The 288,358-nt window shown below is 42.6% G+C and overlaps 14 protein-coding genes across 16 annotated transcripts; 8 read left to right on the forward strand and 6 right to left on the reverse strand.

The window, feature by feature from the left end:
* The first annotated feature begins 3,198 nt into the window (after positions 1-3,198).
* On the forward strand, positions 3,199-44,650 carry ccdc88c (coiled-coil domain containing 88C). Its single transcript, XM_079175027.1, has 31 exons — positions 3,199-3,773; positions 5,315-5,427; positions 7,203-7,311; positions 15,702-15,771; positions 16,259-16,317; positions 17,202-17,285; positions 18,177-18,320; positions 19,228-19,460; positions 20,006-20,087; positions 20,552-20,710; positions 21,175-21,321; positions 21,566-21,716; positions 21,822-22,003; positions 22,093-22,230; positions 22,324-22,608; positions 22,707-23,504; positions 24,515-24,642; positions 24,773-24,914; positions 25,000-25,110; positions 25,498-25,659; positions 25,794-26,071; positions 27,752-27,895; positions 30,923-31,109; positions 31,238-31,383; positions 33,384-33,473; positions 33,589-33,893; positions 37,621-37,710; positions 38,346-38,450; positions 38,539-38,676; positions 39,829-40,067; positions 42,660-44,650. The coding sequence occupies exons 1-31, from the start codon at positions 3,714-3,716 to the stop codon at positions 43,410-43,412; spliced, it is 5,832 nt and encodes a 1,943-aa protein (XP_079031153.1). The 5' UTR covers positions 3,199-3,713; the 3' UTR covers positions 43,413-44,650.
* A 16,916-nt stretch (positions 44,651-61,566) lies between these two features.
* gpr68 (G protein-coupled receptor 68) lies at positions 61,567-68,496 on the forward strand (the record flags this gene model as incomplete). Its single annotated transcript, XM_079174721.1, has 6 exons — positions 61,567-61,650; positions 64,720-64,869; positions 65,203-65,336; positions 65,449-65,671; positions 67,100-67,280; positions 67,961-68,496. The coding sequence occupies 6 exons, from the start codon at positions 61,567-61,569 to the stop codon at positions 68,494-68,496; spliced, it is 1,308 nt and encodes a 435-aa protein (XP_079030847.1).
* Positions 68,497-74,646: 6,150 nt separating this feature from the next.
* Positions 74,647-98,413, reverse strand: dglucy (D-glutamate cyclase). The gene is made up of 15 exons (XM_079175356.1): positions 98,292-98,413; positions 95,448-95,518; positions 91,831-91,984; positions 84,360-84,446; positions 83,873-84,026; positions 81,774-81,924; positions 80,898-81,020; positions 80,566-80,811; positions 79,301-79,418; positions 78,950-79,092; positions 78,760-78,859; positions 78,166-78,314; positions 77,749-77,868; positions 76,860-77,020; positions 74,647-76,043 (listed from the first exon to the last, which is right to left on the reverse strand). The coding sequence occupies exons 2-15, from the start codon at positions 95,509-95,511 to the stop codon at positions 75,882-75,884; spliced, it is 1,932 nt and encodes a 643-aa protein (XP_079031482.1). The 5' UTR covers positions 95,512-95,518; positions 98,292-98,413; the 3' UTR covers positions 74,647-75,881.
* Positions 98,414-100,111: 1,698 nt separating this feature from the next.
* On the reverse strand, positions 100,112-105,275 carry LOC306706874 (glucosamine-6-phosphate deaminase 2). Of its 2 annotated transcripts, XM_079174110.1 has the most exons (7): positions 105,205-105,275; positions 104,715-104,850; positions 104,525-104,626; positions 102,324-102,506; positions 101,815-101,999; positions 101,516-101,690; positions 100,112-101,006 (listed from the first exon to the last, which is right to left on the reverse strand). In XM_079174110.1, the coding sequence occupies exons 2-7, from the start codon at positions 104,836-104,838 to the stop codon at positions 100,948-100,950; spliced, it is 828 nt and encodes a 275-aa protein (XP_079030236.1). In that variant the 5' UTR covers positions 104,839-104,850; positions 105,205-105,275; the 3' UTR covers positions 100,112-100,947. The 2 variants fall into 2 exon arrangements, with proteins under 2 accessions (XP_079030236.1, XP_079030237.1); XM_079174111.1 differs by lacking the exon at positions 104,525-104,626.
* Positions 105,276-105,613: 338 nt separating this feature from the next.
* Positions 105,614-108,191, reverse strand: cox8a (cytochrome c oxidase subunit 8A). Its single transcript, XM_079174271.1, has 2 exons — positions 108,030-108,191; positions 105,614-107,073 (listed from the first exon to the last, which is right to left on the reverse strand). The coding sequence occupies exons 1-2, from the start codon at positions 108,144-108,146 to the stop codon at positions 106,978-106,980; spliced, it is 213 nt and encodes a 70-aa protein (XP_079030397.1). The 5' UTR covers positions 108,147-108,191; the 3' UTR covers positions 105,614-106,977.
* Positions 108,192-109,363: 1,172 nt separating this feature from the next.
* rrh (retinal pigment epithelium-derived rhodopsin homolog) lies at positions 109,364-116,760 on the forward strand (the record flags this gene model as incomplete). The annotated part of the gene is made up of 7 exons (XM_079175319.1): positions 109,364-109,475; positions 110,808-110,998; positions 113,121-113,220; positions 113,926-114,079; positions 115,143-115,311; positions 116,253-116,431; positions 116,655-116,760. 7 exons carry the CDS (start codon positions 109,364-109,366, stop codon positions 116,758-116,760), a joined length of 1,011 nt encoding a protein of 336 aa, XP_079031445.1.
* A 1,949-nt stretch (positions 116,761-118,709) lies between these two features.
* On the reverse strand, positions 118,710-136,354 carry enpep (glutamyl aminopeptidase). Its single transcript, XM_079174087.1, has 20 exons — positions 135,634-136,354; positions 133,544-133,685; positions 132,315-132,449; positions 132,043-132,163; positions 130,032-130,186; positions 128,717-128,830; positions 128,486-128,620; positions 128,341-128,406; positions 128,155-128,220; positions 127,508-127,668; positions 127,040-127,122; positions 126,360-126,496; positions 125,271-125,326; positions 125,037-125,187; positions 123,488-123,561; positions 123,248-123,352; positions 122,830-123,003; positions 121,517-121,657; positions 120,273-120,354; positions 118,710-119,631 (listed from the first exon to the last, which is right to left on the reverse strand). Exons 1-20 carry the CDS (start codon positions 136,266-136,268, stop codon positions 119,485-119,487), a joined length of 2,880 nt encoding a protein of 959 aa, XP_079030213.1. The 5' UTR covers positions 136,269-136,354; the 3' UTR covers positions 118,710-119,484.
* Positions 136,355-150,165: 13,811 nt separating this feature from the next.
* fam241a (family with sequence similarity 241 member A) lies at positions 150,166-153,094 on the forward strand. Its single transcript, XM_079175061.1, has 2 exons — positions 150,166-150,375; positions 152,092-153,094. The coding sequence occupies exons 1-2, from the start codon at positions 150,202-150,204 to the stop codon at positions 152,371-152,373; spliced, it is 456 nt and encodes a 151-aa protein (XP_079031187.1). The 5' UTR covers positions 150,166-150,201; the 3' UTR covers positions 152,374-153,094.
* A 2,780-nt stretch (positions 153,095-155,874) lies between these two features.
* Positions 155,875-162,036, reverse strand: jkamp (jnk1/mapk8 associated membrane protein). The gene is made up of 7 exons (XM_079175232.1): positions 161,947-162,036; positions 161,180-161,259; positions 160,192-160,346; positions 159,106-159,312; positions 158,680-158,861; positions 158,485-158,561; positions 155,875-157,840 (listed from the first exon to the last, which is right to left on the reverse strand). The coding sequence occupies exons 1-7, from the start codon at positions 161,948-161,950 to the stop codon at positions 157,622-157,624; spliced, it is 924 nt and encodes a 307-aa protein (XP_079031358.1). The 5' UTR covers positions 161,951-162,036; the 3' UTR covers positions 155,875-157,621.
* Positions 162,037-165,229: 3,193 nt separating this feature from the next.
* gpr135 (G protein-coupled receptor 135) lies at positions 165,230-168,654 on the forward strand (the record flags this gene model as incomplete). The annotated part of the gene is made up of 2 exons (XM_079174528.1): positions 165,230-165,345; positions 166,983-168,654. 2 exons carry the CDS (start codon positions 165,230-165,232, stop codon positions 168,331-168,333), a joined length of 1,467 nt encoding a protein of 488 aa, XP_079030654.1. The 3' UTR covers positions 168,334-168,654.
* A 5,106-nt stretch (positions 168,655-173,760) lies between these two features.
* daam1a (dishevelled associated activator of morphogenesis 1a) lies at positions 173,761-196,126 on the forward strand. 2 transcript variants are annotated; one of them, XM_079174946.1, is made up of 26 exons: positions 173,761-174,288; positions 180,750-180,964; positions 181,074-181,163; positions 181,748-181,819; positions 182,658-182,752; positions 182,871-183,090; positions 184,294-184,407; positions 184,750-184,860; positions 185,256-185,359; positions 185,499-185,565; positions 185,992-186,109; positions 186,203-186,341; positions 187,025-187,083; positions 187,447-187,634; positions 187,743-188,006; positions 188,644-188,751; positions 188,992-189,092; positions 189,269-189,353; positions 189,627-189,733; positions 190,513-190,601; positions 190,778-190,946; positions 191,915-192,022; positions 193,000-193,060; positions 193,190-193,324; positions 193,986-194,156; positions 194,375-196,126. In XM_079174946.1, the coding sequence occupies exons 2-26, from the start codon at positions 180,773-180,775 to the stop codon at positions 194,591-194,593; spliced, it is 3,186 nt and encodes a 1,061-aa protein (XP_079031072.1). In that variant the 5' UTR covers positions 173,761-174,288; positions 180,750-180,772; the 3' UTR covers positions 194,594-196,126. The 2 variants fall into 2 exon arrangements, with proteins under 2 accessions (XP_079031072.1, XP_079031073.1); XM_079174947.1 differs by having other exon boundaries at positions 188,995-189,092.
* A 795-nt stretch (positions 196,127-196,921) lies between these two features.
* On the forward strand, positions 196,922-208,519 carry LOC306707621 (mitogen-activated protein kinase kinase kinase 7-like). Its single transcript, XM_079175142.1, has 14 exons — positions 196,922-197,087; positions 197,633-197,743; positions 198,433-198,498; positions 199,736-199,781; positions 199,982-200,120; positions 200,982-201,106; positions 202,374-202,502; positions 203,341-203,471; positions 204,036-204,120; positions 204,241-204,371; positions 204,466-204,604; positions 205,354-205,415; positions 206,149-206,264; positions 207,274-208,519. Exons 1-14 carry the CDS (start codon positions 197,022-197,024, stop codon positions 207,443-207,445), a joined length of 1,518 nt encoding a protein of 505 aa, XP_079031268.1. The 5' UTR covers positions 196,922-197,021; the 3' UTR covers positions 207,446-208,519.
* Positions 208,520-241,078: 32,559 nt separating this feature from the next.
* Positions 241,079-257,551, forward strand: bach2a (BTB and CNC homology 1, basic leucine zipper transcription factor 2a; the record flags this gene model as incomplete). The annotated part of the gene is made up of 4 exons (XM_079174079.1): positions 241,079-241,345; positions 245,613-247,028; positions 256,321-256,527; positions 257,144-257,551. The coding sequence occupies 4 exons, from the start codon at positions 241,079-241,081 to the stop codon at positions 257,549-257,551; spliced, it is 2,298 nt and encodes a 765-aa protein (XP_079030205.1).
* Positions 257,552-265,131: 7,580 nt separating this feature from the next.
* On the reverse strand, positions 265,132-268,336 carry gja10a (gap junction protein alpha 10 a; the record flags this gene model as incomplete). Its single annotated transcript, XM_079174997.1, has 2 exons — positions 265,132-265,170; positions 266,906-268,336. The coding sequence occupies 2 exons, from the start codon at positions 268,334-268,336 to the stop codon at positions 265,132-265,134; spliced, it is 1,470 nt and encodes a 489-aa protein (XP_079031123.1).
* Between the last annotated feature and the right edge of the window lie 20,022 nt (positions 268,337-288,358).

Below are 288,358 nucleotides of genomic sequence, written 5' to 3' on the forward strand. Positions count from 1 at the left end.
TATAGTAATTGACCAGGGCAGTGGGGGAGGCAGTCGAAATAGGGGCAGAGGCAGAGACGGTGGCAGCCAAGGTGGAGGAGAGCGAGGGGATGTTGATGGACTTGATGTTCCAGAATGTTATGGTGCGATTCTGCTTAACATGGGGGGTGGGGATGTCTATGTCCAAGGTGATAGCCAGGTGGTCAGAGATGGTGAGGTCGATGCTGGTTAGATTGCTGATGGTAATGCTGGAGGTGCAGACCAGGTCAAGTGTGTGTCCTTTTTTATGGGTGGGAAAGTCAACATGTTGGGTGATGTTGGAAGTAGTTGAAGATGTCCAGGAGTTCTATAGAGGTTGTGGAGTCAGATGAGTCGACATGTATGTTAAAGTCACCAAGTAGCAGAATGGATGGAGAGATGGTGCAGAGTTGTGTGAGAAATTCAGACAGATCAGAGGGGAAAGCAGGGTTCGGTTTTGGGGGGCGGTAAATGACTGCAGTAACCAGGGGTTTGGGACCAGGCAGTTTAAAGACAAGGTGTTCAAATGAGAAGGGAGCCGGGATGGTTATTGCACTTGTGGTGATGTCTTTGCGAAAAATGTTGGCAATTCCATCACCACGCCCATGGTGGCGTGGCTTGTCCATGTATGAATATCCAGGGGGTGTGGTTTGGTTGAATATATATATATATTTATATTTCCACACTTAGTATGTCTTTAAGGGGTTGGTCATTCAATTCCTATGTAGGTCTACTAGTCTACAGAACTCAAACACATTGATCCATATGCAGTGTTTCCTCTACATTTAGCCTACTCAGCAGTGGTAGATTATTATTATTAGTAAAGTAATAAAGTAGTAAAGTAACTCAAATGAATGAAAGCCAGATGCAAAAAATCTTTAGTGGAGTTTGGCTTGAAATGCTCCCCATTGAGTTGAAGTACAAAGTATCACTACTATCGTAGCTTTCGCTGTTATTTATACCACCATTTCAATTCTTCTGAAGTTAATGTAAAATAAGAAATCATTATTTAAAAAGTTGAAGGATTCATGAAAACTATTCTTGTTTTATTACACTAAATGATTTGAGGTTTCACCCTCACCCTCCTCTAGCTTTCACAGCATATCCTTTCACTACATGTCCTACTGACCACTGGCTTTCTAGTAGAGCTCAGGTGTTTTAGAATAAATGAGCCACAGGGGGGCGCTGTTCTACAGATTATTATTTTTACCATGTGCGATCTCTGAAGTGGAACAAAGTCCACTTCCATGCCACAGTAGACTCTCCCGGATCCACCACTGCAGCTACAGTACTTTGCTTTGCTTGTACTGAGCTCCGTTAGTGTCGACTACGTGTTTGCTCTGCTTGTGGACATGAAGCTGGTGAACTGGCCTCTTTCCTGTCTGATCATGCCAAAATCAAAAGCATACTCCGGACTTACTTTCTCCAGGCCGGATCCACCCTGTACTCCCCCACATGTAATGCTGCCAGACTGCACTGAGATCAGCATCCAAATCTGCCATTATACTCTGTAAAGGTCAGTCAACATGGACTGGGCCAGAGGATCATGTTTACTGAATGCTTTACTCTACAAAGTAACATTCACATAAAGTTGAAGACTTCATATAAAAAGTACAATACACACACAGAAATCCTTTGTCATCAGTTGCTGCTACTTTGCATTTGGCCTTTGTATCCGTTTGATCTGAGTTGATCTTCGCTTTCCTTTTCAACCTGTTTGAGGAGCAGTCAGAGAGTCTCAATGCAGAGCAAGAGGTTTACCCCCAACCCATGTCTGTGTTAGTTTTAAGGGAAAATTCCACTTCGAACCAGTTCCACTCAAACAAGTTAAAGTTTTTCTTTTTTTAAATTCTATTATCCTCTTTTTCTTTCTCTCTTTTTTCTTTACATTCGTCATATGAAGCAAATCACAAGGCCTTGAAATCCATACTTTATTTAAAGGACAATCTTTCCACACTGTCCATGGAATGGGATCCCTACTTATCTTGGGGTTAAGCCAAATAGTGGATTATGATATGGATTGATCTAAAATATAATAGAGACTTTTCTCCATGATGAGATAAGATGTGATTGAAGATCAGATAGCGATTTACATGGCAGACATGAAAGACGAGGCTCTGTCCTATATCATAGCAACATTACAGGAAAGATTAAAAAATGTAAAATAGTCATTGAATAAAGTTTGGTCTTTTATCTATCCCTTTATTTTTTCATTCTCAAATGGTCAAACATTGTGAAATATATTCATAGCAACTATGGTATCAGACAAAATAAATAACCCTACAGCTATTTGTAAACATTTGTTTTTGCAGACAAAAGTGAGTGAAAAACTGTCTGAGTAAATTACAGATAAGCTAACCTTTGTGAAAACGTCTCACTATGAACACAGAATTGACCCCAGTGGCTTACTGGGACATTTAAATGGAATGAACCATATCAAGTGTTAGAAGTTACAGCTGTGCTTTTACTGCCATGACAAACAACATGTCTGCTGGGAAAAAAGGTTTATTGTGCATGGCTAAGCACTGTGAAGTGGAATTAATTAAACACATGCTAGCGAGCTAAGCACATAGCTGGTAAGCTAACTGTTGCTAATCCAATCTGTATTTACTGCCTGAGTATGGTAAATAGTAAATAGTTGCTTGAAAAGCTAAAATTACAATTCAGCTAACTAGCTAACACAAGTAAGAACTAACAATAGTAGGAACCATAATGAATATACTAGACTATCAAGACACTAATCGACACAAATATCATGATACAGCCATGGTTTGTTATAGTTATCTTTTGTAATCTGCTTTAAGAAACTCTGTTCAACAAACGTATATGCAAAAAATGTAAAGTCAACATCATTAGACCATTAACTATAACATCAACTAAAATAAACTCACTTACTACAATTACCTAAATCACAGAAATCCACAAATTTAAAAATAACAAAAACGTTAATCTTCTATCGTTCTGAGGACGCTTCTTATCTTGTTCCGTCTAAGGTCTTTGGTTGGTGGCAAACGGCAGGTGACGTCAAGCTCAGAGAAAACGCTGCCAAATTACTGCACTGTAATTGGCTGATTCAACACAACGGGCGGGGACCGCGCTTTTTGCGGTAGCGGATTGGTCGGCCCTGCTGTCGGTCAATCCTCCCCTCCTGCTGGTCGCACACAGTCAGGTTGATGGAGAGGAGAGAGGAGAGGTAGAGAGACGTGGTTAAGATGTAGCAAACAACGGAAACATTTATTTTTTAACATTCTCTGTCTGCCTCTACCGCGCATTTGACTTTTCTCAACTTTGTTTACTTTACTTTTCGTATTTCACGACCGTTTTCCCGCTTTACGGTCAGAGTCTTGTATCCCTGGAAACGCGAACAACTGTCCTGCGAAGTTTGGATCAAGTGTTACACCTTCAACCGGAAAATAAACTGCATATGTACCCTCCACGCTAACGGAACGGCCACCGTGGTGCATATGGGCGTTTGTGGAAGTATTTCGAAAAGTTTTTATTCATATTTAACGCTTTACATTTTAAACCCAGTGTTTAGGGAAACGGGACAGCGCGAGACAATAGTGGTGTGAGAGAGAGCTCGTGCAGGGGGGGAATCGATGCCTCGCGGGGGCTTTGTTCTGTCCGCGAGCCTGCTGTGGATATCGACTGACCGACCGGTGGATTTATGATTGCTTGGTGATTGATAAACGGACTCGGGAGCCGTTGGAACAACCATGGACATGACTCTGTCCGAGTTGCTGGCCACTTTCATGGAGTCGCCGCTGGTGGTGTGGGTGAGTGAGAGCAGCACGCGCGCACACGCACATATACACACACACACACAGTTGTGCGGTGATGCACGCGACTTGCCGACTCGTGTCTCTGTTGTACTTTCCCTTTGCTGTTTCTCTCAGTTCGGCTACACTTAGAAGAACTACCCGACTAACTCGTAGAAAAACAAAGTACTTTGACCTCTAATGTACCATTATGTAGTACTTTGCTCTCTGGTGCACCATTAACTCATTTACTGACACTGCTCAGACAGATGCATTACAGTGACAGGGGGAAGATTTTCAGTATAAAAGCCTCCGATAAACTGTATATTTAGAGATGTTGGTTTGTGTCTCTGGGACTTTCCACGTTTAGATCTGATACTACCAAACAGAAAAAAGTGAATTCTGTGTTTCTTCTGCTTCACCGGCCACAGTCCTTCAGTTACCTCTGTTTCTTTACCTCTTTATCATCTTTTTCCATTAAAATCATTATGTGCACTAAAGTTTTCCACCCAGTAGACCCAAGTATTCTCAGCGTGTGAGTGATTGTAGCTGCCTTGCATGTCCCTGGTCCAAAGGGGTGAATGTGTTGAAAACAACTTAGTCCATCTGAGCCAACAGCACAGCAGCTGATTTCCCTAATCCAGCACAGCTTTAAGCACCAACTAATGTCAACTGAATCCAATGTAAAGCAGCGTTATTTTACCCAACTGCAAACTTATATTTATATATTTGTTTTACAGTGCTTTTCTGTGAAAAGAAGTTTCATAACATTAACAGGAAGCAACAAAAAAAGTTGGATAAAATCTATTCATTCCTTAGTAGACTTTACTTTAGATATCAGTGTCCTCAGAGTCCGTTGTAATGCTTCTGCTGGCCCACAATGGGCTTCCAGTCCGGACTGTGACGACCCACACGAAGCAGTCAACAGGTTATTAACTCTGTGGTACTTCCTGTTTCCCTGTGACCACGTCCTGTTGACCTGACCGCTCAACCAACAGTTTCTCCCAGCTTTGGGAGGGAGGTTTTGTCGGAGTCAGACAATCAGACTCAGTGGCCAGCGGCGGATCAGACTGTGGTTGTACTGGGCAGCTTCCAGCTGTGTCACTGTGTGAGCGCCAGCAGGGCCTTCAACAGAGAGCATTACTCTCAGCAAACACAGAAAAACTCAATAATTAAGGGTTTAAAAAAGATGAAATATGGAATGTATTGCATTTTAATTCCAGCATAGCTCTGAAAGAAAGGTTCAAGTCTATCTTAAAACATTGCTGACATGCCCATAAATACAATAACGGGGTTTTTGGTGTCTGTTATTGTTCCTGCTGGCCATGAATAGATGCCCTCCAAACAAACCTCTGTGTATGCAATGGAAGACAATATCCACAGTCCTTTCTCTGTGCAAAGATGTATTCCAATGTTCAGCTGTCGTCTTTTTAATTACAAATGTGTCACTAACAAGGAAGGATTGCCCAGGTGATTCAGCAGGACGTCAGCCAGCATATTGAGTTGAAGGGGAAAAACGGATCAGTTGACGTGTAGCTGACTTCTCTTTGTGTCCCCAGGTGAGGACGCTGGGTCCTCTGGGTTCGTGCGACGACGCGGGCTCAGAGGAGCGCGTCGACATGTTCATGGAGCTGGTGGACGGCGTCTTCCTGCACAAGATCATGACACACATGTAAGTAACGCCACAGAGTGAGAGTTTAAACATTTCATTTGTATGAGTTGGCGGTTCTTTTGGCGTGTCTGGAGTGGGTTTATGAACAGCAAGTGAGTTAATCCAGTGTGTGTGTGTGTGTGTGTGTGTGTGTGTGTCTCTGTGTGTGTGTGTGTCTCTGTGTGTGTGTTTGTCTCTGTGTGTGTGTTTGTCTCTGTGTGTGTTGTGTGTCTGCGACCACATCCTGACGCGCTGGTTTCGGGTTGTAAACGTCACAGCCAGATGTGCTGCTGAAGTCTATATCACGACAAACAGGAGTAGAGTATGAGAGATCATTACCGGTCCCTTTAGAGCTGAGCTGCTGTCTGTTTGTGCTGTGAGTTAGGAATTACACCTGTTGCAGACAGGTAAGAGTGTGGGGCAATATCTCTCAGCATATTCAGTTTATACATATTTAGCTAAGCTAGAGACGCACTGAGAGAATCGGTCCCAGCTATGAAGGTGATGCAACCCTTGCTGACTCAGTAAGAGTGCAGGATGTCCATCTCTGACAGCAGAATGTGGTGTGATGAGGCTTATGTTAGTATGATACTTCTTACTGTACCAGGCTTTGTAAGTACGCTCGTGGTGATCATTGATGTGTCTTCAGAGGAGCTCTATGGCACTGAGGAATAAGATGTATCAGGCTTTGGATACACACACACAACACTTGTTAGTAGGACACGTTCATTGTTGGCTTTGCTCTTTTCATGGGATTTGTTGACAATAAAATATCTATACGCATATCCCTTTAATTCTTTCTGGATTGGACAGACAGCATTTGGACCACAGGGACACTAATACTGTCCACAGTGATTAAAAACAAAACATACCCACTCCTCCCACCGGCCCTCTGGCCCCAATCAGACCACATGTTCATATGTTAGTTATTGTCTTCAGAAACAATGATAATCGCCCTATTGTTCCCCACACACTGAATGTAGGCTGGGCTATCTGGGGGGGGGGGGGGGGGGGGTGGATTAGGACTTGGTAGGGGTTTAGGGGAAAGTGGGTTACAGAGGGGGTGGCCGAGCCATGAGCAACATGACTGGAAAGCCACTCAGAGAGCGTCTGTAAATCAGTCAGTCAGAGAAGCAGTCAGTCTGTAAACCTATTCTCCTCTCTGGCCTTCTGAGCTGGAGCAGAACTTTGCAATGATATTGCAATTTAATGAGGACATCTTTAATGAACTGTGTTGGACTTGTGGACCGGGAATAAAACTAAAACAGGGTACATTTCCAGAAGAAAATGTAGCATTGCTGATTGTTAGCGGTTGAAACATTAGAAGAAGTAGGAAACATAGAGGCTGAAGTTGAAGTGGTAGTCAACATATACATTGGAATACATCTTTGCACAGAGAAAGGACTGTGGATATTGTCTTCCATTGCTTACACAGAGGTTTGTTTGGAGGGCATCTATTCATGGCTAGGAGGAACAATAACAGACACCAAAAACCCCGTTTTTTATATATATATATATATATATATATATATATATATATATATATAGAATAGTCTCCATTAGGCATCAAACTGACGGCATGTTTTTGTAAGTCAGCCAGACAGCGTTACCCCCCCCCCCTTCACATGCAAATCAGTCTGGCACGGGCGGATGTGTTGATGTGGGCATCCATCTCTCTCTCTCTCCAACACAACAGTTACCCTGCACTTGGAATGTGTGTAATTAACAAGTTCTTTGTCTTAAGAAGCAACAAGTAACGTCAATCTAATCTGTGATGTGTGTGTGTGTCTCCATAGCGACCCCAGCCCAACCAATCAGAGGCTGAACAAGAACGTGAACAACGACGTGTCTCTTCGCCTCTACAACCTGACCGTTCTCACCAGACACATCAGGACGTACTACCAGGTATGCACACACACACACACACACACACACACACACACACACACACACACACACACACACACACGCACACACACACGCACACACACCATGCTAATGGCAACATGCATGGGTCAAACTGTAGCAGTCTAGATTGTATTCTTATTTTGCCCCCCCCCCATGCTAAAAAGTCTTAACTAAGTAGAATTACTGTAAAACTTCATGAACACCAAAATATAATACATTCAAATGTATCAGCATGGTAAACAAGAGAGACACAAAACAAGTAGTGAATGTGTGTCCTTTCCTCATTTTTAATATTTAGTCCATCATGGTCCAAAGCTTGTTGTGACATTTTTCACGTGAAGTCCTTTTTATTCTTGGTCTGAAACCCACACTTAAACTGGCACAGACAATATGTCCTCCTCCTTCTCTGTGTCGTTGGGTCTGCTTGTTTTCGTTACCTCGCTGGCTACGAGATGAAAGTGTCTCCCTGTGGGTTTTTTCGGGTGATAAAGAGAGGTGTCGGTGTGTGTCGTCAACCGTCTCAGAGCTAGATCAAATGAATGACTCGTAATTGATATGATATTCCATAACGTAAGTATTTAAAAGTAGTAGCTCATACTGGTTTAAATGCACAATTTGATAATATTTCCCATCTATGCTGAGCAAACGTTTTGTGTAGTCACATAAATACAACAGTTGATTTGGGTGAATATAATTATATTATATTAACTGCAGTTGTATTATCTGCCAATCAATTGCTCATTATTCTGCCATTTGTAGGTAATGTATTATGTAGTATGTTTTTAAACCAATATTACTAAAGTTTTACTTGGTTTGAGTGTCTGGAGATCAAGCTGTTAATGTCTCCTCAGCCTTCATGTTGGCCTTCATCATTGTCATGTGTGTGTCTTCTGATGTGTGTGTTTCAGCTTGGAAGTTTTGAAAAATGGAACGGGCTTATGCAGACACACACACATTCGTATTCCTAAACCACATACACGTGATTTGGAGGTATAACCAAACTGTCAGCCTCTAGTTTCCCCACATCAACAGATGGAGCTCTGAATGGCTTTGTTTTCTGACTTACAGGCAAAAAACTACTAATTTGTCCCATGACAAATAATGACATAATGACTTTCAGAACCAGGGGATTCCTAGACAGCAGGCAAAAACACTACATAATCCAGAAAGGGTTGCATATCATATGAAAGTATCTTACTACGTGCAAGCAATACACTCCCCATCACTGGGTACATTTCCAGAAGAAAATGTAGCATTGCTGATTGTTAGCGGTTGAAACATTAGAAGAAGTAGGAAACATAGAGGCTGAAGTTGAAGTGGTAGTCAACATATAGTTTTATATATATAGAGAGGGGTTAGAGCTCAGAGAAAGTGTGTGTCAACAGGACATGACTGCAGCTCTGCCAAATCAACTGCATCTGAGCTCCTTATCTCTTGATTTATTCCACAAAAGACACACATGCCTCTGAGCAACGAGCTGTGATTAGCTTTGAGAGGACGCTTACATTACATCATGTGCCTGTCATCAGTACACACACACACACACACACACACACACACACACACACACACACACACACACACACACACACACCCCTGTGTATCATTGCCAACACTTTTCTCTCTGTAATACAGTGGAAGCCTCTGGCAGTGTTGGATGATAATTATGACTGATAGGTCATGTAAAGGTGTGCATTACCTAACATTATCATTATCAATCCACTTGAGTAGGCTGCTTCACCCACAGGTGGCTTCTTTGTGCTCGTTCTGTGTCCGTCGATGGCAGCCATGACCGTTTCTCCTTGTGTGAGTACGACACGAGGTCGCCTGAGGAACCACAAAGATTATAAGACGCAACATAAAAGAGAAAAAGAGGGGTTTATAGTTATGTTTAAAAATATCAATATTATCAGCTCCTTGGAGATAATAATAATGGGTAACCAGTGTAAGGACTTTAAAATAGTCTTTGGTCTTGAAGGATGGATCAAGGAAGTACTGAACTGTAATGAGCCTGTGAAAATGGCATACTGATTTAGGAATCTCTGAAAAGCTGTGATACCACATGGAAACCTTTTCTCCTTGGTTTTACACACTTGGTTTTAGAATGCATCTTGGTTAGTTAGATCAAAAGTGGAACGTTTTTATTTGAAGCGTAAACGACAACCAATGATGTGACCCGATCACTCAAACCACTTGGCGAAGGAATCTGGGCTTGACCACAAATCCTTTGTAGTGTAAACACTAATGCTACCTGATGCAAAGCAGAGGGATGTTACGAGTGAGTCAAACATCTTGTGGAGGTTTGGTTTGCCGGGAACACGTCAAGGAAAAGACCCGGTATCATTTTGATTTCTTCTTCTTTTAATTTATGGCGGTCAGACTAGGAACAGGAAGTGATGCGCTGCCTCCTACCGGTTACAAACAAACACACGTTGTCTCTGTAAACAGAAGTGATGAAGCCTTTGTGTCCAGTGTCTCACAGAATACAGTAAAACACTGGGCATGTGTCGCTCATGCAGATCAGACAACAACAAAGGCCACATCTGCTGCTACTAGTGTATGTGTGTGTGTGTGTGTGTGTACTTGGTAAAGTGGGTCATTCTGGGCAGTATGGGGTTAATCTGTCCATGATGGTTAATCTCTAACCACGGTCAAACACCCTGGCCTCAACACACACATGCACACCTCATAGTACAACCGTAAGTCAATGAGTTGTGAGCCTCAGTATGCCACTTAGTTCAGGATCAGCCATAACGACACACACACACACACACACGTATGTATATCCAGCTGTTCATAAGGGGCTAGGCGTTGGCTTTCTCCTAATTAGATGATGTCTCTGCAGACACACAGGCTGATCCAGTGACTCCTCCCAGTCTCCCCAGTGAAAAAGCAGAGAGTGTGTGTGTGTGTGTGTGTGTGTGTGTGTGTGTGTGTGTGTGTGTGTGTGTGTGTGTGTGTGTGTGTGTGTGTGTGTGTGTGTGTGTGTGTGTGTGTGAGAAGAGGGGGTGTCCGTCACCTCCCTTCTGTTCCGTCTCTATTGTACAAAGCACAGTAACCTGATACCACAACCTCTGAATACTAAGCTGTTAACTCTCTTCACTCCTGCTGGGTTTTCTGTTGGAATAAGTAACCAATTCATTGTTTGACAGAAAATCAATCCAAGACAGTAAAATGACCACTTGGTGGTGATAGCCTGTCAAATGTGAGGATTACCATTTACAATGTTTAATAACATTGTAGACGGAAACCTACAAAGTAGCCAATCCTCACTGACTGGAGAAGCTGCGCCTAGAGGCTGGTTGGCATTTTTCTTTGATAAATGACTTAAAGGCTCAGAAGGCAACTTTTATGAAAATCACTTTTTTGTCATATGTGCTGAAACTGTCATTAGAACAGACATTATAACAACCACGAGCGACAAAAGCAACAGAACCAAAGCCGAGCGTGGCCCGCTACACTGCTGCAGAGTCGCGGTTGAATTGTTGCGTTTATTGGCACTAAGAACTGGTTTTCAGAACCTGGGGAAACAAAAACAGGATTGGTTGACGCTTCACCGCGTCATTGGAGCACTGAAACAATTGAGACCGGCTCCACTTTGATCTGTAGGCCGACACGCCCATCACACTAGGAAGTCCACTCACCTTTTAAACAATTAATTAATTAACAAAATTGTCGGTTATTCTTTTTCCGTCATTGACTAATCGATTAATTGTTTCAGCTCCAGTTTATAGTATGCCCACTTTTTCAGTTACCACTTTACGTAAGAACCATTATAAATCGGATGCACATGGCAGTTTAAGTGGCACGATGATTACATTTAGTCAAGAGCACAAGTCCCAACATGTGAACCGGTGCCAATATTCTTCGTTTGCACTGAGACAGATACAGATTTCACACTAGAGAGACGGACAGCGCTACAGTGACAAAGACCAAATGACAAAGCGCTCGATTGTTTGGATAAAATGGAATGCTTCATCCAGAGGTTGGTCAGATTACAAATGTTTGCAGGCTGTCAATGGCAAGCAATACAATCAACCTCTTTTATTGCCTCAACATTAAACTTCCATGAGTGTGAGGAATTTTTTAGAACGTATACCAGCTGTAGTAGCTCTACTGTTGGTGTAAAATGAAAAGAAAGAAAATAAATGTCAATGCAGACATCACTGTGTTTGTTTCTCTCTTTCTATCTGAGTGTCGGTGATACTGTGAAACTGTGGCTCTTGTGAAAGACGTTTTTATTGTTGTGTAGTAACGTAAGCAGAGCTCTCCCCCTTCACTTTACTCCTTGGTCACCATGGGAACAGCAGAACAAAGCTGAGCCTACGTGGGATGTTTTGAACTCCATATCCTCTGGCCTACTTCGTACTCACTCGCCCTGGCCGGGTGGATTGTGATATTGTGTGTGTGTGTGTGTGTGTGTGTTGACCCTGGTCAAACCCGTCGACAGTGTTTTATTGCCTCTAACTAACTGCTGTTTTAATGTGTGTGTGTGTGCTGGAGGGGTGAGGCTGCACCGTGACGTTACTACAGATCTGATCTGGATATAACTTGAGGAATAACAGCACACCTACACATGTTTTTAAAGTGATAAACTACATTATATGACTTTACTTTGATGAAACACATCAGTGCTGGAGTTAATATTGATATTTCTTTCCAAATGTATAAAAAAACAATTCTGCATTTCATAGTTTAAAATGGCTCAATACGCCATCCACTGTTTTCAAGCACAGCTCATATAGCGGCTGGCTAGTTAGCTAGCTAACCCTCCATGTTATCGTGCTAATGTTACGCTGGTTACAGAAAATGAGCAGAACAGCTGGGTGTGTGTTCCCCGCTGCTAGGAGACTACAGCCGGGTGTTGGGTTAGCGCTGGCTGAAGCTCAGCTGCTTCCTCCCTGAAGCTTAGAGCAGTTAGCCAGCGGCTCGGAGTTGACCCTAATTAAACCACCATCACTCCTAAAGACACACACACCTTATTCAAGGATTAACACAACATTATAGTTTTCTGGTTATCAGAAAGCTGACAGGCTTCATCTCAAGCATTTCAGTTAAGAATTCACTCTCTGGGGCTTTTATTTTGAAATGGGGTGTGTGTGTGTGTGTGGGGGGGGGGGGGGGGACAGAGACAGAATCATAATGTTGGATAAACACAAACAGGTTATTAAATGACAGGCTTCATCACAAGCATTTCAGTTAGAATTCATTCCGTGGGGCTTTTATTTTAATATGGTGGGGGGGGGGGGGTGGTCCTCTAAAAGTCTCCAAGACCTGAATGACTATGAGAGAGAGGAGTGTGTGTGCACATGTGTCTGTGAGTCTGTGTGTTTATCAACATCACTAATTAGAAACACCTTTGTGCCTGCAGGCTTTAAATGTAGATGAAACTATGAAAAACCTCTCAAACAAATCATCAAAACCCCCTTAACCGTAGCTCCTATTGCTCCGATATTAATACATGAGTCTGATTAAAATGTGTGTGTGTGTGTGTGTGTGTGTGTGTGTGTACTAGTGAGAGCTCAGATCTATAGATATTCTCCTGCAGCAACATCACCAGCAGGATCTAACACTTAAAACTGACAAGGGATCAATAGAGCCTGCTACATGACCCATTTATACACACACACACGCGCTGGGCCTGAATCCATGGCCCACTAACACACTGGGCTCACATTTCTAATCCCAGATCAATAACATGGTGGCGGCTAACACAAGATGTGACTTTAACTGAGCCGCTGGGTTCTGTGCTCCACAACTTGGACACCACTTTAAATCACAACCAGTAATGGGAGACGATGCTGTTTTTTTTCTGGGAATATTATTCCGTTATAAAAAAGATAAAATGGGCAAAACTGTATTTGGGTCAGCCATTCAAATGTATCTTATTGCCAATACAGCTTTGTTGGATTCTGCATATGAACTAATATCAAAACAGTTTTTTTAAGTTTGAGGCAGTTGATTGATAATTACTTTAAACTAGTGCTGGGCCCGTTGAAACATGCCTGTTGAGAGTGGTCTGAATGCTTGGCCCGCTCTTAAACAACTTCACGCGTGGCACGGAGCTTCCTTGGGTCAGCAACACACCTGCCATGACACAGTTACGTCACACACCCAAGTCGTGGCTACTCGCGGTCAGAAACGCCGGCTCATGTGTAGCCCAAGTTGACTAAAATGGGTGATGGCGTGGCTCTAAATCAGTCATCAGAAGATGGACCCATCAAGGGACAGTGGAAACATATTTTCATGTTGCAATAATTGACCCCCTTGAAGTTGCATAGTTTAATAATATAGCTTATTTTATGTACATCCTTTGTTATTGATTTATTCAGTTTGTGACTCAAACCCACAAACTATATAATATAATTATTAACGCCAACCGGTACTGATTATTCAACTATGAAACATTCAAGTTGAAATCAAACTAGACACACTAGTGTTACAAGATGTTATGTGATAATACGTCATAATGCTAATGTTTTCAACTGGGATTTATGTCATAACATTAGCACAAAGTCTGTTATGATGTTTGACAGTGTAGAGTCTGATCAACCTTTCCTCTGGGAACACCCATGTAATATTTAAGCCACACTTTAGATTTAGCCAAAGCTGATTTTCTAATATCTATATTGAGTTTTCAGTAGATATTTTTTTAAACAGTATCAGTTGATGGATTGGAAAACCAACACATCAATCAAGATATCCTCCCACTTGCTCTGTGAGAGTTTATTTGGTTTCGTTTAATGTTGTCGTCAACTCAATCTGCAGTGTCTCCATGAAACAAGCAAAACGTTGTATGCAAAGCCTCCAGACTGACGGTGTGTTTCAGCTGAATGCCCGCTGCGCCTTCAAGACATCTGGTAGCCAGCCTGCATGTTTTATTCACACTGTGTGTGTGTGTGTGTGTGTGTGTGTGTGTGTGTGTGTGTGTGTGTGTGTGTGTGTGTGTGTGTGTGTGTGTGTGTGTGTGTGTGTGTGTGTGTGTGTGTGTGTGTGTGTGTGTGTGTGTGTGTGTGTGTGTGATCGACAGAGGGAGACTGCAGGGTCTCTCGTTACCTCCTGGTGTATGGGCTGGTGTAACAGTATCTGCAGGTATACGCCGGCTACCTCAAAGCTGTAGCCGTGGTGTAAGCCGATGACACTCTAGACCAGAGCTCTGTATCTCTGATCATGAAGTTGTGACTGTGACCGTGTGAGTGGGTTTTTCCAATCCATAATAACCATGGAAACGGCATCAACTCGCATGTGAATTTTGACATCTTTCCCTAAAGTGATAAGGTGTGCGTGTGTGTGCTTTTGAGTGTATTATTCCAGCCAGCCTCTCCCTGCTGACAGTCACTTCCCTCATCCCACAACACCCAGATCTAACACACACACACACACACACACACACACACACACACACACACACACACACACACACACACACACACACACACACACACACGCACGCTTCCCTTCTCCTTAGCCAGACAGAGGTTGTCAATATGTCTCCTCCCATGTGTCCTTTCTTTAAACCTGATGTCTTCCTATGTGACCTTATTCCACTGTCATATTTCCTCATCCCAAAACAACTTGCTTTGACAGTCAAATGAAATGTTTTGATAAAGACACTGCACCTCTGAGGGTTAATTAGAAAATAAAATGAAAGTGTTTTCATTTGTCTAAAAGTCTCTCTTCCTGTCTGGACAATCAGGTGTGTTTTGGGGGACAGGAGATGATGTTCTGGAATGGAAAGCATTCCCTCCTAGAGGGCTGTGTCTTTCCTGACTCAGACACACACACACTCTCTCTATCGACAGCAGGGTGTTTCCTGTTGGCTGCTCGCCTATACACACACACACACACACACACCCCCCCACACACACACACACACACACACACAAACATGTAGGTGCACAAGTCTGGGTCAGTTGGTGGCTGAACTTTGATTCCTTTCCTCTTGAATCATCAAAGCCCAACAGTTACATTTTCATAACTTGTATCGGCTGATTTACTTTATCATTGATGTAAACTGGCCAACAAACTACAATAAAGACATGATCAAGTTAATTTATATACACACTTTGCATATGCTTGCTATGTCTTTATGTATAAATAGTAACTTCTGTGTTGGCACCAGTAGTTTGAACAAATTGGCCCCAAAATGATGATTGGATTCTTTTTCCTTCTCAAATGCTGATATCAGCCTAAACAATCCAGCATCTTTCAGGCTCTAATACCAAGGACCCACCTCAATGCTTTTGCTGCCCCCAGTTGGTGTCCGATGGACAGTTTTGAAAGTGACTGCCTTTTGCTCGGTTATCATTGGGACCATGAAATTGCTAATGTAGTTGTTCTTTTCCTCTCTGTCCAAACAACCCCCATCTCCCTCTTCTCTGCTGCAGGAGACCTTACAGCAGTTAATAGTCATGCCCCTTCCTAACATCCTCTGCATCGCCAAGGATCCCATATCAGGTAACATACTGTCTGAGGGAAGTTACATGATGGCCATTGATGAAAGTTCGTAATTTAGTAAAGAAGTAACACATTGTTTTTTTAAAGATTTAAGAATAGTAGAGTTCAAAACGGTGGTCACTCCAGGCGCCGTCTGCATTTGGTTGCTCCTAAAGTAGTGTTATTATGAGTGAGGCAAAGGTCCTTAAAGATACACACACAGGATTTATCTCATGTAATTTCTGTGTTCGTTTATGGACATAAATAATATTGTTGAAGTAGAAGAATGATGCCTGAGGTCACCATCAACCTTTAGATCATTTCTTCAAACATTCAGTTCAAAGACTTGCTGTTTGACTTTTATTCAACTTTTCTCTCAAAGTGACTTTTCTTCTTATTCAGCTGTGTCGTGGTGGCTTGGGTTTGAAGTACTCTGTACTCCAAAAAGGTGTTGAATGTTAGCATGCGTTCTGATATACAACGTGTCTCTGTGTTGTGTTTCCTCCAGCTCAGAGCATGGAGCAGCTGAAAAGACTTTTGTTGCTGATACTAGGCTGTGCTGTCCAGGTAACACACACACGCACACACACAAGCCCAAACACATTAGCTTACTGTACCACCCAGTCTCTCAGCAGGAAGTCTGTTTGTGTCTATTTAGTTTTGCATGTCTGAGCACAGCGGTGCCTGCTGATACGGTGCAGGCTGGGACAGCAGGATCAAAATGGAGTCACATGGAGCTCCATCAATGGTTTATATATACAGTAATAACCATTAGTATTAAGGTGCTTTATAATGAATATGATGCCTGCTGGTCGGCACAGTTTGGCGCTTTAAAAGCCTTAAAGAATCAGCCAGATATGGCAAGTTAAGAGTTAATTGGGTTACCTGTAGTAAAAGAGGAGGGGCTAGTCATGTGGGAGGTGGGGGCGCAGGTGGTTTCTCCGTCTGTTTGTTTGTTCTGCTCTTTTTTGTCTCATTTTCCACTCTCCCATGGCTCAGAACCCACCAATGTGTCTTTTGGTTTAGCTTTGTTTTCCTTTGCACACGGCTGTTCTAGTTTCTCCCTTCATCGCTCCCGCCTTCCTAATTTCCCCTCCCTTTCCTTCACTCTTCCCTCTTTTTGCCTCTCCCTCCCTACCTGTACTGGTTCTACTGGTTCCAGGAAAGAGGCCACGGGGGAGTGATGAATGGAGAGACAGAGGGAGGGAGGGAGGGAGGGAGGGAGAGGTGGATAAAGCCACGTGCAAATATTGATGTAAATGTTGTACAAAATAAACACTTTTCCACCTCAGCAGTGCCAAACAAACTCGCACCCCTCACCATACATACTGCATTTCCCAGAGTCCTGTTCTGCTCGACACCAATGTGATGGCAACAAAGAGACATTAACAAGCACAGTTTTTATTCAAATGTGTTTGCTAATTTCATTTCCTGCTGTGTGTGTGCGTCAGTGTGAGCGTAAGGAGGAGATGATAGAGAAGATCAAGCTGCTGGACATTGAGACCCAAGCTGCCATCGTGTCTCACATCCAGGAGGTCAGTGGAGCGCAGTGTATCCTGGGGGAGATGAATGTCCTCTTTGAGCTTTTTATTGTCCTTCACTGACTAAAACGTTGTGTATGCACAAAGCCTGAAATATATATTTTTTTAATATTTAGTTTAAATTAATAGTTTTCTCTTCTCAAATGTGAATGTTTGCTGGTTGTCTTATTATCTATGGTAACAATCTCAATATTTTTGATCTCATTAATCTGTTCATGTTTTTATTTAAATAACTACTATTAACATTTCAAATGCTTGACTGCTTACACTGATTTCAAAGCGGTTGAAATGATTTTTCGAGATGTTGGTGAAAAAACTAGTCCGTGGCCTTGTAGGCCAGCTTCTATAGAAAGAAAAACAAAGACAATCTGTATTGGCCGATACGGCTCAACAATCAGCAACGTGTCAGCGGTAAAAAACCCTGATGGGGAATGTCTGAAAGTTGTATTTGCTTGTTTTTTTTCCGCCAATCTAATCCGTGACTTAAAACCATGATACGTTATGATCCATTGCACCCTTGTTCTCCGTCTATCTATCTTCGTATAGCATGAAGAGTCCAACATCAGCTGACATCAAAGAACAATAACCGCTCGCTCAGCAGTAATCACTTAAAGGCATTTTGTTCTGAATGTGATGTTTAATATAGCTCCTTTCTATCTCGGTCGTTACTCGCTGTGTGGACAAGCATTGTTCAAACTCGCACAACTTAACTGTTTTAAGATCCCGAGGTTTCCAATTGTGTCAAACGTCAAGTCAAGTTACAGCAAGTTATTTCAAATCAAGCATCAGCTGTAAAAAGTGTCACTTGGGTTTTAATATTTTTCCTAACGATATAAAAGTGCACTACTGTATACAGCCTGAATTCCTTTATGTTGTTTGTTGCAGGTGACCCACAACCAGCTGAATGTTCTGGACCTGTCCTGGCTGGAGGGAGGATCGGAGCTGGCTCACGAAGAGCTGGAACCTCTGTCCCGTAACATGGCCGAGTCGCTACAGCAACTCATCGACCAGAGAGACAAAGCCAGCGAGGTACTGTGACTCACACATTATTTTATAAACAATGATGGGAATATTTATTACACTTTAAATGCACGTTATTATTGTCTACTTCTTGTTTGGCTACATAGGTTTGATTATTGTAATAAACCCTCTGAACTCCAAGCAATTTTAGAGCATTTGTAAAAATATTTTTGCTCCTGTCCAGTTTTCTTCACCCTGAGCTAGTTTTTCACTGCGTTGTATACGTCCTGCAGCTCTATAGAAACAGCACAATTATGGCTAGAAGTAGAGAGGACTCAATTATGTCCTTTGTATGACATCTATGACATGTCATGACGCACATGCGGATGAAATTGGGAGAGAATCCGATCATTTTTCTAAATAAAACTTAAAAAAAATAAATCAATAAAACGGAAATAATATAATATTTATTCGGGTCCGTGGCCCGGTGGTTGGGGACCACTGCTTTAGCCTACATATTGAACTATTTACATGTGTTCAACCTTTCTGCTCTTTGTAAACTTTGTCACTGTTGGTCTCCAGTGGCGCTGAGGAGCACAGAATTTAATGTTTTTTACAGGATCTGGTTCGTGCAAATGGATTTTGGCAACATTTTAATTGAGATTAAAGTGATTTTGATGAAATATCACTATTTTAAGCTTAGATTTGGTTATTTTTAGAAATTCAATGATAATTTCTGTCTTAACAGTTTCCGGCTATGATTAATTGTATAATTTTAGGATTTTCTTCAAAGAAAAACCCTGTTGGCGGGTTGTGGGGTTCAAGTCCAATTTGTAATGTTAAATAGTGAAATGCTGTCTCAGAGGATAAATAAATCAGGAAACTTCTCAAATTTAAAGAAGAAAATCGGCTGTAACAATTCAATGGGAAAACAAGAATGAAATGTGAATTTAGCAAAAACACTTCTGCCTTCCAGGTGATTGTGGATCTGACCCAGGAGAGGGACTACCTGTTCAGTCAACAGCCCCAGGAAGGGTGCAGGAACCTGGGCATGAGCAGCCCAGAGCGTGGGCAGAGATCTGGGGGAGTGGGAGTAAATAACGGTGGATCGGCCTTGACTGTGCCAGGGCTGACCAAAGAGGAGAAGCAGCATCTGTCTGTGGAGCTCGCTGACACCAAAGCCAAGCTACGCAGATACAGACAAGAACTGTGAGTCTGGGTCACATGGCTGCTCGTAACGTGGAAGGTGTCTCTTATAGTGACAACCTCAAGTGGCTAAAGCAGCAGCTCATTGCTTACTGTTACACAGCAGTCCTAAAGGGTTCTGTGGGTATCGCTGGTTTATACTGTGGTGATACAACAGCAGCTGGTAGTCATTATATATGTAACACAGCGTATTATGCTGTCTAGTTCTGATAGATGTGCAATGTAATCACATAGGGGGATCCATCTATTTGCAGGTAAACTATACACTCCCACTTTACACGCAGCAACTGGAAGTCATTCTGCAGAATATACTGTCTGGATTCATTCACATAGCAATATTAAAGACTTGCTGTAAGTCTACTGTGTGTTTCTACAATGTCATTACTGTTAGTTTTCAAACTCTTCAATTACCATCAAGCTTTCTAGACATTACCAGGGCGTGGGGCTGATGATGCAACGTAATTAAGGATTGTAACGATTGAAGCTGAACTATTCATTTATTGTGTGCGTGTGTGCGTGTGTGTGTGTTTGTGTGTGTGTGTGCGCAGGGAGGAGAAGACAGAGCAGCTGATGGATTCAAAACATGAAGTGGAGCGACTGGATCAGGAGTTACAGAGACATAAACAAGAGGTCAGGACCCGTTAGAGAGAGATTGAGTAGATCGATATGACCGGAGGAAAAGCAGTTTGGACTGCAGGGTTTCTGACTAAAGGCCTTTTCATTTAGAATCATTTTTCATTGGAACAGTTGTTTTTGTCATGAGTCATTTGTCATTTGTTTGGAGCAAGGTTGATTTTCTTTTAGTTTTCTCATTGCGATTGGTGATCAACCAATCACGTTGTGTGGAACAGACATAACGTGACAACGTCAAATCTCTGGAAAAGAAATGATATATATATATATAAATAAAGGTGGACGGTAGCATTCTTCTCGTAACCCCCCATCTCCCCCCAAATGCCCATCTAGTCCTATCTAATACTTAGAATTTTTTGTTTTTTTTGGATGTGAGGATATGTGTGCACTTTCTGTCATGTTAAACTAAAGCATTAAAATTCAAAATGATATTGACGCATATGTGTATGTGTGTGGCTCAGAACCAGTCGTTGTCTTGTGAGGCTCGGTCGGTCCGAGTGTACCGGGACGAGGTGGACTCACTGAGGGAAAGAGCAGCGCGGGTCGACCGACTGGAGACTGAACTGACCAGGTGTAAAGAGAAGCTCAATGATGTTCACTTCTACAAGACCAGAATGGAGGTACACACACAGCTTCATGCTGCACATCAATATGTTACCATCATGTTCAGCTCTCCTGTCTGAAGACACTGTGAGAGACTCTGGATCTGTGAAGGTTCATTGGAAAAACTTATTTTCATGTTTTGATAGTTTTGGTATATTGTCACATCTTCCAATGTTGAGTGTTATGTTAAATGATCTTTTACTGCTGCAGTTGAAATGACTGGTTGACTTGTAACTGTACGATTTATGTTGACACTTCATAAAGAGTCAGCAGCAGACAGAGAAGATTTAAACAAGCTATGAAGATAGACCTGGCACCAGCAGTCCACTGAGAGAGTGTGTGTGTGTGTGTGTGTGTGTGTGTGTGTGTGTGTGTGTGTGTGTGTGTGTGTGTGTGTGTGTGTGTGTGTGTGTGTGTGTGTGTGTGTGTGTGTGTGTGTGTGTGTGTGTGTGTGTGTGTGTGTGTGTGTGGTGTCATACAGGAGCTTCGCGAGGACAACCTGACTCTAATGGAGACGAAGGTGCTGTTGGAGGAGCAGCTCTCCGCCTCCAGGGGACGCTGTGATAAACTGCACACGCTGGAGAAAGACAACCTGTTACTTCGAGCTAAAATACACGACCTGGAAATGGTATGACACAATGTCATTATCAGCAATTTATGAGTCAAAATGACATGTATCCGCTGTTTTAAAGTTTTTTTACACATTGAACTGAAACTCATTATTTGTGGCGTAAACATAACATATTCAGAATTTTCTTTTAAATCTATGGTTTTACATTACCAGCCCCAGATATCAGACCAAAATGATTGCCTATTATCACCCATATTAAAAAATATGATCGTGTGTGTGTGTGTGTTTGTGTGTTGAGCAGGAGAGGGACAATGAACGTCTGCGGTTGGAGGAGCTGGTGGAGGAGAACATGCTGCTGGAGATCGGACAGAAACAGAGTATGAACGAGTCGGCTCATCTGGGCTGGGAGCTGGAGCAGCTGACCAAGAACCATGACAACACTAACACAGAGAGTAAGACATGCTGTTATATTCTGTTCTACCTACTTCTATTTCTGTGTCCACACATGTTGTTTATTATATTTTGTCCAAACCAAATGATATATTCCTGTGCCGCAGCTCGTAAGTCGTTGGTCCATGAGCTGAACGAGTGTGTTTCCAGTCGGGTGTTGAAGCTGGAGAAGGAGAACCGGGAGCTTCAGGCCTCCGTAGAAAGATTGAAAGAGAACAACCACCTCCTGCAGGAGCAGCAGCTCCACACCCAGGAGCTAGACAGGGAGAACCAAGGCTTCAGCAAGAAGGTAGGAAGACGCATCCATTCTTTTTCTGTTACTTGTTAACCATTTGCATCTTACTAATCTACAGTACGTTTATCTTGTGTGTTTGTTAGTTGGACCGTCTCCAGGGTTTATTGGACCAGGAGAGACTGACCAATCAGGACATGGAGTCTCTGGGAGAGGAAATATTGAAGGAAAAACAGAGTCTGGCGAGAGATATGCATACTCTGAGGGCAGAGAAAGACAGACAGGTAGTTAACGCGCACACACACACACAGGTAAGACATTGTTAACCATAAGAGACCAGAATGCATCGTTCGTTGACACTCTTCCTGTCCAATCAGATCTCAGAGTTGGAGAGCGAGAAGCAGCACCTCTCTGACGCTGTGGCGTCCCTTCAGGAGCGCGCTCAGTCAAACAACGAGGCGCGGGTCCGCGAGGTGGAAACGGAGAACCGCCTCCTGCACCAGAGCATCACCGACACCAGCTCCCGATTGGCCAGCTTAGAAACCCAACTCAAGCTAGCCAGTGAGGATGCAGAGAGGCTGAGGGAGAGGGCGGGTCGGTGTGAGGAGGTGGAGCGTGAGGCGGCGAGGCTGGAAAGGAGCAGAGACGCCCTGAACCGAGAGGTAGTAATACAAATATATATGTTTTATGTATTCTTAAAAGCTAATTTAATTCATACAAAAATGAGTATATTAAACGTACTTCTCTATTTCACTTCTAGGTGGCCTCTCTGCGTGCATGCAGTGAGCGGTCCGAGGCTCTAGAGAAGCAGATGTCCTCCTTGGAGCAGGAGGTGCACAGGCTGAAGCGGGAGGCAGAGGAGGCCCAGCGGGAGCAGCAGCGACTGGGGAGGCACGAGGTGGAGAACAGCCTACTGTCGAAGGAGAACCTGGATTTGCGCTGCTCCCTGGAAAATCTGCGCTCCTCATCCGCCCGCCTGGCCACCCTCCAGGAGGAGCATAAAGAGGCCCAGAGAGAGACGCAGGATCTGCAGAGGAGGCTGGAGGAGACCCGAGAGGAGGCACAAGGAGAAAGGAAGAGGGCGGAGAGGCTCGAGCTGAACGTGGCAGCCCTGAACCAGGAGAAGCATCGCTTGGAGGACAAAGTACAGAAGAGCAGAGAAGAGAGGGAGGATGAGGAGAGAGAGAGGCAGGACACCCAGGCCAGAGAGGAGGAACTGAGAAGGGAAGTAGTAGAGCTGAAGGAGGAGCGGAGAAGGAGGGAGGAAGTTGAAGAGGAGAGGAGGAAGCTCCAACTGGACTTGGAGCAGTCAGAGAAGGGCAGGAAGCACCTGGAAAAGGAGAGCTGGAGGATCAGAACGCTGCTGGAGGGGAAGGAGACAGAGCTGGAGGAGAAAGTCAGGCGATTGGCCACTGTGAAGAAAGAGGGCGCGACTCAGGCTAAGGAAGTAGATAGGCTGAAGGATGTGTCAGTCAAAGCCAAGGAGTTTGAGAGGGAGAACAAGGAGCTGCAGAAACAGGCAACTATTGACAAGAGGACTCTGGTCACTTTGAGAGAGGTGAGAGTCCGTGGCAATGATTCATTTCTTACACGAGGTAAAAACACGCTCATGTGATCAAAAGCTCCGGAACAGCTTAAAAAACTGACCTTGTGGTTGTACTGTTTTGCAAACCACTGTTTCCAAGATCCAGAATGAACTCGCAGTCTCAATAGAATAGTTTTGAATAACTTTTAACTTCTAATAACTTTAAATAGTCCACTATATCGGGTAGATAACATTGACCCATAAACCCCATATCCAGTTTTTAATACAAGACTAAAAGCGTTTCTCACAAGTCTGATGCCAGAATGTGGTGCAGGAATGCAGAATATTTGCATGGAAATCTTCCTTATGACAACAATGTACATGTGGTGCGTGTGCAAATTAACTGCATTGCAGTGTTTCATTTTTGTAAAACACAAAAAAGTCTTATTTTGTGAAGAGAAAACTGAGTCAATGAGTAGCAGCTATGACAATGGACAGTGTGCTACACAATAGATAACTAATTGGACCCCAAATTTGCTGCTGACGCTAGCTGTAGTGGCTGTTCCGTGACCAATATATTATGTAAGTGCACATCAGCTACATTACTATCTTCCTCGTGTCCCAGATCGCCCTTTATTTGGTTGTTAAGGTAGTCGTTGGAGTGTTTCTCATACATGATTGGGTGTTTTTAGAAACCAATATGATAAGCTACCTGGATGTATGACACCACCTGGAACAAAGGATTTCATTGGCCAAACATTTATTTACACGGGCGGAAATCTGCTGAAATTAAGGTCCATCCGAATATTTTTCCCCCTCACAAATGTTCAGCAGGGGTGTTGAAGCGTTCGTAATGCACAAAATCAGTTTTTTGTAAATTTCAGGGCAAATTCTTTGAACAGAAAACTGTGTTTGATGTGAAACGGCTTCAATATTGGCCTAACATTCCGAACAACCTACAGTTTGCTTTGTTTTAACCCTGATGTGCGTTGTATCATCTGTGTGGAATGTATGAGTTTCATAGCTGTGGTTCATGTGTGCAGGAGTTGGTGTCCGAGAAGCTGAGCGTTCAGCAGCAGAGTGTAGAGTTAGAGAGACTCAACCAAGAACTGGAGAAGATCGGGCTCAACAGAGAAAAACTATTACAGCAAGAGCACACACTGGAGGACAGGTAGTCTGCTCTAATACGCTGCTATGCTGTTCCCATGCTAGGCTTGCTAATCACATTGAGATGATTTCATGTGTAGAAATGAATGTCGGATGGGAAGTTGATCGACCGATTTCTCTTGTGCACACGGCAGCAAGTACAGGCTGCTGGAGTCTCGGCTCGAGGAAACCGTCCAACAGACGATGAAGATTAAAGAGGAGAAAATCTCCTGTCTGGAAAAGAAACTGGAAGACAGCGACACACTCAACACTACGCTACGTGCTAAGCTAGCCACCGTAAGCACATGCACACAAACTTTTACTAAAACATCTGGTGTTGTTTTTTGAAGAGTGTGTTCCAATTTGTTTTGTTTTTTTCCAGGGGGAAGAAAAGCACAACTACCAGCAGTGCTCAGGAGGCGACCGGGGTCAAGGGTCAGCCACTGCTGAACTGCTCCGAATCAAAGATCATCTCATTGATATAGAAAAGAATGTACGATTTGTCTGTTGTTGTTTTTTATTCAATTCACTTTATTTTGTATAGCCCAAAATCACAAATCACAAATTTGCCTCAGAGTGCTTTACAATCTGTTTTACTGTTTCTATCACATACATTTAATTTTACAACTTATTCAATTTTTTGTGTATATCCATGTGTTATGTAGCATATTTAATGCTCTTTTTACTTGTCTATTTTCCTATAGTTCATTCATTCATAATTCACCTTTTTTTGCACAATTAATGAGCATATTTAATGTTATCTGTTTAATTATTGAACCATCAGGAATTCCTCGATGTGCCTCTTTATTTTAGAATTCCCATTAGATGTTCTTTTCTTAGCAGGCGTTCTTAATTGTTCTGGTGTCATTACTTTCCCTAGAATGCCTCCCTGCAGACGGAGAGCAGTCTACTGAGGGGGCATCTCAAACAGCTGGAGAACCAGAACACGTCTCTTAACAACCAGATGTTGGGGCTGCAGCGACACACCACCACCCTGCAGGAGCAGAATTCAGCCTTACATACACAGACTGCAAAACTACAGGTACAATGTACAATTCAGCCACATAGTGATTTTGTAAAAGTGAGCCAATAAGCGCCAATAACATCCGTTGTACAATAATTCCCCAGATAATGTTGTATTTAACCACTGAGTTCTAATGGATTTCTGTGTTTCAGGTGGAAAACTCCACGCTCTCCTCCCAGAGTGCATCTCTCATGGCCCAGAATGCAGTGCTGCAGGGCCAAGTCACCGCCTTGGAGTCGGAAGTGGAGTCGTGGCAGAGGCAGCGCGAGGAGGCGTGGCGAGCCAGAGAGGGTGTGCTCAGCGACCACGAGCGCCTGCTGAGCGTTCACGAGAGGCAAGCGCTCGAGTACGAGCAGCTCATCAGTCAGCACGCCGCGCTGAAGGGCAAGCAGAGGGCGCTAGAGGGCGAGCACCGGACGCTGCACAGCAAGTAAGTGATGACAAAGAACCTTACTGCCAACAGTAGAGAGATAGTCCTCTAAAAAACACTGTGAGCAGAAAAGCATCAGTGAGAAGAATTTAGTAAATAATTATTGGAGGAAGCAAAAATGAATGTAGTCCTCTGTTAAAATCACAGTGGAATGTTAGTAGAGCGTAGTTAGCTTCTGTAATTTAAGTTTAGTTACGAGAAGGATTTCAATTAAATCCTTGAAATGTGTGGCTTCATGGATATAGTACGATGTAGCTGTGGAAAGATATGCAGCTGTAGGATTGTTCACCTGCACCATCTCATCCACATCTTATGGAAATGTGTCAGAGTTACAAAGGCTGAAAACGTGAAAAATCACAAGATTCAAGATGGCGGAAAATATTGGTAAGCGGAGCTTATGGGTCTGAGAGCCTAGTTTGTAGACCTAGCGGATTTGGACATGTGTGTTGAATTTCAAGTAAATCGGACAAACTGTCCGAGGGGCGTCGCCGGTCCAACTTGTAGGGGGCGCTCGAGAGCCATTTTGTTTAAATGAAAAAATATGCAACCTATATCAGATGGCTATTTTCACCAGGCCTGGCAAGTGTGCAAAATTTGGTGAGTTTTCGTGCATGGCGAGTCCCCCAAACATGCTCCCAATGTAGAAATTGAAAAATCAGATAAATAATAAAAAACATTAGAATTTCAATAGGGCCTTCGCTGGCCCGACGTTGTCGGTTGCTCGGGCCCTAATAAATGTTTTAAACACATACGCATTAACAGGAGGTAACACGGAACACAGGATTAGAACGTGGTAGATAAATAGTTCTCATGTCACTGTGACTTCAGTGGAGATGTTGCGCTGCTGCTTATTAAAAATGTTTAAAAGTGAAGAAAGTTGTAAGCTTGCAGAAAAATGTAAGGTTGTATTACTTACTTTACCCAATATGCACCATTGTTTCTTCGTAGTTCCAGACAACAGACATTAGCTGATGTTTAGTAGATATTAATCTTTATTTAGGTCAGAACTTAAGATGGCCTGTCTCGTAGCTCTACTGTAGTTGTAACTGACCAAAGTAACTAAATGTAACAGAACTTCACTTGAGCTCAATGTACAGTATGTAAATAGATGCATGGCGTCTCACGCAGCGTTCTCAGTTCTCAGTCAAGCTTGCTTTGTTGATTATTGACTTGTACACTCCACCACCAGTGGCTGTAGGTCACACAGTATTATTGATCAGTGAGGGGACATCAACCAACACAATTCAGCTATATAACCACATCCCAACCCTCAACTCATACAAGTTGCTGTAGTTATTTGTTATGTGTTAGAAAAGACGTGATCTCAGACTGGCTGCCCTGTACGTCAATCAAGTGGCAAATGCCATAGGGGAGGATGGATGATAGGCTAACATCTAATTGTTTTTGAATGGATGCAATCCACCCGCACTACCTTTGCGATCGACTGGATAATATTGGGCACCCCTGGTTTAGAGGTACTTTTAATGAAACATAATATTTATGCATCTCACCTTGTAATTTCTTTTCTTTTTTTTTCACCATATTTGTATTTGGGAAATGTGTGTCTGTGGGCATCACAGGTGAAGAAAGTAGGCGCCATAATCAGCTACACGGTATCAAATGGTTATGTAAACATAACCATGCTCAAGTTGTAATCACACACAATATCATGTCCTGCAGGTATTGTACTTTGCTGCAGCAGGAGGAGAAATGGGAGGAGCAGAAGAGGCACGGTCGGAAAGAGAAGGAGGAACTGAACCAGGAGATCCAAAAGAGTCGTCTTCTACAACAAGAGAATCTACAGCTCAAAACACAAGTGGACAGGTACTGTTTTGGAAGTTGTTTTCTTAAGGTCTAAGCTTTGAAAAGGTAGTTAAAGGGATAGCATGGATGTTTAGAAGTGGGGTCGTATGAGGTACTTATCCACAGTCAGTGTATAAAGTATTACCTACAGTAGATAGTGGTCGACCAGTAACCCTCGTGTTCTGCAAGGTCAAATGATGTTGTTTTTTTCAAAATGGTGTCTTTGGCTGAAGCTACAGATTCAGTTCCTCACCGGAAACGGCTGTCTCACCGTCTCATGGCAAGGTTAAGGTCTACAATATGTTTTGCTGACAGCAGTACGTTGCTTTGCCCCTGTGCGGTAGCTCAGGTCTGGTTCTCCAAACTGGGGACGTCATGACCAGCCATGAACTGCACGTGATACACTGATAATCTGCATATCAATGATGCCACAGACTGTAGTGCCACTGAGTTTCTTAATACGACTGAATCTTTTAACATGTCCCTGGCGCGACTCACAGGGGTGGTCACACCTTGGACCTTGTGTTCTCTCTGGGTCTTGATATTGATCATACCTGTTGTGAGGACCTACTGATCAGTGACCATAAATGTATTTTCTTTGATCTTTCTGTAAATGCTGACCCCTTGTGTCTGAAATGAACATTCCACTCCCGCATTATTACTCAGAGTACAGCTGATCAGTTTTCGATGCAGTTTTGCTGTGATATTAACACAAATCACAATGATGTGGAACTCTTAATACAGTCTTTTAATGAACATTGCACCACATTGCTGGATAAAGTGTCACCTTTTAAGAAAAGGACCAAGGCTGCCTACAACACTTCTCCATGGATGACAGACGCTGGCTGCAGCCTGAGACGGAAGTGTCGTAGAGCGGCTCTGGAAAGCCACTGGGCTAGAAGTGCATTGCACTTATCTCAAAGACCTCAGAGCTTCTTTTAATGCTGGAGTAAATTAAGCTAGAACTGCTTATTTTGCCAACTTAATTTCTTCTTCAAAGAGAAATCCTAAGATTTAGTTTGACACAATAAAGAAAATTGTTTCACCGTCTGTCTCTACATTACCATGCTCTTCTGTTGACGATTGTAACACGTTCCTTACCTATTTCATTGATAAGGTAATAGCTATTAGCTCTGGTATTCAGCCTGGTATTTGTTCATCTACCTGTAGCTCTTCTCAATCTCTTACTGTTCTGGACTCTTTCCAGCCTATCAGCCTTCAAGACCTGATGGACTTAATTAACAAAACAAAGCCAGCATCTTGCCCTCTGATTATTATACCATCCTCTCTATTTAAGAAAGTTTAGCCCTGCACTAACATCTATTGTTAATTCCTCATTGTCTACAGGAATTGTCCCGTCCTATTTTAAGCATGCCACTATCCAGCCTATATTAAAGAAACCCAACTTAGATCCGGCACTGCCTATGAACTACAGGCCCATATCAAAACTACCTTTCCTGTCCAAAATCTTAGAGAAGGTGGTGGCCAAAGAACTCACTGCTGCACTGGAGAGGCACAACATGTACGACAAATTCCAGTCTGGGTTTCGTAAGCAACACTCTACTGAAACCGCTCTCCTGAGGGTTTCAAATGACATTCTCATGTGTTCTGATGCAGGTGACTGCTCTGTGTTAGTACTTCTGGACCTCAGTTCTGCATTCGACATTGTAGAGTAGACCATAACATCCTGATTAAGAGGCTACGGGATTGGTTGTGCATATCTGGCATAGCGTTAGACTGGTTTACATCTTACCTCGCTGACAGAAGTTTTAATGTCTCTGTGGGTGATTTTGTATCTGTTACCTCTGCACTGTCTTGTGGCGTACCACAGGGCTCGGTTCTGGGGCCTCTGTTATTACCTTTGGGACCGATTTATAAAAAGTTACAATGTGTCCTATCATTTATATGCAGATGACATACAACTCCATCTGTCACTCAAACCCAGTGAGGCTTTTTCATTAACTAGGCTCCTGAACTGTGTCAATGCTATCAGAGACTGGACGGCAGAAAACTGCTTACAACTTAATGACACTAAGACGGAGGTTCTAGTTATTGCACCAGATGAGTTTGTCCCTATGATCAGGCAGAGAGAGAGGAGAGGTCCACTCTCCTCTGCTGCCCATTGCAACCTACACAATCTAGGGATTTTCTTTGATCGATCCATGTTGTTTGACCCCCATGTTAAACAGCTGTCCAGATCCTGTTTCTTCCACCTTAGAAATATCAGTAAACTAAGATCTGTTGTATCAACAGCTGACCTAGAGATGATCATACACGCATCGACTACTGTAACACACTTTTCTCGTCACTCAGTGTATCTGCTCTTAACCGTTTGCAGGTAATCCAAAATGCTGCCGCCAGATTGCTCACCAGGACGGTCTCACATCACCCCCGTACTCCGATCTCTCCACTGGCTCCCTGTAGCATTTAGGATCCATTTTAAAATTCTCATTCTCATTTACAGAGCACTACACGGTCAGGCTCCTACGTATGTAGCTGATCTACTTCACCCCTATTCACCCACCCGCGCTCTCAGGTCAAACGTTTTAGGTCTTCTGTCTGTCTGCTCGCCTTAAGACCCGTGCTGACCGAGCTTTTGAGGCAGTAGCACCGAGGCTGTGGAATGCTCTGCCCGCACCCCTACGCTTTGCAGATTCTGTAAACGCATTCAGAAATCTGCTCAAAACTCACCTCTTTAGACTGGCGTTTGGGTAAAACTCATGTCCTAGACCTGCTTTTAAACCATGTTTTTTGTATTTTTTGTGTGTATTTAAATTATTGGTCCTATGGTCACATTGTGTTTTTTATGTTTGTAATTCTGCCCTGTTAAGCACTTTGTGACATATGTCTGTAAAAAGAGCTTTATAAATAAATTGTACTTACTTACTTACACTGACTATGGACAACTACCTCATACAACCCCACATCCGGACTAGAACTCGAGGTAGAACCTGGGAGCACAGTCTGCTCCAAATTATAAAACTACCTGAAATGATTACTTGACTTTCCTCGTGAAGTTATTCTTTCTCTTCTGCCCCCCCCCTTTAGGTTAACAGAGAGCCAATCGCAGCAGTCAGAGCAATGTGAGGGGCTACAGCAGCGCATGAATGAATGCAAGAGCTCATTAAGCTCCGCCCAGCTGGAAGAGAGTCGATGGATGGCACGATACGATTCGCTAATGGAGCAACACCAGGGCCTGGATCTAACCATGACCAAACTAGACAACCACTGTGAGGTGAGCCGGGCCTTTTACTTTAGAAATTAGTGACACGTGTGTCATGAAGCACAGCAGAGTAATCACCATCACCTTCTCTTGGTTACTTTCCTGACCTGACCCGCGCATGTGTGTGTGGTTTTTTTTAGCTGTTGAGCCGACTGAAAGGGAACCTGGAGGAGGAGAACCACCACCTCCTGAGTCAGATCAACCTGCTGAGTCAGCAGAACCACACTCTACTAGAGAGGAGCATGGAGAGCAAAGACCTGTATCACCAGGAGCAGAAACTATACATGTAACCGCACCGCAACACCTGCAACACAAACTGTGCACCATAAAACAACACCAGCAGTAAACAGACTATACATGTAACTATAGAGCAGACACCACCCTAAGAGGGAATTATCCAGAACTGCTTTTAATGAAAGGACACGTGTACTTTTATGTTGAAACTGTAAAGATAAATAGCCTTTATCACAAATGACATGGATGGATGAGCTCATCTGTGGTTTTGTGTGAGCATGAAGCAAAAATAAATTCATCCCTTTTGCAAACCAATTAGCTGGAAAGCTATATTGTTTCATAGAGCTTCATCTCGCCATCACTACGGGCCGTGCATTTTATACCTGGGCTTCACTGCTGAAATACCACCTTATAACCACACAGCTAGGGTTATTATTCGTTTCTTGGGCTGTAACTATATAACGTTACGTATTTGTATTAAACCGTTCGGTATGAGGCTTACAAACCGATCAATACGTTTGAATAATAGTTGTGCATTTGGAAAATACAGAAGCTTAAATTGAAGGAAATATAATGTTTCCTGCGCTCACTAGGAGACAACGGTCTATGTGACCTCTGAACCGGAACAAAAACCGCTGATGCTCCGCAAGTGTTCTGGGAGGCTAGGCTAACTAGCTTAAAGGAAAAACAACAGCAGCAACACACATTCTGCTACACACTCAAGAGCCATTCAGATATTAGATGTAAAAAAACGAACCAGTTGACTTACCAAATGCTGATCACATCCTCTTTTCTTTGTTGACAAAGAGTTTAATCCCAAATCCCAAATCCGTTTCTCTCCAATTTCAGCCATTGAGTGTTAAAAAACAAGCTAGGTAAAAAAAATAATAATCTACACCAAGCAAAATGAATAAAATATCATAATTTCATCCATATCTTTCAATTTGAACTCTTACTACTCTGACTAAGCCTCTGCTGTAAGTTTTGTTTCACAATAGTCACATGCTCGCCCACTGACCAATCACAGCACACGCTGCACCTCACTGCAGAGCTGCTGCTGCACGTAATGCTGACGTAGTTGTAGGCCAGCTAGCAGCTCTGACACTCAAAGAATCTCAAACTAAAGATCTTATTGGTTGAAGACTATGACAATCAACAATACCGTCCCCATTCACTTAAACTGCACATGGATTCACTGGTGAGTCTGCAGGCCTGGGGCCTCTCTTCTTACCTAGAGACACAGAGGTGAAATCTGATTGGATAAAAGCTCTACTTAAAACAAGCTGCACTGGAAGCAGAGCAACTGAGGAACACAGGAGCTGTGCAATGAGAAAATAAGATAATGGGAAAATATTTGTATAAATGATGATACATGTAGTGTATTTAAGAAAATGTATTAAATTATAAAATAGCTCTAACTTTGTGATTCTGTTTAGGCCAGCAGAGAAGGCTTAGCTGGCCCTGACAGCCCACCACTGCTATACTATTTATTGGGACAGTTGGAGCCCAGCGGCAACCTCCGGTACTGAAAAGCGAAGCAAAAGTCCCTTAAACCTCCTACTTAAGTCAAATAGACCATAAAGCATGGTATGCTTTAGAGTGTGGATACCTTGTGGTTGACAGTTCACTACCAGAGCCGTATACGGCGTCTCTACGTCAGTCGCCAGCAGTCCAAATATGGTCACATCAGTTCACTGGTTGCAAAAAGCCAAGTTGGCGATGGCCAAAACGCCGGACTTGAAGTTTAAAAACAGCAGTCCACAAACCAACGGGTGACAGCATGGGGACTATGTCCACTTCTTATGTACAGTCCATGATTGGAACGCACCCCAATGTTTCCAGGGAGTCCCTTCACAAGTACAATACACTTCCTGGTTTAAATCACATGACTTAAATCAAAAATCTTTCCTATTCGATCTTAATGAATAGGAAGGATATAGTAGTAAATTCAGTAATAGACGTCCACTGAGTGTCTCTGAAAATAAGATATACTAAAGTGTACCATGGCAATGAATACGACGTGTTTCTGTGTTTTTTTATTTCTCCATCCAGTGATAAGCTGAACGCTCTCCGTCGCCAGAAAGAGAAACTAGAGGAGAAGATCATGGACCAGTACAAGTTCTACGACCCCTCACCTAAAAAGTAATGCTTTTATAGACGCATTTCATTTTCTTTTTTACAGAAAATATGGAATATCTGTGTGCAGTGTTGAGCGTACAACCAGCCCCACATAACGGTTCATGTTGTGTCTCGTCAGGAGGAGTCAGTGGGCCGGAGCCAAAGCTTTAGTCAAACTGATTAAACCTCGAAAGGAGAGCAGCAGGGAGAGAGGGGCCGAGCGAGACAAGGAGGGAGGCAGAGAGAGAGAGAGAGCAAAGAGCGCCCCAGACATCCCGCTGCCTTCCCCGCCCCCCCTCCTCCCTCCTGAAACCCCACCCCCTCTTCCTAAGCGCACAGGAAGTGACACACAGGACAGCGGCCATGCCCACAGTAACCATAACAACCACACCAGCAGCACCAGCCTGGGACCCCAGAGTCCAGCGCTCACGCCCATCGGCCGAGGTAAGCACACTCCGTCTTCATACACTATTAATGATCAGGACCGGGAGAAGATCACAAGTTTCATATTGACATCAGAGGAGAAATTCGTCTTCATGGAACATGAGAGAGTGGAAATCTGTTTAAAGTGTTTTATTTCTAAATGCAAAATCTGCATGTATCAAGTACATTCTTTGTTAATATTTTGGTTCCATTACCTCAAAGGTGATGGAACATGGTGACTCCTGATCTTGCGCACTTCCATATCCTCACCTGTAGAGGGCGCTGTTTAACACCACATAATACCAGTGACCATTGCTCACGTCTTTGATCATCCACTGTACCTGTACTCTACTGGGTTTCCACATCAACACGACTCTGCTCGTGCAGAAGAGTTTTAATAGCACACAGAGGTATTATGGAATGTTCTAAACTAGGTTTCTACTGCATTCTTTCCAAACTTTTTTGGGGAATGTGTGTAATGTATCATATTTTACACTTCCAGGTGCTTCCTGATACTTTATAATTTACACATTTTTCAAATAAACAAACAAACAAAAGTTACAAGTTTGATTCAGTCAATACGCCATTCTCTAAAGTGAAGTGCTATTAAAAGTAACTGTAACTGTGCTATACAAATACTTAAATTATTACTATTAGCCATTTAAGTTACTATTATTGTCAGAATAAATGTGTGCTTTGTGAAACATTCTAAAAAGGGTAAATCACAATTAACTACTTCATCAACATCTAACAACTTTTCATGAAATGATCATAGCAGATGCAAATATTACAGGTAAACGGTATTATCTCAATAATAATACTTTTAGAGCTGAAGTACAGTGAAATGACTTCATTCCATGTTTGCCTTGGATTATATCAAACTATGGATCTTATAACATTTATACTGATGTCCTACAAGCCACTAACTATACCCACATCTTTAATCCAGCTTGTGACAACGGCTCACCAGTAGACACTGCTTTGTATTGACACATACAGGAAAAGCTACGGGACCACTTCCCGCTCCAGCGAACTGACTTTTCATCTTTCTGTCCTAATAATAGAAGTGGGTTCTAATGCATGGTCCAAACTGTATTTATGTTTCTATTTCAATGTTGTTTCTTTTTTTAGAGCTCTACTCTTAAATGGAGTTCTCCTCATGGCTGAACTCAATTCACTCTCAGTGGATTTTTAATTGAATTCCACCGGCAGGTGGAAGTTGTCATATTAAGATAAGTTGAAACATAAACAGTAAATCTTAAGCTTTTGTCTGCATAAATGAGTCCCCAACATATTCCTACACCACGCGTTGCACTACCAGTCCTACTTTGTTTGAATTCAGAGTGAGTTGAGTTCAGTCTCTGAGTCTAATGCATGATTTAACTCTTTTCTTGTTTTTATTATCATGGATCTTCTTGCATGATGTCTATTATTTAGCATTCTGCCAATAACTTCTGAATTAACTGTTTCCTTTGATTTACTCACTGTCATTATTTCATCGTTTGCTTTACATTTCTCCATCTCTCCCTCCTATCTATCTCCACTCTCTCCATCTCAGCTCCCCTCACCCCAAAACGCTTCAGTTTCTTCCGCAGTAAAAGTCAAGACAAACTCCTCCCCTCCTCCCCACCCTCCTCCTCGTCTTCCTCCTCCTCCCGTCACTCCCTCTCTCTCACCAGAAGACTGCGATTCTGGTCTTCAACTGACATCACAGCTGACGTCGTCACTAGCCAGCCATTCTCAGCCAACGGAGTATTCTAACCCCCCCCCCCCCCCCCCCCCTCTTTAACCATGTACATCATCATCATCATCACTGTCACCTCCACGTCATGATGCTCAGCAACACTCATCGCTGTGACTCTCAGTACTTCACACAACAATGCTCATACCATGCACTTCATAAACACTAATGCAGTCACACTCCTCGAGCCTACAGATAAACATTCAAAACACACACAAACAGCTGCGCGTTGCAGGTGTGAGCCAGCCAGTATAACTAGTAAGTAGTAAGCACACACACGTGGAGATGGTTTATGTGTGAGAACGTGTGCGCGCCATGTTTCCCTGCACGCCAGGCACGCCTGCATACGTCTGCATGTCCTTGAAACGTTTATTTCTGATAGGTATCTGTGTGAAGGATGTTCGTTTGTGTTTGAGTGCTGTCTGTTCACTTATCTGTTGTCTTGGTGAGAACACATTTCTCATCTCAGTCTGGATCTGAGCTGTGAGCTACTACTACTGCAAACTCCATCACCCAGCACCTCTTTTTCCTCTGCCTGTCTATTTGCTTCAACCCTTTGTCTGTCCGTCCTCTGTCTGAAATAAGCTTTTTAAGCATCAGAAGCCTACATGGCTTTTTAAAACGCCAATGTTTTTCGCTAATATCGGCGTCTTTAAGGAAGCTAAGATAAGAATCACGACACCATATCGGCTTAAAGGGAAACTGCGTCACTTTTAAAAGAAGAAACAATACTGTCTTCCTCCTACAAATGAAAAGTTGAAGCAATAAAACACACACACGCATCCAAATTCACTCCGGGGTTTTGTCTCCACAGCCTTATGACCGGTAGATTATGGTGGCTAACATGAGCTAGTGTTAGCTTAGATTAAGCAGTTAGCTGACTTTGAGTCTCCTCTACCTTTCTTACTGTTACTGTTACATTTAAGAATGTCCTAGATAAACTTTTCAATGACGTAAAACAAGAAGTAAACACATCAAGGCCCGTTTGTTGTCACCATCCCATTGGATCTCAGTCAGGCTGCCTTTCGATGACGCCTATGTCTAAAATGCATTATAAACGTTTTTTTAATGTGGTATAATCTGCTTAACACTGTATAATTGTAGTTATGAGCACTCATTAATCTTCATAATGATTTATAACCGAATCATCACAAATTATAAAGCATTTTATAATGACTTATAAGTTGCTGATCACTCCCTGACTTATTTTGCATTGATCATAGTGCATAGAGCGATGCAGGGATGACATGTTTTTGTAGTCCAACAGGAAGTTAGCCTCACACTGGTTCCCTCTACAGAAAGCCAATGGGATTTTTTCATTGGATTTCTGATTATTGCAGAAAATAATCTCTGGCAAACAAACGTTTATGATACTTACAAGTTTTGTTAAGTGAGCTAACGTACACCACTTTCATGATTTTTGAAGGGTAAATGCTATCGGCAGAGGAAACCGCTAACGTTAGGCTATAAAGGAACTACACCACGGTCACACGGCTTCACCTCACCACCACCAAGCTGTTTTTAAGAAACATAAAAGCTTCTAAACGGTTCAACCACAGACGTTTTTTCAGACATCTAACCAAAAACACACAAAAAACATTGACTCTGAGACGAGGGAACAGGAAGTGAAAGAATGCTGACTCATTAACTGGTTTTGGACTCATTCCTCATTCCTCTATTATAATTCTCATAGTTGTTAGGCATTATTATTACCATTATCGATTCCCCCACTTTGGCCATTGACCATTTTGTTACAGTTGAAAAGTGCCCATAAGAACAACGAGAGCAAACCGCCAGGGAGCAAGTGTTCTATGTTCCATCCAGTGATGTCAGTGACCCCCGTCCCTTGACATTGGTCAGAAATATCCAGTCACAATGTCCAGTGTGCCTGAATCAGTGAATGATGTCTTGCTTGGCTTTCTTGCTACTTTATGTGACGCACACAACACGTCTCATGGTCATACCATGGCGTGCAGGTTCCCTTACAACACTGTCACTGGTCTGCAGGTTTGGCTGACAGAGGCCGCGGTGTTTACCGTAGCAGTACTCCAGGAGGCAGCAGTGAGAGTGTCAATGGAGAGGATGGACACGGCCAAGGTAATGAACCTGTTGATGTTTAATGATGGTTAACATTCTGCCAACATGTTGTGAATCCAGCAGGAAAACTGAGCTTCTTGATTAGGATGGAATGTAAATCTATGTTTACGGTGTTCGCATACATTGTGAGACGGTCTAATTATTGTAAAGGAACAGGACTGTTGGCCTGCTCAGTGTTCACTCAGTGAACCACCTGCTTGGATTGATTGTGAAATCAGCAGCTGTAATCATAGTTTTCATTTAGGCCACAAATTCCAACCTTTTACTTCATCAGGTCTTGTGCACATTTATTGCTGCTCGTGGCTGTTTGGTCTTATCGTTCCTGCTTGAAAACCTAAATTGAGTCACTGGGAATGAAGGGGAAGAGAATTATACTGTTATAATATGCTATTATTCTATTATAATATGCTGCTTCCTTTTACCAACACTTGTGGCTTTGAGAAATGCTTTGACATTTAAGGTAAAAGGAGATATATGTCTAGTATTATTGTTTATATTAAATGCAGTATATAAGGACAATGTATGATATTATAAAAAGTAAAATATATTTTCAGGATAATATTAATTCATTAATTTACAATAGTGCATTGTTTTACTCCTGGCAGCCTAACCTCTTTGAGTTTGCCGCCCTCCAGGTCAGACCCATAGAGCTCTGAGCTCAACTCCCAGCCATCAGTCACCCTCATTGGGCCCAACTACCAGCTCCAGACTGGGACACGGTGTCAGCCGCAGGCCCAGAGGTAAGCCTGATTATTAATACTAATATTAATAACCCTTATTCAGGAGGCAGCAAGAGAATGTTTTGTAATGGTGGGTACAAATCTACAGGTCTATTATTTGATGAAGACTCCCGCCACAACTCCCCTGACTCAATGTTTGGTCAACATGGCAACACGGGAGGTCGCCCAGGGTCAGCAGACTTCAGCCACCACACCTCCAGCTCCAACTCGCCTGTCAACGGCAGAGGTACACACACACACACACACACACACACACACACACACACACACACACACACACACACACACACACACACACACACACACACACACACACACACACACACACACTCACACACAGTGGCTCAGTGGTAGAGCAGGTCATCCTGGGTTGTCTCTCACATCAATTTTTAGTTTATAAAAACCCCAAACCATTTTGTGTCACTGCATCCGAGGGAATGTTCTGTCTCTCCCTGGCAATGTGTTGTGAAATGTGAGGTGATATTCAAACATAACTGGTCTTTGAATTTATGCATTTTAATTTGATGTTCTTTATTCATGAGTTTTATTTTTGTGACCAAGTTTTTATAGTTAGGTATTGTATCAGTTTGGGATTATCACTACCTGATGGAAGATAAATGTTCTTCCATATTCTCTTCCAATAGATAAGATGTCCATCATTTTACAATTTTGCAAGCCATACAGCAGTAATGCAAATGTATCCAAGTAATTTCCATTGCATCTATTCCATATGCACGAGGACTAAGGTAGCCTTTTGGTGACGTAAAAACATGAAAGTCTCTCTAGAGCCAGTGTTTGGTTTGTCCGTTCTGGGCTACTGTAGAAACATGGTGGACTCCATGAAGAGGACCTGCTTATAATATGTTCCAGTCTAATCATGCCAGTGTTCTTCCCATTTACACAATTTCTTTATATGTTGCCGCACCTTCACAGCTTGGCCAAGAATTGGACAACATTTTTTGACACAATCTGTAAGAGACGTACGAGTGAACAATAGATCTCCAAGTTTAAGGGGAGTCATTTATTATAGGAATTCTTGAGTGTATATATAAAAGAAAAGATAGAATATGAACAGATACTAATAACAGCGAGCTAGCTTTTTTGATTCATTCTAACCTTTTGGCAGTATCTCGGAACCCTCTAGATGGCGCTCTGAGGCCCTCAATTGGGCAGCAGGCAGAATATTTATAAGAATAAAAGAGAAATTGCTATTATTCCTGATAATGTATAACATTAGATAAATAACAAAGTGAAATGACCCAGTCTATATACAGCTCATACATGTTTTATATACAATATTCTGTCCTAAAAACCTCAGGTGTACTGAAGTGGTACCCAGTTTCAGTCAGGACTAACTCGATATTTCTAACCATCTTAGAACCATCAGATCATCAGGCTCGCTCAGCCAGCCTCTCTAGTGACGATGTCATGGGTCTGAGCCAATCACAACAGACTCTGTCACGTAGCTCCACCCTTCCATACGACCACGCACCCCAGAGGGCCCAGCCGCAGCGCGGAGGCGGGGTTCGGACTAAGGCCCGCCCGTCGTCTCCTGGAAGTGAGATGGTGACGCTAGAGGAGTTTCTACAAGAGAGCAACCAAAAGTCACCTCCTATGGTAGGAAATATATGCATGTATAGTGAAAAAGAAGTTTACTATTATGCTAATATGTATGTACACATTAGGGTTGTCACGATACCAAAATTATGACTTCGATATGATACCGGCCATAAATATCATGATACCGATACTTACGATACAATACCACAAATACGATACGATACTGGTATATTTATCTAAAATAGTAATAAATAAAACATCTGTATGGTTCCCTTTTTTACCAGCTTGTTCCTGCCCAGCTTTTTGAACACTTAACAAATGGCATTAATATTAGTATTAGCCTACAGCAAGATATTAATGAAGACTACATGTCGTTCTTTGAACAGTTGGGGGTGTCTGTCTGAAAGGTGCGTTGCCATGTTTGACGTGTTGCTTCTTGGTCTGTGTGGCTTTGAAACACGTTGTGCAGACGGGTCTCTGTATGTCAGTGGGCTTTCCTTCACTGTCTGCAATGGAGCCAAAGTACTTCCAGATTTCACTTCTGGCATCTTTTTTTCCAACAAGCCGAGGACGGTCGGCTAAAGCTCCTGCACTTGATGCCATGTCTCCCCTGTGATCACTCGCTGTGAGTGAGCGCTGCCTGTTGCGTGTGTGAGCGCTGGGAAGCCCCGCCCCCTTGCAGTCAATGCGTGCAGGCAGCCTGACAGGAAGCGGAACAGTGAGTGCGCTCTGATCGCGCGCTATTTTAATGAAGTATCGATACTAAAAATATGCAAAATCGTATCGTTTTTAACGTACGGGTACCGCGGTACCTTTTTAGTATCGACACACCGTGCAACATTAGTACACACATAAGAAATATAGTTTGCTCTTAAAATAGGAACATTGACTCAGTATTCACTTTATTATGGACACCTCCCTGTCTACACATCTCATCCCTGGAGACAGTAAAACATTATCATAATACAGACACAGTGAAAACCCACAACTGGTGGCTTTTAGGGCAAAGAGGCTTAAAGACAACGGCCTCACAGTGAGTAACAAACACTCAGCTGTGAGACGAGACCAATCAATACTCTAGAGCTCCCTTGGGTCTGTGGTTTTTACAGAGAGTATCTGTACAGGTCATGTCAGGCTACACAGTACATGATATGGGGGATGTTAAGAAATTACAAATGAGTCACCTTAAAATGAATCACATATTCATTGCGTTTAATCGTTTTTTTTGTGACTGGTCATCCACTAAAAAAATACATTAACAGTTTAAAATGTTCGGTCACAGAAGGATTCTGAGTCAGCCTCAGACCCATGAACAGTTCAGATCAGTTGGTGGAACAGTCTTTGAATAATGTACTGTGTGCATGAAAGACTGTAATGCAGGTTTCTTTAATGCTTGAATCTCCAATTCCCTTCCTGAAGATAATGGTTGATGTAGTCAATGTTCGGATTTATCTCAAAGCACACTGGAGGCAGAAACTTTAGAAACGTTGTTATAGAAACAAGCTTTTGATGACTTCTCCTCAGAGCCTCGAGCCCCTGAAGTCTGCTGCTGTTTGGCTCTGAGCGACAGCGTGAAGACGAACTGTACAGCCATGAGAACCCAACTGAAAATAATGCAGTTTACCCTGAATAACCTCCTGGTACCTTCTGTTCCTGGTGTCAACAAAACCAATAGTGAAAGTGGAAATTACTGTATTGTGCAGTTAATCTCAAGACAGACGTGTGTTTGTTGTTTCTTATATTAGAGTAAAGAAAAGAGCCAGTGAAGCATTTTCTCTTGGCTCCAGATATTGCTGTACAAAATATTTCTGCAGGTTTGGCTGCGGAGTTTTCATATTTAGTCACAGCTGAACAGACTGCTTGGGACAAACTAAATGATCTATTGGAAGTTCAATCCTTGAATGCATTTAATTAAAAACATGTTGATATCGACGCTTCTGTGTCTGTTGTTCATTCTCAATCTTAACAGTATTCTGTTGAGATACTGTTCAGTATCCTGTCCCCTCTATGGTCATTTTGCATTTGAAAAAAGACAAATTCTTTTAAGATGATGACTTTCAACATTGAGGAAAATGACTTTAAACTCTGAACACTCTCAGTTCCATCAAACACCTCACACGAAGAAAGAAACCATGACACGTGTTCTTATGATCAGAGAAATCATCAGTTAATGAACACAGCTTAATCTGCAGACCAAATAAGGGACGTTTCTGACTGAGCAGCAAACGCTCATGTATTAGTCATTGTCCATATTTCTGAAGTAATGTGTGGTAGACTCCCGCCTACAAATCAGATGTGTCATTCCAGCCTGTCATCCATTTACAGAATGAGCCAAACAGTCACTAAAAGAACTGCAACACCCATAATAATTCTTATTGATGGTCCCACAGAGAGAGGAACACGCATTCCTTATGACAAAGAAATATAAAATCCAGGCTGATTCTGATATCGGTACCACATTTCAATCAGTATAATAAAAGAATATTATAAACAGGGATTCCCACCCTTACATCAAGGTTTCACGGCCGTTGACATCAGACATATTTAGTGAACCACTTGGATGGAAAGCTTCGATGCTTCATGAAGCTTCATCTCGCCATCACTACTAAACCCTAACAAAACATTTTTTTTTATATTTCCTTTGTCTAGGTGTCAACAGGAAGCAAGGAGGATTTGATGACGGACTATTTCACCAGAAGTCCCGCCCCCTTGGCTCCCGCTGGCAGAGATCAGGTGACTCCCACCAGCTACGTCACGCCCACTGTGCAGTCGTCCAACCAGAGGCCGGGCCAGAGCGTCAAACCCTCGCCACGCCAGACTGTAGGCCAATCCCCGGCCTCAGGCCAGCCCGTCACCCAGAGAAGCAGCCAATCGCTGAGCAGAGCTTTCAGCCTGGCCTCAGCTGATTTGCTGCGCTCCAACGGACCAGACAGTTTCCGTGGAAGTGAAGGCCAATCGGATGTGGTCGTTCGGAGACAAGGGGGAGGGGCTAGTGGGAGAGAGCGGCCGCTCTCCGCTCGGCTGGCTGGACCGACCAATCAGCCCGGAGACGACGGCTTCCTGAATCCCCCTATTCACCACTCGTCCTCCCTCAACCTGCAAACGGAGAGACACGCGGAGAGGGAAAGAGAGAGAGGGAGGACCCCCGTCTGTCGGAACGGCCCCGCCTCGTCCTCCCCCTACCACCACCGCGGAGAGGTTGCCATGGTAACCCCCGTCAGGGCTGTTCCTGCCACGCGACCTGACGAGGCCTCGGAGCACGGGGAGGTGTTGAGGGAGGGGCAGTCGGGTGACTCATCCCACTTAAAGAAAGAAAGCGTTGAACGCCCAAAGAGCACGCCTTCTTCCCCTGACCCCAACAACGACCCTCAGACCGTGTGGTACGAGTACGGCTGTGTCTAAACATTGACACTGATGGACGGCCATGGGTGTGGCTATGTCTAAAGACAGAAACTCCAAAACTCAAACTACAGTCAGCTGGGGCTGAATCCAAACCCTCAGTCACAAGCAATCACTCTCTGGACTGCGCTCTTTGTATTGTGGATGAATGTTATTCTGAGCTTTGCTCAAATACAACATCTACTGGGAATAAGTCCAAGTCCTGGAACGCAAAAGCCAAATTTAAACATTTCTGTACATGAAGGAGTCGTGACTTCAGTTTGTATTTTCTGGAACTAACTTTTGTAGATTAACAAGCAGACCTGATTCCGTATGCCACCTGCCGATACAGCTGATTAATACAGAAAGGAAGCTTTCCAAATCAAAGCAGCTGCCAGGGATTTCAGCAGCACCAACACAATCACGTCCCACCTCAACTACTGGATCTGTAGCATCAGTTCCACCATTTTTCATCACAAGCTGGATCTCTCAGAGGGGGATGCTATGTAGACATGATGAGATCCCTGACGATCTTTCTAAGGATTGAGACATGAACACCACAACACTATCGATGGTCCCTGACGATGTTGGAATTCATTGGCCTCTGCCGTTTTATTATCGCCCTGTTTACCGGAGCCCACAGGCTGTTTTTTATTTTTCACATCCAGAAATGGAGATGGGAGCTGACATGTCTGAAGTCTGAGAATCCACAACACTTAAAGCCTGCGGGAACAGACGACAAGTCCTACATGCAGAGCTGAGGACCAGAATACTAAGGACGGGCCTGGTCTATGAGCTGGAACTCTTTTGACCTGCTAATGTTTACCTGGAGGCCGCTGGGAATTAGCCATCACCGAGAGGAGTGGTTGGACTGACGTGAAGGCGACCAGAAGCGAATGAATGTATCAGATTTTTCCTCCTATTTCTGTCCTCCTCCTCATCTCCTCTACTGTCTAGAACAAACACTGGAAAAGGGGAGCGAGAGAAGGGATGGATTCAAGCACAGAGAGTTGAGACGAGCGAAGCAGAAAGGCGTGTAGAGATAGAGAGCGAGAATAAATGGAGGCACGCTGGGACGGAGGAGAGCGGTGGACAGATATAGAGATGGACGGCGATGGAGGAGGACAGATGCATAAACAGGAGACAGGAGGAGGCGCTCCTCCCAGTTAAATTACAGTCCTTCTGTCACAGCATGCATCACTCTTAACACTTTACTGGAAACGTTGCACAGCTCGAGCCAACACTAGCTTCACAAACACACACACACACACATATATATATATGTATATATATATATATATATATATATATATATATATATATATATATATATATATATATATATATATAATGATATATACAGACACAGAGGATTTGTCCTTGAGGGGCTCGGTTGTGGCTTCGCTAACCATTCAGCTGGCCTTCATTTACACACACACACACCACTGGGTAAGCCACTGTGCTTTGGTGTGGTGCACTAATGCACGCTAAGTTAGCTCCACAACTGTGAGCACTGCACAGCGGAGAGAGAGAGAGACACAGAGAGATTCACCCTGTGATCTGCATAGTTAGAGTTTGCATGTGATGAATTTAAGTTTTTATAATAACTAAGTCACCATTAAGAGAACAGCAGGTTGGAGGTGTCCACCTCATTAAGAGCACTCTAGAATGATAGAAGGTGTTTAAGTCTTTCACACTGTCACACTTAACTTGGTATTGTTGAACCTGGACCCTATTCTCCCATGTCTGTGTGTCTCTGTGACCAACTAGGGACAACAGTTTTTGAATTGTTGTCTTTTGTAATATAAGGTGATGTGTTACCAGAGGACAGCGCAGAGGAGAGTTTGTTGTGATGGAGCACAGAAAGAGTAGCTCGGCGTCATCTAAAAGATTTCCTACGTCATGGCTGGATATTGATTGAGGTCTTTGAATTGGATTGCTGCCTGTAGTTATTTGAGCCATAGTATACGGATGAAGAGGAACAAAGAGTTAACAGGCAGAGGAGGGAGGAGCTCGGTTCACTGCTTGTGTGTTTCCTTTAAAGCCCAGCAAACAGAGAGGAGGAGGATAAAGAGGCGAGAGAAGTACATGAAAGTATGCCTCTGAGAGTGATGATGATGTCAATGGAAGAAAAGAATCTTATGCTAATTATTGTGATCGACTGACCTTTTGTCTGTACTGCTGTTTGTACATACAAAGCTGTCCCTCCTGCATTAGTGACGACTGACTGCAAAGACTTTCCTAAGAGCACTAGAATGATGAAGAGGAGGAGGAGGAGGAGGAGGAGGAAGATGTAACACTGGAGAAAGTGACCGTTTGACTGGAATCCATCACTAACCGTTCCGCTCACCTGTTGAACAAAAAGCACATGTCAATATGCAGCGAGCTAAATTATTTTACCTGTAACATTTGTACATGACATTAGATTTTATAAACGGGGCAGATGTTCCCAGACGTTTTGGATACTTTTTTGTAAAATCCTCTGGAACTTGGAAAATGAAAATGTTTGTTGATACCAAAAATAACCTATTTCAGATGAGTTCCCGTACACTGGTAAAAGTCATGCGGTTCCAAGAGTTGTAGATTATTTTTAAATTGTTAAAACATTCTAGTAGTGTGATGATATGATACTGTGTGTGTGTGTGTGTGTGTGTGTGTGTGTGTGTGTGTGTGTGTGTGTGTGTGTGTGTGTGTGTGTGTGTGTGTGTGTGTGTGTGTGTGTGTGTGTGTGTGTGTGTGAGACAGACAGTTTGCTGACATCGAAAGAAAACATTGAATTCCCAAAAGCAATTTTATATTTTCTGTTATTGAAACAAGACCATCACACACACTCATGCATTATGTTATTGGCTCTGTGGACAGTGTGTGTGTGTGTGTCCTAGTCTGTGTCTTCTTGTCTGTCTGCCCGCTCTGTGGTGCTGTCCCATCATTCCCTTAACAACACACCAGCTTTTGGGGGGTGGATTGATCCTAGTCAGCTTTACCTGCTCCATGTTGAGAGCACCACAAACCCTCAGCGGGACTCTGGTGCTTCCTGCTCTGTGGACCAACGGGCTGATGCCCTCTTGCTGGTCTCTGCACTAGAGGCCCCCAGAAGGACACCAGCTCACTGCAGGAGACGAGTGAAAGCAGAAGGTGAAGCGGAGCCCACGTCACTGACCGGTCCTGCTGTCACTGGAACGACTGCTGCTTGACTTCACGCTGTGATGCGACTACTGTTTGAAAAAGGTTACTAGTGATTCAGTAGAAACAGGTTGAAGCTTTTTGGTAATAAAGATTTACAAACTTGAACTGATGCTCCTACTTCATTGTGTACTTCTTTATTTCATTTTGCTGTGCAAGGAATATATCATAGACATATATATATATATATAATATGTATATTGTATGTGAATGGCAGGGACCTTAGATGCTGCTTTTCAATAATTGGTTTAACAGTCTAGAGGCCTTTTTCAGAGTGAAAGTATCCATTTATTATTATTAATGTGGTCTCCGTCCCTGTAAACCACATGACAGTGAGCCACCCCATAATATCTGAAGCAGGGGATTGCAATAGATTGTTACTGCAGTGCAAGGGAGAGCCAGCTGATGTCAGCATATTGCAGCTATATTGAGGTATGTATATGTTGGTGGGTTATAAAAAAATGCACAGCATCTCAAACGGAATAAATATATTGTTTGCTGCATTTTTAGAAAGCCATTTAAATGTTGTGATTTTATACATCGTTAATTCAGATGATGCATCCTGTTCAACGTGTACTGTGATGTCGGTTCGACTTGTTAGGAAGTTATGCAAGATGATGGGCGTGATGAAACAAGTGCCTCACAACCATCAGCTGTATACAATTATGTCTTCTGTCATGCATGCTCATCCCTGGAAGTCACTAGAACAAAACTAAAAATAGAAATATATAGGCTAAAGCTTTTCTGTTCATCTTCACCTATTCGATGTGCGGTGTGTGTGTGTGTGGGCAGAGTGTGCTTCAGGAAGACGGACCACGTGCGTTTGTGTGTCAGCGAGAGCGAGCTGGTGGTCATTGTGCTGCAGAGCCACAGAGCGGAGAGACTCGGTAAGAAATAAGCCTCCTTATTTCATTGAGTTATGTTTTTGTTTTTTTACCAAGCTCAGTAGAGATAATGTGTATTTATGTGCCTAAGGCGAGTATTTTTTATCAGTCATATCAGTTGGCGATAGTCTTTGATATTCGTTATTTATAGCTGAAGTGACATATCGGCGGACTCCTGTTGAATATAGATTATTATGGAGCGATCACGTGTTTCAAGTGAAGACTTCAAATGCGTTTAGAATGCCTCTACAGGCTCTCCAGTGCGGAGTTATTAATTATTGATCTGAACTAAGTCGTGTTAGTCGGCAGGCTGTTGGGGGAGACAACCCGTGTGTGTGTGTGTGTGGAGTCACACAGAGACATTGTTCATCACTGATGGACTGTAGCGCTTCATGTAACAGTCACAGAGTTTCCATGTGTGGACTCAGTGACTGCTTATCAAGTGATGGGATACAGCATGTGCGCTACTTTATCTCTAACGATACAGATCCTATGTAAGATAAAGGTATTATGAAGATGCTGTTGGAGATAAGAATACCAAAAGTGACAGTAGTCTTGTTGTGTTGATTTTGTGTTTCTGTGCAGCTGTGATAGTGAGTGAAGCATCTATTCCTCATTGACTGTTTGGATTCTCACAGGACAAGAGCAGCAACTGAGTGACTGATTATACAAACTAGTGGATGACTGGAAATATTAAAAAAGGTCACTTCAGCCAAAATACATAACAAGCTTGTAACCACGACTCTGTCCGGTCGTGCAGTTTGATGTTCTCTAGCTTGAGATCTTCACTGCTGAGATTCCTGCCAGAAAGCCAAACAGTGGAGAGGAAATCTAACCATTGAATCAAATCAAACGAGACTGGAGACTCTAGCTGTACAGATGCAGTAATCAATATTTTTTACATTATATCAAAGGAATATGCGTAATGTGGAAAGGGTGGCTTGTAGGGACAAATATGACACATCATATTTTTTAAAATGCATTCCGTGATCCATGAGATGTGCTTGAAAGCTCCAGGAAAAACTTGTAACATTGAGTTAATCATTTTCTTCGTCAAGCTGTGTATTTACACAGATTGGATTATTCAAACTTAAGGGTGTTTTTATGGCTACACCATTCAATCAAATGGAAATATTCCAGATGCCTTACATCTTGTCCACATTATCCCAAAATTCATCTTAATTTGACATCTTTGGAGATTTTGAGAAGTCACTAGTATTTAAATTGAAGTAACGACGTTAAAGCGGTTAAATGACATTTATCGATGAGCTGGTTTTAGTTTAGTCTTTAGTTGCAGGATTGTGCTGCAGATACATCGCACAGACTTGATAAGGTTGGCCTATAGTCAATGCAGTCTTTCTACTTCCTGATTATTATGGGATTCACTCTAATTTTCCCATAACCAAGCCTTGACTCCCTGCCCACAAAAACAGAGGCTCAGCCCAGCAGCTCTGCTAGCTCATCCTGAGGCTTCTTTTTCTTCTTCTTGGCAGGCTGTCTTGCACCGACTGACTCGGTCCTAGTACCGACTGACATGGAGGGAGGAGCTGCAGCATTGCCAGAGCACTTCCATGCACCGCAAAGCATTAGTGCCCACCATTAACATTAACAGCCTTAGTCACAGCAGAGAGAGAATGAATACAAGACTTTACATATATATGTAATAAAGAAATCAAACTATAGCCAGATAACAGGAAATAAAGGCAATTAAGTTCTAACCAGCAACACTCAAAGACATAAACTGCAAATGTAATTGATTTTTCCTCACATTGATCTTTCAGATCTGCAGTCAGAGCAGAACTCTGCAGCAGCTCGCCTCCGACTGCACAAATACCTGTTGATCACAGTCTTGTTCCTTTTGACTTCTGCTCTTTATTCTTATGCTTCTTCATTCTTAGTTCAGGCAGTCTTTTTGAATCTCCTTACAGCCCACACTTGGGTCCAGGCCCAGACATTGGGCACCAGTTGGACAGAATGCAGTGACCCTTTGTGTACACTAACCTCATTCATCGGTGAAAAAGGCCAACTCAGCTCTCTACAGACATTAGCAGAAATGAAGAAAAAGCCAAACTCTGTTTGTAGTGTCGGTGGCTTTACATACACAATACAACTCAGGCAGTGGTGCTAAATGTGGGGATCATGGACTGCCAAGGGCCTCGAGGGGAGTCCAAGGGGCCTTTGTGACTGTGCCAGGGGCCCACAAGGGAGTCCAGTGGCCCTGGTGGAGGTCTCCCGGTGTCCTCCAGGGTCTCTAAAACGACCATTGATGATGAATTTCTAGTGACTTGTAACTCTTTGAGGACACCTTAGACCTCCATTCGGACCACAAGTGGCCCTTCACCAGGCCCACAAGAAAGCCTAACATTTTTTTAAGGCCTCTTGAAGACCCCAAAACCTCCCCTAGTGACTGCTGGACTCGTTTGTGACAGTAGTGGAGGTTTCAGCGGTCCACAAGGGAGTTCCAGGGTCCCCCTGGGAGCTCTGCTAGATGCTTAAGGGGGACTCTGGTTACAAGTGTTTTTGTCATTGATGACGGAACTGGGTCTAGGGACCGGTTACTCTTGAGGACCCGTTAGATATACCAGGGCCCTCAACTAGGCCCAGGACCCCACTGGACAATGGAACTCCTTTGGCCCTGGTGGGCCCACGGTTGTCAAGGAGTGCGGTGGCCCTTCAATGGGGTTTCAGGGCCCATCTAGCAGGATTCAGGGCTTCCTTGTGACTTCTCATTTTGCAACAAAAGGAACGAGATTTAAATACCATGACATGATTTGACAGAATGACTATTATATTTAGCTTATATGAAGTGCTAACAGTTCAAAGTGTAATTCCATAAATGTTTAACGTAAGTCCCGTAAAGTACCCGGGATGAAAATCTTTGGGCTAACAAGAGGATTAAGAATGGATTCTTATTACATTTCTTCTCCTCTCACTCGCTGCCTCTTTCTCTTTCTGTCTGATAACCTTGTTGTTCCGAGGGTGAGAGGAAGCGAGCAATTAGGCGTCTGGCTCATCTCGGAAGAATACTTTAGTTATTATTCTGTGCGAGAGTTATCTGGTAGCAGGTGTTCTATATAATTGGGGTATATAGGCAGTAGACCCAAACGTAGCCCTGTTGTAACTGATATATCCGGTTGCTTTCACGTCACTCAGGATACTAGACTATTATGAACTGAAGCTGGCTGGTGTAAAGCTCATATCTTATTTACAGTCAGCTGCAGGCTTTCATCCCCATACGGAGAGTAGCACCGATAGGATTGTCTGGAATGAAATGACACTGAGGCTTGTGTACACCTTATTACATGTAATGCTGCTTTTTATGTTTTTATTTAAATACTGTGCACCACTATATTGCATTTTCAACTGAAATGGAAATGATTAGGGCCTTTCAGTAGGACTTGCATTACTACTTAATGACCTATCTCATCACTCTCTAATTGTCTTTGTCAATTAGTTTAAATACCTTCCTCATGTATTGTGCTGTCATGGTACATATTGTTCTGCTCTGCCCAATCAGAAGCAGGTGAAGGACCAGGCCCACGTTTTAGTCCACATCATAGCTGTTGTCGCTAAGCGCTAAGAACATATGCTTTTTTTTACGAAGACAGAAGAAATTTGTGATTGGTCGATTGCTTATCCAAACGGCCGAAATAGCTTCAGACGAGCACCAGAGCTATTTAGATGGTGAACACGTTGGATATGTGGAAATCCACAGCTGGTAGTGTCTAAAAGGCTTTGAGCAGAGCGATTGCACTCAAATAGTTCTACTCGGGATCTTAAACACAGCTTGTTGTTGGAAGTAAACGTTCAGTAACAGTAGTATTCCTCAAAATATATAAACTATGTTAGACAGAGCAAAGATAAGCACCATGTCTGATCAGAGATGTCACAGTCCTGTTTTGCGTGCAGGTCATTGCTGGGAAATGCAGTGCAAAAACCACTCAGTGATTAGGAGACTGAAGAGGGTTTTGCAAAATGCCACGTATTGAATACTGACAGGGACAGCGGAGTCATCAGAGGCTGTCTGTCAGAGGATGTCTTCCCCCAATTTTAACTTTTATTATGTTCAATTGTGATGCTAACTGTCAGCCTCGAGATTCCTAGTGGTCCAAAGCAGAATTTGACCAGTAGTCTCTTAAGTCTAATACTATTTAATTTAATCTACCTGTAGCTGCTATTACCAGCAGCGACTAGGACGCTGGTATTGTTTTCACCTTGTAAATGTGTGTGTGTGTGTGTGTGTGTGTGTGTGTGTGTGTGTGTGTGTGTGTGTGTGTGTGTGTGTGTGTGTGTGTGTGTGTGTGTGTGTGTGTGTGTGTGTGTGTGTGTGTGTGTGTGTGTGTGTGTGTCGGAAACTACCACAGAAGATATTTTAAGTAATTTGCCCGGTGTGGTCTGTGGACAGATTTTGTGACCACGATAGCGTCACAACTGATGAAATCACAGAACTTTACAGGTGTGTAGTTAAGATCGAAATGGAGGCTGAGTTAGAAGATGCATGTGGTCCGAGGCAAAGCCGCCGGAAGTAGAGGGGCAGGGATGTCCCTCCCACTTTACGCCCCCGGCCCAATTTGGCATCTCGGCTGGTGGGATCCCATCCACAAGATGGGCTCTATTTTAGAAGTGCTAATGACAGGGTCCTAGGGTCCTAAATATTGGATGGATTACCATAACATGTTCATGGTCCCCAGAGGATAAATCATAATCCCAATGGCTCATGTGAACCCCTTTCCTTCCCTCTAGAGCAGGGGTCTCAAACTCCTCTTCACTCTGGGCCACGTCAGCATCATGGCCGGTTGTAAATGTCAGACTGTGTAAATGTAACTACTCCTAACATATTGGTCAATAACTGTCTCTGCATTTGATTATTGTTTATTCAAGTGTTAAAATATTGTACATGCAGTTATATAAATGTAAAAATATATTTAAGCACATTTCTGTTATTATAACATAATAATAAAACCCATATTACTCTATCACACTATAAAGAAAATACAAAAAACACAAGTTAATACAATAACTTTGATCAAAGCTTAAAATCCTTTCATGGGTGCGTTTGCACAATCCTACATGAAGTATTTCATGTGTTATAAAGCCACGTTTAAAGTACTCACAATACATGTATATGTTACATGTAGAGTAACCAGCCAAAGAGCTGCTTCTATGACTGTGTGTTTAAGTATCTCATCATTATGACTTTCTATCTCATAATTTCGACTATGGGGATATTTTTATTATCAAGTCTAACTTTTAATTATTTATTTAATTTTTATTTTTTTGCTGGCGGATTCGCGGGCCACATAAAATGACGTGGCGGGCCGGATGCGGCCCGCGGGCCATGACTTTGAGACCCCTGCTCTAGACATTTGTGAAGCGTCTCAACAACAATTGGATGGGTTACTCTGAGATTCCTTCAACTGATGATTGTAACTTCAGATTGTTTGGACCCAGGAGTCGAGGTGAAATGCTGCCTCTATCAGGTATTACACGGTGCACCTTCAAATGACTACAAAGACCTTAGGCATGATGTCTGTGAGAACAATAGCAACTTCTATTGTCATCATGAATAGACTGTTGTTGCTGAATGTTACAGGGAATGTTTGCATGAGGAAATAGCTGTCAGCCTCACTTGAACATGGTGTTTGGAGTCAACAGAAGATGTTAGCTAGTGCTAAACATCACCTACGTTAACAACATCCAGTAACTGACAGTTTACTACGTTTACCAGACGCTGGTCTTTTCTGGGCAGTGACCAGTTGTTTGCCTCTGTTTCCGTCTGTGGTTCTTCCCGGAGTGTGTTGTAAATCAAACATAGCCACCGGGTGAATAAATCAAAAACTGTGCTGCCTTGTAGACAGATAGAGAGACAGATCAGAGAGACCTCAGCAGCAGCAGCAGAGGAGGAGGGAGAGACATATTCACACCAAGTTTGATTGAAATAAGTCTTTTAAGTATCCAATGAATTGGACCTATTGGGTGAAAATGTAATTGCGGTGAGGGTTATGGGTTAGTGCCCAAACACCGCCACAGGCAGTAAATGAAATATTACTGCACCGTTCTTAATGACAATCACTCCTTCCCGTATGTTAATTTGTTGTGACACTGCAAAAAGGATACATTGGAGTTGTGTTACTGTTGCTGCATCAGACCGAAGCTGAAGACGTTGTGCATCAGCATGTGTTGCTACAGAACGTCTCCTTCCAGGAATTTAGGCATAATTGGTGCTGACCGGTAAAGTAAAACAAACAAACGATGATTTGCTTCGAGTGAGGAGTACGCAAGTAACACAAAGTGATACTGCGATGTAGAGTGACACACAAACATCCTGTGATTTGGAAAGAAATGTGTTTGTATGTCTATCACGATGAGATCAGAATGTTTAACCCGGTTACATCAATGATTATATAATGGGGCTGAGGATGAAGATGAGGGTGATGATTCCAGATGTGTGAGTAAGAGGAACAGCATATTCCCTGTAGCGGTGACAGGACCCTCATTACTGCCTCATTTACAACTTGCTGCTGTTGCCCTGGCTACCGCTGTCAGGGCCACTGATCAAAAAGCAGCAATAGCATTCCTCCTGCCTCAGGGAAAGAAGGCACGGATACTGTTCACGTATGTCATCTGATAAATTATTGTTTCTGGTGTCTGAAGGATAGATTACGTTTAGAGTAATCAATGTTCAACTGGTTTGTTTTCTGGGAGAACTGGACCTCTGCACTGGGACTGTACGTCCCACTGTGGACATGCAGTCATGTGTACGTCCCACCGTGGACATGCAGTCATGTGTACGTCCCACTGTGGACATGCAGTCATGTGTACGTCCCACCGTGGACATGCAGTCATGTGTACGTCCCACCGTGGACATGCAGTCATGTGTGGCAAGTGTCCAGAATGTATTGTATTTGGTTTATAATATGATGTAATGCCTGAAGAACATATAACATTCATACATTCTGTGTACCTATGTTAGCGCGGTGTTCACTAAACCCCCTCCCCGTAAAAATACTTGTTCATTCATATTTAATTTTTTAGTTTAGCCTGTGACCAATGCCAGAGATTTGCAACTTCCACTATCCCCAGAGGTGATTGAAGCACAAACTGAAGTTTTATAGCCCGACACAAAAGAACAATAGCCTTTCAACCATAAGCATTGTAGTTTACACTGCTCGGTGGACTCAGTGCTGCTTTGCTCTATTCTGCCGCTGGCCTCTCTGCTTGGTTTTAGGCATCAACCCTCATTTTATCTTGTATTAAAATATAAGGCATAAAGCTTATTGATTTGAACTAGATAGGCTAGCAAGAATTGGACCCACATTGTTCACATAGTGGGTCTGTAGACTGACCGGTAGCTGTCGCTAATCTGGCATCATCTGGGGACACATTCAATTTATTTATTGTTATATATTACAATATTTTATTTACAGCCATGTAGCCTTTACAAGTACGGTTACAATATACAATTTGAAAAAATATGTTTATAAATAAATATAATTGCACAGGATACAGAAATGTCATAATATAGGCCGCTTCTTGCACTGCGGGTACACGTCATTCACCCGTTCATACACTGATGGAAGGGGCTACCATGCAAGGTGCCTGCCCATCAGGACTAACTAAGCGCTCCCAATGTTCTCCAGGTATGAGAGGGATCTATGCAGTAGGCAGATGACTGCTCCCCCCCACTTCAACGCCTGGTTGATAAGCAAAATGCAGGGGCTCCAGCTTTGGGCTCACCAGGGGTCGGATGTGGTTTAAAACGACCCTCTCCGTGGTCTTCATCAGGTGGAAGTTGAGGCTACCGGTCTGAAGTGGTTGGGCTCCCTGGGGTGCACAGTCATTGGTACTGGAACCACACAGGCCATTTTCCAAAGGGCTGGAACTCTGTCGAGACCAAGATGTGCAGAACCACGTCACAGAGCTAATCTGCACCGTCCTTGAGTGGTTTGGCGCTGATGCCATCTGGGCCTGTGGCTTTTCTTGTCTTGATCTTCCTTAGGTCCTTCCTCAAGTGATCAGTTGTTAAGGAGAGACTGTGGGCTGGTGTTAGTAGGGTGCAGATATTGTCCCAGATGCCCTGGGGAAGGGGGTGTGGTGGGTTTATGGGGGATTGAGGCCAGAATCCTATCTGTTAAAGAACATTTGCTCGTTCCCTGTCTCCACATTCTGGGCCCCTATCACTCCTCAGTCCTCTCCAGAAGGACTCCTCCTTGCAGGACTCCTCCATTTTTTTCCTGCTTTTTTATTTGTAAGTATCTTTTGTACCCTCCTCAAAGCCTCTTTGTCCCCAGATCTAAAAACCTTCAAGTCTTTTTAGTTCAGGGGTCACCCAGGGTTGTCGTTGGATAAACATCTGGTAGGCACAGGGTTCTCCACTGAGACGTTTTATGTAGTCTGTGATACAGTGAGTCAAACTGTCAAAGTCCTCCCTATGTGGCGTTCAAAGTACTTCCCAGTTAGTGGTTTCGAAGCAGTCCCTGAATGTCTCACTGGTCTCCTCAGCGCATTTCCTCACAGATCTTGTGGTTGGGGTTTGTTTATTCACCATGGGTATGTAGATTGGAGCCAAATGTGACAGGGAAGCATGGTCAAAGTCTCCGGAGATCAGGAGGAGGGGCTGCATTGGCCGAGGTAGGGGATGTACACTGCTATCGCGACGACGTGAGAGAACTTCCTCGATATAGGTAGTATGGCCCAATGAGTACGGCTAGCAGCTCAATGCCCTTTGTGCAGCACTGATGTGCCCAGGGTTGCACCATCTATCATTCACAAACTTTGCTATTCCCCCACCCTTCCTCATACCACGCTCTCTTGCTCTCCTGTCCGCTCTCACAAGTTGAAAACCATCCACAGTTACTAGTAAGTCCCAATTGAGTTTGTTTAGCCGGCTTTCTGTGAAGCTCCCTCTGCAGCGCTGTTGGCGCCGTTAGCGCCTCCATCTTACGTTCCCCATATTGACAGACGCTAGGCATGGTTTGTACCATCTTTCATCACCCGGAACTTTGCTACAGCTTTGCATCCTCTCGCCCTTCTCCTTATTTTCGAAGAGATCTCTGGTCTCTGTACTCAGTGTCCTCATATGGCGCAGCGGCAACAGCTGTTCTCGGGTGTAAACAATTCAGTTGTGGTTAGATGGGTCTGCTGGTACGGTTTTAAGTAGTCAAAAATAAACAAAAGGCATACCAGTAATCTCACCAATTTCACATCCATAGTTACATACAAACAAGGGAGATGAGGGTTAGAAAGAGGCACAAACAAACATAAAATACACAAAAAATTCAGAAAGAAGAACAGAGCTGCAGTAACTGGCTGCCACAGCACCATTAGAAATATGCATTTGATGGCTTAATACATGATCATGCTATCAGTGGACAGGACACATTTTGACAAGAGAGAAACAGTTTTGCGTTCTTACATACACACGGTTTAACCTCCTTCCAATTATCCCAAATAAAGTCGTGTGTTTGAAAGACTTTATTAAAGAACTCACAGAGTCTCTCTTACACTCTGGATGGATGAGTTTGCTGAAAGCAGCATGAACAGTAGAAATTATTTTTTACTGTAGATATTAAGTGAGCACCACTACAGTTATTATTTTGAATGCCACCTATAACATCACACTGACCGAGGTCTCCGCTAAAACAACAGCATCTGTCGGTTTTCACTTTTTGTTTTTCATCATTAAAGGGTGATGAACTATCACGGGTAGAAAATCCAGACTGATGCTTTAAATGTCGCTTGTACAACAGATGTCTTGGTCGTCCACAAAACATAAAGATTGGTATCACCTGCATATAAGATATTATGCCTTGGGCGACTGGATTGCTGTTGGCTATATGAAGTCATATTCATATTTTGCGCCCAGCAACATTCGATGCTGTGACCACCATGAATGGAGTTACCTCCTCCTCCATTGTGTTGGAGGTGTCCTGATCTGAAACGCCCATCAGCAGGACCACATCATCTGTCTGTGACTTCCAAAACCATTACAAATCCCCGTTGAACAACAGATCTGTTTTGTAATGTGACACCACTATGGTTAAGGTTTGGTTAGGTAAAGACACAAAAACAACCTTCTTTAGCGTTGGGTTAAAATGACTACTTTGTTAAGGGAGCTTCTTCATCATGGTTAAAATAACACCCAAGTGGTTCAGGTTATGGAAAGATTGTGTTCATGCTTCAACAAAAACATTGTTGACTGTTGGAAATGGGATGCGGACACCGGTGTCCTATGTTAAAGTCTTATGTTTTGTTGACAATTGAGTTAAGCCAAGTCCAGTTTAATACTGCCGAATATATCGATGTCAGGGGAGTCTCAGAGAACACACACACACACACACACACACACACACACACACACACACACACACACACACACACACACACACACACACACACACACACACACACACACACACACACACACAAATGCAGTGAAGTTCATACTAAGTTTATAAATTCAGGTTCAACAGTCTGTATATATATTGTGGTGGGCTCAACAGGTAAAGTGGTGCAGGCCTGCAGAGCGAATACCTTATTTTACAAGACAGGAAATTTCACATACGGTTTTATTGCATGTGAATAATTCAAACTTATTCCATTTATCTTGCAGAATAAGGGTTAAAAGCATGGGTTAGCTTGATACTTGAGGAATGTACAGCATATCCAGCTATGCCTTAATCTGTCCGTGGCTTTCTTAGGAAGACCAGAGGGAGGCATCCAGAAGGACACACTGAGTGACAGAGAGAGAGAAAGAAGATGCTTGTGGTTGAAGTGTGTTGTGTTGAAGTGGTTTTATAGTATGTTATTATGGAGCCATTCTGAAGAGGCTGGGATGCCAAGGCAAAGAAATATATTGGTTATACTCAGAAGCTTCACCATCCGTTGACTCTGTGTTACCCTGCAGCTGGAGAGAGGAAGCAATGCTGAATTTAGATGCTATTCGTGTGCTCGTCTTTTCACTGACTGGTTTCTTCCAACAGCGGCAATGAAACCCAGAACAGTTAAACTAAAATGCTGACAAGACGCTACTTCTGCCTCACATTTAAATGTCAAAGTCAGGAATAGAAAGTAAGAAGAACGCATGTCCCAATTAGTTTTTTTTCTAACAAATGATAGATTTTAATGTTTGGTATAAGAGACACATGCAAAACTCTGACAGCTAAAATAAATGCATAACGCATAGCCTGGCGTTAGACTTGATAGTGCTGGTGTTGATATTCCAAATTACAGAATGACTTAAAGGAGAGATATCACGCTCATTTTCAGGCTCATACTTGTATTTTGGATTTCTACTAGAACCTGTTCACATGCTTTAATGTAAAAAAAAGAAAGAAAAGAAAATGTATTTTTCTCATACTGTCTGTCTGAATACACATGTGTCACCCTCTGTCTGAAACGCTCCGTTTGATCACCCGTCTCTTTCAAAAATCCTCCCCAAAAGCCCGGTCTGCTCTGATTGGCTTGTGAGAAAGATGTGACAAATATATGACATAGGAAGGGGAAATGAATGGATGCTTGCCAAGAGTGATTTTTGATACTTACATCAAAGTACAGGCATAGATAGGCGGCTGTGGCCCTGAAGTAAAGCGGGTCGTCCGCTAATTGGCGGTTCGATCCCCGGCTCCTCCAGTCCGCATGCCGAAGTGTGAATGTGTAATAGTTTAGATCCTGACAGGCAGGTGGCACCTAGTATGGCAGCCTCTACCATCAGTTTGTTTTGTATGTATGTGTGTGTGTAATTTGTGTGTGTGAATGGGTGACGTTGACATGTAATGTCCAGCTCCTTGAGTGGTCGGAAGATTAGAGAAGCGCTATATAAATGCAAGTCACTATTTAACATAGAAAATATAATGATTATAATCTAACGAGCAGTTAGACAGTAGGTTTCAATTCCATGTTCTTCCTCCATTCTGTCTGAGGAAGTAGTTTGCTGGACTACTGCTAGGAGACAAATGTCAAAGCAGTAATACAAAACACATTCAGACTAAGTTAAACCTTGGTTGTTGCATTGTACTAATAACAATTTATTATAAATATGTGTAACCTTTAAATCTTCTTTTTTTTGTAAAACCAAATAAATAAATGGTGTTGTTAAATGTTATGGGATTTACTAACTTTGTTGGCTCAGATCATTTTTGGATGCTCTGCTGCTTTATTATGGTGCTGCATGTGATTACAGGGCATAGCCGGAGCTGTTGTGTTTCTAGTGAAGCAATAGGGGTCAGGTTGGCATCTTAATTGAGGGTGAAGCTGCCCTTCATGAAGCTCCCTTCGAGCGATGTTCCCAAACACACCAGGTTCCTCCTCCAGTGGTGGCCCTTTAAACAGGTCCATCTGGGAGTACTTCCAGTCCACCACCCATTGGACGCACAATCCGTTGGTATCCGGCTGTCGGGAAGGCCGACTTCTTGAAATAACTGATACAACGGCAGCTAGTGTTATAAACTATGCTGACTTTGCCCCCCAAAGCTGAGATGGTCTTGCGTGTAGTGTGTGGGGGGTACGTTCGTTACCTAGGTCAGAGGTTACAGAACTAGGTAGGTAGGTTGATAGATAGAATACATATGCAATGAGTCTTTTATAGGACAATAAAAGGCCCATTAAACAGCAGATTATTCACGTTGAACAGTAAATGAATTCTCTTACTGTTTTTGTCCAAGTCTTGAGTGTGAACAACACAACGATCAGAGTATGAGAGGAGGCAGCAGATATCAGCATCAGGACTTGGTGTGAGTTGTGTGATCCTGATGCGTGCAGCATGAGTAGCTGTTGTTACAGTAGTGATGCAGGATGGATGAATCTAACTAGGATGAGTCCTGAATATGGATCAGATAGATCAGCCATCGTTCTCTCTTGGCCATTATCATTTGTCATAGTTGTGAAGGTGGTTGAGTGTCACTTCTTTCAGCGTGGTCTGGCAGCCTATACTGTATACGTCAATTCTGACTTTGGTCTCCTCTTTTTTTCCAGTCACGCTCATAAAACTGCTTAGTTGAAAGATGCTTTTTTTTAATCCATTGTTTCATGATCTTGAAAAGCATAAACCATTTCCCATTTTATCTCTGATTAATGGCTATTAATAATAATAATATAGTCTGGAAAACATTCTGAAAGAGGATGTGTCATCTGTGTGTAATCATGGACAGCATAGCTTGTACATCACTGCTCATGAATATGATAATAGCAGTACATGCATAAATAAATGTAAATGTAAACCTTGGTGATCCCTTGACTTTTCCATGCTGTTGTTGGCATTTAGTTTAAAGCAGTGTTGTGCCTTACTACAGCCTCACAGAGTCCGTAGCATTGACCCCGAGGCTGCATTCACACCAAGTCGGGCGTTGCGGCGATTACAGCTTTGTTTTGGCGGCAGAGAGTGAGTGTCACCTTAAATGGCTCATTTGAGTGAAAATAATGACTGTCGTTCTACTAGCTTTAGTCCTGTTAAGATCTCAACAATGGCTCCAGATTGAGTGGTTTATTGACCGATTTGGCTATTTTTAGGTGGATAAAAGAAATTGTTCAAATGGGTTTTGAAAATTTTGGCTATTTTGTGTACAATTTGGGTGGTGACAAAAACGTCCTCTTCTTTGATTAGTAAGATTGAGACCGACACTCAGTGGACACTGCTCGACATGGAATGACTGAAAACTTATGACCAACAAAACCAAATGTCATTACAGTTTATTACAAATGACATTTAAAGATTTGGTATTTGATTATACATCTGCTCACATAAGTGAAGACTTGCTGTTTTATCTAACATTATCCAAAAACTAGTCATTACTGTAACCATGTTTTTGAGTTGTTTCAGGATGATGACTGGAGTCACAAAGAGTGGTTGTGTCACTGTTCCTGAGAACATCGATTCAAATGTTTGTAATATATAATAAAGATGAATTCTTCTGTGTTCCACAGTGGCCAAATGAAACTGGACTACCCAATCAGAGAAGACAAATACTCACCCAGATGAGACAAGTTTAAGCCATCGCTGAGTGCTCCAACCAACATGAAGATTTGTGTGTTTGTGTGTGTTGTTACATTATAGTTACATGCATGCATGTTAAAGGTGAAGTAGTGAGTGTGAGCGGGGTGTGATGGTGTACACCATGTCTGAGGACATGATGAACTGCACAATCAAGCATGAAATCCACCAGTACCTCTTCTCCTGTGTGTATATACTTGTACTATTGGTAAGTTTGTGTACATCTTCAATACCTGCACAAAACTGTTTAGGTGTCTGAATTCTTTATAAAGTGCATAAGTAATTAGAAAAGGTTTTTTTCCCCAAATTGAGGTCGGTGTGACACAGGAAACTGTCATGTCTCAAGGTCTAGAAAGCCTAGTTCCTCCTTGAAATTGCAGCAATGACACACAAGCTCAGTTAATGTGTTCAAGTTGCAGCTGTTTTATGTTTTATTGTGTTAGCACTGTAATGGAGACATGTCAAAGGTGCACCCAGCTGTGTCCTGTAGATTACTCTGTGATTTGGTCACGAAGCGGTGCCTATTCAACCTTAGGGGAAAATCAAAGTATTCAAATTATTAATATTAGTATCAATGTGAGTGTCATGGGGGATATCTATGGACTCACTTTGGAGATACAACCTGCTGCTGGATAATAGGTAAAGAATTTACGTTGTCTTTTTCCATTAAAGGTTTGCATTGTGTGACTGAATCCCAGAGTTATGTGCTTAGGTCACACATGGGTCTCTAGGGTGTACAGTGACTCTCTCCCAATGTGTGCTGGGTTTATACCTCTGTGGCAACTCTGCAAAGAATACACAAGGAGAGAAAGTGGATGGATGGATAGATGGAGTTGTGACAGCAAGTCTGAGCCAAAACTTGTTTCGAAAATGTGCCATTTTGCAACAGGCAGGTTTTATAACATGCATCCAGCTGTTCATAGCTGCTGTCACTCTCTGCACCTTGGCACCTACCTGGTTCTTAATGTCACCAACAGCCCTAAACTCAGTGGCGGCCCGTGCATTTTATACCTGGGCCTTCTGTGCTGTCCTACTACACTTGATCCATCCATCTCCTAATAAGCTCATTATGATGCCACAGCTATGGTTATTTGTTTCTAGGGCTGTAATAATACTCGTATTCGTATTAAACCGTTCGGTACGAGGCTTACGAACCGAATAATACGTTTGAATAATTCTAGTGCATTTGGAAAATGCAGAAGCTTAAATTGTGGGAAATATAATGTTTTCGGTGGACTGCGCTCACATAGGAGGACTGTGTGACCTCTGAACCCGGAACAATAACAAAAAACAGCTGAGGCTGCGGCACCGCACGTGTCTTCAGGGAGGCTAAGCTAAACTAGCTCAGCGGGGAAACAACAGCCCGAACGGATTCAATTTTCTGGACAATAACCCTGTGCATGAGGGGATGCTTCGTAATTAACGGATAATGCATATAGTCCAAATCAATGTAATTAACACAATGACAATAACAAACTCTTCAAGAACCAGTCACATATATTTATACAACAACAAATCAATCCAGCAACACTGCAGCGCTAGAGCACGAGCCATTCATATTATTCATAAAATCGACACGATAGACAAATGAACACAGTAGAAACGCTACTGCAGTTGACTTACCACAGCTGCTGTTCACTTAAAGACAAAGTCCATCCTCCTTTCTTTGTTGACAAAGAGTTTAAAACCGTGGTTGTACAGAACATCGGTGTGGGTCAGTTCCAGCCAGAGTCCTCCTGTGAACGTGTTCGTTGGGTTGTAAATCCACTCGGGTCTCACCAAAAGTTTTCAAAAGCACGTAGCTTGCGCGTGTCCTGTCGTGTAGCTGCCTTGGTTAGCATAGCGTAGCTCCAGACAGCTCCAAACACCAAGAGCTCAGTTGCAAATGAAACGCATTCTTAGCCATAAAATGTGCAACACTTCTCCGCCGCTGTCAGCCAGAAATACCGTTCATACAAATCCTTTTCCTGGCTGGGTCAGGGCTGCTAGCTGTGGGGTTGACTGACCCTTTGATACGATGTCCAGTTTTTCCTGAAATGTCCTCCAGAAATCCGTTTCTCCTCCTTCAGCCATTGAGTGTTAAAAAAACAAAGCTAGGTAAAATAATAAATAAACTACACCAAGCAAAACCCTAAAAATTTTATAATTTCTTCCATATCTTTCAATTTGGACTCTTACTCCTCCAACTAAGCTCTGCTGGCTAGCTAAGTTTCGTTTCACAATAGTCACGTGCTCGCCCACTGACCAATCACAGCACACGCTGCACCTCACTGCAGAGCTGCTCCTGAAAACTGAGCTGTGAGTTAACGCTGACGTCGCTGTAGTCCAGCTAGCAGCTCTGACACGTCAAAGTATACGCCCAACATGTCAAACTAAAGATCTGATTGGTTGAAGACTATGACAATCAACAATATCGTCCCCATTCACTTAAACTGCACATGGATTCACTGGTGAGTCTGCAGGCCTGGGACTTCTCTTTTACCTAGAGACACAGAGGTGAAATCTGATTGGATAAAAGCTCTCCTTAAAACAAGCTGCACTGGAAGCAGAGCAACTGAGGAAGACAGTAGCTGTGCAATGAGAAAATAAGCTAATGGGAAAAATAATTATAATACATGTAGTGTATTTATGAAAACATTAAATTATAAAATAGCTCTAACTTTGTGATTCTGTTTAGTCCAGCAAAGAAGGCCTTGAAGGCTCTGACGGCCCACCACTGCCTAAACTACACTCTTCTGCCAGTCCAGAAACCTTAGGAATCCCTTCCATATTGGAGGATTCTGTACCTTACGATTTGCTGCAATGTCAACATTCACTGTCAATTATGACCCATTATGTCGCGAGGTCGGGTTGGCGGATGGGCGTGTCGTGAGTTCTGCTCTCATGCAGAAGACAGGAGTTTGTGTTCTGTCAGATCTTACAGACCTGTAATTAACGTTTGCCTTTTTAGAAACCAAAACCGCAATGTTTTGTTGCTTAACTTGAATAGTGCCATAGTTTATTGGCCATAATCATACTCTTTGCTCTGTGTATTGTTTCCCTAACCATACCAAAGTTCCCATGTGCAGATGTTTTACAAAGAGTGCATTTTAAAAATGTAGGCATTGAAAAGAAAAAAACAAAAAAAAACGGTTGAACAGTGAAAATGGATCATATAGGCTGTTGAACATAATCCAGGGTTTTGTTGAATCATCCAATGTGGACGTTCTAAATATGTGTTTTCAGTAATCAAGTAACGTGGTGTTGCATTAATCGCATTAAATGATCTTGATTGTAGGTTGGCGTTCCCTCCAACCTGTACTCTTTGTACCACGCTGCTCTGCAGCTGAAGCAGAAGAATGAGTTGGGAGTTTATTTAATGAACCTCACCGTGTCTGATCTGTTATATCTGGCATCGTTACCACTGTGGCTTCAGTATTTCTTTCAGGTAAAGTACAACCACTCATATACAAAAATTCTGAAATAAAAAATGTAATTTGTGTTGTGAATTTTCACATTACATTATAGGGAGGTTATTTACATCGCTGTCTACGGACTTTCTTATGCAGCTCCTAATATCTGAACAAAAATGTGTGTGAATACACATTGTAGACTTATTTGGATATTTGTTCATTATAGCATGTGCTGTCAGTCTAATTATACTTTTAATTTGTATTTATCCATGTAACAGTCCAGCTCCATCTGCTTTTAACCAAGTGTTACCTACCTGTTGTCTCGTAAACCTAGAGTCTACTTTCATGTATGTGTGTTGCTGTTTCAGGATGATGACTGGAGTCACAGGGAGTGGTTGTGTCAGCTCTGTGGCTTCCTGCTCTATGAGAACATCTACATCAGCATTGGTTTCCTGTGCTGTATCAGCCTGGATCGCTACCTGGCTGTGGTCCATCCTTTAAGGTAATTTATAACCGCAGGTCACCGCCACTGTTACCTTTTCATAATATAAGATTTGTAATATATGAGCTTTAATTTAACGCTAATTAATTAGTTTTCTCCTTTCTGTCTCCAGGTTCACCTCTCTCCGCTCTATGAGTGCAGCGTGGCTCGTCAGCATCGTCATCTGGCTGAAAGAGATCGCCGTCGGTGTGGTTTTCTTCCGCCATAAAGAACTGAGCAGAGACCCCAAGAACCAATCAGTGTGCTTCGAGCACTACCCCATGCAGCCTTGGGAGTACCCCATCAACTATTACCGCTTCATTATTGGCTTCATGTTCCCGCTGGCTATTCTATCGGTATGATAGCCGTTTTACTACAATAATCATCTAGTTTTAAAAGAATTTGATACTGTAGCACTTTACTGCATTTGATCACATTTGTGTTGATTTATTGATATTTTGAACACATATATTTTACGACCTTTTTGTGCCTGAAATCTCTGCTTTATTATTGCTGTGGGAAGACACCCACACAGGTGTTTTCACTTATATTTCCTAATTAGACCTCTTGTCAGGACTGTGTAGATCAACACGTTCTTACTCACAAGTCGTCAAATACAGACGCTTGGTCAGTGGCCTTACGCTTCAAACTATGACTTTCTACCACCATCGCGTCGGTGTTGAACGCATCAGTTTCTTCTTGTTACGTGCATGGTGTCTTTTCAAAATAAACTTCAGTGTTCACAGGAAACGTACAGTTTCCACTCGTTACATGCATACAGTGTCTTTTCAAAATAAACTTTTTTATGTTCATTTGGTTAGATTAAGGTAACAAAACTACTTTTAAAACTGGTCGAGGAAAAGATTGGGGTTTGGGTTAAAATAAGTAAGTTTGTTACGTAACTGACTTTAGCAAAGTACGGATGTTTTGTGAAAAAACTACAGTAAAATAAGTAAACGTACATTTTTTGTTTGACCCATCCAACCTCCTCTACTATCCACCCTACACAAATTTGCTCACTCTCTATAATACGTCAGTTGCTCTTACTGTCTAATTATGAAGTGGCTGGGTTCACATCGGAGCGTGGAGCACCTCATGAAGGCTGCCTCGGTGCAAGCGGCGGTATTTGACGAGTTGTGAGGATGAACAGGTTCTGTAGACGTGCACAAACTGCACTTGAGTCTCCTGTTGGAACAACTTACCCTGTTTTCAATCTTACTAGTCCATAGAGTTTTGTGACATCATGTAACACCCAGCTTTAACATGGCGACATGTGTAGGGACATTGAGAGTGACAGATGACTGGCCTATATTTAAAACACCACATTTCATTTTCCCACCCACTGATAGCTGGGCTGTAAATAAAACTCACTCTTGAAAAGTTGTTTCTGGTAATAGATGGAAGCTGACATCATCCCTAAAGATGGATAGCAGAGCTGTGTCTCCAAAGAGAACTGATGTATTTTAATAAGCCATGCTTCCAGTGTGTTTGTGTTGATTTGACATTGACATTGAGTTCTGAAAAGACTCTTTTCTCAGTTAGAGTGAGACTCTTCTCTACTTTTGCTTCTATTAAACTTCTGTCACAGATAAATATTTCAATGGTTTCATTGTAAAAGTAAAACGTAACAAACGCAAGATTGTGGTCTAAATGGTTTTTGATAAACAAGCAATTGACTCCAGAGAAATGACCAAGTTGGTAGCTATTTGGCAAAGGTTGGGGGACACAGTCTTGCTTTACTGCACAACATCTATTAGTAAATGACTTGTGTTTTTTCTGTCCAGATCAGCTACCTGTGTGTTCTCCGTGCCGTGGGTCGGAGTGCTGGGACTCAGCCGGATCAGAAGACGAGGATCAGGCAGTTAGTCAGCAGCACCGTCCTCATCTTCCTCGTCTGCTTCTCCCCCTACCACATCTTCCTGTTAGTACGCACCTTGCTGGAGCGAGACTGCAACTTTATCGCAGGTACAGTGCATTTTTTTGCAAAGTCATCCAGTGACTAAAAGCCTTTACACACCAAGGGCGTCTTTTATTTGTGTGATTAGTTCGTACGCCAATATACGTAGAAATCTTGTTTTTCCCGAACAAGGTTGATTTTTCTGAGCTTTAGCTCATCAACCAGGCATCAACCAATCACGTTTTACAAAACGGACATATTCCAATGTACAATATAGGGTACAACAACACGGAGGCTCTGTAGTCTGAACCAAGACGGCAAACTTAATTACAAGGTTTGGGACTCAAAATTCACTCAAAATGTTTAGTATTCGCTGTCCCATGCCATGGTCACGGACTATACAGTAACTTCTGACATCAGAAATGAAAAAGTCTATGACTACAGGCCGGTTTCTGGAATGGAGTCTTCGAGAACTTCCCGATGGCCAGTCCGTTCCTGGCTTTAGGCAATAAAACAATTAAGCTCAGACCCCGCTGTGGGTCAGTTGTAGTTGTAGTTGGTCCTCTGCTTGCGCAAACCCAGTGTTGCAGCTCTCACTGCCTATATGAATGAAGTTTTGATGGGGAATATTCGCAGGTGAATATTTCGCATTTTCGTGTAATTTATTCATCACGCCCTCAGTGTGTTAAGGCCCTACGGATGAAAGCTTTTTTGTCTTAACCATGTGGCCTTTATCGTTATTTTACAGGAATATTTAACTACTACCACCTGTCGTTGTTGCTGACCACCCTGAACTGCGTGGCCGACCCCGCTCTCTACTGCTTCGTAAGCGAAAGTGCCCGCCGCGGCCTGTACAGAGCCATAGTCAGGCCTATTGTTAGGATACTATGCTGCTGCTGTCGCCGTGGCAAGGCCAACCCAGCCACTGATTCCCAGGAGGTCGCCACCGACGACAACAACGGCCGTCCGACCGTGGTGCTGCTCACGCACACCAGCACACTCAACAGCTTCAAAACAAACACTTCCACCACAAACACCATTTTCATCACACAGACTATCATACCCTTAATTGTACAGAATAATGGACACTCTGACAAGTGTGTGGACAGTGATGGAAAGCCCAGCTGTGTGATAGGCATTGAAAAGCCGAACCAAGATACAGAGAGGACTCAAGAGACTGAACGCCAGCTAAAACAATCCAGTGAGCAGTCAGGAACCAAGCTAGTAGAGGCCTCAGAGCAGTGGGATTTAGACAACAAGACTGCCCGTAAAGACTCAATCTAGCAGTGGCCCTAAAAAGAGAGCCTGTTGCCCACTCAGCTGCGTTTACATCATCATCACCATCATCCAAAGGCATTGGACAGAAAACATTTTCTTCTCTATATGGAGTGACTTTACTGAGTTGTAATATAGCAGGATTCGCCTACAACGACGTCTTCGTTGCCTCTGTAAATGCCCAGTTTACGTTTCTCTGGTTTGTAGACATGGAAGCAAAATGGAGGTGCAGTTTGAGATCAACAGAAGGTCTTAATGCATCAGGAGGTCACAATTATTGCCCTTTAATTAATTGTCCATTTGGGTACCAAACCCTTGGAAGGGGGTTTTCATTTGAAACAATAGCATTATGCTACCACTTTCTAATAAGGTACCCTTTATAAAGGGGGATTTGCAAATAACGTTTTTGTTAATGGTTAATGAATCCTTAACTAAGGCTTTATAGATCAGTTATAAGCAATCATTAACAACAATGTTGCCAGCAGATAGAATGATAAGAATGACCTGAGAGATACGTGGCGGCTTATACCCACAGTCAACATCCTGTGAGTCACTCTCAGCTGCATGACAGGCACCAGTTATTTTAACTTCTGGCTAACTAGCTTCATAGGCCCCACCGCTACTCTGAGCAGTACGTCACTGTGCGCTGCGTGACAGAGGAGGATCATGGATGAGGTCTTGACATTCAGAACAGAATGACACTTTAATATTGATAAAAAATCTGCCATATAATCCAGAAAAAAAGAGGTTGACAATAAATTTACCCTGTGGATAAAGTAACAGCACAGAGCATTCGGTATCAGAACAAACATGCCACACCACCATAAGACCACATCCTGTGCATGGTGGCCAATTGTTTTGATCAGAAATATAAGGTGTAAGGAATACTAATGCAGCTATACATTTCCTGTCATAATACATGTATGGGTTTCCTCATGTTTGCAGTCTTGTCTGATGAGAGAAAAAATGTCTTAGTTTCTAATGAAACTCTGGGTAGGGGTTGAATATATTTAAGTTGACCATTAATATGACAGAAATCTACCCACTACCAACCGTCTACAGTATTATGTTCAGCATAATGTAACATCCATGGACTTTAGCATAGTAGCATTCAATTGGAAATCATTGACTTTAAAGCAGCACTGTGTAACCTTTGTAACTGTGTAACAGCCAAAATGGTCAATAATTGACGAATAAGGGATAATGGTGAATCCTGAAACATGCAAGTATAACAGCAGCACGTGTCGAGCAGTGCTCATGAATTTCACTTATTTGTTACAGGATGTTTATTTATTTATTTTGTCAAAAGTTACACAGTCTTGCATTAAATAGTAATCTCTAAATCATTTTGCTTGTTTTACAACTTTAACTTTAACTTTGTAATACCCAACATTTGTTTTTAAAAGTGCTGCTATTGATTATCTTTGAAAAATAATCATTTCAAGAGATGATACTATTTGTAAGCAAATGGCTTTGGGGGACTTTAAATGTGTTGGTGTCAGTGAATGCAGCATGTGACAGGCTTTAAAGCCGCCAGTCTGTGGTTTTTATGCATCTGTGTTTAGAGAGAATAAATATCAAAGAAAACAATCTCTAATGCATGCTATTTGCACCTCCACGCATGCAAATAGCATGCATGTTGCTATTGTAAAACTTTAGTTTCTATCAAAGTATAGCATTACTTTAAATGTTACAAAAATATGAATTATTGTCAAAATGTCAACAATATGAATTAACCATGACTTTATGGTGCAAGATTGAATTGTTACAGAGGTGTTTATGGTGAAACTCATTTGTTATGGAACGATAACATTATGGTCAAAGAATCTTGTCATAATACATGTTGAGATTACATATTTCAGTGACAAATGATAAATAATATTTTCATAAATCTTTGAAACTGTATACAGCTTCCCTTTTTCTTTTTAAATGGTGTGTAGGCACATGCAGCAGCCGTGCAGTGTGTGTATACACTAAGTGTGTGTGTGAGTTTGTGACACTGTGGTCTCTGTGTGGTTTCAGTCTGATCTCAATCTTCCCTTTCTGACGCTGGTGGTGTGAGAAGAACGTCTGACGAGTGCAGGCTGTGATGCAGTTTTTGCGAATAAATAAAAGTCATGTATACGTATATTTTTGATAACTGTCTGCAACACTTTTCGTTATTAATGTGTGGTAATACACATGCTCAAAGCCCCCAAAAAATACATTAAAACCCTAAACAGCAGTGATGATTGTTTTTTGACATTTTAATGACATACTAGACTTTGCCTTTTTGACATAACATATCATGGCTTTTTTGACTTACTTTATCCCTTATATGACATACGATACTACGACTTGTTGTGACTTTTTTTCAATATTCTTTTTTTGACATTCTTTACGATGACTTTAATTAAATGATTATTTTGACATAAATGGTTTAGAAATTTCTTCGTCACAAGTATAGTGTGACTTTTTCTACGTAATATATCATGCTTTTTTTTCAACATACTTTAATTTGATTCTTAATTTACTTTTTATGACATACTATTATATGATTTCTTTTATTTTTTATAAAATACTATACTATGAGTTTTTACTATATTATGATTTTTAGAAGACTTTTGAATAACTTTTTAACATAGGTCTACTGTCCCTTTTTTGACATAATATACGCCATTACTTTTCTTTGACTTGTTTCTACATACGATACTACGGCTGTTTTCAACATTTACAACATTCTATACTATGACCCTTTTCCACATACTAAACACTTTTTAACAACTTTTTTTGACATAACATCTTCAACTTTTTTTTATAGCTTTCTTTGAAATGGTACAGCATGAATTCTTATGACGACATACTACACTGACTTTTTTTGTGGCTTTTTTTCGACATGCTCTAATATGACTTTTTCACATTCTATACCATATACTATTTATTATAACTTTTTTACAATATTTTCAATGAGCTATACTCTGTTTTTTCAATATGCTCTAACATGACTTTTTCACATTGTTTTTAGATTCTATTCGATGACTATTTAATTACTTTTTAATTTACTATTTTATGGCTTTAAAAAAAAACATTCAATGAAGTATATATTTGTTTTACTTTCTTACTTCGGTGAAGTAAAGCGATGGTTGGCTGGATGTGACTTATTAGTGTTTATTGGTTTTAGAAGATCAATAAACACAGTTGTCAGGTGGAACAGAGCTGAAAATCAAAATGAGTTTGTGTGATATTGTATTTGTTTTTGTAACAGAATCCTTCCTCTGGAGGCACGTATGATGTTGTAAGTGTATATGTGTCTACTCAAAGCAGCAGTGTAAACACTCCAGACAGAAAAGGGACAAGTGTGTGTGTGTGTGTGTGGGAGCAAGGCAGAATATGCAAATGCATGTGATTGTGTGTATTAATCTTGGCAGTATCAGCTGCTGCTGGCTGCTGCTGCCGTCCAACAGGAAGTCACATCAAACTTAGGTCGGGTTGGGGTCATAGGTCACAGTTGAAAAAGATCTGAGAAGCGATGAGAAGAACAGGAAGACAAAACAGAAGCGGAGAGGAGAAGTGTGTTGAAAGTGGCCCCCATTCTGAGGCTTTACATCGTGAAACTTTTCCTAGATTTACTTCTTTAATAGTAATTTCCTGATCCATTCAAGAAAGCTGGGGGTAGTGCATTTCATATCTCCAGTGGGTTTTAATCCAACAAAGCAGAACTGGGTAACAATACAACATATTAAATAACACATTGTACCTAATCATATTCGATTATATTGGAATAAATAAGGGCTAAATAGCCCCATTTAGTGCATTTGTAAAATATAGAGATGTTAGGCAATCTTGGGAGAAGTTTTTGAAAAGGAAGTTTGTTTAAGAACTGCACATTTGGAAATTACATCACAAAGGAAATCACCAAGAGGAAATCTAAGATCGGTGTGGAGTTCACGTTACCATAGTTTTGTCTTCAACACTATTTATGCAAATTAAAATGATGCCAGGTTTATTGGACTCACAAGGGGGTGAAGATGGACATGGGCCAGCCTCTCCAGGGTCTTCATCAGTGCCACGGGCCTCTGGCTGTTGATGTCCTTAGAGTGCGGGGTCTTCGGCACTGGCACCACGCAGGATGTTTTCTACTCTCCCCAGCTTCAGGTTAAAGATGTGCTCAACAATCCTGCACGGTTGGTCTGCACAGGTTTTGAGAAGCTTTGAGCTGATGCCATCTGGATCCACAGCCTTCGCCAACTCTTCACTCACTCAAAGGTGCATAATGTAGGATTTGGCAGCATCTAGCAATGAGGTTGCAGATTGCAACCAACTGAAACTGCTCCCATGTGCCAAGTGTATAGGAGAACCACGTGGCTGACACAAAAACACAAATGGCCCCATCTTGAGCCAGTGTGTTCGGTCTGTAGAGAGGACTGGGTCCATATATAGATACAAACTGTTCAATCTGATATAACGGGAACACAACGATTCTTAGTTTCAGGTGATTATACACTAAAGAAGATATACTTATTAATATTATATTCCATTTCTGCCAATAAATCCCCCTAAATGCTGCACACATTTGGAAACTGAGTGAAGTTTTCTTCTACAAAAGATTACTTCCACACTAGCGGCGCAACATCATGATAGGAAGTGTGTGTTTGGATTTTCAGTGCGATAGGCACAGAAATATGTTATACTATATTACCCAATGTGTTTTTCTCTTTCCCCATAACGATCTGCCCTCTACCTGAATCCATCTCAACATGCCACAATCTAAATTATTAACACTATTTCAGCCAAGAAATGAAACAGCAACTGCAGCAAATATGATCAGGAGATTGATTTGCCCCTCCAGGCAGGGTGGAAATAAATTTGAGAATATTACTGTGGACGCACTGCATGGATGGAGTTCCTGTGCTAACCCTGATGTTGACAATGACGAAGGACAGGGCCGTTCAAACCCTTTGTGCCCTTTGGTTGTGACACACACAGCACATTCTGAAGACTATAATTAATGTAATTTCTTGAAAGACTGTGATTGCATTTGTAGTTACTCTTGTACTTGCCCTGCCATGACATAAAGAAAAGAAATGTCTTGCTTAGTCAGAAATGGAAAAAACTCTAAGCGTAGTGTTTAACAAGTAGCATTATGTCAATGTTACTAAACAAAACTAAGGGAGTGCCCCAAGGCTCAATGTTCAGTCCCATTTCGTTGTGCATGCGGACAACAGTTTGCACCGTTTAAGGTATTGTTTTAATATGAACTGTATACATCCTGTGGTGATAGTTGACGAATGCGCTTCATTGATCATTGCCTTGTTGAGAAAGCTGGTTCCCTATCAGACAAAGGTATTTTCATTTCCATCATACACAGACTGTTTATAAGTGGGCGTAGTTACTGTGACGTCACCTATTGGTTAGTGGACTATTTGAAGCCTTGAGTTTGACATTTTGGAGGCCGGAGCTGAGGAAGAGGGCGGGCCGAAGGGGCCAGGTACCATTAGCTGGTAACTTACAGTTTGTCATGCCAACGCTAGCTTGGTTACCAAGCTGCATCTGTAATTCACGTTAACTGGGATATTAATTGGGATACAAATTTTGGCGAGTAAAAACAGGCTCGTTTATAATGTACTTACTGTACAAAAGCCGACTCCGAGAGTGTCTCTTTGTACAGCGAGCTAAGTTAACAAGCCATGCACGGTGAGCACAGACACCAATACCCGCTGATTAGTGCTAACTAGTGCTAATTAGTGCTAACAAACAAATTTAATAAAACTTAAATTTCACTCTCCAAAAAAAACCTGGAGCACAGCCCTCTTGGACAGTGCACAACTACCTCACAGCAAAGCATTTCTGGTTCAATATTTGCATGAAAAATCCTTCAAAAGGCACTTACACCACAAACACACCTGAGCTAGCGGCTATGGTGTGCACATTTGTGCCTCAAATGTACATATGAATGGTATTTGTGCCTCACACAAATGTACCATTCACATTTACAGCCTGCTAAAAAGATAACCGTGGTCTCTAGACCACGGTTATCTTTTTAGCAGGCTGTAAATGTGTTTATTTCTAAACAGTTGTGCATTTTAAAATGGGCCTCTGCTTTATCATACACTATTAAAGGTACTACTTTAAAAGGTTGCAAACAGATCACATAGTAATAAGAAACATTTATTAGACAGACTTCAGATTTTTATTTCAATTACATTACAATACGTAACATTTTAATTTTCCTGGCAGTAACAGTTAAATCAAAGCAATATTGTATAACAATGTTCAACACTTATTGAATGTCTGACTACACAAACAGTCACTGGAGTGCTGCTGAGAAGATTACATTTTTTACTAATAAAATGTTTTTCATCAGAGTGTGACTGATACTGCACTCGCTTCGTTTTGGAGTAAACGTTTGATTTTAAGGGTTGTTCAGTGTCTCTGGTTTTAAAATTATTTCTCATAAGGTCTAACATTTTTAAACATTAAAAATGATTAGTTTTAGCCTTCATAAAATCACATTTCTAAAATTAAAAAAAGCATGCAATTGCAAATATGTGTTTACGGTTTGAAATGCAGTAAATGGATGTATTGGGGTACCATAAACTAGTCCAAGAACACAAAATATATAGTGGTACGGTGTTAAAGGGACATGACAAAACACTTGTGTGCTTCCAAAGTCATCTGAAGTGTTTCTCTCTTTTGTGTTTGCATGCCTAGTCCGATATTTACATCTGAAGATCAAGGTCACATGTGAATTTTATGTTAGGATCCAACTTGTTGTGCAGCATTCTGTGACGTGTTCAGTTCATCCCAAAGGACCTCCACATCAGTAGTGCATCTAAACTACGGCCCAATATGTTTAAGATGTTTCCTGACTATACACAAAAGAAACTCTTTGAAAAGCAGCCAAGGTCCGTTAGTTAGCCGTCTGCATATATAACTGTTTACAAGGTAAACACAAAAATCACATCCCATCTAGTCTCGTCACTGCCAATGAATCAACTACACCCCTACAAAGTATATTTCATAAAAATGTTGTTCTTAAAGCATGAGAACAGCGTCAGAGCTCCGATTCATTCGTTCATGCCTGAGCCAGACAGACAGACAGGAGTTTGCTTTGTCACCGGTAGTCAAGGAAGAGGGCTGAAAGGTAACCAAGGGGCACGCACGCACACACACACGCACACACTTCATTCAGTCCTTTCTCTCTCACTTCCTTATGGCAATCTGAATAGAGAGGAAGCAGAATGCCACCTCTGGCACATTGATGGCCTGTGCGTGTGTGCTCAGGTGTGTGTCTCTCTGAGCGTACATGGCTACTTGTATCAAGGTGATGTTAACTCAATCACAGATGCAGATAATTCACTTTTTGATCTGTGCCTCTTTTAAGAAACAGTGCTGAGAAGAACAGGAAGAGTGAGTTAGAGGTTTGGAGTGGTGCAGCCTAGTGTGACCTCCAGGAGTCTGGTGATGATGTCGGAGTGTGTGGGGTGAAAGGTCAAACCATCCACCTCCATGGCCAGATGACCAGTTTTCCCACTTCTTATCCCAAAACGCACCAGAGTGGAAAGGATGGACTCCTCCTGGAGGAGAAAGAGAGCGTGAGATCTACCGTAGGTACAATTCATGGCGAACGTGTCAGCAAACAGTTTCCTGCTTCCACGTCCAGTGGACGCGGTGCATTATATTAGCATTCCTTCATCCGGTATTCACTCTCCTTCACTCTCCTTTTCTCCACCGACTTCTGAGGAAAATAGGCGCTTATGTACACCAGCTAGTCTACTGTTTGGTGTTGGGCGGGTAGTGCACGCTGGGCTTTACTCAGAATGAGGCTGATGAGAGTATGCAGGCCAGAACCCCCGGACATAAGGTAGAAGAGGCTTTCACGCTTTGTAGAGCTGATGGGACTGCAGAGTTATGATCATGTTTGGTGGGTTCGTCACTTTGGGAGTTTTTAAATTAAACATATTAAATACTGTTTATAGCAAACTTTAATGAATACATTTCAAAAGCAATAAAAATAGTGCATTTAGTCTTTAGCTTTCTATTTGTATGTAACAACTGTTATGATTATATAACGTGTCATTTCCTTTATTTATTTAGTCATTTTTGTTGTATCATTTGAAAATACAGTATATACACTGTGATATTGATCTGTTTTTTATGAATTTGTGGTGTCTCGTTTACTCTCTCATCATCTTAATAATTCATACAGACAGAGCAACACACATGAATGATAGATATTATTGTAGTTTACGACTTCAGAGTAAATCAAATTGAAATAGTTCCTGTGGATTCAGTTCCTGTAGAGTCATTCAGTACTCTCAGCTTTAAAGAAGTATTATGTAAATCAAGTAGATATATGTGTCTTGTGTGTGCGTGTGTGGTGTGTGTGTTACCTTGTCCACAGATGGCAGGTTAGCAGTCCAGTCCTGGAGCTGTTCTTGGGGGATTGTGTTCTCCAAACCCAGTCCCGTCTTTCTGTATCGCTGGTGGGAGGGGCAGGTGTGCAGCAGATAGAGCCCATAGGCCACAGCATACCCTCCCCAGTTAGACACCCCTTCAGGGGGGAAGGACGTGGGTGAGAGTGGGTAAACCACAGACAAACAGAAGGATAACTCCAAAGATAACGTTAACGTTGAAAAGGCATTTTACTGCTTTCTCAAAGCCTAATTGATGGTTCTCAATGAGTAATGACATAAAAACAACAAAAAGACCAAAACAGTTTCAAAGTAACACAAACCGACAACAAGAGACACAAAATGACTACAAAGAGACACAAAGCACCTACATAGAGATACAAAAGTACTAACAGGAGCAAAACAATGTCAGACAAAAAAATAGAAACACCAAAACAACTACAAAGAGTACGAAAACGGGAAAAACTAGAGACGAAGATAACTACAAAAAGACTAAAACAATTCCAAAGCGACACTAAACGACTACACAGTGACGCAAAATGACCACAAAGAGACACAAAAGCACAGAGAGAAGCCTAATACCAACGAAGAAACACAAAACAACTCCAGAAAGAGGCTAAAGGAGGTTAGCGAGAGGCCAGGTGGTCAGTGCGTGTGTTTGACATACTGTAATGCATTCTGCATGTACACCTGTTGGTGCACATTATGTATCCATACCTGCAGGAGCAGTGTAACAATGATGCTACAGTCATCACATGTATTAAAAGCATATCTGTGCTGTGGTAATGCACCCATAACAACAGCAGCCGTATAATCTGTTCAAAATCTGTGTTAAATTTGCACGAGTATAATGATGGCGAGTCCGTACCAGCAGTGACGGCATAGTCAGCAGGAACTTCACAGGCTATGAGACTCCCATTAGGCATCAGAGTCTTCACCTTTTCCTTCAGTTTGCCCATCCCCAACTCATTACCACCATCACCGATTCCTGCAGGCTCAGAGAGAGGAACATCTCATGAGCTACAGACAAATTCATAATCATCTCTAAAAGATTTTTCATGTTCATATTTAATACTAATATGTGACAATAGATTTGAGAATAATTCTGGCTTTTCTGTGCTAGTAAAATGTGTAAATTGAGCTTTAACACTGGAATAACACGCAGTCTGTTTTTTTCTTTGAAAGGCTATGAAATCATCAACATGATTAATTATTATTATTCCATTATTACTTGCAGTTCGAATTCTGAAAGTAATAAAAAGGTATGCATTATGAAGTTACCTACCTGTAGTGATTATTCCGGGTATATCCTTGGCAGCAATAAACAGGTCATCAATGGGATCCACCAGATGTTTGATGTTTACTCCTCTCATGTTGTAGTAATTTCCATCTCCAGCACGTCCAGCGCGCTCTATCGCCACAAGGTGGTCGTACCTGGTATTACACAAGACAAGCACATTACGTTCACACTCTGAAAGCTGAACGACTCAATGTTTTAAAGAATGCCGACTACTAGTGTGATCACTAACAACGATCTATACCAAGGACACTGATCGACACTAATGGAACCAACGCAGACTACTCGAGAGAATCAGTCCCGATGTGAAGTCGTGTTTGGGCTGGTAGTCAGTGGGGACTTGGTTTGGGAACCGGAGGGTCGCTGTACCAAGTATGGAGACCCCCACACCCCAACTGCTCTGCCATCCCTCCTTTATGCACGTGTATAGGTCCCATAGATTTGTGCCTCTATGTGTAACGTGTATAAATAACAACAGAGTGAAAAGATTGCATTTTCACATACAAGTAAAGGTTTACTTTCTTTCACAATAAAGGGTATTTTATTGTGTCCTTGGGCCTTACTGCAAACAGGTCAGCTCACCTGGGCTTGCTGGGGTCTCCATGGTGACACAGGAAGTGCAGTGCAGCGTCTGGGCCGCTGTCTTCAAATGTGACCAATGGGATGGCAGCTTTCAGCACACCTGAGGGCGGCGTCACAGACTATTAACCCAAGAGCAACGATGAAGGACATTTCAGTGGCGTTATCAGATTCTGGTCCATCTCTTCCCCACCTGTCCTCACAGCTTCATCATTGATGGCCTGGTTCATCTCCAAGCCTCTCCTGTCCGTCACCATTGTCACCCGCTTCCCTAGCGACAGCAGCATGGTCGCCATGGCAATGGCTCCAGGGGGGCCATCAGTCTCGTCAGGGGGACTAAAGGGGGAAGATGTTCATTTAAACAAACATCTGTTCAGTTACATACTGAACAATTAACTATGCATCAGGATGCAAGCAATTCAAATACATGGGGATTAGGATAATGAGTTGAAAGAACACTTTAAAAAGGAGTGTGAGAACCACTGCATGGCTTTGTATATAAATATACCCGAGTGTGCAGACGTGTGTGTGTGCAGGTACCTACCTGTGCATGTAGTGTGTTGGAAAGCCGGTAGTTATGGCAACAGACGATGCGTGGGAGAGTGCCAGACAGGAGCGCAGGAGTTCATCCTGAACAAATAAACCTCTGATTCCTCGTTGACCTGGTTGAGAGAAAAGGAACAAACTTGCATCATCACATCCAGCAAAACCGGTCCTGAGACAGCCAGCTCTCCATCATCACTGCTAACAGAGTCAGAGTTATCTACCAAGTATCAGGGGAGCAACCGCTGGACGCCATCGAACATTATCACTTCATGGCTGTTCTTTTTCACATTCCATCCAGATTATCTGGGTTCTTCAGTTACTAGTTTGGTTTGAAATATAAAGACTGCTGTTTAGTTCGGAGTCTTGTTGTGAAGGCCACCCTTCTGCTTATGAATTGAATTATGCTACAAGCTAAGGGGAGGAGACTGTTTGGCTCTATCTATGTCACGTCATCATCGGCATATATGCACACTGCATTATGAATATTAACACAACGCATACTTGTTTGGCTATTGAATTGGATATTTTAGGAATGTTGCCAAATAGTCCAACACCCCTTTCTTATCAGTCTTTTTCATCCGATAAAAATTTGGCTTGACTGGGAATGTGAGCACTTCAATTAATGTTGGTTTATTCTTTTCATGTATTTTAGCATTGGAAACACACAAAGGAGCTTTAATGGATTAGCTGCTCATGATGAGATCTTCCCTGCAGTGCCACACTAAACACAAAGGCTAGATGGATCCGTGTGCATTGTGTTCATACGTTATGAGCAACACTGGATCTCTTGCATACGGACGAACAGAAGTACAGATGGTGAGAGAGACGAGTGGTTTTCTGGGCAAAGTTTCAAGAGTGGTAGTCAATCACACCTTAACTTTAGAGTGTTATTATTGTTACAAGACTGAGGCCTTGTTCAGACTGCCAGCCCACATTTGTTTTGGACGTATCCAGATTAAAAAAACCCAAAACAGAGGCGTCTAATTGCGGACGCTCTATCCACCCCAACTGGATTTCAAAGTGTCTTTTGCGTCACTCGCTCCATGCTGCAACTAGCAGAGAGCTATGGAGGACAACGCGGAGGAGAACAGAAGTGAAGACCTTCATGACTGCAGGACTGAATGTCCTAATGTGTACCAGCCTCTACTGCTCCGCATATTGTTTTGAGGGAGAATTAATGGACCTCCATTAGTCACCAGAGTAGCTTCGTCATTGTCCTGCAGCCCATGCAAATAGCTGTGTTGCGTCTCTGCACGTGTTTACCTGGGTCCTCTCCAATAATCGTCTCCAGCTGTCTGATCTTTGCCACGGTCCTCTGAGATGCCAAACTGTACAGCAAGGGATTGTGGGATACCAGGAAGGAGAAGGGAATCAGTTCAAGATTGTGATCCGTGGAGGGCGAGCCTGCGGAGCCCTCAGAGGGTGGAGGTGTGGGAGAAGAAGGGGACGAGTCTGGGATGTCAGTCAGGAACATACAGCCTGGTGAGTGACTGAATGCCAAAGAAGGCTCTGGATGGAGACAGAAAATTAGGTCTTAATACATTTCTTGAAGAACTTATGAGAAAGGTACGGAGTGAATCCATCATATTGCTCACTGCTGCTGATTATTGCTTCTATAGCGGTCACTCCACAGGCCCAAAACACTGGGACATCGCCAGGCTGCAGCTGTACTTGCTCCCCATAGTTTGGTCTGGACAGGTCCTGTATTCCGAGGAGAGCTCCACACACAAATAAAGCCAAGTTATGTTCTGGCAAACGAAGGTTATTATCCTGTGTAAATAGTAATAATACATCATATTTGTATAGCTCTTTAAAAAGTCCTCAAAGACACTTCACATGGTAAATAATAAAGGCAATAACAATATAATCAAGGCAGAGAGATGACATTATAGCTGTGATAAACAAAAGAGAAACATTCATAAGTGACTTCACAGGTTAAACGCAGATTTAAATAGATGAGCTTTAAGTGCAGTTTTGAAAGTGACGAGTGACGGATAATGTCTGAGGTGCTGGGGGAGGGAGTTCCAGAGGGAGGGGGCAGCGATGGAGAAGGCCCCGTCCCCCCAGGTCCGATGCTTGGACAGAGTAGGGGGGGTAAGGAGGTTGGCGTCGGTGGATCTGAGGTTGGGAGCGTGTTGATGCAGGAGGTCTAAAGGTATGAAGGGGCGAGGTTATGAAGGGCTTTGTATGTGATGAGGAGAATCTTGAACTGGATTCTTTGCTGTATGGGGAGCCAGTGGGGGTTTTGAAGGACTGGGGTGATGTGGGCTCTGGAGGAGTGGGAGAGCAGACGGGCAGCTGAGATCTGGATGTTTTGTAGTTTGTTGATGATGTTGGTGGATGAGCCGTACAGGATGTTGTTGCAGTAGTCCAGTCGAGAGGTGATGAAGGCGAGGAGGAGTGTTTCAGCGGCTGAGGAGGAGTAAAGTGTGTGTGTGTGTGTGTGTGTGTGTGTGTGTGTGTGTGTGTACCTGGGTCTCCTATGTGTATAGGAGGTCCATGTGCAAGCGGGTTGAGATGAGTAACCTCTACTGCTGCATCCAGCATGTCAGCAGGAACAGGACGCATAGTGACTATTAGAGGGCAGCTGAACACTCCTGCAGGAATACATGGCACTGCAGTCTGGAGACACACACACACACACAAGTATCGTAAAGTGCAACAGATAAAATGCTCATCAAATGTGACAAAGACCATAAAGCTGAGTCATAAGCAGTGTGCTGTCCAAATGATCAAACACTATATTATTTATAATATATATATTTTGCCAGCAATATATATATTATAGTCTCTCTCTCTATATATATATATATATATATATATATACACACACACAAGTAAGTGCTGGGCAAGTTAACGCATTATTATTATTTTAAATAAACATATAAGCACGAGAGAATAAACTTCTCTTAACTGAAACTCTTTATAAGCTTAGCTTCCTCATGCTGCACGTTACAGATCACGGTACAGACTACAGGTTCCATACTTCACCTACGGTCCCCTGGGTCCTAAGTCCCTCCATGTACAGCTTCTTATCACCCTCTATGTACCAACGTACATTTAGAACAAATACCACACATATTACGGTAATCAGCGTTGCATAGTGTCTGACCAAAATACCCAAAAAAGCAAAAAATAAATGATTCATTTAAATAATTTTTTTCGAGTTTTTAAAGTGTTTTGTTTGGAATATGTATAATAATCATATCATTTAGTTATTACTACTGAGAATTTAACAAACATAAAAACATGACGTAGGTAGGTTTGCAGTCTTCAAGGTGTATAAAAACTGCTGTTAAAAAGCACCTGATGTGTTTGTAAACCAAATGTTATTGCCCTTTTGTTCATATAGCAGTACTTTAAAATAAAAGTGCGCAATACACTACTTTTGAATTCATTATTGAATTTTGCTCATAACAATGCGATTAAAAATTGTAAACGTTGCCCAGCACTAGTTTTCACATCTGCAGTAGCGTAACTACTGTTCATTTGTCTATGGTGGCGTTTTTATAAGGTTAATATTGTAACAGTGTTGCTAGATTGATTTGTTGTCATATAAATATATGTGACTGGTTCTTGTGAGTTTGTTCTTGTCATTGTGTTAATTACATTGATTTTGACTATATGCATTGTCCGTTAATTACGAAGCATCCTGTCATGTAAATCATGAGATTAAAAATTGTAATCGTTGCCCAGCACTAATATATACTAATCTATATATATATATATGAAGAGAGAGAGAATATAATATATGTATTTAGCTTGCTCTATTTATGTCCTGATAGATTGTATTACATTTGAATACACTGTTTTAAATAATGTTAACAAAGTTGATAAATAAACAATTGATTGACAGAAAAATAATAAGCAACTATTTTGATGATTGGGATTTCAGGTCTGAAAAGCTAGAATTTTATTTCATCTGCTGTTTTATTACATTAAACAGTGTATATCTTTGGTTTTTAGACAAAACAAGGCATCTAGAAATATCACCTTGGGCTTTACAGACATGGTGGTGTAATTTAATCTTTTCTGGCATGTTTGGAACAAATCCCAAATGCATTAATCAATAATGAACATTTTAATAAATCTTTAGTTGCCGCTCTGGTGTAGACCTCTATAAAGAAATGATGATTAGATAAATAACCAAATACATAAATTACTTTGTCAATGTCAAAGACATGATGACGTCAAGATAAGTGGGTCCTCCTTCATCCCGAACAAAGATTATACAACTCACGTCAATCACATATTTATTGAATTTGAAGTTTACTAAATTAAGTACATGTGTTTTTGACCATAAAATTGTTAATATTATTTTCACAATAGTTTTAAAACCTACCAGCCCAACGCTATTCTTTCCTGCCAAGCTTAATCAAACGCAGCCCGATCCAGCAGCGCTGCCAGTAAACCTATAGAGCTGCAATACATCCCTGAGTTGATCCTGTCTGCTTGTTTAATCTGCACTTCGGTCCTATCCGTGTCACCTTTATTCACCACACTGCCACTATACAAAAGGTGTTTCAATTCATTTGCAGCACATACAGCTCGGTAGATATTTGATCCGTACCCTATACATGCTGACATTTGTGCCCTGCTCCACGTTCCTGACTGGGACTCCAGCTTCCTTCAGTCGGCCCTCAAAGCCGAAACTGCAGCCCAGATAGAAACAAACCATGTCTGACCACAAGCCATGATGTGCAGCCTGCTGCTCTGATGCAGTCCTGGGAGCACAATCAAAAGAAGGAGTGAGGCTGGTAGCATTACAGAGTCAAGTAGAGAGATTTTCTTTGATTCCTTTGGGAGTGTGACAGTGGCCGCTGTACATGCTTTATGCTTTATTGCTTGCAAACAATGGTGCTGTTTTTTAAACATAAAAAATATAAACAAGGCTTAAAATCTTTGCATAGGTAACACTTTTTCATTAAAACATGATTGTCTATCTTAACCTAATTTTAACAATATTCATTATTTCTTACATTTTGGCCTACAAGCATGGGGCACCCGGGGTTTGAACCAAACCTTTAGTGCTGTGGTCTGTTGGTCATTTTTAATACCTTGGCTGAGCGCTGTAACTCTGCAGACTTGAGACCGTTTTCACCAGGAAACCCTCTTCATACACATGGTACTGAGAAACATCTGTTCTGAAGACACAGACAGACAAACAGTCCGCATAGATTAAAGTGAAGCACAGAGATGTGAGGTAGAAGAGAAATGTAATGAACAAACTACAAATACATAACGTTTGCTTAATGTAATGGATGGTCAACCAGCCACCGTTGATCTGGAACATGGACAGCAATAACGTAACGGCGTTTTCCATGAAAAGACATATTCCTGTGTACATTTCAGTTATATATTTGTTTTATAACATTTAAAGAACAAGTGATTGTAAAATGCCAATAAGTTTTCAGTAAAGACATTTAGTAGCCTGTATTCTATAAAGACCAGATCCAACCAGAGAGCAGTCAAGTCACTGATTTCTATACTTGAAGAATGTGTATGGCAAGTTACAGACGTCTAGTTGCAGACATTTTAAAAGCCCATTTGATTATTTTGGTAAAGTGTGTGATTGGCTGATGCCCTCCACGAACATCAGCTGATAGACATTGTAAGAGCCAGTTTGTATTCTTAACAGTTTTTTGTATTTTATGTTTATTGCAATAGTATGTGTTATGCCCTTTAGAATGTTCACCATATAATATAGGTAATTAGTAAAGGTAATTGGTCATGTAGTAGAATGGGCTTCAAATGTGTATTTTTGCCCTATAAAGATAAAGGCTCCTCTACTCTGTCCTGCTATTGGCTAACATTTGGTTGACTCCTTTAAGTAGGTTTTCAGTGTTAGTTAGGTTTTGATGAAGCAGGATGTGGAGCAACAATTTTTCTGACCGCAGAAGACCGCAGATTAAAGATTTTTAAATTAGAGCCAGCAGAAGGTCAATGTTTTAGCCACAATTATTGCACAAGGACTTTGTTTGTTTCTTTTGTTTACATCGAAGAATAAAACTTTTAACTACGAGCGACGTGCCTCATCCTTGGACAGCTAACAAGACAAGTTTAGCCTGCAATAGCTCATGGTGGTCTACGCGAGTCAGAACCCTTTACATCCTGCAAGAAGTGGCCAAGAAGGACGGTAAAATAAGCTGCCACTACATTAAGTCAGAAAAATTGCTCCGTGAAAAGATTGGATTTTCGGGAATGATTGGAGCACCGTGGATTCATGCACAAGGAATTGAAAGTTGAAACCACCTTTCTTGGATGTCTGTTGGATTTGTTTTGGAATCTGATGGACAGAAATACTCGCCACGGATGTCAAGTAAGCACTGTTATTGTCTTCCATGGACAGTTGAGTAAAATGCTTGTCAGCGGATCGTAAAACTCGTAAAAAAACGGCGAAAAACTACGCTAACGAGGTGCTAACGAGGTGCTAACGATGCGTTAGCAACCCGCTAACGGTCGGCTAACAAGGCCTGTTAGTTATGTCAGTAAATGACACGGCCTGAAACTGCTATACATGCTAGCTAACCTGGTTGAATGAAAAGACTTGTAACGTCAGTGGATTGGAATTAAAACGTATTGAGAGCTACAGCATTAAAATGGAACAAGAGGAAGTGGAAATGGAAACCCTTCCAAAAAGGGTATCAAAGCTTACTGTCAAGGCTATGGAGGAGAAGCTTAACCAGCTAATAGGGGCTAGGAAAGCAAAGTATGGACATCTTGGCAGAATGATCAGAGAGATCGATGCTTTAATGGATGATAATGAAAATGCTCAAGTAGTCTCTGCAAAAATATCAACTGATTTCACAAAAGTGAAGATGGAATTCTGTGAACTGAATAAGGAAGTCGAAGCCCAAATGTGTGAGGAAGACGCTATGAGAGATCAAATTCAGTGGTTTGAGCCAAAGTTTAATGACCTACGGCATTTTGTAAAAAAAGTGGAGAGCTGGTTGAAAAGTATCAGGCACCAAGCTGATGAAGCAGATAAGCTTGACGCAGAGGTTAGTCCCTCAGACAGCATCTCAATGGTTACTTCCAGGAAAATGCCTAATAGTCAATCTGGTTCTCTGGTATCTTCCACCACCTCATCAGTTAGGATTAAAGTAGAAGCGGAACGTGCAGCACTGTTGGCACGTGCTGAAGCATTGAAACAAAAACAAGACATTGAGAGAGAAGAAGCTCAACTTAAGGCAAAGAAAGAGCGGTTTGAATTGCAAACCGCCATTGCAGTGGCCAATGCAAAGCTGCAGGTGCTTAATGTGCATGAGTCAGCTCGTAGCACACCAGCTGGACCTAGTGATGGAATGAATGCTTATCTGCATGGCACAATGCATGCTGAGGATGAAAGTGATCATGTAAGCTTCGTTCATTGTGAGTCTTATCAGGTCAAGGGAGCTGACACGCCACAGAGAAGACACAGCATCTTGCATAGCCCTGAAAGAGTTGTCAGACCTCGGCAAAAGAATAATGCAGGACACGAGTCAGCACCTGCAAGCCAGAGTAAAGAGAATGACTTTGGAAACTTGGTTAGCGTCATGCAGCGTCAGAATGAAATCACTGAACTTCTGGTAAAGCAACAGAAAGTGTCTACTCTCCCACCACTTAATATTCCAGTTTTCAGTGGTGACCCACTGGAGTTTGGGTTTTTCATGAAAGCATTTGAACATGGGATTGAGGATAGAACTGAAAGCAACAAAGATAGACTCCATTTTCTTGAACAGTTCACTAGCGGCCAGCCCAAGGTGCTTGTTCGCAGTTGCCAGCACATGCAGCCAGACAACGGTTACACAGAAGCTAAGAAACTCCTCAACAAATACTTTGGGAATGAATACACAATTGCCTCAGCCTACATTGAAAAGGCTCTGAAATGGCCCACGATCAAGTCAGAGGATGGAGAAGCCCTTGCTAAGTTTTCTGTGTTTCTCACAGGTTGTTGCAATACAGTTGATAGTGTGGAATATATGGAGGAGATGGATAGCCCTACTAGCATGCGGGCTATTATCTCCAAGCTTCCTTTCAAATTAAGAGAGAGGTGGAGAGGATTTGCATGGGAAATACACGAAAAAAATGGCAGAAGAGCTAGATTCACAGATCTGGTCAGTTTTGTGGACAAACAGGCAAAGATCACTTCTTACCAGTTGTTCGGAAACATTCAAGATCCCAGTTTCTCTAAGGACGTTGGCAAGTTTAGAGGGAACATGTCAAGTAGTCCAAGATTCAAGGAGCAGAAGAACATCTTTGCCACAGGCGTTGAATCCGTGAAAGATCAAATCAAAAGGGACAAGGAAAAAAAGGAATCTCCCATAAGTGGAAAGCAGTGTTCTTTATGCCACAAAGGTCATGAACTTGAGTTCTGCAAGCTTATGAAACAAAAGTCTCACAAAGAAAAGCTGGACTTCTTGAAGTCTACGGGCTTGTGCTTCGGATGTTTGTCACAAGGACACATGAGTAAAGGCTGTCAACAGAAGCTTACCTGTCAGATATGCTCGCTAAAGCATCCCACTATTCTGCACATAGCCAACAAGACATTTGCTCACTCAACTGATGAAAGTGAGAACAGCAAGCTATCTGATGCAAACTCGTCTTTCACTATAGACACAGAAACCTGTGGTTGTACTGGGGCCGGCAAGGCGGAGTGTGTGCTTTCAATTGTTCCAGTCAAAGTAAAGTCTGTGAAAGGGAACCGAACAGTTGAGACATATGCATTCTTGGATCCTGGCAGTACGGCAACATTCTGTACAGAAGACCTGATGCAAGACCTGAAAGTAACAGGAAGAAAATCTAACATCTTTCTCAGTACTATGGGACGAAAAGGGCCAGTTCGTACACATGTTGTCATGGGACTGGAAGTCAGCGATTTGGATGGGAACAATTTCTTGGAACTCCCTCAAGTTTTCTCACAAAAAGAGATACCAGTCAAACTGGAAAACATTCCACAGCAAACCGATGTGGATAGATGGCCATATTTGAAGGACGTTTGTCTCAAACAAATCAACGCAGGCATTGGATTGTTAATAGGAACAAACACGCCAAAGGCATTGGAGCCGTGGAAGGTCATCAATAGTCAAGGAGAAGGTCCTTATGCAGTGAAGACCATCCTAGGCTGGACTATCAATGGACCTTTGAGCAGAGCAGACACTGGCAAAGGAAATACTCACTGGCCACAGGTGACTGCAAATAGGATTTCTGTGGAAAGACTAGAGGAACTCACAAGGCAGCAGATGAAGCATGACTTCCCGGAGTCTCGACAGGCTGAAAAGTTGGAAATGTCTGGTGAAGATAGACAATTCATGGATTCTGTGTCACAATCGGTGAAGCTGATAAATGGGCACTACAGCATAGGCATGCCGTTAAAGAAAAAGGAAATAACATTTCCAAACAACCGTTCCGTAGCAGTACAGAGAGCTGAATCCCTGAAACGGAAGCTTATTAGGAATGAGAAATTCCACCAAGACTATGTCAAGTTCATGGAGGAAATAATGCAGAAGGGTTATGCAGAACCAGTTCCCATTGAAGAGGTTGGCGGGAACTGTGGCAGAACATGGTACATTCCTCATCATGGGGTCTACCACCCAACAAAGAAAAAGATAAGAGTTGTGTATGACTGTACAGCCACGTTTCAAGGAACGTCTCTAAACTCACAACTTTTACAGGGACCAGACCTTAAAGACCCACTCCCACTTGAGAGAGCTCTGGGAGTTCAGTGGTGTGTGGAATCAGACACCCTTGAGTTCAGAGTCATCATTCAGAACAAGCCAGTGACAAGAAGAGGGGTCCTCTCTATGATGAGTTCTGTCTTTGATCCATTGGGGATATTGGCCCCTCTCCTCCTCCCAGTAAAGTACATTCTACAGGAGCTATGCCGAACAAAACATGGCTGGGATGACAGTATGCCAGAGGTTCTTGCTCAGCAGTGGCATCAATGGGTGATGAGCCTGCACCAGTTGGCTAACTTCAAGGTGGAAAGATGTGTGAAGCCATCTAACTTTGGGGAAATAGCTTCGGCTCAACTTCACCATTTCGCTGATGCCAGCGAAAAGGGTTATGGCACAGTCACATACCTGCTTTCAAGAAACCGCCAAGAGCAGTTACACTGCGCTTTCATCCTGGGAAAAGCAAGGGTAACGCCCCTAAAACCTGTCACAATACCACGACTTGAACTCACTGCTGCAGCTGTAGCATCCAAAATGGACAAGATGATGAGAGCGGAACTGGATCTGGACCTCAAGGAGTCTGTGTTCTGGACCGACAGTACTGCTGTTCTTCACTACATCAAGAATGAGAAAACAAGATACCGTACCTTTGTTGCAAATCGGATTGCAATCATTAGAGATCAGTCAGAGGTTTCTCAGTGGCGGTATGTTGGCACAGCAATCAATCCAGCAGACTTTGCCTCACGAGGTCTCACTATGGATGCCTTTTTAAAGGCAAAGACTTGGATAACCGGACCGGAATTTCTGGCAAAGCCTGAAGCAGACTGGCCTGACATGCCAGACAGTACATGTCAGCCTTTTTTGAATGACCCAGAGGTCAAACAAGCCACGGTTTGTGCTATTACGATGGAAGAGAACATGGATGCAACTTCTAGGCTTCTTCAGCATTTCTCAAACTGGTTTGACCTAAAGAAAGCAGTTGCATGGCTTCTCAAGCTAAAGAACATACTGAAGATACTCACTCAGAAGAGAAAGGACTTGGAAACCTCACTGATGAACACGAGTTTGGATGAGAAAGGTCGAAAGACAAAACCTGAAATGTTCTTCTGAGACCTGTCATCAAGCTCTGCTTATTGCTTGAAGGTGACATGTAACACTTTTGACTCTCGTCCACAAAATGGACATAAAAGCCTTCATAAAAAATGACAATGATTACTGGATGTTAATAGAGTTCCTGGTCTATTAGTTAATGTATTGCTGACATTGGTCTGACTTTTGCCTTTGTATTGTGCTGGCACTATGGCTCTTTATTAAGGTGCATAAGAATAATTGTTTTGTTAGCCACAAAGACAATTAGGGGCCGGAGTGTAAGAGCCAGTTTGTATTCTTAACAGTTTTTTGTATTTTATGTTTATTGCAATAGTATGTGTTATGCCCTTTAGAATGTTCACCATATAATATAGGTAATTAGTAAAGGTAATTGGTCATGTAGTAGAATGGGCTTCAAATGTGTATTTTTGCCCTATAAAGATAAAGGCTCCTCTACTCTGTCCTGCTATTGGCTAACATTTGGTTGACTCCTTTAAGTAGGTTTTCAGTGTTAGTTAGGTTTTGATGAAGCAGGATGTGGAGCAACAATTTTTCTGACCGCAGAAGACCGCAGATTAAAGATTTTTAAATTAGAGCCAGCAGAAGGTCAATGTTTTAGCCACAATTATTGCACAAGGACTTTGTTTGTTTCTTTTGTTTACATCGAAGAATAAAACTTTTAACTACGAGCGACGTGCCTCATCCTTGGACAGCTAACAAGACAAGTTTAGCCTGCAATAGCTCATGGTGGTCTACGCGAGTCAGAACCCTTTACATCCTGCAAGAAGTGGCCAAGAAGGACGGTAAAATAAGCTGCCACTACAGACATGTTTGTCCGTCACCATGGTGGGTTGGGGATCAGTCAACACTTCTGGAATGCCTCTCTCTACTGCTGTCTGCACAGAGCAGCATGCCGAGCGGTGTGTGGGAAGTTGCACATCAATGTTTTACATGGAACATTCATTACCAGACACCAGTTAATAACTAACATAAACATCAATGCGTTTACCGCGTTCATCGCTTATTGGAAAGGAGTTTTTTTAGTAGAGCGCAGATCTCCGCCAGATGCGTCTGTAACGACCACTGCCATGACGTTTGATTTAAAGAATACAAAACAACAATTTATGAACGCCCCGTCTAGACCACATGTGTACTAGACGTGTTTTTCACTCGCGTGTCTCACACAACAGACACGTTCTCGTTTGAATCTATGCAGATGTCTGCACTAGCTCTGTGCAGGTGGGTATGAGGCGTGACCGCAAATTACAGCGTTTATTTTGGCTTCAAGTCTACTGAGCAAACTGTCCCCCCCCACTGTGTCTCTTGGCCCAGAGTAGCACTCAGCTGTGGTATCTATACAAGTACAGTCCATTTATCTCTGGCGGAGTAGTGAGTGAGGAGTCAGCAGGCAGGCAATGTCAGTATAAAGCAGGTAATAGAAGGTGTTTTGAGAAAGTGTGAGTCACCGCAACCACGAGAGGTCCTTGAGCACGCAGCCGTAACTGGCCACCAGAAATATGATGCAGTTTACTGCAACAGAGGGAGAGATTAGCCGTGGCAGCATACAGATCGAGTAGCGAGTGACATGTGGTGTTGTTCCTGTGCATGAGCAATGAGCTGATGGATGGTATGATCATTTCTAATATCAGATCAGTGCATAGACTTTGGTAATCGCCGATGTAGCATAATAGGCTGTATCCTCAGGCCGTCCTGATACTGCTATTGGTATCAGCTCTTTTGGATAGTTGCTCACTGTGCGGTGTAGTGCGTTGCGTGTGTGTTCTACCTTATGTTAGCATGTCTCGCAAGAGGCGGACAGGAAGTCTCTCCTGGCTGGCTGCGATACAGGAGTGGCAAGGCGGCGGGATTTCTGCGACAGAAAGCTTCAAAGTCATCGGCCAGATGATTGGGCAGGATGACGACGTTGGCTTGTTGGTAGCCTGACACAGACAAGAACAGTTTATGCATGTTATAACAGAAACAAATCAGACAACAAGATTGGATCAACAGACAGCAGTTGAGAGTAAATAAGAGACAGTTGGGGAACAGAGTTGTTGGTTTGTCAGGCTAACTGAGCAGCTACATGTAGAGCTTTGAACTTGTGTTGCTGTCAGTGCAACGGTTGGCTCTATTTCATGAGTTTGATTATTTTGTTATTATTGTATTAACTTTTGTTGGCACTCGAGGCGCGGAGCAGCAGGCCGGGCGCGTGTCTAGTGACGGGATATAGAGAGCAGGTGGGTCAGTGTCAGCTGATGCACCAGGAAGAGACAAGAGCAAGAGAGAGACTGCAGGACGAATGTTTGCAGCAAATCTCGACTGGACATTGGACTTCTGGAGTTACAGTCAGACTGAAATGGTGCATCAGTGGCCTTTTGACATTTTGTTTTTGATTATTTAGCCACTAGTCTACAGCAACATAAAGCATTGTACGATGTGACTTACATTTATTCTTAATATCATTTTTCATTTTATTTTAATTTAAAGTTTTTAAATTGTTGTTTTCAATTCAAATAACCACTTTTGTAAGTCATGATGTAACATAAATGTAAAATATACCACTAATGGAATATCTTCATGGATATGAGCCCAATAGTAGCTCGACCTGTAGAAAGTCATACTGTTCTCTCTCTCACTGGATAAAAGGACCCTAGAAGCTGCTGTTGGGTGTAATCACAGCTATTCTTATCATCTTGAATTGTTCAAGCCTAGGTTTATGTTATACCAGTAAACCACAAATAATTCCAAGTGCATGGTTCCAGTGCCACATGCAACAGTACAGTCATACCCTGGTTCTTACCGTTAGCTAGTCCAGTCGTGATGCTTATTCTGGGATCTTCCTGCCTGATTAACAGCCTCAACTCAGCAGGACTCAGAGAATTTAAATAATTTGACTGCTCCATTACATGAACACGCGCTTCTGTTAGATACTCCGACTGCTACTGCAATTACTTCCTCCTATTCCGTGGGCAAACTGGGATCTGCTAATCTCAGGTTCTTGCCTCAGGACCAAGTCGAGCTACAGACAGTCGATGCAGACGGCAGTGGAAGCCATGCAGCGGGGGAGAACTCCGTCTTTCAAGGACTGGTCATTCTGGCCCGCTTCACTCGGGTAAATGTTTAAGTGGAGGATGTGGTCAATCATTTAAATGAATGGCTCAAGATGAAAAGGGGGCAGGAATGGGGTAAAGGGAGAACTACTAACAGAGAGGATTATGACATGTGTCTAAAGAGAGACAGAAGAAAAAGCTTTATGTAGAGAGAATGAGCGGGAGAGACAGTTCACACTGTGGGTTTGCTTTTTTCGACAGTTGTAAAAAAGGTACAGGAATCTCAAATTAGCAACTAAATCACTGCTCTGTGTGTTTGCCGTCTCGGCACTCTTAGACGTGCCATCAACTAGTTGCTCCTAAGTTGTTTCTTGAACTTGCATTTTTATTATTTTAGTTTTCTATATTTTACAGGTGATGGGGCACGTGTAACACAATCCAACCAGTCACTGCATCAACTCACCCCCATCCTGCCACAAACCTAGTACACACAGAGTGAAAAAAACACATCTGTGTTGTAATTCATGCGACACAAATGCTGGTCTGGATGTAACTTTTTATTTTGTTTCCTGTTTGGTTGAACTTGGTGAAGCTGCCCTGTAGTCTTTTGGGCTCATCTGACTGAGAGGGGAACACCATCTCAATGAATGAATTCCAATATGTTATTTCCATTACCTAGTAAAGTCAACGTCTGTGAACATGAGCTCTCTCAAAGCCAGAAAACAGAAGGAAGTGTAAAACGTGTAATGTCATCAAGTATAAAGTGTGGAGCTGCTCACAGACAATGAATTAAAAGACTCCACTAATACCACAGTGGCATGTACATATCACATCCGAATGCCACCAAATGTTGACTAGATGTTCACAGACGGTTATTACATACAATAAAGCAAAGAGTCCATCAAGACCTTTGCCCATCTTTGAAATGTATACACACATGAAATATAGGCGAAGAAAATAAATAGAAATAATAATGATATATATTTAATAAAAAATCCAAAAGGTACGTAATTATACGTCAGTCTTTATTTAATTAAGGAAACCAATCACCCAAAAATGTAATTTATATGTACCAAAGACTGTTATCATAAAAGTAGGTTATTTAACTATTTACTTCACCCTCTGATGCCGCAGCCCATAATAGTGCAGCCAGCACTTCAAACTGACCCATACAATGAAAACAAGATATAATATGAGCACATCTTGTAAAATATATAATGAACAATTCTTTATCTTTATTATATATGATGGGCGGATATACTATGAGCGTGATTTAATTGAAAACTGAATTGAAATAATCTAAGATTAATCATGAATCAAATCATAAACCAACAATATACAGTATATATATATATATATATATATATATTTTTTTTTTTCCAATGTCCAGAATTCAACAAGTAAATTCATTGCATGTATTTGTAAAATGTGTCGAGTGAAGGGAATAATCAAAGCTCAAACTGGAAATGTACTGCCTGGATCGGGAGTAGCCCAAGAACTCTACAGTCTCTTGAAGGCAACTTTGAACCGTTAAGACATTCCCACAATTCAAGATTCAAGACACTTTAACATTCATATTGGTCCGTTACACCACAGTTATGTCTGACCGGGCATTGTGGCTGGTTGACAGGCAGCATCTATTCAGTAGATATGGCTTTAGTTTTAGATTAAATGGTGATATTGTCTTTAGCCTGATTTATTAATCTGGCTTGCTTTGTGTTGAGATAAATAATATTACTGATTAACAGATCCCTGTGGCCTTTGAACCTTTGCTGTATTGTGAGAAGAGCCCAGGCCAGCCCTGTGAGGAGCCAGACCTTAGACAATGTTCTGCTGGACTGGAGGAGCAGCTAAACTCATCTTACACACCTAAAAAACATCAATATCAGTTTAAGTGTCCGCTATATTTGAACTGTATTTCCAATGCTTTACATGCTTTACATCAGATAGCTACACAGTCTATGTTTCCGACATAGTCCCACCTCTTCCTCTTATATCAGCTGATCCTCAGCTGATTAATCACAAAGTTCCTAAACGAAAATAAATGTACATTTAACTTTCATTAACAAATTAAGAATGTGTTTAGGTCATACAAATAAATCTGCAAAATTAGAAATTATGATTTGTAATCAAAACTAAATATATGGCTCTAACACACCTGATGACGTGCCGTGATTGGCGCGTTAATATTCAAACACAACTTGTCATTTTTCACCCCTTTTGCAACAAAAGATTTTAAACCAGTTGCCTAATTGTACTTGCTTTTCCAAACCCTTAAAAGCAAATCTAGTAAGAGTTTATCTATCTCTGATAACAGAAACACACATGAAATATGAACGCGTTTGTGTTTTACCAGAGCTACAGAGACTCCTGAAACATCCGAAGGAGCGTCTGGTGGCCTGGAAAGCAGTCAGCATGCTGAACCTAAACATACACAGACGGAACACAAAATCATTTGTTATCCAAAATTGTTATTTTTTCACTATTGAAAACTCACATTATTGTCAGTCAAATCTATATTTAAGGAATTTAGGATGCAAGAGAACGAAATGCTGAGCGAGAGAGCTGTCTGAGTGAATCAGTGATTTGACTTTTTGATGGGCTGACTATTCCACTGAAAAGAAGCGTATGCCAGTCGCAGCGTTTTATCAGAACGGTTTTTGAATTTGCATCCGCAGCATGTGACGACTGTTGGATCAGATTCTTGTTGAGGAAATAGTTGCTTCGTTTGTGGTGTTTATTTCTCAGCCACATTTTTGTGGATTATAATTAAAGACCACTGACTAGTTACTGTAGTCAGACTGTCTGTACGGTAACTGCACAGTGTCTGCAGACAGAAAACAACACACTGCAGCACAGACATGACAGAAAGAGGAAGAACTGACCAGCTGATATTTGAACTGTAAAATAGCACGGTCAGCAGTCTGTCATCAGTCATGTAAGCATGTGTGGATGTGTTCAAATGAGTTCTTACGTTTCCCTACGTGACGCTTTTGATTCATTCATTCATATTGTTGGTGTAGAATTAGTTTCTATTGGTTAATACTTCAGCAACGGTACCTTTATTTTGAAATGCAGTTTGGCCAGCAGCCATTTTAATGGTTGCGTTACAGGTTTCTTGTAATGTACTCTGGTACTAACACTCAATGAGAAGCAGACTGTCACTGACACCCCAAACACAAAACAGGTGCGTATCACCCATCACCTGCGATGGTTCGAAGACCAGTGAAGACCCGAGAAGAACCCCTTTAGTTGATCGTCCTGTCCTGCAATAAAGCAGCCGCAGGTACACTTAGATCTGTGCTCCAGGTGTTCCCCCGTCACTGCTGCACTCTGGGTAACGTGATGTCACCTGTTTGTGTTTACACTCACATGGTGGAGCTGATTTCTGTTTGCTGCCACCTGAACCACTGACCTGAACCAGACCAAACTCTGTGATCCGGAGTTCATTTCATGCTTGTCGGCCCATATCATTTGGTTATTGTTTTATTACAATTTTGATTATTTTCCTTCTATTTTATTATAATTTCTTTGCAATTTCAATTTTGTTGCTGCCATTTTATTATAATTTCATTCAAAGAGCATTCTTCATTTCATATTGAAATTGTTCCGTAAATAAAACCAGATATATTGTAGCCTGTGTAACCTGGGCTTCTTGTCCTTTCAGTGGAAACTGTTAATCTAGTGTATAGTAACTCGTAATGTGCTGCTGGTTGGCATTCCGGTTCAAATACGGTGAGATGTTCAAAAACTGGTTGGAATTTGAAAGTGTTTTCACGGATATAAAGACATTGATTAAACGTTCATTTAGACATATATCACCGGGATTTGAATTACTGGCTTTCAACTGTATGGGGTCAGATCAGTCTCAATAATTGCAAATGCACACAGAAAGACTCACAAATGCAAATAGAAAGATTCACAAATGCGCACAGAACAATTCACAAATATATTCGATTTACAAATGCACACAGAAGGATTTACAAATATATTCGATGTACAAATGCACGCAGAACAATTCACAAATACATTCCAATGCACACATAAATAAATTACGATTTATATAAATGTAAAAAAAAATCACAAATATATTTCTGCATTTGTATGTATTTGTTTGTGGATTTGTATGTATTTATTTGTGGATCGCACTGCATTTCTTTGTGGATTGCTACACATTAGTTTGTGGGTATTTTGAGACTGCTCTGTCGTCGCTGGATTCGCAAATGCATTTTTTTTTAACGTGAACCTATCTGTAGCCAATCAGATGTCAGCCTCATTTTCAACCAATCACATGAGCGCAGTTCCCCCCTCCCCTCCCCACGAGACTGTCAGCTTTGTTGAATCAGGAAATAAATATTGTAGCTGTCTGTGTTCATCAGTAGAGACCGGACCAAACTACGTGTATAAATGTTATTTCGGAGTTCCTTTTTGTTGGTTTATTGCCGTTAAATCACAGCCAAATCAGTTTATGTTGTGTTCATACAGCTATGGTAAACAGCCGACATGTGGCTCGCTAGACACAGTGACTACAGCTCGATGAAATCCACGGAGCTCCTCTGGACTATGTTATGAACCAGACATGACGGCGTTTAGTTCCCCGTGATATCTGGGACTTCTACAACACGTATTGAGCAGAAATAGAGGCTATTGTTCTACTGTTGATGGCGGACAGTTGAACAGCTTTCAGGCCGATAAGCCACGCCCCCTTTCCGACGCGTCCAGCGCGATGGACGCGATGCACGCGAATGAACACAAATGCCAGAAAGCTGCCATTAAATATTCTACGTATTCTACGCTCTACTGAGTCGGAGTGTGTCGTCACGTATCAAGATGACCGGAAACTGACAGCCTCGTTCGGTAAAGTTAGAGCGATATTCGGTTGGTAGTGATGTGTCCTTCCGTGTCGAGGCTTCGAAGCGTGTGTCGAGTAATCCAGGAAGATTTTTGTGAAGCGCGTATCGAGGCTCGTGTTGATGACGTATGTGGTGACATTCGAAGCCTCGCGAGACGGTGTTATGGTTCAACCAGGGACCCTGTTAACTGGCGACCTACAGCCGAATGCGTCTCATGTTGTCGTAGCTACGACAACTGTTAAAAACGAGAAGAGAACACGTAGCTGTCCTCATGAATGCCGCATTGTTTAGTTTTGCAGTACAGTGTCAAACCTTCTCATTTACAGTCTGTGGTCAAAACGTACCGGATTCCACGTTGGAGCGTCTTTTGAGGAAACTAGTCCACTCGAGTTTGAAACATCGCTTGCTTGTTGTTTAAGTGTTGAACCGACAGAATGAAGAAACAATAACAACGTTCGTCTGTTAACAGACGCTCCTGGTGGAATCAAATATGACTTCGGTCAAGTGGTCCGTCATCTGCGGAACTTCGGTCACGTCACGTGACCGAGGTTCCGCAGATGACTCAAACATTGTATTGGTGATCGCAAATTAATTAATTTTAACATCGCACATGTTCTTCATCTCTTGTAAAGCACTTTGAAGTGCATTTGATTTGTTTGAACGTTTCTTTTAAATAAAGTTTGGTTGACTCATTCTCTCATACAGACTTCTTTCTCACTGATCACGACATCATCGGAGATCATGCTCCTGCTGGGTGTCCTTAGACCTCCACAGGAAGACATCCCATAAACGATGCAGACTTTGACAGGCTTTGAAGGAGAACGTTTGCATCCTTCATGGACATAAATTACTATCCGAACAACTCACCAACGTTAAACTGGGAAAACACAAAACAGCAGTCTGGGAGGAAGACGAGGCAGCGCATGGAGGCAATCACTACAAACCAAAGAGAATCTAAACACAGAAATAAGATACGCAGGAGATGATAAAGAAAGATGACATGACCACTTTGAATATAATAATAAATCAGAGAAATGTCTTGCAAATCAATTCTGTCAAAAGGAAAAAATGATTACAGCTTAAAAATAACGGTGGAAGACATAGAAAAGCATCTTTCCAAAGATTCTACCTTGAACAAGGCTGTATAGCCTATAAGACACTAAACCAGACTTCAATGATACAAACAGCTTCATCAGCAAAGCCTCTCTGTGACTCCATCTATCAGTTTATGTCATTTCCTCTGTTCAAGGGCTCCAGTCCATCCACCACCACGTGGTTCAACTCGATTGAACACCAAAAGACTACATATCTCCACCCTGCCATTCATCAGCACCTACAAAACACTTGACTACAGCTGTACTGCCCTACAAGAGGCAAAAGACCTTCACTATGGTTCAAAAGAACTTCAGCGAAGGATCGCTGAAACCAGATATACGCTGATCATAGCAGAAATGAAACGCTTGTGTGAGCCAACGCTAAGAGAACTAGAAACATGCTCACCTATCAGAACTGAGTTCAAAGCAACCAGGTGATGATCGTAAACCATAGGAAATGAACCGTAGTCAAAGTATTATAAACAGTATACTGCCATCTGTAATGAAACACAAAGTGAGAGATGAAATGGAAGTGAATCATTGTTTGCCTCTGGCAGGACCAGACAACGCAGAGGCAGAGTCCTTCATTCAGGAACAAGGGTCAAAGATAAACAACTTCAATAACAACTGGAAACCAAAACAACTCTCAGCTCTACACTGAGTTAAGGTCTTTTGTAGTGCAGTAGAGCAAAAACACCGTATAAAGACACACCGCTACGGAATAATCCGGAATCCTTCAGCACGGAGACTTAAAGCAGTGAATTTGGAAAGCAAACTGTTCACCGTCTGCCCTGGTTTGACTTCTTGCTGCTTTATGACGCACCACTTAATTCCCTTTCCTCAAGTGCATTTAAAAACATGTATTCATTGAAACCTCCTCATTTCGTCCCTGACTTAGTAGATACACACAGCATTCTCCTTATCTCATGATATTAATAGATTTCATCTCATGGGTTGCCACTGGGATCAAGTGACTTCTCAAGTTGTGGAGAAATTGTTTCTGTTGGAAAAAGGATCATTATCCCCTTTAGATACTTCATAAAAGACAAGTATGAAATAAAGACTTCTTAGCAAACTTTTTATTGTCATTAGAAAATAAGGAGTAAAAAACGACAGTATGTGTGCACGAACACTGACTAGACGTCAGACCTGTAACAGCCCGGTGACATTAGAACACTAGAGCAGCACTGACAGTAGTTAAACATTCTGCCTGCTGCAGTGGAGCTGCAGAAAAACAATCAATTGAATGCCATTTGACAAAAAGAATATTCATATACATTTTACAAACCTTGTGAAGCTCAGCTGCTTAGCGAGGATGCTCGCAAGACAAATGCCAGCACAGAGCTAAACTGAAGGGGTGTTTGAGGTCAGGGCTGCGACTAGTGTGACTATGCAAAACTCTACGACAGCAACAGTTTGACCAGAGTCGAAGATTAGGGTTAACCCTAACCCTCTGACAACGTTTAATAGATATTAACAATATACACGCAGTATTATTATCTTATATATTCATCTGTCCAATCAGTAACAGGGAGAAGAGAAACCAAAGCTAACATAGAGAAGAGTCATCAAATATATATATATACAGTTTCATTCAGTCTGTGCACCAAACAGAATGAAGGCTTCCTGTTTACCGTCACGATAACTTGAAATCTAGTCATCAAGGACAACCAAGACCACCAGCTAACTGCTGCTATCCCTTTAATGCAAACTGCTAAAACAAAGACCCTCAGAGGGAATATGTCCTGTCATCGTTCACTTCTCATTCATTATCTGTTGACTTTATCCAAAGGCAGTTCAAGTCTATGCATGAACTGAATGCACAGGCCAGGACATTCATGCACTCAACAGATCCTCAGCACCAGAAGGACGAGGCTGCCTCATGTTGTCTGCAGGGACATCATCTTCACTGGTCCTTTATGCTGAGCACTGGGTCCACCAGTCTATTGTGAACATGCATTAAACCTGCAATGGAAAACACAAAGGGTAACGTCAGCATGTCCGATACACACAAATGTTGTTTGCACTATAGAGTTCTGCAGGTTCCCCGTCCTAAAGACAGTGGGGCTTTAGGTTGGAGGTCTGAAATTAGGTCTGTGGTTAACACAAGCTAAAAGGTATTTTAATGGTTTTATTCTATAATATTAAATATGTCAGTAAATACTCCTCTGGTGAATTTAGACGCTTTGATGTGTCTTAAAAAAGGCGGTTGCTAAAGTCAAGTGGTGTTCGTTTGAAGATGATCTTGTTTAACAAAATGTTTGTAGCAGCAGAGGTTATTATTTAGCACCAGTGTGATGCTACAACAAACGTCATGTGTGTGTTATGACACCATTAGTAACATGTTGACTGTAGTTCATAAGAATGTACAGAGGTAACAAAGTCAACACTGTCCTTGGGTCCCCATCAATACCCCCAAGTGTCAAGTAGATCGGATGAACCATTCGACACACACACACACACACACACAGTACCTTTGAAGTATTTCACCGTTTTGACTCGTAGCTCCAGGGTAGCGTCCTCATCACAGATGAAGATGGTGCGCGGGTGCTGCTGGAATGCAGATACGGTCCACATGTGGTTCACTCCCTCCTCTATGGCTTTATACAGCGCAAAGGCTTTGTGTGCTCCAGTGATCAGAATCATCACCTGAGCAGTGAACATGGATCCAGGAAAGAAGGAACATTAGGAGTATGTATAGTGCATGTATGGTCTATAAGATGATGTTACTGCAGGACAACGGAGGGATAAATTAACTGCCTGTTAATCTGACCTCGTTGGCGTTCATCACCGTTCCGACACCCACAGTCAGGGCCATGGTGGGAACTCTGGAGAGGTCGTTGCCAAAGAAACGAGCGTTGGCCACGATGGTATCCTTCGCCAGGGTTTTCACTCGGGTCCTGGAAACGAGGCTGGAACCTGGCTCATTGAACGCTATGTGACCATCAGGTCCAATACCTACGGAAAGATACATGAGCAGGAACCGGTCAGAGACGGGGCTACAGAGAAGCTTTAAGTCACCCAAGAGATGAAATTAACCCTAAAACCAGCAGAGGCCCCACAACACCATAAAGTCATGACACGATCCTAATTGCGTGGTTAAACATTTTGCAATTGATACCAAGAGATTGATACCTGGCATCCGTCTGTCGATACAATATTGCCAGACAAAATATTGCGATACTATGCTGTGTCTTTTATTTTTACCCCACCCCTAGATGAAATGACACCTGTGGCATCTACTAGTTGTAGAGATACGGCAGACAGAACAACATGTCGGACCTCCTACGAACAGCTCGATTCCTCCAGCCTCTGTGATCTTCTGCTCGTAGGCCTGACACTCTGCCTCCAGGTCCTCTGCGTTTCCATCCAGGATGTGAGCGTTGGCCGGATCAATGTCGATGTGCTTGAAGAAGTTGTTCCACATGTAGGAGTGGTAGCTCTCGGGATGAGCACGAGGTAGACCTGGGGAACAAGAGGGTCAACTTTTTATTTTTACTAAAGCGCTGCAGTGCCATGAATCCAGCCTTCAGAGGAAGACGGCAGATCTTTGGTTCCGTCTTCAGGCCAGAGAGACACTAGAGCTTTGGGGCCACGAGGATGTGGAAGGTACACAATTAAGAAAAAGGCTAAAAATAAAACACTGCATGAACCTCTCAATTCAATACAGGATTGCTGTGTTGATTCATCTAAATGTTACTCTTGCAGCCAGATGAAAGCTGCTTCTATGCCAATTGTCATAACGTAACATATCTTTTTATTCTATTGAATGTGTTTTTTATTGTAACGTTCTTTTCTGTTTGCTGCTTCCTTTAATTGAACCATATTCAAGGATATTCCCAGCAGCCCTATGAGCACAAAAGACTGTCCCTGACTTACTGAGTGATTGAGGAAGTTACACAACCAGTCAGTCCAGTGTTGGAGTTTCCCGATAGTCGTGAACCATCCTCAACTGCGTCCTCAGGAGCCTTTTACAGCGCGGGGCGGAGACTCCTCAATTACATCCTCAGGGGGAGCTTTTAAAGCAGCTTCCACTCAGTGACTGCGGTAGGCTCATTCAAAATCTATCGCACGCTAAGAGCAAATGACCCTGCTGGTCTAGGACACTAATATCTGAAGACTAAAGACCATAGACTGTCTATAAGAAGTAGACGTAGTCATCGGGACGTTTTTTCGCAGCCAATGAATAGAAGTTACCATATTTGGAATGCGGAGCAGTGACATAAAGACGCCGTATACGGCTCTGTTAGCGGCTGTGAGCTGTCAAACACAGTAGCCCCGCCCTAAATGGACCATCATTTACCAAATGAACATCATGCTGTATTGAAGAAGACTTGAAACTAGAGATTGAGACCATAAACTCATGTTTACAATGTTTACTGAGGTAATAAATCAAGAGAGAAGTAGAGTCATTTTCTCATAGACTTCTATACAACCAGAGCAGTCGCCCCCTGGTGGACACTAGAGAGAATGCACAGTCCAGACATATGCTAGGTTTCCACCTAGTCTTCATCATCTTATAGGTGTTTCATCAACAGTTTTGATGGGGAAAATGTTTTCTTGGATAAAGTATGACCTGCAATTTTGACTGAGAACAAGAGAGTGGCTCATATGAATAAAGCAGGTTAATGACGTGTATCCGTTTGTTACATTACATGAATCTTGCATGCTTCAAAATGGCGGTAGGCCGATTAATATAATATGCAAAATATGTTAATTTACATTCAGCAATGTTCTGTCTCATTTCTTATTATTTAATTGTTGTTGTTTTTTTTATTAGATGCAAAAAAACTAAAAACATGTTGGCATTATATATCGGCCAAAGGCCACCCTCGTCTCTGAACCACTTCCTTTAAAAGCCTTTGTAGGGGCCATTAGTTATGTGTATTATATGTTTGAATTAGGAGCCTATCTCAGGTGTGTATTAGTGTGGCAGGTAGTTGATATATGGGGCACAGGTGCAACTGACAGGGTGATGATGCATGGGTGACGGGGAGATTGCACGGTTTTTACCGCAAAACCAGACACACCAGAGGGAGACCAGGAAGCTAAGTGATATCAAGTTGTATTGTCAATGGTGAACTCTAATTAAACGGGAACCTCACCCAAAGATACGAAAAGCCTGGAATCTTTATGTCGAAGCGAGTAAGAAAACCAGATCTTCTCCCGCACCCGGCCGAGTGGCTAGTTGCAGGAATCAAGTCACTCCAGCGTTAGTTGAATCGTGTATGGAACAACACGAGTGATCATATTGCTCGTTGTAAGAGGATGTGAGGTGATAACCTGCCTCAGCTTTAAAGCCAGAGCACTTTCTCTCCTTAAAGAACCTTCAAATACAATTATGCTTCATTTTGTCCTCCAACTGCCACAGATATCATTTATTTCATTATTACTTTGGACAGAGCATTTGATTGCTGTCAGGATGTAATGAGATGAAATTGAAGAAGACTACCTACCCTACCTTTAGCCAGCTTTGAACTCACCTACATATTCATCCATGTTGAAGGTCTTCACATGTTTGAAGGAGATATCGCCACTTCTGTAGTATTCTATTAACTTCTGGTAACATCCATAGGGAGTGCTCCCTGAAGGCAATGAGACTCCTTAATGTTGAGAACGGTTACAGAAACAATGTGCACACAGGAGAACCCTGGTTAGTGTGAACGTGCTCACCTGTAGGTAAGCCCAGAGTGAAGTATCTGTCAGCGGAGGGCTTGAACTGGATGATTCGGTTGCGGATGTATTTAGCTGCCCACACACTGGCCAGGTCAAAGTCGTCCAGAATGACCAGCCTCATTGTGTTGGCTCACTAAATCAATGTGAAGAACACAACACAGTTTGATCTTTACAGGGCTCACACAGCAGCAGCGGCAGAATGTGTTCTATGCTAACGTTAGCTGCTTATCAACGTCATGCACTACAGCGCGTCACGCCTCTGATGGAGCTGTTCTCTCCTCGTGAGGCAGGAACACATATGCGTCACAGTGAGCGGACATTGTGCAGACTGTTCGCTCTTATGAGCGAGGAGCGGATTCTACGAACGTCAGTTCCAAGTTGTACAGTTACTGCTGACAAGTCGGTGGATGTCACTCCGATAATCTGCAACTACTAGTTAGTTACTAGTTAGCCTTCACTACACAGTTAATCAGTTATGCGTGTTTACCTGCTAAGAAATACGCTGTTTGTTGGAAGAGTAGTCACGTGTCTCACGGTGTCCGTTTTGTTACGTGAAACACTTCCGGTCAACTGATTTAGCCGGTGAAGGTATGGAAGCCCGTGTGGGCCAAAATAAAATAAATAAGAATAGTACATCATGATTTATAGAGATACATTTAATAAAATCAGTCATCAGGAATTTTCTAGTGCTTACATTTTTGTAAAACCGCCATAACGTGCACTTAGAAAATGCCTTCAAGTGACAGAAAGCCGTGCATAGAGGCCTTCAGTCCTTATTTACTGTCACACTGTCCGACAGTACGTAGCCCTGTGCTGACAAACTAAAGACCATCATCTTTTGACCAATCAGAATGTTTTTGGAGGCCAGTGCTCTTTAACGGAACAGTGCACAGGATTTAAGATTTATTAGCAGAAATGGAAAAATTATTTACAGAACTATATTCTTATTAGTGTATATTCTACTGAAACTAATGAATCGTCTTTTCTTAAAATGAGCCGGTTATATCTACACAAGGAGCGGATCCTCTTCAGAGACCGCAGTGTTTCTACAGTCGCCCTGAAACAAAGCAAACACTCGCTCTAGAGAGACTTTCATGTTGTGATGTGACCTGAAGGCCACCAGAGTTACAGCACACCAGGAAAGGGAGGGTTGTGTGAGGGGATTTTCTTTTCTCCCCTCCATCCTGCACTCATGTTTTCTTGAATGAATCTTGCGGACCTGAATCTTAGACGGACTGCATTTATTCAGCGCTTTCACCTCTCTATCAAGACGTGCAATTTTATTTTCTGATATTAGTAATGTTGTAATTTTGCAGAAAATGCAATACACTATTTAAACATCGGAATTAACCAGTGTAGGGCTATATAGTTCATTTGTTTCGCTCGTTTTCTTTATAAAAGTTGGGCAATAGGCACCTAAGATTGTTAATGCAGGTACAGGACCAGCATGCACCTGGGAGGGCCGAGTCTTTTTTAAAATCAGACCAAGAGAGGCAGCAGGAGTGATGATTTCTTTGTTCGGTTCCTTGCAGCGGACAAAGAAACCCAACAGCACACTCTGACAGAGTTTGGACAATGGACTTCTCTTGTGGGTCCACATAGCTGTGGTGCATCAGTGGGAAAATAGACACTAAGATCAGTTTTAGTCAATCTAATAAATGATATGACATCACACAGATGCAATAGTCAATGTAACACTTTGGTGACTCGTTAAACTTGTAAAAAGACATTTTTAAATATGCCTTATTGCTTTACATTTAGAAAACATCCAGTAACGCTAGACTTAGACTTGTGTTTCTCTTTACATTGTGTCATTGCTTCCTCTCCCGTTCACCCTCTCTATGAGCAGCATTAGTTTTAGGCTCTTCTGACAACCAGTGGAACCCGTTAAACAGTCTTCTGTCAGCATGAAGCCCTGAAACATGGGGACATCCTAAAAACCAAGTTTAAATCTAAAAACAACAATCTGTACTGTTTAAATAAAAAGCTGTATCCACACATTTAGCAACATAGTTGTGTTTAAAATTTAATCTTGTAACATATTGTTTAAGAGGGAAGATCCACAGTACACTTTTCAATGTATCAGAGTCAGTGTTGGGAAACAGCTGGTTCCCATCTGGGATGTGGAGTGGAACTGTCCGAGGTAGAGGAGTGAAGGTCAAACGTGTTCCATATTCTTCTCTGCAGCAGAACAGGATGGTCCCAGGTTGTCATTGCAGACGGGAGACTTGGATGCAGTTAGACTGTTAAAATGTCCATTTTACTCTTTGTTCTTGTAGTCCTCCAGGTGGGCCAGGATCCATCCAGATGGTCCCAGAATGGCCAGGGAGAAAAGGCTCAAACCAATGATAGTTTCCTGGACAGACAGAGAGGATTCAGTCAGCCACCACATAACTCAAGATCCATCAAACGTATTTCACACCATAGTTTTGTATTAGTTTGAACTAGTTTTCCCTTTAAATGTGCTGATGTTAAAAAGCTGTCACTCAGCCATGTATGCAGATCAGTCTTTGCTCTCATACAAGAGGAGCGACACGTGTGCTTTATAACACGATGACTTCATTATATAGAACAAGCGCACCTGATTGGACACGCTGCATTTGTAGCTTTTCAATAACCAGACGAGACCATTTACAGTAGTATTTACTATATCACTGAATAATAATTATTGATACATTAATGCGTTTGTCACTTTAATGTTGCAGCTGGTAAAGGTGGAGCTAATTTGTACTACTTTATTATAATTAGGCTATTGACTACTTATTAATACATCATAGTCTAATAGTTGATATATATTTCAGATGAACAATCTGCAACGCTAGTCTACCCTAGTAACTAGTAACCAATATTGACATTGATAACAAATACATGTAGTGAAGTTAAAAGTATATTTTCCTGAGAAGTAGTGGACTAAAAGTATAAAGTCACATCAAATAAGTAATGCATATTTAAGTAAAGAGGGCTACAAGTACCTCAAAGTTGGACTTACGTACAGTACTTGAGTAAATGTACTAAGAAAAAGAGCCCTGAGATCTTTGCTCTCAGTGGACCAGATAGCTGCACTTCACACAATGAACCGACCGCTCCACTCCCAGCTACCGGCGTCAAGACTTCAAACACTTAACCGGACACGCAGCAGTTTAGATTCAGTTATTTGGGTTAATTAGATACGTTAGCTTTTATAGCGAAACACACACGTAGACCTAACACAGCTGACTTTACAGATATCAATTTTGACCTCGCCAGCCAAGGACAGCTAAGCTAATGGCTGCTAGCTAGACTATAACGGAGTTATCCAGCGATAAGACTTACAACTGGGCCAATCTTTTCCTTGGCCGGGCCAGCGTAGAGATTAGCCCGCTGAGTGATGGTGTGTCCCCGCAGGACGGGAGCAGCGCGGTTAGCAATGGTCCTCAGGAGCCCCGACATGTTTCTCTGCTAGGCTGAAGCGACGATGATGTAAAGCGGAAATGGATCAATGCAAAGGTCGTTTCTCTTCTTCTCTTCACAAGAGATGAATAGCGAGTCGTACAGTGCCACCTGCTGCCCTGGGTGTGGATGTACATGGAGGTGTGGCGGGTCTGCCTTCTTCAGTGGTGGAAAGTAGATTTACTCAAGAACTGTTCTTCTATAAAATGTTGAGGATTTTGTCCTTTATTTGTGTATATCTATGTTCTTAACAACTATATTTAAAGGTAAAATAAAATAGTCATTATAATTAAATTAAACTTAATTTAAACTACTTTACTAACTTTTAAAAAAGTGTCACTCTGCCGTGTTTCAGATGTCTGTTAGTTGTTAATAGTGATTTTTTTGACTGACGGCATCTTCCTGCCAGCATCTGCGAAGGTTTATAAGTGTGATGGTTAAACGAGCCAAGCTAAAGTATTAACTGAGGAACACAGTAGCTGTGCAATGAGAAAATAAGATAAGGGGGAAAATATTTTTATAAATTATAATACATGTAGTGTATTTCAGAAACATTATTAAATTATAAAATAGCTATAACTTTGTGATTCTGTTTAGGCCAGCAGAGAAGGCTTTGCAGGCCCTGACGGCCCACCACTGGTCAGTAGCTGTAAACGTTTACTGCTTTGGCTGTTAGCAATCTCTAAAGCTAGATTTTGACAAAGTGAGGGCCTCGGGATTAGGTAAAAATGCAGAGTCACCTTTAGGCCCTTTCCATTACAGTTTCTATTCATTAATCATTATTAATTAAACAAAGTAACTGCCACACAGTGAACCTGGGGCCTTGGGGGTCCAAGGTGCCCCTTTTTGCCAGTTGTTAATCCAGCCTTGGTTGTATCTACAGTATGTGAAGTGAACAGTCTTCAGTTTGAGGCTCAGGCATTAACTCAACTACAGTTTTGTAATGTCAAAGCTTATTGGCCAGAGCCATGCAACTCCACGTGAGTGTTAATCCTCTCTTGGTCAGCCCTGTTGCATTCTGCTAACTGGGGACACCACCACTCCACAAAAAAACCAACAGATTTTAGTTTGACGAAGCATTTTTGCAATACCGACTCTCTAACTCTCATCTCTCTTTTTTCGTTTTTTATTGCCTCTCCGTGTAATTTTTAGTGGGAAGACCGTTTACTTCAATTAAGGGCCATTTTAGTTTTGGTCTTTTTTTAACACCTCAGAAAATGGGGATTGACTCTGGAGTCAATGTTTCAGATGATGTTTCACTTTACGGGGGAAAAAGTGCCTTTACCCAAGTGGAGCACAACATAGTGGCTGGATATCTTATCACTGCAGGTAACAAAGACGAGGCCACCGATGGCAGTAGAAGTAGAGGATGAATAATGTGAATGTTGTGAATTCTCTGATCGATGTTCTTCTGTAGAAAGTAAAAGTGTGTAATTCTCTGGAGTCAGGAGCCTGCATTCAGTCTTTGTTCTAACTTTCAACACATCTTACAGTTAAGTGTCAAACCATCAATAGTAAGCTGGGAGGGAATTTAGAGTATTATTGGCTGTGTGACAAATTCATTCATCCTAAAGAATGAGATTTTAAAAACACGAGGGGTAAAGAAAACATGACTGTTTCCAAGCCACTGATGGTGAAAGTCCATTGTTACCTTTTGAAAAAGTGTCCTGATAGCATCATGTAACTGATCCAGGTCTTGAATTCCTAATTTGCATTTCTCTCATGGCAACTTCATTAAGACTGAAAGTGACTGACAATGATTTTCTTAATTAGCATCACCATTTCTTTTCTGTCTTCTTCTTTTAAGATTCTGTCCATCTTGTATTGATCGTGGTGTTTTGATCTTTCTTGCCTGAATTCTTTAGCCTTGCTCGCATCAGAGCACCTTTCTTGTTCCCAAAATGAATCAGATTCACAGAAGTTTTTCACAGCAGATATTTCACTTTTCCAGCCAAGTCGCCAGGAAAACATGTTGGCATTTTCCATTGTCCTGCGTGAAACCAAAAGTTACCATTGACTTTATGCTTCTTGAGTAATATTGTTCGGCATGTTACGTAACATTGCATGAAAGTGTGCTAAGTGCGGTTGTTATATATTTACGTTGTTATGTTACGCTATAACAACACAAATCATGATCTTCTTTACCGTAACCAAGTTTTATGTCTTGAACCTACCCAATCGTTTCCCAGCGTTAACCGTGTGTCACTTCTGCAAGCGTGATACAACGCTAATATGACACATATGTGAAAACGTATTTTTGATTCACAAACGTCCATATTCAACGCGATTTGCAAAAACAGTACAACGCCAACATGTTTTCTGGTGACTGGGTTGACTTGTCACAGACACTGATGATAGCTCGGCGCCAAAACATCACTATAATGTAATGCAGCCGGCGGTTTCCATATGTGGTCAACTACTGGCAGCAGATCATATAATTATTACAACAAATGTTAACGAATAACCATAACAATGGAAAATCAATAGATTATTGAGTTATTAACTTGAATACAGTCTTGCAGCCATCAGAGGAAATGTAGCTTAACATGCTTGTGTTTTCGTTACCTCTCTGTTAATGTGACTGCATGAATACAGGATCAGAGGTGTTGCAAGTTTGACTTTTACCTCACACTTTGCCCGCATTCTTCTTTCTCTTCACAGGTGTCATAAGTTTATTCAGCAACATTGTTGTGCTGCTCATGTTTGTGAAGTTTAAGGAGCTGCGCACTGCCACCAACTTTATTATAATCAATCTTGCTTTAACTGACATTGGTGTGGCTGGTATCGGCTATCCCATGTCAGCTGCCTCAGACATCCACGGCAGCTGGAAATTTGGCTACGCTGGTTGTCAGGTTGGTGGAATGTGTCTTCACATACATATTATTTTACTTATAGAGCAACCTACATATACAATAAAAAGGTAATGTAAATGGAATCACGTTTAATGTTGAGATTAGGGGAGGTGAATGTTCTTCTTCAAGGACCCACACTGTAAGGCTAGTCTCCACTGAATGACGCTTAGGTACCCTTGCAGACTGGTTAACTGTGTGAACAGGTTCTACCGACGCCGCTACGTGAACCGCTTCAGCAGGATAATAGTTTTGAATTATTCCATAAAAAAACAGACTCTTGTTTTGTTTCATTTCTACTGCAGTGTATCAAACAGATCAGTATCGCATTATAATGTGAAGTTTAAGGTTCTAACAAGATGTTTTTCACATTTAGGATATTTTCATGTTACGATAAGATAGTCTCATGTTGTAACATCATCACTTACACTGTTTCACGATTCACGTTTTAATATTATAACACTTATGGCTCATTTACACAATTTGAGTAGTTTTGACTTTGTGCTCGAGACATATCAAGTTCTAACGTGAAACGTTTTACACTATAACAACTAGTTAACTGTTAAAACAAGAAAAGTGTCTTGATATAACGTGATACGTTTGTATGTTGTAATAGCATGAAAACATTTTGTTATAACAAGAAACCTTTCACATCATTACGAGATAATTACGTTTCTCTTTACCTGGTGTGAAAAAACAGTTGAAAATGCTTGCTGGGCGGTTTTTGTAGTCATATATTCTACATATTGTTTCAAAATGTATGTAAATATATGGGAATTATTCATAAGACCCAGTCAGGAGGTTCCCCAGCCTTGTAGTTCTCCATGTCGTCATGCTTTCTACAACCTTTAAAATCTCACACTAACTAACGTGACTGTTTCTGAGCCTACCATGAGAATCTACTTATCTGCAGGCTGAGGCACGTTCTCATCAGCTGCTACACTGCACAAGGCCACGTGTTTGGATTCTTTGGGCAGATTATGTTTCCCCTCAGCCTTTGTTATTGCACGGCTATATTGTGCCATAGATGTTATTCTGCAGTGAGAAGCAGAGCAGGGAAAGCAGAGTGTTCGAACAGTGCCTGTGTACCTTTACTACAACTGATTTTCTAAAAGTTTACGTCTATTCAGTCAGTCAATACAATGCCCTCCAGTGGGTCAGATAGTACTGATCAATGCCAGTTTTCCTCAAAGCACCACGGACGATACAATAATTGTATCCATCTAGTGGAAATCAGGTATGCTGAGCAATGCTGCTACAGTAAACCAGCAGCTTGCTGGATGTGTGTCTATCGTCCAGGCAGCCAGTGGTGCAGTTTATTTGTGCTGTAAAATCAACGATGGGAAACCTGAGACTTGTTTGGCTTATCCATCACAGAGAACATACTTATCTGCATTTAATGTTGCCTTAGTTACACATCAATATGTATCAGTTTAATAGCATTGTGTGGTTCATTGCAAACCTTTCAAACTATTCCATTTGGATTTGTATGCAATACATCACATGACATTACAGTCATTTAGCAGACGCTTTTATCCAAAGCGACCTACAATTCAGATTCCATCACATTCAGCTGTAGGCACAGTAAATACTGTAACTTTGCCCAGAAAATAGATTCTACTCAGCAACGTTGTAATGAGTTTAGATTCTGTACAAGTTGATTTCTTATAGCACATTTAAAATGAGAGCCGACAGAAAGAAATTGGCAAATATTTACATAATTCATTTTATGGTCTGTTAAAAATTTGCTAGTTGTAGTTCGTCTCAAATATGAGGACATGCTGCTTTTTCTGTCTGAATATTTTCACGATTCAAACCCTTTTTTTGACAAAGCGTGTATTTGATTAATCCGAGGTAATCGCCAGATGAATCAGTAATGAAAGATAATCGTTGGTTGCTGCCCTAGTTCAAGTTTTGAAAAGCAATGGCTTTGTTTAAGGTAGTTAGAACACGTTAAAATATCAAAACACTTTACTTCAACTAAAGGATTAGTTAGTGCTGGGTAGGTTGGCTGCTACGGAAAACCTAAAAGAAGAAAAAAATACTAGTTTTAATCATTAAACCTCAAGGCCCATTATAACTACACTGACATTAACTAGCTATTATTTGTAATCTTTGTGACCAGATCTATGCAGCTCTCAACATCTTCTTCGGCATGGCCAGCATCGGCCTGCTGACGGTGGTGGCCATCGACCGATACCTCACCATCTGCAGACCAGACATAGGTATCTCTTTCCTGCACTTCTGCTCGCCGTGCAAGGGTGGACTTTCGACCGGGGATGGGGGGACACATCCCCCTCACTTCTGTCAGTGTATTGTCCCTTGATGAAGGTTACATTTTAGAGAGCTGTTGATCCAACTGTGTGATCATTTCGGAGGATGTAGATTATGAAGTAGTTTAACTGTAACGCATCATTTAGAGTGATGCTTTGTTTAACCTTTGCCCTCACGGGCATTTATAGCAAGACATTACTTTTAGCTTGGTGTACCTTATAAACTGGCGACTCATCAAACAATTCCTGATCCCATTACAGTCATCTAGCAGACGCTGTTATCCAAAGCTTACAATTCCGATTATTTCACATTTCTACACCGTAGGGGGGGTTAGGTGTCTTGCTCAAGGACACATCAACATGCGACTAGTGGAGTCGGAGCCGGGGATCGAACCGCCGATCCTCTAATTGAAGGACGGCCCTGCTACCCACTTAGCCACAATTGCCCAGGGTTACTGGTGACCCCTGACCTTTGTTTTAGAGCCGCCATCCAGACAAAAAGAGATCTTACTCGTACACATCAGAATCAACTGTAGCGGGGGGATTAGCATCGCACCTTCATGTTTCTGATGGGATGAACCTTTTCACTTGTAATCAAAACCAAATCAAACCAGTATCTCCACACTGACCCTCCTGAACTGTCATTTGTCTCTCCAGGGCAGAAAATGACGATGCGATCATACAACCTTCTTATCCTGGCAGCATGGCTGAATGCGGTGTTCTGGTCCTCCATGCCCGTAGTGGGCTGGGCTGGTTATGCCCCCGACCCCACCGGAGCTACTTGCACCATCAACTGGAGACAGAATGACGCGTGAGTTATCAGCAGACTGCAGGTGTAACTGCATACTTTACACCTGGCAGAAACTATATCGTTTTGTTATAAAACTATGGAGAAAATTGCTAACTTATAATGACAATTAAATACTGCTGCCACTACTAATACTGCTGCTACTGGGATGATATTGAGTTGTCACAGCTATTGTGTCTCAACTTATTTATCCATAAAAACAATGTGTCCTTTTCAACCAACACTGATTACAAAAACCCGGAAAATAAATACCCACAGATTACTGCAGGTAGTACTGCAGGTAGTACTGCAGGTAGTACTGCAGGTAGTACTGCAGGTAGTACTGCAGGTAGTACTGCAGGTAGTACCCTTTCCTGAACGCCGTAGCAGCTCCTGCATGAAACTGCCATGACATCATTTTCAATGTGACACTCGCCGGTCATAGAGTGCTCCAGGGATGACGTATTTTTGAAGGCCAGAAGCAAACATCACCCTGGTTTCTTCGACAAAAAGCCGATGGGAGTTTTGCATTGGCTGTTGGATTATTGCAGAAATGAAGCTCTTTAGCAGCAAACAAATGATACTAACATCTAGATTTACTACAGTACATCAGGTTACGCTGCTGAAATGTAAAGAATGTCTTAGGTCTTAGCTTAAACCCTTCATAAGTTCATCTGATTATAGGCCTTCAGTCATGGAGCAGTCACAGCAGCATCATGAGCTACAACTAAACTCACAGAAACAACAGTTTCAACTGAACAAACGGATATCTATGATTATGAGCAGGAACGTTTCAGACCAATTTATGTTTCACAAGCATTGAACAAATATTGATGCAGTTTACAGTAATTCTGGATAGTGCTGGAGCAAAATACACTGGCCATGTTTAGAACATTTTAAATGGTTTGGCTATTATACTGCTACTACTATGTTATGCTATTACTATTACAACTGTAATTAAGGCAACTTTGAATTGATTGCAAAGGATTAGGATTACTCTGACTTTTAAAAGTCAGCCAGACCAAAGATGAAACATAATCCAGTGTGTCAATGTTTGAGCAGACACTAACTAACGTTTCCTCCACAGCTCCTTCATCTCTTACACTATGGCTGTGATCGCTGTGAACTTTGTGTTGCCTCTGTCCGCCATGTTTTACTGCTACTACAACGTGTCGGTCACTGTGAGGAGATACAAAGCCAGCAACTGCCTGGACAGCATCAACGTCGACTGGTCGGATCAGATGGATGTCACCAAGGTGAACGCTGAACCACACTGAGCCATCGAGCTCACGCTTCTTTCCTCTGCTCTGCTTAGTTAGTGTTCCACTTATGACGGCACGCAGCTTTGTCGTAGCCCTTCTCTTTAGCGGTTAAACAAACTTGTCCAACATCATTACAGAGGCATGTTTTGGTTGTCTGTCTCACATGCATCTGTATTTGAATCAATCTCGTCTTTATGGGCCACTTTAACAGCGTAACGATGACCCAAAATGTTTTTTGAATACATCCGATAAAAATCGTCACAAACAGAAAAGTTCCGCACTGAGTCTGATGCGTTTTTTTGAATGCTATTTGTTTTTTTATTTGCAATACAAGACAAAACTGAATTGATTAATAATGAATGAATTATGTTAATTGTGAATGAATGACATTAGCGAGAAGAATCGTTTAGCTGCCTAGAGCACAGTGATTACCATCGAACCTTTCCTACATCCTTTGTTTTTGTGACCATCTCCGATTCCAAGCTGTTCTGTGATGAGCTTCTACAATCTGTTAAAATCTGCGTGACTCTGTTTGTCGTAAAGTGCTTTGTGCTGGGAGACGAATGAACCCAGTGAATCACCTCAGATGCCATTTTAAATGCTGTTTTCATTCAGGGCAGCTCTGAGCGGTCAAACAACTCTGACGGACGCAAAATAACGCAGAAAAATCTACTTTATTGAGAACACTGGTGGACGATGTGTAAATGGGATTTTCACAACATGAGGTTGCATTTATTTTCAAACGTATAACAATTTTGCATGACAAATATGGACTTGGTGTCTTAAAGTTCATAGAAGAACAATTCTATTCTGCTTCATCTTACACATGTAGTTATAGGACTGTGAGCAACAATGTGGCTTCATTCAATTTACTCTCTCCTTTATACTATATACAATACTTTTGCCTGTATTATATGAGTGTTTGTGGCCGGCAGATGTCCATGGTGATGATTGTCATGTTCCTGGTGGCCTGGTCTCCGTACTCCATAGTGTGTCTCTGGGCCTCCTTTGGTGACCCCAGGACCATCCCTGCCCCCATGGCGATCATCGCTCCACTCTTTGCCAAGTCCTCCACCTTTTACAACCCCTGCATTTATGTCATTGCCAACAAAAAGTGAGTGTTTTTCTCGTCATTATGCTTTGATAATAGTTCATGTGTGTGTAGATGTACTTGTTGCTTGTGAGAGGCAGTTGTGAGGATAGAGAGGGGGGTCATGGGCCCATAATGAGACGGTGGGTCCCTGGGCACAGACATAGAAAAAGGGCAGTAATCTCAGAGTAATGTGTTAATGATGTACTGTATTTTAAATTGATGAGTGGATGATCTCTTCCTGCAGGTTCAGAAGAGCCATCATCGGTATGGTTCGATGTCAAACCAGGCAAAGAATCACCATCAATACCCAGGTTCCCATGACAACCTCCCAACAACCCCTGACCCAGTGAGCTGAAATCCCATCGTATTAAAGTATCCTGGCAGTAAAACCATTTATAGAAGACTGCTACGGTGAATTAACATGAATCAGTGTCAGTGTTTCCCTCCCAGTCTAATGCACTGTGGTGTTTACTGTGTACATTCCACTTGCCGTGACATTGTAGTCGATGTGTGAGTTCTGGTAAAACTGACAATGAAACTCTTTGTGTGTGCGGACTGCATTCTTCCACTGCTACAGAAGCGTCCCCTTTGCTTGGAAAAGGCTATGTGCTATCTATGCCCATACCGCAGTGCCACCTCTCTCATCAGATACGATAGCATTTCATTTAGTGACACTGACATTGTAGCCCACATCAGAATCCCAAGAACGTTTATTGGACATGTAGAAATTCATTTTGATTCTGTTTACACCTGGTATTATTATTATTAATGCGTCTCGAGGGACCGCTTGTGATTGGACCGCTCTGTAAGAGCCAAATGAGACTTAGTAAGATGTCTTAAGTGATTTATGTAACAAAAATGTGGAAATGCTCCTTTAGTTGCGCTACTGACTACGTCACAGCCAATAGCCCCCAGTTGAAATAATCAGCCTGCGGAGCGAGTTAGTTTTTTGACCGTTGCTTCTTGTAACTTTATTTTTAACAGGTAACGTGGACTATCGGACGGGGGGAGGATTGCCGCTACACACTATATGCACGGACATCATTTCTGTTTGCAAAGACCAGATGTTGTTTTTAACCAGTTTGTATTTTGAATGAATTCATTCACGTATTTGTGCCGAGCAAATAAAGTAGTTAGCTAACAGTAATATTTCATTAACTGTGACGCTGAAGGACACCGGTGTTGTATCAAATACTGTTTCCCCATCGATGTGTGTCTTTCCCTACCTGAACCTGAGTCAACCGATATCTGGAACACTAACCACTGCTCAAGGAGAGAAACAGACTACCGGCACCTTAAATGTCAATATGACAACTTTGCCCATTCCATTAGTTTTTACTGGCTCTCTTGCATGACACATGCTTTAGTGATGATTGGTAAGAAATATCTTTAACCAGATATTTCCTCACTTGGAGGAACTACAATTATCATCCTGCGGTTGGATCCCTCCACCAACCAGTCATTTAAAAAGTTACATCCATTTCTTTCCAAAATGTCATCATTTTATAATGTTAGAAATGTGAAATAATAAGCATATGAATTCTTGAGTTCATGCCAAAAAACGTGTTTTTTAGTCAAGCAGATGTTTGTGCAAAAATTTGAAGAAATTCCCTCCAGATGTTCCTGAAACATCTCGTCCATCCGTCTATTCCCGAGAACAGACGGATGGACGGACAACCTGAAAACATAACGCCTCCGGCCACATCTGTCTCCGGCCACATCTGTCTCCGGCACGGAGGCATAAAGAAGTGACCTTCACAGACACAGACACCTTCAATGTGGCCCAGGACACCACTTCAGAATGTCCTGTTGGTGTTTTAATATTATGTCATATTTATTTGTTATTGTTGATGCATTAATATAGCAGTATTTTCATATTTTAGATGATTGAGGTGGAGTTTTAACTTGTATTTACAAGTTTTATTTAGTGTTGGGTAGTTTCATAATTATAACAATGAACACAAATCATATAAACTGATCATATGTTTTGTATATTTAAGATAATTACGGTACAGTTCCCTGTGAAATCTAGTGTAGGACAATAACACAAACTAAAAGTAATTATATAAAGTACAAGAACCCCAAAGTATTGGGTGGCATAATGGTCGCTGTCATATTATTGAAGTATTATCAATGCTACATCAAGAAGTATTTACATTTCATTTCTGTTCATGTTTTGAATGCAACATGTTAATCTCCAACATGAATATTGATAGTGGTGAAGTGAAGTACTTACACTGCTGCTTTGTTGCTGCTGGGGTCAAAATAACATGAAATAAAAGTCATGGTTCACATAAAGTAATTTCAGTAAATATTTATTCATTCAACTCTTCACCTCCAGCAGGTTACCCATCCAACACTTCCATTATTGCTCACAAATGCAAACAAGCACAGAGGCAGAATGCATCATCATATTATACGGGTGGGTCTGATAATCATGGCTGCACTGTGCTGGCGATAGAAAACTCAATGTGCAACAAGTTAAATTTACAAAAAAACATGAAAGAATTTGTAATAAATGTTTCCAGGAAGAAGAAGAAGGCGGCTGCATGAATATCCTTCATGTGATGAGCACCAGATCAGAAATAAAGTGAAAATGATCGTCAGTAGAACTAGCCCCATGATGGGAGAACAGCGGTGATGTTGAACTGTAAGAGTCAGTTACAGTAGATAGACAGGAGCTCTACCCGTTCAGAACGCAATGCCTGAATGACTCACTGTGTGCGTGGCAGTGGAGTGGATGTCTTTAAAGCCCAGAACCACACTCTGCTAAATGAGCCGACACTGGAACGCAGACTTTTGAGGACTACAGCAATCTGCAAAATGGGACTTTAGTAGATCAGGTGACATGTGAATTTTGATTACAAGTAAGAATGTGATTATTTGATCATCTGCAATGTCGATTCAGATCAGCAGCCACCTGCGTTAGCCCTTCAAACAGACCACAAAGTCGAGCGAGCCTCATCCTGAACGCGCTGAATAGGAGAAGGCCTTACGTATCTACAGGGGACTGTGGATGCTCTGGTCTTGTACAGGTACGGTATTCCTGCAGTGTTTCACACGCTGGTGCCGCTTCAGGCGACATTGTTCTCCAGCCAGCCTCTGATCTCGTTCTCATTCCTCTGGATCCATGCGATGTTGTTCCGCACCGTCTCCAGTGCCTGCTGCCGAGGCATCTTCCCGGCACCGGCGTTTGGGTTTAAACTGAAGAAGTGCTCCATCTGCAAGGGTGGCACGGAGAAATGTGTTTCAAGAGGCCTGAAAACAGGTCAACCTTTTATCCCCTTTTTCAGCCATCAGTAGATAATACCCCATCCTTATGAGGCCTTAATTCATAAATACAATGGTGAAAAGTTTTCACAATGAGGAAAATGTATCAAAATGTCTATAGAAACTCATCCATCCACCCAGTGGGTTTAAAACACACCTTTTGGCAGAATTGTTAAACATTGAGGCAGGCAAACGGCACAGCACAGAAGCAGTCAACCAACCAACCACATCTATGTAAGGAAATGAGATAGATCCGTGAGGGGTTTTGGGAAGTTTCTATGGAACTTTTCATTCATTTTGCCTGCATAAACTTTCACCATTGTAATCCACTTTGAAAGACTTTGATACAAGCTGACTACAATCAGTGGGCGCAGTCACCTTTGAGGCCTACTGGGAGTATTTATTACTTTTGTGAAAGATTTTAGTGGAGTATTTCTTTCAGAAAGAATCATTAGAACTGTGCATGAAGATAAACTACCCGCTCTTCAGTCAAAATAACTCGATTGTTCAAATCAATAAGCTAAAAAGATGCCATTATTTGAAGAATGATAAAGAAAGTAGGAGATAGTTGCACAAAAAGGACAGTGCCAACCTTCCATAGCTGGAGCTCTGTGTTGTAGGTGGTGGTAATCCGACCCAGTAGGCGACCAAGGTTCCTGTCATTGATGGTGTACCTGTTGAGAAAGAAAATGAATTACGGTCGGCGACCCCTCTCCTGTCGTGCCCCCTCCCACCCCGCCAGAGCATGCACGTAATCTTTCACCCACCTCTCTCAAATCCCTCTTCCTCAAGTATCTCGCCAGTATTCAACCGTTTATCTCCAGCAGCACCCCCTTCTCCCATCCTCCCTTAGCCCATCAACACACGCCCTTCAATTTATGTTCCTTTCCCAAAAAGACGTGGCAAACAGAGAAGGCCAATTCTTTACCAGGGTGTCTGGTGCCCGCACCAGGAGTCGCTGCCCCCCACACCCCAACCACACCTGCGGACCCTGTACACTCGTTAAGGCGGTGGTGGGCCGTTGGGGCCAGCTAAGCCTTCTCTGCTGGCCTAAACAGAATCACAAAGTAGACTTTCGGTAGACTTTGCAAATTAAAGTAAATGGGGACGATATTGTTGATTGTCATAGTCTTCAACCAATCAGATCTTTAGTTTGACATGTTGGGCGTATTCTTTGACATGTCAGAATATTCTAGGTAGCCTGCTACAAATACATCAGCATTAAGCATTAAGGTGCAGCGTGATTGGTCAGTGGGCTAGCGTGACTGTTGTCACTAGCTAGCTAGCAGAACTTAGTATTAGTAGTAAAAGTTCAAGTTGAAAGATATGTAAGAAGTTATGATATTCTTAGCGTTTTGCTTGGTGTAGATTCTTTTTTTTTTTTACCTAGCTTTGTTTTTTTAACACTCAATGGCTGAAGGAGCTGAACCCCGCAGCTAGCAGCTCTGACCCAGCGTGGAAAATAATTTGTAACAACGGTATTTCTGGCTGACAGCGTCGGAGAAGCGTTGAACATTTTATGGCTGGGAATGCGTTTTATTTGCAACTGAGCGTCTTTGTGTTTGGAGCTGTTTGAAGAGTTTGTTCCCTTTCTCATCAATGGTTTCACGCAATGTTTTCATCCAGTCATGAAACTTCCTGTATCTGCAACAACCTTCAGTCTGCGCTCACTGAACCATACACCGGCGACACCCTATCGGTTAAACAGGTCAAAGAGGGATTTGTGAGTATTATTTTGAAGATAATACTCCGGCAAAAAGAGGCATTGATTAAGACGTATCTTCCCCACACATTCCAAGCATCAGCAACGTCATTTCTGGTCCTTGTGGCACTGACCTGTTGACCAGGTAGTCCCAGTTGAGTGTGGTCCAGTCCCAGGCCATGTTCTGCCCCAGTGGGTTGAGGGAAACATATCGTACCACAGTGAACAGATCCTGACTCCTCACCACACTCTCATTTTTAGAGGCCTCCAGGAGCCTGATGGGCAGAACAAAGGTTATTCTCTCCACATACATACTGCTCATAATGATTTTAAAGATGATCTTGTGTGTAAAATCCAGTCATATTATCAGACTAAAAGTAAAAGCGGTGCGACAACACAAAGGAATGTCCCAATAGAACGTTAGAAACTAAAGGTTTACAACTTACATCAGACACTGTTGAAACATCACAGTTCCCATGGTCAGGAATGAACCTTCATGTTAAACATTCTATATATTTATTAGTGCTGGGCAAGTTAAAGTGTTATTATCGCGTTCATTAATTAACGCCAACAATTATTTTATTGCGCATTAACGCAGTTTAAAAAAAAATGCAATACACACCGTTGATGCCAGCAAATCACCCAAACAATCAGTGGAGGGAGGCTTCGACAGACTACGTGGATGCAGCGTGCGGGACAAGTTTAGATAAACAGAAGCAACTGTTCCGTATCGCCCGTATCCTGAGGGCCGATCTGCCGACCTGAGTCGACTGCTGTCGGGGAAGCTAACTGATGCGACAGAGAAGTGAATATCCACAACCTACAGTAGGTTCGTGTTGTGGAAGATGTCGGTCTGAGGAACGTTCTCAAGGTGCGTTCACGTCTCGTTTGGTGTGAACGCACTTTTAGGATCAATGAATGACGTCACGTATGATCGCAGAAAATCATGCGATTAAAAATGTTACTCGTTGCTCAGCACTAATATTTATATATGAGATATCAGTTTCATCTCACTCTATTGCAGTGAATTGATTTTCTCATCTAACTGAGGGTGAGCAGGCAAAACATAAAACTCTCCCTACGAGTCCAAAAGTGTCTGCAAAGCAGTTTGAAACAGTCCATGCAGAGGAAGCGAGAGTCCCCGTTCACCACAGCACCACCCAGTCCAGTGCATTGTTTAAAAGGAAAACCATGGTTTATTACAACACAGGTTTTACTTTCATAGGTCTGGCGAGAAGTAGTCATTTTGTCATAGACTTCTATACAACCAGAGGAGTCGCCCCCTGATGGTCATTAGAGAGAATGCAGCTTTAAGACACTTCAGCATTGTCTTCCCTTCTCAGAACTGGAGGTGGCCACCTGATCTCATCCCAGCCAAAGTGATCAAATGAAAGTGTTTTCAGGTTATCAGGTCAACCACTCTGTATGACGAGTTGTTATGAATCACCTGTAGAGGAGTTCCACGTTCTCCACAGAAGCCAGTCCATACAGCAGCTTGTCCTTCTCTTGAGCCAAAGAAGTGTTTTCGTACCGCTGGAACATTATGTTCCACTTTGCTTTGGTGCCCGAGTTCTTCATGCCATATCGATAGACCAGCAGCCTCAGGTTCACTGCCACGCTGCTGCAGGTCGAAAAGCCAACAAATGTTAATGTCAGGTTCTGAAACAAACAGCTGTGTTTAAAAGGTATTGTTTGAGGTGTTGCTTTTCTGGTTCTCACAGAAGACTGGTGAAATGTTTACAGGGTGGCCATGGCATCCCTGCTTAAATGTTCTTGCTATTTGAAACATTATTGGTAAATGTCAGGTGTGGGTGAAAATGACTAAATGACATACTATGACACATGATATTTTGAAAAAATGATACCTGATTTCCCCACTGATCCACTGGTCGAAAATGCGAGAGGCTTGGTTCAAAGCTTCCTGATCTCCCATCTGACAGGCGATGCTGAGCGCCGTCTCTCTCAGTAACCTGCCACACAGCCAGCAGAACACATGACACCCATTTCACATTGTGGTAAAGTAACGCATGGGTTAGCATGGGGTTAGCATAAAAGAAGGACACGTGTTGGTAACAGTAACGGGATTGTGACTGCTCGGTCTGTACCTCAGCGTCTGTGTTCCGCTATCAGTCCATCCAAGTAGTGTTGTGAGTGCTTTAACATGGTTACGAAACAGTTTCTAGAAAGAACAAACAACAACATGGTTCTTGATTAAGACAAGACACTACAGGCAGAACCAGTTTTCATGCACTAGTCAATTTTGGTCTATTTTGCTTTCACAACATGTCTTCTCCCAGACCAGTGGAAAACATCCGAAACATACATTTAGCTGTTTCTTTTACCCCTTAGTGTCTGTGGATCTCTGCTGAATTCACCTAAAGTTACCGTTAGATAGTGCATTATTTGCACATTTAAACATAACATTTCAGAAATGTAATACAAAAATAATTGTCTAAATGTAAGTAATTAACTGGGCAAGTTTCATATTTTTTCCCTCTATTCACCTGTGTGGATTCAAAATGTATATAAACTTTCAAAACATATCTTTAAAGGCTGCTTTCTCTAAATGAGTTTGACTCTGACTCAGAGCCAGAAATCTCCACTTCAGTAGCTCTTACATACACCAATTAGAATCAGAATCAGAATCAGAATCAGAACCGTTTATTGCCATGGTATGTTGAACATACAAGGAATTTGACATAGGCCATTGAAGGTCAAATAATATTCATATAAATATAATAAAAATGTTTTAAGAAATCTTATGTATACATTTATGTGTCGGCTTATTGGCTCTGAACATGGGTTCGGGTTAAATGTTCTCATCTTGGTTTTAACCAACATGAGGTTTAGTAGCACACGCTCCCCGTCCCAGCTGGAGACATCGGTACAGCTGTCCGTTTGTAAGGCTTTTATTGTTCTTGTATATCATTTTATGTATTTGTCTTACATGGACCCTGAGTCTGAAATAAAGTTTGATTGATTGATTGACAATAACAACAATAATAATAACAATAATAACAATAATAATAATGATAATAATAATAATAATAAAAGTCACAAATTTACAAGAAAAAAACTTCAGTCACTTCAGTCTGCGAGGTTGGATCGACCTCATCACACCATAGACCCAGCAGAGAGCAAACCATATGACCTATATTATGTCTATTTATGTTCATAAAAGAACACACTTATATGTATTACATCACATTACAGTCATTTAGCAGACGCTTTTATCCAAAGCGACTTACAATTCAGATTTGATCACATTTCTACACCGTAGGCACAGCGACGGGGGAAATGTTTGGGGTTAAGTGTTTTGCTCAAGGACACATCGACATGCGCCTAGTGGAGCCTGAGCCGGGGATCGAACCGCCGATCCTCTGAAGGACGACCCTGCTCTTCACTTAGCCACAGTCGCCCCCATGTACCTTTCAGGACCTTTGCCTTGCTCAGTGCTCATCCAGCTTCCTTGCTTACTAATTTGAATGAAATTCAATCGCTCACATTACCACAAAAACAATTTTTTATTACTTTACTGACTTTATCTCTGATTTTTTTCACCGAATATGTAACCCCCTCATCTGGCTCTGTAAATCACAGATAAACATCAAGCTTAATGAGGTTTTAAACTTGAAGGATCAGCAGCTCCCTCACCTGAAACAACGGGTAGAGTGCAGCATTGCCTGACAGCATGTCCCGGACGTATGCGATAGAGGAGGCCACACGGTCCCACACTATGTAGTCATCCTCATTAGTCAGGTACTCGGTAAGATTGAAGGCATTACCGTAATCTATAACATCTGCCCTGAAACAGTGAAAACAGTCGTTGGCATCTCTGTATATGATGTCATCGATGTTGATACCGTGTGTTTTGGGCTGAAATCTTACCTTGCAAGAGCAAAAACATCATCAATGTAGCTTGTGCGATCAGCTGCATCAAACTCCTGTTGAAGACAGAGTCAAAGAGAATGTTACCATCACAGTAACAGTGAGTTTGGTGTCTATGATGAGAGATCATTGTGTCATTAAAGGCTCTGGCTCTCGGTGTTCTTACTCGTCCACTTCAAGCTAAGAAGTTGGCATCAACGGTAAAAAGCATAATTCAGCTCAGAATGTTTAGATGACACGCATGTGTCTGGTAGCTTTAAATGTAATACTGGCTGAATGTGGATTAATGGTGCGATTTCAAGAATAAAGTTGTACTAACTTGAGGAAAGAAATCAAAATTGTACAAGATTAAAACATGAACATTTCATGAGAAAATGTAATTATAAGAAGTCATAGTATTATGAGAAAAAAGGGAGGGGGTGTATGTGTTACACATTTTTTGTCTCGTAAAGTTATGACTTAATTCTTATGATATTATCACTTTGATCTCATAACTTGTCTCATACTTAAAATATATAGGGAAAAAAGCAGAAGGACCCCTGTGGCTTCTACTCCGTTCTATTTAATGCAGCAATAGAAGTGCACACCCGGTGTAATGCTGCTGGTTTACTATCATTCAACACAGCACATGTTGAAGTGAATGTATGATTGTGGTGTCAATGCTCACCCTTACACAACACCTCAGCCACCTAACTGTACGATCACCAGACTTTAACATCATTCTGTAACTTCCCAGTGGTGTTCCTGATGTATTCAAATTCAAACAATCCCAAAGTACTAAATCTTTCAGTTGTTTCCAAAAAAGGACTCAGCTAGTGCCAGCGCTCACATTATTCATAACCTTATTCTGATTAACTCACTTTGGCTAACCTGCGTTACTGGTTTTTGATTATGGCTGAGTGGCCGTTTCCCTTTGAAAAACACAGACTTGAATCAAATGCAAGCGGCACAGCAGAAGACGAGGGTGAGCAACCTTAACAGCAGTCAAACATACTGAGACAAAGCAGAAATACACACATCTAAACCTGAAGATATGCCGGGTAGTGTGTACATGTGCAGTGTGCTTCTAGATCTCTGAGAACAGCTCACCAAGTGGTTGTCCTGAAGCTGTTGACTGATGGCGTTCCACATGTGGTCGTCATGGTTGACCCTGTAGAATCCAACGTGATCGTTGTTGACCTTCAGCAGGCCGTCCACTGAGGCCGAGTAGTTACTGAGGACATGCTCTGAAAACCAACAGTCATTTTGAGAGTGTTTAGTGTGTGAAGGAAAAATCGCTGCACGGGTCAATTTCTGCTGTAAAATAAAATCTCTGATTTGAGTGTTATGAAAATAGTCCTTTTTTGGCAAATGCAATCCATCTTCTCATCCTCATAATAAGAAAATAGATCTTGACATCTTGACAAATTTGACATAAGTCATTGGCTGAATTAGTCTGTACTGATTCAATATTTTTTTTTTATCATTTTGAATGTTTTCAAGATGATATTTTAATGGTAAAAATATGTATTAGCATCATGGAAAGTTTGTAACTAACATAGTGTAGGTATAAAATGATGTTGAATGTTGTATTTCTCTGAAGTATTTTCCACAGACTACTGAACATGTAGCTGTTGTTTTTCCTTCCCTCTTGCAAGTGAATAAACTGACAAAGACAACTTTGAATCTTTTGAAGACTCTATTATTGATTTGTGAACAAAACTCTTTTCTCCCGATTAACATAGAAATCTTCCATCACAATATCAATATACTTGAGCTGAGCATACTACCTGCGCTGCTCTTGTCAAACATCGCCAACATATCTTTGTCGCTCTTCACAGAGTGCCATTTGACTGGAATGGTCCATTTGTACCTGGAACAAAAACACATTATTTCTTATTAATGCACCGATACCTACACATCTAAAACAACGACGCTGTTGTGTTACACGTCACGTCGGCATCTGCGACTTCCCGCAAGTCGGTTTATACGGAAGCTTTTTGCAAAAGTTAGCCTCGCTACGGTCTTTGCAATGGCAGCAGTACACATAAAAATGGCCGCCGTTCTGACCGTCCTGCTCTATAGATTTGAATGGGTGCTGAGCAGGAAGTGTACTGTGGCTTTATTGGAGCTTTTTCACTGAAAACAGCTGACTGCCAGAACAGTAAAGTCGAGGGCCCTTAAAAACAAAACTGTAAAGTGAAAGCTAAGGGGAACTACACAGTTGGTGACAATTTTATCTTCTTCGTATCACTGACCCAAGAGGTGAAGGAGGCTGGCTGGTATCAGCTTTAGGATCCAGGAGGAATCGCCTTTGGCTCAGTTTGGCATCCATCTCCGAGACAGACAGGTCCAGCACAGGATAACCCATCTGTTTGGTCCATGTATCCATCACGTCTGCAACCGGCAACCCACTCACCTGGTCACAGAGAGGAGGAACCGGCTACTGCTCAGAAAAATTCACAGACAAAACCTAAAGCAATGCTCCACCATTCTGGAGAAACATGCTCAAGTTTTCTTTCTGAGAGTGAGATGCTGAGGTCATAATCAATCTCACGCCTATAAATTAATAAGAGAAATTTAGTCAGGATGTGATTAGACTAGCTTAGCATAAAGACTGGACAAAGGGGGAAACAGAAACAAATATATACATTAAAAATAAACGCGCTTTATCACATTTGGTTTGATTTAAAGCTGCAGTCGCTATCTCTAATAAAAACGACTTTTCTGTCATATTTGCTCAAAGTGGTGCTATAGCCTGACAGCAGTACATGAGTCAGTCTGTGAAAACAGCGGCCTCCTTTTAGTGCTTCTCGTGGCACCGCGCCAGAAGAAAAACATCCAATCAGACCGGAGGACTTAATCTAGCCCTGGAAGATTCAAAAGCGATAAAGTTCAAACATACATCGGCGAGAGATGCCCAGAAGTTGGCCGTTTTGGCGTTCTTGAAGTAGTAGTCTTTCAAATATTTCTGGTGGAAGAAGATGAAAAAAGGCTTTCATCAATCATGTGATGGAAACTTTAATGAACATGAATCAAAAGAGCTGCATCCATTTGTTAAATATCTGCCGTGAACCTGCAGCCGACTTACTCGACAGCCGTCTCTGAACACGTCTTTGCCCATCCAGTCCTCCAGCATCCTGAGAATGGACGCTCCCTGTATGAAGTTGGATCATTTTCATTACAGACAGTATTTCGCTGCATGATAATTCATTAACTGCATCCAGTAGTTGTACCTTGCTGTACGAGATGGCATCGAACACGGAGGTGATCTCTGCTGGGGTCGACACGCTCACGATGATCGGGTGAGAGGAGAGGAGGGCGTCGTCCACCATGACAGGAAGCACGTCACTGATGATCATGATGTCTCGCTGTAGGCCACAGGAGGGACACAAGGGAAAGTCTTCAGGACCGACCGGTCAACTGACAGCGGGATGGATTGTGGCGCCGTTAGAAGGAGAACTCACCATGCCCCAGCTGGGTTCAGCTTTCTCCACACCGATGTACTCAAAGAAACTGGCAAAGCCCTCATTAAGCCAGAGGTCATCCCACCAATCCATGGTCACAATGTTCCCAAACCACTGGGAAGGAGATAACTGATGTGAGCTTTCGATGGTCCAAACAAAGGAGATTATGTGGAATTTGCAGGGAAAAAACCTGCTAGGGGTTATCAAGGTGAAAAACTGAACCGTGGGCTACTTTTGATTGCCCATTCTTAAGACGGCCTGCAGAGAGAATCAGGCCTTTGTTTGAGACAGGCCTTCAAGTACACATTGTATAATATTTTAGTCGGAAGACTCCCTGTTTTCTGACCTGCAAACCCAACATATCCTCCATGTTTATGTTGTCTGGATAAATTCAATATAATGTACATTTTCAGAACACCCGTTCAGGGTGTGCGGCCTGTTCTCCTTCCCAGGTCAAACCGCCGCTTTTGTCGCGCCCCCTCTGCGTTTACCGACGCTCACAGACAGGCCACAGCAGGATGAAGCGTGCCTTGGACGGGTTTGTGAGGAGGTGTGGATGTGCTTATTTGTGCTTTAGAACGTAACTGCGGTGAAACAAGGTAAATAAGGTTTTATTTTTCTGATTCACGAGTTTGTTCTCACTGACGCCACTCCCTCTTCAATCCCTCTTTAGCTTGCTCGACCACCGCTGTGCTCTTTCTCTCTCTTTCCCTGTCTCCCTCTCCCTCTCTCTCCCTCTCTCTCTCTCTCTGTCTCTCTCTATCTCTCTCTCTCTCACTCTCTCTCTCGCTCTTTGAGCCGGAGGGGAGGGGCTAATTTTGAATACTGTGTTTACAAAGAAAAACCGACAATGTGACTACATATCATACCTTTAACCCTATACTGTGCAGGTTTAAGGTTAATTGTTCAGTACGTTAGAGGGCCTTGAAAAGCTTGCCACCCAGAAGACTACTTCACACAAATTAAACACATGCTGATCCCTTATTTGAAGATCATAAAACTTTATTGACTTCCCCAAGGCCTCTTATCTCCCATCACAGCAAAACAGCTGATATCTCGGAAAGACATGTGCGTCATAAAAAGATTGAAGAATAGCACATAAAAGATTTGAAACATTTACAATTCTGAACTGTGAACCCTTTTTTTCTTTTGTGTGAAATAAAGATTAAAAAAACCATCATACCATTGCCGAAGCAAAAGGGACATCTTCACATGTGGTTGAATTGTGACACAAAAAACAGAACTGCTCTAAAACTGCTGCATGAATAAAATACACAACTAAAATAAGTCGAGTAATAAAAGTAGACAGCGGTACCTGGTGAACCAGCTCGTGGGCGATGACACTGGCCACTCGTTGCTTGTTGTAGGACGATGACTGGTTGGCATCGTACAGCAGGTTGGTCTCCCGGTAGGTGATGAGGCCCCAGTTTTCCATGGCACCAGTACCAAAGTCAGGGATGGCTATCTTATCTGGATAAAAACAGCACAGAGAGTCCACTGAAGTAACCGCTTATCACAGATTTTTATTGCATTACTGCCTCACTAATGCTTGAAAGTGATATAGTATCTTGAAAGTGCCGGCAATCTTCACATCGATTGTTGGAATGGATGTTCTTTATCCCGCTTTGCTGAATTTCTCATTAACAGATTTCCCACCATCAGTTGTTTCCATGATGTTCACCCTGGAAGATTGGATTGGGTAATGGCTCTATTAACGACTTTCAGTTCATTCGAGATTCTGTGCTTTTTAACCCAGGGAGCATTGTAAAACCCACGAAGTTGTCCCAACTGCATTGTGTTGTCACTGACTTACAGCTGCTCCTCCTAGAGGTACTGATCAGTTCATCTGTTTTCAATGGAATCCCCTTTAACTTTAACACTGAAGTTAGGACAGTTGCTCACAATGTTTTTTTATTTCCTTTCTGGTCAACATACTGATATAACTATTTGCATATCAAAAGTTTTGTTGGGGGAATAAGCAGACCCCCTCACTCTTAAAGGGCAGGTCCATTATGTTTAGGTTTGTTGAGGTTTTTACATGCTTTGGATAAACGTGTCTGCTAAATGACTGTAATGTGTTCTAAAGTTAGCGTACACTTGAACTGACGAGGATCTTTTTAGACCTCTAGCCCAGAGGTTCCCAACCTTTTTTTCGCCACGGACCGGTTTCATGTAAGACAATATTTTCAAGGACCGGCCTTCAAAGTGTGGCGAAGAAACATGACGAAATAAAATGATACGATCGACCGGCATGAAAACAAATATAAAATGCATACAAAATACAACTCACAATAACGCTGAATCAGTGGGAGCCCTGAGCTAGTTTCTCTGCAACGAGACGGTCCCATCTGGGGGTAATGGGAGACAATAACACCCTAAGTGTGTTCCTCATGTCCAGTCTACTTCGTTTTGTTTTGATTGCTGTCACTGCAGAACATCCCGCTCCACAAAGAGGATGTGTGAAATGGAAGCAGGGTTTTCAGTGCTTTAGTGGTGATCTCAGGATATTCAGCCTGGATTTTAATCCTAAACACCAGCAGAGTTGTTGTCTCAAACATCCTTTTAAGGCCACCGTCATTTACAATCTCCAGCAGCTGATCTTCCTCTGTCGCCACATATTCTGCAGAGCGGGTTTTGGCTCATATTGTCTGTTAAATGAAGCTTTAATTTTCTTGGAAGTTGTCGGCTCTTCTTCTGTCTCCTTAGTGGCCTTTCCTCTTTGCAAAGAAGCTCTCCAGAAGTTTTTTACTCATTTTCGCTAGCTTGTGGCCTTAATTTTTGAGGTAACATATCACGTGACCGAGACAAACGTCTTGACATGTCACGATGCACAGGCGGATGCTATTGGGAGAGAATCCGGTAATTTTTCAAAATAATACTTCTTTCAGGCTCTGATAATCAATAAAACGGAAATAATATAGTATGTATTGTTTCTGTGTGGCCCGGTACCAAATGACCCAACCAGCCCGGTTGGGGACCGTTGCTCTAACCTACGTTTTTCTGCTGCTCCCGTCCACAGCCACTAAAGCCACCGTCAGACAGATTTCTCACAACATCATTGATTAGCTTAATTTGGTAACTAGCGGAGGCAACATAGTGTGCAGATCCAGCGGGTTTTCTTGGCACGTGATGAAATAAAAGCATCGATAACAACTGCGATAGGGAACATGCCCCCTGTGGAATAACTCTGCAGACACTAAACAGCCCCTGCATGGACTTTTACATTTGCTATTCTTATCAAAAGACAGACTGTGACCCAAAAAATAAAGTGTGTCTCACTGTGATCACTGTGGTGGAACTACATTGGAACTATAGTCTGAACGTACCCAGTTTTGGGATAGAGTATGTCATGTTGAAATATTCCTCAAAGTAGTCAAAGATGACTTTGGTTGTGTCGGCTGCATACGTTGCAGTTCCTAACTGACTTGGCTGGGCGTAGATTCTCAACTATAGAGGCGGAGAAAGAGAGAACACATATGTTTGCATGCATTGACCACAGTCATTTGCCTGACAGTATAAATCGAATAGTATAAGTTACTTTCAACACTACTTGTCGTCATGAGACGGCATCGAAAGTCACACACAATGGCAAACTCACAGGAATTCCTTGGGCGGAAGTTCTTTCCACATGGCTGAACTGGTGCACAGCGAAACATACCAAATAGGTACTCATTGGAATGGACCTATGGAAGGAGGTCTTCACTTTATTGCCAGGCAGTTGTTGAGGGTTGCCCTGGAAAAGGCAGAGGGAAAGGCTGACGGGTTAATGTGGGTGTTACACAGACTGTGGAGCTGGTTGGATCCCCTGTCCCCCAAATCCAGATTCACAAGATTGATTACTCTGCTTTTAGTATTCAAAGTGTTCACTCCAAGCCTGGCCTCCTCACCCTTTGTTTGTGTTCTTTTCCCTTCCTTCATGGGAAGGTTTGAGTGATTATACTCTTTCCACCTACAGCAACCGTACAGCAGTCCAACATGTTTGTGAATTGTTTTATCGGCAAAGTAACTCCATACATACAAGAAATGCAAAGCTGTAAGTGTTGGTAGTTCTTAGTGACACTTTGAATTTTGAGGATTTATGTTTAGTCGATAAACCACATGGTTTCCCTCCAGAATGAAAATCTTAGATAAACCCTTGATGAAGCTTAGTCAAAATGATTGAACATATTGAATCTTGAACTAGATCGAAAAAAATAAGTGCATTACGTTATGAGATCAGTAAAATATTAAGGATATCAATATATAATAATATATATTATATAAATGAATGCACGCAGAAGGTTTCACACAAGTAATTTGTATATAAATTACTCCACAAAAATATTCCTCAATGCACACAAAAATAGTTATCATATATAAATATCAACAAAATCCACTTATAACCAATATATTTCTAAAGCACACAGAGATATTTCTAGTTTAACTAAATGGAATAGAAATCTACAAATATATGGATTTAAAAAGGATTTAAAATGTTCATCAACATATGTGGATGTTTTTACATCTACAAACAAACTGTTGTACCTGCATTTACAAACTGCTTGTGTGAACTTCATTTGAGTGTTTTTTTAGATTGTGCCCCACAAAGGTATACTAGGTACACTAACACTCAGGTGGGGAAAGGGGTGGAATGCAAATGGTGGAAACTAGTCAAACAGCTAACGTTAGCTTTGGTTGTCCAAACATTTGACTTGCGCACCCCAGCTAAGTGTTGAACCAATCAAATGTGGGCCTTTTCAGATGCGAGCGTTCAAGGACAAATCATGTCATATGCTGTACAGATCGCAAATGAAATGTTAATGTTTGCGTCATTGACTTGAGTCCTACCTCAGCCGGCATGTTGGACAGAGCTCCGTAGCTAGCATCATGAGTAATGGAGATTTTGTAGGTGGCCTTCTTGTTAGGTTCATCGAAGCAGGGAAATGACTTGCGAGCATCCGTTGGCTCGTGATCGGTTGCAGCGATTTTCCTGGTGATCGAAAGGACAGATTATTGCAAATGGGTTTAACACCTGGAGCTCTTCATTGTTGTTTCTTTCCTAAAGTATTTAACCCCCAAAGTGAAATACTTTCAGATGCAAGTTTTTCTTTTCTGATTGAGGACCCTTATGGTATTTTGCATCAGTTACTTTGCATCAGTTACTTCCCCTGACCAGTTTATTAAGTAATAAACACTGAGGAACCAAAAGACTCAACCAGGGCAGTGTGTACTGTAAAAGTAAAGACCTTTACCAAAACCTAAAATTGAAAGTGATTATCCAAAATCTGTCTTTTGAGTACATTGTTTAATTTTCATGTTGGCAAAAGGGTTTCAAAAGGTCCATAGAACCTTTTTAACCTACTTCTGCAGCATGATCCACCTCTCTGTAGTCCATCCACAGTATGAGGTTGTGTATTTATCCAATGAAAGAATGACTGGAACACATTGGGCGTGCAGGACTGAAGTGGATTATGTTTCCGGAGGGGTTTGAAAAGTTTTGACGGGCAGATCATTTTTTCCTCTCCAGTGTAAACATGTGTCTCCGTTGGAATCCACTGTAACGGACATGAACCCAAGCTGAGCCCAGCTGCAGAATGCAATCATTTTACAGCCTCCTACAGCTGAAGAGTGTTCAAAAGAATGCTCCAAAGATCCAAGATTCAACCAACATGTACATTAGTATTAACTCCAAACAAACTGAGCCAAGACTTCACTCAACGGGAGCAGCAATGTGTCTTTATTTGGTCAAAGTTCCAAAGTTGGACAAAACAACTCGGCACTTACTTGCTTTTCTTGGAGCTTTCCACCATGTCTCCCAGTCTCCATCAGTAGATGGAGTTTGCTCATGGCGATGGATCATTTAAATAGCTTAGCAGCTGTTAGGATTTCATCCATAGCATTTCCATGACAACTGAGTAAATTCTATTCGCTGATGAATGCCATGGGATACAGTTAGAGCTCCAGAAAGAGTCTCTAAGTGGCCCTTCAGCTGAGATTCATTTGTCAAATTATTATTTCCAAGGTCGAAAATGAACCTTCAAGCTTGGACTTGGAAGTGCTGTCACTTTTTGTTTGATATGTTATGCGTTGTTATGTGCTTTTTATGGGACAATGACAGCGATTCACAGTCAGACATGGATTGATCACCCAAAACGTAATTTCACATGCCAGCAGCTTTTCAAAAAGTAACACGTGTATCAGGTTATATTTGGGGGAAAAAATCGAGCTGTGCAAACCAGATCCAGCATCTTTCATTAAATGACCAACCCAGAACATTACACATGTTTAGCTTGAAAGCTACTCAAGGGGAATTAGGGTTTGAGTAGAAAAACCCTGCGTTCAATTTTTATTCTTTCCGAAAATGACCTTGGAGTGGGTAAATATCTTGACTTGTCCACTCACTATTCTTCTCCAGAACTTTCAGCCACATCTCTGCACCTCACATAATGATAGTAAGTGGATTTGATATTAATATTTGTTTGTTTTGTTAATACTTTAAGTTATTTGAGGAACTTTGTTGCAGTTTGCCTTTGTAATATTCCAATCTATTATCTACACACTGTAATTTAGTCCTTAGCATATATAAGGACATTTCAAATGTTTCTTAATGTTGTTTTATCAACTATTATAACTCCTCAATTTAAGCATCAATGACTTTGTATAAACAGATAATAATAATACTTCGTATAACATATTTGTAATTATATAGATAGGTATTAGAATACACATATGAACAAATCCTGACAGTATAAAACATGTATTAACCGTTTAAACACATGTACAACTCATTCACAGGCGGGTTTAAAACTAATATGTTTTCAAAACACATTATTACTATGCTATCATATACTACTGAATACAGTCAAAATAAGTGTTTCTTTAAAAACTGAAGCTGCGATCACTTTCTTTTGCTTCGCATATGTTGTTTACTGACTTACTTGGTGACCTCGTCCTCGGTGTAGATGACCCTGTAGAACCCAACCACGGAGCCGTTGAGCCAGCCCTGGAAGTCCAGGCTTAGCACGTACACCTCTCCTGGGCTGGTGGCAGGCAGCTCCTCCGTGGCCTCCACCACCACGTACTGCTGGGGAACGTATTCGAAGCAGCCCCTCACTGCCACCTCCCTCTGGCCCGCCCGGCTACTCAGCATCCTCAGCCTGGGCTGGGCGCTGACAAACGTTTCCCTGATGTGGAGCCACAGATGACGTGTGGGCTTGCTGACCTCCACGTGGACTTCCACGGTGCCCGTGTAGGTGTCCTCCACCAGGTCCGGCTCCAGGTGCAGGTCGTAATGGACCGGGTTCACGTAGCTGGGCAGACGGAAATCCCTCCAGTCACCGCTGGAGTCAGTGGAAGGCGCACAGGGCCCTCTGGCAGGCAGGGGGGGCTGGGTAGGCACTGTCGTGGGGGCTGGTGTTGAGGTACTGGGAGATGTGGTGCCCGACCCGGAGAGGCCCACCCCGAGACCCACCGCCAACGAGCACACCACCACCGTCACACAGATGATGATGACATGCTTAGTGCGGATGCAGTAACGCTTCTGTTGCTTCTCCATCTGCAGGCTTTCGACCATGGTGACTTCCAAACTTCACTGAAAAACACCACTTTCTCCTGGTTCTTAAACTGACCTGAAATTAGAGCTGCATGCTGTGGGCTCTCGCAGTATTTAGATTAGCCGCGTGAGCGGATCCAAAGCTCGCCTCTGTGGTGCTGAGGGGGTGGAGGGAAGAAATAGGAAGAGAGGGGAGAAGAGGAAATCTGTCACAGGAATCACGCTGAGGTAGAGATTTATTCTGTCCTCAGTGCTGCCGAAACGCCTCCTCCTGTTAAACATCTACAATCTGCCTGTAAATCAAGAGCTAAAGTTCAATTTTCAGAAATGCTACATGTTGCTCTCTCTGTGTGTACGCTTGCAAATAGAACATGAAGTCAGTGCCTGCAACCAACATTTTATTGTGTGAGTTTGCTGTGAATCCCTGACAGAGTGATTTAAAGTTGTTTGTAGAGTAATCTGTCCTGCTGACAGTGGGGACCCCAATAAGACCGCACTTCCTATTGCGTTTGCTCTTTGGGCAACATAATAGTGATTGCAACAGAGTGACGTGTGAACAGAGAAGCAAAACACAGTAGTAGGATTAACTGTAGAAATGTTCTTTTTTTCATTAGCGACAGAGCCTGAGGATGAGGATGATGATGATGATGATAATGGTCATGTAGGTGGTCAGTTGTGCAACAAGAAGCAAGTAACATGAATATAGAATAGAACAATGTCGAATAAAATGTGAAAAAATACCTTAGAAATAATATATAAATCTGTTTTAAAATGAACTGTAATACTGTACAAGGAATGTCAAAAAAAGTTCACAGTATAATGTAAAGAGAATTGAACCTTCTAATTACCACCAGGCCTTGGCATGTAGTTGACGAGTAAGGGATTGGACATTCCTTTACCCAGCCATTTGGGGTGTTGGGGTTTGTCCTGCGGGGAGAATAAGTGTCCAATGTACAGAGATGATAATAATCCAAAAGATATGTGTTAATTTAACGCATTGTTCCTTTAAGTTAATGTACCTGTATCTACAGGGCGGGATGGGTTGTAAAGCTAACTTTAAGCAGTCCGCCCTCATCCTTGGCAGTGGCAGCAGCGTACCTGATGGTGATGGAGGAGGTGCGCCATCATTGTCTTTGGCAGGATAAACTTCATTCAGCTGCCGCAGGAAGTGCACCCTCTGCTGAGGACTGCAGTATGTCTTCCTAAAAATCCACAACCATCTCCACTTTCTTTACATCTTGACACAGTGGTGACTGGAAGGTCAGTGATGACCCTTTCACCTCTCTTGCACAAACCACGTCCAACTTCAACCTCAACCTTCATTTTGATCTCAACTACACATCTGTAAAGTTTCCTGACAAGCTCTGTCCACAGGCAGAAACTTAAACACCTGGCTGACTCGCACTCTGTAACGGCTGGTAATTATGATATTCATGTTTGTTCATTCGAGAAAGGTGACAGTCTCCTCGACGCTACACACACAGATGTGATGTTTTTGTCCGCCGCCCTTTTTTGTCCCTTGCATGGAAGCTTGAGTGGAGGTTTTGTCTGTCCGATCAGGTTGTTTATGGACAAACTGAAAATGCACATACACAGAGAAAAGCGTAATGTGAGATGCTGAAATATAGAACCCATAAATGCTGGTGGTTTGAGTAACTGATTTATGGCTCTGACGCTTCCTCATATGCCAAAACACTTTACATTTATAAAACTATTGTATGAGGAAGAATTTCACAACAACGTGGATTAAAAAAATATCTCAGCAGCACCATTGTATCCTCCATCTCAACAATCATTATTCTTTATTTATTTACCAGGGACAGTCCACGTTAATCAATATTTCAGTTTCCACCTCGATGTGCCAGACTTAGCAAGAGAGCACATTTTGTCTGTAGTCCCTCTGGAGGTTATTACAATTTAGTTGCCTAATATTATCAGTACAATTCAATAGCAAACATTACAGTACAACACTGTACAGCACAATACAACACAATACTATACAATATAATAAAATACATGAATACATTACAAAGGGATCAGATTTGTAAAAACAATGAGAGTATGTATTCATTCATGTGCAAAATCCCTATCAATATCAATGTATGTATCTAGAATATGAATACACTGTGCAATATAAACACTTCATATTTCCTACCTCGTATGTGCAATAATTGTATATAATATTTGTAGATTATATTATATGTTTAGCATTTGTTGTTTTTACGGTTCACTTATTTTTTATACCGTTAGAGGTAGTGTGAATACTTGTGATTTTAGGTTTGGTTTGCTTTAAGCCATCGCTTTAGTTTTTGTTTAAAGGTTAGGTAATTATATTATTGTCCCCTGTGGAGTGGCGGGATGGTACAAACCGGCACAAATCGTGGTCACGGCACATGATTCGTACCATTTTCACACTCATCACCTTTCTGTGACCTCTGCTAACCTGGATGAAAGCATCTGCATTCATTATGTTTCTCCACTCATTTATTCAGGCTTTTCCTGTAATTTGTCTTTATTTTTAAATAATCAAATTGGCTGGTGGTCAATGACATTCATCCTGTCCCTTCTGATTTTAAGGAGTCCTTGATCTGTCCTTGAGTGCCACCCTCAGGACACACTTTTCATGTTAAAAAAAAGTGAAATACTAAAGTCAGATTAATGCTTTAAAAATAGCAATTCTCAATATGTTGTTGGCTCTCTCCAACGGTTGAATCTTGCAGCCACCAGGCTGCGATACTAAATACGTAATGGTTTTTACAGGAGTTTACGGGTCAATGCGATCCCGGCAGAGCAGCTTAATATGCAACCATTCAGACCCTAAGCTTCTTCCTCATGTTGTATCTTTATGGTATTTTTTACAAGTTTCACAGAGATAAGAAACTCATAAATGTTATGGCTCCTTCATCCTTGACCTTCACCAGATATCTGCATGAGAGACAATCAACTTTCACATTAAGACACAAAATAAAAGCAAGAAAGGGTTCTTTATACATTCAACATGTCTGGACCTTGTATCTGGAGCCTATCTGGGTGGTTAAAGGCAGGGGTGTGCTTATACGTGTCGTAAATTACATGTAGTCGTTGTGCAAGGTATACTATAAAACCTGAACATATATATATCTTCAATAGCTTTAAGTTAATAGTAAAAGGCCTTGACTCCTTGCATATTAGATTCCTCTGTATTGTAAATAAGTAGACAAACAACAACAGGACAAAAATATGAGTGGTAAGGTTTTAGTGCTCACTTGCTGCTTGGTGAAAATGGTCACCATGTCAATGTACCAATTTGTCACACTTCTCTCAAAGAAGGGCAGCTTGTTCATATTGAGTATTGAGTATTAATCTTGGCTATAATCCAAAAAAGTTCCATATAGAACAAAACTAATTATTCATAAAACTGGTTGACAACTTTGATACTTACACAAAAGACTGTATATCTGACCTCTATTCAACCAAAGTACTTGCATCATACACAAAATGTGTGATCACGTAGGACTGCCACTGACCTGCGTCATCCTCCTCAGTCACAGCACCCACTGCACTCTTTCTACTGCTTTCTTTGTTACCTTTTCCTTGTTATGTTCCAGTGCTGTTACCTTATTTCTATAAGTAGGCACAGCCACCTTAGAATCACAATCCAAAACAGTTTTATTGTCAAGTATGTAACACATACAAGGAATTTAGCTTTGGGATTGATGCGTGACAAAAAAAATAGTGCAATCATAAAAGATATAATTTAAAAATAGAAAATGTGAAGATTTTCAAAAACATATGATAAACAAACAAACAAATTTAGAGTATGTTTAAAACAAGTATGTTATGAAAGTGTCAAGTGTAGTAGAGTTGTAGAGTTGTGCAAAGGGTGTGTAACGGTAAGTAATTGTCCTGTCTGAGTCAGTGGGTGTCCTGGGCTTCGTTGATGAGCCCAACTTTAGACGGCAAAAAAAGCTTTTTGTGGCATGAGGTCTTGTTCCTGATCGACCGCAGCCTCCTGCCAGAGAGAAGGGACTCGAAGAGTTTGTGTCCAGGGTGAGAGGGGTTGGCTACAATCTTTGTTGCCCGCCTCAGGGTCCTGGAGGCAAACAAGTCATGGAGGGTCAGCAGATTGATGCGCTGCAGCCTGCCCTTGTCCTTGGCAGTGGCTGCAGCGTACCAGAAGCTGATGGAGGAGCAGAGGATAGACTCAATGATGGCTGTGTAGAAGTGCACCATCATTGTCTTTGGCAGGTTGAATTTCTTCAGCTGCCTCAGGAAGTACATCCTCTGCTGAGCCTTCTTGGTGATGGAACTGATATTAAGCTCCCACTTGAGGTCCTGGGTAATGATGGAGCCCAGAAAGCAGAAGTATACTGTATACTACATCCTCATAGTGCAGGGTAATATTATATTATAGCTACTTTATCAGGAGTCGCTTATAAGAGGTGTAAATAATCAATAACTTAATACTGAACCATTGTTAACCTAACGAAACCTACTTCCTGGTAAATTTGCACTACAGGCCTACATTTAGGAGAAAAGGGGGACACTGAATTCCTAATAGAGCACTATACTGTGATCTTTTCAGAAGTCTATTAGTAAAAAAGACATTAAAACCTGATAAATGTGCTCTCACCCGACAGTGATGATCTAGCCAGTACAGTACTGTTACATTTGGATACATTCATCTTGCTACTGTTATTTATTTATTATTTTATGCATTCATGATTCGTTAAGATGCAGGTGATGAGCTCGTCCCCTCCAGCGCTGAGACAGGCGCTGTGGAGATCACAGCAGGAGAGTGTGAACAGCCCCTAACGTTAATGTTACAGCTTTCAAATAGCGTTAGCAGGAGCTGATATTTAGAAGAATTAACAACACACTGTGCAGCGGGCATAGACTTTTGATACAATTAGACTTCTCTTTGCAACCAGGAGTCGCCCTCTGCTGGCCATTATAAATAATGCAGGTGTAAGGCACTTCTGCATTGGCTTCACCATTCATTTTATCAACCACGTGGTACTCTGTGTAAACCCAACTGAACATACGTAAATGCTATTTGCTGACACACACTTCCCAGTGACCACCTGTTTGAGCTCTAAGATTTGGATGGGGGTGAATCCTTACGAATAGGATTTAAACTGGCAGATTGAGGTGTAAACCGTGATGGAGAAATGTGCAACAACACCTGGCTGGTAGGCCAGCCATAATAATTACACAGTGAAGGGCACATAAACACACCCACAGTAAACTAAAGTAATATATTTGCAACCTAACACTACTAATATCACCATATACAAAATATAAATGAGTGTTTTTCTAATACAAAAGAAAGAAAATGCACAATAAGCTGAAGAATTACCAAATACAAGTGAATTTAACAAAGAACCCTCAACCCACTCCCCTCTCTTTTCCTTGACGACTTGGTTTAACCTAACAAGGTCATTGACATCAGCTGGAGTCCTGCAGCTGCATTCTCAGGCGCGTGCTCCATGAAAACACGCCCAGAAGAAAACCTCGAGGAGAGTGTGTTTAGTAGGAGTTCCTTAAAATAACTTCCCTATATGTGCATATGTGTGTGTTTTTCGTCTTAGTCAGGCTGAAGCTTTCCAGTTCCCTCACAGTGAAATTCAAATGTGGTTAATTTATGGGTGAATGTAGAGCAAGTCTTGAACACCTGGAGCTCTTTCTCTTCATACATAATGCATTGTTGGCCAAAAGCGTTACACGAAAAACACACTTTTGTATTAAATATTTATTTATTGGTTACATTTATTTAAGATTTTCTGTATATATTTATTTGTTACATGTATGTAGAGTATGAACAGTATAGCTGCCATAAAGCCCAGTGACATAGTGTATCTGCTGGTTTCACCTACTGGTCATGTTCCATTCAGACGGGAACTCATGAATTGTAGAAGGAAATGGAACAACGTTCTGGCTCGAGTAGTGGGTGTAATGGTGGGAAGCAGTAAGAAGGGTAAAAGTCAAATGACATGAGGGGCCAGGTTGCTCTCTTCTTACAACGTTCACCATGTGGCACTGTGCGCTTCTGCCAGCGCGATACAAGGCTGACATGAAGTGTTTTTGGTTCACATACATCAACATTTAACGTATCTGAGGTTTGTAGAAACATACAATGCTAACATATTTTCTGGCACCTGGGTTAAAGATAAATGACTCAAATAGAAAACAAAGGGGGCCTTATCCTGCGGGTTGGATCTTTCAGACCTCTGCTGTAAACCCAAACTCCAGGTTTCAAAACATCCTTTTAGAAAACTATAGACATCACAGACATCCTGTGTCACATTTTATTCTTACAAACAAGTTAAATTTACAGGATACCTCATCAACAAATTGATGCATTATTGTGCAGTGCAGAATGACCCAAAAAAGGAACACTAAAACTAGAAGTTCACAAACGATTAAGCTTTATTTTCTATACTTTTTTGAAGTCAACCAAGTGACGGATCCAGACCACCTTCAGTGTATGTCATCCAAGTATTTCTGTCAATAGAGCAGTTGTAGAGTTGTCTGGGGGCTCAGGTGAAGACTTGACATATGTCGGGGTCTTCGCATCTGCTAAGATCATTTTTCGCCTTTTAATGTACTTGTCTATGGAGAATACTTTTGGCGAAAGACTGGGAGCTGTCTGGGTCTTGTTGATGGAAGGTGGGGTAACGTTTTTGAGTATCTGATTGTCCTTCACTGAGGGGGCGTTGGTAGGAGTCTGGTTCGGCTTCCTGTATTTTGATGATGATTTGGGTGGAGTCTTTTGGGACTTCTTTTTTGGAAGACGGGATAGTCTCGAGACTCCCACCACCCTCAGTTTGATGGGGGCTTCAGATGTCCCTGCCATGTTCCGTGCCTGGCAGCGATATTCACCAGCATCCTCATATGATAACCCGTTCAGGATGATTATCGACCAGCGAACGCCCACTCGAGGAGATTGCTGCATAACTGGAACATGAAAAAGGTTCAATCTTAGCTCTCAGTACACTTTACCAGTCGTTTCCCTCTAAGTACAGCTTAGAGTTTTACACAGACCTAGCTAAATCCAAGTGGTAGTCCCAATTGGAGCCCTGAACTCAACCCAAGACCCAAAGAAACAGTTTTGCTCTCAAGAGGGCATAGTGCATCTACTCAATGGCGGTTCTAAGGTAGAGCAAGGGTGTTGGGTAGCCAGTGCCCCGGTAATATTGGACCCCCCTCTGGCCCTTCTAACTGTTGGTAATATTTCCGTACATTTTTTACCCCACATTCATCCCCAAAGAGAGATTGTAGATATCGACAAACAATTCTCAGCTGAAAGAATATTTTCAAAGGGGTCCACTATTGGAAAAAGGTTTGAGAGCCAAAGCCTTAAACCTAAAACAAATAATTTCAGCAGTATTTATTGCCTGTGTCGGGAAAGGAGTATGAGTTTTGTTTTCTCCTGCAACAACTTCCCATCAGTTGTAAATTGTGTTTAGTTGCATCCAGTTTTCACAGTAGAGCTTGTGTACAAAAATGACACCTGAGATGTATGCAACAATTATGTGGTTTAATATTACTGGTTTTGATTTATAGTCTAACTCATAGAGCACCATGGCCCACCCTGGATGGAAGATAGTATAAATGTAAACCCTGGATCTTAAAAGAAACAAGCACCACTTACAACTCTCCAAATTCCTAGGTAGCTGGTCAGAGTTCTCAGGGATATCTTGTTTGCAACAATCTGCAAAGAAAAACCAAATCACAACATGACATGACATAATATTCAGATCTAAGTCACACCACTTCATCAGCTGAGAGTGACCCCGGATAGCTCACCGGTGTTGGCCGAGGTTTTGATCCAGGTCAGGGTCGGTGTTGGGTAGCCGGTGGCGTCACAGCGGAGGATGACGTTGCTGCCCAGTGGAGAGACGACCCTGGTGGCCGCAGGCTGGACTGAAGGCCTCATACAGCGGGACAGCTCGGTCTGGGTCAGCAGCATCCCTGACTGACCCGGAGACCCGCGACATATCAGCAGCTGGTCCATGAGGACGACAGGACTCCCCAGGGACGTGGACAAGGACATCACCATGGAGATCTGGCAGTCACACAACCAGGGGTTGTCATGGAGACCTGCATGGATATTCAGGACAAATTTACTTATTTACAGAATTGTCATGTTTGTGTCATAAATTGGATGGAAAATATTGTTTTAATGGCAGGTTTTCATTTGTTCCGTATTGTTTAGTCGTGGTGTTCTTTGAAACATCCTACCAAAGATGTTTTCACAATAAGAACTGGTACCAGTGATGTCTGTTTACTATCCATGTCAGCTAGTTTGCTTTTCAGAAACTTTTAACCTTTCTATTACGAGAACCCCCCCGGGGGGGGGGGGGGGGGGGGGGGGGGTACGGAGAAAGTCGTAGAATTCACTTCTCAGAAACGAATATAATGAATGCTACACACATGTTATATACCCACTTCACAAAGAACTTCTGGGCAAAAATATTATCGAAGCCATTGTACACACTCCAAACACAATTATACACAAACTGATATAATAAACTAGAAGATGTACAACAATATCACGTATTTTTCGCCATGACTCGGCGAGCTATGTACTCCATTTCGAGATGCCATCACAAAGCTACAAGCTAACACGGCCGACCCCCATATCAGAGAGCACGAGCATTCCACACAGAATCCAGCCATATCTTCCAAATTTATCTCCTTGAAACCATTAAAAAGTTACAGCCAACAAGCCCCACAAAAACACACAGCCACACAGCAAAAAATCTTAAACGCTTCGCACCTTGAGATGAATTCCTGCATTATTTCAAAGAAAGAAAATAAATAAAAGTGCTTTCAATTTAAATTTGAGCTGTGTGCCATCTTCATTTAGTATTAACCAGTAACATATACACTGATATTTACACATCTTTTCACATTCTCACAAGTGTTCCCGTTATTATACAATACAAATTATTCAAATAGACCTTGTGGTTGCAAAGATACACTCGTTTTAGTATGGGTATGCAATTTTTGAGCAGAGGCCTAAAAATAGGGCTAGAGTTAAAGAGGCAAGTTGGATATGTCAGATGTAGGGGAGCTTAGGGGCCTGCATCACCACCCTAAAATACATGTAATACACTGACATGTGTTGTGGGAAAGAGGTTCCACTTTGTTTTTTATCCGTTGACTCTTTATATGTAGAGTTTATTTCTACTACTTGGAGGGATTTGGCTTGCAGAAGGTTGGAGCTTAATGTGATCTTATCCCTTCTCATACAATGTTCCGCTTGGGAAGATCTTTTTGCGTAGTATCTTGACGCAGTGTTCACGCGTGGCATTTAGGCAACAAAACCACACTTGGTAAGGGTTAGAAAAAACATCATGCTTTGGCTTAAAATAAGTACGCTTGTTAAGAACTTAAGCTACGGACATAGTGAGGTAGCAACACGAGACATAACGAACACGAACGCCGGTCCCCTGAGTAAAAGTCCTGTGTTTGTTTGACTACAGACGTCAGGGCACTGATCATGAAACATCATAGACCCCTGGAGATAGTTAAATCAATAGAGTATGTGAGTGTGTGAGTGACTGTCATCACTGCCACTGTATACAATCACACTGTACCAGTGGCGGCTGGCCAATAGAGGGCCATGGGGCGTTGCCCCACCTTGAGCGCCCCTCCTTGATAAAAAAAGCAGCAGACTAGCGGGAAAGGGAAGCGGTACAGGCGAAGCTTCTCTAGTAGCTGTACCAGACAGGTTTGGTTTGGCCCCAAGCTGAATCTATTTGAGGACGCTGATTGGCTAAATTGTATGTCACTCATTTATATCTTTAATCAGCAATTGGCTAAACTGCTTCATAGACCCTCCTCTTTTGGGCCAATTCTCGATGGTCCCAGCGCTGCTGAGACATGCACACAGGTGGAGAGGACTTAACTGCACACCATCTCGTATGCTTGACTTGCTGTGTCAAAAATCTGAACTCTCCTCACCTACGAAGCCCTAAATGGTTTGGCACCATCATATCTTAAGGAGCTCACAATACCCTATTACCCCACTCTGCCATCCCAGAATGCAGGTAAGCTACCCTTAGCTAACCTTAGCTAACATGAATAGGTAAACCTATTATCTCTATTAGCAACTCTTCAACTCAATTCACAGAGAGAAATTGACACATTGGCGTCTTCATGTCTTTGCTGATGTAACTCAAGTGTAGCTGCTTCAGACAGCATTACAATATAATGTGTCTCTGTTGCTCCAAAACATAATGTACCCAAAATTCTTCTTTGTACTGATCCTCCCTGTTGTCCTGGTAGAGGAAACCAAAGGTCCAGCAGCTCAACAGGTAATATAGTTAGCCTGAGGAGAGGAGAGAAAAGTTGAACATACTTATTAAATTCTACCGACAGCTCTGTATCTCTACATCATAGGCTCCACGGCTCCATGGTGTCTGGACACACCTATTGCTGGACAGGTCGAGGTAGGTGATGTTGGGTAGAAAAAGAGCAGCGTGGGCAGGAAGGCTTGACAGTCGGTTGTTGTGGAGACCCAGCGTCTGGAGGCGGGGCATGTCCCTGAGCCCCTCCCAGGGGAAGGACGTCAGGAGGTTTCCGTCCAGGCGCAGCTCGCGCAGGGCCTTCAGGTTGACAAAGCTGCTGGGGTGGATGGTTTTGATGGAGTTGTAGGTCAGCCACAGGAAACGCAGTTCCGACAGGTTGTAAAAGGCTGCCCGGGGCACCCTGGAGATCGGGGTCTTTTCTAGACGCAGTTTGACCGTATCAGCTGGGACGTTTATGGGAACAGCTGAGATTCCTGGGTCACTGCACTGCACCGACCTGCGAGGTCAAACACACACCTGTAAGTTTGGACAGATAAATACAAAGATGTGTTTTCTGAGTGCACTCCTTCACACTATTTGATTATGTTCTTGCTTTGTATTCTGTGAAGATGACACAAATTATGCTCATACACCATTTTGCTAGTCTGATGCTTTTTATTAGCTACTTATGATAGATTCATTATAACTACTATGAGGATGTTTTATAGTAAACAAACAGATCTGTCATAGTTGTTTGTCACTTTTCTGACCAAAGTGTGTGCATGTATGTGAGGCCTTACAAACATGATGAATGCAATTCCTACCTGAAAATACATTTTCTCCAAAAAACCTTTGATTGATTTAAAAAAACTGCATTTTCCTACATTACATTGCATTACAGTCATTTAGCTGACGCTTTTATCCAAAGCGACTTACATTCAGATGCTATGATAGGCACAGCTACGGGAGCAATTACATACTTACACAATACATTTGCTCCTAATCACATTCCTCCTTTTATATGGAGCCAGGAGTGTGTGGTGAGAACTCCAGCTGTGGGCTGGACTCTGTCTGGACTCCGTATCAAAAAGTAAAAGTTCCCCTTTTTCAATGAATTGTGTGATTTCTTTTTTTTTAATTGAACAATGTTTTATTAAAGCATAATTATTCCAGTGCTCTCTGGGCTCCATACTTTTAAACCACATCACTTTGTTCAGAATCTGAGGACTTCTTTGCATGAAACTCATGTGTTTGTTATGAGCAGGCTTCCAAACAACACAATCTACAACTCAGCACGAGTTCTGACCAGGACAAAAAGATCAGACCGTATATCTCCAGCGCTCTCAAACCTTTATTGGTTACCTGCTGTTTCCCAGATTACAATTCAAAATCCTCTTCTTGGTGTACAGAGCCTTGGCTGGTCTGGCTCCACAGGCCTCTCAGACACGCTGGGAGTTTTTAGCAGATCTCTCCAAACACACGGTGGAAAACTCCTCAGTGTGTCCAGAGCGCTTTCTAAGTCCGCTGAGATGTCTTCCAGTATTTATGCACCTAACTAATGGAACAGTCTACTTGCTGAACTCAAACACTGTGTTCTCTTCAAACCAAACTAAAAACCTTCCTTTACACTTGAGTATTTCCTTAGATTGGACACACCACATTTGTACAGTATGCTTGTATATATGTGTGAACATGTATTTATATGTGTGCGTTTGGATGGACTCTGTATATTTGTAATTTTTTGCTGTTTTATTTTGTTTTTATGTAAAACACTGAACTGCTTTTGTATGATATGGTGCTATACAAAGGTAATCAAATTGAAATTACTGCCATCAGTTATAGTAAAAACTTTGTATGTTTTCTTTACACGACATTCAGAGCATTAATACAGCATCAAATAACAATTATCTACGGAAAGATATAAAGGAGTGAAGTCTACCTGAGCAGAGAGTGAAGTCACTCTCCCTCTGTGTGTGTGTTGTTATCCGAGCTTCTCTGTGCTTTATTCAGTGGGTACGGCCGTGCACGGCTCTATAGCCACGTTGAGAGCCGTGCACGGCTCTATAGCCATGTTGAGAGCCGTGTGGAGGCAATCCCTCAATCAGAGATTTGCTCTGAATTCTGTATACAGCTCCTTTAACTAAAAAACATAGATAATTAATTTGTATTTCTGGGATTTGCATGTATTTGTCAATTATTGAAAAGTATGGAAATTTAATAATTAATAATTTATTTATAAAATTATTTATAGAAATGTATGTCTTTATTATTAAATTATTACAATGAAATTGAGAATTCTTTTCTTATTTTTGATGAACACAATCTATTTTTTGAATTGCTCGATAACATTTTACATTGACAGAATGATACAAGTTTTTGTCAACCTCTAAAGTCGGTTGTGAGACGATTACTGCCTCCTCTGTTATGTTATTCAATAGTATCCAAACAATGTAAACTAATGTTATACACCTTTCTTTTGCAATATGGGATACCATTCAGTGACTAAATATTTACTTATAGCCAAATGTGTCCTATCACCAAATATAGCAAGTGTTGGATTTGCATTACTGTTTTGGTTCTTAGAGCTTCAATATTTCAATTATTGAGTTGTGTTTCGGCATAAAAAAATAACTTGCACACATACAAATACACAGAGATGAGAATAAAATCAGGCTCACTCGACCTGAGCGCTGCTATTCCACTCTCCCCGTACGTGCAGGCACACGGAGCTGGACAGGACTGGACCGCCAACAGATGGGACTGCAAGATGTGAACCAGGACCAGCAGATACATCCTTCATCAGTCAAACCATATACCCAGACAGGCACCTTGTAACTCCATATTCCCAGTTCTCTCCAGTCTGAGGTTTGTGTCCACCGTGCAGAGTGAAACTGAATCCCAGATTAGCTGGGATTACACTATTTACAAGCGGAGTGTAATCCCACGCCTCACTGTCAGAGGAACAAATCACAACATCAGGTCAAGCCCAAGCCTGTTTTTGGGCCTTGAGGACAATTTGATCCCACCAACCAACCCTTCAGTGTTTCCTATGAGCATTATACTTGAGCATTCATCATCATTTTATTTATTTATTTAAGTAAAAGTACTGAAGTGTTATGAGCTAAATGTGCTAAAAGTACATATGCAGAAAAATGACCCTTCCAGTGTAACAGTATTTTATATATCAATCATTTGTTATTACTGCATTCATCTGTAAAGACAAAGTTTTAGTTTAAAAAAGGAACCGTAGTTGTGACATTTTAATGGACTACCTGCCAGTGGAAGAACAATCCATTTAAAGCACACGTTTTACATTAAAAAGACAAATAAACCTGATTGACAGAGAGCTGTAACTCTATTATCCCCAAAAGATGGTAAACATTACAACCAGAAGAAACCTGACTTGGACTCACAAACAATGACTTGTGAGCATATCTGCTGCATGTCTCCTACTTCATGGAGATGATGTACATCATTCAAACAAGTGTAACGTCTGTGCAAGTACTGCTGGAGGTGCTACTACTGGCCTGTAGGTGGCGCGTGTTGACACGTACGGAACTGCTGGCGCTGCGGCTCTGCGATTGGATGGTGTTGAGCTCTCGCGGATGTATCGGGATCGCGCGGCGCGTCGCTCAGGGTGGACATCGGGACTGCGCGCTATCAATCACTCTCCTCGCATGTTTGAAAGTTACCGTCAGTGGACCAGCTGTAACATGTCCACTGTTACGCAGCCCGCTAACGACCAGTGTGCTTTTCGTCGACGTGAATTTGAAGAAACCCAGAGAAGATGTCACGCTCCTCAACACGACCACGGTGCGAGACAGACCGCGCTACAGCACCAGCGACACCGGGTAACGCAGAAGTACACAAGCTACACAAGCTACACAAGCTACACAAGCTAGCTGCAGCACATTCATTAGACTGTCAAGCTAACCGTGACGAGCCGACACGGGATATCCACGGACCAGTGCTCGGGAGTGGCTTCGCGCTGTTGGGGATAAGCTCAGGAAGGTTCAGTGTCAGTCGTAACTTAGTACGACTTCAGTTGAGACAGTTTTCAGTTCAGTAACAAGCTATAGCTATAACTATAACAAGCCCAACAATGACACCAGCGCGCAACATACAAGAGAATCTGACACTTCGATGTTCCTTTTCAAAGGCAAGCGATACATGGCTGAGAGAACGCGACTGATGCACATCGCGACCGAGAACAGGATCCGAAAACAAGTCTGGATTTAGCGGATATGAGCTCCATGAACGCAGCGTACACACAGCGGGGTGTATACGCTGCGTTCTATCATATAGAATAACGTTAAACGTAATACAATGTATGATCAAGTTGAGTCTGTTCACCAGCTAGTGATATTTACTTTAACTAGAGTTACTACTATATATGTAAACACTATGGGAATATTATATATAATAGCAAACTACAGAGAGCTCGTGGTGATTTTGGCCTACACTTTACAATAAATCATTCATTATGTTCCTCCACGTGTCGGGTTTGACATTGTACAAGCAGGATGCTAATTGTTACCATTCAACACGACTTTTAGTTGAAACTGGCCTGAGCACTAGCTAGCCACTCCCTCAGGCTAACAATTGAAACCATCAATGTCCTGTCTGTGGTGAACTTACAATGAAGCCTCTCGGTTTTAGTTTATGGTCTGTCATGTCTTCTTTGTTTGCTTGTCTTTCTAAGTGTGGGTGCAGCCCGTCCTCTTGTCTGTTTGTGCTGTGAGCGCTTCAGCAGGTGGAGTGTGTTCCACTGCAGACATGATGGGATGTTCCCTAGTTCAGTGAGGAGGTGAATGGGATTACAGGCTGCATAGGAGGGCCAGTGATGGCACAGCTCAGGAGAGTGCATCGTCGTCAACAAGTCAAAGATAGGATGTGGTGTGGTGAGAATAAAAGCATTCACTTTACAAGCTCTTCCTTGCTGCAACCATGAAAGGCCGTTCCCATTTCACAGTTGGTACGAGGACAGTGAGATAAGGTGACGGTCGATCATTAACACGGCTCAGTGTGCTCCGTGCTCGATAACCTAAAGCTGAGTGTAGCGACGTCACTTCTTGTCAGTGCACGTCATGAGGAAACAGCCACGCTGCTTTTCTTTTTACGATGCATTCTGGGAATTATCCCGGGAGATAATGCTTTAATGAGGAACTGTAATCACTGTTCTCTGACTTGTTCCAGCTGGGAACTGTGTAACCTTTTCCCGAAAGCTTTCCGTATCTCGATAGGAGAGGTCCTGGTGTTGTATGAAGAGAGTTTGACAGCATGAGTTCTTCATGTTTGAGACAGTGTGGGGGGGGGGCAGATTTATTGAACTGTTTAATCAGGAATGTCCTCTCCAGGTGTCTTTGGTCCCCAGTGCGAGCGGTTCTTTTGGCAGATACCGAGATCAATCCTTCTGTTGATCTAAAGGGGGATTAGTTGTGTGGGGCACATGATCTGTGTAGAGGAGGTGGGATCCAGGTACATGCTGGACATGTATTAAACCCCTAAATAATGACCAGTGTGTGGGAGTGTCCATGAGTAACCCGTCCTGAACCTCGTCTCCACAGGTGGATGGCAGCCGGACCCGTGATCCCACCGCCACATGGCCCTACCTGGACGACCCCACCACCAGAGAGCCTCGGCTGGACGACTGCGAGCGGATGGGCACTCTGTTCGGGATGCTCAACAAGTGCCTGCGGGGGATGGGCTTCAGCCAGATGTACTTTGGGGACAAGATGGTGGAACCGGTGGTGATTGTGTTCTTCTGGCTGCTGCTCTGGTTCCTGGGCATCCAGGCCCTGGGGCTGGTGGGGACTCTGTGCATCATCATCATCTACATCCAGAAGTGAAGAGAGCGGGCCATCCGAGCGGAGCCTGCCGGGTTGCTTTGTTTGACGCTTAACATATGCAGGATGTCATGCTCACGGCTGTTTGGATTGGAATCTGCAGTGGGTCTGTGCTTTTAGGGGGGGCAGCTGTGGAGGGCTGTGCTCTGTAGTGGTGCTGGGGAGCAGCTTTCTACACTGGGTTGAAGCGTGTTCAGTCTTGAGTAAATCCAAAGCTGGGTCCTTTCTGCAGGGTTGTCTGGGAGCTGCCGTCTGACTTCATGGCAGTGATGAGCAGATCTAAAGGAACGAGCGGCTGCAGAGTGAGTCTGAAGTCCTTCGCCAACATGTGGCGTGCTTACTAATAGTAATATGACTCCAATAATCAATCATAACAAATGGAATCTAAAGCTGAATGTTCTTGTGAAAGCTTTTCGCTGTAAAATGTTGACTTTGTTGGATTGTTGATGGTGAATAGTGGAGCAACGGATCATGAAAGTCACGGTTCAGATCAGCACAGAAGAAGAAGGGAGCAGATCCCTCAACATGATTCTTTGCCGTCGATACTAATTGCAGATCATTGATGATCCATGTTGTTTGAAATCATTTCAACTGATCTGAAGTCTGTGAACCATCAACAACTTTGTTTTAGTCATATATAGTGTATTTTCATATAGGCACACAATTCAATTGATTAAGAAATAAAAGATTGTATTTTCATTGATTAAAACAGATCTTGTCATCAGTAGCTTGATGCTGTATTATAATCTGTTTACAGCTCATAATTCATCTCTAATATCTATTTGTCTCCTTCAAACAACGGCATTTATTCAAGTTTCTCACCAACGCTACATTTTACAGATCACATGTGAACACATCATGACAACGTTATAATCTACCTTCACCCAGTACTCATTGAACCGAACGGAGCCTGAACGCATCATAATGTAACTGAAGTGAAGCTTTGTTCTCCTGTTCTTTGACAGTGACTTAAAAACCGCTCTACTGATCACATATAAATGTGACTAAATATTGGCGGATAGCGATGAACTTAGTGTTAACCTGTCATTAATCTGCGGTCCACGTGGATGCTGAACTGTGAGGGGGGGGGTCGTCTGGTCCGTTCCACCGCTACTGATGAATGAGATAATGTAATTATTGGATTTGTTCCAATGGTGGAATGCCAGCCGGTAGTTCCATCCAGTTCTGCATAGACATTGTGCAATAGCTGTGGAGAGGGATGCCACCGGCAAAACCTGGTCCTTCATGGTGATGGTTCTAGATAAGGAAGCGGTTACACTGATCGGACCGATGTGGGTCCAGACTTGACACCTCAATGAGAGCTGCCTGAGCGGATTCTTTTAGTGGTCAAATGGGTCGTCTGTAAAGCGGTGCGTTAACACAATCACGTGATGTTGGTATGTGAAGGCTTTTCATCAGCAGCAACTCAACCCTCCACCTCTCCTCCCTTTGCTCCTCTGGAGAGGAACTCCCGTGTGGGAGGGGAGATGACGGGGACATATGTTTGATGAATTGTCCCGATTGTGTCCACACCGCGTTCAGATCCCAACTCGATGCGGGCCAGCCACCTCGGGATGTGGTTCAGCTGATCGGAACCCAATGCGAGCGAGGTCTGATCTCGTAGCGTAGAGACTTGACAGTTGATGCGTCCTGGGACGACAAAAGCACCAAAGAGCCTCCTCTCTCTCTCTCTCACTCTCTGCACATTACCGGTCCTGAAATCACACACCGCTGAAAGATGGAAGCCCTCATCATTTCAAGGGACCCCACACACGTGTGAATGATCTCTCACGTTGAAAGATTAGTCGATGACCTGAATGTGTTCTTGTGGAGCGACAGAACTAAAGCTTTATGCTGGAAACCAAACGTGTGTGTGTGTGTAGTCTTCCAGTTTCTCTCTGCTGCTGACATTCAAATGTATTATGCGTAGAGCCAATCAGTATACTGGTAGCATATCAATATTGTCATATCAGACTAGATATTATTTTGTAGAAGTTCATTTCACTTTGCAGTCTGCGTAGCATTAGTTGTTGTCTTGACCTGTCAGTTTAGTTGCGTGCCATTAACACAAAAGGCCTCTCGTATATGAATCATATCAGATTCCTCTGAGGCCGATGGAACGTCTAGTGGAAGCCTCCTCCGGCTCACCCACACATTCACTGCACTCCATAACAAAGCCAGAACAGGATTTTACAATTATGAGCGAGCTTATTAAAAAGTGTTCAGTCATCACTCAGATGAAGCACCTTTGGCAGAGATGTCAGCCTCACCTGGATTTGGGCGATTTCTGCCATTCCTCTCTGCAGACCTGTCGGGCTGCGTCAGGTACGTTCAGGTCTCTCCAGAGATGTTTGATGGGGTTCTGGCTGGGCCCTACGAAGACACTCCTGCGTTGTCTTGGCTGTGTGCTTGGGTCTCTGTACTCTCTGTTCAGCTCCCCCAGTCCCTGCCGCTGGGCTTTATTTTTGGGCAAGTTATTAGCTTAGTTATTAAAGTACGTTTTGGCTTCGCCATTGTGGGATGTTGTGTGGAACACGTTTAATGATTTTAGCATACGGCTGCAACACAACAAGAAGCGTGAGGGGGGGCAGATACTTTCTGAATGCTCACCATTACTATCTAATAAAACCATTTCACTCAGAACTCTTTGATCCTTATGTGAAACAGCACCGCTCAGGAGAAACGGCTGAAGGTGGATTGTGGTTTGTTGGACCGTTTCATGCTCCCGGGGGTCTCAGGTAGTTTTCACATATTTCACTCTTCTTCTACTTTGAATTGTTTGGATGTGCAGGTTCACTGACCACACACTGTAGTCATCACGCTGACCTCACTGTAGACACGCTGCACGTGTCCTTTTAACAAACTCTACTTCATTATTTTCATGAATCATAAATGATTGTTTGTTTCGTGCCGACCTACGAAAGAGATGTTGATTCACAATGTGTTGCGACGTCATCTGTATGAACTGTGCATTATAGATTTAAAAAGGACCGTTTGCATATCAGTTACGTGTCACCTTGAAGAAAACTATAAACTGAGTGTTGCATTATACTGACTGAGTTGTGTGAGACCTTGTAAACGGATGTTCTGATGTAGTTTTGGTGTTCAACGTGATGCATTCATAATCAGACTCCAGTACTAGTGCAGCGTTATTAGCAGCAAAATGTCATTCTGAGATTATCATTACATTTATCAATATTACATCATCAAACAGTATGAACCATGTATGTATCATAAACGTTTGTTTGCCACAGAGATTATTTTCTTGAATCCAGAAACCAACAGAGAAATCCCAGGGAACCAGTTTGAGGCTAACTTCCTGTCGGCCTGCATTAAAATACATCCCTGTAGCTCTCTATTGTCTCCACTTCCTGTAGTGCACACACACACACACACACACTTCAAAATGTCTTTGAAAACATATGACGTATAATCATATGCCAAGAAAAAAATAAGTTATTCATTTGTTGTATTAATCAAACACTGAAAAAAACATTTCTGTCAGACTTTATTTATTCAATTGAGGGATTGATGAGAGAATGAATGAGGGGATCAGAGGAGGAAGGCCTCGCTGCTAACAAGGTGGCTACTTTTTACAGTGGGCACATGCATGTACTCTGGAACGTCTGCGCTGGTTGTTGCACTTTGCCAGCAGCAGGTCGACGTTGAGACTCATAAAGGTGATGTATGAACAGTTGAGGGTGAAGCTCACGCTGACAGGGTTCAGCAAACAGATACACGACATCATAGGTCGGTCAACATTGCTGACTGTTGCAATTCGAGCGTGTCTGCACGCAGCTAATCCTACTGAACATACAAACATTCACAATCATATACATGACATATATATAAATATACATAAGCTTAAAGGAATATACTTTTATCTTTAGTACAAACAATGAAGTGACTATTTACATGTTTGTGTGTTGGTGGGAGGATCCATGAAGCACTGAGTATTTCTTACCCAGGTGCTCTCGTCTCGTTTTGTACAACACAAGAACAATATGAGCATGTTATTGTGTATTACATTAGAAAGATTAATAAGATAAACAAAACTTTTTTAAATAGTGTCATTTACAGATGAGTTATTGATTAAAGTCAAGTTAAGTTTTTCTTCATTCAGCGGACTGAATCTTCTTTCCTCCAGATGGTTTGAAGCATCTTTTAAATACCGTCAGAGGAAACGGATGTAAAGGTAACAGATCGGTGTGGCTGAGGAGCACTTCTGTTCCACACGAGGACCAGTGAACCTCCGTCTGCATTCACACTGTCTACACACTGTATTTACAAGAGAACGTACACGACGGGCCACTCAACCCGAGGATAGATAGAAGGCAGGCTGTGAGTGACTCCAGAGAACAGAACTAGGTACGATAGGACCAAAGTAACCCAGAACCAAGTAGTATGGAGACTCCTGCATTTGGGACTATTTGCACTCAGATCCAGAATGACGAGCTATTTGTGCGGTTTTGCCTGCAGCCAATCACTGCAAGCGTTCTTCCATTTGATACCACGTGTGATTGGCCAGCTACCGCAGCAGCTGCAACACACAGAGCTGGGATTGCCTGCTCACAGCTCTGTTAGCGGTAACCCCCTGAATGAGTGTAATGCAGAGGTTTGTCAACCTAAATGAGTCATTTAAAGACATCATCTCCAGTGTAATAACTTGTCATTACCAGCTGTGACAGCGTGTGGCTGCTGTTCTTTTCCCCTTATAAGTGTGTGTGTGTGTGTGTGTCATCATGGTATGATGTAGTCCTGGAGACACTGGAGCAGGACCTACCAGAGGAGGTCTTCAGTACGCGTCTGTCTGTCAGGAAACTTTACAGATGTGTCGTCCATACGAGTAGAACGGGCCTCCCCTACTTTACACCCCTGTACCAATGAAGTCGGTCTCTAGTTGGCTTTGTAGATTTTGTTATGGACTGTATTAGAATTTATTAATAATAAAATGATGGGTTCATTTACTTTGAATGAATAGAATTATTATTTACAGTAATGTGAGTAGCTGTCTTGTTCCATCAAGAGAGGGAATATATGTCTATGTATAATAAACTACTGATGTGTCCTGTTTACAAAGAATGAATGGAATAACATCCACTTTAGCTGCTCATAAACTTGCACAGCGCGTTGCTTTTGAAGTTGCTCAGTGTAACGATGGAGCCGCCGGGGTCCGCTAGTGTGTCCGCCGGGGTCCGTCAGTGTCGTCAGTGTGTCCGCTGGGGTCCGTCAGTGTGTCCGCCGGGGTCCGTCAGTGTCCGCTGCCGCCCTCGGACAGGATGCGGCTGGGCTCGGTGAACCTGGCCGTGGCTATGTAGAAGAGGGCGGGGCCCGGCACGAGGGCCAACAGCGGCAGGTCCTGCTCCAGCTTGTCCAGTCTGGAGATGGAGACGATGCCGTATGCGTGGAGCAGCCAATGGCTGAACAGGACGACCAGGCGCTTCTTCTTGGCAATCAGGTTCTTAAAAGACTGAGGGGACAGACAGACGAGCACACACACACACACACACACACACACACACACACACACACACACACAGAGAGAAAGGAAACATCTCAGAGTTAACCAAAATTAGCACCAGAGGAAGCAGTCTCTTTGGCATCATTGGTTGAGTCAGTGAAATGAGAAATAGACTTTTACAGTTCTGTGTTTGCTGTTTATTTATATGGATCTCGTTATAAAGCCATCAAAGCCGCGTCTTTTTTCTCTTCTGTAAAACTGTTTAAAATGCACCGAGGGACGTTTACGGTAAATCATCCAATCAAATGAGAGCGCTCCTATAAAAGCAGGTTTGCAGATGGTAGTAGCTACAACGATGAGAGAGACGGATTCCTTTACAGTGAACGTAGTTCTGCTTTAAAAATATATTTTGAAATCAATTTGAGATTCAACTTCAAAATTCTATTATTAATACAGAATAGAATCATGTTTTTTATTACACAATTCCAGGGTAAAACGTATTCAATTATTAAAGGAATTAAATGAATTTGGTTATTATTGATATGAATGTGCCGTGATTAAACACTGAAGGAGGTCTATACTCACTGTGATGGTGCACATAAAGAAATAGCATCTTCCAACATCAGATTCAAGTGAACAGTGAGTGTTGTTACCTGTATCTCAGAGGCAGACATGTAGACAGCCAGGGTGAGCAGAGACAGGACCAGTATGATGTAGGGGAACGCATAGTCTGAAAGAAACGCCGCAGCACAGGTCAACCTACGCTGCCCAGCAAACGCTATTTAAACGAAAACTCCTTCGTGAAGTAGGAAACATTAGCAGTTAGACGTGAAGTCGGTAGCACTCACAGAGCAGCCCTCCTCCCACAGCCTGCAGCACGGTGAGGATGGGGAAGAAGTACAGAGCAGCGTAGATGCTCCTGAAGCGATCAGACTTGCCCAGACCGCACGCTATCTTCTTCACCAACAGAGGACGCAGCATCATCATCAGCACCAGGCAGAATGCGTAGTAGATCAACACTATGGTGTAGCTGAGGAGGAGAACAAAACAGTCAAAGTCACAAGAAACTGCAGGCGACATGCTGGACTCGGGAATAGCAGAAACACACAGTCCAATACTTCGATATTAATGTGTGTGACATCAATGTACCCAACAAAAGATGAGAAGTACCATCAAATACTTTATTTAAACAAATATCCGGGTAGTTTTATTTTCCTTATTGAGAGATCTTTTTGAAAAGGGAGCAACATATATTTAGAGCGGTCAGTGCTCACAGCGGGTAGACGGCCTCCTGGGTGCAGTGGAGAGTGTTGATGTAGTCTGGACTCGGGTTGTACAGCATGGTGTACCAGTCCGACAGCATCTGGACTCGACACGACTGGATACTGAGCTTCCCCACCGGCTCTGTGACCAGCAAGGTGACCACGGCCGACACGCTGCACTCCAGCATGGCTGTGATGTGCTGCAGCAGAGCACTGGAACTGAAACGCACAACAGAAGCACGGCTCATTCTCTTTCATTTCCCTTTTCCATTTATATGACATTTGATGTGAAAACGCTGAGGCCACAGCCAGCTACACCGACGAGTGTAATCCTTGTCTTTAGTATAATGAAGAGCTCTAGCAGCCCCACCCTTTATGAAGAGTCCTGCTTGTACAACAGTTATCTGCAGTGTTGGATTCACACTCTGGCTTTCGGGGGAAGTCATAGTTTTTGGGGGTGCAATGAAAAAATAAACGATCAAATAGATTTCGACTCACTCGAAAGATAACGTGCGGGGCTTAATAGAGAGACGGGGATTGCCGTGATACCCACGGGCACGGATCGGGGCGTAACAAACATTGAATCAAAGCTGAAAGTCTTCACTTCAGCCACACATTGACTGCTTCCTTTCAAATCCACTGGAGTCGTGTAAAGAGGCAAAATTAGAACAATTGTGTCACAGTCCAAATACTTCTGGCCCTGACTGTACGGCTTTTAGTTTTTGCTGCTTTAAATGTCCCACTTTATTTGCTGAAGTGAGATTCAAATACATCACTTAAAAAGCTGCAGCCTGCAGGGACTAGGAGAGGGGAGTCAAATGTCCATGCGGTGGGTCTCTAAATTGAAGAAAATGATTTGATTGGCATGGATGGCGAGTGTGTGAAGCGTGCCTCGACACCTTGGATAGCCTACATTTCTCTTCGTGGGGAGCTCATGTCTCTTTCACTATACGGGTCATACCACCACTAGCTATGACATTTACACCACGGTCTTATTTTATCATAATAAACTGGGTTGTCCATTACCTTGTGAAAGCCGAGAGAGAGTGAGTGTGTGTGTGTGAGTGAGCGAGTGAGAGTAATCCTGTGTGGCCTCACCTCTTCTTCCCAGAGTACCACTCGATGAAGAACCAGTGCAGCACGAGGGGTAGCATGGCCATGAAGCCCAGATAGAGCCAGTCGTACAGCTCGGGGGACTCGGTGCAGCGTTCACACACATTCTGGAGGTTGGCTCGCTCTCCGCGAGGACAAACCTGGCAGCAGACAGAGATGCTGGGATTAGAAACAACTCAGAAAAACAGCCACGTCTCAGATCTTTCGCTTCACTCATTCCCTTACTTTCTCTTCCTAATGTAGACAAGATGTGGAGATAATTGGTCTATATAACACCTGCCAGTTCTTTGCATCAATGTGAGAGTGAGAGAGTGTGTGTGTGTGTGTGTGTGTGAGTGAGAGAGAGACTTATTTCTGGTGACAGCACATGATGATTGATAGGTTGGCGGACATGGTGTTATTTGTCATGTGGATATAGCTCCTGGTGATTTGATCAGTTTGGACGACTCTTGCAGCCCCAGAGACACGAGAGCACACAGGGAGCAAGAACCCCTGAATGTGAGTTAATCGCCAACAATTTTTTATTTGAACACATCATCACAGTTTGATCAATTAAAGTTATAGGACCGCATGTATCTTTTTTGGACGATGCATTTATTAATGACTTTACTGTATTTGTGTGTATTTGTGTGTATTGACGTCTACATTCAATGCAGCACTTCTAAACAAAAGTATTACAGATGTGATAGCAACATACGGGAGATTGTACTGGACTGCATTACATCGAATGGTGTTTGTTATATTTTCTCCACCTATTTACATACATGAGGGGGGCAAAATATCCAAAACACGTTGGATTACAGAACATTCCAGTCGAACTTCACCACTAATTTAAGAAGCCCTGCTGCAGCAGAAGGGCAGGATACCGACCGGAAATCTACACTAAAACGATCCCGGGTCTCTTTTATAGCATAGATGCATTAACAGACACACATGAAGTAGTCAGACACACATCCTGATGGTCAGTACTCACACCACACTCTCCCTCCACTGATCCGTTGACCATCATCCTGCCACAGTATGTGCCTGGACATGTTGAACTCATGGACACAGCTGCAAGGACAAACAAACACCGTAAACAGCAGGCGGCACTGGTAAACAACAGTTTGGCAGCACTAGATTAGATTTGCTTTATTAAACTGAGGGCAACATCTACAAATCTCAACAACAACAACAATGTCAAGCTCTTGTCCTCCATCTTGTCCATGCATGACCAGTCAGACTCCACCAACACTGTCTGCAATACACTGACGGAGAGAGGAGTTCATTGATGCACCACAGCCAGGAGAAGTCTCAGTGTTACTGCCATATCAGCTAATACGATTGGTATCTAGTTATTCTAGCTAGATGAGGCAGCTAGGCTATCAGTTACCTCAAACGACCGTTGTAGCTTCCTGGAACGAAGCATAATGTGAAAGTGAGCTCGCGACCAACACAACCACAGGCTAGTTACGAATACAACTGTAATGTTGCCAAATGTCGGAACTGGCACAACATATTGCGTTTACTGGTCGGTGTATAAACTGTCATGAACACACTCGTCGGTTTATTTGACGTAATGCATGTATCCTACTGAATAATTTGCGCTGGTATAGTCATTGCATTGGGATGTTTTTAGCTGACAAGCTAGTTGAGCTAACGTTAGTAAAATCACACTAAGGTGTGCGACGCTACGGTCAAACTAACGGCGTCAAGCTATCATTGGATGAAAAATGAAAATTAAACGGTACTATAACTCACCCATTATGTGCCCAATAATGATTAAAACAAGGTGTCTGGCCTCGGTGCTACCGTATTTTCATCTGGTAGACAACTAATACGCAAACCGGATGCGGACGAAAATGAGGTAGCACAAACAGGAAACCATTTCTTTTTCTTCTTCTGGTTTTACAGCGGTTGGCATCCAGTTTATTGATGCATTGCCGCCACCTTCTGCTCCGGAGTGTGGATCAGACAGTAGACTTACAATATTTCCCCCAAACTAAACCAAACAAACAAAATAATAATAATAAAATAAATAAAAAACCCACCCATACCACATTAACCTATATTTTATCCTCCATGTTTTACCTAGCCTAGACCTATAAAATCCTAGCCTCTGACAAGCACCCTTGTACCATATCACCATTCATGCTCCCCTAATTCCCTCAGATTATTCCTCATCCTTTCTCTCGGCATCTCATACTCACTACAACTCAAAACTATACGTGCTCAACTGACTCCTCTTCTCCACATCCCTCACACAACCCTGTCTGGTGTTTCCTATTATTTTCAGTGTTTTGTTTAGTGCACTATGGCCCAACCGTAACCTTGTCAACACTTTTTCCTCTCTCCTGTTTCTAATACCTACCCTGGTGTTAGAACAATTCACTCGAGCCTTGGTAACAATCATTATGGACTGATCATTATGGACAACCACCACCCCGGCAGTGGTTCCCATTTTCAAAAAGGGGGACCGGAGAGTGTGCTCGAATTATCGGGGTATCACACTACTGTGGGGGCTGGAAAACTAGCTAGCCCCACGCTCTGGCACTCACAGAATACGCCCAACATGTCAAACTAAAGATCTGATTGGTTGAACACTATGACAATCAACAATATTGTTCCCACTCACTTAAACTGCACATGGATGCACTGGTGAGTCTGCAGACCTGGGGCCTCTATTCTACCTAGAGACACAGAGGTGAAATCTGATTGGATAAAAGCTCTACTTAAAACAAGCTGCTCTGAAGCAGAGCAACTGAGGAAGACAGTAGCTGTGCAGTGAGAAAATAAGATAATGAGAACAATATTTTAATAAATTATAATACATATAAAAATATTGCCCTGACGGCCCACCACTGCTATATATGGTCTATACATCCAGTGTGTCGGAGCGTTGATGTATGTTTTCATCAGCATATTTTGCAAACTTGTTTATTGTAAAATAGTGTATGTACATTGAGAGCAGAGTGGAAACCGGAGACACATTCCATGTATGCGTACATGGCCAATAAAGCTGATTCTGATTCTGATTCTGATGCCATTTTACAAGGGACAGTGATGCAAAAAAATCTATCACCAGTTACCATGACAACTGCATCAAACGTCACATGAAGCAGTGAGCGTGTTCATATGGGGAGGGGGGGGGGGGGGGGGGGGGGGTTCAGAGAGGGAGCAAGAGCAAGGGATTGTAGGGAGAGAGAGAGAGAGAGGCAGAGAGAGAGGGAGACAGAGAGAGAGACACACAGAGAGAGAGACACAGGGAGAGAGAGGGACACAGAGAGAGAGACATAGAGAGAGAGAGCGAGAGAGACACAGAGAGAGAGAGAGAGAGTTGGTGAGCTCGTGCGGATTCGCGTTCACACCTGGGATCTCTGACGCTGGTCACGTCTGGGTTCCGTAGCTGTTATGATGGAGATATAAAGAAGTATCGTAATATTTTGTCCTCGTACAAAAATCAACAGGGTGGGAGCTGCTTTCTCTCCACCATGTTTTCTTTTCTCTTCCAGCGTTGTTGAAGCAGCTGAGGAAAATAAAGAAAAATAAATGGACTGACATTCTTCTCTACGAAGCAGTCTTCAAAAGGCCACATTCTGAAGAGCTGCCATTAGCGACACGGAGTTGTGAATATTTGTTGTTTATTGTTTGTGAACGCAGCCTGCTGTGACTCTCCAGAACGCATTCAGAGGAAACACGCGACTGATGGACGAGCGACTGATGGACGAGCTCGTCTGTGCGGAGGTCACTGTGGACACATTGTAACTAAATCAGTCTGAGGTAACGACACGGGACGACAGGGAACACGTCACGTGCTTTTAACAAAATGTCAATACGACTTTGGTCTTTTTTTTTTTACGGAATGTAAACAAATAGCTAACTTCCGGGTGAGTTATTGAACTGGGGAAGCAGTGAGTTTTTTGGGGCCTTTGTTTTGGTAACATTATGCTAAACTTTTAAACAGCTGCAAATGCTAATTACCTTGTAAAAGGGTTTTAGTATATTGTCAGACTAGTAGGATAAATAGCCCCACTGTGACAGCATGACAGTATTAGTAATACCTGTATCAAGTGTTAATGCAGCGGTAAATGCTGTTTAATAATCATAATATGGCAACATTTTTAAATCAATGTCATCTGACATAGCTAACAATCAAAATGGTGACGTGAAGCACATATTTTGGCCTAATATTTCATCTAAATTGGCAAGTGTATATGTAAATGGAACGTACATGTAGAACCTATAAATGTAAATTACAAATTACAAGAAAAGAAAATGCATCTTAAAATTTACAAACACGAACAAACACTGAAATCGTATCAGTTATAAATTCTCTCCCCAAACACATCCGAGACTGCACCGACCTTTCCATGTTCCAATCACACATCAAAACCCACCTGTTCAGAACTGCCTTTAATGTGTGACCGATATTATTTTAATGTAAAGTGTCTTTGAGAATTCTGAAAAGCACTCTAGAAATAAAATATGTTATTATTATTATTACAATAATCTCCCCTGAAGTGGCTCCATCTGTACACTTTGTATGATGGGCTGTGGATCAGGTGCGGCATCAGTCCATGTCTTCTTAATCCTTCTAGAGAAGAAGGGCCCTGAGGAGCTTTGTGGCCTTCAAAATGCAGAGCCAGTAGCTGCGACAACAATGAGGCATAATTTACTTTACATGTAATTACTCACAGAGCAACTGTGTGTTTTCAACAGTGGTGTAACATATTGGTATCCATCATATGTGTATATAAAAAAGGGCTCAGGTGTTACACTATATTTTAATCTACACATTTTCTGATTCTTTTGATATTTCACTATGAGAGATAATTCCAACAAGCTTGATACTTCAGTGTTACCCATGAACACAGATTTGACGTCCCCTTGTCTTTTCCCTTCTCCCGTTGATGGATTTGGATGAAAATAGAACAACTTCGAATGGATGAGGAGGAGTTGTCGGCAGCTATGTTCGAGTCCATGAAACCATCGGACTGACTGTGATCTGAATAGATGACTCTCGTGCTGTGTTCGTGCTTCGTCGATGGATTCGCCCGTTGGCACGGCCCTGCAGGGCGGCGGCACCAGCAACTACACGGCTGACCCCTTCGGTCCGAGCTTCACCAACCAGCTGGGCACTCCCTCACCTGCTGTGCCAAGGTAGCTCACTCTGTCCAACCACTTTCCTATCTGCTTTGAAATTCACATTGCACTGTGCACATTTGCGTGCGAGTGGTAGAATTGCTTGAGGTAAGCAAGTTATCAACAAATTCCACTCAACCTTTTTAGAAGGAATTGCTGCACCGTCCCTTTCCCTGGAGCTATAGGGGACGCAAACATATATTTATCTGTCGAAATTGAGAAAGCTCATTTCAGCATACAGATAGCATGGGGAATCGATTTCATGTTTGTAACGTAGAGTCGACTGACGGCCTTGAAGAAAAAAATCGAATATCGGCCCCACAGCGTCACTGGTGTTGTCACGGGGCATGGTGGAGGACTCAAACGCTGACCAGGCAGAGTAGAGTGAAGCAGGAATTTTAATCAATGATGAGATCGGAACAGGAGACTTACAGAAATACAACAGGGAATCCACGGACGAGACAAGAGACGAGGGGGGGAAATCCAGCAGGAATGAGACAGGGCAGGCAGACAGGGCAAGCCGAACAGGCAGGTAGACATTACAAGGATCTGGCAAGGAGTGACTGAGGGGCAGGAGTTTATGAAGAGGGAAGAACAGGTGAGAAGAGTTGTGCTGATGAGGGGGAAGTGCTTGATTAATGATAAGAGGCAGGTGAAGGGAATTAGGCTGAGGGAGTGGCTGACAGGTAGAGTGGAGAAACACAAAGACACACAGAACATAGAGGCAAAGCCTAATCGTGACAGGTGTGGTTACAAATTCCTGAAAAGAACTCCCTCAGGACCTGAAGCAATAAACGTCTATAATCGGTGGCATGTTCCAGAACACGGGGCCCCAAAGCCGTGTGGAAATATGAAGTAATACCACATTTATTGCATTATTTACAGTGGTGAGATATTGGATTTTTTATTTGCGCTGTGGGAAGACATAATAACCTCCATTCTCAATATTTTATTTTGAAGGAGCCTGCCCTTTCCCAGCCGCACCTTTTCTATTCCTGCACATTTCATTTCAGACTGGACGCCAAGGTGTACCTCCACAAATTGGTTTGCAGTGAACAAATACAAATAAATTAACTTTTTATTATTTTTATGAACAAGCAATTCAGGGTTTGAAATGCTTTGATCCTGTAATAAGGAGCTGATTACGACTTAAAACCGCAGTTGGTAACTTTAATAAAATACAACCGTTTGTCATATTTGCTCAAACTGTTACTATATCCTGACAGTAATACATGAGACAGATAATCTGTGAAAACATCTTTTTCTGCCTCCTCTCAGTGCTCCTAATGGCATTTGTAAGATTCCACAGCGGCCAAATGAAAACAATTCTCACCTCAAATGTCCTCAGAAACATATTTCACTGTACTGTTTAGCTGTTGAATGAGAGCGTTTTTGAAAGCAGTTGAGCCGCTGCTCTCTTTGTGCCTCTCGTCACGTTATTCTACACATTTTAGACCCCGTATATTTCACAAAGGAAAGTAGCGAATGCAGTATTGTTTTGGTGTTGGTACCAAAGGTCAAGTACTCTATCCTACTAGTATCCAAAAAATATTTACATTTTTTGATATGCATGAGGCGCTGTGAGAACATACTGGGTCCAGATTATGTACAATGATTTCTACCTCTTTCTGTCTTTTCTGTTGTTGTTTCTTTAGGGTGGTTTCCATAGTGACCAGCCTAGTGACCGTCACCACAGAGGTCACGGTGGGGAACACAGGAAACCTGTCGACTTTCGGAGACCAAAGAGGCAGCGAGCTCAGTCTATTCCACCAGGCGTCCACCCCGTCGGTGCTGAGCGCCGCCGAGAGTAACTTTGTCCTGCAGGGCATTGCGGTGGCCACCCAGGCCCTGGTGCTCCTCTCCATCTTCCTCCTCTCCAGCCTCGGCAACTCCGCGGTCGTCGTCGTCATCATCAAGCACCGACAGCTCCGGACTGTGACCAACGCCTTCATCATGTCGCTGTCGCTGTCCGACTTCCTCACCGCCGTCCTGTGTCTGCCGTTCTCCTTCGTCATGCTCTTCAGCAAGGATGGCGCCTGGATGTTCGGGGAGCGTTTCTGCGTGGCCAACGGCTTTTTCAACACCTGCTTTGGGATCATCTCCACCCTGACTATGACTTTGATCTCCTTTGACAGGTACTACGCCATAGTCAGGCAGCCACAGGCCAAAATAGGGCGCCAGAAAGCGACTCAGTTGTTGATAGCCGTGTGGGTAACTGCAGTCATCTTCTCTCTGCCTTGGTATCTGTTGGTCCGAACACCTACAGAGATCCATAAGCGAGGTTTCTACCACTGTATGTACGTGTTCCACTCTGGGACCTCCCGCATGGGGACAGCTTACAGTGTCTGCCTTATTGTTGTGTGTTTTTTACTGCCCTTCTCCCTCATGTGCTTTTGTCACTACAACATCTGCAAGACAGTTCGTCTCTCTGAAATCCGTGTCAGGCCAGTGACCACATACGCGTACTTGCTGCGATTCTACAGTGAAATGCGAACCGCCACCACGGTCCTGATCATGATCGTCTTCATCATTTTTTGCTGGGGTCCATACTGCCTGATGGGGCTGGTCACGGCAATGGGGGACTACACGTTCAACCCTGCGATGGACACAGTGGCCATCTGGCTAGCCTGGGCCAACGGAGCCATCAACCCTCTGATCTACGCCCTGAGGAACCCCAATATCTCCATGTTGCTGGGGCGGAGCAGAGAGGAGGGCTATCGGACCAGAAACATTGCCGCGTACCTCTCCAGCCAAACCCAGAACCGGGAGATTCGGCTCAACCAAGCGGAGAGGATAAGGGACCGCTACGTGAGTCGTGTCGGCGTGAATAATATCAGCCGGCTGTCCAGTCCAAGTCCCGGCAAAGGAGGAGGGGGAGGGGAGGTGGCAATGTGGGCCTGTAAAAACCCTGCTGTGTTCTTCTGCCGGGACGCCCAGCCCGACACTGCGACACTAGCCAACTCCGTCAGTGCCCCAAAGATGAAGACAGCTGACACCAGCCTGTGACATTCTGGGAGAATGCTTAACCATCTTACGAGTGTTTTCGTCTTATCTGTATTTGTTGTTGTGGATCTAGAGACTATCACCAGTTTGTAACATTTTTTGGAAAACTTATAGTGTTTGTCTTATCCAAAGTGTTTATTTGGATTTTGTTCCAGGAACCAAAAGCATACTGTTAAATTACCAAAAAGTTTACACCATGTGGGAAGACAAAAGTTAGCTGTTACAATTGATGGGTACATGAAATTCCTTCCTGATTTTGGAGGACACCATCATCATGCGACCACCTGTAGGACCTCTGGCATCCTCTCAGTGGTTAAGCATGGAAGGGAGTGGAATATATTTCTGTAGAAAACCGTGAAACGTTTGTGTTACTAAGGTTTTTATGTTGTTTCATCTGTAAACGCAGCATGTGGATATGGAAAAAAAGATCGAGCTTTTCCTTAATTCTAAACCTTTCATGCTTAAAACATATATTTACATGTCATTTTCAGACATCTCCAGAAAAACACCTCCCAGTTACAATGGATTACCCAACCATCGTTTCAGCCAACAAGCTTGCAGAGTCAACACAATTTATTCAAGAAACGTATTTGTAACATGGACTGCTGTCTCAAAATCCTCTGCAAACCACGCCTCTTATTGGTTATAATAAAGTGGATGGTGCAGCACAGCTAGTAAGATATGGCAGTTTCCTCTGTTCTGCACTGCGGCCTCTGAGTTCACTCAAAGTTCATCAGTGTCAAGACGGTTCACTATCAGTCCGCTGTGCAAGGTTCCCCAAGTTGATTTGTAAGGATCAATAAAGAATGATTTTGCAGCCCAGTCGCCAGGAGAAAAACGTTGCCATTATAAGTTTCTGCAAACTCCCAGATACGTAGAATGACGACGATTCTTGCATTCGGTTAGAGCAGGTGACGTAGTACAATGAGTGACATAGTATGTTGAGCGACCATTATTAAAAGGTACGCGGAATGGATGTAATGACGAGTTACGAATTACGAGTTTAACATGAAAGAAAGTCCTCTAAGTGTGGATGTGTCAAACAAACTACACCGTTGTCCGTGTTCCCTGTAAAACCAAAAGTCAACACGTGCATTTTATACCTGGGCCTTCACTGCTGTCCTGCAGCTGAAACACAGCTACGGTTATTATTTGTTTCGTGTAAAAATGAAGCTCAACACCTATAAATACACTAACTGCAGAGAATACGCCGAGAGTGTGTCTCCTCTCTGCTCTGACTGCAGCTGGGACTGCTGCGCGAGGCTTCTGTGAGAGTACCTGCCTGTGAGTGTTTTGGGTCAGCGGAGGGGCTCACGGCAGCTCCCGCTGCTCGTTCACGCAGTGCAGAACGGACGCTTTTATGGCTCAGCGGCCACCTGTCTGCAGCAAAGCAGCATCGTCGATTGTGCTGCGTTTCAGTAGGTTTTAACATTGTTGAGAAGGATATTTACTGATGTATTTTATAACTTCAGCAAAACCTTAAAATCTCTTCAGCTTGTGTTAACCACAGACCTTATTTCAAGCAGTTTACCAAAAACACATTGTAAAAAAACACTGACTTCGAGACGAGGGAACCTAATGTGCAAAACTATACTGACTCATATCTGGGTTTCAGTACTCATTTCTTCTATTTATATAGCACCTAGGCCTGCTTTATAATAATATTTTTAAAAAGCAGTAACTTCACTTTCTACAACATATGAGCTTTAAATGTTAGTAGGAAAAGCATAGGTGTAAATAATACTGTTGAGTTTACTGTAAGTGTGCCAGGTAAGACATATCGATGAGCTGCAGCACGGGTACATCTGAATAAAATATTGGCATTACTATTATTTGGGGTTTGACAAGTTAAAAAATGTCTGCAGTGAGAATGACCACCTCCATCTAATAAGAATGATACCTACAGGATGGATTCAGTGGGCTCCAAAAGTCTAACTAATATAATAACTGATCTGCAGGTTTAAATAGTAACGAGGAAAGGAACAATCAAAGTGGGACAGCGCCTTGTTTAGCGGGCTGTCCTGTGTCATGAAAGCCATCAGTTCACATCCTGTACTGAAGCCGAAAGGTCACATGTCTTTGAAGATTGTTACCCTACAGGGCTATTTAAAGACAAACGCAACCAGGACAGGAGATCTGAGAGAGGACGGAAGAGGACAGCGGTCTGTCATACTAATATTAAACAGGTGAGGGAAACGATTGGGGTAATGTGGGCGTAAAAAACTCTTTAAATCAGAGTTGAGATGACTTTACCCTTTGGACATTTGAGCCCTTGAAAATTCTAATTCAAAATGAAGCCTGTTCTGATTCCCTCACAGTTCTTGTTCCTTTTTGCTTTCAGACCACTTTTCTGGAAGTGAAAATTCTCTTGAGTATTCCGATCCTTTATTAGTAAAAGTAGCAATACTGCAATGCAGTGGCGGGCCGTGCATTTTATACCTGGGCCTTCACTGCTGTCCCGCAGCTGAAACACAGCTACGGTTATTATTTGTTTTGTGTAAAAATGAAGCCAACCCTATAAATACACTAACTACAGAGAATACGCCGAGTGTGTCTCCTCTCTGCTCTGACTGCAGCTGGGACTGCTGCGCGAGGCTTCTGTGAGTGCTTTGGGGCGGCTCACGGCAGCCCCCGCTGCTCGTTCACGACAGTGCAGAACGTACGAGCTTTAACGTCAAAACACCAGAAAAGTCTCTAACAACACCAGAAAAAGTCTCTATTTGTCGCCAGTAGCTTTTGACAAAGAACGTCTCCATGAGGGTTTGAAAGTCGCCAGATTTAGCGAGAAAGTCGCCAAGTTGCCAACACTGGCACCGACTAAATATGTCCCCAGAGCAACATTGGCCGTAACAATAGTTCCTATCACATATAAAACCAAACAAAAATCCATCGTCATAAAAACAAGTTGTACAAATAATAATATATAAACAAGCATATTAAAGCTACTGCTGATATAAAAACAAAAGCAGTTCACTTACCAGAGCTGCTGTTCACTATTTAAAGACAAAGTCCATCCTCCAGGTAAGATGAAAACACAACTCCCAGACCGGACAATGCCATGCAGCCCCGCCCTAAAGCATCCCCTGCTTTATGGTCTGTTTGACTCTAAATGGACCATCATTTACTAAATGAACATCATGCTGTATTGAAGAAGACTTGAAACTAGAGATTGAGACCATAAACTCATGTTTACAATGTTTACTGAGGTAATAAATCAAGAGAGAAGTAGAGTCATTTTCTCATAGACTTCTATACAACCAGAGGAGTCGCCCCCTGGTGGTCATTAGAGAGAATGCAGCTTTAACACGTGAAGCTTTGGCTTCACTTCTCAGAACCGGAAGTTGCTGTCTGGGTATTTGCCTTTCAGTCTTGTTCAACTTGAACAGCAGCAGACCTGTTTGTTACTAACGCTCATTCTAATGCTAACACTTATAGTTTGAATGTTGTGCTCATAATGCAGCAGGGACGTGTTTGGTCAGGATTTCTCTCTTGCTCTTCTAAAAGTCTTATAATTCCAGCTTTATGTCCTGGACAGTAATGTGTCTTCACAGGTGCAGATGGCTTGAAACAGACTGTTATGACAGGTTCAATGATAGAGTCTATCTAAGCTAACCTCATATAACTCGTAATTCTGGTGTTTAAGACTGGAGACAAAAGGACAACACTCGTCACTGCTCTGCAACAGCATGTTAGACAAGTGTGTTGGAATGTCACCTGGCTTCATCTCATAAACACACAGGGGGGGGGGGGGGGGGGGGGATCTGCTATGATTACACTTGGTCTGCTATGATAACACTTGGTTTGACAGCATTTTTAATACAATAAGAAGCAGCAGAACCCTAGAGATAAAATATCCTTCCTCCATATATTCAAAATCTTTTAAATTTAATCATTCAGTCAAATATACATGTGATGACAAATGGTTAATGATATGGAGAAATAGGATCATGTATTGAGTCTGATCTCATTCATACATAACACAACAATAAATGTCATCTTTCACCACCATCAGAATCTAGTTTAGTCTAGTTTACCAAGTAACTACAAAAATCAAGAAACATAAATATTACATAAATAGCAGAAAATTACAATTGAAATACCAAAAAAAGAGAATCTAAAAGAGAATATGTACAATATATCTAAAATTGTAAAATATAGAGGTTAAAATAACGTGTCGTGTCTATGGGAGGGTATAAGAATATCGTCATAGTATATAAATGGACATAAATATACAAATAATCTTAACCTGTACTTAATTTGAAAACAAACTAAATACAACTAATCATTTGAGTGTGACTTTTTGTCAAATGTAGAGAAGTTTTTAACCACATTGCTCAATTGTCATGGAGATGGTGTAATTGTCATTGGGAGAATTACATTTTTATATATACGTAGAAATTCACAGTGAGTGTTAATGAAAATGAGACTAGACTAGAAAAATAGAACAGAAAATGAGATTCCAGCGCTAAAACAAAGGGCGGAGCAATAGAGTGCTGCAAGAATGAGCCCTAAAGCCCAGAAACGAGTCAGCATTTCTCTATTTCTGTTTTTGTCGTCTTGAAGTCAATGGGTGTTTCAAACAGGTGTTTAGTTAGGATTCAAGGATCATTTATTATCATATAGTGTTGAGCAATGAAATTCAGTTGTGGCACATTTGCTACAAAAAAATGTCGAAGCTTTTAGGTGTCTTTAGAAGAGCTAACAAGTGGCTCAATGAGACTACAAACGTCCCCACGCAGACTCGTCCTCCTTCAGCTTGGGTGGTGGTGACGTGAAGTCATGTGACCGTGGTGGAGTTCCTGTACAGCCTAATGTTAGCTTTTTACTTCTGCTGATTTCGTTAACACTTCAAAAATCATAGAAGCGGTGTTCGTTTGTGAAGATTATCTTGCTGAACAAAACTTGTAAGTATCACAAACGTTTGTTTGCCACAGAGCTTATTTTCTACAATAATCAGAAATCCAATGGAAAATGTGTTGGACTTAGGGAGCCAGTGCAACGCTAACTTCTGTTGGCCAACGAAAAATCCCTGCAGCACTCTATAGTGATGGAGACGGTGTTATTGTCATCATGTGACCTGAGCTCTAAAAATAGAACAGAACATGAGCTTCATGGGCTTCAGAAGGAGCCACGCAGTAGTTACATGTGATGGAAGCTCTTAGAAGCTTTCTGACGAGGTTCTGATTCAAATACACTTTAGAAAAGTTCCTGAATGTGTTGTCTCATTATCAGACATGATGAGATGCTGCACAGATATTACCACATACACTGTCCTACCTCTCTCGCACACACACACACACACACACACAGCAGTGGGTGAGGTCTGGGCGTGACTGCCTCCACCAGGAATGCAGTAGTGTGTGTTTTGAACTCTCCGCATACTGTACAATCTCGCCCAGGCAGCTCTGTCAGTTTCTCTGTTCATTCCAACTGACGGACAGACAGAGAGACTCTGATCAGCTCACATGAGCACACTGACGGGGTCAAAGGAGGAGGAAGAACACAAGCGACAAGAGCAGGTGTTGTCTGGATAGATGCAGCGACTGAAAGAGGATTTGTGTTATTTTGGACACCTGCAGGGTTTCTGACTAACTTTTGAAGAAGCTCTACTGAAAGGCCCACAGGCGGATCTACGTTTCAGATTTCTACCTCTGTTTATTTTTGGTTAAAATCCGCGTCTTTGGAGTCGAAGCTTCACTTCAGCATCGCCGTCTGACTTTCATTCTATTTCTCTGGATTATGTAGAGCGTGTCAAATAATTTCTCAGAAGAAATTCAGGGTGTTCTTCAGTGAGAACCAGGTGTTTCAACGTTGGAATGACATTGGAGCTGGAGCTGGGCTGACAGCAGAGCGAATGATCTCCACCACAGGTGTTCATCTGACACCTGAGCGCTGCTACACACACTGCTGGAGCTCAACATGGCATCTCAGCGCATCACATAGGAGACGATCAGAGAGGTAAGAGACCCGGGATGATCCGCACACTTTGTGTACAGCAGGGGTCAGGGGTCGCCAACCTTTCTAATGCAAAGCATCATTTTTAAATGTTCTTGTTAATCAGTATTTGACGTATCGACATTGAGGTCGACATTTGAATTATGACGCCACTTCAAAACGGATCTGTAACTTTATTCCATTCATACAGTAGGGGTGGGGAAAAAATCGATACAGCATAGTATCGCGATATTTTGCGTGGCGATATTGTATCGATACACGGAAGCCAAGTATCGATCTTTTATTCTATAAACCAGTGGTTCTCAAACTTTTTCTGTCACGCCTCACTTTGGAGGAAGAAAAATGTTCCTGCCCCAACAACATGTAACAAAATGGTCCATGTTGAACTTTCATTGAAATAACAACATTTTGTGACTCCTCCATCTGTGCTTTTTCAAATAATAGAAAATTGCAATTACTTTCAATAAAGAGTTTTACTGAGTTTTACACTGCATATCTTTTCAAAACAACAATAACGTGCAACCTGTGAAAACTAAACAACATGAGAGCAAAATATGAGCTTTAAAATGTAGCATTCTGGTGTACTCTGAGAATAAAATTAAGTGATACTTTAAGCAAAAAACTAATTTATTATTCAGTTATTAATCTGTATTTCAGCTCTATTATTATTAACCTTTAACATTTTTTGTCATTTAAAAACAAAGATAGCAAGAGTAGCGAGAACCATCGCCTGTACAAAATAAAGTGATTAGTTTTCATTACTGTATGGCTTCATATTAATTACACTGTTACTGTACAGCTGTACTTCTATTTGCAATTAATATGCATTCAATCCAGTTCAATTATTTAAATGAAAATGATAATCTACTCTGGCTAAGGTAGCTTATCAAGAGTAAAATAATAGCTGTGATTTAACTGCACGTGGGACTGTTGGGACCGGAAGTCCACTGGCTGTGGTCATCACAGTGAACAGTGTCTGCAATGTGATGAGAGGGCACGTGAGCCTTGTTGCTGTAGTTCATCTCCTTGGAGCAGAGGCTGCATTTAGCATACCCTGCCTTATCAATGTATCTAAAACACTGTGACAGCAGGAAGCTGTACTCGTCTGTTTAGACCTCCACCTTTATCCAGGCCCACCTCCACCTTTATCCAGGCCCAGCTCCTTCACATATCAGCCCTGCGTCAAGCTGCGCTACACAAACAGCGTCCTCTTCCTGAAGCTCTTTGACCTCATCATCTCATCAGTATCTGGGCCTTTCATTCTACTTTGAGTTAGAACAAACAACCTGCAACCAGATCCGCCGGGGGGGGGGGGGGGCATGTTTCATCACGTTACATTTTTTCTCCTAAATCGCGATAATGACGAACGTTAACAGTCCACAGAGTTCCGCATGCAGTGAACGTTAACTTAATCCAGCAAGTCTGAACTGTAACGGAACATAACGGAACTTAAACTTTAACGGAGGGAAAGACGCTGTTGACATCTTAACGCTGATTGGCCAAGACTCGACACGTCACATCAAAGATGTTTTATTGTGAAGATCACCACATCACCTTTTCTCCTCGTCTCACTCCAACCTGAGAAACGCTGGCTGGCCAGTTGACCCCCCCCCCCCCCCCCCAAAAAAAAACTCTACGGATCTACACGATTCCCGTGGATGGTATATTTTGATTTTTTTTAAAATCGGCAATTTTGCAGGTATGAATAAAGTTCTTGAAATAAAAAAATTCTGCATTTCCCCCCGCGCCCCACCTGCAATACCGCTGCGCCCCACTAGAGGGGCGCGCCCCACAGTTTGAGAACCACTGCATTAATCCAAGATTTGTACCGCTTTTCTTTGAGCGTACCCTAAAACCACATTGCTCTACTCCAGGATTTGTTAGTACCCCGCCGCCATTTTGGTAACATAACCCATACATTTATACATGATCTTCTTTCACCCCTCCATCAAGGTTGACTTGATAGGTTCCCCAGAATATCAGTGTTACCGACCTCAGTTTGGTTCCTATAAACTATACGTTTGTGAATTGTTTTTAAAGATGTATATCTTTGGCAGCAACCAATGAGCTTGGAGCTGAGAGACGGGGTGGGGGAATCAGACAGAATTCATAGACAGACTAACTCATTGTCGGTTGTGCTCTTTTGATTGGATTTGTCCACCAATAAGAAAAGTACAGAGAGCTTGAGGACCACAGAGCTGGTTAGAGATGAGCTCATCAGGAAACAGACGGCTTGTTAGCAGCCTCATCAACACAACAAGCTCTTATCAAACATTTACTGACTGAATCGTCCTTGAGGGAGACAGTGACTCCCCCACCAGCCGGAGGGACTGCTGTTCTGTCAAGGACACTGACCTCTGACCTCCGCGTGGTTAGAAAAAACACTTTCACAGGGTTCGATGAAGTATTGATTAAACTCAGGGCTGATTGGTTCATCTGAGCGTCAGGGTGAATAATAACCCTGTCATCAATCTATACACGACATAACCATACACACACGTTGCTGATCGTTATTGGAGTCCTGCAGCAACCGTTGGTGAGCTTGAACACATTTATGTAACTGAGGCAAGGATACTGACGGTGGACACTGTCAACTATTAACAAAGCATGCATGGACATCAGTTGTCCAAGTTCCAGTACTTTGATTTACGGGTGTATTTATTGTTTGTGTGCCGGTCAGTGACTCAATCTGTCCAGCAATGATTGATGATGCAGAAAAAATACAGTATGTTCTGATGTTATGGTCCCAAGGGGACAGATCTTACTCACTGTGGGGATTCCTGACCTTTACTCTATTAACAGTCACAGGCGAAACCTTTTAGTAATATCCAGTGGTGAAATGTAACTAAGTTCATCCACTCATGTTCCTGTATTGAAGTTTTTCAAGTACTTGTACTTGAGTATTTCCGTTGATGCCACTTTATACTTCCTTTATGTATTCAACTTACTAACGAGCTTTCAACCACAGCTCAGGACCAGCTGTTATCGTGAGATGACAAGTGATGACAGGTGAACACGCTTAAAGCTAGGGTTGGTAATCTTCTTCGAAAACATTATTGATATGTTTGTTGAAATTGTCATTACTTCACGACAGCAATCGATAGATCAAATAATGTGAGCGACAGAAACAAAGGTCCGGTATCTGTGGCAGTCTCAGGACTGTAATAAGCTCGTCCAATCATTTCATTCGGCCTGTATGTAATGATTGGACGGGCTGCCTGCCTGCGGGTATTCTGGCCTTTCACTCATTGCTCAGCACCGGAGTCTTCCACAAGCTGCTAGCTTAACAGCTGTGAGTGCTAACTTTAGCCATGTTTGTTGTTTACGTTGATCTTTTTGGGGGCGTGGCTTTGGAGGGAGGGCTGAAGGGGCGGGCTCTTAGTGTTGCCGACTTGGCGATTGTCTTGTCGCTATAGATTTATCAACGTTTGGAGCTAAACTTTCATTGGAAAAGAGATGTCAACACTGGGCACAAGGACACGCCTTTAATGACAACCTAGAATACTCCCTCTGCTGATGAGGACTGTAAAACGACTGAAAGCTCCAGAAAATAAAGTTAGTTAGTTAGTTAGTTAGTTATAATTACTGTTGCCCACACGTCAGCGTATCAGTAATAATAATGTGTTAATATGAACAATTAACACGGACAGGGGCCATTCTGCTGGATAATGAGCACTTTTACTTAAAGCTGCGCTAATGCTAAATGCTAGCTCTGCAGCTTTTGCTTTAGTCTCACCTCTCTCTTGCTATCAATCAGTTTTCACTTTAACAAGTGAAAAGTAGCAGCACCAATCAGCAGACACAGTTAGAGACACAAAGTGGAGAAATCTGCAGCGAAAGAGATATTTTCCCCTTTTTCACTAACTTGTATTCATCATGTGCACCCAAGTGGCCAACAAATACATGAATATAGGTTAAAGTAACATTTTGATTGTACAACTTTTACTTGTAATGGATGATTTTTATTTTTTTTAAAGGTGTCTGAATACTTCTTCTATCACTGGGATATCAGTTACATGCATATTGTCTTCTCAATTTAAACTTCCGTGTTCACAGGAAACAGTTTCCTCTCCTTACATGCAGACTTGTCTTTTCAAAATAAACTTCTATCATAGGATTACCAGCAAGGCTGGCGGTTCGATCCTTGGCTGCTACGTGTGCCGAAGTGTCCCTGAGCAAGACACAGAACTCCTGACCGCTTCCCGGGCATTTCTCAGCAGCCCACAACTATAATAAAGTTGAAGTTTTTTGAGGTCAAACTCTTGTTTCTGAACAGGAATCGTCGTTGTAGCTAATTGTCGGCTAACCTAAGTAGCTGCATGTTCGTTGGTGTGTGCTGGTTTGTTTACACGTGTGAGGTTGTGGGTCACTGTCAATTAATGCACACTTAAACAATTTAAGTTTACCTTGAAAGTTTTAGGTGACTTAGGTGAATGAATACAAAGATACGTCACGTCCTCAAACACAGGTTTAGCATTGTTGTACAGGCAGGATGTGGGGGATGCCATTCTGAGAAAGGCTTTCTCTGTTTTCTGCATGTCTGAAACCGGCTTTCCTCTCGACATTTGGGGAATGTTCTATAAAATGATACAAGACATCTAGAATATTTCCATTTGATAGAATGATGCATAAAACATGAATGCACAACACATGTGATACTGTCAAACTGTGGGCGACAGGAAAACGGGTTGAAAACCAGTGGAGAAATAAAATATTAGCATAATATTAAATATTGAAATACAAGTTATTTTCATATTTCCTCCACGGTATGAGTTGGTTTCAGTGTTTTTGAAGTAATGCTGCATCTCTACAGACTACCTAACCATCAGAGCTCTGTGTTACTGACGGGACTTAGCAGGGAACCATTTCCCGACTTTTTTTTGACAAGATATTTTTTATTCAAAAGCATTAAAAACTCCATACCTGAATCAAGTTAAGCATCACTTTTCACTGGGCGTGAATGTCCTCGATCGACATCTTCCTGCTGAGGGTGTGTCTCTGCGTGCCACGTCTGGCAAGTCATCCTGCTTCACATAACTGCCCTGCCACTCCTACACCTCCTACACCTCCTACACCTCCTGTCAGCCCGGTCACGCCTTGACATTGCAATTACTGACGGGTTGGTGCCGATCATTAATCTACATTCCCCGTTTAAACCAGATTGGGATCAGTGACAAGAGCAGAGAGATCAAACGACCTCATATATCAAGCATGGATCTAGATGAGATGATGGTGAGGAAGGTTACTGACTAGCTACAAGTTCAACATGGTGTGTTGTGCACTTGTACCTGATCCAGGCTGGTTGATGAGTCATGGTTCCTGCATTTAATCACTCAGGAAGGTGTGCTGTGCTTGAAAAGACAACTGTTTCATTGTTATTTCAGTTGTGTAAGTTTATACATCAAGGTCTTTGCGCATTTTCTTCAAAAAACATTTCAACATCCGTCGTAGAAATCAGCAACTCAATCCTGTCAGAATGATGTTGAAGGGTTAGCATTTGTTAAGGATTGTGTAACAAGTATTCTGTAGCTGTAGCAGGTCCACACATTTCTCCACCCCCCTTTTGGCGGCCACAAAATGTGGCTCTGCGGCCAAGTGTGTGGGAGCAAAGGTGTTTGTTTGTCTTCTGGCCAATTGGCAGAAAAGGGGGCGTGGCAGTGAGAGTGGCCGAAACAAAAAGGGGCGCAGCACTTCTGAATGGAGTCGAGCACTAAGGCCGAACTCATGCAGCGTTTTTCTCGTAGACTCTTGTTGCAGGCATCATTGCACTCAGCAAGTTTTTTTCCTTTTTCATTGTGGGTTAGCCTTGCCCCTAATACTTAACGTATTCTTTCATAACTCATGAGTCATTTCTTGTAGACACTTGTGGGAAGTGTGTTTTTACACAAACTCCTGTAAAAACATTACTAAAGTATTACTGAAGTGTTGATTTCTGTCTGAGGCTTAGAACAATTGTCCTTTAAAGATATGTATCTTAAAGTGAGATACATTTTGTAAGATACAGGGTATTTCTTTAACTAATAGATATCACCATGAAACTTCCCCAGTTGATTACGTACATCTAAACAATTTGTGTTTGTATTCCAAGTTTTCTCAAATTTTTAAATATATATAACAAGGCATTATCTAATGCTAACTTTGAGTGAATTTAGCAGAAGTCTACAGACACAAAGTAGCAAAATAAACACCTAAATGAATATATGAGATGCTTTCCTTCCAATAGTCTGAAAGAAGACATGTTATGGAAGAAAACTAGACCAAAAGTCTCAAAATGTACTATGTTTTTGCCTCTAATGTCATGAACATGCATACAAATTAAATTACCAACTAACTTTAATGAAGTAAGTTGGTCTAGAAATGCAGTCCGTCCCCATGGTGGTGCTGAACACAAGCCCAAGTGCTGTGCCGTGTAGCAGTCAACCCACTCTTTATCGTTTGACTCATCTTTTTGTTTCCCTCTTTAGTCAGCACTTCTGGTGAAGTAACCATGGTGTCCCGGGTGAAACAGCCCGAGGGGCGTGGCCTGTCCTCTCTGTTTTCTTGCTGCTTCAACGGGAGCGACCCACCAGAGATCACCCACTGCCAGGACAACACCAAGACCGTGACCATGGCTATGCTGGAGCCCAACCTGCCCATGCCCCCCCCTCAAGAGCTGGACTCCATGTTCACTGAGCTGGTGGTCAGTCAAAGTTCCTATTCTGAATGCATTCAAACATCCATATTTATTCAGCAGCTTTCTTCTTATGTTCATCCTTCTCCCTCTCCATCCTTTCTGCCTTCTGTCCCAGGATGAACTGGACCTTACAGAGGAGCACAGAGCTGCCATGTTTTCGTTGCCAGCAGAGAAAAAATGGCAGCTCTACTGGAGTAAGAAATTGGTAAGGAACTATAAATACAACAGCCAACTTACCTGTTGGTAAAGTAAAGTAAAGTTTATGTATTGTGAGCTCTATGGTAGCTGCTTTTCTTGGATTAGGATTACTACCGCTAAAGCCTCTGTTATACTCGCAAGCAGAGGATGCATATCAGACATTCACAGAGGTGAGATATGTCTTGGCGAAGAGTACGTTTTGATCAATTAATGAAATATTAAGGCTTATGTCCTGGGAGCATTTTTGTAGTATTGACCGGTGTCTCCACCAGTACCCTCGAAGTTAACTGCTGGTCACTCTTCAGCTCCGCCAAGGCTTCCTGCCTTTCAACCTCAATGTTCTGGCTCCAGAAAACCCAAATCTAAACTTCAGAAACCTGCGCTGATGTCATGAATCCCCTACGACAGCCTATGGGTGGCTTCATATGATGTTACCTTCACCACGACTGGAATCCATCCCCGTCTTGTGTACATTTCAAAGCACGATTCTTAAAATTACAAAGTAGTAGGATGACACATAGATTTGTTGTCGAGTATAACTAAGTATATCCATGACCCTGACCTGTGTGTCTGTACATGTCTGTCTTGCAGGAGGCCGAGGAGAATAAAGGAGCAACCAGATGGCCAGAGTATTATATTGATCAGCTCAGGTGCATGGCTGCTGTGAGTAACTCTCTGCGTTTGTACTGATATTAAATTCCTGTTACGGCTTCTCTCTGTCACGTTGAAACTCCTGCCCTGTAGTTTTGTGGAACGCCTCTGCGCCTCGTTTGATCAGGACCTGTAGCTCGCGGTGGGAACATTTCATTCTTCTTTTTCTCTCTGACTTTGTTTTGCCTACAATATTTACACTTTGCTACATGGTAATCAGATTAAAAAAAGGGGCAAATTGCACTTATCTGCTAAAGTTTATGGATGTGTTTGAAGTGTAATATCATTAGCACATTATCTGTTGTAGATCAGAACTTGAGACGGGTGGATATTCATGGCATTAATAACCTCCGCGATCCGTTCTTTGTGAATCTGTCCATTTGTTTACATCCTGCTAAGTTCATTCAGAGACACAGACAGATTTATCTTTATTGCAAACTTTTTTTATAAAATGTAAAAATATTGATGAATTTTAAAGCCACTTTGAGTACATTTAAACATGTTTTTTGATGTTGTCTCTGTGTATCAACAAGGACGCTGCAGATGACAAAGTATAACAAACTTATTTCACCAGAATAACTTGATACGTGGGGCCTTTAAAATGGATTATTTTTCATTATAGATATTGTCATACATATGTTGATATATATCTGCCTTTGAATAATAATGATAATTCAAATGCCATTGCAATTATTTGTAACTTAACATCAGCTAATATCACGGAGTGCACCGATCCTACACTACAAACCAGAAACATTTAGTTCTAGGGGCCAAACTCTCTCCATTATCGCCTCTGAGTGAGTATGTGACCTGTAGTCAGGCATTAATTAGTCCGACCCTCTCTTCCCAGAGGAAGACTCTGCTGGGACCGGAGGATGAGGAAGAGCAGGGAAGACATAAAATCGTAGATGGTCTAAAGACAGCGCTGAGGACACAGCCAATGAGGTACAACTACACACACACTATTCTGACATTTGGAGATTTCCCAGAGCTGCATTGCTTTCCCCTGTACTGACCTAGAGAGTAACCTTCACCCTGTGCCATTCTGACCCATCCCCTCCAGGTTTGTGACTCGATTCATTGACTTGGATGGCCTGTCTTGCATCCTGAATTTCCTCAAGTCAATGGACTATGAGACCACCAACTCTCAGGTCCACACCTCTCTGATCGGCTGCATCAAAGCTCTGATGAACAACTCGCAAGGCAGAGCTCATGTGCTGGGTCACTGTGAGAGCATTAATATCATCGGCCAAAGTCTCACCACCGAGAGCATCAAAACCAAGGTACACACAGTGCATTCAATACCCCGTGATGACAAAGAAACACCTCGATGTTAGAATGATTTTAGTGGTCTAACTTCTTAAATAGAAGAAGTTTGCACCAACCAGGACTGGTAAACCCAGCTGGTAAACTTAGCCACGTGTCACTGACTCGTCCATCCCTTTCCTCTTTGAGTCTTTGCAGTCTGATTCCTGTTTCAGAGCTCAGAGTTCTCTTTTGAAGATGTAAAACTGAAGTCACCGTCAAAACACAGAACATGACAATTTTTGCTCGAAGATTTAAAAAAAAAAAAAGGATTATGTCCACAAGAAACGCTAAACAACTGCAGAAAAGCAAAACCACAACAAAGACAAACAGATTGTTCACAAAAAGACCATCAAAAGACTCAAAACCACCACAAAGAGAAGCCAAAAGACCACAAAGACACGTACAATTACTACAGAGATGCAGAATTACCACAAAGACACATCAAAGTACCAAAAGAGACTTTGAATGACGACAAAGAGACACAATAAGACCACAAAGAGATGCAAAAAGACCATCAAGAGACACTAAATGACTACAAAGAGAGACTATACAACCAGAAAGTGTCAAAAAACTCAATATGTACAAAGTTGTGTCGTGTGTTTTGTAGGAGAAAATAATAAATGCAAAATAGACAAAATGATTTCTCCTTCACATGGATGTTTGCAAAACACAGACCCTGATGGTTGAAACATTACCTCATTCAACTTTTGGGAGCTTTCAGTTTTCCTTTTGCAGCCTGCCGATCTTTTGCATGCGTATGCTGCTGTTTTGGTTTCGTTCTGTTTTCAATGAATGGAGGGTCACATAAAAAGTCATCACCAGGGCCTGAGGGCGCTGCTGAGGAAATGTAGCTGAAGAAACAAAGTCACTTCAAACAAACAGGAATAAATACTGTATTTGGCCTGTTCTTCCAAGATGCACCTGGGCAGATGACAGTTAATCAGGAGGAGGAAACCCAAAAGTTTACCAAAAAGACCAGACAAACAGGCAGGTGTGCACTTCTCTGAGGATTACACTAGTCATGGCAACGTGTCAGACGAGCCTTGTGACCACTCATAAAGGTGACACGGGAGCATGCTTCTAGTGGTCTTCTGGTTTTGTTGACCGTGATCACATTTTTGCCCAGATCTGATGACAAGATCATATAATAATAAAGTTCTTCTCCGTCTCCCTGGCAGGTTGCAGTGTTGGAGATCCTCGGCGCGGTGTGTTTGGTGCCAGGGGGCCACAAGAAAGTACTAGAAGCCATGCTGCACTACCAGAAGTTTGCCTCGGAGAGAACTCGCTTTCAGGTCTGCTTCTGTCTCGTCTGTGTGTGCTTCTCTTAGTCTTCTGCTAGAGACCGCTGATATTCAAGGATTCAAGGATTCAAGGATCATTTATTGTCATTATGTAACACGGGAATGCATGACCAAATTCAGTTGTAGCCCATTTTTGCCACACATATTCATACTGTATATCAGATTGGGACAGAAAGTAATCGGCATCATTTGATCTGAGTCCACAAGCAGCAAATCACATCAAATGTGTGTCAATTTCACAACACAATTTACAACGTTTTCCAATTTTGTGGGCGTCAAAAGAAAGGAAGAGTGTTTTATAATGGTGTAACATGTTTTGTCTTTTGTCTGCAGACCCTGCTGACAGACTTGGATAGATCCACAGGCCGCTACAGAGATGAAGTGAACCTGAAGACTGCCATCATGTCCTTCATCAACGCCGTGCTGAGCCAGGGAGCAGGAGAGGTGAAGAAGCATCTCTCGTCTGTTTGAAACATCGTCTGTGCATCGTGTCAAATGTCTTACAGGACTTGGGTTTGTGATGTAGCATGATCCCAAAAGATGTACGTCTAGGTGTGAGCACCTAGGTGTGGCATGATTTTATTTTCAAAAGTTAATATGTAACGTGGCAACACAAAGACAGTGTTACCCGTTCCTGCACAGGGGGATGCTTTCTTTATGTTTGTTTAATACTCTGTCTGAACTCTCTGTATAACTTTTCTACCTGTCTTATTTTGAGATATTGTCGACCCAGAACATGAATACGATGATTATATTTTAGGATTACGGGATACGCTGATGACACTGTTGTCTTCCTTCCTGCTGTGTGTGTGTGTGTGCATGTGTTTGCGTGTTTTCAGACCAGCCTGGAGTTCCGCATCCATTTGCGTTATGAGTTTCTGATGTTGGGCATTCAGCCGGTCATTGACAAACTGCGCTCCAATGACAACGCCACCCTGAACAGGTAGCTACGTCAGCTGCGCCAACAGGTGCCAGCATTTTCAAACCAAAATACTGTGTCATTGAATGAACAAAGAGGAAGCAGGACGGGGTAACATATTTGCATTGATTGAGTTCAGTTGTTTATTGTGTGTTGTTTCCAGACATCTGGACTTCTTTCAGATGTTGAGGAATGAAGATGAGCTTCATCTGTCCAAACGGTTTGATGCTGTAAGTCCATTTCTCTTCCTGAAAGGTTTTCTATATATGAGATCCAAGATCTTTAAGGATGAAAATCAATAAACACCGTTAGTTCTGACACACCACAACTTTAAGTGGAATTTAATGGAATCCTGGAAAACAAAATAACACATTAAAACATGCTGCATACTATTATTATAAGTTCTACAATTATACACTTTTTGACAGTCGCTGTGAGCTTATTTGTGATTTGTGTTTGTTTTACTCTTGGCTTTTATTTTACTTCAATCTCTTTGTGTTTTAAATGTGTTCTGATTTATTGTTAAGCACTTTGTAACAGTGTTTTGAAATGTATATACATAAAGTTTATTATCATTATTACAATTACGAAATGAATGCCATTAAAAGGTGAAAACCAGACGTGTAAAGCCTGCTGATGAATGTCTTCTGCCTCAGGTCCATATAGAAACTAAAAGTGCCAGCCAGATGTTTGAGCTGATCAAGAAGAGTCTGAACCACACTGAAGCTTACCCTCACCTCCTGTCTACACTGCAGCACTGTCTCATGATGCCATGTAAGACTGGCTGTCTGACTGCCATTCACTTATTTACTTTTCATGTATTTAAATCTCCATGAAATGACCCATGGTCTGTCTGTCTGTCTGCAGTTAAGCAGAGCAGTACCACTCTTCATTACTGGGTGTTGTTGGATCGGATGGTTCAGCAGCTGGTTCTGCAGACGGACAAAGGGGAGGACCCCGATGTCGCTCCACTAGAGGAATTCAACGTCAAAAATATTGTACGCATGTAAGTTTCTGGGGTTTCTTACTTTGGGGAGCATTAGTGCTGCAAACTCTGTGCAGTTTTTAGTAATGATAACAGATGAGATTCAAACACTACCAGTGGAATAGTGCTCTCTCAGAGGAGAACATTCTGTTCACGTTTCACATTCAAAACACGTCTACAGGTTACCAGTAATCTGAATGGTAATCATTATAGCTCTAATGATGATGATGAAAAGAAGTAAATGAGTAAGTATCTAACATATGTGTAATTGTGTAAAAAAAAAACACTAAGATAAAGTGAAGTAGGAGATAGTAATGTCATGTATTTTATGTTCATGTTGCTTTAACCCATGTCAAGAAAAGCAACGTTGACTTTCCGTTTCACACGGGACATGGACACTGGTCTCCTGGGTGATAGTAATAAGGAATGTCTTTGGACAAAACAACCGGCTTTGACCTTCTAAGAAAATAACAAATAGATTGTTTGCCTGTGACTATGCCTATTTTTACATCATTAAACATATCAAGCCTATATTTCTAAGTAATTAATTATATACATTTTGATAGGTACATTTTTAGCCTACTATTTTGTGTGTAGTAGTGTGTAGTAGTAGTAGTATAGATGCAAATCATGTTTGGAAAACTTCCTTCAGTTGTATGTGTGTGTGTGCTCGTGTGTGTGTGTGTGTGTGTGTGTGTCTATAGGCTCGTCAAGGAGAGCGAGGTCAAAAAATGGAAAGAACAAGCTGATAAAATGAGGAAAGGTAAACACTATACGCAGTAATAACATGGTAATAGTGGGGAAATCGTTTGATAATAAAGAGGTCATAATTAAGTAATATGTAAGTAATAACCAGTTAGCTTGGTATTAACAAGGGTAATATCCAGATAATATAGATTGAAATGTATGTAACAGGGTAAGTGCTTAGTAAGTGTTTTGCTAATTTCACTATGTAATCAACAAAACCCACAAAGCCTGCAAAGTTGGCTCATCAGGGTCCCAGCTCGTAATCATAACACTTGTGGTAAATAAGTCCAGATGCAGCACGAATGGCCAACACTTTGATCGACTCAATGAACAACCTCCCGTAAGTCACCTGTCTCTGTCTGTCCCACCTTCTCTCCAGAGCATCACAGCTTGCAGCAGCGTTTTGAAAAGAAAGAGAGGGAGTGCGAGGCCAAGAATGAGGAGAAAGAGGAGATGATGGCGATGCTGAACAAGCTGAAAGACAAGCTGGAGCGAGAGAGCAACGACCACAAGCAAGCTCGGCTGCAAGTGGGAGAACTGTCTGCTCGGCTGCAGCAGCTCAGCTCTGTATGTCCGCCAACACCACCAGATACAAATGTTACTGATCCTTTTCTCACAGTGTCCGTCAGATCCCGTCATCAGTTCATAATGGATCCAATTCTGTTGTCTTGTTAGACGTCCAGTGTTCCAGGAGGACCTCCTGTGTCTTCTGGCGGTTTAGTCCCTCCCGGTCCCGTCCCGGCCAGCCCTTTTTCTTCTCCTCCTCCTCCTCCTCCTCCTCCGCCACCTCCTCCTCCAGGAGGCCTGCCAAGTTTTGGCATGGCTCCATTCGCCCCGCCTCCTCCACCCGGAGCTCCACCGGGAGCTGTCCAGAAGAAGAAGAATATTCCTCAGCCATCCAACCCTCTGAAGTCATTCAACTGGAGCAAACTGCCTGAGGTACACTTACAGTGTGGGACTAGTGTTCCTGCTGCTACACGTCCTACTGATACTGTCACTACTGCTGTTATATTATACCACTACACAAACTGCTGTTACTTGTGCAGTACAACATGTTCTCACCCCCATCTCTCCAATGCCCCACTTGGTCAGTGGCCCTATATTTTGTGGTCGGTTTTGGAGTTTTACTTCGTTTTTAGTTTCATTACGCAACAAAAGCTCTTGGTTGGGTTTAGTAAAAGATTGTGGTCTACGTAAAATGCATTTTGTCACATAACTGGCATTATTTAACAACGTAATTACATAACACAGTTATGGTAAAATGAGTCCACATTGACTCGAACGCCAGTGCCTGCTTTGCTTCAGACCAGCCCAAAATGAAACTGTTATATACAGTATTTGTGAGTGTCTTCAGAGGGAACCAATGGGCTTGGAGCTCAGGGCCATAGAGGGAAGTCACACTGTATTTTCATTTGTTGGATTTATTGACAGTAAGAAACATCTAGAATAGCATCTGATGCTCTAATCAGCTGATGGTGTTCTTTTGGAGTAAACAGCTTAAATCTCTGGAAGAAGAAGTTATTTGAACCCTGAATAAATGTTTTGTTGACGAACACACACGTATTGTTTGTTTCAGAACAAGACAGAAGGAACCATATGGAAAGAGATCGATGACCTCAGGGTGTTTAAAGTTCTGGATCTAGAGGAGCTGCAGAGGACCTTCTCAGCTTACCAGAAACCACAGGTATCAAACAGCGACTCTGCATAACATGTGTCATACCGTCAGCAACACTGTCATTTTATACTATGCTCATTCATTCTATGAGTCATTGCCTTGTCTATCCACCTACTCATATATTCCTATTCATTGTGTCACAGACACTTGTCATGCTCAGTCGAATGAACGAATGAAGATTTTTGTTCCCAGTCTTATTACAGATTATATTCATAATATATTGCATTCCATCACTTTTCTGTGTATCAGCAGAAGGATGCTGAGGATGAGCAGGCCGTTGTGAAGAAAGTCAAGGAGCTGTCAGTGATCGATGGTCGCCGAGCACAGAACTGTAACATTCTGCTGACACGGTCAGTGTGTAGCCTAGAATGATTATCCTCCATCCTTCAAAGTTGAACAAACTCCTCTCTGATACAGCCTCAATACAAACATGTGCATGTTATGTCCGTGTAATGCATTGCTTGAGGGATTCATTTGAATTCAAAACCCCCGAATAACAAAAGTAACGTGAATGTTCGTGTCGCAGTCTGAGGCTGACCAATGAGGAGATCCGCCGTGCCGTCCTGACCATGGATGAACAGGAGGACTTACCTAGAGACATGCTGGAGCAGGTGCCAAACATACACTCAAAGCAACACAATATACATGTATTGATATTGTTATATAAAACTACATGTACCATGATTTGAGCAGCGGATTTTCGGATAATATTGAACAAGTTCAGCCACTGTGATGCGTGTTTCTAATGGAAGAAAATTGTATTTATTTAGGACTCATGGTTGTCTGATAAATACATACATAAAGAACTTATCAAATGCATTACACATTTTTATAATTTGCGTGTGTGACAGTTACCAGTGACAATGTTTTGTGTGTGTGTGAAGCTTCTGAAGTTTGTTCCTGAGAAGAGCGACATGGAGCTGTTGGGAGAACACAAGCACGAGCTGGAACGTATGGCCAAAGCAGACCGCTTCCTGTATGACATGAGCAGGTACACACACACACACAAACACACACACATACATGCATAAGCAGCAACCCAGCCTGTATATGTCTTCCAGCAGAGACTGCCTGAAGCAAATGCACTCTGCCCTCGAGTGTGTCCGTTAGGAACAGCTGTACCTATAACTATAACTATAACTAGTTCTGTTCGAGCATGACCCGACGTAGAGCGGGTCCAGAGCTGTGTGTCATAGCAGCACTGACCAAAGGTCACGGTGTCATTATTAGGACCGGGATGTAATTTCGCAAAAATCACCCTAGCTTCAATCGGGTTGGGTTCACCGCAAGTCTTTTTTTTTAATATGTGCACTCATTCGCCTCTTTTATTTTCAGTTGAGCAAGAATGCTTCATGTTATAACCAATGAGCGACTGTGATGCATAATTTGAATATCGACATTTGTCTATTGCCATATTAATTGGGCTCTGGTTGGGCTTGGACATTAAAACTACGTGGGCTCAGAATGTATTATTTACAATAACAGAAACGCACAAAAACACATTCAAGTTTCTACTCCACTAACTACTACCGACCGAGCCTGAATTAGCACAATAACCTGTTATTGTGCTAATTTGGCCGTTGGAGTGGTAACAGGTTAGCGTTTACCTAAAAACCAAAGTCTACGTAGGATTTGCAAAGACGTTTGATGCGTAGTTGTGCGTTTCATCACATAGGGATTGACATCGAGTAATAAGCTATATAGTTCCCCCTCCTCCTGCTGACAGTTACCAGTGACAATGTTTTGCTGTCTCATTTGTGTCCTCCCCAGCATCAACCACTATCAACAGAGACTCCACTCTCTCTACTTCAAGAAGAAGTTTGCTGAAAGAGTGGCCGACGTCAAACCTAAAATCAAAGGTAGGCTACTTCCAAAGAGTGTTGATGTTCATTTGAATCTGCGTGTCACTAATATGCGTCTTTAAATTGTGTGTGCGTGTGTGTGTGTGTGTGTGTGTGTGTGTGTGTGTGTATGTGTGTGTATATATATATATATATGTGTGTGTGTGTGTATGACATTGTCTCTGCGGTCTCAGCTCTGGGTCTGGCGTCCAGGGAGGTGGTGCAGAGCGGGACGCTGCGGCAGCTCCTGGAGGTGGTCCTGGCCTTCGGGAACTACATGAACAAAGGACAACGGGGGAACGCCTACGGATTTAAAGTGTCCAGCCTCAACAAGATAGCTGACACCAAGTCCAGCATTGACAAGTACAGTTCACAGCAAGGCTTTGTACATCACAGCAGCGGGACAAACATAACATAATACAGGAACCTAGTGTTGTTCATAATCTTCTTATAACACTGTATAATCATAAATATAAGTGCTCATAAATATCCATAGTATTGTATAACACAGTATGAAGCATTTTATAATGACTTTAAGATCAAGTATCATAATACTTCATAATTGCTGGTCACTCACTGACACAGGGATTATATGTATTATAAGACTCATCGGAATATTTTTATAATGCATTATAAGCACAGTTATAATGTATTATAATGTGATTACTCTAAGTGGCTGGTGGGAGCTTTAAGCCAAGTAATGACATTCCTGATGTATGGGATAATATGATACATTACAAGCTGGTTAAAAGTCACTGTAATTCGTCATTATTTACTTTAAGAAAATTCTAAATAAAAATTCAAGAATAAAACATAAAACATAAAAATGTTTAACAGGTCATACCAATTTGACCCCCTGAATGATGAACATTTACATTTCACTAGTGAAATTATAAACCCCTGAAACAACTCTACCTGTATAATTACACCGTGCTATAAGCAGATCATATGCATTATAAGTCTGTTTATGATGCATTATAGACACGGGCTTGCAAACAAAGTCAGTGAGTGACCAGCAATTATGAAGTAGTATGATAGTTGACTTTATAAGTCATTACCAAGTGCTTTAAAATGTTTATTAAAGCCGTATGCATGTTTATGAGGGATTATAACTATAATCATACAGTGCTCTAAGCTGATCAAAACACATTATGTTTATATTACATTATCAACATCGGCGTCATAGAAAGCGTCGCCATGATTTTATCTGTTTTTTCAACTATGACGAGTCAAATGTCTGCTTTGAAGAAAGGTCTATTTGTAAGTTTGCTTTGAAAAGTCGTGATAAACGACTGACTGCTGAATGTACAGTATGTGTTGTGTGTTTGTAGAAACGTCACTCTGCTCCACTACATGATCACTGTACTGGAAAAGAAGTACCCGAAGGTGGCAGCTTTCAGTGAAGAGCTGCAAAATGTGCCAGAGGCTGCCAAAGTCAAGTAAGAACGAGCAGGAACACTCGTATTGTCGAAGTAATACATGCGGAATCAAGTCTATTGGCGTAAAATGTATAGGGCCAGTGTGCAGCATTTTGGGGGATTTATGAACAGAAATGGAACGTAATATTCATAGCTATGTTGTCATTCTATCACCTGAAGCTAAGAATGGTTGTGTTTTTGTGAGTCTGACACGGCTCTGTTTCTACAGTAGCCCAGAATGGACAAACTAAACACTGGCTCTGAGAGCCTTTCATGTTTTTACGTTACCTAAAGGCCACCATAGTTCTCCGACACACTTGTAAAATGTGAGCTACAGAGTTTAAAACCATGGTTAACCAGCGGCCATCTGACTTCTGTTGCCCCTATAGTGGAGTTATTAAGGTAAGCATGGCCTTGAACAGCGTTACCACAGTCTTGGAAAAGGAGGTGTGGTGTATTGACGAGGCGGACACACATGTAGCGTTAGTTACTTTATTCGGCCATGGAAAACTCTTAAGGCTGTACTGCGCATGCGTACAGTTGCGCAGTAGTTACTATGAAAGGACCTTGTTCACTGAGGTCCAAAAAGCATTTGTACTCATTTCAACCATATAACTTAATGTGATCAATACACCACAGGAGGTGTGAGCGGAGGGGTATTCAGTTGGTTGCAATCTGCAAACCTCACAGCTAGAAGCCACCAAATCTTACGCACTGTCCCTTTATATGTATTGTCAGCATGGTTTAGTCGCATTTAGAAAACCAGTTGCAGGCTTCTGAACCGTCTCGCCTTTTAAACTAAGTATACAAGCTCTGTGCAGCAACACTGGGATGGTACCAAACCTGGCAACCTCACTGACAAGACTTGTTGGACTCTACCTAGAAGCAAAAACGTCCAAAAAAAGTTTCAAATGTTAATTTCATGATATGCAGCTGTCACGTTCCTCATTATCTCCATCCTCCCATGTGTCCCTCCACCTCTTGCGCTGTCTCTCCAGTATGACAGAGTTGGAGAAGGACATCGGCAGTCTGAGATCTGGCCTAAAGAGTGTTGAGGCGGTGAGTGAGCTCAGAGTGATTTACAATCTGTTCTTTGCCTGTATGTTTAATCGCCCCAATGGTCTGTAAATCTATAGAAGCAATGCATGAATAATGTGATTATCAGTCCGTGTGTTCGTTCATCTCCAGGAGCTGCAGTACCAGCGGGGTCAGTCCCCTCAGGGTCCTGCGGATAAGTTTGTCCCCGTGGTCAGTCAGTTCGTCACCGTGGCCTCCTTCAGCTTTTCGGAGGTAGAGGAGTCACTCAGCGAGGCCAAAGAAGTGGTGAGTAAAACAGATCGTTGTTATTCACATTCATTTTGTCCCGTTTTCGGCCTTCGCCTTCAAAGACTTTGAACATCCTCGTAACACTGAAGGAATTCTGCACACCAAGTTTGTGTTTTATTAATTTGTTATCCAATAATTATCACACACCGAGTCCGATGCATGTTATTCTATTTGTTGCAATGCAAGACAAAACTGAATAACGGGGCTAACGGGGCTAATCATCAGCTATCATAAAGCTGCCTAGAGGACAATCACTACCGTCTAATCTGTCCTACGGCTTTTGTTTTGGAACCATGCAATAGTCCAAGTTGTTCTGTGATCTCCTGCCACAATCTGTCTTTTAAATCTTGCGTTACTTTGTTTATCGTACTTTGTGCTGGCAAGTGAAACCCAGTAAATCAGCTCATCAGATGCCGTTTTGGATGATGAGGTTTTCATTTACGGCGGCTCTGAGTGGTCAAACAATTTTGATGGATGCAAAAAAACCTGTCCCAAAAACTTTAATCTCGGACAGAGGTTTCGGAGTCAGTGTGTAAACGTGATTGACACAACGGAGGAAAAAACACGAACTTGGTGTATAAAGGCCTGAAGCAGATTCAGACAAGAGTGTAGCAACTGACCAAATGATCACCGTCCGCCATCATGTCTCCTGTCAAAGTTTGTAAAGGCACTGAGACACTTTGGAGAAGACTCGCCCAACCTGCAGCCGGATAACTTCTTTGGGATCTTCGACACTTTCCTCGAAGCTTTCTCAGAGGCCGAACAGGACAACGAAAGGATGGCCCGACGCAAGGAAGAGGAGGAGAAGAGGACACTCATGGAGGCACAGGTAAGAAGACATTGTCAGAGAGAGATGTCGTGAGTTTTCATAGGATGCTAAATGCATTTGAATTGTCCGTTACCAGGTGTCAAACATAGTGGTTAGATAAATAAAAAGTCATGACATTGCCTACCCGCTTTCCCTGTGATGAGCACCTCAGTCATAGATCAACGTACAGTATGTCCATCCGTCCTCTCCTGTCCTGACCTCTCTCTCCTCTCATCCAGCTGAAGAGAGACAGGGAGCAGAAGGCGAAGAAGGCCAAAGCAAACGAGGAAGAGGGGGGCGGTGAGTTTGATGACTTGGTGTCCGCTCTGCGCTCCGGAGAGGTGTTCGAAATGGACATGTCCAAAATGAACCGTAGAAGACAGCGGAGACATAACTTGTTTGACGGCAGCAGGGAGAGACCCGTGACAGAACTGAACCAGCAGGAGGACTCGGTGTGACCTCTGAATGTATGGTGTCGCTGGCACCGACACCAGCAGACTCTTGAGCTGTCTGAAACTACAATTACACTCTGTAACAATGTATCTGATGTCCCGTGATGAATCTATCTGAATGTGTGGACCTGAAAGCAAAAAGACACACGTTCTCAGATAGAATATGTGAGTCATTATAGTACGATAATTATATCCTTGTGTATTTGCTCAAGTTTGCACAACTCTGGTTTGTGAGTTCCATTAGAATTGTTAACTTAAGAAAATCTGTCAATTCATCCTCTAAAAATCCACTGATCAATGTAATATTCATACCAAATTTTGAAAATGGATGATTTAGTAACTGTCAACTATAAAGTTCTGACAGTTTCCTTTCTTTAAAGTGTTACTCCGTCCATTTTTTTTAATGCCAGTTTGCAAATATCTACAACTACATCATGCAATAGTTGCATTTATAAAGTTGATGTATTCATTGTTAATATTTACAATAGATTCGAACAAAACAATTTTGGGTGGATTGCATTCCTTTAAAATTGATAATGAGGATTGTTATTCTCTGACCAAGGATCAGTATTATCACTTGATACGGGTAGATATACAATAGTAAATGTAATATGGGTGAAATTATGAAGTGTTTATATTATAAGAATTAGGACAAACACAGGACTTTCACCCAGGAGACCACTGTTAGTGTGCAACCAAAAGTAAATGTTGAGTTTTTGCTTGTTTTGTAACGTTACGTAAGAAAGTCCACTTAAGGCAGTTGATATCTGTTTACGCTTCTTAGCTTTTTATGATACGATGTGCGGTTACGTTGTTGCGTCATTGCGTTTTTATGAAACGTGTTTAGCCGGCCCAGCTACCAAAAACACAGAATAGAGAAACTCAGATTACAACAAACACAAAAGGAGTGTGACTTCATTCCCTGGTCAGGACGCCATCACTATATCTATACTTTGAAAATAGTTGTTTGCTGCTATATTAATGCTCAAAATCTCATATATAGAACTTGTTTACTCATTTGAAGTAAGCGTTCGGTGTGTAGATGGTGTTGATCCATCTCTAAGACTGCCTGTATCCAACTCTGTCTGTTGAGAATGTGGCCTTTCAGTTGAATGGCCTTTTTAGTTGAAACTGGCACTCAACACACATGTTCCTTTATCTGGTTCCATTTACATAACAACGTGACATTTCTAGTCACAGACCTCAGAGGTTCAAGATGCATCTTCCTGAGGAATGAATGTTTCCACCAAATCTGTCCAAAACTAGTTTTTTATTGTTCTATGTAGATTATTCGGACTCTTTGAGTTTATGTAATTAAAAAAATACAATGCTAATTCTGTCTGTTCAAAATGTTGTGAAATGTTGAATGTCGGTAAAAGTGGGAATAACAATATATCTACAATGTGTTTTCCTTCTTTGTCATGTTCTTTTTTTAAAGAATTGTAGATGATTTAACAGATTGAAATTGAAGTAGAACAGGGAGGTTAAAAATAATAATACTGTAAAACTGTCAATGCTACCCTGAAATAAAATATACTGTAGCTGATGTTTATGTTCTGTGATACATTACAGTGCTGTAGCATACACACACACACACACACACACACGCACACACACACACACACACACACACACACACACACACACACACACACACACACACACACACACACACACACACACACACACACACACACTACAAAGAGCAGAGAGAGAAGACATTTGGTTTGGACCTGACTTCTGAACCAAAACAGCATGGACTCAACGGAACCAAACAAGTTTCAACTGAACCCAAACACGGAGATGAAGTAACCGTATAAGCCCCGCCCCACACGGCTTCTTCGCGATGGAAGCTGCAGAATAATGCTGGATGTTCACTCAGAAATTAGCAATTAAAGGTTAATAAATACAAGGTTTAAGAGTATGTAAGAAGGCAAACGTGTGCGTGTGTGTGTGTGTGCGTGTGTTTATTAGCTGTGGAAATATTGTTTGCCGCCCCTTGTGGAGGCTCTCGTGCAGGCAGAAACAAAACAAAGCTGCATTCAAGACTGCGCTTCAACTGGGCGCTTTGATGATAAAGCCTTCTACCTCTTTTTAAAAAGAATCATTTAAACCGCAGGTCACAGAGCTGAAATGCAACATGCTCGGTAGTCTGAAATCAACACAACCACGGTTGAGAGTGTCGGAAAGGCTCCGTTTACGCTCATTGTCTTCCTCTCTGTGTGGTGGGACGTTCACGAGCACCCGGCCCACAGATGTTTCATTAGGCAACAACGCTGCCGCGAGCTGCTGGTGCCCACTTCCTGTATTCACAGCAACAGGAGCCAACAAACGTCTCGTTTTTTTATCCCGATAACCACAAGACGAGCTTCGGGTTTGAACTCCGGCATCGCCGGCTCGCGCTGAGGAGTGTCGCCGCTCTGCTGCTGCTGTCATGGTGGAGACTCCAGCCGGCTGTCTGTTTGAAGACATCCAGTACGAAGACATCCAAGTTGAAGCGGTAAACTTACTGACCGACATCAGGCTCTGGAGAGGACATTACCGTCAGCTCTTGCTTTGTAGGGGGGAAATGTTCCGGGTGCTGGTAGTTCAGAGACAACTGCGTGATGTTTTTGTCAACGGGCAACGCCGAGGGTAGAGGACAGACACGGACTAGCCTGCTGGTGTAACCGTAACGTCACCGTTTACGGTTCTCTAATGTGAGACACGGAGACGGTTGCGTACATTTGAGATCCGAGCAAAACCGTTAAACGCGACAGTTCTGCTACTGAAACCCTAACAGCATGTTAACAACCAGCGCGAGGCCTCCGTAGAAAAAACAAAAAGGGCATTCTAGTCAAATCAAGTTCAAACTCATGTGTGGGTACTTCTAAAAAGTGCACGGGGAGTACAAATACTAGAAGAAAAGTGCATTTAAAGCCCTTCTCCTCATATTGAGGGGGGGGTGTGGGTGTGTACATGGACTCATTAACCTGCTTGAGGGGCACAAAGAGTGCATTGTGTCCTGAGCTGCAGTATGATATTGTCATGTTGACTTCTCTTCAGGCTGTTGGCAGAGGGACATTTGGAGTTGTCTTCAAGGCTGTGTGGAGAGGACAGGACGTAGCCATCAAGACCATCGAGAGTGAAAACGAAAGGAACGCGTTCCTCGTTGAGGTACTGTGAACGCCTTTCAGAGTCAAACCTGATTGGTTGGAGCTGCTAGCTAGAGCCATTTAACTAGACCGTTAAAGACTGTGTTAGTCGACTAACACTCATCGATTATTTGATTTAATCAAGGTCAAAGAATCGCACATAAGCGCCACTCTTTTTTTAATCTAGTGCTCACAAGTCATTCAGCATGAAAAAGCATCAAATAATGAAGACTCGACTGAAGAAGTCTTAGTCCGTTTAGATCTAAAAAAGCGACTACTAATCGACAAAGATGGGGCAGTCCTACATTTAAGGCCGTAGTTTGAGCAATATGAAAACATCATTTTATAGAAAACCATGTTTTTCCCCGTTTAAAAGAAAGAAGCCAAAGTGAAATGTCTCTAAACACAAGCAGCCCTACAACAAAAATACCTTTATAATGTATGAATTTGGATTTATCTCAGGAACTACTTGAGCAAATAATGAATCGTTTATTACTGTGACCTTTTGTGCTGTAAATCTAGGCACATGTATGTTGCATATTGTTTTCATACATCAAAGGCAATAACTAATATGTGGAGGGCATTATGATGATTTATATACCGTGAATCAGTGGAAACCCTTACATGAGAACCGCCATAACACATGTTCAGTATGTAACACACTCAGACAGACGTGTTCATGGTAATAAGTCATTCTTTCTGTGTGCGCAGCTCCGCCAGCTGTCCCGGGTGAATCACCCCAACATTGTGAAGCTGTATGGCTCCTGTGACAATCCAGTGAGTATACAACGCGCTGTGAGCTCCAGTGTCGTCCCACATATCAGCGGCCTCCTCTCGTGATGAAGGACCTGCTGCTTCCTGAGTAAACGGAGGAGCGCATCAGCAGGACTTTAGGCTGCATCCACACTCATACGTTTCCTTTTTAAAGCAGAAACCATCTCCGTCCACACAGGCGTTTTCTACGTGATCTCCGTCCACGCTAGCACGCCTGAAAACGAAAACCACGTGACTATTCACGTACACTGGGCATGCGGGAGCCGGTGTAATCAGGAAGTAGAATGGTTGCCTAGTAACAGAAAATAGTGGTGCGACGGATCATAACAGGCACGGTTCGGATCGTATCACGGATCAGTCAAAATCGGATCAGCACGAAAGAAAAATGGAGTAAATAGAACGTTCAGAGATCCCTGATCAGGAACTAATTGCCGATCATTGATGATCCATATTGGCAGATACAGATCCCTTTGTTTGATTATAGCAGCTGTTCTACAAAGATTTATACAATTTATTTTCTGCCACAGTCCCAAAAATCATTTCAACGACTCTGAAGTCTGTAAACAATAACGTTTTAGTTTAATGCTGTATTATAATCTCTTTATAGCTCATGTAAACGGCTCATAGTTCATCTCTAATATCTATTTATGTCTCCTTCAACACTACATTTTACAGATCACATGTGAACACATCATGACAATGTTATAATCTACCTTCGCCCAGTACTCATTTAACCGAACAGAGCCTGAACGCATCATAATGTAACTGAAGTGAAGCTTTGTTCACCAGCTCTCCTCCACTCACTTTAAACAACGTCGCATTCTCAGACATCAGCACCAATCATGTCCTCACAGTAGCATTAATAAGGACAGGAAAGTCCTCCGTTTTGTGTCCTTCCTCAAAGCCGCTAACCGTAACTTCAAACGTCCGCTCAGTAGGTCTGATACGTTGGTCACGCTGCTCGCTAATCGCTCCAATAACAGCTGCTTCCTCCTCATGTCGGCAGTAGTATAATTAAAAATGTAAAGGTAGTAGTGAGGATGTAGCCTTAGATGAGATTAGTTTCAGAGCCAACCCCAAGATGTGTTTGTTCCTCCACAAAGGGGAAGTGTGAACGTCTCGTCAGGTAGCCGCCGGTGGCCGAGCAATAAATGCAGCTAAGCTTACAGGAAGTTCCAGATCACCAACGCCTCACTGTCATGCTTTCACTGCTCAGGGGATGTGTGTTGTGTGTTCTCAGGTCTGTCTGGTCATGGAGTATGCAGAGTGTGGCTCTTTATACAACCGTAAGTCCTATTATGTCTGTAGAATGTTCTTGATGATTCATGTTGACATGATGTACAGTACAGTGCCGGTTATGTTGTTTCATTTCTTTCAACCCCCTGATGATCCCATCCACGCTCATCGCTCAACGGCTCCACAATGGAATGAGATTGGCCCCGTGTCTGTCTTCATATCTCATTCTTTGCTTGTCTCCCAATCCAAGTCCTGCACAGTGCCGACCCTCAGCCCCACTACACGGCGTCCCACGCCATGAGCTGGTGTCTGCAGTGTGCCCAGGGAGTCGCCTATCTGCATTCTATGAAGCCAAAGGCCTTAATCCACCGGGACCTCAAACCACCCAAGTAAGTCTCGTTATGAGCAAACAGACTGAAAGTCACACAGGTCAGAGTGTTTGTTAAAAACACGGTGATGAGTCACGAGAAGCTTTAAAAGAAAAGATTTGTAATAATGGAAGACTGCACTCAACAACTTGAGACGGTCCCTGTGATGTCTCCTTAAACTGCTGCCTTGTTCCTGAAAGATGAACGAGCTTCTAGCTCTGCACGGGCCACCATCTGCTGATGCTACAGGGAAATGGATTCTGGGTAATCGTGGCTTGGGAGTTGACTTGTGAAATACGAGCTGCGGTCGAGTGCGTTAAAACGGTCGCTGATTGGTTCACGTCGCCGGGCGTGCACAGCCCGAGGCATGTTTAAGAGGAAAGCATGTATGGAAATGCCCGATAAGAGCTCCACACAAGATGTATGGCCTCCACAGCTGGAGGAGAACAGTATCTACAACACAAAGGAAGACTCCCCTCTAGATTTATCCTCCACTCTCTGATGTCTTGCCTCCAGTTTGAGCAAGAAAGCCCGTTATCTAATATGAACGACCTATTCACATTGACAATGAAATATAGTATTTTCATTTGTGCTTTTTCTCGACTATGTCTTTTATTTTGCTTCGTGGCATGGCACCGTTAGTTGGCACCGTTAGTTGGCAGCATTAGTCTTGGTTGGTCGGTTTCTTTGGTGCCAGACTGAATTCTGTTTCATGGATTGCCGTGGCAATTTATTCCCGTCCAATACTCTTGTTTTATGACCAAATACCTGCAACGGTTTCTATCTGAACTCGTCACTTTCATCCACAGATATGTTTTGTAGAAGTGAGTGTATAACACATTGTCTTCAGCCTTTTCATGGCCGTCCACTGCACTGTTTCAGTCTGCTGCTGGTGGCTCGTGGCACCGTGCTGAAGATATGTGACTTTGGAACAGCTTGTGATATTCAGACCTACATGACCAACAATAAGGGCAGTGCAGCCTGGATGGCCCCGGAGGTGTTTGAAGGTGAGCTGTAAACACTACTTTTGCTCCAAGCGAGAGCTTAAGATTAGTTTTCCACCATCTGGATCTGTATTTTTTTTAAATATACGTATATACATATAAACGCAGAGATTTAATTTATGAGAAAAAAAGCGTACAAATTGACGAGATTATAAAGTAATGAATTTTTGAACAATTCTTCAGACTGTTTTTCTCATAAATGTTGTTCTTGATAATCTCACACATTTGTGCGTTTGTTACACTTTTATTTCCCCTGAAGATTACAGCCCTCAGGCTCTGTTCTAAAGCTTTGTTTGAACTCGCTCTCGTAGCGTGAGCCTCCGAGCATGAACGTAAACGGCGTTTATACTCAAAAAGACACCATAACGTAACCTCCACGATGCCCAGGATGCATTGTTATTATCTGTAAACTCATACCTCATATTCATGGACTACTTTATTGCCTTCATACAAGTCCTGTAAATAAAGAAGTCAAGTATTAAATGCAGTATAAAGAAACAAAGGTTGAACCCTACACACTATTTACTCAAATGTAGATTAACACCTCCTTTCTGAAGCATCCAGTCTGATGCCATTAAAAACTGTAAATATACAATCAGCTGGATACTACGAGCCCAGTCAACCTTTTGTAAAAATGAACAAATGCATACAGAGTATGAATGACAAATAAATTAATTTCATGATCTAGTTTATATATAAATATGACCACATTGCTGACATTTTGCTAGCTCTGGCTAATGTCCCGCTCTCTCCACTAGCACCTGTGCGATCGGTGCTGAGCTACTTCCATCATCGCCTGCGTACTAACATGTGAGCCGTTTCGCTTCCTGCCCGATCGCACTGACTCCTGCCCGATCACACATGCTCAGTGCGATCGGGCAGGTGCTAGTGGAGAGTGTGACATTAGCCAGAGCTAGCCAAAATGTTCACAATTTGGTCATATTTATACACACGCTGGGGAAGACTGTCAAACTAGATAATAAAAGGAAGTTTTATGGCATTAATTGATTCATACACTCTGCGTATATTTCTTTGTTACGCATTTCTTTTACACGCAGCAGGTGCTGTTAAACACGCCCTCGTTGCGTACACTCGCATGCGTTGCGATTGCAGTTATGAGGCTGGAAGAATTGGATTGGGCTCGTAGCTTATCAGCATCACCAGCATCATGTTTCTGCTTGTGGATATCAAGTCGTGAAGACGGTGAATCTAATGTCGGTGTGTGTGTGTGTGTGTGTGTGCGTGTGTGTGTGTGTGTGTGATCCCTCAGGCAGCAACTACAGTGAGAAGTGTGACGTGTTCAGCTGGGGCATCATCCTGTGGGAGGTCATCACACGCAAGAAGCCCTTCGACGAGATCGGCGGCTCTGCGTTTTGTATAATGTGGGCCGTCCACAGAGGTGAGAGGAATCCTGTTCTTTGATGATGTGTGCCCTCCGTGAGTTTGATGATAGAAGTGCAGTGGAGTACTCGTTCAATGAAAGTGCACCTTTTGAGCTCTTTGTTGTCCCACTGCTCATCGTGGTGAAGAGAGGAACGTTCCTCAGGAGTGAGCTGGATGTGTGAGCGACGTGAGGGAGGCTTTTTGAGACATGTCTGAGCTGACCGAGGTTTCTTTTCATTTTTGATCGAGACAACTAGATTAGTCGGAATGCTTCCTCGTTTGCTTTATTTCTACATGAAGTAGAGCGTTTCACCAACATTCAACCAAGCAACCACTGCAGGAATGCACCACTGTTGTGGTTGAGTTCTTCTTTTGTGGCATTTCATTGTGCGACCCTGTGTTGTACGCTGGCAGTAAATGAATGAATTAAGGATTAGTACGTATACTCCCCGTGTTCAGTGAGGTGAGATGGAGTCCCGTGGCTTTGAAGAGATGTCTGTCTGACGGCGAAGTAAAGTGGCTGTGGACGGGACACCTACAAAATATCAATATCTGTTTAATTGTATGCTATATTTAGAACATGTTCACCTCTTTACCTTGCCATCAGACAGCGTTTTCAGACGGGGGAACTGAAGACCTTATATTTCTCCTTTCAAAGCCACAAGACTCAATTGACAAAATCAGTAGTTTGACCTCGCAGAAGACACAGTTGCCGGTCTGCCGTCGCATCAATCGGTTGGTTTGTTTGTGTCACTGTGACTTTTGGATCCGGACTAACCTGGCGTCAGTATAGCTGGTCACATTTAGACATCCCAGGCATCTGACTGACTGACTGAGTGTTCACTGTGATGCAGGTACACGGCCTCCTCTCATCAAAGACCTCCCAGAGCCCATAGAGACTCTGATGACCCGCTGTTGGGACAAAGAACCCAGCCAGAGACCGTCAATGGAGGAGGTCAAGAACACCATGAGCCATCTCATGAAGGTATCGTCCCAACACGTACTGTTAAAATCTCTTATTCTGTACTAAACGGAGGAAATATAACATCCTGCTTTGCTTTACAAGTGTATATTTGAGAAGCAGGCGCTCATTGTGACAAGCTGGTCTTGAACGAGCCAAACGAACTGAACCTGAACTAAGGAAAAATGTTGAGATAATGAGATCTGACTAAGTCAAGTCTGACTCAAGTACAGATTTGTTTTGTAACACTGGTTCAGCCTGAAGTGAACCTAAACCTGATAACTAACCTGAGCAGGACCAGGCTAGCCTGGAGGGGTCACTTTCCATGCTGATTTAGGTCAAACTAACTTATACTTGACTTAATAATAATAAGCCTGGTTAAAGAAGATATCTGTCTCTGTACATGATGGTCTGATCTCTTACTCTAAGAAAGAAAGAGGAAAATATGTTTGAACTTTACCTTTAATGTGCTCATGGTTTGTTTAGTCAGTACCGATTAAATTCCCTTTTGATACTTGTTTTTGTCCATCAAATGAGGCTTCATGAATCAGTTGAAAAGCGCTGGGTGTTGTGTTTTGGATCTTCCAGTACTTCCCAGGCTCCGATGAGCCGCTCAAGCTCCCTCACCAGTCTTCACCCAACAGAAGCGGCTCTTCATCGGCCACGAGCACAGGTGACTATCAGCTCCGCAGCTTCTGACGCCGTTGTTCCCGTCAGCTTGGAGGTACTGTGTCTAGTGGACAGGTGGAAAGGTGAGGAAGTGTTTTGATGAATCGGTGTGTGCCGTCTGCAGGCTCGTATGCGGACTACACCATGAACAGCAACAGGAGCGACGACAACACAGAGCGCAGGAACTCAGTCGGCAGGGAGGAGACCCTGAAAAGCTTTGAGGCCAAGTTTCCCCTCCAGTTCAAACCGTCAAAGGTGAGATGACCGTGAACACTGATCGTACAGGTACACTGTGTGCGTTTGTCTAACCCAACCCTATTGACGCCAACGTCTTCTCTTCCCCCCTCAGACAGCCACGTTGCGTACCGGTCTGTCCAAGGTGTCCAGTGTAGACAGTCAACTGGGACGCTCCCAAAGCCCCACCCCCTGCACCAGCCCCGTAACCACCACCGGCCAATCAGAGCTGAGGATGACCATTAGTCCCACAGGTAGGGAGCCTCATGAGAGGGACACCAGCTGATACTGAAATCGGCTAGCAGGCGAACAACAGCAGTCCACAAAGCTGTTCATTATACAGCATTTTACTGTCCTCTTTAGAAGACACCCTCCTGGTGTCATGAAGTCCCACTGCTGAAGCCTCATGTTAACCTGAACACTACAAATATACAAACTACAAATCAGAAAGTAACGTGAATACTACAAACATTAAGATGTGGTGTACCTTTTTAATAAAATGGAAGTGTGTCTGTTCCACGAGACGCGTGGCTGTCGGTCAAATACACTCCTAAACACACTCTCCATGTGGATTGGTGTAACCTCGCCTTTTTTCCTGACCTACACACAGCCAACCAATCACAGCGTGGAGCGGCTGTGACTGTTGGCCGTGGTGTTTTTCAAGGGGAGCGCCCTCTGTCTGTAACCCTAGCCTGCTGATGATACATAAGTCAGACCTGCAGGGTTTACCTGGATCTCTACCATTCATTGTTCCTCAACGGCTTGAGTTCATCATATGTTTCACTGCCCACAATGCACCACTAGGGGGCCTTACAGTGCAACCTACCAGTGTTTGTATGTGTGTGCTTTTTGATACGGGAGCTCTTTTACAGTGACTGTGTGTGTGTGTGTGTGTGTGTGTGTGTGTGTGTGTGTGTGTGTGTGTGTGTGTGTGTGTGTGTGTGTGTGTGTGTGTGTGTGTGTGTGTGTGTGTGTGTGTGTGTGTGTGTGTGTGTGTCCTTAGCTACCAATGGTGTAGACAGCTCCATTCCCATGGCCTACCTGAAACTGGATCACCAGTTACAGGTAAGTTGAAAATATGTTTTTGTGTTCATCAGATAGATATAGTAGTACCATTGCTACTGCTACTATTTATGTGAATTGCTTTGTATAACTTTGCTCATAGACCACTTTACATGGTCACAGCTGGAGTGTGTTCTCCTCAATACACACTGTCCCTTCATTATACGTTTCTCCAGGTTTGGCATACATACATCTCAACTGTAAGTGAAAACAATACAAAAATGTAAATCAATCAAAAAGAGCAGAATTCCAGTCAGTACATTAACACTTAAAGCGCCCGTGTGCAGCATTTAGGGCCTCTAGTGACAAATTGAATCTAATGTTAATAAGTATGTTGTCATTAGTGTATAATCCCCTGAAAATAAGAATCATTTAGTTTGTGTTACCTTGGAACGAGCTGTTTACGTCTCCATACACAGCGGGTCCTCTTCATGGACAAACACTGGCTCTAGACAGGCTCAGTCACATGTCATACAGGGGTTACAATTCAATATATTGTGATACAATAAACAAGGCCATATATTGCAATTTTTATAACATACTACACTTAAGTGAGTCCATGTTTTCTTATCCTCCTGATATGGAGCTCCAGAGTCGCACTGAGTCAGAGAGGGACGGGGTTTGACGGATGATGTATTGTTTCTTTCACACATTAGAAGTTCCTCACATGTGTTGTTTCGTGATGAAACCTGTTCTGCAGCAGGGTACTAATCACCGACTGTCCCTGTGCTCCCAGCCTCTGGCCCCGTGTTCCAACTCCAAAGAGTCCATGGCCGTGTTTGAGCAGCACATCAGGATGGCTCAGGACTACCTTAAGATCCAGTCAGAGATCGCTGACCTCGCTCGCAGGAAGTAAGCTGCTCTGGTCTTTGCTTGAACTTCTTTAGACATGTTCTCTTTAATGGTAGATATTTTACCAACTAATATTAAATCAGCATCTGTGTGAGCAGCATGCTGCACATGTTCGGTATGGTAGCGTGCATGTGATTTTCCCCGATCCGTTAGAAAGCGGGCAACCGCACAGCAACTGTCCTCAGCTTAATATAATCAGTGAGTCACCTGTCGGGTCATGTGACGTTCATGCTCTGAGTGACCAGGAAACAAAGGTAGCATGTTCCCATTAGGCCAGATAAATGCAACTTAACAGGTGTGTAAGAGTTCACAACACAAATGTATCCTAAACCAGAACTGATGGGAACCTGGGTGATTTAAATATGACCCAGTTCAGATGAAATGATCTGAAATACACCAGACCTTCTCAAGGGCGTCTGCTGCCACTGGCTCCCTTGTGATTGTACGTCTGAATTTAAAGGAACAGTTCAACATTTCTGAGAGTGAGATGAGAAGATTTGGATTAATCAAAGTACAGACCTGGAGTCAGAACGTAGTTAGCCTAGCTTAGCATAAAGACTGGAACCTGGGGGAAAGCCCCGTGTTTGCGCATGGATGGATTCATTTGTGCCAGGCAAGCCGTTTCCTCCTGCTTCCAGTCTTTATGCTAAGCTAACCTCAGCTAACCACGCCCCGATTACATTTCTTCCGCCGTTAGCGGTCGGCTGCCATCGATGAATAATACATTTCTTTCGTTATAGCAGCTGGTAAACAACTTTTTTCACCATCGTCTCAGATCAATTCAAAGAAATAATTTCGAGCGTCCCGAAGTGAACGTAAAGCTTCTAAATGTTATCTTTTGACTTTGTGAGCCAAAGTGGTTATTTTCATAAAAACACACAATTCAAATCATTAGGAAATAAATGATTGTATTTCTAATGAGAAAGTGAAAGTGATTTTGAAGAGTTCCAGGTGTTCTAGTCAGATTGAAAAGTAGCCGCAGACAGTAACAGAGGCTCCTTGTCTTTAGAGAGGAGCTCATGTCTGAGCTGGAGCAGGACCAGAGGGAGCAGCAGACCTCATCCCGACTCATCCAGGAGCACAGCAAGCTGCTGGAGGACAACAGCAGCCTGTCCGCCAACTGCCAGGGCCTGAGGAGCAAGCTGAGCCTGATCAAGAACCAGAACCAGCAGCACAGCTAGGACCCGCTCCACCTTCTCTTCACCAGCGGCTCTTTCTCCGACGGATGAGAGGAATCACTCCATGAACCCACCTTTTTAAAGTAGGGAAAGCCCTTTCTGTTGAGGAAATCGACATATGTGGCTCACATCAAAACCATGTGTCCGGAGAACACGGACGGGGCCGTTGGTCGAGAACCCGTCCGTCCCAAACCCAATTTAAACGTCAAACAATTCCCATCAGTGCCAAAATTTCACTCCCATTGGAGAACACGGAATGTAGAGGGTGTCGACACTAAAGGAAAATAAGTGAAAGTTCATATTTTTTAGTTATTAATGATTTCAATTTGACTTTCAAATAAACTGCCACGGCCTTCCTGGGCCTCCGTACATCACATGGTGGGGTTTGGCCATAACAGTCATTGTTCATTTCAGCATTCACATTGGTGTTGATGGGTGGACCCAGGACGTCCACATGGACTTGTTCTCTGAAATGGACCTAAAGGCGACTTGCCTTTTTTTTGTTTTTTTTTCAGCCAGTGAGTTTTATTTGACAGTATTTTCTCTTTTTTTGAGTTTTGTTTAAAAGTAACTACGATTGTAATTTGTAAATTCTTACCTTTTACATATTCAGTATATCACCTATTGTATTATGGTTTATGAAAAGAGGAGAGGCACTGACAGTGTGGGCCGTATCATTTTAATCATTTTAAATATTTTACTGTGAATACAAGACGTAACCGAAGCCGTTGTGCTTCAGAGCGGCGCTGCCTCGGAGCAAAAGAAAGGCTTTGTGTTTGAAATGGAAATAATGAACCTGGCAGACATCTCTACGTCTCTCACACACACACTTATATTTCACAGAATGATATTGACATTGTTCTGCACTGCACTTATTTGGGTCAAAGGAATGTGTTGTAGTCTCACTTTGGTCGGGTGGTTTCTATGACAGCGGGGTTACTCTGGGATGGCTTGTTGTTTTAATGCATCTCTTCAGACGCTGCCTAAGGATTGTTCTTGTACAGTTCATCTTTTTCATCTCAAGTTTATTTTATAAAACATGCAATGATATGCTTTTAGAGAGTAAAAACAAAGTTTGTAGTATTTTGTCCATTGTCTTCATTGAGAACACCACTTCAGTTGCAAGTTGACAAGCAGACTGATCATAAAACTGATCATAAAACGGAGGATTTTTGGTGCTGATTCGGTGAAATAGACTGTTAAAAAAACACATTCTTTTTCACTGGCCATGGCTGCAGCGCCTGTGTCTGAAACGTGTCTCTTTAAGACGCCTCCCTGCCCGAAAAAGACCCGGTTTCAGATTGTTAATGCTGCTTTGTGGAGGAAATTCAAATTTGTCCTTCTTTTTTTCAAATCGTGACTCATTAACCAAACAATTGTTCCCCGAATTGAATGTGTTTGAATGATTTGACCAAAGAAATGAAGTTCATCTCATCAAATGTCGTACTGCAGCAGGCTCCGACAGTCTGCCCCTCTCAGTCCTGGTCCTGGTTCTCCCGTGCCCCTCCAGTGGGCCCAGCCATACGGCCTGGGTCGGTGTTGGCTCCCAGAGAGAAGAATATAGATATCTAGCTGATGGTCTCGCTATGCTGGTCACAGGCATCAGCATTAAGTGAGTCTGATTCACAACCAGTTAAAGGTTCCTCATACAGAGTGGACATATCAATAATGTTAATTCAAAAATCATGGTTTGGCTTAAAATAAGACAGACGTAACGTCATGTGACTCAGTGACGTATGGCGTCGCTTGACGGAACGTCATCAGTAAATGTAGCTCAACTTTTGGTTTCACGTGGGACACGAACGCCGGTCCCCTGAGTAAAAGTCCTATGTTTGTTTCCTGTAGTGCCGCCTTGAGGACAAACTTTACATTTATTGCCCCACTGCTGGTGTGTGTGTGTGTGACCAAAAATTGGGCCGAATTATTTTGGGGACTTGTTTGATATGGCCTCATTTGCAAGACAAATTCTTGAGGCATGAACATAAATAATAATAAATAAACATGCCCACTGAATACCCTTCCATCCTTTACCTCCTAATCTCTTGCAGGTATCTATTGGAGCTCACGTCGGGTGAGACGTGTAGAGAACCTGGACAGGTCTCCAGTCTACCACACACACAGTCAATTAAACCACGGATACGTTGAATGTCAATGTATCTGGACCAAAAATACATTTGATGAATATGACTCATATCAGCCTCGTATCACGCTTACAGAAACGTAACAATGCCACGTGGCTAACGTTGTGAAATAATTGGTTAGGTTTAGGCAGCAAAGCTACTTGTAGCAACACAACATAACAGCGTAACATAACAATGTACCTAACTTAGTAACCACTCGTCCACAACCATTTGCACCCCCCTCGGTGGACTTTCTTTCCTGTCATACTCATTATTATAACACGTAACGTTCGCCTTACGTTGCTCATCGCAGAGACAAACAGCTGCAACACTGAACCACCGATCTGCTGTCCCCACTGGTTTATAGCTCCCAAGACCTATGTTAGCAGAAAGAAACAATACGGGCAAGAAATAGTGCACATTACAGCACAAGCTGTGGTATTAATACATTTGAATTGTTACAGGGGGAAAAAAAGCATGATGAAAAAAAATATCTGGAAAAATGCAGCAATTAGACAGGATGTCTATAGATATCTATTCCAAATACACCAAATATATTCACAAACAACGTAGTATTTTCTTTTCTAATTTCATGCTCAGTTTAACTTGCACCTCCAAACAGACCGTTTAAGAAGATACAATTGGTTGAGGGATAAGTCAAGAGTATTGCTTTGATTTGTGGGTGAAATTGAGAAATGAGTGGGGCGAAACAATTTGTCCCAGAAGCCCTCCTCATCATCGTCAGCCGCAGTACAGCAGGTTACTGATGTTAACTGCCATCTCCGCTCTGGAGGTGTGTGTGTCTGGTTTAAGTGAGGAACTGGATTCATCCGAACGCAAGGCTTCAGTTTCCATAGCGATGCAGAGGTTTTTATAGATCCCAGTGCTCCCTTCAACAACAGTTTGACATGTTCTGCGGTAATTTGGTTTCACACACACACACGCGCGCACACGCACAGAGCAAAAGCTCCTGGATGATAGGTTGGACTGAATTTGAACCCACCACCCTATGTTTTGATGGTACAACACAGACATCAGCAGCTTCATCTGCCTTTTAAAAAGAGGAAGAGAAAACATCAGGGGTGTGCTGGTATAAAAATGACCATTGGATAAACCTGCTCAGGTAAAAGTATATAAGTATTTGGTCAATAAACTACCGAAAGTACAAGGTACTTTGTGTTTTCATGTTGATTTGGCAGGCAGGGACCTATAGCACCTCCTAGAGGGCATCGGCTGGAAGAGGTGGTGGGCAGGGTAAGAGGGGTCGACATTATTTTGTGGCTCTTTTGATTGTGCGTTTGTGATACAGTGATTCAACTGATGGGAAGGGGGAGACAATCATCTTAATTATTTATTGACTACGCGCTGCAGTTTCTGTGCATGCGACTGTCCGTGCTGCTGTACCAAACTGTCATGGATAAGGAGAGTACGCTCTCACTGATGGCTGTATAAAGGGAAGGAGGCCGTCTTTGCTGGGCTTTTTCCTGGTGATGCGGTTTGTATTGGTGCTCCATTTGAGTGTGATGCTGATGTGTGTGCCAAGAAATTTGAATGAGTCAGTGATGTTTATGGATTCTTCTGAGACGAACATAGGGGGACACACGTCTCAAGTCTGGTCTCAAGAGTCAGAGTCAGGTCTCAAGTCTTGTGTCAAGAGTCAGTCAGGTCTCAAGTCTTTGATCAAGAGTCAGTCAGGTCTCAAGTCTTTGATCAAGAGTCAGTCAGGTCTCAAGTCTTTGATCAAGAGTCAGTCAGGTCTCAAGTCTTTGGTCAAGAGTCAGTCAGGTCTCAAGTCTTTGGTCAAGAGTCAGAGTCAGGTCTCAAGTCTTGTGTCAAGAGTCAGTCAGGTCTCAAGTCTTTGATCAAGAGTCAGTCAGGTCTCAAGTCTTTGATCAAGAGTCAGTCAGGTCTCAAGTCTTTGGTCAAGAGTCAGTCAGGTCTCAAGTCTTGTGTCAAGAGTCAGTCAGGTCTCAAGTCTTGTGTCAAGAGTCAGGTCTCAAGTCTTTGGTGATGAGTCTGAGCCAAATCGCAAGTCTTTGGCCAAGAGTCCAAGCCAGGATTCAAGTCTTTGGACAAGAGTAATAGCCAAGTCTAATCCCTTGGTACTCTTTGATCAAGAGTCCCATGCCAAGTGTAAACCAAGTCTCAAGTTGTTGGTTAAGAGTCTGATTCAAGTCTCAAGTCTCCAGTTCACGGTGATGCACTTTACTTTTCATAATGATCATCTTGAATTTAGCTATGCCTGTTTAATACAAGTAATGTATTGATAAGATCACTTTAATACATCATAATTGCTAGCTGCCTTGTTGTTGCCTTATTCTGCTGTTATCTTGATAACATGTAGCCTACAGAACCATGCACTTGCTTTGACATGAAGTGCACTGCATATGATTTGCAAAGGCACCCAATACAGCATAATGATTCCTAAAGTATCTATGAAATTATTCTTAACAGCATAAAGAATTATTGTGGGAATAACACGCAATCAGCCCACTGTTGAGTGAAGTATGGGAAGCCTATATACAGAGGGAGACCTGTGTGTCACACGTTAAGCACAACAGGACTGTTCTATCCACCCATATTTGCTCTCTCTCTCAAAAAAGATTGTTTTCTGAATGAATAACAGTCGACTGAATGAAAGCAAAGATAAGTTTCACCGCTGACATTCTATCTAAATTCTATCTAAAACAAATAGCAGCCAGGTATTAGAGAAAAAAAACAAGCTGATTTCCAGCAAAAGAAAACCTTGCTCTGTACAACGAGAGGATTCTGTAAATACATCTGAATGTTGGCTGTTGAGCTGCATTGCGGATAATGTGGAAGATTTTTTAACAAGGAAGAAGAATGCATTGAGCACCCTGTCGTAAAATGTGAGCTTATCAACAGCCAATGGTTATGATGTATTATATAGAATTAACACTGTCAAGTAATATCATTTTTATCTGAACGCAAACACAAATCTTTTTTCTGTATCAACAAACCACCTCTGATGTGTATGTGTGCCTTTCCTACCAGCTAGCTCTTTGTCTTTGTCGTTCCAACCTGATCAGGCTACCCGTGGATCCATCCCTAAGAACATCACGTCCCCCCGCTGAGCTGATCTTAGCTGCCGGAGGAGCTGTACAAATCAGTTCTGGCTATTTATGACAACTTGACATTGAGAATGTGGGCTGATCTGAATCCAGCCGCTCAGAATGAGGCCCAAGAGGTGCCTGGCTGTGGCAAACTGATAAAATGTAGCTCTGCCAGCTCCCGCAGGATTACAGTCTGTATTAGAAACCGTATCGCACCATGCTGTCCTGTTCAGACTGGCCTCAGCACACTGCAAACCTGGCTTCAAATACATGCAATTCGATTCAATCAGGAATCACTCTTCAGTCAGTGTTACGGTCGGATTTTAATGTAATGTAATGTAAGTGTATTGTGAGATTATGGAGACTACTCATTTTGAATTTCATGCGATCAAATAGTTCAGAATTGGACTTGAACATTATTTTCAACATTGTTTTCTGTCAGACAAAATAAGCAATTTGAAGACAAGTTTGGCTCGGAGAATGTATGATTACCACTTGTACTTATTTATGGACCTTTCTTTAGACTTGTTAATCCTGTTTCTCAATTACACGTGACCACAGCCATGTTAGTGATGTTAGGCAGATCATTTTTACCATGTCCCAACATCTTAGTGTATCAGTATGCAAATGTTTTCTGCTTAGCGCTAAACACAAAGTGCAGACCATGAATGTCTGCACAATATTTAATGGAAATCCATCCAAAAATTGCAGGGATATTTCAGTCTGGACCGAAGTGCTGGACTGACCAAACCGACCCCACTTCCATCCTGCCTCCTTCCTGCGTGGTGGGTGCGGTGACCTGGGGCATTGAGAGTGAGGTCAAACGAGCCACCAACGGGGCACAGCCTCCTAACGGCTGCCCTCCCAACCGCCTTTTCGTCCCCGCTAACCTCCGCTCTAGAGTCCTGAAGTGGGGACATTCCTCCAGACTCAGCTGCCACCCAGGGGTAAGGCGGACGGTCAGCTTCCTCAGGCAGCGGTTCTGGTGGCCATCGCTGGAGGAGGACACAGGGGAGTTTGTGGCCGCTTGTCAGGTCTACGCCCAGAATAAGACCTCCCGGCAGCGCCCATCAGGGCTACTACACCCTCTTCCGGTGCCACGAAGGCCTTGGTCGCACATCTCCCTGGACTTTGTCATCGGTCTGCCCCGGTCCGAAGGTAACTGTTATTCTCACCATTGTCGACCGATTCTCCAAAATGGCTCACTTTGTTCCTCTGCCAAGGAGACAGCAGAGATTATGCTCTCCCAGGTCTTTCGCCTTCACAATCTGCCACAGGATGTGGTCTCCAACCGAGGGCCCCAGTTCACGGCCGGCTTCTGGAAGGAATTCTGCAGACAAAGAAGAGCCAGCCTCTCTTCCGGGTTCCACCCCCAGTCCAACGGTCAGACGGAGCGTTACAATCAGGTGATGGAGATGGGGCTCCGTTGCATGGCTTCTCAGAGTCCCACCTCATGGAGCCAACAACTGAACTGGGTGGAGCACTCACATAATTCGCTTCCTGTCTCTGCCACAGGTCTCTCCCCCTTCCAGTGTGTCTACAGGTACAAAACCCCCCCTGTTTCTAGACCTCGAGGGAGAGGTCGCTGTCCCATCCGCACAGGTGCTGGTGCGTCGATGTTACCTTACCTGGAGGAGGGCGTGAGCGGCACTACTTCGGACGTCCGGCCGTTACAAGAGGGCAGCTGACAAGCACCGCACCCCAGCCCCGCGCTACCGGGTGGGATAGAGGGTCTGGCTGTCCACCAAGGACCTTCCCCTTCGTGTGGAGTCTCGCAAACTGGCCCCAAGATTCATCAGTCCCTTCCCCGTCTCCAAGGTGATTAACCCCGCGGCGGTCCAGTTACAACTTCCCAGGACCATGAAGGTCCATCCTACCTTCCATGTCTCCAAAGTTAAGCCAGTAAGGACCAGCCGACTGGTTCCCGCCTCAAAAACCCCTCCACCCCCCCGGGTCATAGACGGCGGCCCAGTCTTCACCATCAAACGGTTGCTGGCAGTCCGCCCCAGATGTCGAGGTCGCCAGTTCCTAGTTGACTGGGAGGGATACGGACCAGAGGAGAGGTGCTGGGTTTTATGGACCATTATGGACCATTCCCTCATATGGGATTTCTACAAGCGCCACCCAGACCAACCTGGGCCATCTGGAGCCGGCTCTAGGGGGGGGGGGGGGGGGGGGTACTGTAACATCCCGTTAGTTTCATCGTGTCTCTGTGTCTATCTGTGTGTGTGTGTGTGTGTGTGTGTGTGTGTGTGTGTGTGTGTGTGTGTGTGTGTGTTTTCCCTGATTGCACTCATCCTACTCACCTGCCTGGTCCACCCAGCTGCCTCCAATCTTCTCATCACCTCACTCATATATACTCCCCTGCTTTCCCCGCTCCGGTTGTCAGATCGTCATCGTTTCTTCCCCTTGTGCTCCTCGTGTCTCCCGTGCTGTTCCCTCGTGTTGATTCAATGATTTATGACTTTGCCTTTTTATTGGTTTTTGCTCGCTCCCGGTTGGAGTCGCTTTAAGTTTTTGTTTATTACTTTTTTTGGTGACCAGTTAAAACCCTTATTTCCAACTTCACCTCGTCTCCAGTGTCGGTCTCTGCTCGTGAGTCTTAGCTCAGCCCTGAATCTTGACAATGACCATCTCCAGAGCTCCGCTGCGAGCATAGCGGTAAATTTGGGCTAAACCTGACCCAAACTGCCTGTTTTTAAATGCCACAAAGACAAGGCCTGGTCTAAATGTATTATTTTCCCATACAACAAAACTGCACTGTCAATTACATTTCAAAGGAAACACATCTTCTACCAAATTAAGTTTGGTTTGGACGTATCACAAATATGTTTCTAATCAAAGTCCATGGAAGTCTGCGAGGGGAGGAGTCGAAGTGGATGCATGGGTCACACAAACACAGGACTTTCACCCAAGAGGCCGCAGTTCATGTCTAGAGTGAAACCAAAAGTTAATATTGACTTATTTTAATTTACATGTATCACTCAAATAACGTAACAAAGGTACTTATTTTATGTCAAACCATGATGCTTTCACTAAACATAACCAAGTAGTTTTGTTGCCTTAACATAACCACGTAGTTCTTTTCTATTTTTGTTTTGTTTCACTTTCCAACTTTAACCACGTTTAAAACTGTGACCATAATCCGGGAGAAAATATGTTTCCCTCAAAAAGTAATTGAGAATTTGAGTGCCACGCCATCGTTCGGCCCAATGTTATGAAACCCCAATAGTCCGAGAACTAGCCTACTGCTAACCGGTGAGTAGCGGCCCACTTCCAGCACTGATCTTCTTGTACCTCACCCTTCTTCTTCACCCTTGGATGTTTGTATTGTTGCGGTTTCGCACACTACTTCATCAACAATCCTTCAACAGCATCGTGGGCCAGGGCGTCCTTGAGGGATATGAGAGATTTTGAGACGTACGGGGCCACCTTGAAGTGGTTTCTATTTCAGGGTTTTCTAGCTGGCTGTCCTTGAGGGTGTTTCAAAGGTCCTCCGCATATTAATTTCACCGCTTTAATAGAGCAAAATTTTGTTATAATGAATTGATTAGTTAGTAGTTCGGGAACTTTTGATTAATTAATCATTTTAGTCGGTTTCAAGAAAAAATGCCAAACATTTTTCTTTGCCTTTGTAGGCAATAAGTGCATATCTTCAGCTTGTGGACTTGAACAATACAAGCTATTTGAATCAATCTGGGCTCTGTAAAATTGTAATTTCATTATTTTCTGACATTTTATTAACCAGACAAATAAGCATTTTATTAAAAAAGCAATGATCTTCATCATACTCAACAGTTGAGTAACGTGTGTAGCATCAGTGCGGTGAGGAGCAGGGGGGCTCGGCCGGTGTTGTGAATGAGGGCCATGACGTCAGGAAGCCAATGTCAACAATGCAGCTCCGAGAGGAGAAAAGGCGTTTCATCCGAACACACACACGGAGACCGTCCACCACGCACCGACTGATGCCCACGGGCCGTTAAAAGCAGCGGTTCTAGCTGTCGTGGGGCTGCGGAAATAAAACAAAAGAAAACAATGCGGACTCACTCTTTTTCCTGAGGAATTGATCGCGAGACGAGCAGGAAAAAAATACGGGTAAGTCGGTCCCGTCATTGCAAGGATAACAGCAACCATTGGGCTTTACTACGCGTGAATAACCCAGACTACGGGATCCCCTGTCAGCCGTGGATTTGCTGCTACTAATCTGTCTGCCGCACTTGTTTGTGTTGTAGTCATGCACAGTAGTGGTGTTGCGTTCACGGGGGGTTGCTGTGTTTCGTCTCTTTCTTGTCCTGAGCTGTGTCTACCTGATGTGGTCTCGACACCGTGGTGGTGTTCGCGCAGGTTAGCGTGGATGCAGTAGTCGGCGGCGTGTTTAAGCTAGGTGTTGTGGATAAATGTGTTTCCCTCAGAAAACGTGTTTCTCTTCGCCTCGATATCACGTCGGGAAAAGTACAGCCTGCTAACAAAGTGCTTTGTGTTTTTGCGGCTGTTTTGCTGAGCGGGTTTTTTGCCAGCGACTTTAATTGCCAACAAACTAAACACTTCACGGTATTTCAAAGAATGGATATTGATAGTAGCCGACTGAAAGTACCGTGTGGTTGTGGTGCCTTGTCTTGTGGCGTCATTATGACAGACCGCACGCGTCGGTTAATTCTACAAGGAAGTTGTCGGGTCTTTACATTAGTCCCTCGTGCTTTTTGATTTTAGTGAACCACATCCCAAATATACGATGAATCGTACAACATGTATCGATAGAAGACTAGACGAGGGGACACGCATGTTTTGCACGGGAGACAAATGCAACAACCGGGGCTCGCGTCCTGTCATGCTGCTGAGGGAGGACAAAGGACCCAGCCTCCCACCCCCTTATTCCCGCCTCAGCCGCTGAAACGGTCGGTTCGGTAAACAGCGACCCCGGAATAAAGCAGACATTCCCGTGTGGGCTTGTATCCACGTTCCGCTACGACCGTGATGTACGCGTCAACAATAAGCGAGGTGATATTTTTGCCCGGTGCCTACATGACAAATTGCGACCTTAAAGGTCTAAAAATAGGAGTCACTGAGGTCTTCTTATCACTACAGCCTGATAAATGTAGTACGTAGAAACGTTTTGATATTCTATTAAAACCCAAGCCTTCAATGTATATTATGCCTGGAGTTAGTGGCTGCTTGTATGACTTCTGTAAGCCACTGTCAACATGCCTTTATTGTGAAGAGATTAGCTCTTTGTCGTCCTTCCTACAAAGCCTTTTCCCATCTTCCACCTCTCCTGATGGGGAGAAACCGCAGCATCAGAGAGGAGGAGGGGGGGGGGGGGGGGGGGGGTTACATACAGTTCAGCTGAATGGAGAGGAGAGGTGACTTGGGCCAATGAAATATTTACCACCGCCGCCACTTCCAGACAGTTATCTTGAGCAAAGACCGATATCTCGCTGCCGCTTCGGCTGAAGATATCGCCTCTGTTATGTGTTCAGTTATGCTCATAACATAAAGAGATCGTAAATAAGGAATTATTAAAGCGACAATCAAACAGATTTTACCCGTCGAGGTCAGGGTTGCTTCTCGTGGAGGGACACTTTCCATCAACGGTTATGTAATGTCTCACGTGGAGCTCTGTCAAGTCTGAGAATATGACGCAAATGATGTCATCACGGTCATCTCAGTGGGCAGAGAAGGTGCTTTGCAAAGCGGGGGGGGGGGGGGGGGGGGGTGGGGGGGGGGGGGGTGGGGGGGGGGGGGGGGGGTGGGTCATTCACCTGGCTGGGAGGGGTCGGACAATGTTATTGAGCTGCATCATGGGAGGTGTGTGTGACACAGCATACATGACCCATACTGACGACTATATTTCCACCATATTTCTTAGAAATGGTCTCAAAGTACAAATCTGACCTGGCTGTCTCCTCAGCAAGAGGGGGCCGGGTTGGAGTCCCGGGCTATCAGGAGTTTGCAATGTTCTCCCAGTGGCAGCGTGCGTTCCCTCCGGGTTCTCCACAGTCCAAACACATGCAGCGTGGGTTAATTGATGACTCTAAATTGCCCGTAGGCGTGGATGTGAGCGTGTTTGTCTGTCTCTGTAAGTCAGCCTAATGTCCCCCCCCCCCGAGGATAAGCAGTTAAAGATATTGCCACTGGATGACACCTAAGTAAGAATGAACAAAAACAACAGAGAGCCCAGAATCTGCTGGAGTCCAAGTCGAGTGGTGTGATCCTATTGATGAGGTGTGATCCTTTAGTTCAATAAGGCGTCTTAAGTGTGGAAGTGCACGTACGGATGTGGTGTTGGCAGAGCGTGTAGTGCATCTATGTCACTGTGTGTGGGTTTGTCCATGTGCTAGCTTTGCTGAATGGAGGGACAGTCGGAGGTTTGCGTCCTGCGAGGAGTGCGGAGGCGTTCAGTGCTGAAAATAACCGCTCTCCTGTAACTCATCATGAAGAGGTGACCAGCTTCGGCTCGTTCATGAAGGGAATCAAGTCTGACCTGTTGGTGAACTGAGACATTAAAACCCAGAGTCTGTTACGTGATACCAGTGCGTGTGTGATGGCAGACCATTGGTTTGGTCTAACGTGGTTTCATTGATGATGAATTAATAATTGTTTCGTATAGATGGTGGTATTCAGCATAGAAAGTAGGGAAACGTGACAATCACAGTTTCCCTTTGTCTTCAGATATGAAAATGAGTTTACTGAGATGTAAAACGGATAAAAACAAGTCGTTTCATTTTAAAAGCATCAAGTATTTGGTCTAAAAAAAACACAATTATTTAAATTGACCATTTATCTTCTGTTTGACGCCTGATGTTACAGTATTTATTGCACCTGTGCTTTAGCTGTGAGTCTGTCTGCAGGGAAACTGTTCCCCTGCAGAATAAAGAAATACATTTGAAGAACGTGACATCATTATTGTTTTAAATGTTAAAGTGTGACATATGTTTAAATCACATCAATGTAACATCACATTTGATGCAGGTCAAATTTCACCATCTACCTATATATGGAAGTGTTTGCATGCACCATGTGTGACATTTACGAATGCGGCCACCTGCAGACTGTACAGATATCTGCTAGCGTGGGCTCTCTGCTGTCCAAGAGAAGAAGGGAGTCCAGTACGAGATCCGTGCAGCTTGTTCACTCCCACTCTCTCCTCTATTGTCTCTGAAAGCACAGCGGTGGGTCAGCCATGAGTGTGGAAGCAGGAATGCGAAGAGAAGAATATGGAGCGTGCTTTAGAGCTCTGCCTGCTTTCACACCTTTGCACACCTGGCCGATCGCCAATTAAAGCAGTCAGATCGACCCTGTGTTTTAAAAAGAACAGACTATCTGAATTTGCACATCTGAAAGTGTTTGTTACCAGGAGGCAACCTCCCCGGTTCTGGGAAGTGAAGCCAATGCTGAAGTGCCTTAAAGCTGCATTCTCTCTAGTGTCCACCAGGGGGCGACTCCTCTGGTTGTATAGAAGTCTGTGAGAAAATGACTCTACTTCTCTCTTGATTTATTACCTCAGTAAACATTGTAAACATGAGTTTATGGTCTCAATCTCCAGTTTCAAGTCGTCTTCAACACAGCATGATGTTCATTTAGTAAATGATGGTCCATTTAGAGTCAAACAGACCATAAAGCAGGGGATGCTTTAGGGCGGGGCTACACGGTGATTGACAGGTCTCTACCAGAGACGTATACGACGTCTCTACGTCACTCCTCCTCAGTCCAGATATGGTCACTTCCTGTTCACTGGTTGCATAAAAACAAGATGGCGACGGCCAAAATGTCGAACTCGAGGTATCAAAACATCAGTCCACAAACCATCGGGGGCGACATCACGACGACTATGAACCAACCTGAGAGGAAGGCGCCCGTGTTAGGTAACCATAATACAGAGATGAAGATGAATAGAAGTGCAGAGGGAGAATGACGTCTTCTCATTCGTTGGCTGCTCATATGTTCAGTCTGGCAAAGCTAAACCCTTTGTTTGTTGCGCGTCAACACTTTTCTCCTCCCATCTCTACTGTTGTTTTTTAAGAAGTCTTTAAAGTGACGTTGCTATGTTTTAAAGGGGTTAAACACAGCTAGCGCTCTTTGTACCCTGCGTCTATTTTCATCCTCACTACGTCATGTGAGGACATACTCCCAGAGGGGGGTGTGTGTGTGTGTGTGTGTGTGTGTGTGTGTGTGTGTGTGTGTGTGTGTGTGCGTGCCTACTCGCATGTCCGTACTATATGTCAGTGTTTGCTGAATGTCTTTATGCACATCTGATGGTGTGCTTTCACATTTGCTCAGTGAGCACCAGTTATGGTGTTTTCAGGATGTTCATCACGTTGTGTGTGTGTGCCTCCTGCCCAGCGACACACATATGCACACACACCTGCACACACACACGCACACACGCACCACAACAGGCAGACGAGTGAACACAGTGAAGTGTGAAGCGGAGCGCAGGGCCGAGCTGATCTTAGTGAAGTGTCTGTCAGGAGGCCTTGCTCTGCACAACCAAACTCCACAATGTAGTCTTTCAGAATAAACAAGGCTTTGTGAAAAATATCATCTCGAAGCACACTTTCATTCAAGTCTTTTTCTTTAAAAAAAAGAAAAGAAAGAAAGAAAAAACAAAGTAGAGGCCTCTTCTCACCCAGCTCATTGAAAACAGTGGATTGAAGATTCCATCATTCATAAAGATAATAACAGACAATGGAATGGGCACCCTTAATTTGAAATATCAATTTCAAATGAATAATTGAAAACAAATACATTTGAACACAAATATATTTAGGCTGAAAAAGGAAAAGGACCTTCAATAAAAACGGGTTAGGTTATTAGTGTTCTTGGTGTCATCCAGTGGCAGCATCAAGAATGACAGTGATGCTACTGAAAGCTTTGTTCACTATACCATCATATCTCATATTCATGGTAACTTTATTTATTTTGTACAAGTCCTGTAAAGAAAATAGTCAAGTATTACATGCATGATAAAGAAAGAACGGTTGAATATCCTGTAAACAATTTGATTTGGCTTCAGAATGTTGACCCTAATTATTTGTTTTCAGATGCTTCAGAATCAGGAGGAACATGAATAGTCCATCTACATGTAAATAGTGTTTTTATCAGTGAATTATTTGTGACTGTTACGTCTGAAAAGCTTTGATCGCACACGCCAAATTACAAAAATCCAGATGTGCAGGCCGCGCATACTCTGTATGTTCTGACCACTCGCCGGCTTCACCGGGGGGAGGATAAGCCGAGCTTTAGCCTCTGAGTCTTTTATTGTGAAAAACAAGTGTGCAGAACGTGTCGAGCTCTACAACAATCGGATCATGAATGATTGAGTAACAAGTGACTGGAAGATGCTTGAGGAGAGAAGACGTGTTGATGCTCTGTGTGAACGGGTTCATTCTTAGTGGATCCAGACAGCCGCACACGTTGAGTCTGCAGTGATCAGGTACCGGGCCACACGAGGAGCCAGGACGGGTATTGACATAGACGGAGCACGGTCCGGCACTGAGGCACCGAGGGACTGACCCTGGTTCAAAGTGGAGCCTCCGTCACGCCTTGCGACGACCACAAGGGAGCCCGTGGGCTAACCCTGACCGACATGGTGGATGAAGCGAGCCTCGCGCGTCACGTCAAACATCGCGGCAGGACGTGTGTGAAGGGCAGCGGGAAAACCCGAGTGACGCAGAAAACCCAGTACGAGCATTATCCCGCACACACGATGAAGAGAGCGCGTTGTCTTCCTGCGAGGTTCCCTTCTTCTTCTTCTTCTTCTTCTTCTCTGCTGCTCTCTGTCAGAGAGACTGTAATGCATAATTCACTCCAGTGTGTGTGTGTGTGAGTGTATTGCCATGGTGTGTGTGTGTGTGTGTGTGTGTGTGTGTGTGTGTGTGTGTGTGTTGAGTACAGACTGTCCCAGGAGGCGAAGCACAGCTCGAGGGGCAGACAGAGGAAGCTATGCTCACGGCGTCTGATGGATCTCTTTCTTCTACCGCCGTATCTCTGTTCCCTTCCTCTCTGGTTGTCCACGCCTCCCTCTCTTTCTCCTTCTTGAATTCTCTCCCTCTCTTTCTCCTTCTTGAATTCTCTCCCTCTCTTTCTCCTTCTTGAATTCTCTCTCGTCTATTTTTATCGCGCGCTGCTTCAACTGCGCAGTGGATGTGCGCAGAGGTAGTGTGGAGCGGGGCTCTCTCTGTCTCGTCTTTTTTGTCAATAAATACATGTTCTGCTCGCCGGATCGCACAGTGCGGGTTTAAAGACTCGTTTCTGTATGGGAAGCATGGAGGGTACAGTGCAACAGAAAATTATGTTTTAAGATGATTTAAATTGACTATATGTGCTTTGTCCCTCCCACTGCACTGCTAAACGCCTCCGCTTACTTGAACCACACCCGTCTTTGATCTACACACCTGTAAAGTTTCGTCGCTGCATCTTGCACGGTTGGTGACAATGTCCGTCCAAAGACAGACCTCTGTGGTACTTCCTGCTGCAGTAGGTTTTCTACAGGATCACAGTGAAAACATTCGCAGTGTTGCTGTTGCGGCTGCGAGCATGCTAACATGCTCACAGTGGCAATGCAAAGATACGAATGTTTAGCAAGTATGTTATATTATGCGCACCATCTCAGGCTGTATTTAGAACAGTATGAAGGCAAATCACTGTCATTGTAACCAATTCAGTTTAGTGATACAATGGTGACTGGGTTCCCCCACTTACTGTCAAACAGTAGAAAACACTCTTGAGCGAGCAGATGAAAGCTTCGCGAGCAGAAGAGCAATGATAGAAGTCGTGCACCAGAGGACGCTCCTCCCCCTCAAAGCATGGTTTTCTCCTCGCAGGCTGCAATTTTGCTCGCACAAGCAGAGATATTCTGGGCGGAGTGATGTAAAAGAGCTCGCCAAAGTAAAATACGTGCGTGGCTGTTTGATTTGCATCTCATTTGCTCTCTCAGATTTTGACAGTGATTTGCCTTCATAGAACAGGCGGCAACCTCCGGTTCTGCCAAATGAAGCGTTTAAGTGCCTTACACCTGCATTCTCTCTAATGACCACCAGGGGGCGACTCCTCTGGTTGTATAGAAGTCTATGAGAAAATGACTACTTCTCTCTTGATTTATTACCTCAGTAAACATGAGTTTATGGTCTCAATCTCTAGTTTCAAGTCTTCTTAAATACAGCATGATGTTCATTTAGTAAATCATGGTCCATTTAGAGTCAAACAGACCATAAAGCAGGGGATGCTTTAGGCTTACTGGGATTGACAGATCACTGCCGTAACCAGAGCCGTAGCAGATGTCACTACGTCACTTCAGATAAGATTTCAAATATTGGCAGTTTTACAAAAATTGACGGCCAATTGCAAATTTGCTCTGTCTTTTTTTGGCATTGAGAAGCTCCACAAACCAGCGTGACAGCAAGCTAGCGCCTCCTGGGGCCGTTATAGCTAGCAGGCCGGCCAGTCACGGTCTGTGAGCGGGCTGGAGCTCTGTCAAGAGTCTTCTATGTCCCTGCTGTGTTTGTTTAAATATCCCAACACAAATGTCTGTTCTAAAATTAACGGGAACCTTTGGTTGTCTGCTTTTCTTGGAGTTGAAAAGCTCCACAAGCGCCTGTGGACGTAGCTCGCTCGCCAGCCACCCAGTCACACTCATGGACCATCTACAAAGTAGGCAGTGAAGATGGAGAGTGCAGCCTTTACATTACTTTTGTGTTTGAAAACAAAACTAATGATATTCCAATTTATTTGACAAACTATTACCATTTTAACCTGATGGTGTTTTATAAAGAGGAGAATCAACAAAATCAATAGAATTGATCCTTTAGGGACCTAGGATATGTGAAGAGATCCATCCAATCGTTGAGATGTTTCAGTCTGGACTAAAGAGGTGGACCACCCGAAAAACACAAATGCTTTTTGTTCTATTATGGCAAACAGGAAGTGAATATGCTTTCAAAGCTGCACTATCATTGAGAGCAATGTCTATTTGGGACCAATAGTTCCAATTCTAGAGCAACGATTAGAGGAAAGTCTGAACACATAACCAGGCTCTCCCAATCTGTTAATCATCCCACAGGGAACCTGACTGATTCACCACTGTTGCTAATGAGTGTCAGGGTCAAACATCGTGGAATGCTTGTCAGTGTGGACTCATCTTGAATGAATCTGACTTGTCTTTAGCCACCAGAACAGACTGTAGTTTAGCCTCGATCAATGGCAGAATTCCTCTACAACAAACACGCTGTACTGGTTTTGCAGTGGCTTGAATGTTTAAGTGTATCAAGCTATACATCAAGACCAATGTAGCTGCTTTCACACAAACAACTAGTACGTTTGGACTCATTGTCTATATTAGTCAGTCAACCAATGTGCGGCTACATATTCCAGATCATGTCTGTGGGTTTGACATCGGCCCACTCACAGAGAAGAATACACACAGCTGCCTTTTTGTTCTATACATTGCACATTCAATATTTCATGGATCCATCTGTTCACACCTTGCCACAATGAAAAGTGTTTCTAATCCTGGTGCGAGAGATGTCGTTCCTGACATCAAGGCGCTTATTGGAGCGCCAAGATTTCCGCCGTGTATTTGGCGTCCTGGAACACATTTGAGCGGCCATTGTTCTGGACTTCTGAGGGACACACCGAGAATTCTTAATGAGGGCACAATCCATGCCCGTGAGAACAATGCGTGCATGCGGTGCGGAGGATGTTGCTGTAATGAGGTGATGATATGTTGAATTTGAATAGAATTTGACAGTATTTAACCAAGTGCAGTGTTCCAAAAAGTCCAAACTAAATTACCAACAACAAGATTCACCACTCTCAGCTGCCACTGCCCAGGGCATTGTTGCCATTTCATGGTTTATCCGGTGCATAACCTTGCCACAGATCTGGCAACCCATCTGGCATGGCTGGCGGTGATTGGGGCAGATGGTGAGATGGCGGTCAGCTGTTTTGGGCACTGCTTAAATCCACATAGGCCACACAGGGTTTGCTAAGCTAAAGCTAAATCTGTTGTGTGGCTCACAGAAGGTCTCATGAGAGGGTTCTGAGGGACACGGCTGATGACGAATAAAAGTAAAGTCAGATTTCACGAATCTTTAGCTCAGCTTTAATCTGTGCTGTCTTCTGTGCTGCCGTTATACGAGGCGTGTTGGAGCTAACTGAGACCTCTTAGCCCGCTTGACCCGTGATAGCCCCAAGCCTCATGGGAATTGGGGTTCATTAATAAAGGCAGCTAAAACTACAAATATTGAATATATAACAGTATGTGATTGTTCATATGGGGTGACACGGCCACTACCCATTGTTTAAGAGAGGCTCTGTTCTAAACCATTGAATATCAATGGAGTTTTGAATGCAGTGTTCCTTCTTCTGGAACAGAACCTGCAGTTCTGGTTTCACTTCAGCTCTCCATTGGAACTGGAAGTTATATAACTGTTGTCTCACAAGAATCTTTATTATACAGTTACTGAAGTAGCAAGTAAAGTAGTTGATACCTATTTAGTTTGGAATATGGACTGAACAGGTCCGTATTATATTTAGGCTTTTTAAAGGTTGTTTATACGACATTCAGAGCATCAATATAGCAGCAAACACCTATTACCTATATATAATGTCTACCAGAGAGAATGAAGTGTTTCTCCCTCTGAGTGTGTTGTTATCTGAGCTTTTGTGTGCATGTGCGCCGCTCTGCACCGCTCTCATACGGCGGTTGCAGCTGATGACGCCGTCCCGACTGATGGCGTTGTCGTCGGAGCGCAGCGTCCACCCTCCGGTTCCCCCTCAGGTAACACTGTTAGCTCTGATAGCACTGTTAGCTCCTAGCTACCGGTTTTTAGCAACAATACAGAAGAAAAACACTAGATTGGTGAATATTAAGGTTGCTAGATGTGGTACTGAATGTGGATTTTTCTCCAGTGTGTTTCGTGGGCTGATGTAACAGCGCCGATGAAGCTGTAAAGGGCCGTTTGATGCTGCGGAGGTTCCACCTGTCGAGACAGATTAACGCGCTCTCACATTCGTCTTCCACGTCGGCGGCTGAGAGAAGACGTTGCTCCGGCTTTGATGTGATACAGTTAAGGGTTGGTGTGCTGCGAAGGATTACAGCAGCGGAGGTGAGAAACAAGCACTCTGTCATGCTTTGCAGGCACGTGGGCCGCTCTCAGGTAGCGTTTCATACACAGCGCCGCAGCAAAACCACGCAGAGCCGCGTAACTGTGGGTGTGTGTGAGGAGAGGAAACGATGGATCTTTGCACACCAAGGCACCAAGTAGCGGGTTATATTCTTTTGTGCCATTATTATTGCTACCGCTCTGGATTGGTAAATTAGTTGATAATAATAAATATATATATATGTGTATATATATATATATATTTACACTAGTGGTGTAACGGATTGTTGTTGATGACGACCCCCCTCACAGCTCAGCACACATGTGAACCGTGGATCAATGACACAGTTCTCCTTCACCTTCACAGTGTGAAATCAAGTTATTCACCAATGTTCAGTCAAATATGTGATGAGGACATGATTGATGCTGATGTCTGAGAATGTGACGTTGTGTTTAAACAGACTGGAGGAGAGCTGGTAAAGTGTGTGTGTATATATACACATTTACATATATGTATGTGTGTAGAAAATGGCTTATATTCATGAATAATACAAAATATAACCTTTTGACATGTTTTTAACTGCAACAAGTGAACATCCCCTAATCAGGTAATCCCATTGAGATCCCTGTCTCTTCATAAGAGACCCGAGTACAGTAAACATGGCCAGACATAACAAAAGCCTATGCAGAGACCATCACAGACATCACTAAACCACTAAATAGATTCAAAGTCAAAAAAAGAATGACACAATCAAGTCCAGAGATCTGCTCAATATGAGCAGAATGAAAATCGTAACAGCAAGCTACAATCTACAAGAGTCCTATGCATGAATGTAATTGGCTAACATAGTCAGTGGAGTTGTGATTTGTGTTGTGATAGTTGAACTTGATTAAATTAATTGTAATCACTACTGATCACACAAAGCTGCATTCTCTCTAGTGTCCACCAGGGGGCGACTCCTCTGGTTGTATAGAAGTCTATGAGAAAATGACTCTACTTCTCTCTTGATTTATTACCTCAGTAAACATTGTAAACATGAGTTTATGGTCTCAATCTCTAGTTTCAAGTCTTCTTCAATACAGCATGATGTTCATTTAGTAAATGATGGTCCATTTAGAGTCAAACAGACCATAAAGCAGGGGATGCTTTAGGGCGGGGCTACACAGTGATTGACAGGTCTCTACCAGAGACGTATACCAGAGACGTCACTCCTCAGTCCAGATATGGTCACTTCCTGTTTACTGGTTGCAAAAAAAAGATGGCGACCGCCAAAAAAAGACTATTCAAGTTTCTGTCTTGGGAAGTTGATTCACGAATAAATATCCGCTGAGTTACTGACGGCTCTGTCCCAGTTGAAGTCTATTGGAGAAAGTCTTTTTGAGTCCCATGGCATCAGATGACCCGGACATTGTAATTTCACCATTTGAACACTATGTGCAATTTACTTCAAGGCCCTGGGCTGTTCCTGGGGGCTTGGTTCCTGACGGACACGAGCACTGATGCTGTGCCGACCTCAGTGGTCTCAGATAAAAGAAATTACCCCGGAACGTGCAAATGATGGCAAACGTTGTCGTCCACACTGGCCCTTCGGCTCCTTCCTGTCTCCTTCAGTGTTGCGAGAGCCTCCTTCAGATACCTGTGCTCTGATGTGAATCCAAAAAATAGTATCGGATATCTCATCCGTTTTACAGCTGTAGTTCAAGATTAAAATTCATTCGTTATCATTAAATATGAATTATTATGTATTTGATCGATGCTTTCTTTTAATACAGTGGGGGCCCCTCCACATATTAGCACTGTTGTTTTTTCCCCCACGTGCTAATGACCAGCAGCAGGAGTGTTAATTGCACTAAGCACCGAGTTACGTAGCTCTTCCTGTTTGACACTCGCTGTTCAGGGTCTTTGGGGCTTCTGCTAATGAGCTTCATCATGTCCAATTAACACTCAGCAAACTGCGCAGACGGCACACACACTCGTCTCCCCGGCTGCCTCGTCACAGAGGGTTGGATAGCGGCAACAATTAGCAGAACGCTTTTGAAATTATTGTTTAATTGGTGCTCATTTGATCTACACTGGGGGGGGGGAGAAGAGGCCAGAGGACAGATCATTCACTTCTCACAGATTTGTTCTTGTTCGTGGTGGAATGACTTCTGTCCATCCAGTCTCTGTGGCAGGTTACCTCTTTTAAGGGTTGCCAGTGAGCTGAAGCTCATAGCCCGCACGAATCATAGTGAAATAAATCATTATTGAAGTAATCATTATTTATCATTTGTCAGGTGTGTTCTTGTGTTACACTAAAATATTGTAGCGTCCTTGCTGTGGTTGCAACCAGAACTGAGAAACCGCCACTGGGATGTTTTTCCCCCATCTGGCTTCAGGCCCGGTCTACACGTGTACAGATATTTCAACGGGACATTGTCCTCTATGTTATTAAAGTAACATTTTGTCCACATGACTCCTGTTTTACATAATATCTCCGTAAACACTAGAACACAAAAATGACTCCAGACGCTCTCCGGGCCTGTAGGTGGCGATAAAGACTACGTCATCGATATGTCAAATACCAGAGAAGAAGATTCTGAGCATGCTCAGTGAGCTTAATTTCCTCTTACAAAAAGTAAACAGTAGTTAAGCGACAGCTAATTATTTCTTTATTTATAAAAATGTCGTATTTGGTGCTATTGCAAAAAGCAGAAACATTGACTGTTATGTGGCGGACGGTGAGGTGGAGTACTTACTTTACAGCAGTGGTCCCCAAACTACGGCCCGCGGGCCGGATACGACCCGCCTCCACATTTGGTCCGGCCCCCTGAACAATACCAGAGACGCATTATGATTTTTTTTCAGTCTGCACAATTAATCGAATTTTAATCGCGATCACGATTTTGGCTGCCACGATTAAATGAGCGTGATCGTCTGCGATATTAACGTTTAAAATACGTGCTCTGCTACATATCAAATCAAACGCTTCCTGAATCAGCCAACCACCAGGGGGCGAACGAGATGAGAGCTGTCATGCGCGCACCCTGTAGGAGTAGAAGAGTAGAAGAAGTAGAAGAGCCGAGAGACGGGAGCTTGAAGGACGAGTACTTGTGCTTAATTTATTTACACGCCGGCATGTCATGTCTGTCACTACATGGTCGCGCGTTTTCAATTCCCCTGCTCTCTGTATCGCGCACGGCGGTGTTCCGCCCCGATCCGCGCGCATGATGCAACAGTCGCTCACCTGCGAGTAGCACCCCGAAAGTCTTTTTCGCCATACAAGTACAGTCCATTTACCATTTACCCTGCAGTTTGCATTGAAATGTCAACAAATACAACTTTTTTCTGACAGCTTTTCTACAATCAAGTGGTTATTTCTGTATTGCTGTATTGATGACGAAGGTCCCCTAACTTTAAGGAAGGGTTTTAACACGAGCCGTAATCTTTCCCTAAACCCAACCAAACCTTAACCATATTGGTGTCTCATCACAAAACTGGGATTTGTAACAGTTTTGGAAATGTGTCCATTCTACAGGACAGATACAGACAGGTTGTCCTTCACAACACTGTCAGTAAGCAGACAAACAGGAAGGACTGCTCTTTATTTCACTGGCTCAGGGCTTTCATCAGGCTGGTTTGTAAATGATGATTATAAATGAAACCGGTATGAACACAGTGGAAGTAAGACCTGGGGGGAAAAACACTTGTGCTTATTGTTCATGGCTATTTGGAGTTACAGTTCATTTATGAAAATACTGCAGATAATGTTGAGTTTTTGTTGGCACTAGCGTTGCTTTCACAGTTAGCGATGGGTTTGTACTGGACTGCGTTATATTCAGTATTCTCTCCAGTCCCATTCTCTGCAAGTACATATTGTTCTCAATGACAGTGACGGTGCCGCTTTGACCGTTTTGGTTGTCAGCAGAAAGTATCAGCGCAGTTACGATTCAGACAGCTGCCAGGTGTTAGTTTATGAAAACGACTCGTCTCTTGTTGAAAAACCCTCGTTCCTAATTGCTGTAAGACCCTAGGCCGTATGATACATCCCACAGTAAACACTGAGGGGCTATATCTGCGTCTTCACGTCCGTTCGGTTTCGCTTCCTTCCCGGTCCAGCAAATTTGAATTCCCGCAGCATTTCCCGTCCCCGAGCATGACTCGCACCGCAAGACCAGTTTCGCCCCCCCGACACCCGATGAGCCCGATCCGGTTCACGCTTCCCCATAGCAGCCCGAGGCTGAGTGATGTCAGCCCCAGCATCCCAGCTGAAAGGAGGGAGTGGAGGTGTAAGGAGACACATGACCACGGAGGAGCTCCCCCGGGGGATGGAGCGTCCTCCTCTGCCTCCTCGAACGGGTGAAATCAAATCCATTGGACCTGGACTGACTCCTCAATGTTTCTTTGGGGCGGGGGTTCATAAGGGCAGTGGCGTAACCACAGTGTTCAGGACGAGATGTGTGACAACATGCTGCAGAGGATGATGGGCAGCTCTGAGCGAATGGGTGAGATCATCATCTGAGTCACTGAAGCTCCTTCTTATGTTCAGTATCATATTGATGCTTCTGCTTTTCCTGCGACGCATAAAAACAAACATTTGAAATACTAAAATAAATCACTGCATTTCATAAAAGGTGACGTTAATCTAGTTTTTTTTTTGTGGGCGTCATGCAGCTCACATGTGTACTTTCATTTTTCACGCCTACACCGCGCAAAGGAGATAAAAACAATCCTTCTGCTCAACATCCCTGGCTTCATGACTCATTTGGCAGCGAATGAAACGATTCATCTTACGCACAGTTCTGATGCGGCGCGTTTGGCCTGGCCCCCAGATACGGACATGTAACGGATACGGTGTATTTGCGGTGCCGCGTGAAGAATGGCGATTCCCTGTTTGAGTGGACGTGATCGATAGCTGTGATTGAAGAAACACCCTGCCGCCAGTGGAACCCAGTGACGTGCGGTGAGGTTCGTGGCTGGTGAGGCAGCTTGAATCACCATTCAACTGGCAGCTTGCACATTGACTCCTGGTTGTTTTTCATATCAGCATTCTTTACACACACACATAGGTAAGCTACATGTTTGATTGCACCAGGAGCGTCTGCGCCGACCTGTGACCTGCTCCACCGACCTGTTTCAGAAGCGGAGCGCTCGCGGTCGCCACCCGCGAAAATCGCGAGATCCCGCGATAATCTGTGTAATAACCACGGATTTATAAAGAGAACAACAAACACATAAAAGTTTATTTTACCTGTCCGACGTTGAATTGCTGTTGATTTGGTCATATTTCACTGTTTTTTGAGAATTGTTAAAGCTTAGATATTTAATCTTCAATGTTTGCGGTCAAAGCAAAATATAAGAAGAAGAAGAGAAGTGTAGAAGAAGAGTAACGGAACTACAAGCATGAACCCGACCCGTGGGCTCTCGCTCGCCCCCTTCAGTGAGGCAGAGGTACTGTTTGCTTAAAATGATTGAAATCATACAGACGTTACATTATCATTTATTTTTTAGCACAGATCAGTAGGTAAATATGATTTATTTTATCATTATTTGTTTTTTACTTTTCATGATGGCAGGTGAGGCTCTGTCTCCCCTGGTGGATCCCCACAGTGCTGTTTTTGTTCTGAACACCCGGTAATACTGCCATCTGTAGGTCGCCTCGCTAACTGGATACAAATAACACACATTCTCTAGGTCGTCAAGCCTGAAACCATGCAAATGTTTCTGCTCACTTGAACAGCCCAAATGAGAGGCAATTGCAGGAAACTATTGTGAGAAATGGGCTACCAATTGTTGGCCTTTGGTTGCCATCAGTGGCATCCACTTTTTAACATATAAAAAAAATGGGGGGGGGATTTGCAAATTGATTTAACTGACGAAGGACCAGAACGAGAAAAAAAAAAAAACATTTGTGAAGTCTTGGGAATGTGAATTGTCCCAGCATTTGATGCATTCCTATCAGTAATGATCGGACTGTACTCAACGAGTTCATTGCTGGGATCAGGGAACACATGGCATCACTAAAGAGAAGTGTGGGTAAAAAAAACAGACCACAAAAACGTGTTCTGAATAGAAAAGGAAGGCAAATGAATTACCCAAAGTGATCGCTGTATACATCCATCACGGCTCACAGACACACTTCCTGCTTCATTTCTATATCTGCTGAAACGTAGAATCATGCAGAATCATACTGCGTTGGTGCTCTTGTCTGGCAATGCAGTCGAAAGCAGTGAACTGTCTCAGTCTGCTCTTTCCTGAACATCCAGACAGTGAGAGTGCTCATGGTTACAAATGGCCTCCCGGTGGAAGCAGATTAGAGCGGTGAGTGCTCCGCATTATGACCCATGTGCAGTCTGCAACACTCTTGTCTTATGCATGTGTGTGTGTGTGTGTGTGTGCACTTGTAGGACAAACGGTGAAGGTATTGATGGGGAGAGAGAAGACACGAGAGCCAAAGTACCTAGGTCAGCTATTCAGCGTCTATAGATCGTAACTTAATCCCCGGGTTAAACACACACATGCAGATATTGCCCTCCCCCCTCCCCCCTCCCTGCCCATACCGACACATATGTCTTTCCATAAATGTTCCACGTGCCGTTTTCCAAGCCCCATAGTCCATTTACTGCTCATAATCCCTCACTCCTAGAGCAGGCCACTTGCCCTTCACACACATCCAGTAGTCCTCTGACATGCCAGCGCTCTGTCAGGAGGGCTGGCTACATGCCGGAGGGGATGAGGCGGTTTCATTTGCACTAAATCCAATTCCACTTGACAATGGCAGGATGAGTTATACCGGGTTGAGGGAGGCCGAGGGTTGAGCAAACACTGTTGGCAATGACCTCAGAGGTCATTTATCAGGATCTCAATGGCGGCAGTGCAAGTGAGAGCTTCCCCACACCTGTGTTCTCAACAAAGGCTTGTCTGCTGAATGGGAGACGCTGATGTCATGGCGGTATATCGCCGGAGCTCAGGAGGGCCCCCCGCAAACGGAGCGAGCACTGAGCGCTATCTTTAGCTGTGAATTGTTTTGGGAGGAAATTTCTCCCCGAGATTAAGTTTCATCTCCATGTGTTTGGAAACTTTGATCAGTTGACGTGAGAAGTAAGAGGCGACCAGTAAGCAGGCGTCTTTCTAAAGAACCAGTATGATTTGCTTTTATTTATAGATATCTGAAATCAGTTTCCCTTCCTGATGCGATCCTGATTTCTGACCTTACATGCCACGTACCGATCCAATCCATTTTTTTACCCTGGTTCCACTAGCTGAATGTGAGTACCTAGTAACGATCCGATGCCATTTTTTCCTTTCCGATAGTGTTTCCGGTACCTTCTCATCTCTGTTGAGAGTTGCTCATGTGCAGTACTGATCAATCAGGATGTAGGGATGTTGTTGTTCCTATGTGGTTATATGATATGATATGATAACTGTTATTATGAATCCCACTGCTCTTCTTGGTAAGACCCGCCCTTTTGAGTAGTCAAGCGCCAGGATTGGCCAAACATCCATACCCGCCGAGGTGCTGGTAACCTGATTTGTTCAGGTTTTATGCCCTGACCAATAGGCTCTCCCGACCCTAACCACTCCAGGTTAATGCCTAACTTTAACCAATCGTCTCATCGCCTCAACCAGCTACGCAGGGCGGGTTTTACCAAGAAGAGCAGTGGGATTCATAGTCATGTGATAATATGATAGTCCAGTCCAACAGGGGGGAACGTTCGAGGAGTGAGGGATGCCGACGGACTTGTTGTATTGCTTCTCAGTCAGTTGACTTTCATGTACACTAACTGTGTTTTCTTTTTGTCAACGCAGGATTAGCAATGTTTGTGAAATGTTTTAAACATAAAATCTGTTTTCATAAATGATTCAAGCAGGACAGTGCTACTTGTAGCAAATAGATATCATCAGATGTTTCGACAGAACTCGCCATTCTTTATTTCTATTATAAATGCACACACACTCACACACACACACACACACACACACACACACACACACACAGTATACCCCAAAGACAACATCAGATGAAAATAAGACATAATCAGGACAGAGGAGAAGGCAGGAAAGGGTGAAGGAAAGTAGGGCATAGCAGTACATTGGACTGTACCTTCTCACACACACACACACACACACACACACACACACACACACACACACACACACACACACACACACACACACACACAGAGTGGAATTGGTGAATTATCAGTGTTTGTTAATTAGTATTTGTGTGTAGCAGCAGTTCTGTGGGAAGGTCCCTGCCTGGTGTTGAGCTCTGCTGCTCCTGTGATGAATAATTCACTCCTCGATGTTTCTACTCTGCCTGCTGGGCTGCACCGTGTGTGTGTGTGTGTGTGTGTGTGTGTGTGTGTGTGTGTGTGTGTGTGTGTGTGTGTGTGTGTGCGGGCCTGTGGCTACCTTTGCTCATCTCTGGCTGTCTCAGGGGTTTGAGCGGCCTTAGATGTGTGTGTGTGTGTGTGTGTGTGTGATTGATGGTTCTGCCGGGTTGAATGTAGGCTAACGGAGCAACTGGCTGATGAGGGGAAAGTGCTGAGCTGCATTATGGGAAATACTGGCAGTGCGACTTGGACAGGAGGAAAGTCCTGCTGCTCTGCTTCACTGGGGCTGTTGCCTGTTGATTGTGACTTTGAGAGCGGTATAAGACATTGAATGCAGCAGGAGAAGAGCCTGCTGTGTTGTGTGTAGGTTTAGGTATCACTGTTTACGTTTTGAACCATTAAACTAAACTACTCTGACTAGGGTTGCACATCGACAGCTAGAGATGCACCGATTACGGTTTCCAGTCTAAGAACTAAGATTGTTCCTCCTCGACTTATTTTGGACTTGAAGTGTTGAAAAACTTCTTCACTCACGCTGAAGAACTTCCACACTGACTACATGTTGTATTGTGTGTGGCTGCCGTTGTGCGCTAACGTAAAACTATCATGAGGGAGACGATTTATTCGCAGTCGTCTATAAACGAAGCTCTAAATGTCTTGGTAACATGCTGGTGGTGTAGCGGACCGTGGTGATCGGTACGGATCCCCCCAATGGTTCGGCATGCATGTGAACTGTGGATTAATTACACAGTTTAACCGTCATAGTGTGAAATAAAGTTTATAAAAGATATTTGATCGAGAGGTCAGCATTGATCCGTTCTAGTCTCTGGTCCTTGCTATAGGTACACTGTTAACTTGCGGGAGGGCAACTGTTGCATCTCCACCACGTCCGCTGGTGGTGGTGTGTGCGCGCGCGGATCGGTGGAGGAACTCCGCCGTGCGCGATACAGAGAGTGGAGGATTATTTGTAAATTGTATCAAGTCTGACTTTAAAAAAAAAATTGTTTAACTTTTTTTTTTTTTTTCTGGCGGATTCGCGGGCCACATAAAATGACGTGGTGGGCCCTCGGGCCAGGTGTTTGACACCCCTGCTCTAAGGCATACTTGTCAAACATTTCAGTTTGAATAAATATTAGGAAAACATATATTTTTTTATAAATATGTGGTTGCGCCACCTGACTGATTTTTTTAGCCTGTGAAGTTAAAAAAATACTTTAAAACATTATGAAAAGTTGGTTCATAACTTAGACTTGTTTCAACACATTGTTCCAGACACAACAATATGCATTACGTCCATTTTGAAGATCATGTTTTTAATGACCTGTTTAGAAGCCTTATTTGTCGATGACCCACCTGCTGGGCCAACACCATCACCAGTGTATGCAAGAAGCTAATATCGCTTTTTATCTTGGCCTTGGTCAATGTACCTATTTGATTTCTTTTATAAATGAATATATTAATCTGGTGTGAGAAAGAAAAAGTGCATAAAATAAATGTATGACTACACCTGGGTTGAGAAAACACCCATTAACACGATTCAGGAACCTCTCTGTTCAGCACAGCTCTGAGCTTTAAGAGGCCCAGTGAAGCGGTTCAATACGTCATCATTATGTCTGTTTATAGCTTCATAAGTCACCCTGATGAATAGAGAGAACACACTCCCACTGTGCCCTTTGTGCAGCTTACAGTATGTATATGTTCTCCCTGTGATTCCTCCTCCTGTAAAACGGACTAAACACACAGTAATCAATGTGGTGTCGCATGTTGTATTTCAGCAGCTATACAGTTCTCCACCGTAGCCCAGTTACGCTCAGAGAAAGTTCGCTGTGTTTTTGCTCTCCTCCTCCTCCTCACTTGTCGTTGTACAGCTTGGGGATTATGGATATCAGTTCGCTGCCTGTCCGCCCAGTCTGCCGCTGAAACGTCCCGACCTCTTCTCACACAAATTGAAGCGAAGCCCAGACACGATGATGAAACCACTGGCAATGTCTTGTTTACCAAAGCCCCTCCACTGCCTCTGAACAAAGTACCCAGCGTGGTTGGGGGTGTGGGTGTGTGTGTGTGTGTGTGGGGGGGGGGGAACATGAAGAAGCATAGCTTTAAACTACAAAGAGTGAGCTTATCAGAAGTGAGAAATGGGGAAATGTTTACGCAATTTTTCGAAAATCATAAATGTTGTGCTGGTGTAGTCAATACTCTGCCTCTCACGTCTCAAGTAATCACGCTCGTATGCTGTTTAAAGGAGATTCAGAGCGTATACGTAGCAGCGAGCAGCCGGCTCCCCTGTCGCCATGTTGAGTGACGCATGGAAGCAATGGAAAGGCTTTGATTTTCCGTATTGAGCACCTTAAAGGTGAACTTTTTAAACAAACTGCAGATTACTTTAATGGCTTAAATGAATTTCCTGTTGCCCTCAATGATTTTAAAGCAAAATCTCTCATTTTCATAATCTTTAGAAATCAATTCCTGACCTTGTTTGTTCTTCCGATGTGTTCCTTCCTCCTAATGATGGATCGTGATATCATGGTTTGAGAAATGTAGGCAAAAGCTCATACAATGATCATACACTATATATTTTATACTTACTCATTATAGTTACTCATTATAATATCAAATTCAGTCAATGTCTTTAACCTTCCCATCTCCTCTCCTCACCACTGCATACACAACAATGAGGAGAAAAGAGACGAAAAGATAGTGAACACATAATACATAACACATAATGTACGAATACATGATACAAATACATAACACATAATGTACGAATACATGATACAAATACACTCCTTTTTATGCTTTTGTCTTGTACCTTCTTCCTCTCCACACTGATCTTAACTACAGCATCTTGACTAAGACCTCAGTGTGAACCCCTGAAATTCACTGTATTTCTGATCTCATTTGACTAATTATAATGAATTACTGAATTCTTAATTCCATTAGTTATCAACTTGACAATCAGCCAAGAATCAGGCCTACATTGAGAGGGTATATCTGGAGTGGAAAACAAAATTGAGAATAGCAACTAGCACGCGTTGAGCAATACCATGCAGCAGACAACGTGGGCTATGGCTGCTGTACACAGTTGGGCAGCAGTTAGTGGCTGACAGTAGTGGTATAACGGACCATCGTCGACCTGTGATCTGTACGGATCCCCCCTCACGGTTCAGCACGCATGTGAACCGTGGATTCATTCAGTTCAGTGGAAATGAGTATCAGGTGAAGGTAAATTATAACGTATGAATTATGAGCTGTTTAGCTTCCTAACACCAGCTCTAATTATAGAGCAGATGGTAAATGGACTGTACTTGTAAAGCGTTTCTCTAGTCTCCCGACCACTCAAAGCGCTTTCACACTACATGTCATCATTCACCCGTTCACACACTGATGACAGGAGCTACTACCTGTCCATCAGGACTAGTTCATTCACACACCACAGGCACAGCTGCTTGGGGTTAAGTGTCTCGCCCAAGGACACATCAACATGGACGACCTGCTCTACCACTGAGCCACAGTCGCCCCAACTACCAATGACAACATTTGTTTTAATCAATAAAAAAAACTATCTTTTATTGTGTGTTTTAGGAAAAAACACTGCAAATGACTATAACAAAGTAAAGGATAACATTTAGAACTTTCGATGGTTCCCACTGACTTAAGAGCGGTTGAAATGATTTATGGGATGGTTGCAACAAATAGAAATAGTCTGGAGCCTTGTAGACCAGCTGGCGACAAAAACACATGATCAGGGATCTCTAAGAATGATATTTGCTCCCTTTTTTCTTTTGTGCTGATCCGACCTATGATCCAAACAGTAAGTGTTATGATCCATTGCACCACTAGTCAACAGCAGAGTACAGTAGAGTACAAGACAGCCACAGTAAAATGAATAGTCTGAAAAACACAGATGACTAGACACAAAGAGCAACTTTAGCGAAGGCCTTTCCCGCTTTTCTTGTTTTCAGCAGCAGGCAGATGAATGAACCGTAGAGCAGTGAGTGAAACGTAGAGAACAATGTGCATCGTGAACAGTCTGAGGTGGTCCTGAGGGCAGCAGGAGCTGATCTACAGTGTTGAGATGATTGGCCCGCGGGCCACAGGGACAAAAGCCAGAACACGGCTTCAGCAAGCCCCCAATGCCGGGCTCTGCCTATTAAAAAGCCATGAGTCGGCAGAAAGCAGCCCTCTCTATGCCTGCTGACACACACACACACACACACACACACACACACACACACACACACACACACACACACACACACACACACACACACACAGAGCCCAGGGCTGATGACACAGACAGACTGCATGCTCAGCTGTCTATGTCGGGACTTTATGTACAACAGCATTGAAATGAAACACAATGGATAGAACTGCCTGCAGTCAAAGCGCTGCTTTCTATCGATCTATATTTACTTCTAGATGTACATAGATGTACAAACGGTCACACACTGTTATGTGTCTTACCGTTTATTACATTTCAGTCCAATAACCTGGCAGTGAATAGCTTAATAGAGACGTGTTGAGGTGAAAAGAGAGCTGATAAGTCTTCAGAGGGTGTGTGGGTTTCTTTCTTTTCCAAAGATATTCAGCTTACAATCACATGCGTTTAGGCGCAGTCTGGACTCTAAGGTTCCACGAAAATATAAGAAAACTAAATATATAGAGGAAGTGTAATGTGGTCACAACAGAGGCTTTGTTTGCACAAAAACATAGTAATAATCATGCTACCAGCACGTGCACTTTCATATCCCGACTAATCTGCCCAGCGAGCGAATTGCCGTTGATGGACCTACCCCAATGGGAGATGGACTTTTAGAGTTGCAGTTTTTAGATTGGATATATCGGTATGAGGTCAAACGCACACCCATTATTGTTGAATCCAGATTCTTTTTCTTTTACAATCTGCTGTAAAAATGACACTTCTAAGTGTCCTCTCCGCTGTCGCCGTCGTCCACTTCAGCACCGAACCGCAGCGCTGCTGTGTCGCTCTCCAGCGCCATGGTGCTGAAACACGGATGAAAGGGAACCTGCTACAGAAACACCCTCATAAACAAAGAGACAATTTGCATATACAAATACATAAATCATGAAATGAAGCCTCGATAATGAGATATCCTTCAAAAAGTAAAAAATGGATCTTCTTGCTGGACAGATGTGATTGTATGTACTTTTCCTAGTTGGTACAGAGTCAGCTGTTGGACTGGTGTCAATCATCTTTAGCATACTGTACCAGCATCTGGCCTACAACGTGCACAACTCAGTAGGTCCTCAAGTGTTATGAGGCAGGCGATGAATCGCAGCGGCGTTCATGAGCTGATACTACCCACTTGTCTTCATCACTATTTGGATGCCCAATGCGTCTCACTTGCATTTTATGAAAATCTGGACTTGGAGAGGAAAATCTGAGAGGGATTGAAGTAAGCTCTTGCTTCCGAACTGCTGCCTTTAGTGTCCACAAAAAGGGAGTCCAAGTCCAGAAATCAGTTTAACAACATCTGCAACTTTCCACCTGCCTGGTGGCTGTGGGACAGTTTGGTTGCCACAGATCCAGATGTTTCACTCTGCTTGTACTGTGGCTCGCCCACAGCTGCATGTTATTAAGTGTGTCCGCCATGTCCTGTGCTTTGTGAGCCTCTCAGACAATTTGCTCCAACACGGTGCACCTCCCTTCATTGGTATTTCTCCCCCAGATTTGGGGGAATGAATGAAATTAATTAATTTGTTTCTTAAACCTCAAACTCAAATGACTCAACAACTAGATGTTCCCCACATTCGTACTCGACTTGTGTCTGTGAGGTCTTCCTCCATGGGGTCCCTTCATATCTATATTACCTTTGGTTGTGTTTTTCATTGTTAGCTGGTAAGGGATCATCAATTCACTCATGCTTCTGGATCACAGCAGTTCTCATTTATTTTAGCAGTCAACTCATGACCGTTTGTCACTTTGAAATACGACTCTACTTTGCTACATGCTACAGTGTCCTAGCCTCCTTCTTTCCTCTGTACAGGGTGCCAGAGAGAGTGATGTCGGCAGGCGAGGAGCGGGATGGGGAGGCGGCAGCGCCCGTGTACGTGTACGAGTCCAAGGTCCACTGTGCCAACGTGCTGTTGAGCCTGGAGGAGCAGCGGCGGCAGGGCATCCTGTGTGACGTGACTGTGCTGGTGGAGGGCAGGGAGGTGCGTGCACACAGGGCCGTCCTCGCCGCCAGCAGCCGCTACTTCCTGCAGGCCCTGCTGGGTCACAACGGGCCGCAAGGCGAAGCGGAGCCCATCATTAACCTGCCAGACAAGGTAAAGGGAACACTCGGGGAGTTCCACAGGGAGACGTTTTGGGGTCATTTTAAAAGGGAAATGTTACGAGGGAACTCAAATCTTTCAAAATCTGGGACAATAACCCTGATAGGATCCTCAGTGTTATCTCAGTTTGAGCTGGGAAACTACAAAATAATCACAGAAAGCCTGTGTTTTAAAAGTAGATGTAGGCATTCAGAGGGGTGTTCACCACATCTTACCCTCTGACAGCACACCAGCAGCAGTGGAAGGTCTAGCTGCCATGCAATATCAATGTCGAAGTGTAGTCAAACTAAAACTTTTGGGATGGTTTAAATTTTGGCGGCGAATTGCGACCAGAAAAACACCAACAACCAATCAGTAAGAGTCCTGTGGCTTTCCACACCTGAACACATGAACACGCCGCTCGGCTGTAGAAGCATGTAGTAATCGTGACAAGCCACGCTGCCTAGTGTGTTTTCAGCGTAACACATATGGTTGAGATTGAATGAACTATGAACTATAAAGCAAGGAATGTGTGTGCGCGTCCTTCACATATCTCGAGAACCGTTCATTGGATCTACTTCACACTCGGCTTGTGTTTTGCTGGGTTCCCAAAGACGTGCAGTGTCGAAGTTGGTGCAATTTGGACAAGGGATACGTTCAATAATGATCTTTGAATAAACAAGCATCCAGTGTGTGTGTGTGTGAGTAGTCCCGCCATGCCAGCTGTCCCTCTTTACACAGACGATTCCGGCTCCGTTACTACCTCCACTGCCGACTTAACGGCGGAACCGCTCTGTCCACCCCGTTCCGTGTTTGTACCTTTTTTATACCGAGCAGCGAGGCGATACAACGGCGCAGCCTTGAACAGGTCGCTGGCGTTCCTGCTCCCAGCAGCTTACGGGACCATGTATCGCCCCAGATCTGTCATATTGATTAATATGACCGCGTAGCTCCACCTTCCAGTGATCACTTGCACAGGCCTCCACCACTTCAAACTCCACCCCCCAACGACCACATCCTCTCTGCTGCCCGTTCACTCCTCGCATAAATGACTGGAACTCATTTTGGTATCGAGGTAAACAGGCTGGTATCTGGCAAAACACCAGTGGTTCTTCTCATAACACGGCAAAAAAGAATACACTTACAGGCGGTGTACACCTCACATGTTTTTAAGTCATGCGCATCTGATAAAAATCACCCACTTCAGTGTTAATCAATAAATCACATTTTATGCACAGAGCTGCAACCTGAAGTCCATTTCTGCCGAACTAACCTCAAACTAACCGCTTATTTGATTCTACGGTCTGGTCCCGGCAGTATACGGCGGTAATTGCCAAACAGCTGTACCTCGTGAGCTTATTGTTAACACGCCAGCTTTTGGTTTAATGGATTTACTTCACCCCTGTGATTGAAAGCAATCCATCTTTCCACAACATATTAGTGTTTTAATAGCTGGCGTGAGCGGCTGTGAACGTGTAACACGGTGTTAAATCAAACATCTGTGTCTTTCTTCACACATATTGAATGTAGTTTCCGGGGCTTCGTTGGCATCAAAAACCATAATTCTAGTTGTATTTTCAATCATGTCATGGTACGTCAGACAGAGAGGTAAATCCATTTGCTCACAGTATTGGCAGGAACAGTGGCTATGATGACCGATTAATACCATTTGTGTAGTTGGGAAAACTCTCTCAGTGCACATGCAGCTCTGATCTGGTGTTTTTGTCAGTCTGAAGAATTCAACTGGTCTTTTTCTTTTTGTCTAAACGCCGTTGACTCAGTTCCTCATTAATCCCCTTCTGTTCATACGCCCTCTGTGTCTGAACATTAACAATCAGGACACAAGGTATAAACATAAATAAAAGGTGAAAACTAGATGTAGAGCGGGAAACGACCATGCTTCTTTGATCCCGTCTCTCTCCTCAGCCATTTCTCTCTCTGCTGCTACTCGTCAGCGACGTTGGTACCGATGTGCAGTGCAGCTTCTCCCAGCTCCTCTCGGTGCTGATGCAAGCTGAAAATAGGCTTACATGCGCACCAATATACACACACACACATATATTTCCATGTACGCACACACACACATGCACACACAGCAATATGGAGCAAGCACATGCATGCAGCAGCTCTCTCACACACTCCGCATATGAACGCACATGCAGTAGAAGCTGACTGTAGTGAACGAGAAGAAAGCAGAGGAGGTGATGGGGGTGAAGGGTGGTGGTGGGGGGGGGGGAGGGGGGCAAAAGGATCCAGGCAAGAAGACAAGACGTATAAGATTAACAAGGCGGGAATGTGGCAAAATAACTGCCGATGGAGGAAGTGGAGTGGTTGCTCGTGGGTCAAATTCTGTTCCATCCATTGTCAGCTCACCACCTCGTCGTTAAAGTCACAATCTGTGTTTTGTTTCTCCGTAAATGATGTCATAATGTTGTGACTTACAACATTGTTCTTCTTTTAATGTGAAGAAACCGCACTAATTACAGTATAATGAATCTCTTGGAGTCCCAAAATACTCTTTGACTAGAATAATGGAAACTCCTTTGACAAATATAGATGCTTCTAATATTTTGTCCACCCTTGGTTACATACGTTGTTATGATATATATATATATATATCTTTGCGAGCCCTGTACACTAGATTCACAAGTCATTTTCTAAGCTTCGCTCAGCTAGAGACTGAAGACAATGTCCTTGGTTTCATTGTTAGAACTAGGTGGAAACAATTATGGAGTTAAAATAAAAAGAAACCTGCATAGCAGAACCAACCCTTAGTCTTTAGGCCGGCCCTTCATAATTGGCAGGTGCCATGCAGAAGTTGTGTGTTTGTCAGCAATCACTTGCACAGTGCTGTTGTTGCTACAGCTAACGTGCTAACAGCCACACACAAACGGTTCACAGGCACAGCTTGACCACCACAAGGTGTTTTTACGGTATCTCTGGCACCGCTGACACTACTTAGCCCTTGTTTGCAGCCATTTGGCCGCATGACAATGTTAAATCAGGCAGAGACATTTCAATCAGGAGAGACCAGTGAATGATTAGTGGTTAACATTTATTATGACAGATGCTGCGTTAATGAGTTACACAGCAATTCTTTGGCGCTTGAACTCAACGAGGAGATTTGTGATCGAGTTGTGATTGCCCTGAGAGGCAACAATATAAATCCCCCCGTGGAGTCCAGACACTGGTGGTGATGGTGCTGATGAGGCTGACAGAATGATGAGTTGATGAAGCTGATGAATCTGCGGAGATTGGCAGAGATGGGGAGGTGGAGGGTTGCGTAACAGCAGCATGAACGTACTGAAGGTAGAGAGACAATCATAGTTAAAAGAGACAGCAGCAAGATGATAGGCTAACGATGTCCTTGTGTCGTTGTGCTATTGGCTAGAGAGACCAGCTGATCTAGATCACTCTGTTATCATGATTAACAGCCCCAAACATTGACAGCAAGGAAATGATGAGTGTGCCTGCATGAGGAGTGATGGCAGATGTTTGGGAGATAAACTACGGGCTTAGGCATGCAAGAGTATCGTCTTCCTGTCTGAACTTACGCTAGCGCTTCATTTGGTGTAAGAGAGCTGTGTTACACCGTGGGAGGCATAGTGTGAGCAGCACTTTGTGTCTACACAGGATGTGTTCAGGCACAGCATTGAATGAAGGTCTCCTGTGTTTTGGCAGTGCTCACAGCCCAACATACAATCACTGTAGTCGCACGCATAAAACAGTAGAAATTAAACGTGTTAAGTTAAAATACACTTCTTACAGCAGAAAGGTACAGCCTGGACTTGATGCTAGGTAAACAGATGTGTGGCAGTGCTTACAATTTGTACACTACTAGCCTACGAGCCTGTTCAGAGCTAGCCGATAACTTGGCTAGCTCTCGTTGTCGAGAACCGCTCATTGTTCGATGACTCCAGGGAAGTGAAGAAGAGCTTGGGTGTAACGTAAGTGTATCCAGCATTCGGCAGCAAAAGGGAACGTCAGTCAGTGAACGTCGGCCTGTAAAGGCCCGCTGCGGTCTACATGCGTGATTTAGTCCGCAGAGGCGTGTAGCTAAAGCACAAAGCGCTATTGAATGTTTATTCAAAGTTTATTTATATTGGACGTGTTAACACGTCCTTGGGTCCCCAGCAATACACCTGCCATGTGTGAAGTACATCAAAAGAATGATTCTCGAGATATGCAATGAACATGCCCACCTAGAATCCTTGCTTTATAGTGACATACTTAAGGCACTGAGTGAAACCATTCCTTCATCTCCTGCTTCTCTCCTCTACAGGTGACAGCTAAGGGTTTTGCTCCACTGCTCCAGTTTGCCTACACAGCCAAGCTGGTTTTAAGTCGGGAAAACATCCATGAGGTCATCCTGTGCGCTGACTTCCTGGGTGTTCACAACTTAGAGGACTCTTGTTTTCGGTTCCTTCAAGCCCAGTTACAAAACGACAGCCAGCACGCCAGCAATGGCAAGGTGGAATATGACGATGACATCACAGCGGAGGATGCCAGCTTTTCCGAGGCAATATCCTCGGATGATTCTGCAGAGACGAGGCAGCAGACCAATCACAGAGCAAGCACTGCTGACCTTTCTCAATGTCCTAAATACAGGAAGTATCAGTACCAGATCTGCGATGACAAGCACAATGGAGAAGACCATGATAGCGATGATGATGTCATCTTGGCCAACCATACCTCAGTCAGCCCTGTGAGTTCACAACTCAGAGACAGCAGTGCTGCTCCAGAAACTCTCCTTACACCCTCCAGGATCAAAGAGGAACCATTTGTGTTCGAGGAAGAAGGAGATGAAAGGAGTGGTTGCAACCCAGAGTCGTGTACCGAGGAGGTACTGGAGATGGAGCTCGAGGTAGAAGGGGTTCCAGTAGCAGCCGAGCACTCTCCGAGCCGAGGGTCACCCTCTTCCTGCCTGCGCTCCTATCTCCAGAGAGGCGGCCTAGATCTCAGCGGCGTGCCCAGCACCACCATCCAGCAGCTACTCACCAACAGACTGTCCCTCAACCACTACAGGGAATTGGTCAAAGACCGGCAGAGGGATAAGAGGGAATCTCTGGGTCGAGTGGTCCTCAAGACAGGCATCGCAGATGTCATACCAACAGCGCTTACTGGCAAGAACATGGAAACGCCAGTTTCCAAAGCGTCCTCCTCTAAACATGAGGGGGAGCTCGACAGAGCCAGTGTCATTTTCTCCTCAGCAGCTGGCGAGCAACAAATGTTGGCCCATTCTTACACGGATGATACGTTCAGAGAAAAGGTCTCAACTCTGATGCAGGTAGAAGCTCCTTCTTCTGGTCGGTCATGCCTCACCACCAGCTGTCCTGTTCCCATCAAGACATCAGCCCACTCCCCTTCCCCTTCTGAGCCTCGAACCCAAACCTCCAGCTCCCGCTCCTCCTTCTCTTACCCAGAGGATGCAGGCAGCGGTAGCTCGCCTTTCAACCTTCCCCAGTTTGACTTCTCCTCATCCCCGCACTCAGGCTCCACCTCTGGACTCCCTCACTGCCTGGCTGGGGTGATGGAGCAGAGGAACCCTCTCAGCGGTGAGCTGGTCTTCTCTCAGGGTTGCACCAATATCAAAAGTGAACACGGATTTGGTGCCAGTGGTGGCAACTCCAGCGACGAATCGGGCTCTTTCTCAGAGGGAGACAGCGAAAGCGGCGTCTCTAGAATCTCTGGCCCTGAGGTTAGTGTGATCCTTTATTCTACTTTCTTGCCAGTGGTTCTCCTTTGTGTTAGCACTTTTGCTGAACAGCTGCCACCAAGTCACAATGGCACTGAATTTCCCTTAGTTTCCCAAGATTCTCATGAGTCAGTTTTTTGAAGACATTAGTGACCTGACCTGACCTGAGTGAGTGGAATGGGATCACAAGCAGGAAACAACATGCATGCAGCTACAATGTAGTGTAAGAGTAGCCCAAGTACAAAGGAGTCCTAAGATCTAAAGTCAGCTTCTATTAACTTAAAGCAGAAACTGCTAGTAGGAAGAGAATATGAGGTATGATGCATATGCTAAAAAACCCACTTACTGACTCTAGGACAATAATATATCCTGTTTACCAGTGTGCGAAATACCCGGTGACAATCGCGAGGTTGTGTGTTTGTTGAGCTCACAAACTGAAGTGAAGACAGGCTCGCTTTCGCACAACTTGTTGAGGCTCTGGCTGGCTGTGTCTTTAACGTTACGCAGAGAATTGTCTCTTGCACTCACTATTCATATATGTGAATATGAAAACTGCTGGGGGCATTAGTAAGCTTTTAAAAGACATTTTAGTGACAATTGCAAGTTGTCTTGATATTAGAGACCTTCTAATATTTAGCTGTTGAGGCTTTCAGGGGATCTCAATTGTCAATCAAGGGCTCGAGGACCCCAGTATGTATGTAGACTCTGTCTTGTTTTGACAGTACTAAGGCTCAGAATGTCCCAGCAACATGGTTCTTATACCCCTGAAACACTCTCCTCTATTCGTTCACATGATTCTGGTGCGTAGTGGGCATACAGGCACATTTGAATAACGTTAAAATCTAGAATGGTGAAGGTGCCACTCATATAGCAGGTGATGCCATTGCAGAGTAGCCCAACTTATGCTGTCATGTCTTGCATGTACTGACGTTGCCACTACTCTGTGCTTATAAATGGCGAGGTTGGTAATTCGCCAGTATATTATCTTACCAAAGTATCGACCACCTCCAAGCAATAACCTTCTCGTCAGAGTTAAAAGAGCTGTGTGGTTTCCATGGTGATGCCTAAGCACATGCACTGTATGAGATGTGAGATGAGTCATATACCGGAGAGCTCACACACACACACACACACACACACACACACACACAGCATATTAGCTTCATTAGATTCGAGTGGTAGTGGCCTCTGGCCCGTGAATGAGTCAGCGACTATGAGTTGCAGAGGTTACGGTTAAGGTGCTCGGCCATCCTGAAGACATACTGAGTCAGGTTTCACAGGGGTCACAACTACAGACTTACTCTACTTATTTCAGTTGCTGCTCTCCCAGCAGATGTACACTATGTGTATGGTGTGTGTGGAACTGCTGTAAAGCCATTTCTGCTGTTTAATATCTGCTGCATTCATTCATATTGGCATGTGATTATACCCTAATGTGTTGTGTGTTCACCAGGCTGACTGACTGTAGTTCAGTTACTACAAAGACAATCAGGCATAGAGACCTGTTGAGCATCACATTGTTAAAAGTGATTGTCTTGGTGGATGTCAACATAAACAAGTTAAAAAAAGAGGATGTTAAACCTCCTAAATACTTAAACTTTGGGTCATCATGCTAAAACACATGGGACTTTTTAACAGGCAGCCATGTTATAAAATAAATTTTTAACACCAAATCAAAAAAGGGGCGGATCAACAGCTGTCATATAATAATCATGACGTACATTTCCACATCGGGATGGGTATTGTTTTATTAATGCTGGTACTCTCAGTGATTCTGCTTATCGGTTCGGTTCCTTATCGATATTCTTATCGTTTTTTTTTAATTATTTTAGGAAAATGAATTAAGAAAGAAATTCTTGTATGTAAACAAATAGTCTTTCTTGAAACGTTCCGAAACTCCATATAGCATCACTAAGGTTACCTGCAGTGGACGAGGATGGACGGCTGCTCCACAAACAGTAGAAGACTGAGCATTTCTGCAGACTGATGTTCTGCTGGTTGGTCACATGACGTGATAAACTGCTGCTGTTTCCTGTCTTATTTGTGAGAGTTCATCATCTCCTGGAGTAACATGTAGCCACACTTTGGATCTTTTTCTTCTCTCTGCCATGATGTGAGTCTCACGCTGTATAGAGCCGGAGTCGGTGTGTGTGTGTGTCTGTGTGTGTGTGTGTGTGTGTGTGTGTGTGTGTGTGTGTGTGTGTGTGTGTGTGTGTGTGTCAGAGTAAAGCACAAAGAGACAGAAGGAGGAGGTTTGAGACGAGGACATCTCACTCCAGAACTTCTAGAGTACCGATAGCAGAACCGTAAACTCCGGACCGCATTGATACTGTGTGTTTTACTCATTTAGGACTTTGGGGGGAAATCCCTATTTCCACCACTGTAATACATTCAACACTAGAATCATGCTACAACAACATCTAAAGTGTTATTGACCTATTTCAGTCACTCTGGCTGTTTATATAGTAATTAGGGTTGTGATATACCAGTATTAATGATAACCATATTATAAAATGTTAATAGAACACATATGATAATAGTGCGTAGTTAACAGCACCTCTTAAATCATTTTGTATGTACAGTTGTGGTTACAGAATCTCTCTTCACCTCCCTGCATATGTGTTTCGAGTACAATTCATTTGCCAAAAAAAGAGAGAAAACGCACAATAAACAAAGAATTTGATAGACATTTTGTCGTGATAATATTTATTGTTAAAGTCCCAAGCAAACTGTATTTGTTATATTGTACAGGATGGCAGTAGCTACACTGTACATCTGAAGTCAGTGGCGGGCCGTGCATTTTATTCCTGGGCCTTCACTGCTGAAATACCACCTTATAACCACATGATGGCGCCACAGCTAGGGTTATTATTCTTTTCTAGGGCTGTAACTATGTAACTTTACGTATTTGTATTAAACCGTTCGGTACGAGGCTTACAAACCGAACAATACGTTTGAATAATACTAGTGCATTTGGAAAATGCAGAAGCTTAAATTGTAGGAAATATAATGTTTTCTGCGCTCACAAGGAGACAACGGTCTATGTGACCTCTGAACCGGAACAAAAACAGCTGATGCTCCGCAAGTGTTCTGGGAGGCTAGGCTAACTAGCTTAACGGAAAAACAACAGCAGCAACACGCATTGTGCTACACACTCAAGGGCCATTCAGATATTAGATGTAAAAAAACAAACCAGTTGACTTACCAAATGCTGATCACATCCTCTTTTCTTTGTTGACAAAGAGTTTAATCCCACAGTTAAATCCCAACTCACAAATTCGTTTCGCCATTGAGTGTTAAAAAACAAAGCTAGGTACAAAAAAAAAAAATCTACACCAAGCAAAGTGCAAAAAATATCATCATTTCTTCCATATCTTTCAATTTGAACTCTTACTACTCCGACTAAGCCTCTGCTGTAAGTTTTGTTTCACAATAGTCACGTGCTCGCCCACTGACCAATCACAGCACACGCTGAATCTCACTGCAGAGCTGCTGCTGCAAACTGAGCTGCACGTAATGCTGACGTAGTTGTAGGCCAGCTAGCAGCTCTGACACGTCAAAGAATACGCCCAACATGTCAAACTAAAGATCTGATTGGTTGAAGACTATGACAATCAACAATATCGTCCCCACTCACTTAAACTGCACATGGATGCACTTGTGAGTCTGCAGGCCTGGGGCCTCTCTTCTACCTAGAGACACAGAGGTGAAATTTGATTGGATAAAAGCTCTACTTAAAACAAGCTGCACTGGAAGCAGAGCAACTGAGGAGCACAGTAGCTGTGCAATGAGAAAATAAGATAATGGGGAAAATATTTTTATAAATTATGATACATGTAGTATATTTAAGAAAAAGTATTAAATTATAAAATAGCTCTAACTTTGTGATTCTGTTTAGGCCAGCAGAGAAGGCTTTGCAGGCCCTGACGGCCCGCCACTGTCTAAAGTACAGTATGAGAACCGTGCAAGCCACTGAAGTTTTAATTTTGCACAAATAAGACTCTCAAAGCCGCAGTCAAGTGTGAAATGAACCTCTAACTGGGCTGAGAAACAGACAGCAGCTCGCTGCTCTTGTGCTCTTACTTAAATGAGGTGATATGCAGACATTTGTTGTCCTCGTGGCAAAATTCACAGAGATCTGTGCTAAGAACACTCAGTTACACTAAAATCATGAGCGTCAGAGAGTCGGTGGGAACTGAAGAAGCGTGGCGTGTCCACTGAAATGTATTTATTTTGAGATGCAGTGACAAGATCAATTTAATAAATAAAGCTCCCTTACACTTCATTGTGTGCTGGATGGAAGTGGCCAGCTCATCCTCACTAGACCTCTGGCTCAGGCTGACCCCCCCCCCCCCCCCATCTCTACTTTGCCATAATTGCGATCAGCCGCAAAAAGGGCAAATTCTACTCAGCTGAAATACGTGATGTGCATGTTTGCACTGTAATATCATCAGCACAATATCTTTTGTGAACCGGTGACGGGGCAGATAGTGCTAACAGTGGTCACAATCCATTCTTCGTGAACTCTCCCCTCAGTGTGCAGTTTATTGAGTCTACCTGGCTAAAGCTAATGCAGTCCAATCACACAGACCTGTAACACATCCTCCCTTCATGAAAGTTCTCAAGTTCAGTTTTAGTTGAAACTGTTTTTGAGAGGCGCTGATTCAACTGTGTGAGGAGGCTGCAGGAGGTGTGGTTGATCGAACAGTTGGAACAACACCTCTCTTAAACACTTTTAACATTCTAACCTTCAAACAGGGAGGATTTATTGCAGGGCCGTTGTATTAAACTGCATTAGTTTTAGCTAGCTGGACTCAATATGCTGTCAAATGTATTGAGAAAAGGAACTAACCCTTGAATTTGAATACTTAAAATACAAAAGCACTTAAAACGGTCACCACGTTTTAACTCGTCACCTGAAAATCTAGCAGTGAAATAAACATGACTCAAACACACAGTATTGCTCGTGCTGTATTGAACTCACCTATATCAACACATTGGGAAAATGTGTAGCTCCGAATAGAATTTAGTTTTAGTACTGTTTTATTTAGTTCTGTGCTCATGCATTGTATATCACTCCTGTATATGTGTGTGTGTGGGTCTGTCCCATTTCTTTGCCCTGACCCAGTTGTCTCACCCATAGAGCAGACACACAGACACCCTAGGGTGCCCTGCAGGCAGGTGGAAGGTGTCCTGGCCATGTTCCCTCCACCATCTGCTACTCCTGACCCCAGATCTGCCCTTTCCAATTAGGCCAGCCCAATAAGACCCCACTCTGCATTCTGCCATTTAGCTTTTCCCTCCTTTCTTAAGTATTAAGTCATTCATTCTCCAATACTATTTAAATACAGATGACAGAGACAGGCTTTCTTGAGTTATCTGGCTTCGCTAAATTCAACACAGGGCAACTGATATAAAATTCCTATTACGACCACCTCTATTAACCTCTTACCACTCCTGTAAAATTCGCCTAAAATGCCTCTCCAAGGCATACCCAAAGTAAATTGAAAGCTGTTCTTGAACCATGTGGAGTACATGCATGGCTTTGGTCTCTTTTGAAAGGTAACACTCTGAAGCTTTTTCCCCAACAGTCCGAATCACTGTAAGTGCTACTGGCATTGAGTAAAAGAAGTTTGAACACACTGAAGGAGAAGGTTTTTATACATTATATATCAAACATGGCACTGACTTGTGTTTATATGCCTTAAAGGAAACTGTCAACAAATACAGAGGTCAAAACTCATCAGTTTTGATGTGTTTTATTGATGCCTCCAAAGCATGTTAATCATAGTAAGTTGTTTTTCAAACTGAGCCAAAGACGTGTCCCCACATACATTGTGAGAATTCAACTCTTACAGTTGCCGGCCCTGTGTTCAGAGGGCTCACTGTCAGCAGCAGAGTCCTCCTCCAGACTGGACTCACACTCGGCTGCTCCTATACTTCCTTTCGTTGCCACTTTTTTGGCCTGTGAGTTTCCACTGTTTCCTCCCTTTTTCCTCTTCAGCTGAGGAGCTTTGAGCTGCTCCTCGTCTCCCTCCATGTCCACCTCACTACCTGTCTCCACCTGTCCTCCAGTACTCTCCCTCACCTCCTGGAACCCACGTATTTCCGCCTAAACCAGCTCTCTGTTCCCCGTCCTGACTGTACATGCTTCAGTTTATCGTTTTTACAGCCCAGACCCACAGTCCTCCTCTTTTAAAAACACCAGCACACCTTTGTTCATCCTGGAGGCAGAGGACAGGTCTCCCACAGCCAGGAGAACACAGAGAGAGAGAGAGAGAGAGAGAGAGAGAGAGAGAGAGAGAGAGAGAGAGAGAGAGAGAGAGAGAGAGAGAGAGAGAGAGAGAGAGAGAGAGAGAGAGAGAGAGAGAGAGAGAGAGAGAGAGAGAGAGAGAGAGAGAGAGAGAGAGAGATTTATGACCATCCATGGCTCACTTTGTCATTCCAACCTTATTATGTGACTGCTGAGAGTCATGCAGCTATATATAGATGTCTATACAATAAAGGACAGAGCGGCACCTAAACTCACACACACACACACACACACACACACACACACACACACACACACACACACACACGCACGCCTCTCTTGTCCCTTTCCTCTGTTGTCAGAGCAGTGAATGATGTCATTGTGGTATGCTGGCAGCGCTGAAGTCTGGAGCCGACTCCTCCGATGTACGCTGCTGCAATGTGACACGGAGCGAAAACAAAGTACACAGTCTTCACTCATCAACAGATGAAATGAGCGATATTTAAAGAGTGAGAACTCAGCTGTAGATGGCCACAGCTACACCAACAAACCAGTGAACGAATGAGAGAATACGTACACATCAATACAGAGGGGAAGATGAATGCAAGTGACAGAACTGTGACGAAATAGAGAATATGAGAGAATGACAACATGAACTGATACGTATAGAAAGAAAATGTCATGATGTCATCTGATCCATCTGTAAGAACCAAAATAATAATTAGGAGCAAAATGAGCTGCTGGCTGTGAAACAAAGAGCTCCGCCTGTGTTCTCTTTGTGCCCGAGCTGCCGGATCAACACACAGCATCACACTGACACCTAGTGAGCTCTACACCACATCGACCTCCAGATGTTGAATCCTGCTCATGGAACTGAGCGCCAGTTATTTAAGACGTGTTCAGAGACGTTACTTCAGAAAAGTAGCAATTAGGAACTAAGTACTGAAGTTATATTAGTTAAATGTACTTAAAGTAGCAGAAATAAAACCCTTAATGCCGCAGAATGACTCCTGTTATTGGTGTATTGATATATGTTATTATATTATTTATGTGTGAGTGACTGGTTTAAGGACATATCTTTGGTTTCAGAAGTAAAGGGGACTAGTGATAATGAATATGAATATTTATTGATACATTAGATAGAATTGGATAAAGTATAATACTACTTACTAGAATAAAAGATCAAAGACTTTTTCTTTGCACCAAAAGGCTTACGTCTTTGAAATTTGTGTCACAAATTTGTGTAAATCCGTGCACTTTGCCAAGATATTGTGTAATCCATCCACCTGACACGATGTGCGTATCGAGATGCTGAATAAACAGCCCAACAGACACTTTTAAAAGCGGTTGCCGCGCCGGTTACCAGGCATCAGCCGTTGGTTGCCGCACTCAGAATATGGTTGCTATTTTTAGTCACCTTAAATTAAGAGACTTTGCAGTTATACGTCCATCATAATAATGAAGATGTGACGTCAAAGAATAAACGCTTTGTTACATTAACCAAAGAAATGTTTTGCTGTCTCAGCATTTATATATATATATTATAAAACGCTGTTTTATAGGCAGAAAGGCAGAAAAGTGTTTCCTGCGTTGGCGATGGCAACCTTGACACTGTTACTGTCGAGTCCTATTAAACAGCATGCCTGTTCCCCAGCTGGGCCTCGGGCCGGTCATCTCTGACATCACGCAACACAAGTCCACAGATGTCACAGCAGGACTGTTCACTGAGGTGGGCGTCCCTGAGACGTTTTCTTTCGAGTTTGTGCAGACATTGTTGGTTGTGGAGGTCCTGGTCTGGTGTGGTCACACGTGGTCTGCGGTCGGAGGCAGGTGCCCATGGCACACTCCCCTCAGAACTTGCGACATCCGTGGCATTGTGCTGCGTGATAAGAAAACTGCAGATTGTGGAGTAGCCTTTTATTGTGAGCAGTCCGAGGCACAACTGTTTAACAATCTCGATATCCCACACCGGTCTGATGGGCACCAACACAGATTTAAACAAATTCATGACCAACATTGGAGAGAATTAAGCGTAGAACAAGTCAAAAACAAGTGTGTTTATGTTTTTGTCCAGTATTACATGGATGTCTGCATTCATAGCATAGACATACATATATACCAATGCAGTATAACATGATATTATGATGGAACTAGTTTTCGTGCTTAGTTAATGAAAAGGAAAATACTTTTTAGAAACGCGTTGTAGCCTGCTGTTATTGATTCAACAACTTATATATTTCATGTTGTATTCTACTACAACGATCACTGACTCTCTTATGTTTAATTGAGTCAAATTGATTGTAATATTGCCAACTGTAAGTCTAAAACATAGATCAAAAGATTTATGAAGACGTGGTGTCAGTGCAGCCTGCATATGGTTCCAACCGTAGACTGAATATAAAAAGTGGACGTAGTCATCGTGACGTCACCCGTTGCTTTGTGGACGTCGTTTTGAAGCCTTGAGTTTGGCGTTTTGTCGTTGCCGTCTTGGATTATAGACGTTGCCATGTTGGTTTTACCCTGCTTTATGGTCTGTTTGACTCTAAATAGACCACCATTTACTAAATGAACATCATGCTGCATTGAAGAAGACTTGAAACTAGAGATTGAGACCATAAACTCATGTTTACAATGTTTACTGAGGTAATAAATCAAGAGAGAAGTAGAGTCATTTTCTCATAGACTTCTATACAACCAGAGGAGTTGCCCCCTGGTGGACATTAGAAAGAATGCAGCTTTAAGGCACTTCCATATTGGCTTCACTCGGCAGAACCTGAGGTTGCCGCCTGGTTCCAACAAGCTCCACCAACCAGAGAGACCCTCACTTGTGGTATTTACGCCTAGTCTATGTGCCTACTTGTGTGATGCATTTTCTGGTAACTGCCACAGTGCCCAGTAAGACTGCAGGCATGCGGGAGATTATTAGAGCTCATGGAGCACAGGTATTTTGTCCATTTTAATTGAACTCCCACAAAATAATTTAAGTGCCATCAATTATACATACAGTCACAGTCAAATGAAACCCCTCTGGTCCTTCTTTAGGTGAAGCTGCCCTTCCCCGTGGACCACATCACCAACCTGCCACGCAACGACTTCCAGATCCTCATTAAGATGCACAAGCTGAACTCGGAGCAGCTGGAGTTCATCCACGACATCCGCCGCCGCAGCAAAAACCGCATCGCCGCCCAGCGCTGTCGCAAGAGGAAGCTGGACTGTATCCAGAACCTGGAGGGCGAGATCCGCAAACTGGTACGATCACGTAACAAACACACACACGCGTCATTCCAGTCACACACAACAGAAACCTAGAGGGTCTCAAAGGTGCATGACAAAACCAGATCAAACATCAGACAACATCTAATCGATGCAACAAGTCTTAAACTGGAAGCTGCTGTACCTTTGGTTGTTGTATACTACGTGATGTAGCACACCCTTTAGTGGTCATGTGGGCCAACGGTAGCTCCTCAAGAAGCAAGAAGGGATTGCTGTTAACTTTCACATCATTGTGTTGAAGGAAAAGTCACAAATCAGGTATTATGGGGGGGTGCAAATATAAACATAAAGAGTGAAAATAAAGCCAAATACTATCAATAAGGTGCAAAACCAAATGTACTCAATACCAGACATGTGTAAACAGGTTAACTCCAGGTGTCATAGTGGTTGATGGACAGGTTAATGGTAAGTGTCGTAAATATTAACAGCGAGGAGCAAATCAAATGGTTGAGCCAGGGTCGACTACATGACACCGATATCCGGCCTTTGAACAAACGACTGATGCTCTTGGTGTTTTGGTCTCGGTACACCTGACGCACTACTGGAGGAGTGGGCAGCATTGCTAATGACGCCGTGTCTTATGCACTCACAGGTGTGCGAGAAGGAGAAGCTGCTGAGCGAGCGCAACCAGCTGAAGGTTTGCATGTCGGAGCTGTGGCAGAACCTCTCCTTCCTCTCCCAGCAAGTGTGTCGGGAGGGTCCACCTCCCGTCTCCGCCAGCATCGACCTCACGTCCAACCCGCCGTCGCCTTTTTCTGACGAGGACTCACCCCGGCCCAGGTCACCCGCGTCGCCACAAGGCGATACGGCGTGTCTGTCCGACGTGGGTCCCAGTCAGGGGGGTCTGGAGGAGTCAGGTCTGGGGCAAGAGCACCTAGAGTGTCCACTGGTGCTGGGGTCCACAGAGGAGGTATGTAGCCCAACCGTAACAGTGGATTTCTGTCAGGAAATGACTGAGAAATGTACAACGGAGGAACAGAAGAGACAGAACTGTACTTAGTGGCAGACAGTTTGGTCTATGACACCGTCATACTTCTCTTGATATTTGAAGTATTTCTTTTCTTCTTTTTTTTTTGTAATGGATGACACAAGCGTTGTCTTATCAGCAATACTGTTCAACAGGTATTTTTGGACTGGAGATAAAACAGAAGCACTGGCAGCTTTCTTTCTTTCTGTGTATCATCCTGACTTTTCTTCCTGTCAGCTTCCCTCCCTCTCTCGTGCATCATGGGAGGTTAAACTCAGGAATTCCTCAGAATGTTCAGTAATGTCCCTGTTAACATGTACATGCACTTTGCTTTACTGTCCTGTCAAACCTTGATAATTACTTAAATGATTGATTTAGTAAATAAAATTGGTCATTTAGTAACATAAATAATAATAATAATTCATATTTGACCGTTTAAATTTCAGCACTTCTGGCTCACTGAAGCAGTGGTCCGAAATGTTGATAAATATGCTTATTTCCTTTCTTTCTGAGAGTGAGATTTTCTGATGGTTGTTAATCTTGCGTCTGTGTGTTAAGTACGAGGGTGAAACAGCTAGCCTGGCCCTATCCAAAGTGAAACCGTTATACACTGCATCCAGCACTTCTGGCTATAGCATGAGCTACCAGATCCATCGGTTTTAGTCTCATACACGACAGCATCTATTGATTTTTTTCATGCCCACTTTAACATCATTAAGTTGTTAAATGTTTTACTAATTTAGCGGCTGGCTAGCTGGCTGGTTAGCTTGCTATTTCCACCATGCTTTCATGCTACACTGGTGGCGCATGCTGGCTCTAACATTCTCCACCGCTTAGACAGACGTCCACCAGCTCGCTGTCACCGTGGTCCGTCTCACGAGCTGCCGTCCGCTCTCCTGCCGGCAAAACAGCTTCCCAAAGTCTTGAGGCGCTAGAAGTGCAGGGTGCGCTAGCTAGCTAGCTAGCTAACTCTTGTCTCATTCGTGTGGTCTGATAAACAGTAACTTCATCAACAGCGCATCGAGGCTTTGGCTTTTGCAGTGGGTGTAGTTTCATCTAAAGTTGGTTGGAAGAAAGTTAGACGCAACATCATTGTAACAATAAAGCTGCACTCATGCGTTGTCGGTAGAGTTGAAAGAGTAGAAAAAGTTCAGGCACGATTCCTAGATGTTTACCCCGACTGTCAGCCTTAGATGCACATCTTTAACTAGCTTAAAGATCCAGTGTGTAGACTTGTGGACATCTTGCGGAGAGGTTGCAGATTGCAACCAACTGAAACCTCTCCCGTGTGCCAAGCGTGTTGGAGGACACCGGCGGCTGACACGGAAGCTCAAAAGGCACTATCTACTGTAAACAGGGTGGCTGGGAGGACCCGCTCCGTATGTAGGTATAAACTGCTCATTCTAAGCTAACAAAAACACTTTTCGTATTGTCAGATGATTATACACTAAACATAACATACCTATTAATATTATATTCAATTTCTGCCAATAGATCCCTCCTAAATGGTACACATTGATGCTTTAAATAAGCTTCTTTTGTTCCATCTTTGTAGTGAAACCAGAGCCAAAACGTGTATTTATAAGTTACCTACGTTGATTGTGTTCATAGTGGCTGTAACTTCCAGCTTTGCAGACATTTTGCTTCCGGTCTGCTGACACTACTGTAGTTCTTTTCACTAAGGGGGAGACGTTGTGGAAGATAGAATTTCCTGATATCTCTGAGAAGAAATTGCAACTCGGAGGCCGACTCCATTATCAACTCCGTTGCTTATGATTATGGTCTGAGCAGAATGACGTGCACGTGGCACAAGACTTGAGAAAGCTGTCACCAGTCACTGCACTGTTGTTTGTCGACTAAAACCACAAGATTTCTGTTGGTGTACATGTTGTATAAAGGTAGCTAGGCAGGCTAACCACATCCCAGCGCCTACTCTGTACTTCACACACAGACACGAGGTGAATATCCATGTTCTCACTCAACTAATCCTTTGAATTATTAGATATATGGTACACCATCAAACAGCTTACCTTTTGTCATATCACTTAACATTCGCAGTGATCTAGTAGTTATTGAGGGACACAGGGCTTTAAAGTAAAATGTTACCAAAGGTGTGTATTTGTAATATTTTACATTAGATGAAATGGTCAAATGAACTCTCATTATGCAAAGTTTCTTTTGTCAAACTTCACTTGTACTCAGATGGACATTTCTACACTATTCTCTCTCTGCCTTTTTTTCATATGTGCGCTAAGAGACAGAACTACATTACAAAGTTCAAGCACTGCCCGGCACCTCCAAGAGGTGCCAGCTGGCATCGAGAACGAGCAAACGCGTTGTGACGTCGGCACTTCGAGCCCGAGCCAGTCACTGGGTGTCCAAATAGATTAAAGGACCATACCGGTGTCAGGTTTACATTTCTGCTGGCCGTTTTACAAAGCATGCTGGAGTGTTTCTTAGTTCATTTTCATTTCCGCTCAATGCAGAAAAGTTGAAAACTGATCGAGCTTAATTAGTTTGTTCACCAAAGCAAACAGTCTGTGTAGTTGTAATTACAGCAAAGTAGTTTCCAACAAACTGATACAATATTATGTTAAAACTGATCTCAGGTCATTTTCCAGTCATTAGGATTTTAGCAGGCCCATCAAGGAAAACCCAACTATGTTACTATTACATCATTTCCTGGTCCTTTCTTAAAAAATCAAATAAATGGGGATTTACCATAGATTGTATGTAAAGATGGACGACATAACAGCTGTGAAAAAGTGAAGCCAAAACATCTGGATCGCCTGGTGGCTCACTGCCGTACAGGTCATAAACCCCGCCCCCTCCTCGTTAGCCGATGGGACAAAATATCAAAGTACTTCAAATGAATTTTTCCCAAAGATGGTTTCTGTTATTCCGGTTAGTTCTCACCACGCTGATAGATGCTCCAGTGTTCCTTTTTCTGATAAGTTTGGTTTTGACGAGTTATTTGATGCTATAAAAAGGGGGTAAGACGACTTAAGTTGTGCTTGGCTCTCTATTGGCTCGAGTGGGTTTGTGGGCAGGACCCCGATACCACGTTGCAGTCCCCCCCGATCACTACTGTGTAGACCAAACCATGTCAAAATCTCTCGATGGCAGCTTCCATATGTGGGATATTTTGGCTTATTTTTTGGTACAGCGGGAGGAAACGTGTCGTCCATCTTAATATTCAGTCTACGGTATCTGCCCAGGCACACTGTCTTAGAACGTTAGGTCATAATTCCTCCGGGGAAATTCTTCGGAAATCATATTTTTTATTTTCTATCCTTTATAAAAGAATTACAGGACCGGCTAAATGAAGGGTTACCTGAAATCGTTCTCAAAGGTCGACTTGAAAAGTCTTCACATTGGGACACGAAATAGATAGAAATAAATAAATAAATAAAAGTGAAAATCCAAAATAAGAACACACATAATGTTCTTTCCTCAAGCGACCTCCTACTTGATTTGTACATTATGTATTGGTGTAGAGAATGGATGGTAGTCATGTAAAGCACACGCGGCCCATGTGAAAAGGATCCAGTTTAAACACACCGGTGTGGTCATTTAAAGAACAGCTTAAACAAATCTTAAGTGCTCTTTTTCGTCCCGTTTATTTATTGTCTTAGCAGTAGAAAGAATTTAGTATTTGTACTTATGGTAATTATGTATTTAGCTGCACTGTTCTTGTATTGTACATAAGACAAAATATCCCCACTAAAAGTATTTGGTACTGTATGTCGGTGCAAGACGCCTACGTTTTCAAATTCACACATGGTATGTGAATTTGTATAAAATGATCAATCTCTACTTACAAACCAGTAATAGTGTACGCCATGGAGCTCCGAGCTCCGAACGAACACTCTGGCATTGTATTGATTTAGGGACATGCCAAATTCATTTGCTGTGTAAAAGTCGATGGCGAGGCACGTGGCAGTGAGTGCTGCTGCTGCTGCTGCATGTCGGCCTCACAGCGGTGCACGTCCGTGGCGTCGGAGCCCCGGATGGGTTTGGGCTTCTTTTGTCCAACAGGGTCAAGGGGGGGAAATCTCTCCTAGCACAGGAACGTCAAACGACAACAGAATCGGCGATATTTCATTGTATTTGTATTTTTCGGACATTGGTTAATAACCCTTCAAATACAGGGCTGTGATTTTGTGAACTCCTAGTTTTGAAAATAAGTGGAAATATATTGAGTTGATGTGGATCGGTATATAACGGCAGCTTGATTGTGCGAGCCACGATATCCCTGCTAGCCAACCGTAAACCTCATCAGAATGTGTTCAATGCTCCGAGTACACTGAAGAGCACTGCTCAGCTGACTTTCATAGACTTTAATTCCTCAATGTGAACTTCTTCATTTATTTATTTGGAATCTTGTTTGGGGGGTTTCGGGGGTCGGGTGTAGAGGAAGTTGCATAGATGTTAGATATAGGTTGCTACCCTTTCTTAGAGTTGATTTGTTAATGGTTGTATTTTTTTTGTTGTTGCCAATTTTCATATGAAAATAAGTCTTCATTTACAAGTCACACATGTACTTACTTGAGTTTATTTCAACTTAAAGAGATGTGAGTATGTTTACAATTTTTGTGTATTACCTTTTTGTTTTTGTAAAGAATAATTGAGACCTGAGAATTAAGTTGAAGAGAACAGCTACAAAGGTTTTTTTGTTTCATTTTTATTTATATAACTGTTGATTAATTTGTGAGAAAAATAAGCATCTGACAAGTTTAGCCACGATTTCTTGCCTTAGAGGTTCCAGAGGCCAAACGATCTCGTGAGGGAACAATGGATTCTATTCAACGGAAACAGCACTGCAGCTTCAAGTTGCCACAGTTGTGATAAAACGTGGACCTGGCCCCTTCTGTCCCCTCCTGGCCCCTTCTGTCCCCTCCTGGCCCCTTCTGGCCCCTTTATTTGACACTTTTTCTCTCACTGTTCATGAAGCGGTCCAGTCCAAAGACATGCAGGTTGGGCTGATGAGGTGAACTGGTGGCCCGTAGGTGTGACTGTGGGCGTGGACGGTTGTCTGTCTCTGTGTGTCTGTGTCCTGTGTCTGACCGGAGACATGTCCAGGGTGTTGCCTGCTGACCCTAATGGATGGATGGATATTCAATAAGCTCCCCATTCAATAAGCAGCCAAGTACACCCCCACCGCTCTGGAAATATGGAGATCCCAGACAGTTCAATGTCAATAAATAACTGGAATAAATAATCCCATCAATAAATACAGACAGAATATGTAATATAACCATGAAATTATTATATAATGCATTGTGTGACAAATACATTTTTTTAAAGTTAAACCGCTGGAATTTTTTTTTAGATACATTTTTTAATAATCAGCTAAATTTAAAAAAACTTCCAGTTGTTTGGATTATCTCATAATTTCATTGCTACATCATAATTTGCTTGTATTTATTCGTATGAATATTCCTTGTTTATCTATTTAATATTGACCACTGTGGGTCTCCACGTGCTCTGTCACCAAGGAATAAACCATAATAGAGGAGCAACCGTGTTAAAGATTGAAATGTACTTTATCAGCTCATTTCAGAGATGTGAACAATCTACTGTTTCAAGCTGAGCAGGTGGAGGAATATTCCTTCATGGAGGGAACAGGATCAGTGGAAACACACGAGGAGTTCTGAAGAGGAGCCACTTGTAGTTATAAGTGAGCACTTTGTTGCTGTGATCCTGTAAATCCTGTACATTTCCACACTGCGGGACTAATAAAGGATTATCTTATCTTATAAAGAAAAAGTTTGAGGAAAAGATGTCAGAACAGAAGTCTGACATTAATGTTGAAACAATGACTTATTAAGAAATGAATTTCAGAACTCATTGGCCATAATCCTCTTCCATTACATCAACTGTATCAGTATCTAGCAGAAGTAACACCAGAGCAAAATATATGGTGATAATAGAATCTAAAGGAACATACCAATGGTTCCCTTTTCTCCTGTTTGACTATCAAATCCATTTACTTCCTCTTACTGCCAGCCACAAAGCTCTGAATCTCTGGGTGATGCTCTGATGTGGTTTGGTGCAAACATGAGCTCGTCTGGACTTGAAACCTGGGCCTGCGTTATGTAATCCATCACACACTGTAATATTGCGCAGTAACGCAATGCAGACAACAAGTACTTTAACCAAAAGAACTTCAACAGAAGTCAAAGCTGACATGTTTACTGTGACAGCTTAGCTACACACGCACGCTTCAAGTATCTGCAGCTGGCCTGAAATAAATGAAAAGCAGATAGCTGCGTGTTTACCAGTAACCTGCAGTGGTACAACTTCACACAGTATGCTAAAATATGGATATGACATAACATGATTATATCACACGTGTCAACAAATATTTGAAGTATTTGATATTATCTGAATAGTCAATTACATTACTGTAATTGCGTTTTTCTTCATAGGATGCTTACGTTTCCAACGACTCTGAATGCAGCTTCAATCTACGGGACAGTTATTGTTTAGACCATGAGCAGTGGTTATCAGGGAAGACCTTTTCCTCTTAAGTATTTTTAAATGACAATAAATGGTGGCAGAAGTACTTATTTAATCCAATCTGTTTACAGAATGCGTTCATTGGGGCACTTGGATCTCAGATTGTGATGTTTGATTTCTTTTTATTTCTTTGATCTCAGTCGAACAGACTCTAAGCACTTATCTACCTGGATAATTCAGCATACCTCGTCTTATGGGTAAGGACCGTATGATAGACATGTAGACCGTTTCTGTGGCGTTGTTTCAAACTTTTTACAGTGGTCACTTCATTGTGTTTGTAGATTTTGGTGAGCCATTTTTACGTGTTTTTTATTTGAGTACCTGCAACATGACTGTTAAATGCAGATTGAGCATTTTCCATTTCCTCTTTTTTTATCTTTGAATGTTCAAATGACTTGTGTTTTGTTTCGATTATTTTGTAAATATTGTGCAAGATGTCATGTTTTGTTTATTTGATATGAAAATGGTTTTAAAGGAGAAAAAAAAAACATTTTGTCGAGGCATTTTTTTCTTGAGAAATAAAACAAAAAGCATGAGAACTCTACGGTGTGGTGTTGGTGTGTGCATTCTGATTCAAGATCTGTTCACAAAATGATTGCTGTTTTGTTAAGAAGCATTTAATCTGAATACAATATAAAGTTTCATAATGTCTCATGAACTGGCTGTGTATAAATGACTATATACAGACGCACACTGACTAACCAAGATTTCAATTCTGAAAAAGTATTTGAAGCGCACAAAGTCCATGTTACAGAAGCAAATAGATCCTCTGAGGAGTTCGCTCCGTAATCCATCGTGTTGTTTCTGCACACTCTTAACAATTCAGCCATCACATGGAAAGATGTCCACATCAAAAAAAAAAGAAGGTACATTCCTTTCCCTCTCAGTTCCCACATGTAGACGTTCTAAAGGTGCTTCAATTCCAAAACTCACTGGGCTTTGGTACTGAGCCGCTGCCTCGTCATGGCTGACTGTCTCACAGGCTTCGGCCCCGAGTGGCTTGAGTGGTGAATCAATGTTGACGGCTGGACACACTGATAAAGTTTGTGGAACACAGGCTCCTCCTGCCACGGTGTTGGAGCCCTGTCGCCTCACTTCTTCATGATAGAGGAGATATCCAGAAACATACTCTGAGGAAGACAAGAGGACAGCGTGGACTTAGACTGTAGCTGACAAAACGCACAGCGTATACCTGGTGTGCAGTGACGCAAGCGTCTGTCAGCACTCGTCCTGTATCACTGCTTAAAGGGTTGGTAATATTGTTTATATTATATATTAGATTGTTAAAATGTTCATCACATCCAAACAGCAATCAATAAATCAAATGCATCTGTGACTGTCGCAGGATTGTAATAAGTCGTCATCATCATTTCATTCAGCCTGAATGTAATGAGTGGACGGGCTACCTGTCTGTCTACTTACCTGTCTACCTGCCTGTCTGCCTGCACTCTGCACTCATTGCTCGTCACCGGAGTCTTCCACAAGCTGCTACAGCTGTGAGTGCTAACATTAGCCATGTAGCTTGTTTACATTCATAATGATCTTTTGAGGGAGGCCTGAAAGCTTTTTAGTGTTGCTGACTTGGCAACTTTCTCAAATTTAGCGACTTTCGTTGCTAGCTTCAACACCGGGCTGGGCTTTTACTGTGGATCCTTTTTTTAAATCTATCGTACTCTTGCTAGTTTCTCAACAATACCAACCCTAGCTATAAATAAGTTCACCAAACATTCTTCAAGTGCACATTTCTGTAAAGGGATATTTTCACATCTGGAACAAAGAATGATGAAGACGTCTATATTGCTCCTAATTCCAAAATGGAAGAAAAATCAGTGCAGAGGTATACATATTCTGTAAAAACATTGTTGATGATGTAACAATAAATGTAGCAATCATATGAAATGTATTAAGCCCAGCAGAGTTCATGAGTAAGAGAAAAACAACACATGGGTAAGAGCAATTGGAGGTACATTTTCATTAATGTATTAACTGAACAACAAGTGTTTTGTCAACATTTTGAACTTTTTAAAGGGATATTAAACACTCTTGAGTGTAATACCAGTTTCTTAGATATGTGTTTTTATTTACATCCTTTAAACATGTTGAAACGTTAACGGGTATGGTCTGTTCATTCCATTGTAAAATAATTTGACAGCATGAATTAATAATTAGTCTACACAAATTACAAAATTGAGAGCACAATTTTGTCTCCATAGCTTCATAGCTTCATATTGAATCTAATTGTAAATTTATACTTATTTATTAATTAGTTAATTAGTGTTCAAATGTCAATTTTTATTATGCTATTGTAAAACTATTATCAAATAATTTAATTGCATCATCTGTCTGATGTCATACAACAAATATTCAATTCAGTACCGCCAGTTCTGTCTAATTCCAGCACGATTGCAATTGCCTCCTGACTATTGTTGCTGCTGGTTTGCTTTTCCTGTCAGAACTGAAGGGCTTTATCTGAAACTTTAGAGCAGTTTGATTTCATCCCATTACACCCTTCTGAGGACATTGAGTGGACAGAGGCTGCCAATTTGTCACTATTGGGCTTCGTCCAAATCAACAGAAAGTATTTGTTCTCTCTCCCTCTCTCTTCAAAACACTGATTCATATCTTCTGCTGCCACTTTCTGTTTGATTACTCTTCATATTCTGGCCAAATTTGTTGGTTGACTTAGTGGATGAAATGCTTATCTTCAAAACTCTACCAGTGAGCAAGCATTTGACGTCTTTGATAGTCCACTGGCAGAAGCTCCAGGTTTCACACATATAACAGATATAGACTATTAGACTCTAGGCACCAAAGGCAGATGAAACCAAATTCGGACACATGATCAAATCTCTGCTCTTTACTTGCCATTGACATTCTTCGGCCCCCGCCAGGCGGCATCATCGGCATGTCTCCCTGCAGGGAGCCCAGTTCATCTGACTCTTCTGAGGTATGTAAGGAAAGGCTCGTGGAGCCACTGATGGAGGACAAGCTCTCAGATGGTGGCCTGATCATGAAGCTGGTCTTCCTGGGGTTGGATATCAGGACGCTCTCCATTGACTCCCTTCGCTCGTCCTCATCCAGGTCTCTGATAGCGCCGGGCCTTAAGGTGCCAGTGGACAGCAGAGCTTCCAAATGGCTGGGGTGAGGGCGCTCTCCCTCATGGGGATCCGCATGATGGCTTGTTGAACTTCCCTCCACATTTGACACAACAGAAGCCCAGGCTAGATGATGGTCCACCATAGCTGTGCGGACTTCTGGACCTTCATGGGTATGGGGGGCCTGAATGGCAAAGTTCTGGCCAGACCTGGGTGGCATCCTAGGTTCGGGACAGATATAGCTGGTCTGACTGTGTCCCAGATAGGCCACGCTGTTATGTCTTGGTGCATCCTGGTTGGCTTTGAGCCCAGTGTTGTAGTATGGAGGCTTCATATCCGCCTCTGGAATCACTTTGAAGGTCTGAGTCAAAGGCCCGTTGTGAGGTGATACATTACTCATTACACAAAGGTGTGGTAAGGACTTCTTCTTAGACTTGTAAATCAAACTGTCATCTTCCGTGTACCTTTCTCCATACAGTGTCTGTTTGATTTTCCTGATCCCCAGGTGGGATATTTCCAGGATGTTGAGGAACAGTGACACACCAGCAATGGCGATCATGAAAACCATGAAAATGGTCTTCTCTGTGGGCCTGGAGATGTAACAGTCTACACTGTTGGGGCAAGGTAGCCTCTCACACCTATAGAGGGGCTCCAGTTGGACACCATAAAGTATAAACTGGCCCAGGATGAAGCAGACCTCCACCACAGAGCGTGTAAGGATATGGATGATGTAGGTTCTCAACAGAGAGCCTCTGAGAGGAGCCTTCTTCACCCTCCTCTGCTCGTCCAGCCTCCTCAGCTCCCTCTCCATGCGCTTGTGTTCGTCCAAGGCCAACTCAACCTCGTCCAGCTCCTCCTTCAGCTGGGCCCGTCTGCGGTGACGCTCCTTCTCTAGTGCTCGCATGCAGTAGAGGGCATGGCCCATGTAGACCAACGATGGCGCAGAGACAAAGATGACCTGCAGGACCCAGAAACGTATGAGGGAGATGGGGAAGGCCCGGTCGTAGCAGACCGCCTTGCAGCCTGGCTGGTCAGTGTTGCAGACAAACTCGGACTGCTCGTCGTCCCATACGTCCTCAGCGGCCGCACCCAGGATCAGCATGCGGAAGATGAAGAGTATGGTAAGCCATATCTTGCCCACGATAGTGGAATGAATGTGGACCTCTTCTAGGATGCTGCCCAGCAGGTTCCAGTCACCCATGGTCAGCGTCTCACCACTTCACTGCCACATGTCCTCAAACTGTGGAGACACAGCATGCACAAAAACAAACATATTAAGTATGTTTTCACAATGAAATTCTAAAGGACAGCCACAGTTAACAGGTTTTATTTTTGTATAAGCGCTATTGATTGACAACATTGAAATTACTGAGTTCACAGGACATGGCAACCTCACTAAAACTAAATCATAAGTCATTAAGTAAATAAGTCAGATGATGATAAGAAAGTGACAGTTTAGCCAGACTGCCTACGGTTTGCTGTGGCGGTAAAACCAAAAGTTGGTGCAGCAGTAATGCCACTAATAATTTGCACAGGAACACACAAAGTTCACACACAACTACAGTAAATTCAAGCAGATAGTTGGGTTGTAAGCTGTTACAACCCAACTATCAAACTATCTGTTTGTGGATGTTTACAACAGACCCAGTTTGGGTTGTAGTTTTACAATTTGCATACATTTTGTATCTCTGGAAGTCCACCTACTTGTATTTGTTGCACCTATTTCAACAACGTTGTGGCGTCCCAAGATCTAAGAGGAATTCATTTGGTGGATAGTGTTTCTATAACCGATGCTCACCAGATCAAAGACAATAAAACCCAAGTTGTAATGAAGTCCAGCAATCCTTCTCAGAATAAGTTTGCTGTTACTGTATATTTTTAGAATCCAATGAAAAGACTCAATACTTTCTGACTTCCCTACCTTGTCTGTGATTCTCAACTTGGAGCCCAATTGTCCAGTATGTATTGAGATACATGTATACATACATACATACATACATACTGGACCAATCAGCCAGCTGAGTGGAGTGTTTAGAAGTTCATGTAAACACCTCAGATCTTCACAAGCCAATCCCAATGAGTTACTTTATTTTTGCAGTTCTAAAATTGCAGCGACCACTGACATCCTAGCAAGTGGTGAGCTCGTCCAATCAGGTATAGCAGGGTGCATGTTGATGTCTGACTGAAAGAGACAACTGTCAATCATGTGTTGTAAAGTCTGGTCAGACCAAAGAGAAGAAGAGTCAAACTGTGGTCTGGCATTGTGACGCAACTTCATTACAACAAAGTGTAAAACGCATTTAGTGCCATGGAAAAAGAAGACTTTGTGTGCGCCATCAGATGAAACTGTTATGTTTGAGGCTTTTTTTTTTTTAATCAAGTGTTTGCATGAATGGCTTATACTATACCCCAGTATAATCCATCAACATGGCTGCTGTAGAGCTCAAGCATTTGTTTCATCATTCAGTCTATGGTGTAGTTCCAGAAGTCATCTCTGGATGACATCATCACAACAGTCTGGGGTTAAGAGACACTTGTTTTAAAAAGATGACTTCATGACTTCATGGCCTTAATAAAACCACATGCGATCGAAACATTGGTGATGCAATCATATAATAGTGTGCGTCATCCTCTTGTCAAATTATGTCCTTGCCATTACCAGCACCTACATTTTGGTGTGCAGTCACCAGACAACCCATGCTGATACAGAGGCACTTACACAAAATAACATTGAGCTATACTGCTATAGAAAACAGCATGCAAATTATATTTTATGGTGGAATATGGAAAATGAAATGCACCAAGCGTAGTCTGGTTTCTCTGTTAGAAGGCCAGTAATTTAGCATTCACTTATTTTTACGATAATAAATACAAGTATGGCGTTTAAAATTACAATTTAGGCCATATGAGAAAACGTCATTCCTGGACCAATGTGTTGCACAATTGGGAACATGACATTACAGCAAATGACTCAAAGAATCAACCATTTCAGCAGCACTTACATATCACTGGTATGTGCTCCCTCTTTGCCTCTTGATGAACTTCATTAGGTTTATGAGCATCCTAGTAATCGCTGTGTCTGTATGGCTACCCCATGGAGGTGTTTGATGGTCCTCTTGTACCGGTCCCAAACTCCAGTCCACATCCCTCTGCTCTCCTCTGTCTTTGTCTTGTTTGTGTGTACTGCAGCTGCCTGTGTGTTGGGAGTGCTCTCCCGTGTTACATGCAGGGTTCACAGGATGTGACCATTGATTGCCTCCCGACGGGACAACGGCCCCCCACCCACAGCCCTCCCTTCTCCCACGCCAGCAGTGCCAACTCCAACCAGTGCCATCAATATCAGTCTCTCTGACAGAGAGACTGATATTTGTTTATGGCTGGTCTTTCACATCGGGCCGCTTCTGGTGCCTTCAACATAAATCTCTTGGGAAAAAAAGGTCCCAAAAATAACAAACCCAAAATTAATCAGGAATAGCATCTCAACCATAAGCATGATGCATCATTATTGTCTCCCTTTCTCTATAACCATTCCAGAGTAGATGGAGATGCAATAAAGAAAAAAATACGATTTCTTCCTATTGTTAAATCTAAATTACAAAACCAATACCACCATTATAACTCAGCTGTATGGATAATGATGATAGTGATTGTCTTCTATTACTGTTTAATACAGCTGGGACTGTAAATTTGATGAAAATACAAATTTATACTCACATTTATGATATAAGAATATACTCAAAACTCCCAATAAACAGGTAACAAGTAACGGGAAACATGAAGAACATCTATTTCAAAACACTATTTATTTCCATATAGCCATGTTATAAATAACGTTAATCTCCCCAAAACATTGAAATAGTAATAAACACAATATCACTGAAGAGCTCCACGCTATACAAGCAGATAGATGGAGAATGTTCTATGAGATATCTACAGATTCATCCAAGCAAGCTATATAGAATGACATGAAGCTTAGTTACAGCCACCAGCAGGCTGAACAGCCAGCGCTCCCTACAGTGCAAGTCAGTCCAACTTGACTAAAATGGCTGCGGCAATGTGACTTCCCATCAACCCCAACTTTTCAATAGTACTGTATACTCGAATCTGCCACTTTTGGCAAAAATAACATATGCCTTGTTGAAATATTTTAGCAAGAACATAGATTTGTTTCAGTGCAAAATGTGAAGTTGACTGCTGCGTTTCCACATTTACAGCGGGCAACATATAGACGTTTATTGAGTCAATGTCTCATATTTATGAAGGTTAAATCTGTAAGACTTCATTCTTAAAATACTTTTGTAATGAGACATCATTTGGACAACACAGTATAACAATCATATCTTCTTTAATAGACACTCTTCGTCGCAAGTAAACTACGGCACACGAGTGTACCCGGTACCGGTATCTAATCTCATGTTTCTAGTGTGGTTTAATGGATCATGTTCATGTTCATTTACAATGTTGGAGTAATCTATATGTCTGCCTGGCATAAATTCCCTCCAACAAAGTATGTGTAAAATTTTTACAATATTTATATTAGTACAATTTTATATTTTAGATAAGATTAGATAAGAAATGTACAGGATCACAGCAGCAAAGTGGACAGTGCACGCAAGATACACGGTAAGAAAGAAACAAAGCAGCAAGTATTATAAATGAGTAATAAACAGTAAAGAATATCAACTAGTAAAAAAGTACAAATATCCACAATGACTAAATATAACTACAAATAAAATATAATATATACAGACAGAGTATTTTTACTGCACAGTGTAATTACAATACAATGTTTGTAAAAGTCTTCACGTGAAAATGATTTAACAGCGAACAGAACTCCCACATGAAGATCCCGATAGGACTCGTGTTACATACGGGACATTGTGTTAAAGCTGCAGCAGTCAATATGTGTATTCAGTGTATTCACAACTGGTCAAATTACTGTCTAATGTGAAAGTGTCACTTGTAGTGATGCACACAGACGTATCAGCAGCTATTCCACTGAGCTTTCTCACATTTTTGATGATAATGTGCACAGTATAGAAGCAACTCTTTACACACATTCGACGTACCAACTTTATATGTTGGTTCAATTACTGCACAATCAAAATTGAGGTGAATTATACTTTTAAAGAATTCTCCACGTCAAATAAGTCCGCCAAATTTAGAAGGAAATCTAAACATTTTGACGCAATCAAGCACGTTAATTGGTGTATGCACAGCTGCATGTAAGCGGGAATATTAGTGGAATCTTTATTTTGATTGGCCATGTAAACAGCTTAGTGTCTTTGTATGCTGTATGTCAACTGTGACATGACATAGGCATGAGTTTTTAGCATGTTGAATGCTGACACTATCCTGGTCAGGGAGGCCCACAACCCCCCCCCCCCCCCCAGAGCACAGAGTAAAGCAATAGTACATATTACTGGCTTGATTTGAGAGCCCTGGTGCTTGGCTGCATAAAATGACCAGCTGTGCCTGGAGGGCCTTTAATTAGGTTTCCATCGCGCTCTGACAGAGTCAATGGAGCATTGATTTGATTTTCCCTTCAGAAGCTGTGGTCGCTGAGGCCAAATGTCACCCCAGGATCATTGGATTACACAACCTGCTTCACCAGTAGCTCCGCCCAGTGGCCTGACTGACAGCTGAGCAGCGAAGGCGGGACTTTATCCAGTCTGCCTGTCTGTTGACACCAGGTTTAAACTCACACAAGTTGGTCTTGATATGCTTGTTAGCACTGTCAATTCATATAGTGATCCCAATATACCTAGAGAGTGGTGGCATGTAACTATGAACATAGAATCAGTCTATTTTGAGGTGGTTGTTCGTGCTTCTTCATACTTTTGATTCATTAATTCAGAGGGAAAATGTAATTAAGCCCTGCACTACAAATGTGGTTTTCTATACGGAATGAATGAGGAGCTTTCAAAAAGGATGCTGATTACATTTCTTGACAGTATATCATTATTATCATCGGGTGTGTCATCTTCATGAGTTGACATTGTGTTTTAACCGACTGTATTTAGCTCCACCTCAACCAACATTTAAGTGCTGCTTACAGAGTAAGGTATCGTGAACATCTTGATCCAGTAATTGTAATGTAGTCACAGTGCAAAAGCAGTTTAAAGAGACAGGAAACAGGGTGAACGAGAGGGGAGTGACACGCAACATGGGTTCTCTGCCAGAATCCAACCGCAGATGTCATGTGGTATGTGCCTTAACCATTAGGCTACCAGGGCGTGCCCATACTTTCCTCTTTTCTGATGAAACTTCTTTACTCTTAGTAGTAGGCTAAGTAGTGGTGAAGTAAGATTTAGAATCCAGGACTAATGGAGTATTCAGTGTGGTATTGCATATTTGACTTTCCTTTCTATTTAGACTGTTATTTACGGCTAGATTATTGACATTATTTCTTTTGCATTATGACTGCATTATCTTACCTGCTGTTTGCCCTATAGCCTATAGCTATAACCCTAACCCTCTAGTATAACCAACCCAGTACTTTTTTACCAGTTTAGATACAAGCCTAATAAGCAAAAGTGATAACACCTCATCCCGCGTCATTGAAAGGTTATTCATGTCTCCAAATGACTTGATTTCATTCCTGAGGGTTATATTTCACAGATTATAACCTAATGTCTCCAAAATAGGTAATTTATTGTTTCCTAATAACACTATAACCTACTAGCTTAATTGTATTAAAGTGATCAATTTAAACATCAACAACAAAACTTATGGAAATGAAACAAAATGAAAGATAATTTATCAGTGTAAATATCTATTATTTATTCCATACACCAAGGTTGGTTTAAATGTTTGAAACAAGGTTTAACTTTAAATCAATGCACCCCAAAATTCTGATGATTATTTGTGTGCCATCGTATAGACGGGTGCAGGTGGACTGGTGTAAACTATTTTAAATCCAGCGGCCTCTTCAGCTTCGTTATGAACTTCTTGAAAATTCACATCGACACAATCACATTTTCTTTTTTGTTGTTGTTATAATATCTTGGAAACAATATTCCATTCCATTCTCCAAACCACTTATCCTGTTCAGGGTCGCGGGGCAATGGAGCCTGATCCCAGCTGACATTGGGTGAAGGCAGGGTTCACCCTGGACAGGTCGCCAGTTTATCCCAGGGCACATGTAGAGACAGACAAACATTCACGCTCACATTCACACCTAGGGGCAATTTTGAGTCTCCAAATGTCTTTGGACTGTGGGAGGAAGCTGGAGAACCCGGAGGGAACCCACGCTGCCACGGGGAGAACGTGCATCGGGGATGGAACCCTGGCCCCTCTTGCTGTGAGGTGACAGTGCTAGCCACTACACCACTGTGCAAAAACACACCAAATCATAAAAAGGTCATAAAAAGGTCATAGTATACTATGTCATGAATAAAATCTCAATTACACAAAACCTCTGGAAAAACAACACATATGCACAGATTTTCAGCATGTTTCTGCACGTTACAGAGACCAAACAACAAACAATCAATCCCGTTATTAGCATTTAAAATCTGTTTTGGGAACTGACTGGACCTTACTGAACAGAGCCAGGTGTTGATCCCTTCACATGAGGCTGTCTACAATCAATTGTGTCTACAATCAATTGTATCTGCAACTTTTCTTGGTGAGCTATTCCTGAAGTTCACAGTTCACACTACTGAGGAAACAGCTTGATTCCCAAGATTGGGGAGCCGGGATTTGATCCATTTACTTTGGATATTTAGTCATCAGCCTTCCACGCTCTCCGTGTTAAGATCACTGTACTTTCCATATTTGTGTTGTTGTTGTTGTTTCTTTCTCTCCTGAAAACCACTTTTTAACCTTCTTAAGAAAAGTGCTATAAAGATTAAGATTTGTATTATTATTGTTAATATTACTGCAACCAAAGCTCTCCATTCACATGAGCACAGCAGAAACTCAACATATTGTCCGTCGCAAAATGAAGAAAATAAAATATATTTAAAGAATTGTTCTGTCTGTTATTTTTGGCTAAATGTAGTCGTTGAAACAGTTCAGCAGAATTACATATTTTTATACTTTATCAATATATTATTTGTCTTCATTTTTTCTTTCAGTCAACATCAAAATCATACAGCATCCCCAAAATAGAAGCTACACAAGTACAGACATCTAATTGATTTTAATAACTTTTAATGAATCAAAACTTTTGAGGTTTTTACAATTGTCCGCTGTACTATTATTTCATATATTTGGCATTGGAAGGCGCCAGTGCCGGGCTCGAATCCTCATCGCTGGGAGGACATCAGTGTCCAGAGCTGGATAAGGAAGTATGAGACATGTGTCTACTACTACGACTACTACTACTACTAAAAAAACGACTTCTACAACAACTAGTACAACATAAAGGAGAACTACTACAACAGAGATTCTCAAAGTGTTGATGATTGTGTGACATAGTATATTATTATAGTTTATTTATGACTCTTTAATGGCATACTATGCTATGACATTTATCATGACATTTGTACTCTTTCATGAGATAATATATGACTTTTGTAAAAATATTTCATTCATCTTTTATGGTGTACCTTACAATGACATTCAATAAGACATACCATTTCATTTTTATGAAATAATGTGTGTACGTGTGAGTGTGTGTATGTGTGAGTGTGTATGTGTGAGTGTGTGTGTGAGCATCTAGTGTACATCTTGATGGGCAGGTGGTGGCTTATATGGCAACGTCCGTGTATGAATGGGTGAATGTTGACATGTAGTGTAAAACATATACAGTAATAATTTCATGGTCTATCATACTTTAATGGAATTCATTATGTCATAATATAACATTTTAACATATAATGTAAATATTTTATGGCACTATCTATAACATACTACTATCAATTTAATGACATACTATACTATGCTATTTTTATGGAATACAATATTAAAATTTTCATGACATACTATGATATGACATTTCATGACGTAGTAATTCATTATTTTTGTATTGCATACTATATGTATACTCTGGCATACTAGACATGATTTACTAAATTGTGACTCTTATGTGACTTTTGTGGGATACAATATTTGGTATACAGTGACATGTTTTATGACATGTTGTATGACATACTATATTATGTTATGGAATACTATACTATGACATTTTTTATTCAATTCAATTTCATTTTATTTTTTTGTATAAAAGGACAAGACATATTATACTATGGCATTTATTATGAAATACTTTTCAATAACATTTTATATGGCTACAATACCATGACATTTTTATGGCATAATATACAATTATATTTTCTATGGAATACTATAATATGTCATTTTTATGATATTTTCACAATATTCTATATTTTAATGATATAATCATGGTACACTATGCAGTGGCACTTTTTACAACATTCAATATTAATAAGTCATACTACGACTTTTATGGCATTTTATTCTATGGAATTTTTATGGCATATGACTGACTTAATAATGAGATATTTTTAAACATTTTTCATGGCATTCTAGACGATCTAGATTAATGACGTTTAATGTCATTGCCATTTTTAAGGCAACTATTGTTTTTTTATATGTCCGATGCCTTTTTTGTGTCATTCTTTACTGTGACATCTTCATGACATACTATTTGACATTTTCTATGATATCCTCATAACATTGTTTTGTGACACATTGTATTACACATTTATTTTAATGGCATACTATATCACAACTTTTAGGAGCATTTTTATCTTTTACTATTTTATCTTCATGTCATACTATCATATTGTGTCGTAGTATATTATAATTTTCTATTTCATGTATTTATTGGTTTCTTTGGGACAACATTAATAAAACATTCCTGTAAGTGAGCCAAGAGGCTATTTTTCATCTGTATTGTATACTATTGTATGACATTTGTATAACACACTATAGTATGACCTTTCATGAGATGATATATCATCATCTTTTGGCATACTATAATATATTAATAATTGCCTTCCCTATCACTTTATCTTCATAAAGATCAGAGGTTTGATCTGCGGCTTGTCGATGTGTCCTTGGGCAAGGCACTTATATATTTTCATGGTATACTATGCTTTGCTTTTTAATGGCATTTTTATGATGTATATTATTATCATTTTTCTGGCATTCTAATCTGACTTTTAAAACATTTGATGGTTTACTATACAGTGAAATGTTTCATGACATACTCTATTGCTAATTCTTTTTTATTGCAAAATGAATCTTTGTATTTGTTTATGACATACTATACTATGACATGTTCTATTCATCTTTAACAACATACTATACTGGGTCGTATTTTATGTTTGGTTTGACATGTTTTATTAACCTTTCATGGCACATTATACTATGACACACTGTATTACGTTTTTATCACACTATGGTATTTTTATTACATTTTCATCAAATTCTACATAGAATTTCTATAATATACAATATCATGACATCCTTTATCATTTTTCATGACATACTTTACCGTGACATTTGTATGACTTTGTAATGACTTTATCATGTTTTCATTGCATACTGTACTGTTGTATACTATTTTTCATCAGTTTTCCTCTTTTTTTGTCACAGCATTCTATAATTCTAGTCTCCTCATCACATACAAAGCCCTTCATAACCTCGCCCCTTCATACCTTTAGACCTCCTGCATCAACACGCTCCCAACCTCAGATCCACCGACGCCAACCTCCTTACCCCCCCTACTCTGTCCAAGCATCGGACCTGGGGGGACGGGGCCTTCTCCATCGCTGCCCCCTCCCTCTGGAACTCCCTCCCCCAGCACCTCAGACGTTATCCGTCACTCGCCACTTTCAAAACTGCACTTAAAGCTCATCTATTTAAATCTGCGTTTAACCTGTAAAGTAAAGTTCTTTTGCATGTTGTTCCTTACTGTTGTCATCTATTCTGTTCTTATTATTACTTCTATTCTTTCAGTTTTTACCTTGTAAAGTGTCTTTGAGTACCTTTTAAAGGGCTATACAAATAAAATGTATTATTATTATTATAATATTACATTTTTATGACTGTTTTTTAGTGACATACCATTGTATGACTTTTTCATGACTTCTACAACTTCAACAATGACTAATTCTATTAACGTTACTACAGCAGTTACTACAACAACTACTACTGCTATAACAACCATTAGTACTAATAGTACTAATACAACATCAACTATGACTGCAAAAACTTCAGCTATTACTACATCTGCTACCACGAGTAGATCTGATAGTTACCAAAGGTTTGTTCCGTGCGCTCCAGGTCTCATCTCCTGCAGCCCTTTGAGTCACTTTGCTCGTTCAACAGTAAACAGAAACATTTACACCAACACGACACAAAGTAACACGTCTCCTGATCCAATAACACACCCTGGTTCACAACTTTCACAAACATATTCTTCGCATCACTTTTCACTTTTCATGGAAGATAGATCAAAACCTTGTACAAGACAAAACACAGAGATGTATTCGGGTCATACATTGATAATATTATTATGTAATCTCATTACATTTGATGACAAGGAATTAAAATTGACTTATATTGAATTTCATTTAAAGTCACAAAAGGACTCACAGGGAGACCTTCACTGTAGGTAACAAATAACAAAATACAAATCAAAAGCAAAAAAAAAAGCAAATAAAACATGCATGTGTATATTCCAGCATGATTTCACTATGCATAGACACGTTACATTAGCTAAATGAATATATTTGAAGACATCACTCATATTGTTTTACGTTAACTGTTAACGTTTCTGCTGACTTGTTTGAATCAGTTTGAGCTACAGCACGAGAGGAGAATGGGGGCGGGGGGGGGGGGGGGGGGGGGGGGGGGGGGGGGTCCCAGTATCTGCAGCTTCCCCTGTTTAAAAAGTATAATTTGAACATAACGTTAGTTTTCTGACTGTAAAAAGTGGAGCGGTCAAATACTGCCGTCTAAAAAGTGAGGGGGACATGTCTCCTTTTTATTCATTTGTTTACTAGGTTGTCTTTCTCATACATTAAAACCTCATCAGCCTTCTCCCTTCTCATTGGTCTTCAGCCTCTGAAGCTCCTCCTCCAGCGTGCTGATTTGCTGCAGCAGCTCCTTCTGGTCCCGCTGGGCTCTGAGCTTCGTCTGCTGCTCCACCTCCGCAATCTTCCTCTCGTACCAACGTTCCAACTGAGTCGACACCGAGTCAAAGAAACGCTGAGTCACCTGAAGGGACGGCAACCGCACACTTGATATTTGGCTGGAAGTTTTAAGATCAGCTTGAAATCAGATTTGTCTTTTCTTCAGGAAATTGAGTTTTTAAAAGAGTACTTCAACATTTTGGGAAATAAGCTTATTTGCTTTCTTTCTTAGAGTGAAATGAGAATATTCATATCAGTCTAAGTCTGTGTTAACTACACATCTGGGAGGCAATTTGCCTAGCTTAGCATAGAGACTCAAAGCAGGGGGAAACAGCTAGCCTGGGTCTGTCCAAAGTTCAAAAATACACCTACCAACACCTCTACAGCTCACTAAATCAGGTATTGTATGTCATTGGTTTAAAGAACTATAATTTGTGGTGTTAGGAGAAGTTAGGTGGTGGAAATACAACAGCAATTGCCAACTGAGGCTGGCTTCAAAGGTCCCCATTGACCCCCTAAAAGGGCCAACTTTACAGCAGAAATAAACATGTTTATAGCCTGGTTAAAAGAAAAAAACGGTTTTGGTCTCTAGAGCTAATTTCCCCGTTTATGATAATTGCGAATTTTATATAAATCAACCATTTGAATTATGTTAAAGCTAACACTTTTAAATGAGGGTTACAGGTGGGTTCCTTCTCAGGACGGGATGGGCTTCATCGCCCTGCAGCCCTCTAAATGATACGCAACCTGTTCATCACTAAATTATTTTTTCCACTTTGGAGAGAGTCAGGTTGGTTGCTTCCCCCTGCTCCCAGTCTTAATGCTAAGCTAAGTACAGAGCTGGATTCAGGAGGTAATTAGCTTAGCTTAGCATTAAGACTGTAAGCCCATCTCCAGCACAAAGTTCATTCATGAAATCACTACAAAAAAAGTCTATCAAGTCAAGAAATATGATGATGCGGTCGTAAATAAGTCAACACGTTATCCAGATTATCTAAACCACATTATTTGGAGATAAACTGAAAGTGAACACATGTGAAATGTTGATGATAATCTCTCATTACATTCATTGGTGTTTCTTGTTGTCTTTCGAGATGTCTTCAGCTGCTTACTTGGTGAGTACAACTTTATTATTATTAACAGACATGATGGCTAAAGCTAGAAAAATAAGCCTCATGTTGTAATAAAATGGAATTACTCAGTAAGGTTTAAAGAAAAGCATGTTTTTTAGCACGTTCGCTTGATTGACAGGTCCAGTCCAACCCTGCCACTGCTTGCAGTGGGCAGTTCCTCGTCCCACCCATCAGTACACTCACCTCTACAGCGTGCTGATTGTTCCTCTCCTGGCTGAATGTGGGCTCAGTGGGACGGTCGATGAAGAACTCCAGTGTTCTGGTGCCCTCAGTGTGAATCCCTACACGCCTGCATGCACTCATCAGCTCTCCAAAGTGTTTCCTGTCTGGCCTGTCACAGCGGCGGTGTTCCTGATGATGGATCAGTCTGGGTCCCTGGGCGTTGATGTTGGACTGGCTGCTGCTGCTGCTGCTTGAGAAACCCTCCCCACGCAGGGCCATCACTGCTCCTATCGGACTGTGCTGCACTCCCGGAGGCTGCCAGAGGGGGTCAAGAGAGGCCAGTAGGAGGTCTGAAGTGTGGTTGGCAGGCATAGGAAACAGGGTTGTGTTCTCATAGTCATCTGATGACAGGTGTGGGGTTGGAGAAAAAACAAATCATCCATATGAAGGAAAATAAAAGTTTTGAGTCTGTTTAATAGGCAAAGGGAGTAAAACTCCAAAGCAAATGACCACGATGTGCAATGTGCATTCATTCATTAGCTGAGATATGTAAGTTGATTTTGACAAAGATGCTCTTTTTGTGTTGATTCTGGCGGTCTCTGTGGACAGTGGTAGTGTTTCTGAGCACCAGACTCCCTTTAAAAAGCTCTCGTTTTACTGCAGCAGGGTCTGGCAGTCTGTGCAGTCCTGGTTCTGGTTCTTCCAAGCTTTCCTTCCCTCCAGCGGGTCCAGCAATACGTCCTGGGTCTCCAGCAGCATGGTGTCGGTGTTTGCTCCCAGCGGGGACCGGAGGAGCAGAGAGGAGAAGCTCTGCTCCTGGAGGAGGAGGAGACGGGGACGCTGCTGCTGAGCTCTCCTCCTCCCTCCGGAGCTCCGACTGCAGGTGGAAGGCTGCGGTGAAGCCGGATCTGGGTCTGTCCACGGTGGACTGGTGTCTGCTGGAGGTCCCGCTGGAGTCTGAGCTGAAGGAGTTTCTGGTGAACCTGCATGATTTCATCTGGTTTCACCAGAATCCGACCCGGTGGCTCCGATGACGAGCTTTAAGAATAACTCTATAGAAATAGACCATCTTCTCTCTGATGGTCTCTTTACTGATGGAGTTCATACAGAGACATATAAACTGAGCCTGATTCAGAACCAGTTAAACTTTAATTTACATAAATAAAATAAATTTCACATTTTTCAAATAGTCTTTTTTGGGAGGTGGGTGAATGGAGAATTAGTGGAGTCCTACCACTACAGCTATGCTACCTCCATGACTGAGCAAAATCCATCCTCTGAGGAAAACCATGAGATGCACTTATTAGAAAAAGCTAGTTAGTTGACTTTGAGATAAGATTTATTTTGTCAAACTTCCAATTTACAAGGTCAACAATAAACGCCCATGCTTAATTTCAAACTTTGTATGCACACCGAAGGAAAATGCATATTTGTGATTCTGTATTTTTTCCATAAACAACAGACAAGTTGTCCAAAATATGTGAAACACGTCTCTATGATGTGTCTCAGTCCCTGTGAGCTGTGCCACCGACCCCTTAATGCTATGGCAGGGAAAACAGCCATAAACCTTTGCTGGCCGCCCTTTTAAAATGGTCTCTATCGACTGTAATTATGGAAGCTTACATACCTGGTGACCTGTCCACTTTCATTTCAAAGTATGTCCTGCCCCCTTTCTGCTCCTGCTCTGGGCCTTCCAGACTGTGGGTGGATGTGCATGGTAGGATGTTGACGTAGGTAGCCAGTGAGGTGCTGCTGCCTCCGGATACTACGGACAGCAGGGGGAGGGACTCCAGGTCAGCTTCTGCCACGGACTGCTCCACAGACTGTGAGGGGAGGAGTTTGTAATACTGGGATTTGGCTGGGATGTCGACGTCCCTGTCCTTGAACTGGGACACGCACCACCTCTTCAGTTCACTACTCACCGCTGGCTGCTTTGGGATGAGAAACAAGCTGCTTTATAAACATAGACTGTAACAGCTGATATTTCTCACTTATATTGGTGATGTGAAAAGATCTCCTATATGGAGAAAAAAAACATAAGAATCCACTATGGCCTCCATTTATGATTTTTTTCTTGAAATACTGACTATATTCTTGGAATTGTGTGATTAAGTTCAAATGACTCCGTTTGGCTGCCGACCATGACATGACATATCTTTCTATTTAAATCCCAACTTCTAAATTTAATCTGAAAATTCTGAATTCACGAAGCAACAAGTTGTGTCCAGACCGCATTGACCTTCCATCTCATGATCAGAATGTGAATGTATCAGGTCATCCCTGCCCAGTTTTGAAGGTCACACATATAAACACGAAATAAGATTTTTCCCTGCATGGAAAGAAATCCGATGTCATCTGATACCTGTGTCACCAGGGCTTCCTCTCTCTCCTGGGCAGCTCTCTGCTCCATCTTGTACACCATGTACTTCCTCTCTGCTGCTGCTCTTTCCTGATTCAGCATGTCCAACACTTTAATCTGCCCAAGCCAAAGTGAGGAGAAATCTTGCTGTAAGCAATTATGTAACAATTTTCAATCTTTCTGGCATGAAATTTGTCAAATTTTAAATCTCAGTTCTTTTTCTTCAATGATATTGCCCTCTAAATATCTAGCTGGAGTGACTTTTTGGTGACACTAAAACTGACAATGTCCTCTTTTCAAATAAAGTAAATTATATGCACAATAGTATCAATATTACAGTAGGCCTATATGTGTCCGATTTAGGTTTGACTTTAAAGACGCACAAAATACAAACAAACTGATATTGGTATCAAACTTTGAAAACCCAAACGAACTGAGGTATCAGTTTAAGACAGTGATGAAGGTGTGAAGTCCCTAAGAAGAGACAGTAGAAGCAGACCTGGTGTCTGTTCCTGTGGTCCATTTTGCCCAGTCTAATGTTGACCTGCTCCTGCACGTTCAGGACGTGCAGCCTCATCTCCTGCTGCGTGGCTTCCAGCTGACCCTCCAGCTTCTTGAGCAGGGGCTTACAGAGACATCCGTTGGCCGGCGCCTACGGAGAATGGTCACAAGTTACAAACTCAGTAGCAGGAAGGATTCCATGGAGCACCCTGTTTCTGTAATGGTTCTTCTTCTATAGCAGCCCAACATAACTCAACGTGAAGTTTTAGCACATGACTGTTTCACATTCTCAGACACTCTGGGACCTTCTGATTTATAAATAAAGCTCCAATCATAATCAAACAAATGTTTTTATCATCAATAACCTGTCGAATGTTGCCCTCCTTGTCGCGGTACAGTGTGTAAAGCTGATAGGTTTTTCCATTCTGAACGGAAACTTCACCATCTTTCCAGAGCAGATTCTTCTTACGGCGGAAGTCTTTCTCGCCTTTTCTTTTATCATTTTCATTCAGAGCCTGCAAAGAAGTAAAAGTAACGGACTGTTAGTAGAGATTGCAAAATGTGGTCATTAGCTCTGGTAAAAGACTACTCCCATTTGTTTTCATATGAGACAGTATGACATGAGAGTAGTCTGGTCTGAGACCAGGGGGAAACTGGAAACGCAGCTGTGTTTATGTGGTCTTTACCATCCAACACCAAACATTGCAAAAACAAATCTGGCACTGATGGATTTGATATGCAAGAGTTGCAATAAGGGACCAGTGTTTCTCAAAAATCAGGAAGCAGGAAAAAAATAGCACTGCAGGCATCAGATTAAAAAAAAGCCAACACCACAAACCCAGTAGTATTTGAAGAAAAGCCATTTAGACAAACCTTTTGTATATTCCAATATGAAATTGGCATCACATGAGCTGATAGATGAAAGACTGTATATAAGAAAGTGACGTGATGTCACCCATTGGTTCCATTGGTTTGAAGCCTCGTCTTGGCTTCATGCAACCAGTGAACGGAAGTTACCATATTTGGTATGCAGAGGATTGACACAGATAGACACTGGTAGAGACCTGTCAATCACTGTGTAGCCCCGCCCTAAAGCTTACCCTGCTTTATGGTCTGTTTGACTCTAAATGGACCATCATTTACTAAATGAACATCATGCTGTATTGAAGAAGACTTGAAACTAGAGATTGAGACCATAAACTCATGTTTACAATGTTTACTGAGGTAATAAATCAAGAGAGAAGTAGAGTCATTTAGTTATAGATGGACATTAGAAAGAATGCAGCTTTAAAAGCACTTCTGCATTGGCTTGTCAGAACCTGAGGATGCCGTCCTGCATAGAGCCCAAACCAGCCATCAAGTTACAAATGGAATTTACGTTAAGAAGTGACAGCTGATGTGACCTAATGCCGGCCACGTATGTCACATTTACCAGTGAAATCGACAGTAGTAGTATTATTATTAGTTAATGATTGCCTTCTTTAATACAATATTGTCTTCTTTATTTGTTTTAGCTCTCTCCAAAAGGATACTACGGCTGCAGAAAAAACAGCTGTGGTCACTGGGTTCTCATTTGACGCTCTAACATTGAAACACGGTCTGAGTAGAGGCGTCAAAGCAGATCGAGCAAACGATTTTTTAAACATTTTAAACCCCAACGCTTTTGGTGCGAGTTGGGCCATTTGAAACAATAGGTGTACTTCAAAAGAATGCACGTGTCAGACGCTTCCAGTTCGTTTGAGCTTTAACGCATATTTGTTGAGTTTAAAGAGACTTGTATACCACTAAACACAAACATACTTACTTGCACTCTCACAGAAATTCATCAGGGAATCTAAGTCTACTGACTGAAATGCCACGGCACGCTAAGCACTAAAGTGAAGATGAGCACAGGACATGTAACCGTAAAACCTGACTCTCTTTATCTGTGAACACCATGACACATGAAGACATCCACTGTGGACTTGCTGAGCAGGACAGTCCCGACGTCTCCGTTGTTTGTTGACCCACCTGCTCCCTGACCCTGCTGCTCTTTCGGCGGCTGTATGGGCTGCTGATGGCGGCTGGGCTCTTGTTGCGATACTGCTGCTGCTGCTGCTGCTGCTGCTGGTGACTATGACCCACCTTGAAGGCAGTTCTGCTCTCCATCTGTTCACTGCTGGGGGTGTCCTCCTCCACCGCAGAACTGCTGTCCTGCTCAGGGCAAACAGACAAGATAGAGGTACATGAAGTTCAGTCAAATGCAGTCAATGAAGCGACGACACCAAATGCTATGTATCGTTTTATAATCTAAAGAATTGATTTAACCTCTTTAACTCGAGCCCTATTTTTAGGCCTCTGCTCGAAAATTGCATACCCATACTCAAAAGAGTGTATCTCTCTAACTACAAGGTCTATTTGAATAAGGTTGCTGTTATAACAGAAACACTTGTGAGATTTGATCAGATGTGTAAATATCAGTGTATATGTTACTGGTTGATACTAAATGAAGATGGAACACAGCTCAAATTGAAAATGTTTAGATTCGCCTGAAAAGAAAGCACTTTTATTGTGTTTATGTCTTTTAAATAATGCAGGAATTTGCCTAAAAATACTCCACAATCATAGCACAACATGTCAGAAGTCTCCACAAAAATATTTACTTTGATAAAGTGAAGCACAACAACGTTATAGAGGTTTCAGTACGGAGAGGTCACGCGGGGTCAAGCCAAATTCTCATTTTGGAACCAGCAGTTGCAGCTGTTCTATTCTAATTTCATATACTATATAACTACATATTTCACTTGTTTTATCACTAATAGTATCCAATCCATCCTAATGCAGCAGTTTGGCATCATTTTGAGCCATTTTGAGCTCTCTGGGAGTGTTCATATCTCTCCTCCATGGAATTTTCTCGTCTCTGTCTGTGTTTCTAAGCCTATGATTGGCGGATTCCAGGCTATGACACCTCGTTCGATCCGGAAGAATCTCAAGAATGCAGTGGGAGGATCCTTGAGTTGATTGACAGAATTTTTAGCCACTAAAAAAACAAAACCGTGCCGCGCCACCGCCGAGCGTAAAATGATTCGCCAGTAGAAAATCACCTCAAGGTACGATGCATTTAAAAAGTGTTGCTGTGTGGCTGTGTGTTCTTTGGGGGGTTGTTGGCTGTAACCTTTTAATGGTTTCAAGGAGAGAAATTTGGAAGATATGAATGGATTCTGTGTCGAATCCTCGTGCTTTCTGATATATGGGTCGGCCAAGATAGCATTTAGCTTTGTGATTTTATCTTGAAACGGCAGTACATAGCTGATATGATATATCATAAAATATCATTTTATTCGTTCTCAGAAGTGATTTGTACTACATGTGTGTACTCTGTCGCCCACCCCGCTCTCGGGCTAAAGAAGTTTTTAATGTGACTAACGCAATTTTTTGTAATTCTCCCAATAGCTCAGGAGACTTCCACAAGGTACAAAAAACGTTTTTAATGACATTTTCTTACTTTGTTTGGAATAATGTCTACTCTGAGAGCTGAGTGCAGGGCCCAGTCTGTCACCAGTCTTTCTCTTTGTTTCCTTATTGTTCTTCCTCGCATGAAGCGATGTACCTGAGGACAAGTACAACAATCTGCTATGGGTACATTATTGGTTACATTTGATTGTGTATTGCTACTATGGCAATACACTTAGAAAATAATCCAGGCGTTTGCTAATGCTATTGAAAACTGCGATAGTGATAGTTATAAACCCCAGAGTAATACAAATTCTACAATTGAAATTCTCGACACTGTGCAGCCTAATGTTTTGTTTTGAAGTATATAATGGACTCAAGAATATGAAGTCATGAAATGTAGGTTCAGTTTAGACAAACCTGTGGAGCTCTGGCCAGGAGATGTGCCATATCTTTGTGGTTGTTATCTCTGGCCTTGTCCAGGGCTGTTTTACCTGCCTGAAAGTGAACATATATCAGACACGCTAGAAAACCTTTCACATAGCAGAACAGTCATGTCATATTTTACCAGTGGTGGGCCGTCAGGGCCAGCTAAGCCTTCCCTGCTGGCCTAAACAGAATCACAAAGTTATAGCTATTTTATAATTTAATAATTTTTCACAAATACACTACATGTATTGTAATTTCTTTCCCATTATCTTATTTTCTCATTGCACAGCTCCTGTCTTCCTCTGTTGCTCTGCTTCCAGCACAGCTTGTTTTAAGGAGAGCTTTTATCCAATCAGATTCAGCCTCTATGTCTCTATGTAAGGAGAGAGGCCCGAGGTCCTCTAGAGAGCCTTTGAAGTTTAAGTGAATGGGGACAATATTGTTGATTGTCATCGTCTCCAACCAATCAGATCTTTAGTTTGACATGTTGGGCGTATTCTTTGACGCGTCACTGCCACCCAGGTAGCCTCCTAAGTACGTCTGCATTAACGTGCGCCGTGATTGGTCAGTGGGCCAGCGTGACTTTTATCAAACAGAAAGCTAGCAGATGTTAGTGTTTAGTAAGAGTTCAGGTTGAAACATAAGTAAGAGAAGTTATGATATTCTTAGCGTTTTGCTTGGTGTAGATTTTTTTTTTTTAACACTCAATGGCTGAAGGAGGAGAAACGGATTTCTCAAGACCAGAAAAACTGGACATCGTATCAAAGGGTCGGTCAACCCCACAGCTAGCATGGAAAAGGATTTGTACTAACGGTATTTCTGACTGACAGCGGCGGAGAAGCGTTGCACATTTTATGGCTAAGAATGAAACTTTTGAAGAGACCCGAGTGGATTTACAACTCAACGAACACATTCGCAGGAGGAACTCTTCAGCGTCCGGTGTAAACCCGGCGTGAGATAAATTCAGTCCACTCATATTATTTGTGACGTCACGCTCCGCTTGGCCATCATTGGCTGCAGCTGATCACACCACATTGCCTGATCAGGAACTTGGTGCGCTCAGTAGTCGACTTGTGGCTGTTGTGATTGTACGTCAT

This window comes from Pholis gunnellus, assembly GCF_910591455.1.
Source record: "Pholis gunnellus genome assembly, chromosome: 15".
Lineage (NCBI taxonomy): Eukaryota > Metazoa > Chordata > Actinopteri > Perciformes > Pholidae > Pholis > Pholis gunnellus.

Coding starts and splice junctions, on each gene's coding strand:
- cox8a (XM_079174271.1), bottom strand. CDS start 108,146: ATGTCGGGGCTCCTGAGGACCATTGCTAACCGCGCTGCTCCCGTCCTG. Junction 107,074..108,029: donor AGGAAAAGATTGGCCCAGTT/GTAAGTCTTATC, acceptor CTGTCTGTCCAG/GAAACTATCATTGGTTTGAG.
- jkamp (XM_079175232.1), bottom strand. Junction 160,347..161,179: donor CAGTGGAGGGAGAGTGTGGT/GTGAGTACTGAC, acceptor GTCTGCTGCCAG/GTTTGTCCTCGCGGAGAGCG. Junction 157,841..158,484: donor TGTCTGCCTCTGAGATACAG/GTAACAACACTC, acceptor CTGTCCCCTCAG/TCTTTTAAGAACCTGATTGC.
- LOC306706874 (XM_079174110.1), bottom strand. CDS start 104,838: ATGAGGCTGGTCATTCTGGACGACTTTGACCTGGCCAGTGTGTGGGCA. Junction 104,627..104,714: donor CACTCTGGGCTTACCTACAG/GTGAGCACGTTC, acceptor CATTGCCTTCAG/GGAGCACTCCCTATGGATGT. Junction 101,691..101,814: donor CGGTGATGAACGCCAACGAG/GTCAGATTAACA, acceptor TTCACTGCTCAG/GTGATGATTCTGATCACTGG.
- fam241a (XM_079175061.1), top strand. CDS start 150,202: ATGTTTGAAAGTTACCGTCAGTGGACCAGCTGTAACATGTCCACTGTT. Junction 150,376..152,091: donor TACAGCACCAGCGACACCGG/GTAACGCAGAAG, acceptor TCGTCTCCACAG/GTGGATGGCAGCCGGACCCG.
- LOC306707621 (XM_079175142.1), top strand. CDS start 197,022: ATGGTGGAGACTCCAGCCGGCTGTCTGTTTGAAGACATCCAGTACGAA. Junction 199,782..199,981: donor GTGTGGCTCTTTATACAACC/GTAAGTCCTATT, acceptor TCCCAATCCAAG/TCCTGCACAGTGCCGACCCT. Junction 204,372..204,465: donor TCCAGTTCAAACCGTCAAAG/GTGAGATGACCG, acceptor TTCCCCCCTCAG/ACAGCCACGTTGCGTACCGG.
- enpep (XM_079174087.1), bottom strand. CDS start 136,268: ATGGTCGAAAGCCTGCAGATGGAGAAGCAACAGAAGCGTTACTGCATC. Junction 128,221..128,340: donor TGTTCAGAGACGGCTGTCGA/GTAAGTCGGCTG, acceptor TTCTTCCACCAG/AAATATTTGAAAGACTACTA. Junction 127,669..128,154: donor TCTGGGCATCTCTCGCCGAT/GTATGTTTGAAC, acceptor CTCTGTGACCAG/GTGAGTGGGTTGCCGGTTGC.
- dglucy (XM_079175356.1), bottom strand. CDS start 95,511: ATGCTGACTGCTTTCCAGGCCACCAGACGCTCCTTCGGATGTTTCAGG. Junction 84,447..91,830: donor GCGAGACATGCTAACATAAG/GTAGAACACACA, acceptor CTGTGTCTTCAG/AACAGATGTTTCTCAGTACC. Junction 81,925..83,872: donor CAAATGTCAGCATGTATAGG/GTACGGATCAAA, acceptor GTGTGTCTCCAG/ACTGCAGTGCCATGTATTCC.
- daam1a (XM_079174946.1), top strand. CDS start 180,773: ATGGTGTCCCGGGTGAAACAGCCCGAGGGGCGTGGCCTGTCCTCTCTG. Junction 186,342..187,024: donor GTCAAAAATATTGTACGCAT/GTAAGTTTCTGG, acceptor GTGTGTCTATAG/GCTCGTCAAGGAGAGCGAGG. Junction 193,325..193,985: donor TCAGCGAGGCCAAAGAAGTG/GTGAGTAAAACA, acceptor CTCCTGTCAAAG/TTTGTAAAGGCACTGAGACA.
- ccdc88c (XM_079175027.1), top strand. CDS start 3,714: ATGGACATGACTCTGTCCGAGTTGCTGGCCACTTTCATGGAGTCGCCG. Junction 7,312..15,701: donor ACATCAGGACGTACTACCAG/GTATGCACACAC, acceptor TCTCTGCTGCAG/GAGACCTTACAGCAGTTAAT. Junction 26,072..27,751: donor CACCGGACGCTGCACAGCAA/GTAAGTGATGAC, acceptor CATGTCCTGCAG/GTATTGTACTTTGCTGCAGC.